Consider the following 278676-nt stretch of genomic DNA (forward strand, 5'->3'; position numbering starts at 1 on the left):
CCAGACGTCATCACGGATGCTTTGCGCACAAGGTTCCGAATCAATAGCAAAGGTAAGAGGATTTCATGCCTGGTAGAGGGGCCTTTGATATTGAATATTAAATTCATGTTAATTTTTCAATGTAACATTTGTCACTAATAACAAATGGGTAAATCTTATTACCGTATTTTTCAGAGTATAAGACACCTTTTTTCCTCAAAAATGAGGCTGAAAATCTTATACATCGAATACAGTATTTTTTGCCTCCTGAAGCCCCGCCCCTTCACCTAAATGGCCGTGCATAGCCTTATGAAGGCTTTCAGAGAGCACCTGGGGGCTGAGAGCAGAAATAAGCAAAAAATGGGCCGTTTTTTGCCCAGCCCCCAGCAGCACTCTATAAGCCTCCATAAGGCTATGCATGCAGGTTTTTTGACAGAAAACGGGGCCGTTTTTGTGAAAAACAGGCTATTTTTTGTGTCGTCCCCCCCCCAGAGCACTCTGCAAGCCCCCCCCCAAGGCTATTCATGCCTTTTATTTGAAAAAAATGGGCCAGTTTTCGCAAAAAATGGGCCGTTTTGGGGAGGTTTGCATAGTGCAAAAACTTTTTTTTTCCTTTTGGAAAGCTCTTTAACTGATTGATGAGAATTAGATTGATCAAGTGCTGTGCCAGCAGAAACAAAGTCTTAGGTGCTGCAGATTGTCAGCGATTTCCTTCTCCAGCACATGGATAAATACACCTGAAAACATCCACCTACCTACCTACTCTCTCCCTCCCTACTGTATTTCTCTCTCTCTCTCTCTCTCTCTCTCTCTCTCTCTCTCTCTCTCGTTCTCTCTCTCTCTCTCTCTCTCTCGCTCTCTCTCTCTCTCTCTCTCGCTCTCCCCTCTGTGTGTGTGTGTGTGTGTCTTTCTATCCCCCTACCTACTGTATTTCTCCCTCACCCTCTTTCTCTATCCCTCTGTCTACCTACCTACTCTCTCCCTCCCTACCTACTGTATTTCTCTCTCTCTCACTTTCTATTTCTCTCTCTATCCCTCTAACCTACCTACACTTTCTCTCTCCCTACCTACCTACTGTATTTCTCCCTCTCTCCCTATCTCTCCCTCTATCTACCTACCTACTTTTTTTAAAAAAAAAGCCTCTTCAAAACCTTGGTGTGTCTTATACTCCGGTGTGAAAAATACGGTAATTCAGATATCTTCTCTCTAAGTACAAGGTATTCTTCACCTAATCAGATACCGGGACTATCATGGATTTTGTATCATTCCACCTCCATCTTTATTTACTTTGGAGTATGTGCACAGTGCATAAAGACAGCAGCATGTAGGGAATAAAGAGAGTAGCCCAGTCTTCCTGCCCTATCCTAGTTTAGAAAATTGCATACTTGCGTGCAGTGGGAAGGCTTTTTTAAAAAGAAAAATACATTGTCACCAAGTGTTTGAATGATTTTTTTCCCTCCCCCTCTGTGCTGTGGTCCTACTCAATCAGATTATTTACATTGGATTCAGATAAAAACCTAGAAGTTGAGCTGCACAGTGAATATTGCATAATTTAGCCTTTAAATAAAAGCATCATTTTTGCAGAAAGAAAGAAAGCGCAGCTGGAGAGAACAGCAAGAAGAGACCTATTGGTCAGTAATGAAATAATAAGCTGTTTAAGAACAATCCAAGAATAAAATAAACATTACAGTTTTATTTTTAGCAGATGCTTTGAGATGACTGAGCTCCTGAACAGCAATGGGTTCCATATTCTAAGTCCTGCTAAGAGCCATTTCAGCTTTGGATGTTGAATACAGGTAGTCCTCGACTTACAACAGTTCATTTAATGACCAAAGTTACAACAGCACTGAAAAAAGTGATTTATGACAGTTTTTCACACAACCATTGCAGCATCGCTGCAATCAAAATTCAGATGCTTAGCAAGTGGTTCATATTCATGACGGTTGCGGTTTCCCAGGGTCATGTGATCACCTTTTGTGACTTCCGGACAAGCAAAGTCAATGGGGAATCCAGATTCACTTAACAACCATGTTACTAATTTAATAAACATAATGATTCACTGTGGCAAGAAAAGTCGTAAAATGGAACAAACTCATCTAACGAATGTTTCACTTAGCAACATAAATTTCAGGTTCCATCGTGATTGTAACTCGACTGCCTGCATGTGGTTTAAAAGAGGCAGACACATGCAAACCCCTCTCCTATACACTTACTTTATGCATTTCAAATAGTTTTTAATGAAGGAAAATATCCTTCATACAAAACAAAACAAAAACACTTTATATTATGTCTTATACAGTTCCAGCTTTGCAGCTTTGAGATCTGATCTAGTTCTTTTGAACTCCAAAACAACAGGACACAGAATATGTCTCTTTGATTTCCAGAAATGTTTTTGTAATTATCAGATGCCTGAATGGACTTCCCATAGTCCTGGCACTCAGTACTTAGGATGCTCTGAACTATCTCTGACCTCCAGCAATCGGAGACCAATTGAATAATGCCAACACTGAAACAATAGCACAGTTTGTCATTTAAAAATGACCTAATGTATACCAGGAGACCATCTGAGAAAACTGAACTATGTAGCAGCAAGCTAAAGAACCAGTCCCAAGCTAAAAAGGCAGCAAAATCAAATAAAATTTTGTTCTGATCTATAACTTCTTATTTGTGGCCAGGTTCAGCTATAACTCTGCTTGTATTCCTCCAAAGAGATAAAGGTAAAAAAATAATAATACTATATTTGTATGCTGAACACAGAAACACACATGCCCTTAGAATTCTAAAGGGATTTATTGACGCTCATGGCTTGAAAGTCTTTTAACAGCAATAACAAAAAACAATATAAATTAAAATAGAACAGTAAGAAAAAAGAAATAACAAAAAAGCAAAAAGTGCAATTAAAAAAAAGAAATAGAAGTCAATTACAAGAGAATAGAAAAAAAAGATATAACAATATGAAGAAAAAGCTTTCAATATTTTTATCTCTCTAAAGTTACATGATTCTTCTCTTCTTTCTATAATCTATCCTGTCTAGTCATAAAAAATTCAAGTTTTTTAAAAAAATATTCAAAAAGTCTGTAAAGGGTTTCCAATCACCCATAAATGTAGATATTTTCCTTTCTCTAAATCAAAGAAGTTAAGTTTGTCTATCTCATCAAGTCTTCACTATGGTGGATGATGTCAAATCTTTTCCTCTTTGTACATATAATACTATAGCAATAATCTTATATTGAAATAGTCTTACGGGGCTTTATCAATCCCAAAAAGAAAAGTTCTGGCTTCAATTGAATATTTATCTTTAAAATTCTCTTTATCAATGTATATATTTGAATTCATTTTTAGCTCTTTTACATGTCTACCAAGCATCTTAAAGTGTCATATCCAGCTTATATTTCTTATTAGTTCCTAACTTAGCCAAGAAATTATAATGTTATACAGTATATTACAATGTTTCCATACTATGATTTCCAAAACAAATACAGAGCATTCAGAGATTAATAATATCTTTCCAAAAGCAACAATAATTGGAATACTGTTCCGATTTCTGGAAAATTATGATCCAGTTGAATGTATTTGAGTTTTCAATGAATATGTACCTACATGCATCTCCCTTTTGAAAAACTGTTGTTTTATCATTGGCTTTGTCCAATTTGGCAAACAGACAAGTCTTCACATTAGTGATTTTTGTGACCACACATACACACCAGCTGAGTGACTTTGGGTCGGTCACGCTCTCTCAGCAAAACCCACTTCACAGGATTGTTATTGTGGAGAAAATTAGGATGAGGAAGATGTATTAGTATATTGCTGCCTTGAGTTATTTCTAAAGTATCGCAGTGGGATTTTTAAAAACTAAGACATACATAAGCATGTCGTCATAATTTCAAGTATACTCAATGGTCAAGCAAAAATGTGTGACTCCAACATGGAATATTGACAGCTGTTTTAATTTCTTTGAAATTATTCTGAATGATTTACTTTTTTAAAAAAAAATCATTGTTCACTACTGTTCAATAAGAAATAGGCAAGTGCATAAATTCTTTCAATAAAGTTTATCTGAAAAAGTAATAGTTTACTGGATCCCATACTGCAAAAGAACAACAGTGATGCTTTGTGATGTTGCACAGCTGGAAGACACAGACTAGAATGATTTAACACATTTAGTGGCTGACTTCAGTATCTGCCAACGCAGTTCATATAAAGAATGAATGCTGCTCTGTTTACAAAACATTATCATATGCACTGAAACTACAGTACAGTGACAATATGGTTGCACGATCAAAATATTCAGACAGCAATGTATTGTTCTACTGCCATTCCTTTAAAAATGCAGCAGGGTCTCACTTTCTCTGTTCATTCCTAACCATCTACTTCAATAATGATCCTGGAAGAAGGTGAGGGCATGACTACAGATTTATCTTTGCCTTGAAAATACTTCAGAAATGATTACTTGTGGTCCCCTGATCAATATATTTGTTTGTACGTATCTATGTGTGTGTGTAAGGGATGCAGTGGTTCATTGGCTAAGACACTGAGCTTGTCGATCGAAAGGTCGGCAGTTCAGTGGTTCGAATCCCAAGTGCCACATAACGTAGTGAGCTCCTGTTACTTGTCCCAGCTTCTGCCAACCTAGCAGTTCGAAAGCACGTAAAAAGGCAAGTAGAAAAAATAGGAACCAGCTTTAGTGGGAAGGAAACAGCGCTCCATGCACCTTCAGCATTTAGTCATGGTGGCCACATGACCATGGTGACATTTTCAGACAGCTCTGACTCTTCGACTTTGAAACGGAGATGAGCACCGCCCCCTAGAGTCGGGAATGACTAGCACATATGTGTGAGAGGAACGTTTACCTTTACCTATGTGTGTGTGAGGGTAAGAGAGAGAGAGAGAAAATCCGTTTAAGAAAGATTATATTTTTTTAATTTAAAAAGAAAGAAATATTATATTAGAATTATAATAGCGTGGCAAGCCAGCTGAATTGTTTTTATGCTGACTTAACATTTTAATGAGTAGTAATATTGTCTTGACAAATTATAAAAAGAGGCAGTAGCCAGTGATAAAATATAACTGTGCAGCAAGCCATTTTGTTTTATAGAGAAAATAGCAAGTTTTAGGTTTGTTATTTTTAAAAAAAGATGGGGATATTTAAAAATACAAAATAAAATCAGTTCCCAAATTGTGTTTAATATTTCCAAGATGTTTATGCTCTCTGGAAATCACACTGCCAAAAGTTAATGACAACACAATTGTCTACCAATTTCCAAAAGTAAACAACTAACTAAGTTGTTTATTATTTTGATTAATGACTTAACTAAGAGAAGAATTTAGCATTTTAGTTTCACATCACAATAAAAATGCCAGTACATGTTATTAATTACTGGTAATATACTCATAAAAAGCATTTGAATTTACCCTATAATTCTCAATACATTTTTTTTCAAAAATCCAGTGATATTTGTGAGAAGCAGTTGCTATCAGTGAAAGAGGTATTTTATTAGCCACTATAAACAACAACAGGAAGAGATGCCTAAGTAAACAAAAACAGATTCTTTATTCTTCCTGCCATTTCTCAACAGCTTAAGGAAAAATCTCAATTGCCAGTTATTTTGACTCTTTAATAGATGCCTTAGCAAACACTGAAACTCTTTTCAAACCACCGTATTAATATTTAAAGCAAGCCACTATATGTTTTAAAACATAAATCAAATTCCAAATAGTTTGTGTGGTACAAACAGAAATTGTATACCCCAGTCCAGTATTCAGTCAGAACAGACTTCTTCTTCTTTTTCTGGAGCCAGAAATCCTGTGCATTTTATAAAACCACATATCTTATTCAGCAGTTTAAAAGAAACCGTTTGCAGCGGTCCTTTAGATTTCATGAAGTGTCTGGTCAAAAATGAAATGCTAACAAAAGAGCATTTTAGTTCAGGTTGCTTAGCTTAAAAGCATTAATATTTTCAGTGTGACATTAAGAAAAGGCAGGAGTTTACGTAACTCAATCTCTAATCTTCATGACTCATGCATTTGATTGAAATTTGTATACTGTACTATAAAATTTGTAATTTATTAACTTCAGTTATTTTACTGAATTCCACTCTTTTTTCTTTGTTATTTTTAATTTATTTTAATGGATGTTTTATTTCAATAAAATTTAAATAGTTTGGTTGGAAAAAAAGGGGGTCAAGATAGCGCTTCTCTAGAAATTCTCAGAATATGTCTTTAATGATGCAAGTAGTTGCTTTAGTTCGACAAGATTTCTGTCCATAGGTGAGGAGCAATAAAGGAGCTCGTTTAGCAGTATTTACCCAATAGAAGAGAATATTTGTAGCTCAGGATTGAACTGTGGCATCTATGGTGCTCTCTGAACGTGATTGTTTTCTTGCAGACATTTCATTACCAAACTAGGTAACATAATCATTTTTAGTAGGGAATGAGGTGTGTTCGCATTTTATATAGTAGTGCAGGGGTATGCAGCCCACTATTGGGTCTTGAGTCTTTTGGAATCTGAAGTGGCACACACGTGTGTGTGCACATCCCCACTCATGCAAGTGGCAAGTGCATGCACATGAGTCCATTTGCACAAGTGGCAGGTTTATGTGCCCACTGATTATGCAAATAGAGCTTGTCCATCACTCACACAAAACCATCCCTTCTCCTGTCTGCCAGTTCCTCAAGCTTTCCTGCAAAGTCAAAAAGCTTGGGGAACTCTTTATTAGTGGCTTGCCCTGTCAATATTGGTGGGAGTGGTTTTGGTGATTCTTTGAGGCATTGTTTGCTTCTTGAGAGTCTAATGTTAATCTTGGTGCAAATTTCTGTTTATCTGGGTGTTGATTACTGGTGAGGAAGTGTTTTGGTGTCTTTGTTTCCTCTTTGGCTTTTTTATTGTCACTTTTGAATGATATGTAGGCTTTGTTTATTTCTATGTACCTGTTGATGATTAACTTATCTACATGCCAGTCTTCCATAAATTCTCTAGCATATTTGGATGGCTTGGTCTAGAATGCTGGCAGTATGTTTTCTGAAATTAAGGAGTATAGTGAAATTAAGGAATTTCCATTATGTCTTCCAACTGCTGGTTGGTATTCATGGATGCACTCTGCTAGCCTTCTGCCTGCTTGCCCTATATCAATGATGGCTAACCTTTTTGTCTTTGTGTGCTGAAAGTGTGCACCCTGCACTCCCCCTGCCCCCCATGCATGCATGTGCAACCTCAGCCCCCACACATGATCATGCACACACATCTCCCGCATGTGCCCTGCTCTCAACATGTACGGCAAAGACCCCAAAATCAGCTGGTCTGCTGGAGGCGCGCGTGCATGCACGGTGGAGCTGAGCTGGGGAGATGGCTCATGTGCCTGCAGAGAGGGCTCTATATGGTGACTGTTAGTCCTTACCCTGTTTTTCTTCTGGGGGTGCTGGGATTTTTGGTTTACAGGGTGTTTTGAAAGCTTTAGTACACTTTAAAAATATTCAGACAATCTGGAGAAAGAAAAGAGGGATGATTAGGGAACTAGACATGAAATCTTAGAGAGATTGGAGGAACTGAGCATGTTGAGTTTGGAACAACTAAAAAAGGCAGAAAATGGTAACTGTTCAAACAGCTTAAAGGAAGTCAGCATCAAAACCTGTTCACTATAATTTCAAATGGCAAAGCACAGAATAATAAATTTAAATTTCAGTAAAGTATATTTTTATCCTAGAAAACCAATCTTGTAAGAATATTTCAACAATGGAACTAATTAGCTAGAAAGTTGTATTCTTCCCACATTTCAACAGCAGGAAAAGGATAAAGAAAATTGCCAAATAGACAAGATCCATTGTTATTCAGGCCTATGAGTTTAAAAAAAATTGTACAAATAAAAGATCAAGGAAGAAAAGCCGTGGTGATTGATAAGGTTAACGAAACACCAAAGGTCAATATATTGAATGATATGGGATCTGGAGTTCAAGGCAGGCTGAAATGAACATGGTATCCAACAACCACGTTGGTTGTTGATACTGCTTTGTAACGTTTCCAGCAGCTACCTCTCCCAGACTCAAGCTGTATTCATTATGATGCCATCTGTCACAGTGTTCTTTTTTAAATACTCAATTCAGTGGACTCCCCAAACTCCAGAGAATCCACACCAACCCCCCTGGTCTTGTTTACTCAGTTTACCCCTACACTAGCAGACCCTTAGGTAGTAGTCCTAGTTTGATTCCACACCCTTTCTATGTCTATTACTGCTCTGTTTTACTACCAGGAGTGAGCTTCTCCAATCCTCCTCTTCCCTTAGGTTGCTTCCAGTTTCCTATTTGAATTAGAAAACTCACATTCATTCTCACTCTAAGAGCCCTTCAGCATCCACTGCAGTCGTGGGATTCAAAAAAATGTACTACCGGTTCTGTGGGCATGGCAGGGGAAGGATACTGTAAAATCTCCATTCCCTCCCCACTCCAGGGAAAGGTTAATGCAAAATCCCCATGCCCTCCTGATCAACTGGGACTTGGGAGGCAGAGAATAGATGAGGGTGGGACCAGTCAGAGGTGGTATTTACCGGTTTTCCGAACTACTCAAAACTTCGGCTACCGGTTCTCCAGAACTGGTCAGAACCTGCTGAATACCATCTCTGATCCACTGCTTCTCCAAAACTACCACACCCACAACCATGACCAACATGCGCTGCCCTCCCACACCATGTCTTCCAAAAACTCACCCCTACAACCTGATGTTCCTCCACCATTTTATCTCTCACTATTCAACAGAGATTTACAGGTTGTAGATTAGTGACTAAGAACTGCAGTGTCTGAAAGGACTATAGAGATAGGTTTAGCTTTCACGCCTTGGTCCAAACTTGAGCCAAAATAAGAAACCTTGTTCATTCTCATCTTCTGACCTTCCAATTAAAAAAAACTCAGGCTAGCCATGACTTGAGGTAAACTCTCTTTCACTGGTTATGTTCATGTGACAGCTAGACAACTATATTTCGGGGGTGATATAATTTGAATTCTTGTACTGAAGACGGAGCTTCAGTTAGTGGCCTAAATAAGCCTTTCCATATCTATGATTTTATGAAATGTTAAAAAAAAACATAATTTGGGATTCATACGCAAGCACAAATTTTTCTTACACCTAATGTTTAACCTGATTTATAATAAAAATACATATTTTCTATGAGTAAAGAGCATAGGTCAACAGCTAATTGTTTAGAATATTGCATCTTCTCTGCTAAAGCTATTTCAGATTCATTCTATAAAATTTCATAGATAGAAGGAAATGAGCATGAGAAATAATTCAACCATTATCTATAATTTTATTTTATTTCTTCCTGGACAGTAACAGCAGTCTTGCATGGGTAAGCACTTTATTTTTCCTCTTTTTTTTTCCATTCTCTGTTCTACAACAAGATTACAACTGCCCTTTTGACATGGCAATTCCAATGTTAAAAATCAATATTCATGTACTATGTAAAATGTAAACAAATACATACTTTTTATAAATGAATACATAAAATTTCTTCCCTTCACAACTTGATTTATCATTTATTATCTTGACTTTCAAGAAGACTAGAGAATAATGCAATAATTATTAAATGCACTTTTTTGCATTTTTGTGTACCTTTTTATTTCAGATTAGATTACTATTATCCTCTCTTCACATTTCGTTCACTATCGTGGCATCCAATGCCGTTTTATGTTCCTTTCAATGCTATGTATTCCCAGCCAAAATGAGTACCTTCTATGACACGAGAGGAAAACATTATTGCAAAATTTCCAATTCTAATGCTATAAAAATATTGTGTCTTTTTCAAATATTTTTTTTAAAAGAAAACCTCAAAAGAATTATTTAAAACAGAATCAGATTGGCTATGAATAATGTATGTAAATTGTTGAGAGGCTCTGATTACATTCCTGGAAAAAAAATTCATTGGGTTGGGTCCAGCTTCTTTTCTACCCGTGAAATCGTTATCTCTGCAGAGTTTGATCAGAATGTCCTGTACTGAGAAAGGAGAAGAGAAACTTTATTGTTATGCCATACTCTGCAACCTGCTGTGGCATTTCCTTCACTGTTTCAGGTGGGCTCTACTTGCTGTGACCCAAGAAATAACAAGGAAACAAATCTTGGATAACTCAGTGGCACTGAACTTGTTTATAGGAGGAACTGTTTAGAAAGGCTTTTCAAAAAAGTGATATCAGTCTTCCTGAATAAAAAGTTTTTATTGTTTGGGTTCATTGTTTATTACAGCCAATGATGAATCAGTAGCACAAATAGGAATGTAAAGACATGAGACAAACAAACAAACAAAAAAACCAAATAAAGCATAAAAGATATAATTGAATTGGAACTGTGAGGATCATATAGATATTTTCTTTAAAAATATCACTTGACTACAATCAAATCAAATCAATAAAAACAAATTATCAATTATTGTAAAACCATGTAAAATAAGATATCATCCTAAGCATCAAGAGTATACTTAGGGATGAATGTGTGATTTAAAAATGAGTACATTTAACTTTTATTGTCATTATGAGAGGAAAAAGGAACAATTGGTATTCTGGAAGCTCCTGAAGATTTGGTGTACCAAATATCAATTGCAAGCAAATTTTCACAATTGTGACTTTGAATTGTCACAATTAGCTAATATTGGTTCAGAAATCTGTCAAAAGAAGTGAGATATGGACTTACATTGGTAGAGCCTTAAGGAGAGCAGATATTTGGTGGTGTGCAGATCAGAGGTGGCATTTAGCAGGTTCTGACCAGTTCTGGAGAACCAGTAGCAGAAATTTTGAGTAGTTCGGAGAACCAGTAAATACCACCTCTGACTGGCCCCGCCCCCATCTATTCTCTGCCTCCCGAGTCCCAGCTGATCGAGAAGAAATGTGGATTTTGCAGTAACCTTCTCCTGGAGTGGGGAGGGAATGGAGATTTTACACTATCCTTCCCCTGCCACGCCCACCAAGCCACACCACAAAACTTGTAGTAAAACTTTTTGAATCCCACCACTGATGCACATCCCTATAAATAAGACATAGTCTACATCCTCAATTTCCTGAGAACCACGGGGTGGTGGTGGTAAATACTCCAATTTCAGGATCTTGGTATCTGCCTTCAGTAACAACTGGGGGAAAGAACAACTAGCCACACAGATGCACTGATGTTTAGAGCTCATCAGAAATTGGCAATAATTGAGTGAAGCTATAGGGAACCCTCCATAGTTTAAATCATCTTAGGCAAAAACTGATATTGTCTATGCCAAGAATTCTGTTTTATGGTCTTGCTAGTCCAGTATATGCAGGGTTTTCCACAAAAAGTCATATAGCCATAAAATTTGTCTCCAGAGTTTGACTACTTCTCATTATTCAGGAAATCAGCCCAGTAGCTATTTTTTCCTCTTGCCTAAACTCTGTTGTTTTAAAATACATTCTTTGCTTTCAAGCTATTCTAACTGTTGTTCAAAATCCAATGTGATGCCCAACAAGCTCAAAATACTTCAGTCTAATAATATTCAGATTATATTATGTCATTAGAAGGCAATGGTGCTGAACTTAATTCAAATGTAGTTTTACACTGACAGACCACCAAAAATACATTTTCTGGCTCACACAGAAAGTCCCTTTTTAATTAATCATTTTGTTCTGAAAATTCATCATCAGTTGGGAGTAACTCATAGACACCCCATTTCAATTTTACTTTCTTTAGGGCTCTACACAATAAAATAATGGATTTACCTTGAGCTGCAGATTTTTATGATTTAATTTGTAATAGCATTGCCATTTCTAACAGAGATGCGAAATAAGGATAAAATTTTGTGTATCTGACAAGTGAGTCTTGATCTAAAATAAGTTTGACACAATAATTTCTTCAGCCTTTAAAAATGCTACCAGGCTGTAGCTCCAACACATTCAAAACACAATCTCTCTGGAATGTTAAATGTATCAATTATTTTATTCTTGCAGGAAAGAACTGGCATTGTTAAGTAACACTGTGAGGAAGTAGTCAAAAGTGTGACTGCAGTTATACTTTTGTTATATTTTTGGCTATATTTTTTAATAACTTTGAAGTCTAATCCTTTTACTTTAAACCTGATTCTCAATCCCCATATGAAGATTTAAATGCTATTTTTATATGTGAGGATGAAATCAGTGGACATGATCCCATCCTGTATTAGAGGGCTAAACATTTTTTAAAGGCATGCATTTCAGCTTTGAGTATAATGCATTTGGTGAATACACTGTTGCAGGTTTTTAAGTTGCATTTTATAAAGTGATTCTGCATTTTAAAAGTATTATTATTGTAGTAGCCTTAAGTGCTACTTTACTTTCTCCAAAAATCAGTGACTAAATCTAACAAACTAAAAATAAAGCAGACATTTAAAAAGCCAATTATTTCTGGGGTATTTTGTAAAGAAACAACAGGCATAAGCACTAAGTGAGAGTTCATAGCTTTTGTTCAAGTTGGAATAAGATGTACACAGATGACTTATCTTGTAAACATGAAACATTTCCCCATAAATAAAGTGTACTGAATCTTTTCTTCATGTCACTCCATGGAAAAAAAGTCCTGATATATCCTGAAATAAATATTGAGAGAAATTTAACTTTCTTCAAGCGGAGAATGGTTCATCATCTAAATCTAGTAGGAGCACCCATAATTATACTTAATTATCATCTTCCTGTTATTCCAGAGAGAAGGAGAAGTTCCTCTTAGACTTATTCAATACTATATTTACATTCAGAAATCTGTTTCTTTTAAAAAGAAAAAAATTAAAGAAACCTTAATCCATTTATTTATTCAGGAGTGGAAGTTGTGATGATTGAATTAGTTATGCCAAATAAAGAGTCACTCTAGGCTTCTATTCATTTCCATGTCTTGCAGGAAAGCCTTAGAATATTTTAAAATACAGAAATATGCAGAGTTCTAAAATATCCCTTCCCTTTGGCAGTTTTTTCCCTTCATATTTCAACTGCAATATCTTCTTTCTTCTGTCAAGTCAAAAACTGATCTATTAAATAAAATATGTGTATTGGGGTAGCAACTTTTTCCATTCATACCTCCTCCTTAACCTTTCCTTTTTTCATTAGCTGGAATAAACAAGAACTATTTGTTAAATTAAAGCAAGAACATCCTCCACCTACTGGTGGGAGTGAGTAGTGCACTGTCATTTGCACTACATTTGCATTGTGATTGCAGAGAAATGTTCTTTTTACATTTGTTCTTTTTGAGTTTGTTCCTCTCAGCCAGAGGTGTCAAACTCACATTGTCTTGGTGGCATAATGTGACATATTGGGACTTTTCCCCCCTGTGCTAAACTGGGTGTGGGTGTGTTCAGCGCATGAGGCATCCAGCCCATGGGCCAGGAATTTGACAGCCCTGCTCTAAGCTATCAAGATTGTTTTTGAGGTTAATTCTGTCTTCAAAGATATTAGCTATCCAGCCAGATTTTGCACCATTATACTGAAAGATACTCTTTCTGCCTCTTCATATAACTCAATCATTAAAATATAGAATATATAGAATATTATAATATAAAATATAAACTATAGAAGTCAGGAATGAATCTTGTGGGACTGCACTCAATATCCTACTGTGCTTTCATACAGAACAGATGCTGAACATTATTTTAGTATAATGCGCAAATCAGCTATATATACACATAATTATTACATTTCTTGTTTGTCATGCTACTTTCACTGTCAGCCCAAACTTAAACAGGTGACTAATCAAAATATAGTGATGTGCTTTCCTGAAATCAAGCTATACTATGTCCATAGCATTCCCACAAACTACTAAGATACTCAAACCAAAATTGAGATAGATTTTGTGCTGTTTTGAAAAAAGCCAAAAAAAAAAAGTCTCTTGCTTGAGTATATGCTGTATTTTTTGGATTTTCACCCTCTAAAAGAGGGTGAAAATTTGGGTGCATCTTATACACCAAATGTAACCCTGCCCACCACCGGGCCCCAACCTTTGGCCTCTGCCTCCCAGCAATTTACCTCCTTGCAGCAAACAGAGAAAATCGGGCTTGTGAAGGAGGCAATAGGCTATGGCAATCCTGCAGCCTGAAACAGCTGATCATTGGGAGGCCGGTGCTTAAACTGAAAGTGAAACTTGCTGTTTGCTGCAAAGAGACAAATTGCTGGGAGGCAGAGGCAGATTTTTTTTCTTCTGATCAGGCTAAATTGAAACAGGCTGTTCACTGTTATTAGCAAATTTGACTTGATTTACAGCTCATTCAGGAATGAGCAGTCTCTTGCCTCAGTTGCTAAATTATTTACCAGTTAAAACCAGATCGGTTCTAGACAACTTTTTATGGCTGATTGGGAGACACTCTTTTGTTATGTAGAATGCTCTAGTGTTTTAATGAATAGTTTTTAATCATTATGCACACAGACACACACATTACATAGATTATATCCTTCAATAAACTAACGAATAAACACACTAATGCACTTTACATTGTGCATTAAACTATCACATTAAAACATAACTGTTTGTTCACTATTAAAAATGTTTAAATTAAATAAATTCTAAAAATACAATGGACAACACTGCCTCCTAATTTCTACTGAAATTACAATTAGAGAAACAATGGACACTTCAAATGTTGCACTTAAATACTTCAACATAAAGATTAATTAGCTGAACAATTGTGAGAATAGTGTAAATGCATTGAATTGAATCATTTTCTAATAATATGCAAAGTTGTACAAGTTACAGACCATTTTCCTAACATTATAGTTGCTTTGTCAATTCAGTAAATAAGTGCTTCCCTTATGCTTGTTGAAATTATAGCTGCAAAATACATCATCCATGCAATTGCAAACATAAGTATTAGTCCAGATGTACTATTTCCTAAAACAAAACTATGCCACTATTTATCTACATAAGAATTTAATCTAATTAGTAATTCTTATTGTAATGTAAAATCTTTATAATTTCCACTTAAATAACTGATAATTTAGAGTAGATGGATTGTGATGCAAACCAACAATTCAACTGGTACCTAATCAAAAATACATAATGGAAAAATCAAACTGGTGCTCACTATAGATTTAGTATGAAGGTTTCAGCTGCTGGAAAATGAACCAGGAAAAATTAGTCTGTGCTACAATGTATCAAATTTATCATGCTAAAGTACATGTCTTGCAGGGTGTTGTTGTTTTTGAATCACTCTTTTTTTGTTGTCATTAAAATATATTTGGAAGTAGACTAATAATTCACTTCTGATCCCTTCAATATATTAATAACTGGCATCAATTTACCCCATTCACAAATTAATCTTTGATTTCAAATACAGTATCTTCACTAATTTTAGAAAACAAAAATTATAATCCAGGCATTATAATTAAACATGATGTGCAAAGAAGAAAGAAATAATCTAATAATGACTACATAATCTTACATCAGTATGAACATATATAGTTGTTATTTGTTTGGTTTCATTTCATATTAAGATAGATTGCTATAGACTGTCAGATTCTTTCTAAAAAAGAAAACCAAACCACATGTTTTATTTTAAAAGAAGTATAATAATCTGAAGAAAGAAAAGAAGCTTTCAGATGTGACAATGTATAATTTAATTAATTTATATGTCCCTGCTCATTTATGAAAGTAAGTTTTGATTAAAATTTAATAGACTTTACTTTTTATTAGGTATTGCAGAGGTGGTATTCAGCAAATTCTGACTAGTTCTGGAGAACCGGTAGTGGAAATTTTGAGTAGCTCGAAGAACCGGTAAATACCACCACTGACTGGATCCACCCCCATCTATTCTCTGCCTCCCGAGTCCCAGCTGATTGGGAGGGAATGTGGATTTTGCAGTAACCTTCCCCTGGAGTAGGGAGGGAATGGAGATTTTACAATATCCTTCCCCTGCCAGGCCCACCAAGCCACGCCCACCAAGCTGTACCACACCCACCAAGTCATGCCCACAGAACTGATATTAAAACATTTTGAATCCCAGCACTGAGGCTGGGTCTGTTATAAAGATCATTGGAAACAGGCAAATTGCCTAACTCATTTTGAGCAAGAATTCCACGAGTGTACTGGTATGCCTTCTGTTCTATGTCACTAGTGATGACTTTTGTTGTAAAGTATTAGTGTGGTTTAAATTTTGTTCCTATACTACACTACTTTAGTAAAATGGAAAAATTAAAGCATTTATAGTGATTATCACAATAAGATTCAGAATTCATGTTTTCTGCTAACCTTAGCTTTGTGGGCCATTGGTCATTAACACAGAAGTAAGAAGAGTAAGATTATCCAAAGGCAAACTGAATTATTTGTGGGGTATTAAATACCACAGAAAATGTTTATTTTTGTTTACCAGTCCAATTGAAAAAATAATTTCTCATTAAACTAAATTATCGAAAGCATAAAGACATTTGACCAACACATATATGTCAGAATATTTGTCAAGGAAATAGGATAAAAAACTTGTTTCAAAATATCAGCAGTAATTATTAGAGTAGAGCCAAAAAAAATTCCCAGATGGGAAAGCAAAGTAGTAGAAATAACTTCTTTAAATGCTACATGTTAAAAAAAAACAGCAGCAAGCTTATATTCTGCAGAATTCTGCAATCTTTAGTAACAACACTGGCTATGACAGTCTGGGCTTCAACATTCAAACATTTCCTTCTGATTAAGACTAAATACTACTTTAAAATGGAGTTCTACTTCTCAGTTTTTATTTGCAGTTTGAATCTTCAAATCATCACAAATTATTTAATTTATAACACTATTGCTCTCAAAAAGAATCAAGATGAGGCCAGTACAAATAAATACAAGGTTACTGCAATTAAAATGTGTTCAATTAAAAAAAACATATCAGGTAATATAATAGCAATGCAAATTCCAGGACTAAAATCCACTCTCAAATTTCATATAAATAAACATGGTTTTATTTGCTAGTTGAAAGCATGCAAGTAGAAACCAAACATATTTTTAAAGGGAGAAAATCCAAACTCAGAATGCATCACCGAGAATGTATATTGAAAGTTTAGACCATGGGCCATTAATAGGATCATAAGCACACCACACAAATCTTAAAATATGGATTGAAAATATTGTCCCATAATAGAATCTTGACCGAGAGTATTATGAAGGCAAACAACAAGCCCAAAATGTTACTTCCTAGGTTCCACCACAAAACCGCGGTAGACTAAAGCGTGTGTGACTAAAGCGCGGTGACAAAACCGCACCGTCAAAACCGCGCGACAGCGCGCCGACAACAGCGCGCCGACAGAAGCGCGCTGTAACATAACCCTAAAAATAACCCTAAACCTAACGCTAAACCTACCCTAAACCTAACCCTAAACCTAACCCTAAACCTAACCCTAAACCTAACCCTAACCCTTACCTTAAGTTAAATCGCGCTTCTGTCGGCGCGCTGTTGTCGGCGCGCTTTTGACATCGCGGTTTTAGCGTCGCAGTGTTGTCAGCGCGCTTTTGACGTTCGCGGTTATGTCGTGCCACGACTTCCTAGTGGCAGCTCTGCAGAGGAAAACAATTTCCTCTGACATGCTGTTTTCACTCAATCATATCAGTAAGGTATCATCAGGGCCAGTGACATTCTTCAGGTTTGTGATCTGATAAAAAATAATAATGAAGGTTTTTGGGGGGAGGGGGGAGAATGGAGCATTAGGTATGTTTGTCGCCTTGACTATATTGTAAAAATAATAAAGGTGGGAATAAATAAATGATAGATGATAAATAGATAGATTGATGGATGGATGGATGGGAGAAGGGGGAGAGGGAGGGGAGAGAGAGAGATGGCAGTTTCTTTACTGCATTTACTATATTTAAAGTATATGGATAGGAAAAAAATTGACAAGGGAAAGAGAGAGGAAGATGATGAGGGAGAAGGAAACATGAAGGAAGCTAAAGTCAAGGGTGGCCATCAGAAGAATGTAAATATGAGAAGACATATGTTATGTTCTGAATGGCCCCAGGACAAAAATAGTTGAGACTTACGCCCTCAAAGTGCCTTGTTGTTACAAAAATCAATGTACTGCAGATGCTGCATTGGGAGAAAAAAATACTCTTTTATGGGACGGATCCTGTAGTCTCCCATTTGTCCGTCACAAGGCTCCAATGAAAGCAACCTATCTAGGTCCCAGGGGCCTAGATAGGTTGATGACGTGAACTTTGGCTACGATAAACAAAACGACGTAAAAAACCCCCCCTCTTCTGAAATGTCGCAGAGGTCGGGTCAGCCATAGGGACTACAAGCCTACAGTTAAGATGGACCAATTCTCTAAACTCCATTTAGTGCGTCGCCAATTCACGAGGGAGAATTTACGGAGGGGCCGAGACGGACCTTCGTTCCTTTATGCCTTTCACCCGACCTTAAGCAAAAAAAAAACAAAAAAACCAAACGCGGCAAATAAACGCACAGGACACGAGCAGCGTGGGTGGGGTGGGGGTCCCTCACCCTCATTCAATGGGACGGGAGAAGAAAACGCGGGCTTTGAATGGTGGCAGGCGAGCTCTCCGTGCCGCGAAGCGCGCGCTTCAACAGCGCGAGGGCTGCAGTGCACCTGTTGGCTCTGGGGAATTCCTCTCAAGCAGCGGCTGCAGCTGCCAAAAGGCCCGAGTCCGGCGCACCCTAGTGGGCCTTGGCGCCCTGCCTCCCTTCTGGGACAACCGCCTTCTCAGCCCACCCAGGCGGACCAGAGCCTGCCCAGCGTTGCTCTTGCGCCCGGGCGGTATTTAAAAGGCAAAGCGCACGCAGGAACCGGCGAATACCCCGCGCGGCTCCATCCACCTGCGATCGTCTCATCTCTCTCTTCCCCGCCGCGCCTTCACGCCTTCTCTCCCTGACGCTTCATTGAACGGGGCCGTATTTCCACACATACACATACCGGTTCTGCATCTTCCCAATTCTCTTCTGGGGTGTGTGAGCCCTTGCCGACCGGGAGCCAGAAGAAAGCCCACCCCTCAGCCCAAAGGTATTGCGTCCCCCGCTCCGCGCCTCTTTTCACTCTGGAGAGGACGAGAGAATGCCTCCCCGAGTTTACCCGTACCCTGACGGCGCCCCTTCTCTCTCCTTAGGTGCTTCCATGGCGCCCGTCCTGCTCTTCCTAGGTGAGTACCCAGCGTTCTGTCCCCTCGCGACCATTGGAGAGCGGCAAGCAAGCAAGCGCCTTCCGCGGGGGTGAAATAGCCGAGGGGAGAGGGAGGCTCGACGGCAAGCTCTCTCCTGCCTTCCGAGCGGCTTGCTTGCCTCCCCCCACCCCAGGGCTTCGTGTAAGCCCCTTCCTTCCCCGCCTTTGATTGCAGGTGTCGTTTTGGCGGCCGGGATGGCCAAGAGAGTTGAACGTTCCGGTGAGTTCAGAAAGATCTTCGTTGGTTACGGCTTTCCTCCTTCGTTGTAAGAATGGCAAAGCGTCTTTTATTTCCCCGCCTTCAGAACATTTTCTTTGACGTTTGTTCCTAGGATCTCTTTTGATTTCGGTGTTCAGTTTCTGCAGTTTCTGCTATTTAATCTTAATCGTTCTAGCGCCAGGATGTGGCTTCCTTTTTCTTCAACGCAAAGAAACCGTTTTAAGTGTTAAATTACTGTATAAAAGGAAATGCAGGATTATTTCTTCTCCCCTCACCAATGCATGATAAAATATCGAATAAGGGACTCTGTTTTTGCTTTAACCGAGATACAGCAATTAAGAAAGTCATTTTTTGCTTTGGTATAAAGATAAAGTTACATTAAAATTATGTGGGAACATAGCACAGTTGCAGGTTTTTTATTATAGATGTTTAAGAACCAGCATCAATGGAGAAGAAAGTGGCTGCATTCAACTTTTCCTAAATTATAAAATTTAAAATCCAAAGATACACTTTTGCCATACATAATACTTCAAAGGCAACTTTGGAATTCTGAAACTTACCTGCTAGCTGCTCCTTTTATAACTAGTTAAAGTACTTTAGAACATAAAGAACTTTATGCTAATTTCTTTTGAAAAGTGATTTTTCCAGTTAGAATATTTGTGAAATTAAAGTACAAAAATTGATGGGTGCATTGTTATAGAAATTAGGGGGGGGGGCTTCAAAAATGGTATAGGAAAATGAAACATATGTTCCACATGTATCAACCTATTCTTTCCATTATTAGGATTACATTATTTTATTAAGTCAGCATTTCATTTCAATCTTCTTTTTCATAATAGAGATAGACAATGGGCATACTTGTTATGAGTTGCAATTTTGGGGTCCATGTTTGAATTTTATCTCTGTGTTGTTTTTTAAGTCACTCTTTCTTTTGCTATTTCTTTTTTTTCTAGTGTAAAGCTGATGAACTGAGTTTCTTTAATGTTGGTCTGATTCAGGCTGAGGCCTTTGCGAAGTGCTAAAGATGATTGAGTTTTTAATAATTTAATAATTTTATTAAATTTGTCAAAGAATAAAATACAAATCAAAATGAACGAAATTAGTCCAACTTTACTATTAGACTTAATGGACAAGGACCTTGAAAAAAATCTTATATATGTTGACAGCAACAAGAATGCTTTATGGACAAAAATTGAAATATATTCTAACTCCCACAATAGATGAATGACTAGAAAAATAGAATGGAACTAGCAGAGATGGCTAATTAACTGCTCTAATCAAAGAATAGAGTATATTGAACTTGGTTTCTACATGGAAGCCACTTCTGGATTTTGTGCTTGAGTTGAAAAAAAATGAAACTTTGGCTTGGGTTTTGCTGATTAGATAAGTTTGTTTTCTAGAAATAGCTAACATGTATTAAACATATAAATATTTTAAAAAGTTGAAACTGTAATGCTATTATTTTATTCTGTGCTTAAAAAGAGTCGGAAGTCAATTCTTTTCTTTCTTTTTTCCCTTTACCCTACAAGATAAATGTTGTAGAAGAAATAAACTCTGCTTTTATAAGTGAAGAAAAGTATTCTGAGTTTTCCATACAATTCTAAGTTGTATCGAAGAATAGAGGCTTTATGTATCATCAATGAATTGGCTGTTACTGTAAAGGAAACCAACTCTTATCAGTTATAGTGTCTTGTATTTATAGATAGGTTTTTAAAATGTCATAGAGGTAACATGCAGATAATTACAATAGAACCCTCTTTTTATGATTTTATATTCATTCCTATAACAACCTCTACTATTGATTTGTGAATTGATGATTAGGTTAAATATATAAAGTTGGTCCAGAATGTGATGTGGCACATAATATGAACTGCTATCAGGCATGAAAGACCAGGTCTACGCAGGAAGGTTAAATTAAGCTGATTTATTGCTAAAAGCACAGGAATCTTATCAACTAACGGTCAGCACCCAGTTAGAGTTAGATAAGGGTCAACACCACTCAGGTAGGTTTGGTGTTTGTTCACTTTGTGGCTACGTAGGGATTCTAGTCTGATCTCTCTTTTTATTCTGCCCCTAGGTTCTGCCATTCCTTTTCCTACAACTGTAATGCCTCCCATGTTTTTTCCCCAGATGGCATTCAAGGTGCTGGTTATAACCTTTAAATCCCTATATGGAATGGGGCCAGGTTAATTGTGGGACCGTCTCTTTCTTATCCAACTAGACCAGATACAGTAGATATGCTCCAGGTCCCTTTCCTTAAATATGGGTATTTAGTGGGTCCTATGACATATGCCTTTTCAATTGGTAGCCCCTGCCCTGTAGAACACATTCCCTTTAAGATCCAGCAGGCTTCCATTCTCTTAAATCTTCAATAGACAGAGCTGACTCCTCCCCCAACTTTGAAATCTAAAGATTATGGCTTTGGCTACATCAGAGGATGATGGCACTGAGTTTTTACACTTATTGCTTTCAGTTTTTTATTATTTATGGCTTCTCTAGGAATAACTTGTAAACATAGGGTGTTTACAGAGCTTATAAATAAAATAGTTGAGGTATCGATAAGGTACAGAATTGCAAAATAGTTTAGATCATATAAATTTTAATATGTATGATGATCATTATAAACAACTTGGAATGGGATAGGACACAGAACCAAATTCAAAGCAAAACTAGAATATCAAATACCTTTAAATACAATTTTCTGCCATATTTAGATACATTAGTAGGTATCATAGAATTCAGAATGAAGAATATTATTCTTGGCTAGTTTGCACTGTATTCATTGATCATTGATATAATTCCCAATTCAGTTATAGAACTGAACAGGCATTCTAAAGAGTTAAATATAATAACAAAAACCATATCATATCATATGAATTAAACTAATATTTTACAAATGTATTACAGAAAAAAATACAAACAACTGATCAGTGTCTTCATATTATCTCGTAAATCATTATGGAACACATATGTCATTCCACTTTTTATAATTGGAAATAAAATAGAAATATATATTTTTAAGCAATAAAAATAGTGGTGCATTTAGGTGGAAGAACATAGACTTTAGAAACACTGTATTTTGCAACTTTTTATTCAATATCCAGAAGAGTGAATTGATATTCCCAGTCATTCACTAATAATTAAAGTGATTAATAATTATAATTTATTGCAACATAAATAGATCCTTAAGGCTTTAGTATAATTATGATAAAGTATTAAGACATGTGCTAAATTTCCTCTTGGTTACCACAATTTGGATTGTCATATTTCTCCCCATCATTATTATTGTATTTCAAAACTTTAATATTTTTTAACAACTGAGAGAGAAGCATACTCCTCTAACAAATACCAGATTCCTGAAGTGTGTGGAACTGGACTGCAGTTTAAATGTATCATTACTAACTGTAACCATTACAGTGAAATTATTTAATTAAAAACAGAAAATCAACAGCTATACTCCAAAATAATGGAGGCATAACCAGTGCATAACCAGTAATCAGCTCCACAGCAAAAGTTTAAAAGAATTAAAATATATCATGCAACTAATGTTGAAATTACAACCAGAGACATCAACATAGATATTTGCCAACATATACAAAGCAACAGGTTTTCTTTGAAGCTGCTGTCTTCCTTAGGGAGCCTGCTTCTCTAGTGCAGGATGTACCAGACAAGGAATTTCAGAGAATACTTGAGAATTAACTGACCCATTGCATTTTTAGAAGGCTGCAAACAGATGACAAAAAGAATATCTAGCAAGAAGCCTGTCTTAAAGACCTAAAATTCTTGGAAAAAGAAGTCATTATGTTTTCTGAAGACCAAATTAATTATGTGTTTGAAGTCTCTGTGTGTGTGCGTGTGCACACCCCTTGGAAGTCAGTAAAGACTCTTGTAGTTTTCTAGACAAGACTTTAGAAGTTGCCTGTCATTGCCTACTTCTTAGGGCTGAAAGAATGACTGGGCCAAGGTCACCCAGCTGATTTTGAGCCTAAGTGGGACTAAACCTCACAGATTTCTAGTCTGGTGCCTTTAACCACTAACCAAGCTGGTTGTCTATTTTAATGCAATGAGGTTAAATACACAAATTAATATCAAACTCAACTTTTGTGTTTCACGATGGTCAACTCCAAATTATATAATGTGTTTTAGGAACCAATTTTATATTGCTTTTCAAATATTATATAAATCATGAATTGTAATTTGGTCTACTGATCATTTTTAGGGAGGTAAATTCAACAGACCTGAAAAGATGAAAGTAATTCTTTTTCGGGGGAAAAAAGAGTTGAATAAATATTCATGCTCAATTTAAAAAGGTCATAATTTTAATTTCTTATGACAATAAGACCAAAAGTCCACTGGGTGGATATTGCAGTTACATCTGCTGTGAAAGGCTGAATAGCATTTTTGAATATATTTTTTTCCTTTTCTATTCAAGCAGTTTAGCATACTGGAAGCATACAGCAAGGATGCCAAGATATAGTTATAGTGTTTGGAACCATATATGTTAAATATTTTTCCAAAGGAATACAATACCTATAAACAGTCCAATTTACACAAGAATCCCATTGGTTCTTGTAGTTTCACCAAAGTATTTAAAATTATCTCTACAGAAGGATAGGATCAGACTTTGTTTTATTAAATCTTTAATGAATCTAATGTCATTGCATGAGGTATAAGATATAGTGGGTTTTATAATAAACCTTTCATCAAACACTAGAAAATGTAATGCATGTATTGTAAACTATAAAATAGATAAAAGGGAACAGCATGCAGGAAGGAAAAGAAGTAAAAGAGACTGGTCAGGACTAGCATATCACTATAAGGAAGATACTTTTTAATTTACTTATTAAAATTAAAGGGAATTATTGAAAAAACAATGTTTAAATTTGTATGTGTGAATTATGGTAATTTATGCCTCTGAGTCTTTATCTCAGCTCTGGATAGGGAAGTTAAAAAAAATCAGTATACTGGAACAGTATGGTAGGTTAGTCTATAACCTTTCCTGAAAAGGCTTTCATCATTCAGTGGATTTATCTGGAATGATAGTAATGCAAAATATAATTATATGTGGATGTTTTGCATGTATTGTGCTGATATTTCCAGGAAACTTGTATTATATATATATATTTAATCTACTCTGTAGCCCCCACTGTTATTACATGTTTTACAAGAGGATATGATCTTAGAAAGGATCCAGCAGATGTCATCTGTCCAGCAAATTGTCATATATGGCAGTTCTATGTCTATGGAAACATTGAGTATGCCTCTGAATCTAGTATCTGTGGAGCTGCCATTCACAGGTAAGATTTATTATCAACCATGCAATAGAAATTATGAATGAATAGTAAGAATGATAGGAAATTAAGGATTAATGGAACATGTAACTGTGTATGGCCTGAAAGCACAGGAAGAATTAAAATAGATCTTGGAAGATTAAAATAGGAAAAAATAAAATAAAATAAAATTTTAAATTAAATTGAATTAGATAATGGAATTCATAAAATGGAAATAATAAAAATAATTAAACTAGGAAGAATTAAAATAGATCTTGGACTGGTATCTGGCTAGGAATTAAATGAGAACCCTTTATAATTGTAGTTTAAGTCTTTGAATCAAGAGACTATAACAATAAAGTAAAGAGAGATTTCTAAATTTAACTTATGCTTTTATTTAATAAATATTGAATTAAGCAATTCAACACAAAAGCTTCAAAAACTCCATTTAATCTTTCCCATCTACCCTCTAGTTGAATGTCACCATGGTATCTCTCTCGCCTGATTTAATAATGTGGCCAATAATGTAATCATGTACTTGGTCACAATGATCCCTGTCTCTTGTGGCCTCTCTCTCTCATCCTTGTTGTCACTCATTCTTCTCTTCTTTGTCTATATTCTTTAAAATTCAGCCAGCTTCTCTACTCTGAATACTCTCAATTCTTTGATTCAACACTTTCATTGTCACTTTCTCCATCCCCCTGCCCCCATTCATGTCAGTGTAAAAAAGTTGCCATAATATGCCATACAAAGCCTTATTTAATTTGCTCTCATGGCAATATTTCCACATCCAGGACCTGTTGCTCAAAAGTGTTGCAAGAAGGGATATATCGAATTCATATTTACCATCGTAAACTCAGACTACCTTAAGACTGGACTACTGCAATGCGCTCTACATGGGGCAGCCCTTGAAGAGCATTCAGAGACTCCAGCTCGCCCAGAATGCAGCCACGCGAGCAATTGTAGGTGCACCTCGGTACACCCACGTTACACCTATCCTCCGTGAGCTGCACTGGTTACCGATTGGTCTCTGGATACGCTTCAAGGTGCTAGTCGTCACTTATAAAGCCCTTCATGTAATTGGACCTGGGTACTTGAGAGACTGCCTGCTGCCAATTACCTCCCAAAGACCCATTAGATCACACAGATTAGGCCTCCTCCGGGTTCCGTCTACTAGCCAATGTCATCTGGCTACTACCCAGGGGAGGGCCTTCTCTGTGGCGGCTTCGGCCCTTTGGAACGAGCTCCCCGCAGAGATTCGGACCTTCACCTCTCTCCAGGCCTTCCGAAAAGCCGTTAAAACCTGGCTGGGTCGGCAGGCCTGGGGTCAATGAGTTCCTTTCCCCTCTCGAATCGTGTGGCTGTTGGTTGTTTTAAATTCCCTGTACTTTTTGTTGTAGTTCTTGTGTTTCCCTTCCCCTCCTTGGGTTTGTGCGCCGCCCTGAGTCCCTCCGGGAACAGGGCGGCATATAAATAAAATGAACCTTGAACCTTGAACCTTCTATTTCTTAATCTCTCACATCAGAGTGATGCAGATGTTATTTTGTATCATGTGCTCATTAAGCGAAAATCATGTAAAGCCTAATACATGAATGCATGAGGTAACGTAATTTCTGATCTAAGAAGTTAAGAAAAGGAAGGTGGATGCATTTTTCAAAAGTTAAATTGGTTTAAAGGAAGAAAGTACAAATATAAAAACAATAATTGAATCATTGTATTCTGGACAGCCAACTTTTAAAATCATGAAGTTTTCAATATTCCCAATATTTTACATTACTTGAATATGATTCACCATTGGTGAACACATTGGATTGATGTAAATATCTCTAGATATAAGAGGAATATGAGAAAGTATAGATATATAAGGGCAATAATGTTAGCCTACCATTAGAAACAGTATGTTTTTGTAGGATAGAATAGCATGCTATGTATAGAGAGTTATGAAGATGAGGGAAAAAGTCAGAACCTGAATATTATAAAAAGTATTATAAAAACAAAAAGGGAAAAAGCATTTCTTGAGCTCTTGGAAATGACATCATATTAGGAAGAGATTCAGGGTGACTGTTCCCTGACATATGGGATATACGAAGAAGAGAGGAAAAACAATCACACTTGCAAGATTCTGTTAATATAGTCTGTCGGAATAAAATTTAATTCTAATCTAACAGAGTTTGTTTTCTGGTCTGGACAACCTTGAAGGATTAAACCTAAATATCTTCTGAAAACAATGACTGCTTAGATCTTCTCCCTTCTACTCAGTTATGTTCAGATTTGGCATGAAGCTCATGAGATAGGCATCTAACTCTCCTTGTTCCCCAGGCCATTGTCTCTGCAGAGCTCCACTTCCAGTGTGTATTTTGAATGAAGCTTTTAGCTTAAGTATATCAGATGAAATTCAACTCACAGTGACTTTTGCTCTTTTCCTAGATTATTCAAATGAGTCCATTTCTTTGTCCAGTTCTTGTATGTATAACATGCATATATTTAGCTACTGTTCATATTTTTAAGATGATGTTTTAAATGCTTTGTGAACATAGTTTTTTTGGGTGCAAGGGCGTATTTTAAAAAAATATTTGGATCACAGAATTGTAACACTTTATAATGTCATTGGATTTGGTATAATGTACTTTTAGACCTTTAGACCACAACAGCTAAGAGTTCAGAATGTTCCTGTGAGTCTCTAAAAATAGAAAGGTTGGCCTGTCCCACTGGAGGGGGAAACACTCAGCAGACTCTAGAGCAGGGGTGTCAAACTCGATTTCAGTGAGGACCACATCAGAGTGGTGTTTGACCTCAGAGGAGCTGGGGGGGACATATGAGCTCAACGTCACTTGTGTCAGGACATCTGTGGTGGCCCGAGCGCTCTGCCAGCAAAAACGTGCAGTCCTCCTGTACTCCATTTTCGCTGGCAGAGGGTTGCAGGAGGCCATCGTAGCCAAAAATGGAGCTCAGGGGAGCAGGCAGAACCCTCCTGAGTTCTGTTTTCGCAGAGGCACCATGGGCCACTCCTTCACTGTTTGCATGGGCCAGATCTATGCACCCCGCTGGCTGGAGTTTGACACCCCTACTCTAGAGGTTGCAAAAAAGTGCTGTGAGAACAACATGCAGACTAAGTACTGCAACTTGCCATATCCATTTTATGATTAAGCATGCTTATGAACCTAGGCAATTGGCTCTTATTTCACAATGTCTGACATGTTGATGGAGCAGTTCTTACTTTTAGCATGAACAAATGCGGCATGCTACAAAGAGTAGTAGTTGTATGCACTTTATTTGTACAGTACTTGCCTTTGAAAATCTTATTTTTCTGCAGAGGTGTGATCACCAGTTCAGGTGGGGCTGTAAGAGTGAAGATGTTACCAGGGCGTGGAAACTACTCTGCAATATATGCCAATGGAATCCAGTCCCAACTCTTCTCTAAGTCAAGATCATCATTTTCAGTAGCTAGTAAGTGAATGATTTATTTTCTCAAAAGTTTTAGAAATTAACCCAGCATTTGAGATAATGAATTTTGTAACTGAACTATTCTTGGTGTTTAACTATTCTTGGTGTTTAAAAAACTATTCTTGGTGTTTAAAAAAACTCAAACTCTTCCTTCTGGTTGCTTAGAATGAACCTGTGTTCAGAATAGAACAACTTTATTCCAAATATATAAACGGTATAGTTTTTCTCATTTTTTTTTCTTATTGCTCTTTTATCAAACAAAAATGGTTCAAACGTAATTTGCTATTCCAATTCCTTGATTAATTTGAATGTCCTTATATGACATTTTCAGACATGGAAATAACATAAAATACACTCTTAGTGTAAAACCCAGAGACGTGTTTGGTTGCAGAGACCTCTCAGCTGTAACTCGAATTTAGAGCATATATTTCAAACATGTGCAGCTTTTATTTTTCTTTAGGACTCAACTTTCCTAAAGTTGTGTCCTTGGCTCCCAATAGCCAATTCATATTTGATCAAAGCTGAAATTGGAAGCTAAAGCAAATTGTTGTTACTTTCTGTCTTATTAGACCCTTCAACTCTATTGGAATGTTAGTTAGAGAATGTCCAAGAGAAAGGGAGAACTCCATGCTGGCTCCAACCTTCCACTCCTTTTCCATGTCAGAAATAAGCTTCTGTGATGGGAAGTATTTGGTCTTCTGTAACTGTAGTCTCCCTGTGTGGTGTAGAACTATTTGCAAAATATTGTGGAAAAGGCTGCGTGCTTTTATAGAGGTTTAACTGTAGTACAAGGATGATGAGATGTGTATTTTGATGATTTTACTATGTTACATTAAATAGAAAGAAAGTATGGGAAGTGGTGCTCAGATATGGGACATATCACAATATCATAAAGATGTGCAACAATACATTTTTAACTGTAGTTTTTCTACTATTTTGATTCTGGTAATAATATACTTTCAACAAGAGACTCATAGAAGGATGAAGGAAGAGGATGTAGAGAAAGAGGAAAACGCTTCTTTGAAATTTAGCACAACTTTGGATTTTAGCTTGCTTGTAATTTACTTTCCTAAGCAAAATTGGAATAATTCACAAACTCAACCTCTTTTTACCTCTTTTGAGAGCAGGGCAATAAATTTCTTTTATTTTTCAATGTGATAATAGGTGTTAAAGGTGAAGCCCTTGAAGCAGCTGGACATCCTATTTCAACAGCACGGCCATTTGCAGGTAAAAAAATATCAATAAAGAACAAGTCTTTTTCCACCAAAAGCTTCTCAGGAAATAAGCAATTTTGCATTTGTTCTTCCATTTTTCTAAAGTATATTTAACAGTAGGAAGAATCCCAAAGGTGCTTTTGTAAAGGCAACTGGACTTTCTTGATACAATTCTTGAAACTGAAGAAGCTTCTTAGATGAGAAGCAAAATGTTTTCAAAGAAGGAAAAAAAACCCAAGAAAATTTTTCAAAACACCTTTGGGACATCCATGTCTTAGATGATTGAGAGTCACCAAAAACAATACATATACATATTTTCCCATGTACAAGAGATAAGGATGCATAGAAGAGGGCAGACTATCTTCAGGTTTACTTGATGACACATTAGTGTTTATATCAAAATATAGAAGGTTAAATTATCTTTGTTTCTTTTTTTGAGGAAAACGACCTAAAAAACCTGTTGTGAAAAAGTCTGGAAACAAAGGTAAGTTATTATCATATACCACATAAAATAAATCTCTAAAATTATTGTATCATTTTGTTAATAAACTATTTTTCATGTTCATAGATTGTCAAGCCGATATTGCTTTCCTGATTGATGGAAGCTACAATATTGGGCAGCGCAGATTTAATTTGCAGAAAAATTTTATTGGGAAGGTGGCAATGATGCTGGGAATCGGACCTGAAGGCCCACATGTGGGAGTAATACAAGCCAGGTATGAGAAATTCATTCTTTTTCGTATATTATTCCTTCTTAAGCGCTATGATTTATAGCATTATGCTTTGCTTAGAATCTTAGAGTTGCAACTGACCATTTGGACTATGCCCAATGGAGAAATCAAAATCAAAGTGTTTGTGGTAGAAGCTTTCCTTGAGTTTCCTTTGATGTTGCCTATGTTTTTTCTATATTTCCCATTTTTCTTTAATGCAGAACTCTTAAATGCTTAAAAACTCAACTTTCCATAATTTCCAATTCCACAAAATAGATACTGCTATTGTTATTGCAAAGTGCAGAAAACTCTAATCGGGGTATTTTATAGTTCAGTAACCATATCTAGCACACTGCTGTTGGAACTACATTCAACAAAACATTGTAGTAGAGTTTTTCTCTTTAGCATTTCAAGCTTGCTGCAGATTCTGCTTTGATCAAATCCTTGTTCCTTGAACTTCATAATGAGGAGTTGGAATGTAGTGCTCTGCTAATAGTTTTAGCCTTGGATGTGAATGAATTTTAGGATAAATAACAAAACATAACAAGTCTCCTTATTTGGTATAGTATTTTCAAATGGAATTCAATGCCAGAGCAGTTCTCTTTAACTTAAAAGTATTTTAGGAATGTGCTGCGTACAATAGAATAAAATTTTTATTTGGATATGAATCTGGGATCATCGGTGTGCAAGTGTCTTCTATGCCATTAACAAACAGGATAAAAATATATTTCAGATCAGTGGGAGATTTGTATTCATATTCCTGTTTCTGGCCTGTGATTCAGCCTTCTAGATTGATAATTTTCCAGTTTTAGGGGTAAGAGGAATCCTATAATTTATACTTTCATTCTTGTAAAAGTTGCAATGGCTGTGAGAGTCAAAAGTGTAGGATATTTCCCTGCAACTGTTCCCAAATAATAGATTCTACTATCCTCACTACCTATTACCAAAACAATGTTGGTTACTTTAGGAACAAAATAAAAATAAGCAGATTTTAAAATACACATAGAATAAAATGCCCAAAACATCTGGAAGAGTTTAGCTGCTTATTACCAAGTTGATGGGTTAGCCCATAAAACTTTCAGACACAAAAGAATTACTGCAATTATATTTGTTGACCACACGAGGACCACAAGTGTTTCATCCAAGAGAATTAATAGAATCTAGGCTCCAAAATGAACATTTTTTTAAAAAAAAAACTTTTATAGGGAGCCAAGGAAAGTTTCATATTTTAAGGCAGTTAATAGTGGAAAAACACTGACAAGTGATTAAGGCAGGACAAGAACTAAATTGAAAATAGCACTTCTTAAATTAGATGCATTTTTGCTTGACACCTATCCAATGATTATGGTCCATTTGCAGTATTATAGTGAGGAAAATCAGAAAAATAGGCTTAACAGGTGTTTGGCAAAAATGTATTGAAATGAACCCAATACTTTTTAATACATAACTTTGCTCTGGGGTAACTACAAAGATTAAAAAGGAAAAAATACATTCTTGTGTTGACTACATGCATGCACTTTTCTTGGCAATGTTAGGAATGGCAGGGTGCTGCAGTATGTTTATAACAAATTATGACAGGAGAGAGATCAGGCTTTCTTCTTCCACATTTTTAAACGTTAGCTCTTTTTCTTTTTTATCCCCACTTAATTTCCTACAGTAGAGTTCTGTTTTTTGAGCCTTGAAAGTTTCTCTGTTTAACTACCTTTATTCTTCACTTCACCTCTCTGTTCTTATTACTCCCTAATTATAGCTCAATTAACCCTTTCCTGACTCTTTCTGCTTTACAACACAACCCATGACTTTTTATTATTTTTAGTACATCTCTGTCTTTTTCTCTTAGTTTGTTCTCTCTTACAAAGGTGCATTTGTATAGCTGCATTACAGAATTTGTCTTGTAATCTGTGATAGTTGCAGCAACGAAAAGAAAGAAAGAAGGGAATCTGCAGTTTGTTCTATTACTCTGACCTGGAAGTATTTTGTGGCACGAGGAGGGAACACTGTGACTGACAGGAGAGATAGGACAGAAAGTAAGGGTGATAGCCCTGACAGAAATATGCAAAGAAAAAACCTGTTACTTAGGCAAAGGGGTCTAAACCTCTTTTTTTAAGTTCTGGGAGACAATATAGTTTTCAGAAACAGCTAGACAAGTGCCTCCCTGATTGACTAAACAATAAGAAGGAAGAGAGGTAAAGCACAGTCTTACAAGATGCTGTTATTGCTGGCAAAAAGTATAGTTCTTGTCTTCTTGTGGAGATGATTCTCTGCTCTGTGGTCTATCTCATGATGGTTTCCAATAGAAGATAATAATTGTAACTCAGGGTTGAACTGTAGGGTCCTTGGTGCTCTCCGAGCTTGATTATTTTCTTGCAAATGTTTCATTATCCAACTAGAAAACATCATCAGTGCCCTGGTAATTAACAGATTAACAGAGTTGGAAGGGATCTTGAAGGTCATCTAGTCCAACCCCCCACTCAAGCAGGAGAGCCTACACCATTTCTGACAAATGGCAGTCCAATTTCTTCTTGAAAGTCTTAAGAGATGAAGCTCCCACAACTTCCGAATGCAAGCTGTTCCATTGGTTGATTATTCTCACTGTCAGAAAGTTTGTTTCTAGGTTGAATCTCTCCTTGGTCAGTTTCCATCCATTATTCTTTGTCTGGCCTTCAGGTGCTTTGGAAAATAGCTTTACCCCCCTCCTCTCTATGGCAGCCCCTCAAATATTGGAACACTGCTATCATGCCACCCCTGGTCCTTCTCTTCACTAGACTAGCCATGCCCAGCCCCTGTAACCGTTCTTCATGTTTTAGTCTCCATTCCCCAATCATCCTGGTTGCTCTTCTCTGCACTTTTTCTAGAATCTCAACATCTTTTTTATAGTGTGGTGACCAAAACTGGATGCAGTACTCTAGGTGTGGTCTTACTAGGGCTTTATAGAGTGGTATTAGTACCTCACTTGATCTTGATTGTATCCCTCTGTTAATGAAACATAGGTTTGCATTGGCTTTTTTGGCAGCCGCTGCACACTGCTGGCTAATATTTAGCTGGTTGTCAACTAAGACTCCAAGATCCCTCTCACAATCACTGCTATTAAACCTGGTTTCACCCAGTTTATATGTGTACTTTTGGTTTTTCTTACCTAAGTGTAGGACTTTACTTTTCTCTACATTGAATTTCATTTGTTAGATAGGCCCAGTGTTCAAGTCTGTCAAGATCCATGTGGATCTTGAGCCTATCTTCTAGGGCAAAAGGAGGAGACGGCAGAGAATGAGATGATCATATAGTGTCATCAATGCAATAAACATAAATTTGGGCAAACTCTGGGAGACAGCAGAGGACAAGGGGGCAGATGATATGTCCATGCTATGGTCCATGGTCTTTTAAAGAGCTGGGTACAACTTAACAACTGAAAAACAGAAGCAAATGTTGAGTCAAGTTATTTTTTATATAAAAAGTGAATGAGAATTGTATTCACATCCTAATTGTTGCATGCCACACATCTTAGTTCATGTGTTCTTTTCCCAGTGATTATCCAAAAACTGAATTTTATCTGAACAACTTCACTGCTTCAAAAGATGTTTTATTTGCGATAAAAGAAATAGCTTTCCAAGGAGGCAATTCCAATACAGGTAATTCTTGTCCATACAGGTCAAATATAACAAATATTTTATAATATACTATTAGAATTCTTCTGTTTCAAACTTTTAACTGGATGAAACAGTGCATTATAGGACAAACCTTTTTCAATCAAGGTACCATAGATGAGCTTATTTGCAGACTGCATTAAAAATTTCCCACATGTGACTCCTGTGGAATTGAAATTTGACAAATTTCATAAAGTGTTTTATGACATAAAAATTATCATAAAACATTTTATGACACAATACAAAACATCATAAAACATTTCCTGTGGTCAGCTCCTGATATTTGATTATGCTATACGTTTAACAGGGGTTACTATCAAGGCAGATACATGTGTGAAATATCTCCTTACATGTTTAGATTTTTTTCAATATATTGAAAAAAGAGAGGGGGGACACAGAGGGATAGAGACAAGGAAGATTTTTTATGTTCACTGCCAGTTTCCCATAAGAAATTCAATAGGGAATCTGACAGGAAGTTGGAAGTGGCTCTCACTCCCACTGATTTTTTTTTGTTGTTGCTTACCTATGGGAATTCTCTATTTAGGTAAGGAATTATCTCTGAAACAGTGATCCAACAGAGCAGAGTTTTATGGATTAATATGGATTAAACCTAGCATTGCATGTATAAAGATGTTCATACAAGGAATGGGTCTTTTCCCTTCTCTATTCTTGCATACCCAAGTCCAAATCAGTTCCCCAACCCAGCTAAACAGAATTTGAGAGTGAATAATAGTTATGGGTTATGGTGGGTGGGATGGTTGTTTCTCTCCATTTTTTTGGTGGAAGACTTTCCTTAGTTGGAGGAATTAATTTATCATGTATGAATGAAATTTTCATTTCATCTGAGTTATTGGCACATGTAATACTCTTGGCATTGGAATGACTGTCAAATAATGTTCTAAATAATGAAAATAATTTTATGTAATTTGCACCATCATAAAATGTAAATAGCAGGTGTACTTGTTATAGAAGAAAATTACAAATAATTGTACAATTTATTTTCATGGTACTTCCTTAAATAAGATCTTTCTTTTTAGATATTAAACACATATCGTGAATTTTATTGTACTGAGAATAATAACATTCTTTTTTTCCTTCCTCTCTATCAGGAAGAGCTTTGAAACACTCAGCACAAAGATTTTTTTCTATTGAAAAAGGGGTACGCAAAGGCATTCCTAAAATCACTGTAGTTTTCTTAGATGGCTGGCCATCAGATAATCTGGAAGAAGCTGGTATATTGGCTAGAGAATTTGGTGTTAATGTATTCTTTGTGTCAATTGCAAAGCCTACATCTGAAGAACTGGGGATGATTGAAGAACTAAATTTTGTTGAAAAGGTAAGAAAAATCTCTACCTGTTTGTATTACTGTACAGTCAGTATAGCCATTTTAGTTCTGATTAAATAGTAGAATATCTTAATACAGAAGTGGGCAACATCAGCAACAAATCACCTTCCTAGCTTTATAGATTGCTAAGAGGATAATGTGGTATTTGATGTCACTAGAAAGCATACAGTTATTTTTTTCATTCCATTTTTCCAGGGTTTGGAGTTTTTTTTTTAACTGGAATTAAAATTGGAATTGGGATACCTCCATCCCTAGCTTTAAAAAATCTGAACTAATGCCCTAAACTATCAAAATTTAGTTAATTTAGAAATTTAGAATGTTTTTTTTAGAAAACAGAGTTGGAAGGCACCTTGAAGGTCTTCAAGTCCAACCCCCTGCTCAGGAGGAAACACCATTTCAGACAAATGGTTGTCCTATCTCTTCTTGAAAATTTCCAGTGTTGGAGCATTCACAACTTCTGGAGGCAAGCTGTTCCACTCATTAATTATTCTGTCAGGAAATTCTGCTTAGTTCTAGGCTGCTTCTCTCCTTGATTAATTTTACTGATGAATTTCAACTGTATGTTCTGGAGATACTAGACACAGGTTTTAAGTTGCCCAAACTGAACTTGATAAACATACTTACAATATCTATGAATGTCTCAGTGATCTAAGACATTTTATATCTTCCCTGTAGAGAGACCCTTAATAAATCAACAAGGATAAATCAAGAGGATAATGCCAAATACATATTGACAAATTAAAGGAAAATGAGTAAATGATAAAGGGTGAGGATGGGTGGGAGACTAAACAGCACATCAATCCCTGAAAGGCTCTGGAAGAGCTGGCTCATAAAGGCTTCCTAAATGCAGGATGAGTATTATGCATCACAAGCAAACCTTTGTAGCGTTTGCCAAAACAAGAGTTTTAGTACAAAAAAATCTGTTTTGCACATGTGCTATAACTCATGCCTTTTTATTTTGCTTTTAAAAACAGGCAGTCTGTCAAAATAATGGATTCTTTTCCTACAACATACCCACTTGGTTTGGTACCACAAAACACGTGAAACCCCTTGTTCAAAAACTCTGTGCACATGAACAAATGTTATGCAGCAAGACTTGCTATAATTCCGTCAACATAGCTTTCCTCATAGATGGCTCTAGCAGTATTGGCGACAACAATTTCCACCTTATGCTTGGATTTATTAGTAATGTTGTCAAATCATTTGATATCACAGATATTGGTGCCAAAATTGCAGTTATTCAGTTCACTTATAATCAGCGCACAGAATTCAGCTTTACAGACTACAAAACAAAGGAAACGGTTCTTTCCGGTGTTCAAGCAATCCGCTATATGAGTGGTGGTACTGCTACAGGAGAAGCCATTACTTATGTAACCAAAAATGTGTTTGCACCTGTGAAAGATGGAGCCAACAAAAATTTTCTGGTAATTTTGACTGATGGCCAGTCTTATGATGACATCCGAGGGCCTGCAACCGCTGCTCATAAAGCAGGTAATATTTATTGTCTCCGTCAAATAAATAATTATTCAACACACCATACTTCAGATCTGAGACATACTTAGCTTGGTTTTTTTTAATAACAATATTTCTAGGGCCACTCACAGTGATTCTGGGTTGTGTATCAGAATTAAAACAGAAAACAATACTTTAAAATGACAAATAGGTCATATTGGGGAAATTAAACAAACTGTAATTATATATTCACACACACCTACACATACAGAAAAAAAAATTGGTGTTTAATTTTATCATGTTGAAGTGCTCCAGAAATCTTGCATATAGTTTAATTACATGATAGATGGGGGGTGGGGGTGGACAGGGGTTGTATAAATAGCTTGATTTCAGATTTTCTCTACAGTACTCCTGATTTCCCACAGTTCACTTATTCACAGTAATGCCTGATGATATAAATGCATATCAAGTGCTTTATGATAAAATGTGAGCGTATCCTGTTTTTACAGTTATCTTTCCCCTGCCCCGCCCACCAAGCCACATACACAGAACCAGTAATATTTTTTTTTTAATCCCACCACTGATTGATGGGCATGGCTCATTTGGATTATAGCAGTTGGAAAGACTCATGATTGAGGACTGATGGAATCAATAGAAAGTTCTTTTTCTCCTGCTATTCTAGCGAAATTCTGCAATCTTCTTGCTAGAATCTACCTCTGGAATTCAAGTAGCACAATCTCTTAGCAAAAGTCCTAAGTCCAGTACTCTATTAATTAGCTCCCTATTTCAGACAATGCCATTTGTTCTGTTTGTATAGATATTAAGCATGTCAAATCCTTTTCTACATAAACTTTAAGCACACTCTCAACAATGTTTTTTTTCTTCTCAATGATTTTTAAAGGTATCAACATATTCTCTGTTGGTATTGCTTGGGCTCCACTCGAGGATTTAAAAGATATGGCATCCGAACCCAAGGAAACACATACTTTCTTCACAAAAGAATTTACTGGACTGGAGCAGATTGTGCCTAATATTGTAAGAGCTATTTGCAGAGATTTTTTGGGCTTCAAACAGTGAAGACAGAAAAGACAAAAAGACTGAAGGGGTTTGACTCTAAGTACATCTGCAAAACTAAAATCCCTGGAGTATAAGATGTTCTGTTATTCTAGCACACAGTTACTTGGTGGTGAACTGGCTTACAAAGGGCTTACTGTTGTACTGCCTTTAGGCAAAACTTCAATTAAAATCAGTGTATTTTTTTCTGAATAGAGAACCTGGCTAAAAGTACTATTAGATACTATTTTTAATGTTCTTGTTAACTTTTCAAAGTTGGCCAACTTATCTAATATTCATTTTGTGCACAAAAAATGCATCTGTTCCTGGCACTGTTACTCACTAAACGTTTTGCAAATTAGAAATATCCAAAGTACTCTATTAAATATTTATCTTTTTGCTGTGGAATGATGTCCACTATGTAAAAAGAATATTCTGGTGAGTATGCCGTTAATAAACATTGTAATATCTTTGCTAAGGAATGCACATAGCCAGACAGATATTAGTATACGTTTGCAGTACAGTATTACATGGTTCCAAAGACTGCTTTTCAGTTATATTTTTTTTAGTATTAAATATTCCAGTGCTACATATAAATTTTGATTTAAAGAACACCTTGATTGTAATTATCTTGGAAATGTCTTTATGATGAATTATTTGCACATTTTTCAAACCATTTAAACATTATTTTACTTATAAAACCTGTTTGAGCTTGAAATTGACTTAGCTCAGTTAAATTTAACGGTCTGAATTTAAATCCAAATATTTTAAACTATATGGCATAAGCATTCTGCTGAAACTGGTAACCTACAATTATGAAGTTGTATAATTACAATGACTTGCAAAGGAAAAAATCAAAAGCAACTAAGTACAAAGGAATAATATTTATCTGCTAATAGTCTTTAAAAATGTAATTACCAGTATCTTACACAGTGGTACCTTGGTAGTCATCATTAATTAGCTTTGGGAGGCATGACAAGTATCAAAAACAAGTACCAAACATTTTTTTTCGGATAAGGAACAATGTAAATTAATGTGTTCCCAAACCAATTACAATGCATATTTTAAGGCAATATGTATAAAAATAGGGTTGCATATCATTACATGAGGAAAAAGCCTAAAAGTTAATGGTAAAATAAAAACTTCTGTACTGATGAAGAAAACATGCGCAAACATACACAAAATGACCACAGAAGCTAAGACTACAAGGGGACGTGCAAAGGACAAGAGCTACCGCATGACTGATGTGTGACCCTTTGATCAGCTGGAAAGGGAGGCAACCAACATTAATAACCTTTAGCCAGTCCCAACAAACAATGTGTCAAAGTGGTCAAAATTTTCTCATCAAAATGCATCAAGTACCAAATTGGACAAGTTTCAAAGAAGTTCTTATGAGGTACCACTGTACGTAAAAAAATCCTGTTTTTGTGTTACCCTAATTGATCTTTTGTTTACTAAAATTTTACTCATAGAGCTTTAAAAAATGGCATGTAAAATATACATTATTTTTTACCTATTTCTTTTAAATGTATAAATAAAGCAATAAGGAATGCAACTATCAATTTAAGGGCTGAATCATAACAATAAAACATTACAAAACTTTACTTTCCTTTCTTTAAAAAATTAAGTACTATGAAAAGTATAAGAATTTCATGCAATAGTCTACAATTGTCTAATTCATTTAATTTGGGTATGATAAAATTGTACTAGTTCATTCACAAACTCAGAGGTACTAGTTATTCCAATTTTTTTTCCTATTCTAATATTTATGTAACTGGCAAAATAAAAATGAATTCAACCAATATGATAGTCTAATATGCAAATTAGATACATTTAATTAAGACATTTAATTAATTTGAACTTGACTCATTACTACCTTACTTCAACTTGAAGTATATACGGTAAATATTTAGAAAGTTGTGTGTGCACGTAGTAAGGTTTTCTATGAATCAAATACCATTCCTTGTTACTATGTCCATTTGTTGCCTTGACAATAATAGAAGAGTGGTTTGTGTTCCAGAATGTTTTCCTTTTCCTAATGTAACCTATATTTCTGGGATTTTCTGGTAGTCTTCTATCGCGAAGGAATGAATGAGGCTGTATCCAAGTTTATTTTCTTTTTACAGTCTTGCAGAGGAAAGTCTTTTAAGAAAGTCTTTTTACAGTCTTCCAAGAGGAAAGGGGGATTTTCAAATTTTGCATTAGTATCAACGTACTTCCTTCCACAATACGGGTAATTTTGATCAAGGAAAAGATGAACAAAAAGATGAACAAAGAATTATCAGGAATCTTTTCCACCAGCCAGATTTGGGATCAGTGGCTCTTCTCTGTACAGAATGTCACAATGTGATTCAACTCATTTTGTTTTTATTCAGTGTTTTTTTTAAAAATATCCACAAAAGCATCTTTTCCCCCATTTTAACCAAGTTTTAAACAGCAAAGTATACATTGGGCAATCATATTAAATAAGTACATATAATTTAACCATTACAGTCCAGCAGTCAGGAAAACCTCTCAGATAACTACCCAAAAATATTTGCCGATTGGTAGGAGGGGAGAGAATACAAATGAAGTTTTAAGAAACCTAGCCAGAGGCTTAGAGTGCTTATCTTGATACCAATAATCAAATGTTGCAATGTTTAAATTTACTACATAAAAGCAGCACAGTAGAAATAATGCTGATTATTGAAAACAAGTTATGCATATGAGATTAGATTACTGTTATGAGTAAACTATTACATTTTTTAATTTCTGATCTAAAGGTTAGTTTCCAAGTCCTATTATGCATTTAATCACTGTGCCACTATTTCAAGAATTATTCTTTAAGATTTGTTTAAAATATTGCTTTAGCATACAAAGAAAAATCCCAAAACAAGAGCAAAAATATTTAATGCATATAAAAATGAGCTGGATCTTTAAACACAGAATTAAAGCTTTATCCCATGGAATAATATTGATCCATATTTCCATTATATCAGTATAGAAGCAGTTCTGAAGTAGTTCGTATATATCAATCCAGGGTTAGAATTTTTTCATTATAGAAAAGTACTAATGATAAATTCCAAATATTCATAGTTATGTAATTATGAATATAATTCAAAATCACATTGATCTCTTTAAACAATATTCTTTCCCAAACCACTAATAAATATTCAACCAAAACAAGATAACAGAACAAATAAATATGCTTTCCATCATTTTACAGTTCCAGCATAATAAAATGGATGGCCAATCCTTCTTACACATTCTGGGATGGCCAATTAGCATGAAAAAGGTAACTTAATTTTATTTTAAAATCATAACACATTCATCACTTTTTCAAACTCATCTTTTATTTAAATTTTATTTAAATGTGCATTCTGTTTATTCCAGAGTTCTTTCAAATGCAACTATTTGCATTACTAGTAAATTTAATTTAATTTTTAATTTCACAACATATGGACAGGGTTAACCATAGTTTCAAATGGGAAACGGACCATTCTAGACCAAGCCAGGTCCAAAAATGCTAGGGAATTTCTAGAAACCTGAAACTTGCACAAATTAACTATCAATAGACATAGACATACACAGTATCTACATACTATGCAAGAGAGAATCAACAAGCCAAAAAGGGAACAAAAAGACCTCCCCACCAGCAAACATGCCCTTCATCTATGCAATGATGCTGACAGATTCTACTTAAAAGTGTGGGTTGTCATCTTTAAAGCCCTTCATGGCTTGGGACTGGATTATGCGAGGAACTGTCTCTTTTTGGTTATATCCACCTGGCTGAGAAGAGGGGGGGAAGGAAGGAATATTGCTGTCTCCTAAGGTGATACATCTGGCAGGGCACAGAAGGATCTTCTCTGTAGCGGCTCCCTCTCTTTGGAACATAATTTCTGCAGAGATTTACTGCGTCCCCTCCCTTTGACACTCACATAACTCATTTAACGTTAATTAGCAAATCTACATCTAAAAGTATGCTATATATTATCTAATCTCTAAAGTAAAGGCATCAATATTTGTAGAATTTATAGAACTAGTCCAAAATTTTTAAAAACCACTTGATCAAAGGTAGCATTGTTATGAATTAAAATGCAAAATATGTTACCTTGCCATTGTCCACTTAAAAATACTAGGAATATATGTTTTGAAACAAGTTCTTGTAAGGGAGGAATACTGTCCCAAATTACTAATAACATAATACAACTACCGTACTTAAAAAAACAAAAATTACCTCAATATGTAAACAATACTTGTGCTGTTGAAACATTCATTTCCTAGTTCAGTTACTTAAGAGAACAGAATGATACACATACATTTTGTAACAAAATATAGCCAACAGTAATATACAGGTACACCATTTAGTATTTATTATATGCATTTTATATACATTATCTTTTTAAACAGCGGTACTTTTTGTTATGTTGTACAATCTTAAAAATTTGCTGATTCATAGTTCATAAAACAGAAAACTTACAAAACTCATCAAAACTCGCAAACTGATCAAAAAGATTTTTGTGGAAGACTAGAAAAAATACTTTATTGTCTTAATCATGCAGTTACACAAACAAAATCTTTAGTTACATTATAAACTGAAGCACATCTGAAAAAAACAAATCAAACGCAGGAATAACAATTCAAAACACAGCCAATTTCTGACTCTTGATTCAACTACAATTTTGCATTCTATCTGAACTGCAAATAAAAACATTTTCACTCCAGAAGTTCTGAAACAACTTCTCGGAATCAACTTTAATCCAGACGCTTAGCTGGGGGAAAAAAAGTTTGTCTGTAACTTAAAAACTATTACATGTCCCATTTTTAGTCTATTTTAGACTGTTCAAAGAGTGCCATAATAGATATACAGGGCCCATTAACATACTACATAAAAAGAATATAAAGTCCAACAAAAAGTGAAATAAATAATAGGCCATTAGCCAGATGGGTAAACCTTGATAAATAATCTCGTAAATACAGTAAGATGTACAAAATATCACATAGTGATAGGATGTCAAGATTAATTTTAAAAGTTCATTGGAAGGGCTGGACATGTTTAATTCCTCTGTGTTCCTTTTACACACATTTTTTTACAGTCCTTTAGGAAACCGGTAATGCAGTGATGATTAATTAGTATCCTATTGAAAGGACGTAGCAGAGCTTTGTTAGGCAACAAAGGGAACCGTGTTGTTACAGGGCAGCAGGCCAGCAAGATCTCTGGTTTAGGATACTATAATGCAGAAAAACGTCATCCATACAATCTTGAGCACTGTTATGACAGGCTAAATATATAAAAGACATATAAAAACTAGAATTTTATCGAAATATTTTGTGCAACTAATGCTAAATATTTTAAGTTAGTTCCTTTTTCTTTAAAGCAAAATAAAAGTTTAAAAGGGGATTCTGTGGCATTTGACCGATAAACAGAAAATACTAAGAGATGCAAAGAAAGCTACTCTTGGAGCTCACTCCCCACCACCTCACCCCCACAAGAGCACATTCCTAACCCTAAGGCAGCACACAGAGTCCAAAATAAACGTCTTTAATAAGATTTGATTCCACGTTCGTTTAAAGACACACCTAAAGAACAAATGCTCAGTTCGTATCCAGTCAAGGCTACAAATACTGGTTTGCTTTCCCCCCCACCCCCCACCCCAAAATACAGTAATTACAGTTAAATGAATCAGCCCAGTATTATTCATGAGATCGCAGTCTGACCAATTTATACCTGCCCCAAACACAGTCTCTGCTGAGGCTGGTTACATGTAGTGTCATCAGTAACCGTTACAGTGATGGCAGTGATGCATTCCCTCTTTTTGTCCAGGCAAACCTGCTACTAAAGTTCAGGCTTGCTTTATTGTGTCACACAAATACTTTAGCAAGGGCATCGGCACCTGCACTTGCAATGTATGCTTTTGAAGGGTGAAAAGCTACATCATAAATGGATTCGTCCAGCTTTTTTCTATGGGCGGTTATTTCTTGCACACATGTTTTACTGTCCAAGTTCCATAATCGAATAGAGCAGTCATGACCTGAACAAAGAGGTAAACAGAAGTGTTATAAATAAAGCACAAATGCATTACTAGGAAGTCTCTTGGCAATACAGGAGCTTGTTAACTTACTTCCAGACATCAAGTAGATTCCGTTAGGATCCACAGCTAAGCTTGTGACAGCATCCAAATGAGCAACCATCGAATGGATCATTTTACCTAGTATTAATGTACATAATAAATATGAAGAATAAAGACTTATACTTTATAAAAGATAAAGTAATTATATGATTGGAAGAAAAAAATAAGAGTGCAATACAAAATTCAAACAGAATTGACATGCAACAATGATTATCAAAAGAAAGATATTAAATTTGTAGTGCGCATAACGATTAGAAAAAACTGGCATGTCTTTTGCTTCAGTCTTGATCGCTAAAACAGATTCATTCTATAAAAATGCTGGAAATTGTGGAGAGCAACAGAAATGACTTTGAAAAAACTACATGACAACAACTTATAAAAGCATGTTTTTGTTGCTGCAGAGTTTATTCAAGGTCATCGCAATGGCTGTCCAGAAATATAATAATTGGGATAGATCATTTTTTTCTCATTAGGTGACAAAGCCACAAAACCCAACAATTCTGGTAAATGATTACCAACTCAAATTCTGAAAGTTGAATTCTTTTCAACACACTAAAACAGTGATGGCTAACCTTTTTGTTGTTGGTTGCCAAAAATGCAAAGGAATGCGTGCGATAGCGCCCGCGCGTGCCGGCACCCATAATGCAAAGTGTGCCCCCACATGCACGCACACCCCCCCCTCATGTGCGCCACACTACTTGCCTCCAAGCTGAGTTTGGTATTTCCTCCTGAAAGGGCAGGGCAGGGTGTTTTCCCCCTTCCCAGGCTCCAGGAAAGTCTCCAAAGTCTGGGTAGGGCCTAAAAGAAGCTCAATGGGCCAACCAGAAGTTTGGAAATGATCCATTTCCAACTTCCGGGGAGCCTCTGGGGGGCCAGGGGAAACCGTTTTCACCCTTCCCAGGCTCCAGAGGCTTTCCTGAAGCCCCGGGAGTGTGAAAACAGCCTTCCCCTGTCCCTCACAGGCCCTCTAGAAGCCAGAAGCGGATTGTTTCCGAACTTCCAGTTGGGCTGTTGGGGCCGTATTTTGCCTCCCCAGGCTCCGAAGGCTTTCCTCAAGCCCAGGAGGCAAAACAGCCTCCCCCAGCCCCCCGGAAGACCAAAACCCAGCTGGGCAGTGTGCAGATGCACCCAGGAGCTGACAGCTCATGTGCCGGCATATATGGCTCCATTTGCCACCTATGGCACACGTGCCATAGGTTCGCCATCAGAGTACTAAAATATTATAAAACTTCATATTGCTACAAAGTATATCAAAATAGAAGCTATGGTTATAATTGTTGACACCATGTTCGTTTCACTGGAAATTATGTACAATTCTTTCTTAGAAGAATAATATGTTAAATTGTGGATGTACCGATAGTCCTTGACTTACAACAGCTCGTTTAATGACTGTTCAAAGTTATGATGGCACTGAAAAAGTGACTTATGACCATTTTTTCAAACTTATGACCATTGCAGCATGGTCAGGACTCAATTGTGGCTATAAATTGAAGATTACCTGTGTAGTATGTTTACCATCCAAGTTGCATAATGTCACAAATAACCTTATATATAAAAATAAAATCTCATATAGAATTCAACAGGGACACAATTTCTAGATCATAATTTTATTCTATATAGGCTTAGACTGTATCTGTAGTTTGGGTTTCCCCAAAAGGAAGATTTAATTTTTTTAAAAATTAAAATGTCTTTGGGACTTATTAACTAGTGATGGAATATTTAGATGAAATAGAAATCTAATTTCACAGCTTGATTTACAATTTATTCTGTTCTATTTTGATGCTACCATTAATCTGATATTTAAGTTGACATAAGATATTCTAATATATAGAATCAAACAAAAATTACTTTGAAATGCTCACTAAATGTTATGTTTGTATGCCTCTTCCTTATTTAAGCTTTTCCTACTTTTTTATTATGTTTTAAAATAATTTAATAAATGCAGGGAATAAAATATTTATAGTTTGAGAAGACTAGAGAGTCAAACAAATATGCAAGAGAAATAAAACAACTGTTTATTAGATTACTCTATGTAATTCAGCTTTCAGCTAGATCAGGCCTGTCAAACTGGCAGCCCGTGGGCCGGATGTATCACATACAGGCCACACCCACCCCGGCTCTGCAATTAAAGTTAACAATTTGTCACGAGAAGCAATCGAGTTTGATATCCATGAGCTAAATGCTTCTCAAGTCCGGAATCATTAAAAACCATGCTTTATCCATTACTTTGCCCTTGAATCTGTAGCATTTAAAGGAGAATGTTAAAGCCCAGTTAATATACCATTTATCTTCTTTTGTAATGTACTAAGTTTTATTCTGATCCCTTATGAGTGTCAGGATGAAATACTTTTTGGATTGATAATCCTGATTTCAAAATGTTAATTATAATCACTAACAGATAATAGAAACATGAAATAGGTCAGTAACTACTAGAAAACATTATCTGATCCACTACAAAAAGGCTTCAAAATTTAGATCCTAATGACTTAATCCCTTTGAAAAATTCATCAAATAATACTTCTAACTTTAAGCTTAAGGAAACAAGCTGAGACCAACCATTACAGTCAGATGAATATGCTCTCTTTCAATCACTTTTATGATGAAAGGACAGATCAAAGAAAAAAAAAGACAAAAAGGCAAATAGAAATGTGAAGGCTAGGGATTAGGAAAGAATAGCAGAATGACAAAAATAAAAAAGACAAGACAAACATTCAAGTAAGTCCAAAATGTAAAGAAAAAGGTAAAATATAAAATTTGGAAATTTCAAGAAAACTGTTTTTATTTCCTTACCCGTTTTATTGTCAAAAAACTTTATGTGTCTATCTTCATGAGCTGTTATTGTTACAGGAAGTGTAGGATGACTTACTACTCTGTTAATGTGATTGCTTGACTGCAATCCTAGGAATGAAACAGAAGCAATTATTACACTTTAATTAAGTATAAGGAATTAAGGAAGCATTAATACAGATAGTTTGCTTTAGCCTTATATTTCAAAATCATTAAACTGTTACTATGCTATTAAATTAGTCAACTCTGCTAGGAAATTTCCACTGAGGATACAGGCAGAAGTTAAAAATTGCAATCATTATTATGAGATGGAATAACGGCAAATTTCAAATTTGACTTTCTCTGATTCTTTGCTTCCATTGAATACTAGAGAGTACAAATTTCCATCCAATCTGTGGCAAAGCATTTATTTAGAAATGGCAAAACGTAAGTTTGCAATAAGGTGAAAGCCTACAACTTTTCATTTCTCTTCTTTGTGTGCAAACAGGGGGATATAAGAGCATCAGAGCTCAAGATAAGCAATGGTTCGTTGCAATTCATTATCCTAAATGTTTAGAACTTGAACCATTTCAATTTGGTATGCAAAGTAATTCTATCAATTTGGTGCAATATGCTTATAAGAGTAATTCAAGCAAAGAAATTGAAACAAAAGAAACAAATTTACCAGAATCTGTTTGTGAGGACAGCATTACCAGTGACTGGGATGTTTCCAAATCATAGATGACAGTATTGCCAGTGCTGAACGATGTCACTATATGGGCAGGATCACAGCCTATGAAGTCAACTGATGTGGGAATTCCATATTCTAAAGCACACAGGGGGGAAAAACCCATAGATTCTGTAAAAACTATTTGTTAACCCAAATTTTTACATTTCTTCATTCAGTATTTTCTTAGAAGTACTAATTTTTAACATAATAAATCTATCTGGAAAATAATTAAAGCCTACCTAACTTTCTTCAAACCCAATTCCATTGATTGCTAGTATCTTTGTCATCCTAAAGTAAATGGATAGGATACCATCTCTTCCCACACTAATTGGACCACTGTCCCAGATCTACCAAGAAGGCATCAATATATAGCCAAAGCATGTGGTAAAAAACTTCTGAGAATTATTATAATTACCTATTAAAATTTTGAATTTTTTAGAATTACTATTAATCAACTCTTTGGTATATTTGATTTATTCTTCTGAACTTTCTTTAAAAAGTAAAGACTTTCACACAACTCACCTCTATTTCCATTGTAAGTGCAAATACAGGTCACTTTTTCTGGTGGATTCCACAATCTAACAGTGCCATCTGCTGAACAAGATAGTAAGTGATTCTTTATACCACTATAAGCGAGATCCCAGACAGCATCTGTGTGAGCGATTAATGTGCCAGCTAGAACATTTGGCTCTGTAGAAAAATTAAAAAAGATGTTAGGTTTAATATTGCTAAGGACATATTAGTTCACATGCTATAAGGATCTTAATTAACATGCTATATGGATCTTGACTGAGATCAATCCAAAGATCACAGAAAACATTGCAATTTAAATTCATATGAGCAATCATTCAGTTTATTATGGAACATAAAGGTTATCTCAGAGAGGTTAATTACGTGACTGATATTACACTTTACAACATTTATAGATAAGGCTTACCATATGTATCATATGGGTCCACATTAGGGCTAGGCATATTCCACCACTGAATAGTTGCATCAATACCACCACTAAAACACTGTTCTCCGTTAGAACTAATTGCCAAGGATAACACAGGTCCACTATTTTAAAACAAAGGGACTATTATTACTATTAATAAAACAATTACAGTTTTGAATTTAGAAAGTTAAGATTATCAACATTTTGATGCATATTTTTCTATAAATTACATAAATAATATAAAACATTTTTAATGCTTAGAAATATATTCAGAATATATCTGATTGCTGTTTTAAAGTTAAATAAAATCAAAAGAATGAATGTGCAGCCATTAAATCAACCATTTCTCATATAGAACTTTCTTTAGGCTACCTGGAGAAGCATTTGTCAGGAATATTAAAAAATTAGAAATACTCACATATGGGCTCTGAATGTGTAAATAGGTTCCACATCTAATGAGGCACTCCTAAAATAAAAATGTCAAAAAGCAATCTGTGAGCATGATCTTGACATATTAAAACTTCAGAACTTCCATGTTCTTTAACGTATGTAAATATATACTTGCTTTTTGGCAGGTACTGTTTTTTGTAAGTTCCAAAGTTTTAGGGTATGATCCTCAGAGGCTGTAACCAGCACAGGCTCCACAGGATGGAAAGCTAATGCTCGCACTCCATCAAAATGGCTGCGCAATGTATATTTAGGATTCCAGGTTTTTCTAAAAGCATCTTTGTTGGCTGGCAGCTAAAATAAAAATGAATGTTAACATTAGTAGCAAAAGCATACAGCTATATAGGTAGTCTTCAACTAATGACTGTAATGGAGCCTGACCACTACAGTTGTAAGCTGTGACAACTCTAAAAGGGGTTGATCATGTGACTAATATGGCTTTACAACCTTGTTTGCAGTTGTTAACTGAATGTTGCAGCCATTAAGCAAACTAATGGTTTGCTATGGGCACAGTTTTGCCAAAAACCAGAAATAAATGCCATCTTTTTGGCAAAACTATCATAAAACATGGTGACATGACCTTGGGTTGCTACAATCTTGGGGTCCATCTTGATTTACCATATAAGTATAAGATGCACCTTTTTTTCCTCAAAAAAAGAGGCTGAAAATCTGGGTGCGTCTTATACACCGAATACAGTATTTTTTGCCTCCCGAAGCCCCGCCCCTTACCAAAATGGCTGTGTATACCCTTATGGAGGCTTTCAGAGAGCTCCTGGGGGCTGGGGAGGGCAGAAATGAGCAAAGAACAGGCCGTTGTTTCCCCCCCCCAGCCCCCAGGAGTATAGGTTAAGCCTCCATAAGGCTATGCATGAAATTTTTTGATAAAAAACATTTTTTGCTGGTTTTTGCCCCCCCCCCCGGAGCACTCTGCAAGCCCCCCCCCTGGCTATTCATGCCTTTAAAAAAAAAAAAAAAAAAGGGCCCATTTTTGTGAAAAATGGGTCATTTTGGGGAGGTGCAAAAACTTTTTTTCCCCCTTTTGGAAAGCTCTTTAACTGATTGATGAGAATTACATTGATCAAGTGCTGTGCCAGCAGAAACACCTACCTATCTACTGTATTTCTCTCGCTCACTCTATTTCTTTCTCTCTCTCTCTTCCTTTATCTACCTACCTAACTACTCCCTCTCCCTACCTATCTACCGTATTTCTCTCTGTATCTCTATTTTTCTCTCTATCCCTCTACCTACCTACTTACCTACCTACCCTCTCTCTCCCCCCTCCCTTTATCTACCTACCTACCTACCTAAGTATTATCTCTTCCCCTACCTACCTACTGTATTTCTCTCTCTCTGTCTATCCCTCTATCTACCTACCTACTTTTAAAAAAAAATGCTTCTTCAAAACCTTGGTATGTCTTATACTCCGGGGCCTCTTATACTCCGAAAAATACAGGTACTAAGAAGCTCTGGGAAGTGACTCCCAGAAGTGATGCCTAGAATGCTATTGCAGGAAGAGCAAGTCTGTGAGTGAGTGTCTGAGTAATCATGAACAATCATGGTATGAACAGTATATAATATCAAAGAAATTACTGTTCTATTGAAAGCTTTAAGCTCACCAAATGCTCCATTAGACTTTTGGAAAAATATTCTGGGATAAATTAGTCCAAAGTGGAACTTTCTGGTATCAATGAGAAATGTTAGGTTTGGAGAAAAACCCTGCATTTCATTTCCTGAAGTGTTATTTCAACAATGAAATATATAATAATGGGGGTATCATAAGTTGGGACTCCTTTGCAGTATTAGGATCTGGAAAAGCTTGTAATTATGGAGGAAATAATGGATCTTATTGTACCAACAACTTGTATAGGAGATGCTATATATGAACTGAATTTTTTTTTAAACAAACAGCATTAGAATAATCCTACATTGCATGCATATCTACAAGATAAGAATGTTATTATTTTAGAGTAGCTATGTCAAAATTGTGATCTTAACCTAAATAAAATTATGGAAAAAACTTCTAAACCTATGTTCTTGGAATAGGTACATTTAGTTCCTGCTCCATTAGGTAACAACAGTTACTAAACCTAATGTCAGACCTGGAAGCCAGATCTTCCTAAATCTTAACATAATTTTCCCAATGAAGAAAGTGAATGTTCATTCAATACATTCAATAAATACATGGCACAGTATATTTATTGGTGTTAATTCTCCAACCAGAAATTATCTATTTACAGGATTTAGATAAATGTATATCACAGGACTGCAGTATTATTGATGGGTCTAAAGCAGTGTTTTTCAATCGTGGTAATTTCCAGGTTGTGGATTTTCAACTCCTAAAATTGGTATCACTAGCCATGCTAGCTGTGGTGCTTCTGATGCAAATCCCATGCTTCTGGGATTTGAAGTCCATATACCTGGAAATTGTCATGGATGGGAAACAGTGTTCTAAACATTTCCAAAGTTCTTGGTTCAGTTTAAAAGATACTGGGTGCTAAACATGTTATACTTACATCATAACTGTAATCTGCATCATTTGCCACAGTCAAGTCTGCAAGATCCCCAAGGCCTAGTACACTTAACAATACATCATCTGAACCCATAATAAACGACTTTCCCCCACCAGATGGAAACGTTATTGGCTCAGCTGTAAGAAACAAAACACTGTTTATTAGGTGATGTAAATTAATATATGAGCTTAAAGATGTAACTAAATATTATAAAAATATACTCTGCATAAATGCAGTGTTTTTATGCTTGTCTGAAGTTTTGCAATTTATAATGTAAGAACCATGTAACATGAGATCACAAAATGTTATACAGAATTATTTCAATTATTATATAAATTTATCAATTATTGCAGAAAATCAAGGTCTATTTTAATTCATACCTATTTTAAATATTAAGGACTACACATAAGAAATAATGCAACTAATTTGCTCCATCTTTCCAAAAGCATATTCTTTTCCATTCTTGCAATGGAAAAGTTCCTTCAATTCCCCTCTGAATCATCCTACCCTCTTGCATGTCTCCAAAGAACCTCTTTATAAAAGACTTGGTGGAAGAGAGATGCAGAAGAGATTTTGGGGATTATTTCCTCTTTGCTATCTCTTATACAACTGCTTTACCAGTTTTCCCATTACATTTTATTTTACTGAACCAAAACTTTGCAACAATGACTCATGCCCTCATCACTACATATGTAAACTACTACAATGCACCTTACATGTAGCTGCCATGTGGAAGCTTCAGCTAGTACATGATACAAAGCCCAGATGCTCATATAAGTGGTTCTGAGTATCTTACAACAGAGAACATTTATGAGAAATGGGCAACCATATAAATTAAGTCGATAAACAAAAATAAAATACAGTGATAACCAACAAAGCTCTTTATGACTTGGCAGCAAGCTACCTAAAAGACTGCATCTCCCTAACAGAACCATTATGATTTTGCTGGAAGAAGCAGTTGATTGTTCCCTACTTTTGGGAGCTCAAGGAGAAGCGATACTCATTAGTGTTGTTCTTTGCTGATAGTGCCAGCCCTTCAGAATGACTTCCCACTTGAAGTTAGATTTGTTCCTACTGTTGTCATCTTCTGAAATAATGTTGAAAGATGTTTGAGTAATGGAAGCTCATTGTTTTGGTATTCTATGCTTTATGGATTTTATACCTTTTCTAAATTTTTTTGCATTGTTTGCTTTTTATTGCAGTTTTATTTTATTTGTAAGCTAATAAGTGTGTTAAGATCACAGAAGATAAAAATTCAATAATTTTTAAATACATCATATAATATTGAAATAGCTATGTTTTAACTATAAGCAGAATTCTGCTTATAGGAGGAAGCAAGAAAGGAAACGTACTTATTTTCTTCTCCTTCTGCTACTCCAAGAACAAAGCTTTAAATATTAAAGCTGTTATACAAGGAAGTGGTACTCTCTGAAAGAAAATGGAAGGTGGCATTGCAAGCTATAGAATCAACAAAAATCCATCTTTCTTCAGTGGATGTTAACTGAAGCACACCTCTTCAGCTCAAGATATGCTTTTTCCTCCCCAAAAATAATTTGAAAAAATGAATCACTCCTTCAAATGTAATCAATAAATGGTTTCAAACCATTGGATGTTTTCATATGAATTTTAAGGATGTTCTATCTTTACACTGAGATATCAGGTTATTTATCTTAGAAACCTTTCGTGCATACTCTTCATGTTAAAATCAATTAGTTTTCAGTGCGATCATTGTAAGAAAAAATATATGAAGAATGATGTAGTTTTATTTATTTATAATTATGTGAAGCCTGTATTTCTTGGTATTGGAGAGCTCGCTGAAATTAGAAAACAAGAAAGTAACCAAAAAAATCATGCATATGCAGAGCATAGTTGGAAAATAAAATAAAAATAAATAGCAATAGCAATAGCAGTAGACTTATATACCGCTTCATAGGCCTTTCAGGCCTCTCTAAGCGGTTTACAGAGAGTCAGCATATTGCCCCCAACAATCTGGGTCCTCATTTTACCCACCTCGGAAGGATGGAAGGCTGAGTCAACCCTGAGCCGGTGAGATTTGAACCGCTGACCTGCTGATCTAGCAGTAGCCTGCAGTGCTGCATTTAACCACTGCGCCACCCTTCTATTATTAGGATATACTTTGGTTTTGACAAAGATAAAATTTATTTATTGTTTATTTATTTAAAATAAACTTCAACATGGAATGCCTGAATTTTGCACTGTGGTGAATGAGGTCATACATCCATTCCTCTATGCATCATAAGCAGATTCATCCAGCTACATTGCATATCATAAAAGTTACCACCTATCTCTTTGAATAGCTTAATGACTCAAACATTGTTAATCAGGAAAGAAGATGGTTTTATAGCAGTTCTATGATTCTGCAAAGTACATTTCTTGCTGACAATAAAGGATCCAGGACTAATAATAGTGAAAGCAGATCAACTAATGTCAAGATGTTTATGTGACTGTCCATAGTTTGCTACATAAATCTAATATATCAAAGGTTTTACATTGTAATCCATTTGTTCACTTGAAAAGATTTGTTTTTTAAGGAAAGGTTCTTTTTGCTGGAGAGAATTTTTAGGAGTATACGTTGCACAAAATATTCAAAGTTGATGAATATGTAGATTTTGATTAGCACTTATTTACATATTCCAAAATATATTAGCAATCAACTCTTTGTGTTATCAGTTACTGTGAATGCAACTTTTTTTTGGGGGGGGGGATCTTACACTAGAATGAATAAAACAGAAAATCACTGCTCACTAGAAAACTGATTTCATCCATGTCTTATAATTTGTTGCTCCCTGTTGTTTTATTAAGTTCATTTATTCTATGTATATATTTTAAACTCAATTTTAAGTATCATTTTTCTATCATTCCAAACAAAATCTGGTGAATATAAAGTGGTAGTCTTTTCAGAACCAAGTTGCAAGTGCATCTTAATATAGGCATCTGGTTCAAATGGGCTATAAATGTGCGTTATTTTATATCAAAATTTCTAAATACAAATAAATAGGTGAATTTGTTGTACCTTCCTCTGCTCTTGCACCTTCATGATCAGTCATTCTAGAAGAGGGTGACCTAGATTGATTAATGACTCCTGAAGGGATGTGGGGTAGCTCATCATCGCCCAGATCAGATATCATGTCGTGCAGTTTTGTCCTGTTGACCCCTGTAAATTAATGTCAGCAGCAAAGGTTCATTTTATTGCTCCCTCTTAAATTAATATCCATTTACACGCCCATTTTGCTAATTAATATTGTTTTAATGTGATGTTATTAAATAAAGATGCTTTCATAAAACGTATTTTGTATATTTGAAAAAGAATTAAAAATAAAGCTTCAAAAAAAGGATTCAGACTGTTTTTGTTTTTTTTAATTAAATTGCTGGTGTTCTGCTTACGGTAAAAGAGGAGAAAACTTGAATGTCTGAACTCCTTATGAAAGGCCGTAGAATTTATGTACAAACCACCCCCAGAATTTTTATTATTTGATAATACTAGAGAAGTTTGATTACAAAAAGAGAAACAATAATTGGGTGACTGGGAGGCAACAAACTGTCAACTTTCCCCCTTTTCTGGGTTTCTAAATAAAAAAGTAATTTATAAGTATCAAAGCACACTTAATGTTTAGAACCATCATTAATAACCACAAAGCTGATCTGAAACTGTTAATATGAGATGTAGCTCCAATGAAAGAATTAAAAAATAAACAAAGTACTCTCTTATATAAAAGTAAGGGAGGAAATTCACTTAGCGCATACTTTCTGGAATTCTTCCTTACTAATAGCTCCACTCCGAATCATATAAACAGGAAGGAGGGGGGATCCGAGAATGAGAGAGTCCAAAACATTCCAAGCTACTGTCCAAGTACCTGTTCACAGAGATGCACTGGGGGAAATTCTTTTTTTGGATTTTTTTCCCTACAGCCCTGGGGCAGATTCAGTTCATTTTTAAACCTATTTTTTCTTTTGCTAGCTTCTGCCTTAATCCCAAATTTTGTTCCATTCTGTTCAATTTTCAGTAAATTATCTTGTTCATAAGAGTGCTGATTTACTTTACACAATTTATTTCCAATATTCTGCTGGGATGGGGGGGGAAATTAAAATTGAGATACGACAGAACTTCTATTTCATGTATTTCTCCTGAGCAGATTGGAGTAGGCAGTTGTACTATCTCTATGCAATCCTAAATATATGTTTTGCGGCCCCAGAAATCCCATAATTACACCACAGAAATAAGAGAAAATGCCCAAATATGGGAGTTCAGAAAAGCAAAAGAAATGAGATCCATCTAGCTTTAAGAAATACAGATAGGGAAACAGAAGGAAAGCAATTCTCTGATACTATGAAAGCCACATTTGTTTTCTCCTGATGTTGAAAATACATTCAAGAAGCTTGACTCATCAAAACCACTGAAATCTATAACTGACTAATACTTATAAATAAAAGCATGCTTTCTTAGCATCTCTACATTAGTGAGCAATATTTTGTCAAATTATCCAAGATGTTCAAGCAACTATAAACTTATCTGTATTTATGATGCCTGCAGTGTCCCAGGATCAATTGATCATCTTTTGCATCCTTCTGACAAGCAGTCAATGGGGAAGGCAGACTCCCTTAACAACCATGTTGCTAACTGAACAACTGCATTGATTCACTCAACAGCTGTGCAAGCAAGGCCATAAAATGGGGCAAAACCCACTTAACAGCTGTCTTGCTAAGCAACAAAAATATTGGGCTCAATTGTGGTCATAAATCAAGGACTACTTATACTGATGAAGCCCAATTCTTCACTGCTATCTCATCCTGAACGGGTCATGTGGTGAAAGTCCCAGACTGGTTTCTGGAGTTTGTAAGAATCTACATATTAAGTCTAAGTCCTACCAAAACAGAGTTGTTTGGTAAATTTTAGGGCGAACTTGTGTTATATATATATATATCCCTTATATTAAAGGATTACTCTCTCCCCAATGGAGTTGGTATATGAATTTGGGGTTCTCCTTGACTTATGGTTTATACTACAAACAGGTAGTAGAACTTTTTCCCAGCTTTAACAAGTGCACCTATTACAATCCTCTCTGTCTAAAATGCTCCAGCAACAGGAATTACCACCCCTTTTACCACTTAAGTAATCTACTACAATGTATTCTATGTTTGGCTGCCTTTGGAAGAGACCCAGAAGCTATATGTGGTACAAAATTGCTTTGAGAGCAAACCATAAAGTAAGAATAACACCTATTCTGAAGTTGCCAGTACACATCCAGCTCAATTTTGAACTCCTGATTATTACCCTTAAAAATGCAGTATCAGGATTGGCAATACCTGGCCAAAATCAAATCTGAATCCAGTCATTTATAGAGCATCTATCTCAGGTCTGTCTTCTTCAAGGTTTATGGGACATGGGCCAGGTAACAGATATTTTTACTTTTTTTTATGCAACACTCTGCCCCATAAGCAATGATTGCCTCTCTTCTACAATTACTTCAGAAACTGCTTCAGAAAGGTCAAAATAGCATTCTTCTACAGGGCATTTGGCCCTTAGATTAAGTTAATAGTGCCTTTACCATACTAGATTTTTTACTATTGATTTATATCAATAATAAAATAAATACTATAAGCCACCCAGAGTTGTTGGATATGAGATGGCTCATTGATCAGGTGATTGCAAGGGATGATGAGAGTCTGTGCCTTCAAACATACAAAAATATGTTAATGTAACCTTACAACAAATTATAATTAGCTTCTCTTGTCATGTTTTATGTCTGGTTTATTCAGAAAGGTTTAGAATACTACTTGTAGACCATTAGGGCTAAATCAGGCTAGAATTATTGTAAATATTTTTTCCTCAGTATTATCCTTTAGGTAAATACTAATTATATTACTTACTTGGATAATCTACACTACCAAAAAAAAAGACTTTTGATTAAAAAATACATAGTCTTTGACTACAAAAGGGACTGAAAAATTTGTTAAGTGGTGTGGTCATTAAGTGAGGCAACATGTGACCACATACAATTTTATGATCTTTTCGCTGAGGTTGTTAAGTGACTCACCAGGATTATTAAGTGAGACACTGACTTTGCTTGTCAGAAGCCATCACAAATGGTGGTCAATTTACCTTGGGATACTGCAACCATCAAAAATGTGCAATGGCTGCCAAGCACCACTATCACAATCACATGACCATGGGGTATGCTGCAATGGTAGTAAATGTGGGGACCAGTTGTAAAACATTTCACCCCATTTGAACTGTTGCTAAACAAATGGCTACAAGTTACAAGGACTACCTGTAATACATGGCATATACATAAATACGTACATAGTTGAGATTATTTCAAGCACTAACATAAGCACATGATTTCTCCAGTACTTCTACCAATTGTCAACAAAGGAGCTGCTCTGCTTGTATAATAATGTGATCAAAAAAACAAATAATGTTCACACTTTCTTCAGCTGCATATAAACTAATTCTTTACTTTCTTGCTATGATTAGCAAAACTATGAACTTCAAAAATAATAATCTTTTAGAATTTTCAAAATTAAAACCTGTCATTCATTAGATCAATTCTCTACTGCAATTTCAATAAGCTTCCAACAGATGTTTGTAATTGAGATAAAGGAGAAAATAATATAACAGGTTAGAAACATTTCAGAAGAGGCAGGAAAGGCCCATTGGGAATAATGCAATTAGTACTGGGTTAAAGAAGTAATGCAAATTATCATGCAAAAAGAAAAAAAACCAATCCTCCAAAGCAGTTTTTAAACATTACTAAAGGATGAAAATATTCACTTTCATAGTCTTTATGTGTGTTTCTTTTACTGTACATGAACACACGTGGAAGTAAATTCTACTGATAGAATGTATATCTAAGATAGAATTAGAATCTAAACTTCAGCCCTGTAAACTGAGTATATTATTTATCATTTAAATTCTTCCTGCATTAAACCTACTTTGTTTAAATATTCTCTGTTAAGTAGTATTGTTTAACTTTTAAAACTTTGTTTAAACTCATGCTGCTCAGTCCATCCAAGACTACAGTAGCTACTTTCTAGGATGGAATAGAGCAGAAGAGAAAATACACTACTTAGTGTAATTCACAACTGATACACTGGAGCACTGAATCCGCATTGCCATAAGCAGATCACTGCAAACTAAAATCAAGAAGAGAGTAGCTACCAGTGCTCAGTCAATGTGGCACGTAACAGCTTATGATAATCTTTTCCGCAGCTTACATAGTAAGCCTATGAGTTTTGAGACACCCTGCAGCTCAACTATTGCAATGCCCTCTCTGTGAGGCTGCCCTGAGACATTTCAACTGGCCCAGAATGCAATCAGCGATGTGATATCCTTGCTTCATGAATGACAATGGTTGCCAGTGTGCTTCCAAGTGCAATTCAAGATGCTGGTTATTGCTTATAAATCACTACCAATTTAAGGGACTACCTATTTTTTGTGATTTGTGCCTGGATGATATACACCAACAGAGTTGGTATGCGCAGGTTCCTTCAACAAAGCAGTGTAATATTTTGGGACTTAGGAAGTTCATAGCATCCCCTTAAAATCCCCATGGTTTCTCCAATAGCACCACAGAGGGCCTCAAAGATGTGGTTGTTCTCTCAACTTGGAGGTGGCGTGAATGGAACCATTTGGTAGATGTGCTTCATATACGGGTAGTCCTCGACTTACGATCACAATTGAGTCCAAAATTTCTACTGTTAAGTGAAACATTTGACCCATTTTACGACATTTCTTGCCACAGTTGTTAAGCAAATCTGGCTTTCTCATTGACTTTGTTTGTCAGAAGGTCACAAAAGGGGATCATATTACCTTGGGACACCATGAGCGTCATAAATATGAACCTGTTGCCTAAACATCTGGATTTTGATCACATGGCCATGGGGATGCTACAAAGGTCGTAACTATGAAAAATAAGTCACTTTTTTCAGTGCCATTGTAACTTTGAAAGATCACTAAGTGAACTGTTGTAAGTCAAGGACTATGTGTAAATTGTATATTTTGGGGACTTGGTTGTCTGGATTTTTCATTATTTCTTTGATCACAGTTTTATTTTACTTGATTGCATTTTTACCCTGTTTTCCTTATATTGTGTATGTTTTCCTTATATTGTATATATACTATATACCAGTGATGGCGAACCTTTTTCTTATGGCGTGCCAAAATTGTCCCAGCGTGTGCTTGCATACCCACACCAATTCAATCCTCCCTGCCCACCTGCGGATGCACGCGTGGTCCCACCCATACATGACCCCTCTGGAGGCTTTCCTGAAGCCTGGGGAGAGCGAAAATGGTGTCCCCTGGCTCCCCAGAAGCCAGAAACAGATTGTTCCCGAACTTCTGGTTGGCCTGTTGGGCCTGTTTTTTACCCTCTCCAGCTTCTTAGAAAGACTTTCCTGAAGCCTGGGGAGGGTGAAACAGCCCCAATGAGCCAACCGGAAGTTCGAACTTCCATTTGGCCCATTGGGCTTGTTTTTTGCCCTCCCCAGCCTCCAGAGGCTTTCCTGGAGCATGTCGAGGGCAAAAATAGCCTCCCTTAGCCCTCCGGAAGGCTGAAAATCAGCTGGCCGGCACGCGCATGTGCACTGGAGCGGACAACTGGCATGCCAGCAAATATGGCTCTGCATGCCACCTAGGGCACGCATGGTACAGATTTGCCATCACGGCTATATACTATATTATATTGCAATATATTGCAAGCTTCCAGTTGGGAAGCACCAATATAGAATCAAATAAATAAACAAATAATAATAATAACCCTTTTTATCCGGCAAATAAATGCTCTGCCTTTGCTTACTGTAATATATTCTCTTTTATGAATTCTTCCTGTCTGGACTGTACATCTCCTAGTTTAAGGGAGCTATTTAGTTCAGTGAAAGAGAGTGATGACATTTTATTACCATATTAACTATGTATAAATTAAGCTTTAAAATGATTTTCATTCCAAAATTAATCATTCATAAATAAATTTGTTAGCCATCAATAGGTATAATTCTTTCACTTCTAACTTAATTTTTTCCTTCCGAATTTCATAGATTGATGAAAAATTAAGGAAAACAAAGGATCAGACTCCTTGTAGCAATACTGCAGAATAGCAGAAGAGATTCCTCTTCCTTGTACCAAATCCCTAAATAAAATAAAATCCATCACTCTCCTCTCCAACAAATCTCTCCTATCCCTTGATTTGTTTTCCAAACAAATGTCACCTACAAAATAAGCCTGCATTCCATGCAATTTCTGCAGACAGCAATAGCAGTAAGAGGTAGACAACTCTGATTTTTTGCACATACGTAAAATGTCGGAAAAGGAGGTAATTGGTGGTGACCACTTGCAATACTATAAGATAATCTCAAACTTGTGGATTATTAAAAATAGTATTAATTTTCTTCTTCTCATAACTCCTTAAAAACAAGTAAAATTTTAAATGTCTGGTAATTATAGTGAGAAGCAAGATTATTAGCATTAGGAAGGAATTTCCAATCATTGCTGCCATTTTCCCAGACAACTCTAAAGCAAAACAACTTGTTCACCTTCTGACATTCCTCCCTCCAGTGTAAATTGAAAATAATTTATTTTCAGAAATTATGATTTCCAGATTTATCAGACAGAAAGTTAAAGTTGGTTGCCCCCCAAATAGCAAAACGTTAAAATGGAGGGGAAAGATGACAACATACATTGTTTTCCACATGATGTCAGAAAATTGTTTCAAGATTCAGAATCTGCACTTACTCTTTACCCCTTTCTTCCCCTTTCGTTCCTTCTTGTACTGTTCCTTCAGTTTACTTATTAGTCCCTGGTCTACATCCCAAACCTCAGCAGTTGGGGACAGGTCATCTTTGTCTACATGCAACATATTATTAAAAGAAAAATAAAACAACAATTGGGAATGCAAACTATTTGTGAGCGTTACAGGTTAATCAATAAAAAGTGTTATTAAAAAACATTCCAGTACTTTAAAGGTGCAGTTTCTTGTACTGTTTGGTACAATGCTTCAAACTGTCATTTTATAGTAACTGGTCTAGAATAAAGAAGAAATTTGAATGTCTTTCTTATTCAATTATATGAAATTAATTGATTAAGACTGATGTATGCAATTACTGCAACTTTAGTAAGACATTATTAACAAATTATTCAGGCAGACTTAAATAAGCAAATAAATTTATTTCATGCAATACCATTTAGGAAGTGCAAACTGAATTCTGAAACCATGCATTTCCCCTCTATTCTTATTCTGCATGCAATGATATCTAGTAGCTCCAAAATAAATCCAGCAATAAAGGTAACAGAAAGTTTTATTCTATTAAGATTTTTAAAATAATAATAATAATATAACCAAGATAGTTTGGCATATTGTAGGACATCTTCAAACTTTTTATTTACTGAACTCTTCTTTTATTCACCACAACCCAACCAGTCATAGCAAATTAAGGACGGCAGAGAATGATGGTTGAAACAGACTTGTGTAAATCCATAATCAATGCTTGAATGTTTGTCCCTTTAAGCCCAGAAAAGTAACACATTTTACTTGGAAGTCTCATTGGAAAAAGAATAAGAGTTCTGGATTTCCCTCGATTATTTTCAATGCTGAAGCAAGCGTCAATAACTTTATTTTAAAATTAATTACATTTCTACCTGCTAACAAGCATTATCTAATGGAGAAGAATAAGATGAAAGCTTCAATACTGTGTTAGTTTACTTGGGACTGTTTACTAAACTCAGCACTGCTTACTTCTAACCACAATAAAATCAGATTCTAATAAAATATTTTGAAAAAGAAATTTCACAGCTAAGACTTTTTGAATAAAATGAGATCACTAAAATATTTCCTAAATAGTCAAGGCTTTGTTCAATTTATGTCTTTATTAACAAGATGATTCACACTTTCAAGTTAACAGTAATCCATTATGTTAGTTCTAGGAAATTAAAACTTTCTTTGAGATAGAACTTCAAGAAAAAAAAAAGCATTATTACTTCTTCACTGGTACTGTCTACTCTCTAAGATAAATTAGAAATACACTCCTAATGTTGCTTAAGGAAGAAAAATATGATCTCAAGTTTAAAATTCTTGTCTAATAATACTATGCTATACTTATATTACATAATATGGATTAAACTGCTAACAACAAAAATTTACAAGGCAAAATACGCAAACTTTTGAAATCAGTTATTTTCAACTTCCTGACTTCTTTTTTACATATACTATTATTAATTATGGAATGGGAAATTTGTTTAATGAATACGTCACAGCTTTGCAAATATAACTGAATAAGTCTCTTCTCAATAGGTAAAAATTGTTTTCTAGTAAGAAAATATAAATTCACTGAAATCTTTCTTACCTATCTCTCATGAATCAGAAGGCCAATTTCATTAGCTTAGAGGAAGTAATCAACTTGTGCAATTGTGAATAATAATAATAATAATAATAATACAAATATCAACTATGCACATGTTGATTCATACATGAATTAAAGAAATTGTGTGAAATATTAACAAATCCAACAGTCTGTATAACATTAAGGGAATTTAGTAGATGGAGAGCTTCCCAACACCTTTAACTGTTGTAGTTTCAAGCCTTTTCTTGATCAGGTAGGCTACAGCAAGAACAGTGGGAAGGTGTTGTTCCACTTATCCCTTACATAGGTATTTTTCTGGATGCAATCCAAAGTATTCAACTTAAGTATAAAATGTTGTATCAGAAGAAAAGGCAGATAACTGCTAAAATAGTATATTTTAAAACATGCATCTACATCTAACATCAATCCAGCATACTTCCTGCTACTCCACTTTACACTTTTACAGGGGATCCCGTACCCTGCACAATGCATATTCTATCCAATAAAGTTTAAATCCAATAAAAAAATATCTGCAATGTTTGTATTTCTAATTATATATTTCCTATCTTGTTTCAAGACATCCTCTGAATAATATCTAGAACTGGAATCTTAAAAGTAAGTAAAATAATGTTAATATATTTGTTCTTTTTGTTTGCGTTTTCACCTCTTTTGAAAACAATTTGAAATTAATAAAAACATATTATATGGATTTGAAAAAATTACAAATATAGCCATTTCGCACACAACTGAGCTCCACTGACAACACAAAAAATCTTTGGAAAGGGCATGAAAAACAGAACCTCATGTTGTTAACAAGTAATCAAAAATTTAATCTTTCCAATGACTGCTAGGCAGCATTCTGAGTGTTGCAAAAACATTGAAGGGTATTTTTGTTAATGGTGATCTATGGAATGGGTAAATTTGTTTAGTTTAGAAAATACAATATCTTAGCAAGATCCATCAATTTCAGTGGAAATTCAAGGTAAGCATGCATTACTAAAAAGGTTTCTAAGAATTATTTTCCATGTCAACATGTAATGCACTGTATTTTGTGCAAATTTGTATGTCTAAAATAACTGACTGCCAGTGTTATTAATTAAGGAGTGCATTAAAACACTGCCTTATTTCATAACTTTGTTTTAAACAATAATTCTAAGATATACAAAACAAACTGCTTAATATTATCAAAATGATTTGACAAATGTATGATTTACTTCTACAGGAAGAAAACAGTAGGATGAAAAAATAAAATGATAACCAACCAGCAAGATTTAAATGCCTAACAATATCACAGAGAAAAGAGAATACAAATTCAAATTAATATAATTGAAATATATGTTTTTCTTTCAAATTCTTTTGTTTTCCTACCACTTTTTATGTTTCTTACCCCATTCTGTCCCATCTCCTGAACTCCGTGCTTCTCCTGCTCCCTCTCCATCTTCTGCTGTTACTAAGAAATCAAATTCTTTCAAAGCTTCTTCTGTGTCTGGGTCATCAGTAAGGTCAGCAGCTAGTCCTTCATTTCCAATCTATAAATCAGTTTTGATAGAAATACCATTAAAGATACTATCATTCATGGGATAGTTTTATGTAATCTTTTCCTTCCCTTTCTAAGGATTGTAAAGGATATGTTATTCTGTTTAAATATTTTTTACCCATCATGCACCAACAGTCCCATTAACATGATTATGGCAGGTGAAAATTATGCTGCAATACAGAATTAGCAGCCAGATAAATATACTTAGAATTAAGCATTTATCAACACCATTCCCTCCATTCATGCCTATCCAAAGTATTGATAACAAAACTACAAACAATATTAAGGTGCTTGATTTATCTATTCCATTATTTACTGTAATAGTTCACTATACAAAAAGACAAAAAAAGAATAACAAAATCTTTAAAATAACAATAGTTAATAAAACTATTTGGTCTTTTTTACTTTGTGCTTTTTATTTATCCGATGTTTTTCTTTTCCGTCTGTAATATCTTCTATAATATCATTCTCTTCCTCTTCATCACTATCATCTGCATTTTCCAAAAAATTAAATGTTTCAAGAACATCACTGGGGTTCCTACAAAAGAAATAACTTGCAATATCAGAAATAGCTGTGATCTCCTTTCAAACTAAGACTCAATTATTTCACCTCAAGAGAAAATAAACTTATTTCTAATTCATAAATATCAAGGAAACTACGTATATGTTTTTTTAAAGTTCTGATTGTAACCTTTTCATATTTAAATGTCATTAAGGATAAAAATTAATTTGCGTGTACTTTTTAATTCACAAATTGTTAGTTTCACATAATGAAAATTTTCAGAAAATAAACAATTTTAACCATAAAATAGTATGATTGACTATTATGTAGTCAAAATTGCATTAATATAAATGATAGAAGCATAGCAATAAATTATTTAATTTCTAGTTGAGAGAAAAGAAACTCTTTCATTCCACAAATTCTTGCAAATTACCCTAAGTTATACAGATGCAGTATTTATCTCAGCTGAGATATTTTTGTTTTTATAAAAATAGATACATCTTTCTAATCAAATAAATAGCAATAGCAGTTAGACTTATATACCGCTTCATAGGGCTTTCAGCCCTCTCTAAGCGGTTTACAGAGTCAGCATATCACCCCCACAGTCTGGGTCCTCATTTCACCCACCTCGGAAGGATGGAAGGCTGAGTCAACCTTGAGCCGGTGAGATTAGAACCGCTGAACTGCAGATAACAGTCAGCTGAAGTGGCCTGCAGTACTGCACCCTAACCACTGCGCCACCATCTTTTTAGTTTTGTGTAAAAATAACATTTTTAAAGAAAACAAATTAGATATAGCTTTGAAGGCAATCATTTATGCTAAACATTTGTATTAGTTTGCCTACCTTTTCATGTCTTGACCCTTTTGTTTTGATGTGGGAGATTCTCCTCCATTAAGAATCTGTTCCAATTTTTTTGTCTCCACTGAGCCATTTGGTTCTGAATTGGAAAGTCCAAGTAAAGACCTCACCCTCTGTGATCGTACATCCAATATTGTATCTGTGTAACCGACTTCTTGGAGATATCTAAAAGATAAAAGAAAGTAGAACTTAGTCATGCATACACACTATCTACCAGTGAGCCTTTAAATGTTTTGTATGGCAGTTTAAAATACAGCTATTATTACCAAATTGTTCAAGAATATCTTAAAGCTTATGACACTGCTTTTTGGTTCTAGAAAGTTTAATTCACATTACCTTTTTAAGTAAATCTATTCCAAGAAAATTTTTTCCAAACACTTATTTTAGATTAATTGCTAATTACAGTACTAAGTTCAAAGAAGCATACACAATCACATCAGAACCTATATACTTATGCTTCAATGTACAATGACCTTCAACCCAATATAATATGATACTTACTGTCTTAGCAACTGTCTGCCTTGTTTCCAAGTTAGCTGACTATTATGAGGCACTGTAGGAACCTCTGTATCTTTGGTTTCTTCTGAAACACAATAAATAGACTAATTATGTGCCATCAAGACACCGTTATCTCTTAGTTATCTGAATAAAATAACAACTCTGTTATTAGACCCACCCCCTACTCAAGCAGGAGACCTATACCGTTTCAGACAAATGGCTGCTGTCCTGTCTGTTCTTAAAAGCCTCCAATGATGGTGCACCCACAATTTATTTTTAGTATATTATTAGATGTTTAAAAGTGAGGGAAAAGTTACGAGGTACATATAATCTTTATAATTCCAGGTTATATATGATTCCACTTGAATGAAAAGCTATATTTGCTGATACATGCATTCCTCATGAACATCAACATTTATATTTACATAGGACTAAAGAATGGAATATTCCCTTGGTAGCTGATAATAACATTGACAAGGAAAAGCACAGCCACCTGCCATCTTTAATTTCTTTAACTGTGTCAACTTTTCATCAGCTTTCTGATTAATTTACTTAATCCACTTTTTTAAAAAACTTGCTGATTTTACTTTTAGTTCCATACTTTTTTTATTACTGTTCTTGAGGAATAACATGAACCTTATCTTGTTCACAGATAATATGAATAAATGGCTTACATCAAAAAATAAGAAAACTTGAACAAAAAAGGGAACTATGAAAGTGAGGAAACGTAGAATGTAAAGATTGGAAGCCATCTTGGAGAACATCCAGTTCCCCTGCCAATTGTAGGAATCCATTACTACATTTCTTATGGCTATTTAACCTTGGTTTAAATATTTACAACGAAGGAAACTCCAAACTCCCAATGCAACTCTTGCACTATTTTTTTTTACTTTTAAGAAACATATTCTGATTTCCAACTGTTTTTTTAAAAACACATTGGTTACTATTATGTCTTTTATAACAAGTCAAAATGTCTGCCCTATATTCTACATGACAGCTCTTCAAATACTCGCAGAGAGTCATCGTATTTGCCCCACAATATTCTCTTCTTTAATCTAAATAAGGCTACTGCATCAAACCTTACTTCAAGTTTTCCTTCTAGGACATTTACATTTGTTTGCCCTCAGCTGGACATGCTTTATTGTGTCATTGTCCTTCATTAAAATGGTGATAGACACAGTATTCTAAAAGTGATCTGACCAATACAAATATCGCAAATTGCCACTGCCAATCACATCTATTTATAGAAAGGCATATCCAGGTCATGGTTGTCCCAAAGGTGCTTTCAAAAGACAATTGGGCTTTCTGGTTTTTCTTTGTAGATGTGCCGAGGTGGCGCAGTGGTTAGAGTGCTGTACTGCAGCCACTTCAGCTGACTGTTATCTGCAGTTCGGCTGTTCAAATCTCACCGGCTCAGGGTTGACTCAGCCTTCCATCCTTCCGAGGTGGGTAAAATGAGGACCCAGACTGTGGGGGCAATATGCTGACTCTGTAAACCACTTAGAGAGGGCTGAAAGCCCTATGAAGCGCTATATAAGTCTAACTGCTATTGCTACTTTAAGAGAGCTGAAGAAGCTTCTTGAATGAGACGTGAAACATTTAAAAAAAAACACAGAAAGCTTCTTGAAAAAGAAACTTTGGGACATACTATCTAGAGGTACTGTAATTATAACCTTTATCATTGACTATTAAGACTTTTCTAAGCATGTGAGTAATTCATTAAATCGACTATTTTGGAGAAGTCTTAAATGTTCTTTTCCCCCTCTGGATTGAACCATTCTGGTCAATTGTCTGACCTGGATGCATTTGTCATGTGTTCTAGATGAAACAAGCTTACTCCAGAATATAAACAGAGTCAGAGTAATACAACACTGAAATATGGTGTTTGTTTCATTTAGCTCATAAACGAAGTCATCCACCATGTGTTGTAGCAGTGTGAGAAAAAAGAGTTCCCCTCTTTAGATTAATTTTTAACTATAATATACAAATTATATATTTGTATATAATTATTTATATATACAGTTTTAATTAATTATTGTAATTGGTGATCATTCTTGTTCATCATTGTGTAGAAATTCTGGTCCATTTCTGAAATACTTGAATTCAGTAACATCTGATAAATTTCAAACATGAACTGTACACTTTAGTTCTACCACAATATTTCTATGGGATTTAGGTAGATTATGATTTGACCAAATTCAGTTCTGAATTTCTTCTTCATCATGCATTTTTTCATACACTTGCTTATAAGTTGGGAATATTGTGTTGGATTTATTTTATTTATATGCATAACTCATTTGAGCTTCAGGTTTAGATGACAAATTACCTGATCCATTTCTGAAATACTTGAATTCAGTAACATCTGATAAATTTCAAACATGAACTGTACACTTTAGTTCTACCACAATATTTCTATGGGATTTAGGTAGATTTTGATTTGACCAAATTCAGTTCTGAATTTCTTCTTCATCATGCATTTTTTCATATACTTGCTTATAAGTTGGGAATATTGTGTTGGATTTATTTTATTTATATGCATAACTCATTTGAGCTTCAGGTTTAGATGACAAATTACCTGATATTCTGCTGTAGAATTTTTCTGAGCCAAAGCAGAATCTATGCTTCCTGCAATGTTAGCAAATTGACTATATCCTGAAGTAGAAAAGCATCCCCCAAACCATAGCACTTGTTTTTTGACAAGCAATATAAAGTTATAATGTTTGGTTTCCACCAGATATAATGATACATGTAACACCAAAACCTCTACTTCGGAGTCATTTGTCCAAAAACAGGGGTGTCAAACTGGTGGCCCAAGGACCAGATGCATCATGTATAGGCATGCCTACCTCAGCTCTGAGAATGGGAAAAACATTGTGAAACATCATGTGACGGCAACATGATGTGGCGAGTTTGATACCCATGTCCTAGAACAATCCTCCAAAGCTTATAGGTCCATTCAGATGGTTTGGAGTACATTTGAACTCATCATCAATATTCTTCTTACTAACAATTACTGTCGTGATGTTCTCTTATGCCACTATAAAACCCAGCAACTGTTCTATAATGGAATCATAATTGCGAACTTTAACCAAGGCTTTTTTGGGGTTAGGGTTAAGAATTAAGGGTTAGGGTTAATAATCTAAGGATTCTTTGGAGTAGACTACATTTCTTGGAGGTGATGTTCAAAGGATACCCACTTATTTGACTATTGTCCAAATCTTCTCCATTTCAAGGTTATTTCTCTGACTGCCAACTGGTAGCACATGAGAACTTTAGAAATGTTCTCTAATGTTTCCCACACAATGAGCTTTAACATTGTTTTATGGAGTTATCAAGAAACAGCACTTCTGTTCCTTTATAAATATTTTTAACAAGACTGAAAAGTTGAAATCCTTCTGCCTTGTAAAATTATAATTTTTGGATTTAATAATAAAATGATACTTTAAAACCCAAAATGTCTGTCTTTTTCAGGCTAATAGTGTAATACTATGAAAACTTGAAAAAGATCATATAACTTTTGTGAATAAAATGAAACCCAATTTTAATCACAATACAAAACAATATTGATTGTAAAGACTTATTTTGGTATAAAAGGTGAACAAAATAATGTGGACTAAATACAATAAATAGATTTTACCTGATTCAAAAGTTGGCATTTTCAAGTCACCTTGATTCAATTCTGTGCCATATTTTAGTTTATGATATTTTGCCCTTAAAAAAAACATAAGTGGATTGACCAGTAAATAAAATTTAGATTTGCATTTTCCTTACAACATTCATACAAAGATGTCTAAACATTAATCCTTGCACTTTTGTAAATTAAAATCACAGATTCATGGACAGCTAGCTACCGTCTGCTTACTTGCCTGTGGCTAATTAAATCACCCATCAGGCGACTTGCCCTATAGTTAAAGGAAATGATCAATGTCACCATCACTGACTATGGCATCCTGTCTGGTAGGATTGGCTGTGGGGCCAATCATAATGTTTGTGATCTTTCCTATTAAGCTTTGTCTAAAAACTAGTTCTTTCTTGAAGACTAGTGGGGGAGCAGAGTTATCGAAGAAATCAAGATGGTGATCATGATCATGCAATCAAAGTCTCCCCTTTATATGCATGTGGACATCAATGACAAAGGTTGGTTGTGATTGCCAAATCATGACTTTTTTAAGCCTTTCCACTGCACCCAGGAGAGGAGAGGAAAGGGGAGGAGAGAAGTTTATAACAGTGAAGATTGCTCTTATGAACTTGCCTTTGGTCATCGGATAGACTTGGAAATATGAAATAGTGTTTTAATTAGCAAGTCTCCTGTTTAATCATTTTTGTGTATACAGGTGCCTAGTGTATTAAGCATATTTTAAAAAATTCTACCATCAAAAAGCAAACAGAACCATATATACAGCCCATTTCATTTACTGACCAACATTAAAATAAAAACAATGAGTTAGTTTCTGTTTACAAAAATAAATGTTTAGTCTTTAAATAACTGAATTGATTTGTCTTCTAAATTAAAAAGGGTAAATAGGCACCTGTAATGGGTTTCAACAATGTAGAGTTTAACATAAGGGAATAATCTCCAAATCATAGACTGCTGTGTATGAATTCTTGTTAGAGCTTTCACTAATTAAACAAGTTCATAACAATCTTAGACCATTCACATTGTTATGCTCAAAGCCATGTATGGATATATAAAATGACATCAATACCTTCTAATTGTACCTGGGAAGCAACTGACAAAGCAATAAATATTATGGTTCTAGTATCTTGTACCAATTAGTAGCCTAGCTACCACGTTTTCCATCAGCTGGAGCTTCAGAAGATTTTTCAAGAGGAACTCTAATGGAGCATATTGAAATAGACAATTTGGGATACAATCAAGGCAGGAAACCAACTGGTTCAGGAATAGCCATAACTGGCACATTAAATAAGTACCAAATTCATTCCTTGTCATAGCCTCCACCCTGTAATTAAATAATAGTTAATCTGCTGTTTCATATGAATTAGCCCTATTTGAAATAGGTTGAACCCAAATCTTGGATCAAGACACTTCCAACTTAACTGAATTTAGTTCCATATTACACTTTTTCATTCAGACCAATGTTCAAATTCTACAATTTTCTTCAATTATCAATATCAAGTTAATTAATATGAAAGTATTCTATGTAAACTTCCCAGTTGAGAAACATAAGATAAATACCTTTCTTGTTTTAATGCATATTCTAACATTTTTATTCTTCTTACTAAATCTTTCTTCAAGTTTTCTTGACCCTTTCTCTCGCCTTGCAAAAATGCTATCCGAGCCTGAAAATACAAAATGGTAACATAATTATCTTTTATTTGAGTCATGTTTATACAATATACCACATAACAACTTTTAATTCTATGTTCTACACCTCCTAGAAGAATTTACAGGGATATTATCGACAAAAAGAAAATAATCTATAGATAGTACTGCTTTGTGATAAATACCATGTTTTGCCAAACAAATTGCCCTGTTCCTAATAAATTATTATTTTACAGTAAATGTGTTCAAAACAGCATTCAAAAACAAATATGCATTTCTAAATCATAAATCCTGAATCAGGAATAAAGCAGGAATAATACAATCCTCACAGGAAAACGCAGGGAACTCTCTATTCAAGAAGCTCAATAGCATTGAAATGCTTAATTCATCATTATATTACATAGGTTCTTGTTAATCCTATGACATTTAATGAACTGGAATCAGAAAGATTCCAGATACAAATAAAAGAATCACAGCTTTGCATAAATGCCACACTGTAATTACACAGAAATAAACTTTAAAGCAATACTGTTACTAACAGTCCCTATGGTGAAATTTCATTATCAGTTGAAGTTTTAAGGAACATGACATTCAATAAAATTTGCTCAATTGCTTTTGTTGAAAAGTGCAAAACGTAACAGCACTTGCAGCAATAGAAAATTTTCATTCCTTCACCCCTAATATCCCACAAAAAATATCCTGTGAAATCTGGAGAAGGATTGTGAAAAGATTGTACATATGTTTATGAGGAAAATGTTGAAAATCTATGTTGTACAGGTGTCCATCTGACTGGTGCAAGATGTATTGCAGTGTTGAAGAAAGACTGTGTATGTGGTTAGGACTGTAAAAGGATATAAGATTATATGTAAATACATACAGTATATGGTAGGTTCTGTGTGCATGAGTATATGTTTTACATCTTCATCATAAGCTGTACATAATATGTTTGTGCCATAGTGAATTCTGGGACAGTGAGTCAGACATTAAGTGCAAGGAAGAGCCATTTTTTCAGCTCTTGTTGTAACTTTGAGCAAATGGCTGTTAGTCAAGTACTACCCATAAGAAAGTATTTATATGAAAATGGCAATAAATTTGAACATTTAATATAATTTATATCATAAAATATCTATAGTGCCTAGCTTTAGTATACCATATATATGAAGTCATGTTAGTATTATTATTAATCACAATTAATTTCAGTGTGAGATCATTACATTTAAAATGAAATTATTTAGTTCTAACATTCAAATTAATGTGTATTTCATCAGTTTAATCAAAAACACAATTTAAAATAAACATACTCAATAAGGACATCAATAAAGACATTTTCCTTTTTCCAACTACCCTTATTCCCCTAATTAGGGATATAGATCATGAGTTTAATAAACACTAGAGGGTGCTGCAGCACAATCTTGGGTATTTATTAAATATTTTGAAATATTCACAATAAGATATTGTGTCAAAGCTCTATAATAATGTATACATGAATGTGTACATATTAAAATTGTGATGTTTATGAACTTCTTAATGAATACCCATGAAACATTATATACTAATATTATATTTTACTTCATTATATTTTGTTATTGTATGAAAATTGTGGGTTTTGTTATCTCTGCAGTTATTTTATTACTTCACATTTTTAATAATTGAAGCTTTTTTCTGGATTTAATTTTATCATAACTCTGTAAAAAAAAACCTTTGAATTTTTGTGCATCTTGAAGCTTTAATACTGCATCTATGCCTAAAGACAGTTTATAATATATCCAACCCAAATCCTATGCATGCTTTGCTTCTTGTATTCCCACCCATTAATCCCACTTTATTACAAGATAAAATCAATCATATAGATTGCCCCTTCTGCAATAAATTTATTCACACAATGCATTTATATATCATCACCATCATTTTAGCTATTGTCTATTCACTGAAGAATGAAGGCGTCTTCCGCATGTTTCTAACCAATACGGTCCTGAGCTTTCTTTTGCCAATTTAGCCTGCATTTATATATATATGTATGTATGCATATTTTAAAAATGAGACTACTTCTGTGTAACAATTAAAAACATCAAGCTAAAAACCAGGAAATTATGAATACTAATTCTGACTTGGGTACAAAGCCAACTGGATGACTTGGAGACAGTCACTCTCTCAGCCATAGGAAGAATGCAATGGCAAACTAGTTTTGAAAACTGTTACGAAGAAAATAGCAAGGGCTTCTTTAGACAATCACCAGGAGTCAAGACAAAGGGAGGAAAGGTTTATTTCAAAAAGTGTGTGTGTATGAATGTATAATGTATGCTAGAAACCACATTCCCTTATGCCCCGTCACCAAAAAAGGTGTAGGTCAAGACAAAGAAATACAGGTATATAAATATGATTCTTTTTCTTTTTCTCCTCTCTTTTGTCTACCATTATACCACTCCCCTCTCCACCCTGTGCTATTGCCACTAAATTATATCTGATTATTATAATACAGGATTTGAGTGCTTGATGAATTGTAATAATAATAATATATATACACATACATACACACACACACACACACACTTAAAGTCACAACCCCTGGTATGCCCAAGTATGGGAGGAAGGTCACACTTCCACTCTCTGTCATTAGGCTCGTCACAAGAGACCATCCAGACAGAAACCCAATATTTTTTACTGTTGCCTTTTTTGTTACATTTGTTATTTATTTATTTATTTATCAGCATAAATATAACATATATATATATAAGATATATATATATATCTTAAAGTCACAACCCCTGGTATGCCCAAATATGGGAGGAAGGTCACACTTCCACTCTCTGTCTTCGGCTCGTCACAAGAGACCATCCAGACAGAAACCCAATATTTTTTACTGTTGCATATAACATATCTATCTATCTATCTATCATCTATCTATCTATCTATCTATCTATCTATCTATCTATCTATCTATCTATCTATCTATCTATCTATCTATCTATCTATCTATCTATATCCAGTGTGTTCAGAAGTGAGGCCTGTAATCTTTGCATCTCTTTGCCCATTTTTTTAAACTTTCAACAGCTTCTTCCATTCCTTTCAAGTAACATAAGACAACTCCAGTCTTACTCATAAATAATTATGCAGAAAGAAAATCCTGAACAATGTATATGTACAATCCTGTGGTGGTATAAAGGTACTAAAATAATGGAATAGAAATTACTAAATAAAAAAACCCCTGAATTTTGAACAATTTTAATAAATGTACTGTATCTTTAATATAGAAAGTGAGGATTTAAAGATACTAGTAGAGAAGCTTTTTGACAAGCAACTTTGCTTAAAAATTAAATGATGGCCATGAGCAACATAAAAATGGCTGAAAGAAAGAACTTCTGTCTTCAACTGTTTCAGCTGGATTATTGTAGAAATGTTTTCCTCTAATGAAAAAGGCAATTCCATTTTCTCCTGTGGCTTCCTATAAAGCCTAAAATTTGACTTGAGAATATCTCCTGACACATCACAACTTTTCTACCCTTCGCTAAACCAGGCTTGGGCAGCATGTGATGTATCCGACTGTGATTTTGACACCCCTGCTCTAGAACACACTTTTGAAATATTTAATAGGTTCATGATGAAGGAAATATCTCTGCACAATCTCCTAGATCAAAACTTGGGTTTTATCAGATTTTAGATACCACTGACAAAATCTAAAATATTTTTGTACATGACTTAAATCAGCGGTCCCCAATGTTTCTGGTTTTGCAGACTGGTGGCAAAGGGGGTGGGGGCGCGCTGAGGAGGATAATTCCATGCAAGCAATGGGCTATCATACTTACACAAGTGGAGCTGGGTTTGCTTGTGCACTTGCCTGCCACTTGTGTGGCTCGGTTCCGAACAGGCCTGGGTATTGGGCACCCCTGAATTAAATGGCATTTTACCTGCATAAAATCTAACCTTGCTGCTATACTTAACAGACATTCAAATCTAATGGAAACTAATTTTAAGATCCAACTTAGTATGCTAAACCTGAAGGTTTAATAAAGATATCTGCGGTATTGCAAAAATGTATTGTTAAAGGATTTTATTAGTCCTTCCATCCAATTTTTAAAGACAAAAACAACAGTTATACAGATTTACTCTGAACTAAATCCCAAGTTACTACAGAATTATAGTATTATTTAACACTTCAGTATCAGCCATAATCTTCATACTGGATTATTTAATAACCAAAATGCTTATACAATATCAGTTACCAGCAATATCATTTTAATTCTGCTCTGTTCAGTTCAATTATATTCCTAAAATCAGTAGTTAGCAATGTTTTTGCTTCCTTCTTTAGATCAAGCTCAACGTGTGTTGTTTTAATGATAACAATAGGGAACTTGCCATTCCCTTCTTCTGAGTAGGTTTTAAATTTCTTAACTTGGTCTACAGTCCTAGAATTTACTGATTGTTTTCAATTCTTGTGAAAATGAAATGTGCAAAATGGAATGGTTCATCTCTGCAATATTCTTTTTCCACCAACCCAGATCAAATAATGAAAAAATGGTCATAGTGGTATTGGTCCAAAACACACACAAAAAAACGAATCACAAACTATTTCTAAATGGTATAACTGGGCAAATACATGTACATGGGAAATAATATTTTATCTATCCCTCCCTCGATGTGTGTGTGTGTGTGTGTGTGTGTTTGAGTGAATATACACACACACACAACTAAAACTTTTGTATCTGTTTGTAACCTTTAATTAAATGAAATGGTGCATCATGGGGCAGTATGCTGTGTGTCAGGGAGGGACTGAGTGGGAGTGCAACACAGGCATGATGAACGTCAATCAGGGTGTAGATGGGTGTCCAAGACGTGCAGCAAGGATTATGGAGGGTGTGTGACAGTGCAACGCAGGCTGAATAGCATGGGGAAGGGTGTGGGTCATGGAAGGGATATACAGCTAGAGTGGGAGCTACAAGGGCTATGCAAAGTGTTGCACAGGTCAGGGAGGGTGAGCAGGGTTGTGTGAGTTATTGCAGAGGGACTGGGGAGGGTGTACCAGTAGGGTACTTACTTAAGCAACTTGCAAGCTTCCCTCCCAGCTTCTCTGCTGATATTCTCCCTGAAAGCTTCCCACAAAGTCAGTGGGAAAGCAGCAAAAAGTTGGAAATTATTCCCACTCTCACTGCTTTTTTACCTGTCCATCATTCTGTTGATCTGTTTAACTATATAAAAATTTCTAGAATTTTAGCTATATAAAAACAGTGAAGCAATTGAATAATCACTCAATAGGTCATGAGTTGCCTAGTATGGTTGGTAAAAGCTGACAATAACTTGATGGCACGTAATCAATCAATCAATCCCAGTACCATTTCTTAAATACTTGAACTAAACTAAGGAAAACAAAATGTTCTGGAGGGGGAAAAGCTCTACCTGCACATTCCCAGTGTAAACATCATGTAGCACATTCTGATTTCCCAACTACTCAACTGCATAAGTGCCTCCAGAACCTTTCCAGCTTGGTGACCCGGTCTGGCAGGAGGGAGGGCATGTGAGTAGCATAACATGCACACAGCTCCATTTGTGAGAGTGAGCTCACCACTCATGCGAAAGGAGCTTCATGAGCGAGCAGACGACACTTGCACAAAGGGTGCTTGTGCTTGCATGAGAAGCTCCACTCACACTTGCCCATCTCTCCCGAGGCCCAGTTTCGAACCGGCTGTGGCTGGGGAGTTGTGGATCCCTGCTCTAGGAGACAAAATAAAAACATACAATAACTTTATAAACCAGTAACTTCATGATAAAATGGAAACCTCCCCAAACTAGTGACTGAGTACATGCAGCTGGAAAAGAGAGGAGGCAGCTCATACCATGATTTAGAATATGAGCCCAGTAAACAGACTAATAACATTATTCAAAGAAAAATGGATTCATACTCCTATTTATTGGAACAAATTTCCTATTATTGTTGTTGTTGTTATTTCCTTCTGTTAAAGTCAGCTAAAGGCCATGGTTAAAAAGTTATTTACTACAACCAAAAATAATGAATATCGCCCACATATAACAGATGTAAATATAAACAGTCATAATATAATTTACTCAGTGTTTTCATATACTGTAGCATCTAAGCACTAACCCTTCTGTTATGGAAAACCAACGAAATTAAACACAAAGCTTGTATGTCCCATTCTGGTAAGTCAATAGTGGATTATATTAAACAATATGAAATTAGCTTTCAGTTATTGTCAAATGAGGTTAATTCATCACCAACAAAATGGTGAAAGAATATTTAATAAGCATTGTTATTTACGATGAATTGGCAGATAGTATTTATATTTTTAATAGTATTGGATATGAAATAGGTATGGCCTTATCCTACTAAACTGAACCCCAAGACTAGTCATTAAACATTCCGAATACATGCACATACACACACAAAATAAATTCTTGGCTAAATTTATAGTACAGGTATTCCTCAACTTGCAATGACAATTGAACCCAAAATTTTGATCACATGACCATGAGATTGCTGCAACAGTCATAAGTATGAAAAATGGTCAAGTCATTTTTTCAGTGTTATTGTAACTTCGAATGGTCACTAAATGAAGTATTGCAAGTCGAGGACTACCTGTATACTGACTAGGAATTAGGAACTTTTTGGACATGGGAAGTAATCAAAAAAATACTAAAGAAAAATCTACAACTGATTTCCAGCAACAGGTTGTTTATGTATTGTTCATCAATCTTTAAGCTGCAAAGTTTCCAAGGATTTTCTTCCCTTTTGGGGAGAGAGGAGTGTGCTTATTTGTTTTGAAGTTCATCCTTTAATACTGTTGTATGAATCTATATCTTTTAATTAGTTTTCATAACTCACAAAAATAGAACGTATTTAAAAACTGTTTTCAAAGCAACTGGGATTTTTTTTCACTAACATTTTCTTTTTCAGTAACATTTGTACGTTTATCTCAAAAATAATAAAAAACAAATCAGTCCTTTTCACGTTAGAAGTTCAACAACTTCAATACTCCATTCCTGAAATATCACCATGAGCTTTTCCTGCTATCAGGAAACCAGGTGGAACATATGCTAGATCTAATCTTATGCAATGGAAGTCTCCACCTTGTTAATTAATCAGTTTGAGAAAAGTTCCTCTTTCCAAATAGGGAGTTTGGGTGCTCCTTCCTGTTTTGTGGCTGTGCATATTCACCGTTCAATTTTGAATGAAATGGATTGATAAGACTTTTCTCCTTCAACTAAGACATTATCAAATTCTTAGTTCAAAACATCTGAAGGAACCAGATTGTTTACCTTCAAGTTATATCAAGTAGCAATGGCTACTGGGAAGAATTGGCTTGAAACTCTAATTCTATTTTTCACAATATACCACAGATAACACATAAATTATTTATATTCCTATTATCTGATGACTTAATCTGCAGGTACTCCTTGATTTACTATGGAAACTAAGATTTGAATTTCCATTGCTAAGTAATATAGTTGTAAAGCATGACATAACATGACTGCATCACTTAGTGATGGCAATCATAGAACTCCTAGTTGCCATTGTTAACCAAATCCCAACAGCCATTAGGCAAAGACCCATGTCAAACTTCAGTTTTTCCACTGTCTCCCCTTCAACTCCCCCCAACCATCTATTCTCCCACCACCTTTGCCCTTTTTGATGCCCTTCACCCTGCCTTGTGGAGCAACTCCAGAACTGTGCAGTTGTTTGCAGTTCAAAGGCTTCCTGGAATGCCACAGCTCTGGGATTGCAACACGCCCCTGAGACACAATCCAGCATGGTGCCGGAGTTGCCCACCTCAGCCCAATAGCACTGAATGAAGCCGCAGGGCAGCAATGTAAGGCCATGGCTTCCCCAGCCCAGCAGTGTGAAGAAAAGCTGCAGCCATTCCACTCCTGCACAACAGTGCAAAGCCCCAGTCACCCCTGCCCAGTAGTACAAAGCCACCGCCATTCCAGGAAGCCCTAGCCATCTCAGCTCAGCAGTGTGGTACAAAGATGCAGCAAACCCAGCAATGCAGAGCCCCAACCACTCCATCCCATCTACACAGAGTAAAACTCTGTTATTCTCGCTACTCTTCACACCACAGCCATGCTACCCTGCCTCAGTTGACTGTGGCTACATCCTTGATCTTTCTGCTGACAAGGCATGCCTACCCTGGCCCTTTTTGAGGAGCTGTTGACCATACGATGCCTTTTTTCAGGAGGAAACCACCAAATGCAATTTTGGGGAAAAGGCCTCCTGTAGCCATCAGTTGCCTTGCAAAGGGCCAGGCGATCAACCTGGTCAACTGTAGCAGCAAAAACATGGCTAGGATGGTGGACTGGAGAGTCAAAAGGATAGAGATGAGACACAGAGGGTGGGAGGAGTGGGAAGCATACCCACAGTTTTAAGTGTGGGCAGGTGCCAAGCACCAAAATGTTGATTGAATAATCGCATAGATGCTGTTATAACTTTGAACAATCATTGAAGGAATTACCAAAACTGAAGGAGTACCTGTTTTTAAATTTGAATTAGATCTTGTACCATTACAGTACATTATATCACTTCTGATATCTGACTGACCTTAAGTAATTGAACTAAAATTAGTTTAAAGCAGTAAGGCAGCCTCATATTTTTCTAACATAATTTATATTACTGCAGGCATTCTGTACCATAAGAGATTTTATTCCATCCTACAACAAATTCTGCCAAGCAAGAAAAATCTTTATGAATGTTGACAATTCTTTAAGACTGTACTTATTATAATAATGACATAATGTTGAAATGACTTGTAGGTAATAGTGCTGTTACTAGTCTGGTAAACCACAAATAATACAAGAGTCTTCACATATGCAAAATGAATCTGGAGGAGAAAAAAATCCTTAAAGAAGTGAAAACTATTCAACCAAACCAATATTTGGTTAGATAAAAGTTTATTATATAGCGAAGTAAGAACTTATCATTTGGTTGCAAAAATACATCTACATCAAAATCAAATCTGGAGGCTATAACAAATTAAAGAAAGCAACATGACAAACACTACATCTTGCTGTTATAATCAGTTTGGACTAGAAGCAGGCTTGTCTTTTAATATTTAATGGTAAGAATGGACTTAATCCTAACCCTCTGATTACATTTGTTTGTGAAAGTGTGGTTTGGCCAAGGTGTATTCCTGTAGTAATGTGTTCTACTAGGTTAAAGACATTTTCCCAAGGGCCTAGCAAAAACAACTGATTATGAGGCCAGTACCACCAGCATTACAGCAAGCTATGGCACTAATATTTTGGATCTTCAGCTGTATCAGTTGACAAAAATTGCAACTAATCAGCAACAAATTTGGGGCTGGGGGCAATTCATGTTTTCACCATATTATATCCCTGAAATTCACAGAACTGTTCAGCCCTCTTGCATGCAAAATAACATTAAACGACATGGATTATTAAATAGTATTTGGAAGAGATTGATCTAGTACTCCATTTATAACTCAAACTCACTAGAACTGAAAATTCTATTTCTAATTTTTAAATGTTTAGGCCTGATAGCTGACAAAGAAAAGAAACAAGTTATTTCAATTGTGGAATTTGATCCAATTTACATCGCATAAGTCTTATATTACTTAATACAAAAGTTTCTCTTTGATCTAAGACATACATGATCACAAAAAATGGGATTCTTTCTTAAATAACAGATCTGGTGGTCCTCCTGATCTCATAACTTCTGCTTGCACAGCACATGGAACTTCCAATCAGGAATGTCTTCATACAGTTACATCTGGTGTAGAGTGTCAATAATTTTAACCCATTCATGGAGAGCAGGCAATGACCAAGACTACTTATGCTCTTGTCATCCTGTGGCTGGATTTCTGAACTTCACTCTACATGGCTTGCACTTGAAGACCATATGGAAACTTCCAACATAATGATCCAGCATACCCAGATTTGTCCATGTGACACTACATTACTATTATGGCTGCCAGTATACTTCCAGGTGTGAGTCAGGTGCTGTTTGTCACATAAACCTACATGTCTCAGAACCCTGCTACCTTTGCTCTAGGCTGAATTTGTTTGTCCAGTAATAGCTGGGCTGAGTCTGCCTGTTTAATTAGAATGGAGAAAGAAGGCCTGTTAGAGTTCCCTTCCCTCAAGGAATACCACCTTCGAGGCCCTGTGAGGAAGCCTTTTCAGCCTCTTCTATAGAATAAATTTTCTCTGGGTATCTTGATCACCCTTTCCTTTTCAGGTTTCTGAAAATAGTGTTCAAGGACAATGATTGACCTAACACACATACCCCTGCTGAAGTTAAAGGATATTTGCTGTTGAAATTGTTATAATTTTGTTTTTAATGTTGTTGCCTGATGTAAGCTACTCAAAGCAACTTGGAACTGAAATGCATGCAAGCTTTTGTAAATAAATAAAAGAAATCTGCCAAAAGAACTGTTCAGATTTATGCAGCATATCCCCCTAAGTGCTGTTGTATAAACTATTTGATTATGATTTTCAGTAGCATTCATTTTGCAAAATTCAGCATTTGCCCTCATAAGAATTCTATAAGATCAATAGCTATTATTTACTCCCTTTCTCTTAAAATGCAAAATTGAAAGCAAGACACTATAACATTAAACAAGTCAAGACACATTATTTCAAAGAGTTGTATTTTCTATCTACATTGTAACATTTTTTTCAGAACTAACTAATGCATCTCACATCTCTGCTTTTAACTCAGTACATTGTAGCACTATTTCTCACAATCATCATTATTGATCATGACAGGTATCTAACTTTACTATGAGGATATGTTATTGCTGAGCAAGTCTAAAATGTCAATTACATATATTTATTTTGAAATATACCTTTAACGTTAATAAACTCTTTACATTCACACACTTAACTGAAATGCCCAGTCATCTCATTAGAATGCAGTAAAAACCAGGTATACATAGTCCCCAATTTTGGTTCATTGATAAAAGCATTATGTTTGGTACAATTACAACATAACATGCTGTAAGCAGCCTACATTTTATAAAAAACAGGTCACCCATAACGGGTGCAGAGGATTAGACAGATAATCCCTTAATGTCACCCATGACTTCATCTCCATCTCTTTTTGGGGTGTTTTGAATTAAGAATGAGGGACACGCCTCCTGTTTCTGAGAAAAGAACAAGGTTCCCTTGCGTGTGGGTGATTTACATTCTCACAAGATAGTACTGTAAATATAAGTGACCTGAATAGTTGTGTGTATACACACATACAACGACCCGGGTCACACTCGAATTTACAGCATACATAATATTGTTTTGTATGTATGTATGTATGTATGTATGTATGTATGTATGTATGTATGTATGTATGTATGTATGTATTATATATATGAATGACTGTTGGGTTTTTCTAAGGCCGCGAAACTCCCTGAGGTGTCCAGCCGGCTTCGACATTACTGCAGCTCCGGCAATAAGGCCGGGACGGACCCAGCGCGAGAATAACTGTCAAGTCGAAGGTCCCACGCCGGCAGAGACAGAGGAGGTTCGTATCTGGGACCGGCCGGGCGAGGAGGAGACGGGAGCCCCCCCCCCTCTCCCAACTCTCTTGACAGGCCCGAGCCAGGCAGGCGCCATGCTAGAAACCAAAATGGCTGCCCCGGGGAAAGCAGCCCAACCCGAGGAGCACCGAGGGGGACGTGCCGAGTGACGCCCGCCGCGCACTGCCACGCCTCGCCGAACCCGCCACACGCGCAGGTACCTTCTCCTCCGCGCCCACCTTTCCCCCCGCACCATCGGCAAAGTCCCCGCCGCCAGCCTTCAAGCCGGGCCGGGCTCAACTCAGTCCGTCTCTCCCTGTTTCTCATTGTGTCCTCTCGCCCGCCCGGAACCCGGCTTCATCTTACCTGAAGCTCGGCCCTTTCCACCTCCCAGTGAGCGCGCTCCATCTCGAAGCGGGCCCACTCGTGCTGGATGTAGTGCAGGATTCCCGGGATAGTGTAATGCTGGGGCCGGGACAGCTCCGATCCGCTCCCGGGCCCCGCCGCTTCCTGAACCGCCGTTGGACCTTGAGGCTGCTGCTGGGACGGGAGATTCCCGCCGCCGCCGCCGCTGTTAGAGCCCGCGCAGCCCTGGTTGAGCAGCTGGGGATTAACGCTGCCTCCGATGGGGGACATTGGCTGCTGTTGAGGTCGCGGGGTAGCCCCCGCCATGATCCCCCCTCCGGCGCCGGGATGTTCGTCCATTGTCTGTGAGGAGTCCTCCCCTCTTCCTCTTCCCGCCGAGTGTGTCCGGTCAAGTCCTCAGCGGTGCTCTCGGGGAGGGGGGAGTGTCCGGCCCAGGGAGGAAGTCCCAGCGGCGTAGACAAGTACCCGGGTGTCAGAGTCCAGCTACACCCGAGCTGCCTCTATCGCGATTGCCGCCGGCCGCCATTACAGCCTCCGCTCCATCATCCACCGGCCAGATTCACTCACCCACCCAAGGGGAGGGGGGTGTACGCCGAGCATGCTGGGTAACAGCAACCGCCTTGCTCTGCCCCCCCCTCGCCGCCGTCTTGCTCTGCGCATGCGTTCGCGCCTGGAAAAAAAAGTCCTGAGCTGGGAGACGGAAGAGGTTTCCTGGGTTTTTGGTGGCTTCTGATTTATATTCTGATTTATTTCATTCTTTGACTCCCCAGTCTCACTTGGTTTTTCTCGGATAGCAACATATTGAGAAGGAAAATGAGAAGGGTTTCCGCTCTCTGAACGCCGCGCGCCTTATTCTCTAGCTGCTGCTTGTCTTTTATTTGTACAGTGATTCTTTGAGGCAGGGCATAGAAATCGCTTTTAAATGCACGTAGAGGATTACAGTTAAGGAGATGCTCCGGGTTGTTTTTTTTTTTTTTAATCTTAGACTTAAGATCTGATATATTACTTTGATTTATAACCCTTTCAAGAATCTTGGTCCAATAGTTATGTAGGACCACAATTGAGCCCAAAATTTATATTGTTGAGTGAGAAATGTGTTAACTGACTTTTGCCACGTTTGTTAATTGAATCACTGAAATTGTAGTAACAAGATTATTAAGTGAATCTGGCTTCCTGTTGTCTTTGCTTGTCAGAAGTTTGCAAAATGTGATCACATGACTCCAGGACAATGCAACTGTCATAAATATGAACGAGGTGTCAAGTATCCAAATGTAAATCACGTGACCATAGGGATGCTGCAGCGGTCATATGTGTGAAAAATTGTGATTTTTCACATTTGTTCCAGAACTGTTGTATCTTTGAATGGTCACTAAATGAACTGTTGTAAGTCAAGAACTTCCTGTATTGTGATTGGCTGCATTAAGAGACATTGGTGTGTCAAAAGTCCCATAATAAATTCATGGCAGAGGTGAAATCTGAATTAACTTTTTTGTCATTTAGATTCATTATCATATTCTTCTACAGTACTGTTAAACTGTGGTGCAAAGTTGCTCAGTCCTGGTGAATTTAAACTTCTGGAAATTCAGGGCTTAGTGAATTCAGTATATGACTGGAATGTTATTAGATATAAATTTAATTAAACTTTAGTCGTTAAGGTGTTAGATTAAGATTGAAGATACTTGGGATGGTCCCTCAGCTTTGGAAGCCATGTGAGTGGATCATTCACTTAGCACAACATTTATGTGTTTATTTAGATAATTTATATGATTGCCTATCAGTACTTCTAGGTGGCTGATGCAGTTCATTTTTAAAAAATAAAATCAATATAAATGAAACAAAATTCAATTAAAAATAATGATAATGATGATAATACAATAATCATGGGACCTCACAGGAATTCACAGCACCAAAAAGCACATATTGGGCTCCATTAATATTCTCTCCCTAACGCCTAAACAAAAAGCCAGGTCTTCACAGCCTTATAGAAGGCTAACAAGTTTGATTTGGGGCATCTGGAATGTATAATCAAGGCTGTTCCACGGGACAGCTGCAGTAAGAGAGAAGTCATACCGGTTTTAAACATTTTCTCATTTGTTATAAAGAGAAGGAGAGAGTACTTATTAGACTATCTTGAACTTCTGAAAAAAGGAAGGATACAAATCTAGAAACTGGAAAAGTGAGCTCTGTTTCTCCCATAGACACAGAAGCCAGGTGGATGTCTTTGAATCAGTCACTCCCTCTTAGCCCAACTACATATATACAGTTGTGGGCAAAAAAAGGAGGAAGGGGTAGAGGTAGTCCTTAACTTACAACCACAATTGAGCCCAACATTTTTGTTGCTAAGTGAGACATTTGTTAAGTGAATTTGCTCCATTTTACAACCTTTTTTGCCACAGTTGTTAAGTAAATCGCCGCAGTTGTTAAATTAGTAACATGGTTATTAAATGAATCTGGCTTCCCCATTTACTTTGCTTGCTTGAAGGCCACAAAAGGAGATCACATGACCCCAGGACACTGCGAAGGTCATAAATGTGAATCAGTTGCCAAGCATCTGAATTTTGATTATGGAACTATGGGGATGCTACAACGATCATAAGTGTGAAAAATGGTCATAAGTCACATTTTTCAATGCCATTGTAACTTGAAATGGTCACTAAATGAGTTGCTGTAAGTTGAGGGCTGCCTGTGTTATGTATATTGCCTTGAGTTGTGCAAATAAAGGCGGGATAACAAAATCGCAATAAATAAATGTAATAGTCATTTGAATATATTTTAAAAATGTTTTCCCCCTTTAGGATGAAATTTTCCTCATGCAGGAAACTATGAGTCAATAACAAAAGCATTTCTGGTTCCGGTATCTAATTCTGACTATACGTAATTTTTCTTTATCTCACTCTTCCACAAAATGGGAATGCAGAAGGAATAAAAAGTTGCTTCCTGGCTTCAGAAGGGAACTTATATTAGTTTTTTTATAAGGACTGTATAGGAGTCCTTTGTTTGCTTCATTGCACAGTACTTCAGAAGGCAAGTACGGATTTCTCTGTATATAGTCTTCCACTGTTGCTGCTCATTCAGATCACTTGCTTTGAGTCACTGATGATGGATTGGGCCAGCAACAGATTCTTAGCATTGCAGTTTCATTCCTCATATGTCTACAGCTGACCAACTTGGGTGGATGGGGAGGCTTCCTCACTCATCACACGCACAGCACATATATCCTACTCTAGGATATAAGCATGCTTTGATTTTGACACTGGAGCTGTTATCATTATACTGTCATCCAAAGTAGGACAGCAAATAGAAATTGGAGAATGAGCCTAGTATCACATTACTGTGATGAATATGAAATTATATTAAGAGATGATAACTTCTCTCTGGATAAATAGGTAAGAGGAGAGGTTTCTAGGCAATCTCTAGAGATCAGCTATGGAAAATCCATCATAATATTTAAAATAAAATTGGTTGAAGCTGTAGTGAACAGCTTCTTTATCTTTTGATAGTCTATGCAGTCATCTTTGTAACCCATATATAAACTGTAAGCTACACACAGGAACATTTTACAACTTCTGACTGACTGCAACTGACAATAATATATCTTTATCACTTTTTGCTGTTGTAGCTTCTATTCATAGCCCTTAGGTAAAATCAAGCTTCCTCTGCTTGAAAGTCAAAAACAGGACCTCCATTTCTAAAGTTTGCCTTTTCTCTTATTTATCTGAGCATGAATGTATCATCGATGCTACTAAGTAAAGGCAAGCTATCAAAAAAATAATTTCAGCAACACTTTCCTAGGTTTTTTAAAATAATTCTTAAAATTTTAAAAATCAGAAATCAAATATGAAAAAACCCAGAAATTATCAAAAACATTGGAATCCAGCAGTTGTTAACAGTGTTGTCTTGATTCTCAGATAAAGATGTCTAATCCCTTGTTGGACTTACTTACTTAATCTTCGTAAATGTCAACGTCCATAAGGCAGTGACCGTTGCATTGTGAAGGCCAGGGGCAGGACGTCACGGATTACAGCACGCCATTGATTCCGATTTAGGGCGGCTTGTTGGGCATCGGTTATCGAGAAATGGAGTGGTTGAAGATCGTGAGCCACTTGGGATATCCACGTTTTCTTTGGGGCATTTCGTGCGATTTTCCACCCATCCGGTCGCAGCGAGTTAATCAATCGGTAAGGTAATTGTCCATACGGCAAACGTGTCCAAACCATCTAAGTCGTTGTCTTCTTAGGTAAAGTTTGATTGTAGTTTGGTTTTTACACAGCTGCAATACCGTTTCGTTTTTTACACAGCTGCAATACCGTTTCGTTTTTCCATCGGTCCCGTAGAGTTATGTGCAGAATGTTGCGCAGGCATCTTAGCTGGAATCGTTCTAATAGGTTCAGGTCGCTTTTAAGTAAAGTCCACGATTCCGAGCCGTACAGTAAGATTGTGCAGATGGAAGCATTAAATATCCTCATCTTGGTCGCAATCGTCACGTCATTTTGGCTCCACAGGCACTTCCTTAAAGAGGCGAATGCGGCTGTAGCATTGCCAATGCGGCTTTTGATGTCATTTGTAGCCACTACACGTTGGCTGTCGATGATCAACCCCAAATATTTAAACGTGTCTACTCTTTCGATAGGGTTGCCTTCGAGGTGCAGTTGAGCTGGTTGAGTGCCCGTGAAAATGAATTTGGTTTTTGTACCATTTATCACCAGGCTGAGCTTGTTAGCATTTGCTTGTAATGCATCCAGGGTATTTTGGGCGGTTTGGGCTGTTTCAGCAAAGAAGACGATGTCATCAGCATACACCAAGTCCGTGAGAGACAGCTGAGCCCCGATTTGAACGCCTGGTGTGTCTTTAAAAGTTTGTCTGAGGATCCAATCCATGGTTATATTGAAGAGCATTGGTGAAATAATACAGCCTTGTTTGACGCCGGTAGTTATTGAGAATGGTGGGGACACATTTCCCAGGTATTTTGTCCGGCTCATTCCACCTTCATAAAAAGCTTTAAGCACGTTGAGTGTAGCATAGGGTTAGGGTATATATAATCCCTTGTTAAATTAATATTGAGCTGCCCTGCTTTCCCGAAAATAAACCCTCCCTAGAAAATAAGCCCTCCCCAAAAATATTATAACACAGTAGCAGCCATGAGGTGACCACGCTCTCTGCCTCCTGCACCTCAAAAATAATAAGAACTCCCTGAAAATAAGGCCAAGTGCTTATTTCAGGGGTCAAAAGAAAATAAGACCCTATCTTGTTTATGGGAAAACACAGTAACACTTCTGCAAATCATACCGTCTAGTTTTACTTTGCAGATTACAATTTATGTTCTTTCCAAAAATGAGATACTTTTAACCACTAAGTAAATTGATGTCTATAAGATTTTCTCATTTCCTTCCCCAAATCTGCGTCTCAGAGAGCTAATTCCTCCACATTTGAAAAAAGAGAGTTCTTCATTCCCATGAGAGAATCTGGACACATGTTTGGGGGAAATGCAGGGTTCAACTACTATGTTGCATTTGGTGGCTGGGGGATAATCTATCCTTTTGGTTTGATAGGGTTCTTTGTCTCTTCTTGGGATTCTTTAAAGAGGGTTTAATGTTCCATACTATTGCTACTTCTATAGATTAATAATAATTCTTAGAGCATTCTTTTGTGGTCTTGATTCCTTTTTATTCCCAAATGTCTTGTTCTTTAATGGAAACAGCACATTAAAATGAAAAAGCATACCCTCATTAAATTATTTCACATAAAAGTAAACAAAAATTGTTCTCAAAATATTTTGCTGTTAATTTATATTTTACTTTCTTTGTTTATAAATGTATACATTTCTTGGAAACAATGTACAAAAAATATCCCTTTTGTATATAGTAAGCCATGCAATAATAGTAACAGACTTTTTTTTCTTTTTACAACCCTGCAATCCCTTGCTTCGGGGTGGGGTCTGGGCGACAGAATGGAGCTGAGCATTTACTGGCTGGATCCCCTTCCTGACACCTACATGAAGTTCACAGCAAATATTTTCTCTTTGCACCCTGGTAGAGAAGTCTCTCTCACTGCTTAGAATTGAACTCTCAACCTCTCTTGCCTCCCCCTTGTTGATATTCAAGGTCAGCTCGATGTGAAGTAAATGACAATAATCCATTCACGTCCATTCGTCAAGCTTTCCCCTGGTTGCTTTAATTAGATAGGAGTGATAGGGGTCAAGATTACATATAGTGGAGGTACAGCTACAAAGAACTCTGTCAACATCCTTAAGAACCACTGTAGGCCTCATTGTATCCTGTCCACCCCACATCAAATTCATCCCACAGATGCAGTAAGGAACAAAGGAATAATTCTCCATCATTCTTATAATTCAAAGTATATTTGAACCTGAACTTATTCCTGTGTCTGGTCGTATTTGCTTCTTTTCTTTTGCTCATTGTCACTCTAGAAATCTCTTCACCCACTTAATTTCCCTGAGTATGTTAGGTATATCATGGTGAGATAGGTGGCAAACAAATTTCATAATAATAATTGACTGCATATATTAATAAACAGTAATTTTCCAGAGCTCCTCAGTGGTGTGAATAGGCTATTTAGAAATAAGCTTATCTAATGTTCTTCTGGCCATTGGGTTCCATAGTCCAACTAGGCATTCAACAGAACTGCCCTCTAGATCACTGGCTATTCCCCAAATCCAATCTGAAGCCCATCAGGTCCTTGTGGTAGGATGTTTGAATGAACCCATTCTTTCACTAGAAAGTAGGGTCTTTAGTCAATCCTATTGTCACAAAGAAGTACTCTGATGAAGGAACTGATGGAAGTTTTCCATAGTATGAGGGAATCGGCCTAGAGTATCAATATGTGAACCCACAATAGCCCTTCAAAGACATTTGAAAGGTGAACTAGAGATGCTGCTGTGCATTTGGAAGTATGGTACAGTAGCAACAGCAGCTTAACCCCAAGGGCCGGTTTCATAAATACAGTTTCATATTAGGCCACCTGTGGAACAGCCATTTCCTAACTACCAGGATTTTTGTGGTATACAACAGTCATTCCACCTCCCCACCACAGAATTGTGACCAATGCATTACGGGAAAGAAGCTGAATAGATCTCAATGTAGGATAGTCCCTATTTCTCATCCACCCAAATTTTGAAAATACAGTCACTTTATTTCACATAACGAAGCTTTCAGTACATGATGTGATGAGACGTTTTGTTTTCAGCCAGCTTCTGGCAGAGCCTGATGCTAATTAGAGCTGAGAGTGAGTGACTGGCCCTAGGTGAGCCAGCTGGCTTTTGTGCTTAAGGGAGGATTAGAACCTGGGTCCCCTGTTTTAGATCAGCATGTTAACCACTATACCGCACTGGCTCTCAAAGCAGAACTTCCACAAAGTACTAATTCAAACTGACAGGTAGCAGATTTCAAAGAAAGCAAAGAAGTACTTTTATAACAGGTAATTAACTGGTCAGATCTGTTTCTATAGGATGTTGCAATGGTTATTAGCATCAATAGCCTTAAAAAGGATTAAGTAAAAAATAATAATTAGAGGGCTACTTGTTAATAACAAAAGTAAGAAGTGCAGCATTGTATTTAAAGACTTTATACAAACTTGATTCAAAATGAAGCTCTTAATTAGTGACATCTCTGTTATCCAGAGGTGATGCTCTCTGAAGCTGATACTCTGTAATGGTTGAGGGAAAGACAAGCATCAGATGCTCACATGTACTCACATCTTTCTTTTTGGTTTTTATGTTCCCTTAACCAGTCTTTCTGCTGAAAACAGATTTTAGCATTTCAGATTATTATTTAACCTCTCATTTTTCATAACTCAAGATTGTGAGTAACAGCTTTCAATACATATCAATGCTGCTAAGTTTTTGAATGGTTTTAACATTTATTTTTAGTTTTAATGATAAAAATATCACACCTGGATGCGTTAGTATCCTTCATGAAAGAATGTCATTGGTAGGGGCTTAAATTTCCATTGAATCCCTGCAAATTTCAGATTTTCTTCTCCATCAACCATCATTGCAAACAACAACAGTTTTAGAATTAAAAAAAAATATTGTCCATTTGTAGAATCAAATCCCCTGTCTTCATATAAACTAATTTTCATTGTTACGTATTATCATTATCATACATACTTCTAAAACTTTCAGAAACTACCTTTTCATAGCTTTAAAAGATGACTACTTCATACATTCTCAGATTGTTCTACTGGATCTATGAATTGTTCCATTCCCTGTTTATTTCTATTACTTTTGACACATACGCTAATCAGTTATTACAACATCTGATTCAATTTAGTGTTAAATATTCATGCTTTAAATTGAATCCTTATCTAAATATTAAAAAATAATTTTATGAAATTTTAAAAACATTCTTAAGTAATTAAAAATATATATTTGTTGAAATTATAATCTAGTTTGGATCAGATCTTTAATCACTTTATAGTTCTGATCTTAATGATTACTGAGTTGCATCAAAAGTAAACTACTCACATTTCAGCCATTTTTCTGCTTACAATTAGGCAAAAGGAAACTAATACAATAGATTGTAGCTTTTTTAAGTTAAATTTTAAATATGACCAAATATTTATCAAGCTTATCAGGCTGTGCCAATGAAAAGAACTGAGGGGGACAGTTTAAGGAAAAAAGGGTTTTTTCTCCTCTGAATTTTATGTTAGAAATTCTAAAATTCTGAGTTCTCTCCCACGCTTTAATTTCTTTTAATTTCCTTTCTGTATTTTAGAAGGCCATCTTGGAGAAGTGGAAACAATTGTGGAGTTTTATAGATGCCCCAAAAGTTTCTGTTTTACAATTTTCTTCCCTATTTATTTTGAATTTTCTAGAGGATTTTTTTTCTAGAAGAAACTTATTCAGATTTTCAAAGTTGTTAGTAGCACCTCCTCTTCTAAGAGACAATTATGGTTTTCTCAGACACCCTGTCAGACATATGTTAGTAGCACCTCCTCTTCTAAGAGACAATTATGGTTTTCTCAGACACCCTGTCAGACATACTTCTTACAGAGAGAAGCTGTGAATTAACAGTAAAACAGTTGGGTTTTTTATGTCAAAGGTTCCAGGTTAATTTCCTGGTATGTTCAAGTGTTGATAAATTCAAGTCAGAAACCCTAGAGATTTGTTTGGTATTTTAACAACATTGCTATTGATATTGATGGTCTGACACTCCTTAAGATGGATTCCTATGATTCAATGAAATACTGTCAGGAAAGAAAAGGGCTGAGTAAATGAATGGTAGGCCTCACTTGTCAAAATATCTTGTATGCATACATACATCATATTAACTATGAATCAGTTCTATGTCTACTGTTATTTCAGAATTAGCTTCCAAAACTGCAATATAGTTGCAAATACAAGTAAGTGAATGTCATTATTCGGGATTCATTTATTACAATATATTGCTTTTTTTTTTTTAAATGTACTTTTTAAAAATATTATCAACAAACTGTCTTTTTGCAGTTTCTTAAAGTCACGGTTTTCCTAGGAATTAATTAGGCAGAAGGTAATTAACATTAAACAAACCTTCGTAATATTCAAAACATTTCTGTTTCTTTGCACATAGTTTGATAAGCTTTGTAATGCTATCAGCTATCTTCTCTTTATGTGTTATATCAAAATCTATTAGCAATTATTACAACAATTTCTTAATATTTTAAGTGTTTGTTATTATTGTTTTACTTGGGGATGCCAACTGTATTGTCAAATTATGGGGGACAATGAGATTCAATGTACTCATTGAATATCTGGTAAGGATACATTCAGATAGATAGGTATTGCAATGTGATTTGCTCCAGTCCATGAAACTACACAAAACATGCCAGCAGAAATTAGCTTTTCCTCTATAGCCAGTCTCTACTGTGTTAAATAACAATCCAATCAGTGCTACTGTCCTAACAGTCTGCTTGATCTTCTGTTCAATCATGTCCAATTCTCAGAGATACTTACACCAAAGTACATCTCTCTAATAGTCCATTGCAAGGCAAATTAAGGTCATTTTCATTTTTTTTTTCATTTATTGAACATTTATAGGCCGCCCTTTTCCCTGAGGGGACTCAGGGCGGCTTACAATCACAAAGGAAAGGGAGTGTAGGACAGTGCAAAAAGAAATGTGAACAAAAATAAATTAAACAATAAAACTCAACATTCACTCAACATTCGGGAGGGGCGAAAATAGGCTTAGCCCCAGACCTGACGGGCTAGCCAGTTCTTGAGGGCTGTGCGGAAGGCCTGGACGGTGGTGAGGGTACGAATCTCCACGGGGAGATTGTTCCATAGTGTCGGAGCCGCAACAGAGAAGGCTCTCCTCCGGGTAGTCGCCAGTCGGCACTGACTGGCGGATGGAATACGGAGGAGGCCAACTCTATGCGATCTGATGGGACGCAGGGAGGTAATTGGCAGGGAGGTAATTGGTACAACAATCGAAAGGTTTCCCAACTAGTGGGGAAAATAACCATTGGTCAGGGGTATGATTCTAGGCCTGGGTAAAGGGTTATGTTTAGATATATGTCAGGAATGGTAAATTTAACAATCTGACAGAATCTTTACAATTTTGTTTTGAGAAACCCTGGCTATTTTTTCTCTCTAACAATATTAAAAACTCTAAAATGCTGATACGTTAGTATCTCATGGACTGTTCAAAAATGTTCTGGACTATCACTTTCGTAGTGCAGTGGTATACCGTTCTTTCTAACGATTAACCCCTGCTCTAGCAATACCAGGGTCATTAAAAATTATAAAGTAGAAATGTCCTAGTCTACCTGATCTAACATAACTTCACCATATTCACTAAAGAAAACACGGAGGGAGATTCTAATCTATGGTTTTCTCTAGTGAGTTTAGTCTTGCTCACTTGTGTCATGCCATGCCATGTTAGCAATCAAAATAGAAGGAAGATGCAAGGAAGTTAATAATGACCTGAGAGTAAGGAGCATGACCACATCAACTAAAACTAGCCAAAAGAGGTGGTAATTGCAGCCCTGCTATCATCACTACAGTTGTGCCTGAAGCCTCACATCTGATGCTAATACAATATTTGTGTTAGGAGAAGGTAGAAAATCTTACTTCCATATTGATAAGAAAAAAACTTATGTTACCTTTGCTCATCTATGGACTATGGATGACAGGATAAATAAATCATGCAATCATGTGCATGACAGTAAACAAAGCATCTTTTAAGATGGAAATCAATAGGACATTCAGATATCCCTAACCAAGTTCATAATTACATTTTGCATTTAGAACAAGAACTATGCCTGCATGTGTAGATAAGAGCAACATTGTTAGTTTGCATAGTGGCAATGTTTCATAGAAATAAGGTCCCAATGAAGAAATCCGCTATCAGAATTAGACAAAGGATAGAAAATAAAAAACTTCAGTGTAGATCTGGCAGTGCAGCACATTATAGTAACTATAGTTTCTATGTCTTATGAAGTTGTAGGAAAAAATGTAGGAATTATTCTTCTTCACTATCCTAATATACCTCTACATGAGTAGAAGTACAATATATTACCCCTATGTTCTTAGATCTTATTATTGTAGCTGCCCACTATGCAGATCAGTGTGCAAATACACTCACAAAAAATTGCTGCAACTTATCGGTTGCCTGGAGTCAATATTGACTTGAAGGCAACACACACAGACAGAAGAAGTGTGTACTTTTGCAACTTCAATACTTGATCGTTTGCCACAGTATTTTGTTTCCAGTTCTGTGTTGCACTTGTGCTGTACATCATCAATAACATTTTTTATTCTAAACCTTCATGGGAGAGCATGGGTCCATAGTTTGTGCAGTAACTTTTGATGACCAGTGAGAATTAACACTCTTTACAACCCTACCTTGGTGTTAGTCACCAACAATTTGCTGCATTTGATCAGAACAGATTGGAGTTATATTAAATGAAATAAACAAGAACATATTAATTCATTTCAAAGTAGAGGTTTCTCTGGCCCAGTACAAATCACTGACATGATGAAATTGATTTTACTTTATGCTAGTCAGATTTAATCCTGAAGGAAACTGTTTGAAAAGTAGCACATTCCTGAGACACAGATTGTATTTTTAAATGTAGAGATATATAGTTATATAGATAAGCACTGATTCATTAGTTTGTGAAACTTGAAAAAATTCAAGCAGGTCTCTGCTTGCACAATGGGACTACCTCTCCTTTACCCTTTGCTTCCTTCATTAATCTGCACACACCCAAAACCATTTCAGAAATTTTTCCAAACTTCTGGAGCAAATTTTGGATTTACTGGGGAAACGGAAATGTGTTTTATCAAAGTCTCAATTCCACTGTTTCCATACTGTTGGATATAGCTTCACATTACAAAAAAACCCAGCCAAAACCCTACCATTTATACTGTAGGAGGGAAGGTTGTAACATCAGAAATTAGGCTCTGAAATTTGCAGAACCTGTAAAGCCAGTTTGACAAGAAAAGGTGGTGGAGCAGGAAAATTTGAGCATATATTTATGCAGAATGAATAATAACAACTCTACAGTGCTATTCCCTGGTCTTGGAAAATTTAACTTCTCTATATACACCAGAATTCTTGGGGTGATTACAGGTGGTGTGTGAATAATACCTTCATATGCAATGGATATATTTCTTTAAAGCAATTATTTTTTTCAATGAGAATTAACACTTGCTATACTTCTACATAGTATATAGATAATCAGATAAAGGGTGCCAAAGTGTCAGAATGAAAATATATGGGACTTACTCAAGATTCAATACTTACTGTAGCTAAAGATTTATAAAGATGTAAGTTGTGTTCCACTTTTACACATCAGACAGATTTCTAGCTTTCCTTTAATGTGTTTTTATTATTATTTTATACATTGATAGTTGAGAAATTCTCCTTACATAATACAGAGAAGGAAACATGTTCACACTCATAGGCAAAAGAGTGTTTTCCACTTGAAAGGGTACATGTCTAGTAAAACAATATTTGGAAATAGCTGTCTGGAAAATAGCATTTTCTATACAAATCAAATTAAATCAAATCTTTATATATGCAGCAACTTCCCAGAGTTATGAATTTCAACTTCTCAAATTCTTTGTAATTGCAATGTTACCAGAGAATTCTGACAGTAGATGTTCACAGATAGAAAATGCCATGATTGGGCCCAGTTCCTGAAGTAGCTTTCCCCTTGCCCACTTTCATCCTGTGAAAATGTTGATTCCACTGTAGCAAGCACAGCAGGTCAGGGATTTGACCATCATTACAGTAAAAAGATCCAAATTAACATTTGCCTCCATAGAATCTGGAAGGTTGTGTGTTATATGTATAATGAGATGTATAAATGACTGTTGCATATAGGTATTGATTTTGAATCTAGAGATGAAGAACAAGTTATTTTTAAAACAGAAGGAGAGATGTATTTATTTATTTATTTATTTATTTACTTACTTACTTACTTACTTACTTACTTACTTACTTACTTACTTACTTACTACTCAAATTTATACAGCTGCCTATCTCTGGAAAGTGTATCTGGGTGGTATACAAAAGTCCAGTAAAATCAGTAAAAAAGGAAATCATTTGTTAAAACCATTATATAATTATATAAAATAATTAAAAATTATAAAAGACCATTGGACCAGGCTGCATGTACATAAAGTACTAAACCATAAATCATGATTTACAAATCATAATTCTAAGTAAAAGCCAAAGAAATCATAGTATGATTTACCATATTATGCTTTGTAAATCATGATTTATGGAGTAGCATATACAAATGCAATCCAAGAATTCTGAGTGTAAAAGAATAGTATGTGTGTGTGTGCAGTGTTTAAGGCAGTTTCCTCAATCTTGACAGCTTTAAGAGATGTGGATTTCAACTCCCAGAATTTCCCAGCCAGCTGGCTGGGGAGTACTAGGAGTTGAAGTTCAAACCACTTAAAGCTACCAAAATTGAGAAATACTGGTTTAAGGTGTAAGCTTCTAGCTTAAGGAAATGAAGAGAGAAGGCAATGCATAAGGTGGTTGGATAGGATGAAAATAATTACTGGAACTTGAAGAGTTATCAGTTATAACTAAAATAAAATGATAAAGATTTGTCCAGAAAGTCACCATGAGTTGGCTTGATGATCCTTATTGATTATCCACAATGGCTGTTTATTGCTGCTGATTAATGCGGTATTTTTTCATAGCTCTGCATTGGCTGATTCAACTGTCTCTAAATGTTGATTAGAATAGGACTCTACCAGTCAGGGAGTCTGAGTTCTGGAGCGTTCATTCCTTACATACCAGAGATTGTTCATGATAAAATTACTTAGGTTGTGGTCAGTAGTCTAAACAATACATCTTATTCCCTGGCTAAAATCTTTAACCCTTGCTTAACTGATCTTCCAGGACAAAATTGGAGTTTTAAAATCAAGCTGGGTAAAGTGTATCTCCCTGAACAGCAAAAAGTCATCCTTTGGAGTCCTTCAGATAAACCTGCCAAAAGGAATCAAAATGGATAGACACAAGAAAAAGTCCATTCTCAGTTGAGATGCCCCATTTGTAGAAACATTAGAGAGAACTAAGTTGTATTTTTCCTTTACCCAAGCCAGGCTTTTCAATTAACATGCTAGTACTTTGTATTGTGACTCTGTTTTTAATCTTAGTTTTATATACAGTGTTTCTTTTTCAATAATATGTGAGTTAATTGATTTGTGCAATCTATTTTTCTTTATCTGGTAAGGGTCCCGATTCAAATTCTGCATGCTCCTGATGATTACCGTAATTTCAGTTTAGTGTCAGAAACCTGATGTTGTGACACCCTTTTCTTACTTTCAGTCTGAGCTGGGTGATGACTCCAACAGATAAAGCTCCCAGTAAATTAGACCTGGGTAATGTTTACTCCATTACCCCAAAGTAGAAATTGGATAAAAGTGGCATCGAAAGCACTTAGATATTTTCAGGTCATTTCAAGAGCTGGCCTAATTTTTTTCCATGTCAGTAATGTGTTGACTTTAAGGATTCAAAAAATATTAATTTTTGGAATAAATAGCAAAAGACAGTTTAGAGCATTGATTCTCAAAGTTTAAAAATAGACGAAGAGCCCAGATGGATTTGGAATACAAACATTGAAATTAATTTTAAAATCCTTTTTGTGGAAACTGTCATTGTTGGGTTCTTGGAGGAAAAAACATGATAGAATGGTACTTTGAAAGTTGGGTGCTAGAGGGAACTAGAAGAAATTAAACACTATAATTAAAGGAGAAGAATACTTCAATTTGACTTGTTAACAAAGAATGGAGTACAATACTTTAACAGTGTCTGTGTGAAAGGGTATTTTTGAATAATGGACTCAGAAATTAATTTTAAGAATATCTGAAACCATAGATAGTTGGTATATTAATGATGTCATAGAACATGAACAAGCTATATATAATGAGACAAATTGATTTGAATGTGTGTTTAAATATGATAAGTTATAAGAATAATACGAAAAAAGATGTATGCTGGGCATACAAATGAAACTGGCTGGTATCGTAATACTTAAAGATGACATACAAATATCAAACTAAAAGAGTGGTTTGGATAACCCTTTTCACTGAAGTACAGAAGAGATCTGCTAAAGTTTTGAAGGATTCTCTGAGAAGGAACAAATAAAAAATAAAAACAAATTAAATTATAGGACATTATTTGAAGGATTAAAAATTAAGATTGTTAAAAGTTCAGGGAAGGTATATAGAGTTGATCAAGGTTAAAATAGATATGTAGTGGTCTCTGTTAACCTTTAATGAACATTTGCTGTTAAGGAATGAATGATACACAATTTGTATTTTGTTTATAGTTAAGACATGAGTATTGGGAAGAAGAGAGCATTTGTAGTATTTAGGAGATAGTTTACTAAAATTGTTTATACTGATGATGAAGAGGAAGTTTGCTTCTTACATACTGTACCTTTTTCTTTTTTCTTTTGCACACTTTCTATTTTTTCTTTTTAATATTATTTTTGTAGTTTGTATTAGTTTTTACTTTCTGTGATGAATCTTTAATAAAATTATTTCTCATAATTTTTATTTCTAGTCCTTCAATTTTCTGTAGCATATTAATCTTTCATAGTAATATTGATGATGCAATTTCTTCTCTGAGCTTGCTAGCCATATCTCTTTGCTGGCCATTTACTGAAGGAAAAAGGTTTCATGTTGGAAAATATTTGTTATAATTAATTTGCTAGTCATGCATTTAAGAGATAATGTTATTTGAAACCTGGCTTATCTAAAACTCCAGCTTTTCTAGGTCTTCTTCACATGTCATCTACTAACTTGGAGTACATTCCACAGCCTAATTACTTGGCCCTTACTGTGTGGACTGTAACACTTTGTTCCCAATTCATTGTTTGTTCTTAATAGGTCATTTCTGACAGTGCTGATAAATCTGAGTTTCTGATTTCTCTTTCAAGATATTTAGATTGAAGCGCCATGATCAATTTTTTCCTGATGGTGAATAAACAAGGCCAAACAAGGCTTTCTCGTTACTATGAATACATGGACCTTCATAAGCGGGCAGTTCTGGAAGCTGAAGTAATCAAGCAGTGTCTTTCTCGTACAAAGGAGCAAGTACGTAACTGTGACATTTCATGTATCTGATGAATTGGACCAGAGTTCCCAAAATGCTATAAATGTTAATGTAGTTTTTATGGAAGTGCATTTTTTATATATTTGTCATTGTCTTTAGCAGATGTTTGAAGGCCAAATTTTATGTAATTCAGCTGCACCTCTGGCTGATTGGCTTTATTTATACATACAAAATGTGTAAAATACCACAATTAGTTAGGACAATCAGAAACCATTCAATAATGAGCTGAAGCTTGTAAAAATATTTAGACCAGAGCATAAGCCATGATCAGATTAGTCCTGATTTATGTTTTAGAGGTTGTCTTATTGAACTTCACTGCATCCTTTTTTCATCGTTTTCTATATCTGAGTTTGAATACAAGTTGTGGCCTCCGATATATAATTTGACTCTAAGAGTCACTAAATTCACTCATCACACTGAATAATTGTGTAGTTCATTTGATTTTATATTAGCATGTTGTGCAAATTCAGCAAGCATAAATTATATATTCTTGTGATGAAATAAGATATTGCACCAATTATTATTGCTAATACACATTTACAAATCTAAATATTTTATTTTAATTTACATATTTTACTTTGTTTCCCTTTAGTGCTCCTTTCTTGAGTACAAGGATTTTAAGTTAGTCTATAGACAGTATGCTGCTCTTTTCATAGTAGTTGGAATCAATGAAACAGAGGTATGTTTTGACTTTCTTATTTATAGATATAGATATGCCCTGAAGACCCTTTTTACATCAAAAGATACTTGTTGATACTTCTTTGTCCTGATGTTCATATATCATCCAATACTTCTGCTGTTGATCACTACATAAATGCTGGGCAGGAAACTTTGGAGGCTGCCCCCCAAGGAACAGAAGGATATGGTAGCAATGCTATCAGAGGTGGTATTTAGCTGGTTCGGACCGGTTCGCCCAAACTGGTAACGGAAATCATGGATGGGCCCCTACTCTATGCTGTCCTATTTAGTCACGTTTTTGAGGCCAGATGCATGTGTAGAAGTCGTCCGTGTAGTGAAGGCGCTCACCTGCCCGCATGGTGAACCGGTGGTAACGAAATGTGCAACCCACCGTTGACATCCCAGAGAAATGAAATTGAAATATTTGGCCTTTTTAATATATATTTGGTGAGATGTATAGGTTTCAAAGATGGCAAGGCCTATAGTGATTTAATCTACTTATTTCCCATAGTTTAGAGCTTGCCTTGCCCCCAAACTGCACAGCCAGTTTTTTGTGTTTTACTAATAAAAATACACTGTTGCCATGAGAGGAGGGGAACTACAAAAAATAGGGTAACCAATCATAAAGAAAGACTGAAATTGCTCTTTGCTTCAGAACTATAGAAAGTTTTCATCACAGTGAAAGTTATATTTTAAGGGTTTTTTTAAATATGGATCTTAGATATAACACAAGATTCTCTGTTCCATTTCTCTTGATTTCTATCCTCTTTCATATCCTAGAATCAAAACTGAACTTAATAATCCCAAATTTTTAACACTGTTATTTAATCCAAAGCCTACAAAGAAGAGTCAGGGACTATTACAAGGTACCAGCTCTAAGAAACATTCCAGCAGATAGCAGGGTTGGTCCCTGGAACAAATTAAATATTTGTGGAACATTAAAGATCAAAAGGCTGGCATGAATTTAGATTTAACTCGCTATCTAAACTGAATACTATGAACTCATGTGACCCACAAGCTAATTTCTGAGAGTTGTAGCAGCCTTATATCAACATTTATTAGTTCGATTGCCTCTCATTTCTGTCAGTAGATCAATTACTCTGTATCTTCAGACCCTGATGAAAATAGTCTACCTCTTCCTTCACGGAGATTGTTTTTGCTATACGTGCATCTGGAATGTGTTGTTTACTTTATTTTACCAGTGCAGCAGATGCAGAATTTAAGGGAGAATTGGGACATTGTTTTCTTTTGACCCTTGGGGAATCAATCTTCTTTAATGCACATCCAGTATCAAAGATGGACAGAACTTCTATTTATAATGACTATATTACATCAAGTACAGAATTTCTTCTCAGAAGGCTGATCAAAAAAGCAATAATGGTTCCACAGTATCCAAAACAAAGCAGAATGTCACAGGAAATGATTAAGATCCACAGACCCTTACCTATCTCCTTCCCCAGTCTAGAACTAAGGAGACTTTGGTGGTTTAATTTCTACTTTTGCTTCTCTTGATACTTTTTAATATTTTAAAGTTACTGTATACAGTAAGCTATTGTTGAAAAAATATTAGCACACCTGTCTATTGTTCCTTTTTAAAGTGTGTTTTGAACTTAATTTCAGAATGAGATGGCTGTATTTGAACTGATTCATAATTTTGTTGAGGTTTTGGACAAGTATTTCAGCAGAGTGGTAAGTATGAATTTAGCAAGTGTAATTGTACTGTGAACAGTCAGCCTGAAGGCCATGTAATATTTCTTTGTATAGGGCATAATTCTAATGAAATGCATGGGAACAGTCATGAATATGGAAACTTTAGGTTATGCGTAGGGCACTTTTTTCTTCTCACAGTACCAGTTGGCTCTCCAGCCTTCATCATTAGATCATGACCTACAAAACATGAGTATGCTCTATCAGCTGTACAGTATACTTATATGTGCCTCAAGTGCCTTCCAAGCAAGATTTTTTCCATGATTCATTTTTGGAGAATGCTGTTTATGCATTATGCACAAATGAAACAAACAAAATGTTAAAAAGTTGTGATATTTATAGAGTTACTTACCAAGCACATCTACATTATGTTAAAGTCACCAAAAGACCTTTACAATCCCTAAGGCACATCACAACTTTTGAGCACCCCTAATGTTTGGAAGTTGAAAGTTGAAAAATAGGACACGCCGTAAATGCAGTTTGTGCATGAGAAATACCTTATACCAAAATGCTTTAAGTAATCAAAAGTAATAATGTGAGGAGATTATTAGAGAAAGTAATAGTTTGTCCATATTAACATTTCTATGAATTTATTGGTGGATTAATTAAACTATCAGGTTTATGATGACATGAGAGTGAGGATTTGGGTTCCATTCCCATATATCCAAATCTCTTTAAATTGTAGACAGATCTTTTAAATTCAATTTTAATTCATAAGTGATATACTGGCTGGGGGATTCTGGGAGCTCAAGTCCACCTATCTTGAAGCTGCCAAGGTTGAGAAGCACTGAAATAGACTATGTAAAATGTAGTCTATTTTACTCTTCATCCTTTCTGGTTTAACAAAGTGAGAGGTAAGACCAATTGCTGTAGATTGCTATTGCTAATGCAATTGTACTATTTTTAATAAGAGAACACATTGTGAATTGTCTATTCTCTGATAAATGATCTATAATCACAAAGTATATAATAGTAGGGGAAGATTTTTGGAATGAGATTTGCAGATTTTCAAATTACTGTAAGTGTAAGGTACTCCTTATATGGCTGCTGAATTTATGTAATGCATTTTGCATATAATAATCTTTGACATGCAGATTGACATGGGCAAAATATAATGTTATTGTTTTTAGCAGCTCATCTCTGCAGAACACATTAACAAATATAGAAAATATAGACATTAAAAAGACATTAGCTTTTGAGTTCTTTCTAATGTTGCAATAGAGGTACAAAGTTATTTGGTTTAGAAAATAACCATTTGGAATTGTAGAATTTCCATATATCAGTTAGGCAAATGGAAAATGAATATGTTCAAAGCTGAACTTGGGAGTAAAACTCATCATTTTCTTAAGTCCCATTCATTTTTTTTCTTTTAGAATTTGATTTTCCTTTTGCATCCATCATCTTCCTCTTTATCCACTTATGCTCAAAAATCACTTGCAGTTGTTAAATTGAGGAATAGCATAGGGATCAATTATGCCCTCTGGGTTTAAACGTAGTCAGCATTCTGAGATTCAACTTTTACTTGAATAATAAAAATAACTATTCCATTCCATTGGAAGAAATGACAAGAGATGAGCTTCTGGGGTCATAAGAGGTGGCAGCAGAAGAAAATGATAAAAAAGTCACATTTATTTTTCTTGAAAAAGTTTCTGCTAGATTGAAAACCTTTTTGCAAATTGAAGGAATTTAGAATTTGCTTGCAAACTAATATACAAATCAGTTTTAGAGATAAATAGCAAAACAATAATAGCTCTATTCTCTTGCTAATTTTTTTTTTTTTTTTTTACAGAGTGAATTAGATGTATCCTTTTTGATTCCACTGATCTATTTATTCTTTTTTTTTAAATTCTTTTTTTGTTCTTGCTCGTCCTTGCCTAAAGCACACTACTTGGCAAATAGCTGATTTAAAGTTATATCATATTGAACCAGAATATAAAATAGGTGAGTGTTAAAATTTTGGTGAGTTGTTAAAGGTCACAAAGATTTTACACAAAGATAAGCTGGCATGATTATAGATATTGGGATATTGAAGCTTTATCCCTTCTTTTTAACCAAGTTTTTAACCGAGCATTAACCATTTTAGGAATTAACTTAAAATCTCCAAATTTGCATATATAAAAATGTATTGTACACATCATAAAAAAGCATTCCAGACAATAATAGAAAACCAGCATATTGCTGTATAAACCTTAGTTAATGAAGGCTATTATCAATTTAGAAAACTCTTAAGCTTTAAAAGTTGCCAATGTTAAAATAAAACTAGGAAAATAAGGATGTTGCATGGTTCCAAAATGATAGCAAGGGAACATGTGAATATGTTCTTTGGAAGCCTATTCACAGGCAGATCATCACTTAAAAGGCTCTCTCTGTAACACTAGATTCTCATCATGGAGGACTAGAAGACTCAGAGTAATGCCTAATATCTAGATCTCAAGCAAATAGACTTCCTTTAGAGAATATATGTCACTCTGTTCAACTGTTGGATTTTTGATGTTCTCTGAGCTGTTTTCCTGCAGATATTTTGTGGTTAGGCTGAGTAATATAATTAGTGCCTGGAAGTATGAAAAACCAAAGGTGTTACAATGATGATGCTTAGCTTCATAATAAAATGTCTGCAGAAAAACAAGCATGGCAGATAGTATGAAGAACCAAACAACCAGATCTCAAATTGTGAGCAAATAAATCAGGGAGAAGACAGCATACACACATTTGTAGTCTGACTGTGTGTGAACCTGTTCTTATTCCTTTGAAGGAATGTTTTTTCCAGGCATGAAGCTAGTTCCCACCTTTAGAAAGTTATTCCAGTTGAACTTGCCCCTAAAAGGGATTTATTTGTCTCCATCCCTTGAGTTTGAAGAGCAGGAAAGGTTTCTTTTCTACCATGCCTTTAATAATGTCATGCTGTGCTGATGTTTAAACTGACCCAGTTGTTTAAAATCCTTTATGTGCTGCATTTTGAGAAACTGTATATGTTGATGTTATTTCTACTATCTTTTCATTATTTTAAATCTGAAGGGATAAAAAAAGCAGAGTGGACACTTTCTTTTTTTTATTGGAGTTTTTTTCCCATTTTCATAACATATAATCACATGTATACTATTACATAACCAACATCATATTGTATTATTAAATGTTTACATCAATTCATCTTACCAACAATTCCCCAAAACCAATTATTGGCTCTTCTGCTCTCCATACACCATATTTGTACTTTGTCCATCACTTTCTTCTCCCTCTCTCCTCCCCCTCCCTCTCTTCTTTCTTCCCTCTGTCATCCATCTCTTCTCAATTTCCCTTTCCTCTCTCCTTCTCCTCCCTCCCCTTACCACTCCTCATTTCTCTCCTCCTCTCCCCCCTTGCCTTCTCTCCTATCCCTCTCTTCTTCCTTTACCTTTCTCCTCTACTTCCCACTCTTCATCTCATTTACTTGGTGTATTTCAGCTTCAGAGCAAGCTCCCTTTTATGTTGATGGTATTTATAATTCTTTTTCAATATACATATTTAATTTTTCTCCTCCTTTTTAGTAGAAAAAAAGTGGTATAACAGAAAAGTATACATATAGTCATTGTCCTTTTAACCCCCCCACCTATTCCTAGCTACAATTCCCAGCTATTCTCATCATTATCTTTATATAGTGATACATCCTTACATGCCCCCAATTTATGATTCTATCTTTTTATCACAATAGTTTCCCATTTTTATCACAATAGTTTCCCATGTTCCCTCTCCATTTTTCTATATCTTGGATTAGATTACCCTTAATTATCTCTAGATGACAATCTTCGCTGTTCAGTGTTCATTACACTTCCCTTAATGTATTATATAAAGTAACAGGTGGTAAACATCTCACTTTCTTCATTATCTTAAAGGTTCTATATATGTCCATGTTTCATAGATTTTGACCCATGTTTAGTTGTCCTTCTATTGTCATATTCACTCAATTCATAACTCAATTTAATTATCATGTCAAATAGATAAATCACAAACCTCTGCTTTATAAGCTCCCCCTATCAGTTTCATATTTATCCATATTCCATATATTTTAACTTTTATTTAGTTACTTTCCATTATCTTGTTCAACCAGTTAGCAACTCCATTTTATTAACATATTTAGGAATAAAACCCTTATCTTAACTTAATATTTTCCCATATAGTAGTTTCTAATTTTTTGGTTTTTTTCCTGGTAAATCTTTTATCCCACTTCTCTGTTCCTGTGTTCTCTCTTTTCTTTATTTTGACAGATCCACTCCCTTCAAATTTCCCCAGGTGACCGAAAGAATAATTTATATTCCTCTTTGTTGGGACACCTCCCCTTTTCACAATTTTCCCTACACCATTGCCGGGACCAAAGGAGTTTTTTGTCTGCTTTTTATTTCCCTCCGCTTCTACCACTTCAATGTTTTGCCCCCCTTCTTCTTTGAGTTCTTCTATAGCTATCTGCTTCTCTGGATTCAAAATTCTAATTAGGCTTGATTTTACTGATTTATGTATATTTTTTAAAATTTCACATAGTTCTTCAAATTCCCAGTTTTCCATGATGTCCAGTTCCAAAGTTACAGTTAATTATACAGTTATGCAGTTCTTATTTCAGAGTTCTGTTCCACCCTAAGTCTATCTGCTTCAATTGCTGTGGGGGAAAATGATGGTGGCCATCTTAGTCTTTTATTCTACCTTAATGTTCAGATCCAAAATTGCAGTTAGTTATTCAAGATTCTGGACCCCCTTAAATTCAAACCAGAAGAGAAGCTGGGGCGTATCTTACTCTTTTGCCGAGCGGGGGGAAAAAAAGGAATAATAATAAGAAAGAAAAACAAAACAAACCCCTTTGTATTTCCAATTTGAAATCCGTTATTATTCTGTTGTTATTCTTTCCCTTACCGGGTCCGGTCTCTTGTAGCTGCTTGCAATATATCACTTGAAACAGGCTCGCAATCCACCAGATTCTGGTATTCTTCTTTGCCTCCTACTTTTCAAAGTTCTGATTTATGACAGTTGGTTAATTAAAACTTCCCGCACAGTCAAAGTTAGGTTATCAGTTATCAGTAAGAAGAAGTGCTTCTTTTTTTGGGGGGGGGGAGTTAAGATTTATCAATTGGAAAAAGTTCAAACAGAATAAATCTTTCAAAGTGTTTGGTTTCTTTTCAAATCCAAAACCAAGTCTAAAGTTTATATTTAAGTGGGTTTGTCATCTCTCTGCTTTCTCCTTTCTGTCCAAAATTGTTTTGAGTAAATAACTTTGGGGGGGGGTGTTTTAACCCTCCATTTTCCCTTCCTTCCTTCCTTCCTTCCTTCCTTCCTTCCTTCCTTCCTTCCTTCCTTCCTTCCTTCCTTAATTTTTGAAAAAGTCCCGATCTGACCATCAATATTATTTATGTTCTCAAGATTTCTTTGCCTTTTCCAGGTTTGATTTATGGCTGTGGGTTAGATAAATTATCTTACTGGCCTTTCATCTCTTCCAAACCCCCCTGTTCCTTTTGCTTTGACAAGACGTTCAGCATCTTGTCAGCCGATTCAAAAGACAAATCTCCGAACTGCGAGGGATCTGTTGCATCCCCCTGGGTCAGATGAGATGCTGTCCTCTTTGCCCCCCCCTCCAGGGGGGGTTCTGGTCCAAACGGACCTCAGAGTTGGTTTGTCAGACAGGGTTCATGTGAGGCTCTTGAAAGCCCACACACCCCATGTCTGTCCATCTAAAGAACTTCCTGTCAACTCTCAGAGTGGACACTTTCTTAAGTGGTAATAATAAAATAATTATTTGCATGATGACTAGTTCTCACACTCTAAAATATTCACTTAAACTATGGATAGAAGGAAGTTAAATCTGAATGTTGTCATAAATGTCCAGGTGATTTGCAACATGTTTTGGAAGATTTCTTAGTGTGTGATTCCTATTTTTCCAATATCAACCAAATGATAAACCATGTCCCTAAATTTCACCACTAAAATTAAAAGAACCGGGATAACATAAATGGAGTTTGTAAAGAAACTATGCCTTTTTTTTCACTGACAGTTTAACTGCTAAATCTAGGAGGTCTCTCAAGATTGAATTCACCTTCATAGTACCTACACATACATCTCCCTCCTGGCAAACTTTACCAACCTGGAGGGGCATGGATCTAATGAGCAGGTGACCAAGCTTAGTTATAAGGACCTTGTCCACTTCTTTAGGCACAAGTTTAAACCTTTCCTAGATATCAGAGCAAAATTGAATTTGCCATCTGTCAGTGTCCCAAGTAGACTAGGCAGGAATCACAATAAGATGAGCTAATTCTACTTTATTATAAGGCTACATTAATAGAATCTTGCAAATCTGAAAGTACAAATCTCTTATCTCTTTTTACTTCTGATTAATTATGGAAGATCATTTCTAAATTTGTTTTTCTGCCTGTTACTCAATTGTAGGCTCCTCCCTCTTTTATCTGAGTGTTCCTTAAGTTGCTATCTCTTTGTTACCAGGGCATGATCTAACCATGATAGAGGAACCACAGAGAGCTTCCCCAGATCACATTGTTTCAAAGAAAACCTGATCAAGTATGACCACTGTCCCGTGATGGGTTCTGGATGACCTGGAATATACCCATGACTGTCATAGTGGCTACAAACTCCTGATCTACCTCAGACCCCTCCCCAGAAGATAGATTGAAATTTTCCAGAACCATAAGCCTGGGAAAGTCAACGAATAACGATAGTGCCAACACTTTCTGCAACAGGTTTCCCCCAAAAGAGAAATTAAGTGGAAGTTGTCTAATACAGTTAGATCAAGAAATGGGTTCTTCAGCAAGGTATACACCACCATTTCCTTCAAGGCAGGAGGCATTACCCTCTCCTTCAAAGAGTTATTAATCTTCTCCCAAGTCTAAACAAATGTCTCCCACCAGATACAGTGAGCCAAGCAGGACATAAATTAAGGTCAGAGATCCTGACCCAGATTTTTTTTTCTCCTGTTTCTTCTATCTCTAGAAGTTCAAAGGAACCCACATTGTCTAGGACATCTGGAACGATTCAGCACAAGTAGCAACTTCCTTGTGAGCAATTTATCTGGCAGCCAAGGGGATCAGTCTAGCAAACCATCATGTTACTGGGAGGAGACAGAGGTGCCTAAAGCTGGACGGAAACAAAATTGCACATTTGTCATGTCATAACCAGTTTAGTGTCTTCTATCATTCCTTTCTTGGGTGGGAATTTGTTTCCCGTACAGGAAGGTTTCAATGTCTCTACTGACCTAGTTCCAAATGGAGTAGCTGACCTATCATTAAGTAAAGGTGGACGTGCAGCACTTAGGAATCAAAATCCCACTTTCTCATCCAGTCCACACATCTGCAAACCAACTTGAAGGTGCAAAATTCCTTAACCATCAATCCTCATCTGTGAGCCCTGTCTCTTCAAATTTCAGTTCTTTCATATTTCCCACACTTTCTAAATGTTTGTAGCCAATTTTCCAAACTAACTGTCAGAATCTTTCATTTGCCATCAGCTTCAAATTGAGCTCAATGGAATTCTCTGTTTTATTGCAGTTTCTTCTGAAACTTATTTCTTGGCATCTCCACACAGTTGCTACTCTTCTGAGAACTTCTAGTTTTCTCCATTTTTCTGGCCACAGCCTCTATTAGGAGCCAAGACACAGATGATTCATGGCCCTGGCAAACTCAGCTTCCCATATGACAGATCAAACAATCAAGAAGACTTCTTTACTGTCCATCCCTTCCCAGAAGATACTTTTGTTGTTTGTTCAGATCATCCTGTCTTCTCCTTTGCCCATTATTCTTTCTTTGCCCTCCTTCTCACTGCCACTTGCTATCTCTTCTGTTGCACCCTATTCCTTCCAAAACCTGATTACATAGTGTTCCATCCTAGTCACTGACATTCCTGTAGTCTGTAAATACCAGTAGTAGCAACACATACACACTTTATAACTAAAAAAAAACAAAACTCCAATAGCACAATACAAAAATGTCCGTGCACCACGCTCAACAATAGAGCTTGCTGCTCTATTCTTTGGGGGGGAAAGAAAAGACAAGAGCATCTATAGTAACTGAATTTCAACAATTAAATTTAAAAAAAATAGTTTTTTGAGTGGTTAATTTTTTAGGTAAGGAAATTTTGCAACCTTCAGAAAGCTACATTATGCCAGCCTGCAGGGTTTTCTAACAGGGGAGATTTCTTAGGAATTAGGCTTTATCTCTGCAGATGAAAGTACTGTCATGCCCTGAAAACACAACAAGATTGTGCCAGGTTTGTACTTGGTTTGAAAACTATCAGGAGATTCCAGGGTAATTTGATGTAATGATTAAAACAGTGTCTAGAAACCAGGAGACAGAAAGTTCAATTCCTGCCTTAGGCATGAAACTAGCTAGGTGATCTTGGGTCAATCACTTCCTTTTAGCCTTAAGAAGAAGTTATGGGCTAACCACTTCTAAAAAAAAAAAAAAAACTTGCCAAGAAATTTGAAGAGACTTGTCCAGGAGTCAAGACTGATTTGAAGGCATAAAACAGGTTAACCAAAAAGTTGGAAAACATCTTAGGAAAAGGAAGTAGCAATTTATTTTTACGTTTATAAAAAACTTTCCAGTATAACAAAATGTAAAATAAGATAAAGAGAGTAGTCTTTATAAATTGCTGGGATTTTTCTCCATAGAATAGAATTAAGAGTTCTTTGTTACATTAATATTTGACAAGCTCACAGCTTTGTGCCTGAAAACATTGGAAGAAAATTCTTTGGCATAATGCTGGAGAAACTAATTTAGGAAAGTAATATTTATTCAAAAAATATAAGAGGAACAATTCAAAGTCCTAATTTTTTATATGGCAGGAAGGATTTGGAGAAGGGTAGTTAAACCTAATCCAAAACTCTATAGTTTAAATTACTATTCTGCTACAGCAAATTCATATCTGAGAAGAATTAAATGCTTGCGGGGGAAAAACATTTTTTTTGTTAAATGTAACCTAAATATCTTGATTCTGGGATTGTGAACTGTTCACTGCAGTGCAATTTTGCCCCCAGACAGCTGAAGTGAAACCTAGTGAGCATACTAGAACTGATTTCTAAACAACTGTACACTATTTATTTGCAACAAACATGTCACTGCACATTACACAAAAGCTTCTTAGAACATTTGAAGGGAAGAAGTGGGTTAGAGTTAAAAAAAATATATGACTCATAGGTAGGAGAAACAGATGCACAAAGTAATCAATACCAAAAACCAAGCTTGCTACTCCATAGTAGGCATCTAAATGTTTTGTTCAAGTGCCAACATTTCAATGATGTCTGCTAAAGGAAGAACTATCCTTTCATGATTGAAATAACCATTCTGGTAAATGCGCCAACTGTGACATTGTCAGACAAAGGCTTGAGATACAAAGGAGATAAAGGTACACAAAACCAGAGGTATTAAATTGTTAAATAGATAAAGCATACTCAAAAAGTTCTTAATAGGGTTCCTTTCAGATTACGTCATTTAGATACAGAGCCGTGCACATTTTTAGATCAACCCTACATTCATGGTAGTGATTTGTGTTATCATGCTGAGTCCCATTATAATAGGGAAGAATAATAATCTCTTTCAATTCTCAATGAACACTTTATATAAAGTATTATTATTCAAGCCAGTTACTATCCATTCAAAACTTATCCCTGATGAAATTGGTGCCAATCTCTTTTTACTGGAAAAAATGCTAATTTTAATTTCATTGTTAAGCGAAATGCGGTAAAATAATCATCTTTTAAACACATATTTTTAAGGAGTGTGTGTGCTGCACTTAAATAAATCAATAAAAATAAAAAAGCCAGTTGGTTGCTCTAGCGTTTACTTAGAACAAGGTGAGTAAAAGACTAGGAGAATGAAGAGGAAGTTACAGTTGTCAAGAGCAGATGAAATACTTGCTGTTGGAATGAAGTTGTGGAATGCTGCTTAGTGGGGTGTGGTTAGCTCACATCATGGTGATATGATGAAGAAATCTCTTAGGGTTTCCTTCATATCAACTTCCAACTACCACTCCACATGATTTTTAAACTGTAAAATGGAATGCACCGTGTGTCCCATTAAATCCTAAAGCTTTATCATGTTTTGGAGACCTATCCAATGATCCTCCTGGTTTCTCCATCCACCAGGAAATGGTAGTGATTATTAGATTTCTGACAGCTGAATTAGCAATATTGAAATACCTGAATTATTTCTGTATAATTAGCTTTTAATGGGAAACAGCATTCTCTGCCCACACAATGCATTAAATAGACACATTCACTAGTTTTAAATAGAGATACAAAACTCCCCTTTCTAAGCCAATTGTGTAGTTTTCATAATAAAACTCAAGACTTAACTTGAAAGTCAAGAATGTTTGCATCTTAGTGGAATGCATGTATAATTACGTACATAATTAAGATAATGTTTTCAATATGGACGCCATCTCATTTATATTTGTCATCAAATTGCTTTGTTCCAATCTCAAGAGAGAGAGCTCTGAAAGCTGCTGTTCAAAAAAAGATAGGGGCCAAATATCTCCATTAAATAATTTTGAGTACTTATTTCAAATTATAATTTCTCAGGATTGTTGGAGAAAAGCCATAATTAATTCAGAATAAAATTCCTTTATGTTTGCAACATAGAGATTATTGTAGAAGACAATAACCAGTTAATGTAACAACACACATCATCTCCCTTGATAAATATGCTTAAGGTTGATTTATATTGACAATATTTAAAAGAACCAAAGATGATTGTTTCTTAAATAAGTTATGCAAATCTTTGGGACTGAATATTATGCATATTGAATATATCAGTTTAAAAGAAAAAAATGAAAATGAAAGCACATTAGTTTTCTAAACACTAACATGGCCAGCTCACTACTATTATTATAAAAGTAATATAAACTTGGGTAATTTCAACATTTAAAATGTTATTTTATAGTGAGACCTTTGCATTAGATTTCGTAAAATGAATTCGAGTATTTCTCAGTCTCAGGTCTGCAGTAGTAACTAATATTACGAACATCTGCTTTTACTTTTTCAAATGTCTAAGTCTCTTTTCATTCATGTACTCTTGCAAATTCCAAATTGAAATATAAATCATGGTCATAAATTTGGCATAGCTATTGAAATATTTGCTTAGAAGGTGAAATTAAGGTGTCCAAACATGAAATAAATGCACTGATGAAATATGATATTTTGTAATTTAGTTCATATTATTTGCTTCAAAGAGTAATACAAAACCTTAACTTGATATATGAATACAGATCATGTTCAAATTAGACAGAGTGCATATAATTTTGGATGAAATGGTTCTAAATGGTTGCATTGCAGAAACCAACAAAACCAGAATTCTTGCACCTCTTTTGGTTCTTGATAAAATGGCAGAAACCTAGAAGAAACAAGCCAGAAAATAATATTGTACATATTTGAAAACATTCTTCAAATAAAAAGGACAGTTTTTGAGTTTTTTGCCAAATTGTGAATAATTGTTTTCAGACTAAAAGATTACTTAAGCGAATGTTTAGCACTCATCATCTTCTTGTAAAATTACATTTTTTGCTACCATGCCAAATGTTTTTGAAGTTTGTAATATGCTTAAGGAATTAATCTTTAAATATAAATATGGATGTGTGTGTCTTTATTTATTGATCATTTATCTTACCACAATCAAAAGCAGCTTCTTTGTGACTTGCAACAATAAAAAAACAATAAAAATGGAAAATATAAATCTCAACAAAACAACAACAAAAAACATATTTTACAAATAGCATCTGGCATCCGCCTATAAACTACCTGAAGGAAATCGGTGTTGAAGAGCTTCTGAAATGAAATGAAGTGACTGAAGTTGGGGGCCAGACATACTTCCTGCAGGAGGCCACTCTTCAGACTGGCCTGAAGTCGGACCTCCCCAAAATGGAGGACGATCATCCACTTCTCAAAGAGGTTGGGCAAATTCAATGGAGAGAGGAGATCCTGAAGGTAGCCCAGCACCAAGCCACAAAGAGCTTTCTAATTTAAAACAGGACTTGGCATTGCCAGCAAATGGGTGTAATACATGACCACCAGCAAGCACCGAGGCTACTGCATTTTGCACCAACTGACGCTTCCACTGATCTTTAAAACCAATCCCATGTAGAACACTTTGCTATGTGCATGATGATGAGGTCATAGACTACCAGTCACATCTGTTGCCCTCAGACAAGTCATAATTGGTCCACTAACAGGAGCCAAAGTCTACTCTGGCCATAACTTTTATGTAATGATCCAGAGTCTTGAGGCCAGGAAGACACCCAAGTTGAGGACCTGCTCCTTCAGGGGCAGAAACAATACACAAGGACAGAGGAACCTTGATGTACAGACAATAGGTCTGTTTTAGTAACATTCAATTCAAGCCTTCTCTTCCAACTAAATCCTAAGTTTCCAGGCTTTGAGACAAGCTATTGACAGACAGCAGCTCTAGTGGGGCTTGAGGTTGTGACGAGCAGTTTCCAGGTGAGTTCTCCCAAAGGCTCCATATAGCTATTAACTAATGGAGGAAAGACCTGACTCCCTTCAACATTCTGCAAGGGAGCAGCCAATCCTCCTCCCCAATCACCACTGATTGCAACTGGCTTATAAGAATGAAACCACTGTAAAACTGTGCTCCCTTTCTTCAACCCCAGCATGTAGTCCATCAGGAAAGCCATTGAGAGGTTTAAAAAGACTAGGATGCATACTACCCTTATCCAGGCCTCAACGTGGCTGCTGACCAGTTATCAGTGTTGTTGCTGTTTGAAACCCAGGGCTGAATCCTGACGACGGAATATAGTTTTTCTAGCAGGTGTTCCAGAACTACTATTTCCATGTTTGTCAAAAAGGCAAGTATATGTGATAGTTGTCCGAAACCTCAGAATCCATAAAAGTGGCACCTTTTGGAGGAATGGAACTACTTAATAAGGGATGGAAAGTAATTAGCTGATAAAAGGGGAGCTACTTGAGTTTGGCTGAGCTTTCTTTTTTCTGTCAATTAAATAAATATAATTTAGGCATAAACACTGGAAAAGACATGCGACTCGGTCTTTTCCAATCATATTCTAGGACTCAGGAAAATGACTCCGCTGTAATAGAAAGTAGAAAAGTAATTCTTGCAGTGGAAGAACTTAACCAAGAGGGTCCCCAAGTGTCTGTATTTCGACCACTGCTTTTTGGTTTGTTCTGAAGGGTGAAGAGCAAAGTAGCTCAATCTGCTGATGACAGATAATTTTAATTTGCTTAGTATAACACAAGGTACCCCCCAAAAAATGTATAGGATGTTTTCAAATTCTGGAATAAATATTGAAATTGCAGGTAAGCAAGGATAAAAGGATCTGCTTTGGGACAAAAAAATGTTTCAAAAATGTTGAGAAGATACAAGTTGCAGTGACTGAATAGAAAAGATGCTGACATTATAAACTGCTCAGAAAGTGCTGTAAGGCATTATGGAGTGGCATATAAGTCTAAGTGATATTGCTTTTTCTATTTTAGTATCTTAAATGAGAAATATGGGCATTATTCAATCCATTCAAAAACTATTAACATAATTTATTGTTTCTGTATTGTTTTAGTACAGCTAAATTATTGGTTAATACTTTGATGGGATTATTTTTCTGTATAAAGGGGATCCTATCCCAGATGATAAAAGAACATGCATGCATTTTAATTACAACTAGTGCTTCTGAACTAAAAAGGCAAAAATATATATAAGTAACCATTTCAGCTGCTCAACAGCTCTTGTCCCTTTCTTAACTTTTTGAAATTTGACCAGGATAATACACACACCCACCCACACCCATGCAGGTCTTGGCGTATTCGGGTCTTTTCCCGTGTTGAATAACTTGGCGACGTTTCGACAAGGTCCCACTTGCCATCTTCAGGCTGGTGCTTTCGGCTTTGTGCTTGTGCAAGCCAATCGTGATCGGAGTTGCCATTTTCTATAAATATTCGTGGGGGTGTGTGGAGTGCTGGCTTTGTTGCTGTAAGTGGGTTGGTTGGCTGTGTTGTTACATCTTGATTAGTTGATGGAGTTGATGTATGCAGATTAGTCGGCTGTTTTGTAACATCCTGTGTGGCTGAGGTACTAGCTGTATGCCCATTAGTCTTTTGTGTTGTAACAACCTGGGTAATGGGCTATGTGATGACATCCTGAGCTCTAATGTAGTGATATCCTGAGTCCTGTGCTGCAACATCCTGGGAGGTTGGCTGCGTTGGAACATACTGAGTCTTTGCGTTGTAACCGCCTGAGTTCTGTGATGTAATGTCTTGAGAAGATGGCTGTGATGTAACATCCCGGGCTTTGGTTTGGGTCCGTGTTTGCGGTCTGGCCATGTGTTCATGGCAAGTGTCAGTTTGCTTTGTATGGGGGTTGGAGGGGTGTGTGCAGCAGTTGGTGATGCCGCCATGGTTTGGCTTCTGGATGGTGGTTGCATTTCGTCTATGGGATGGGTTTGGGTTTGAGTCTGGTGAGGATGATTAGTGGTGGCGTCCTGTGTTGTTCTGGGTCCGGTGCTTGTGCGAGCACAAACATGAAGCCAAAGGCACCAGCCTGAAGATGGCGAGTGGGACTTCATCAAAACGTCGCCAAAATACTCTCAATCTTACACGGGAAAAGACCCAAATACGCCAAGACCTACATATATGCATATGTATGTATGTATGTATGTATGTATGTATATGTATGTGTGTATGTATGTGTGTATATATATATATATACACACACACATATACATACACACACACACACACACATACATACACATACATACATATGTTTGTATTACAGCATTAGCACTTCCATTTTTCATTTTGTTGTTAATAGCCTCCCAACAAAAATGTTTCGTTCACAATTGTAAACTGAGTTAATAAATCAAGCTATATCCATCTTTTCTATTCTGTATTCTCATATTACTGACCTTGGAAGGATGGAAGGCTGTCAACCTTGAGCCCCATCAGGATTGAATTCCAGGCTGTGGGCAGAGCCTGCAATACTGCTTTCTAATTACTGTGCCACAGGGCTCCTGTTGTTAGTTTATAATCTTGGTAAGATCACATTTGGATTATTGTAACCAGTTTTGGTCACCACGATATAAAAAAGATATTGAGACTCTAGAAAGAGTGCATAGAACAACAAAAAGGATGATTACGGAACTGGAGGCTAAAACATATAAGGTTTCCTGCCTAAGCAGGGGGTTGTACTGGAAGGTTCCTTCCAACTTAATTCTGTCATTCCATTAAGTTTTGAATGCATTGGGGGAACTAGTAAAATACTAACCAAAGACTTTTGTACGCTGCAAACATTTTAATGATTATTGTTGAGCATACACAATGAAAATCTTCTTTTTAAACTTCAAACTGCAACAAGTTAAATAAATGTTTTTAATATACAAAGAAAATACAACAAAGTAAAACTTGTTTTAAATGTGCCTTGCACCAGTAACCAGTGTCTTTTAAAAGCTTTATTGTTGAGTTACACGCGCACACGCACACACACACATGAACACACATTTGAGGATTTGGATCTTTATAGCGGGGTATTTAGAAATCAAAATATATTCCCACTTGAAATAATAATAAACGGTTGTGCATGATTATATGCAAATACCCTACCCCAACACTAGAATACTCCAAAAGTGCAGGCACCATTAAAGAAAGGAAAGAAAGCTTGAGATGCCCATTGACTAAGTTAAGGAAGCAGGTTTCTGACCATTTAGCTTCAAGCCAGGAAAAACAAGGATCAATGATGGAACTGTAGTGTACAGGGTATTAAATGGTAGACTTTACACAAATGCACTGTTATAAATCTTGACTCAGTAAACACTGGAAATCTGCAGATCTGCTCTTTGGAACAGTCAAACATTTGCTTCAGCTTCTGGTTGCACAAGCCCTTGGAAGCATCACACACTGTTCTTGCCTTTTTCTTGCTGGCTGTGTAATTCATTGGGATTTGTTTTGACATTAGCAGCTAACAAAATTATTCCATGTGTTTTCAAAGCCTCATGGATAGGGGAAAAAGGCAAGTCTCGTTTGAGTACAGCATGGAGATTGTATTTTCTGCACAACAACACAGGAGGCTTCACTAGGTATGAATGCAAAACCAGTTTGAGATATCCCATTTCAGAACTCAGTTCAGTTGAGATGAAAGCCTTTCTCCATGGTAGCAGCTAGGAGGCGTTCTCGCATAATCTCTTCAGAGGAATACTCAGGCAATTTAAGATAATGCACACAGGTATTCACAGATGGGTAACTTGCATCTGTAGCATCAACCTGTGAATAAATATCCATAATGTAATTTAAAAAAGAGAACAGAGACTATACCATGCACTTCCATTTCAGTGTAAACATTTATCAACTTGGTAAGCATCAGATCCCTAATCAGCATTTCAGAAATTTGGGAATTATAGCCCCACATTTGGAAGGCATCCATTTGAAGAAGCTTTGTTTAGATTCCACTAGTTTTAGTTGTTGTTGTTGTTGTTGTTGTTGTTGTTGTTGTTATTTCCCTTGCATAATGGCCAAATCACTATGAAAAAGTATCTGGCACAAGCCAGACAGAAGCAGATTTCTGAATGAGTTAACTCAAAGACAACTTCTTACAAAAATACAACTAGACGCAGTACACACAGACAAGTTGTAAGATGTTCCTACCTTGCGTACAACAGTGAGACGAGGATGTAGGTTAGCCAATCCTCCTGGGGGAAGTGTTGAACAACCAGTTGTGAATTGGAGGAATGCTTTTCTTTCGTCTGAAGACATGCCACATAAAACTCTTACAAATCTCAGGAACCCAGGGCTAAAATAAAACACATCATCAAAGCAAATAGATAAATACTAAATTTAAAAACCAACTATATAGATCCATTAAAAAGAAGGATCAAGGACCCCAAAAACCACAGCTGAGTTCTGTAAGTAACTTGGCTTCATGCCAATTTTAAAGATGACAAGCAGCACCTTAAATTATATCCATAAGTCACTGAAAACCAATGTAGTTCACATAACTAGTGTTACAAAGGTGTTGTAACGTATTGTAAGGCTGCTTCCAAATTATATTATTAAAATTGTCTCTCCTTTTTATTTAATAATATATTAAACTTGTATGTCACCTGACTTCCAATGACTCTGAGTGGGTCTCAACAATCAAAGTAATTACAACAAAATCAACCAAAGACAACAAGTGTTATACACATATCACTTTCTTATGATAAAAGCATAATGTCATATGACCACATCACTTAGTAACAGCAATCCCAGTTTCTTTTGTTAAGTAAGGAACACAGGTCATTAAGTAATCTCCTCACAACTTCCTTCCAGCTTCAATTAAGTCAATAGGGAAGCTGGCAAGGAATTACAAATCCTGTACAGTTCGCAAACAGGCTGGTGTGTGGATAAGCGGCTGGACATGATGTGGTGCTAAAGCTGCTGGGCCCAGGGAACTGGGAGGACGTGTGGGAGTGTGTGCCATGCAAGGGCAGGCCGGCCAGAGTGGCTACTGCTGCTGGAGATGGGTACATAGATGGAAGCCACAGGCAGGCAGATGAATGTGCTCTGGAGTATGAGACTCTATAGTAGGTGCGGAAGGTGCTGTGGCCCTGCAGGAGAAAAAGCCGCAGGAGTAATTTGTAGAACTGACTGGTGACCTTTGCTGGCTTCCCCAATGATTTTTTTTGTGAGGAACCGCAGGGCAAGTTGCAAAGAGTGATCATGTGATCCTCCAGAACACTGTCAGCACGCTAAGTGTGAGCTGGTTGCCAAAGGCCCAGATCACGGTCATGTGATTGCAGGGTTGCTGACCGCTAACAGCCTGACTTCAAGGATGGGTTGTAAGTATCACTCATTCAGCACCATCATAACTTCAAATGGTTGTAGAATGAGTGGTTGCTAACCAAGTACTTGAACATGCCCATCATTGATGGCACCGCTGTATGCTAGACCAGTTGAAGCTTCTCATTGATCTTTAAGGCCAGCACCATGTAGAGCATATTGTAGTAGTAAAGTCACAAGGAGTCTAGAACACAAACAGTGGTCTGATTGAGATAAGGGTGCAAGTGATGTATCAGGTGCAAAGGTCTTGCTGGCAACAATTGACACCTGGTTTTCAAGCAGGAGCTGAAAGTCCAGAGAGGCTCCCAAATTTTGCACCAACCTTGAAGGGAGAAGTGCCACCCCTCAAAGTTCAAAGATGGAATATCCCAGATCTGAGTGGTCCAAATAAACACACTTGGTATTGAAAGAAAGGGGTTGGACATGTTTCCTCCCCATCTGGATGTATGTTGGGCTGAGAATGAATGATTGACTCAAAGCCACATTGCTGATTTTTATGCCTATGGGAGGATTAGAAGTCAAGGTCTCCTTGTTTCTAGTCCAACATCTTAACTACCACATCCAACTGTCTCTCTGATCTACAATAATTTTCAGAATATCAGAGTATTAATACTCAGTCCAACATAGAAAACTAAATATATCCAAGCCTGCTTTGGTTAACCACTGGGAAGATAGTATTGTGTTTAGAATTGACAGGCTCTATTTACTTGTTCTTACAAACTATTAGATTTCAACAACATTGGAAGATTTCCAAAAAAACTACAACATTGGCAACATCTACTGAAAGCAAACAGACCTATAAAAATATGATATTTACTGCTTTCACATAGTGTCACAAGCCACTGAGAGATCAAGCACCACAAGGATATAAGCATTTGTATCAAAGGAGATGCTTTTACAGCTTCCTAAAGCAGCCAGATGGGCATGAAATAAACCATGAGTAATAGGGCTCAAACTGCAGAGCTTTCCATCTATTTTGTGGGGAACTAACAAGCTGAAATGTATTCAAAGTAATATTGCAAACAAACAAACAAATCTCTACACAATTCACCTCATCAAATTTCATCCGTATAGGTAAGACATGATCAAATGTCAACAACTTGCAGCAAAATATTGCAAGGCAACTTGCAGCAGCCCACAGGGAGACCTCTCAAAAGGGAAATTAATGAAACATCTTTCATTGTAATGATAGAGTATAATATGAATGCTGTGCCACCTTTATTGCCATAACGTAAATTCAAATGTGAGCTCTTAAGCATTCAAATCAAATTCCGATCTTCCTTCACCGGCACTCCAGGCATCTTTTTTGTCACTTGATTTTCTAGATAAATTAAGGAGCCTCCTAGAATCAGCAAATAGGAGGAAGGATCAGGGAAATCCTGTTAAATGATTTGGCTGTCCATTAGTTTGATACAACTGTCTACCACAATGCTAGGAAAATTCCAAAGCACATACCAGAATTCATCTGGATCCATGATACCTGAGGCAAACTACCTTAATCAGTCTTCCCAGCATGCAGAGGTTCTTTACAATAAGCCACATCAGAGCACCAACCCCAAAGGACTCTGAGCAAGCCTATGGCTGACATGAATTTTTTTCCTCCACTAGGGCATAGAGGATGGAATCTCCCGGCATCAACATCAAGCAGGATTCCAAACCAGACTGACAATAAGATCAGATTACTCTGGAAGAAACTCACTTGTATTGCGAGTTGAGTGGAATATGAACAGGATTCTTAACGGGTTCTTATATCGTATACTAACATTGCACTATCTCGGAAACAAGAGCCCTGACACCACCATTTTTTCCTGGAGTGTTATTATCACTCCCACTGTCCTGCCATTGTTCTCACTAGCAGTGAAAGACCTGAAACTCGGGAGGTCAGATTTCTGATCAATTTAGAAAGCAAGAAACAGCTGAGCTGAAGCACCACTGGTAACACTTTCTTTGATATCTACAATGCAGAAGGGGGTTATTTGGATTGTCAAATCCAAAGATATCCTACAAGGGTAGATCAACTTCTGTGAGCAGTTTCACATCTATCTCTCTTTATCACTTTATCACTAATATTTTGTCAGAATCTGCCATTCTATAAAACTAAGACCATTGTTTCCCTATCTTTCAGTCTGGAATGAGAAAGGAGTTCATATCCTTCCAGGTATTTAAAAGGGTGCTACTATAGCTCGCTTATCTTTTCTCAAAGCTAAATATACCTACTTTCCTCAGTCTTTCCTAAGAGTCAGTTTCCAGCCTCTGAATAATCCTTGGTACTGTTCCTTGCACCTGTTACAGTTTGTCTGAATCTCTCTTATGATTTAGTATCTAGAACTAGACACAGTATTTAAGATTTGATCAAGGCCAATAAACTGTTTTGGATGTTATTTAATCAGCATTAATTTGTTAACAAAGCTCTGAATTTACTATAAATCACATATCTACAGATCATAATCCTGTAACATTATGGATTATAGGATTCACATTTCTTTTATTACTACATTCCCCATTTTAAGGCACACGTTTTGTTTTTTCCTACCTAAAAATATTTGTAGTGTGTCAGTATTATTTTCAACTCATTTCTTTACCTAGCAGGTTTTCTATTTTGAGGGTCATTTATTTTAGCTCCCAATCAATAATTAAAGCAGTGAGAGGTCCTTGGTGCTTTCTAAACATGGGTTTGTTTGTTTTTTGCAGACGTTTCATTATCCTAACTAGGTTTGGATTTGGATTGGATTTTATTCAATTTGTAGGCTGCCCTATTCCCCGAAGGGACTCAGGGCGGCTGAACAAAAGCCAAGGGAGGGGAAATTACAAAAAGTGAGACAAAGACAAACAAACAATACAAACAGTTTAAAAGCACAACAGACACAGCAAATTCGAGTAGGGCTATCCCAGGCTTGCTGGGACAGCCAGATCTTCACGGCTGTCCAGAAGGCCTGAAGGGTGGAGAGGGTCCGAATCTCCACGGGGAGCTCATTCCAAAGGGCTGGGGCAGCCACAGAGAGGGCCCTCCTCCGAGTAGTCGCCGGCCGACATTGGCTGGCAGATGGAATACGGAGGAGGCCTAATCTGTGGGATCGAATGGGTCTATGGGAGGTAATCGGCAGAAGGCGGTCTCTCAAGTACCCAGGTCCAATACCATGTAGGGCTATAAGTAATAACTAGCACCCTGAAGCGTATCCGGAGACCAATAGGTAGCCAGTGCAGCTCGCGGAGGATAGGTGTAACGTGGGTGTACCGGCGTGCACCCACAATCGCTCGCGCGGCTGCATTCTGGACCAGCTGGAGTCTCCAAACACTCTTCAAGGGCTGCTCCATGTAGGTAACATTATCAGTAAGGAACGGGGTTTGCTTTCAATTTATCTAGTGGCTTGCCCTGTCAGCATTGGTGGGAGTGGTCTTGGCAGCAGTTTGCTTGGGCTGTTTACTGTTCAGAATACCCCAATCAAGGAACTGCCAAAAGACTAACAGTAAACCCCATTCCTTACGAGCACTGATGATGTTACCTAGTTTGCCTCATGACCCATCTGCATGAAAACAACCAAGCTCAAAGGGCACCAAAGACCCTCATTTCAATCCTGAGCTACAAATATTCTCCTTTATCGTTAATTAAACAGTAATTAGTAATAATTTTACATAATGTACCTCCTTCCTAATTTCTTCAATTACTTTTGGGATTTGAAAGTATTTAAGACAAAATCTGTATATTCTTAAAATTCTCCAAGATCATTTCACATAGCAAATCAAGTTAAAAGTCAGAGATTAAATCTTTGATAAATAGGATGCATTAAGTAAAGGAAAGCTTCTTAGGGCTCTGTCTATAGAAGGAAGTTTACGATGAAATTGTAAAAAAACCTTCAATCACGTGAAATAATGTGCACTGCTTAAAATAGTGTCTCTGTGTGTGTGTGTGTGTTTATAAATTTACTACTTATGAAAATGTAGGTATTTTGTGATGGGAAATTCCTTGTAAGATAAAAATACGAAAGTGTAATAAGTAAAATTTCACAGTTGTAATGGTTCTGGATTGATTCCTTTCTTCTTTTCCTCCTACAAACCATTATACTTTATGACAAAATCTTAAAATTAATAGAAATAATAAAATTATTTGATGAAGTACCTGTCTCGAGTGTAGCCAAGTTTAGGTTCTGTGTAGTTGATTATATCTTCAGCTGCCCAGGATGGTGACTGATTACCACAAAGAATCATCTGAACTTCTTCATGGCTAAAGGAACTTAGCTTTTCCATTGGAAAGACTCGATTGAAGCCGTCTTTATAGGGGGAAAAAAACAAGGCAAAAGTGAGCATGCTTGAAGAGGTTTATCAGAAAAAATAGTCTTGTTTCTTTTATTTTAATACTCTCCTTGTACAAGTATGTTGGCAAATAATCTCTCCCTCCCCCCCTCTCTTTTAAAAACCAGTATAGAACCCAATTCAGCAAAACTTTAGAAGACCTAGGAATGTTTTTAAAAGTTGTTTTTCTTAGTACACTAAGATAAGCTTCCTTATGAAAGCTGCCTTTGGTGAGATGAATGGCACAGAAGCTAAATAAATAAATATTATCATTTCATCACAGTTAACTTAGGATTTGACTCTCTATATGTTGAAGACTCCATATATCCTTAGTCACTGGTCATTCTACAATTACATGAGTCCGAAATCATCTGGTACTGTTCTGTCCCAAGCTTCTACAATATATAAGGATGCAGACTTGGCTGTCTGCCACAACTAAGGAAGGAGATAAGCAACCCTTTGGCTGGGAGCCCAGAAAGCTATCTCTATGAAACAAAGCTTGAACTCACGAAATTCTCTCAATTTTTCTCTACGGCTGGATCAGTAAATTGTTGTTTCCTGCAAAATTCCCCTCCCGTCGCCCCACCTATAAGCTCTCCGGGAGGGGCCAATCAGTAGCCACCTGTTCCTATTTCTTTCTGTGACCCTTTTTTCAAAGCTGCTGCCTCCTCCTTGCAGCCCTATGCATACGTACGTCAGGGACAGCCTCCCTCTGTTCTTCCTCACTGCTCCCTGACTCAGGCGCCACTTGGTGGCCAACAGGCCTCTCTAGTCACTGCTCTGACTCTGAACACCCCACAGAGTCTTCCTCAGCCTCCAGGGCAGTCCCATAGTGTTCATCGCTGTCAGATTCCACCAACAGCTCAGCCGGCCACAGTTGGGCCACAACAGGTACCCACTAATTTTAACTGAAAAGAATATCCTCTCACTAGTTTATTTAGAAATTCCAGCTAAGACTTAAAAGCAACACCTCCTTTCTTGCCCAGTTCCCCATATCCCTTTTAAGTAAGAGATTTATGTTCTTATTTGTCAGTAATAAACAATTACAAACCTCTGAAGGCATCCATTTGTTTCTGTATGCCAGTGTGCATGCAAAAGTCAAACATCATATCCACATATTCTTCTGCATTATCCATGGTTACCAACTATAATGAGATTGTCAATGAACAAAAGGAACTCATGTTACATTACAGAAGATTTTAAAGGAAATATTGGACTCTGCTAGAGTGCACGTTTGTGAAATATGTGTAGTTTTTATAAATAGCTGTTCCGAGTACAGATTTTTAAAATATATTTAATAAAACCTCTAATTGGCAACAATCCTAAAGGATTCAAGGCATTGAAAACTTCAAAAAATTTAAATGTCATATTTATATAGCCAACCACTTTCTATGTTATGCTATACTGATGCCTCCCTGAATGCAGGACAAAGACATTAAATTGTCTTGTTTTAAACTAGCTTTCAAAAATACAAAAGAATTTGAACTACACAGGGAGAGATTTCCAGAATAAGAGGTACTATAGAGAAGGCCTGTTATTTCATCTATATCCCATATATCTTGAGGGGGTGGGGAATGCTCAAAATATTGACTCTCTAGATCAGGGCTGTCAAACTCCTGGCACATAGGCTGGATGCATCATGTGCTAGCCATGCCCCTGCCCGGTTGTGTCACGCTGCCGTGATGTGATTTTGACGCCCCTGCTCTAGATAACAGGAAGAGATGTTGATATTGCCCAACCAACTCTGGGCACCTCATGAAACAGAAAACATAAATAAATATAATAAACTAAGCCAGTACATTTCAAAATAACTACAACATAATTACATGGTAATTTCTCCTTGTAATCCAAACAACGCATCAGAAAATTTAATCAGAGGAATCTCATCTACTGTGGCCCAAGGCTTGAAGGAAGCCACCTGTTTATGTCTCATGATTAGGCCTAAATAGTCCCCGAAAAGCTTCCAGATACTTCTTCCTCTTGAATCTTCCAAGACTTCAACATTACAGCATTAAGGTTTTCCTCAAAAGTATTGATTTTTTCTTATATCTAGTGCTTACACCCTATTTGCCACTAAAATGAGACAGGAAGAGTATGGGTCAAGCTTACAGATAATGGTGTTTTTCACATTAATACCCTAGCATTAACATCCCTAACAATTCCTCAGATTTCACATATTTCAAAGAATTTCATATTATAATACAAGATGTATTATAATATGGACAATGGACTATTCTGCACTTGAAATGGGTTCATTAAATTAAACTAAATTTAATAACTTAATGTAATTAATAGTTTAATTCAATAATTTTTGATCACTACTAAATTCCCATATTAAAATTATTTACTACCTCATCTTCTCCACCAGGCTTGAGATCCACTGCTGTAAAGCCATAAACTCTGGATGAAGGGCAAAACTGGAAATTAAGACTATAAAACAAAAACAACATTAGTATATTATAAATATTTTTTACAGTTAACTAAGTATCAGGAAGCATCACAGTATTTCCATGATAATAGTCACAGCAATATGGATTCATAAATAATATCACATTCATTCTTACATACAATTGTAAGAATAAAACTTTATCTCTGGTGAAACAGATCAAAAATCTATCTAACCCAATATTCTGATTCTCAGTATCTTCAAGAAATTCCAAAGAAGGCTGAAAATTGTATTGTCTCATTATTTCTTCTGAGATGAATAGAGACCCAGAAGTTCTGAACTAGAAAATACACCTGCTGTTTATGATTAAAGTTCTTTATAAGATTTAAACTAGATAATTCTCTAAAAAATCCGTCTTTTGTCAATTGATTTTATCAACTAATTGTAATTGAATACATTTTTGTTCATCCTGAACCTCATGTTACTTTGGTTGAATAACCTAATACCGAATGAAAAATAATATATACTGTGTTTCCCTGAAAATAAGACAGGGTCTTATATTCTTTTTACATACAAAATATGGCTTGGGCCTTAATATAAAGGGAGGGTTTATTGTTTTGGGGTTGCCAGGCGGCTGCTCTCTTGCGAGCGGACTCCCAAAGAGCCGGGCACAGCCTCATGGGCAAATGGCTGTGTTGCGCTGTCACAGCAGCACAACACAGCAGCCATGAAGCAACCACACTCATGAGCAGCCACCCGACAAATCCCCTTTTCAGCCGGGCACAGCACTATTCACTGACCTAGGGGTATCGCCAAGCCACGTGAGCATCTGTTCGCTGCTGCTTGGCTCCAGTGGCTTGGCGCCTTCAAAATGGCAGTGAATGGCGCTCTGCACGGCCGGAGAGGGGGGTTGCGCAAGCGGCTGTTCGGCTCTCGCTCTCTCGCCTCCCAACCTCATGATGCCCTGGCCCAGCTCTCTCCGCAGAGCCAGGGGACCTCTGCTGCTGCGTGGCTTTTTCTGCAACTTCCAAACAGAGTCTTCTGGCAGTGGCTGCTCTGGGCGTATGCTCTATGGTTGTGGGCCAGCTGCTGGTAGAATGTAGAACCATAGACTGTATGCCCAGAGCGGTCACTGCCGGAAGACTCGGTTTGGAAGCTGCAGAAAAAGCCACGCGGCAGCGAAGGTCCCCTGGCTCTGCGGAGAGAGCTGGGAGGCACGCGAGCGAATGCGCAACCCCCCCTCTCCAGCTGTGCAGGGGGCTTATTTGCGGGGGAGGGCTTATATTTTTGCCCACCAGAAAAATGTGGGATGGCCTTATTATGAGGATATGTCGTAATTTCGGGGAAACACGGTACATGAACAGAAAGACGTTTAAATAAAAAATCTACACAACACTTCAATACAATCAAGTTGTTTAGAAAACATGTAGTTTACACAATTTTTAAAGTAGGTATGCTAATTCCTTTAACCAAACTTTACAAAAACAAGCTGAGAAGAAAAATCCCCTTACCCTAAATCTTCTATACTAAGTGGAGGTCCAGAACCTGATGGATTCTTCATCACAAGTTCTTGAAGTTTAGTATTTTTTTCATCTTCTGAAAGGCCTTTGTTGCTTAATATTTGACGTCTCTTAATTGCAAGATCCTTCATTTCCTTTAAAAATCTTGCTCTGTGAGGGTTTACCAGTTCAAAATCTTCCCATGTTAGGATTCCATTAAACCATGCTGGAGGCTTAGGTTTTGGTGGGTCAAGAATAAATTCAGATTTGGAATCCTCTTCAAAACTTCCTACTGACAGGGAATCATGTCCCTCCTCTGTAGAGGCTTCTGATTGACTTTCAGTGCAGTGCAAGTCTCTGTCACCCCGTGATTCATAAATCAGTTTACTCATATTGCTTTTAATATCACCCATGCACATGAGTTTAAAAAAAGGTTTAGAAATTGGCAGGTCTACAAGTCTATTATCCTGGATACATTTAGCTAAGAAAATCCCAAGAAAATGGAACAGTTTCGTGATTCTTTCAAGTTCATCACTATCCTGTGGGAACGGTGCTGTAAAGAGCCCACAAGATCGCTGTACATAGTATCCTGGAGGTTTCAATCCGCCGCCGATATCAACCTTTTTTTTAAAAAAAAAAGGCAAAGAAGAAAAGTGTTATTGAAGTTACATAGTACCACACCTTTTACTTGTATTTATTCTGAAAAGAAAATCTACCTGTCGTGATTCATCATCTGGAAAATCATCATCACAGAGCCAAGCTCCCAATTCTGTTCTCTGGAATTCTGCTGCTACCAATGCATAAAACTCCAACGTAGGCCCTAATCCTGTTCCTTCCTCTCCTAAAAACTCCACCTGAAAATCGGTAAAAGAAAAGCTTTATGTACCTCCAAGGGAAACGTTACCGATCTTACAAAACACAAATGAAGTAAAGCAGTGGAGATGAAAGAACAGTGTGAGGATGCATTTAGTTTTGCCCTTCTATAGATGACCTTTGTTTCACTTGCAGAAAAGACAGAGAATCAATAGAGACTTCCAGTGAATGAAAATGGGAGACTAAATTATTTTTGTTTCTTATGCATTATGCACAGAGTACATGGGAGGCTGCAAAGTAAAACTACCTTTCCTCTTCCTCCAGAAAGGGAGACCAGTGGATACACAGATTGATTGCCTTGTTAATTTTTATTTTACTGCTTTTTAAGAGGGATATATTTTACCTCCAAAACTGACTTTCTATCTGCATGAATCTGCATAACATTTTCTGCCCATTCCATCAAAGATTCACCACGTGGAACTTTGACTCTTTCGTGTTTAAGGCGCCCAACTCTGAATTCTCCTGGATCATCTCTTCGTACAGTACTTGTAGTTCGTGTTCGCTCAACAGTTGCCTCACGTCGATTCTGTAGCCACACAATTGCTCTGGTAAGAAAAAGAAATGCATTAGTTTAGTTTAAAATGCTAAGCATCTCTTTCATCACTTTCTGTAAAATATTGAAAGTTCTTGATATTATGAATGTTAAGATTATTCGTCCCTAACATAACAAACTAATGCTTATAATATTCATGTTTTAAAAAACCTGTTATACACTAGAATAATAACTAAAAAATCAAATAATTTTGAGCAAGGTTCTCACCTTGATGCTCCAAATGCTGTGCATGTGAAATATAGTTGTCGAGTTTCAAATGGGATTAAGAAAGGACACTTGCTAGTTATCTGTTCACACCAGTCTGGTAAAGCTCCACTTGCTAATGCTAATGGTTCCTGCAATTTAATAATTAAGATGTGAAAACAGGTAAGTCAGACAGGTAAAATGCAGAGATATAAAGCTATTTGTACATTCCAGCTTGTCCTTTCCACACTCAGCTTCAAACATGATGTGTTAGCAGAGCTCTCATAAATTAACATAAATGCTATATAAAAATTAATTTTCTTACATAGCAATCTTATCTTCAGGGGTGGCAACCTCCAAGAAAATGAAATCCTTGGCAAACAGAAATCTGGAGCAAGAGGCATGTTAAGTATTTTTCACTTCTCTGGCTTAGGAGGTGGGGTTGTTTAACAAAATCTCCCTAAAACTGGGATTAGCTACAATTCTTGGATAGGTCAGCTACGTTTGGGACTGCAGCTCGGAGAGTTCTAGATTGTGCAGGTTTCTTCTAACACACTGAAACAATTATCCCACCTGTGCAGTCTGTCTCTCTTGATCACAATCCCACCACAATGACATACAGCAACAGAGATTTCCTAGTATCTGAGATCAAAAATTTCTGATGGCCTTGAACTAGAACAGGGGTGCCAAACTGCCAGCCTGCAGGCCAGATGTGTCATCTGCAGGCCACATCCACCCCTGCTCTGTAAAGGCAAAGAAGTCATGATACATCACATGACACAGCGAGTTTGACATCTGTGAACTAGAAGATCCCCTCCTACCAAATCTCACAGAGTAATAAAGCTTACTCGCTACTTGCTCAGATAGGTTCTTCCACTTTAATAAGCCATTTAATGATATTAAAGGAAGAATATGTTTACTATTTAAATGCAAATTTAATCTGAACTTTTAAAATGGATATCTCAGTAATTTCCATCCAAATAAGCTTACCACTCAAGTGTGAGAGTATGTCAAGTGAATTGTGTAATTGGATACATTAGTTTTATTTGACGTTGAATATCTCCTTGGCCCCCAGATAGATAGCCTCTCTTTTCCATTTGATTTGTGAAATGAATACCAATTAGATATATATGATGAATAGATCATATATAAAAGGCATATTCGTAGAATTAATTTTTCATCAAAATATTTTAAATTTCTGAACCATCTAAAAGAGCATACAACTGAAAATCTTAAAATAATTTTTCAATAATACATCACCTCAATCTGTTGAAGAATTTTTGTGGTAATTTTTTTGCTTGTGAATTCATCTGGTGGAAAATTAAACTGGAGCTCTTCATCTTCTGAAATAATAACATAATTTTTTTATTTCATCTTTTCTTAATAGAGAATTTTAGGGGGGAAATATTTAGTGGCCATTTCCTACTAACCTTCTTGTAAAGTTCGAGGAGAAAAAGGGTCACTTGCAACAATGTAGAGAATACGGAGCAACTGCAGAACATCCTCTACTCCACAGGAATTCTGTCCATTACCAGCTTTGGCTTGAGGCTGTTCTTTAATTGAACTAAGAATGTCTGAATTTTGAAGCGTGGAAATAGCTCCCTGATTCAAATTAGATTTTGATCCATGCTCACAAAAATCCTGCACGAATTACCAGAAGAAAAATAAATACAAATTGAGTTTGTAATAGAACTTGACCCGTTACAACAGCCCATCCCACTTAATCAAGTGGGGAAGGTATGTTTGTGGACCCTATCAGTTATATAGAATTTCAAATGCTGGGATCCAGGAAGGGAGTTTTCTCTGCTGTTACCCCCCCACCCCCTTTATTTTGGAACATTTTCCCTCCTCCCAGAGGTGAGACAGGCTCCCAAATTCCTGGCCTTTCAGAAATGTCTAAAGACCTGTCTCTGCCACCTGGCATGGGTTTCTCAGAGGAGCATGCAAGCTGTGGGGCTGTTTAGCACTCTGATATTGAATTTTAACTATCCTTGCCTCTAGTTTTTAGGTTTTTAATATTTGATATTTGAACTCCATCCACAGTTCCTCTATAAGGAAGATGGGCAGTTTCTAAATTTGATAAATAAAAATAAATTTAAAAAAATTAAAAACAAAAAATAAGAAAAGTAACTCAAGCTGGAGCTTAGATTTAGGCATTATGTTAAAGATATCATTACTGGACAAATTCAGAAGTATACAAAAAAACCCTGCAGCTTGTAAAAGCTAACTATGACAACAGCATTTAATGACACCTAATCAAGAAACAATGTTAGTCTTCATATCAAATCTATCTCACAAGACCAAAACCACACATTTCCAAATTAATACTTTTAGATGCAGATATATACCTTGTAAGCAGCTATGAGTTGGGAACAATTTCTGTTTTTCCTAATGCTTTTATTAGTGCCAGTTAATTTCCAGTGACGCAGAAAAGCTGAATCCGCATTCTTCTGCAGGTAGGTTATCAAATCATTCTTTGGTAAGTCATCAGTGCCAAGGTACTGCTCCACATGCTCTATTGACCAGCAACCCTACAACAGGAATCACCTAATGTTGGCCTTTCCTGATTGTAAGCTTGAAAGATTTAAATTTATGCTTCACTAGGAACATGCATTTATGAAATAACTCACAACTTATGTAACAAAATTAATTTAGCATAGCTTTCAAGCTGTTTAGGTGCAAAAACTGCAAACATTTAAAGATTAAGATTGTTCTCACCATTTTCTCACTGTCTTTTTCTTTATCAGAATCCTTCATTTCTTTGTATACAATTCTAAACATAAAAAAGATCAGAGTTATTTATATAGTTTCAACTAGATTTTCCTTGCCAAAGAACTTATTTCTAAATTATAAATTGTCCCACAGGACTGAAGCTCTCCAGATATTTTGGACTTCCAGATAAACCCTGGACAATATGGCTATAAACTATGTATGATATAATTCAAAATATGTAGTCTAAACTGCTGGTCATTGTATATAATCATGGATACTGAAGCATCATTAAATTTGATAGAAAAGGACTATTAGAATGATCAAAGAAATAAAACAATTTTTATGAAGTTATGTTCAGTTTAGAAAAAAAGTGGAGGAGAGCACCATACATGTATATAAATTTATACACAGTATAGAAAAAGTGAAGAGAAAAGTGCTTTTCTTTCCTTTTCTTCTTCATAATAATATAATGTTAAATAATCTTCAGATGACAAGTTTGCAAAATATCTCAAATTTAACCAAGAATTTGATGCACCTGATTGCATAACAGCTGTTTCAAAAGCAAAGCAGATTGTTTTGAACTTAAGATAATGCCCCAAAAATCAAGAAAGGGCATCACATGCTCAAAGGAGGTCTGTGGAATTCAAGATGAAGAGTTCTATACTCAAAACACTGTACTCAAATATGAAATGGCCCAAATTTCAATTGTTTTGAAACATTTCTATATTTGAAAATTTTATCCAGCACAGAATGTCAGAGCAACCAATATGTCTTCATTCCACAAATGAATTACTCTTGAACCTTATCTTTAAATTTAAAAAAAGTTGATTAGTTTTGGTGCATTTAAAGTATTTTACCTAATTCTTCAATCCACATCTATTTATCACAGTAAAGATAAAAGCTATGAAAACAATAAAGAATTAATGACTCCAAAGACTGACACAGTATTGTTAATATTGAAATATTTCAAAATATTGTTTCTGACATGTATTAACAATTGTTTAATAGAATATCCCTACACCTGTTTATTCAGAAATATATGTGTTTGCTGTAGTTTACTATCAGAGAAGCAGATATAAATTTACAATTTTAGATTGTTTTACAATTATGAACATGTTCTTGAATTCTTACGTATATGTTGGTTCCCATATTCGCCTAAGTTTATCTGATTTCACATTGCCATTGCAGGAAAGCTGTAGTAATTTTTGTACATAGTAAAATATAGTTGACCGGAAATTTGTTAAGGGTAGCTCAACTTCACGAGTTGTACCGAGTCCTGTAACTTTCAAGATAAGTGCTAAACGTGGTGATGGCATACATTCAACTTCTTCTAGGAGTTCCGAATGAGGTGTTCCTACAACCAATGAATTGATGAAAAATTAGTAATAATTTACTATTTTCTGAGGCACCTGCAAACTCAAGTAAATTTGAACTGCTGCAATTTTTGTGTACAACAAAGTTAAAGGTGCAAGTAATAAAGGCAATAGGGCTGTTAAGTCTGAATTTAAGGAATGAACCCACAGCCTTACAGCCTTACAATTGTAGCGGCCTTCCAGAAAACAAACACTGGTAGAGGGGCAACAATAAACATGAGCAGTACCGTATTTTTCAGAGTATAAGATGCACCGGAATATAAGACGCACCAAGGTTTTGAAGAGGCATTTTTTAAAAAAGAGTAGGTAGCTAGAGGGATAGACAGGGAGAGAAAGAGAGATAAATACAGTAGGTAGGTAGGGAGAGAGAGAGAGGAGTTAGCTAGGTAGGTAGATTAAGGGATCGAGAGAGAGAAAGAGAGAGAGAAAGAGAGAGAGAGCATGTAGGTAGGTAAGGTAGGTAGGTAGAGGGATAGAGAGAGAAATAGAAAGAGATAGACAAATACAGTAAATAGGTAGGGAGAGAGAGAGAGTAGGTAAGTTGGTAGGTAGAGGGATAGAGAGAGAGAGAAAAATAGAGAAAGAAATACAGTAGGAAGGTAGGGAGAGAGAGTGAGTGTAGGTAGGTAGAGGGATAGAGAGAGAAATATATATAGAGAGATACAGTAGATAGGTAGGGAGAGAGAGAGTAGTTAGGTAGATAAAGGGATAGAGAGAGAGAGAGAAATAGAGAGAGAGAAAAAATACAGTAGGTAGTTAGAGAGAGTGTGTGTGTATAGGTAGGTAGGTAGGTAGGTAGAGGGATAGAGAGAGAGAAAAAAATAGAGATAGAGAGAAATACAGTAGATAGGTAGGTGTTTCTGCTGAAACTGCACTTGATCAATGCAATTCTCATCGATCAGTTAAAGAGCTTTCCAAAAGGGGAGAAAAAGTTTTTGCACTCTGCAAACCTCCCCAAAACAGCCTGTTTTTCATGAACACAGGCCCATTTTTTCCCCCAAAAAGGCATGAATAGTCTTGGGGAGGCTTGCAGAGTGCTCGGGGGGGGGGGGTGGTAAAAAGGAGAAAAAACAGCCCATTTTTCATGAAAACGGGCCCGTTTTTTGTAAAGAAAATAGCATGCATAGACTTATGGAGACTTATAGAGTGCTGCTGGGGGGGGGGGGGAACAGCCTTTTTTTTGCTCATTTCTGCACTCCCCAGCCACCAGGAGCGCTCTGCAAGACTCCATAAGGGCCATTTTGGTGAAGGGGCGGGGCTTCGGGAAGCAAAAAATACTGTATTTGGTGTATAAGACACACCCAGATTTTCAGTCTCTTTTTTGAGGAAAGAGATTCCATCTTAGACTCCGAAAAATATGGTAAGTTCTAAAGATTGGTAAAGGCATACTGGAGCTATTATAGTTTTACACTATAATCTTCTTAAAATGCCATTAGCAATTTGCATAGTGTGTAGATATAGAAACATAGTGTCTGTAAAAAAATCTCCAACTGAGTGAGAAAAAATGCTCAAAGAGTATCACAAGATTATTTTAGAGTTCACTGTTTCCTTCTAGTTCTGTCTCCCTCAGAAACAGTTTTTGTGGGATCTAGGGGGTAGCAGCACAAAGTATTACCTACTGTCCTTCTGCATTGCTTTACACTCTATCATATATTTTTGTTATATTACATCTTGCATAACTTTACTGTCAACTATAGGGTACCAACTATAGTGTACAAAAGCTTAAACATTTTTTAAAAAATCATCTTTACTTCTCAGTTCCCCAGCCTTTTTAAAATCTTGCAAGTTTCAAGATTTAAATGTACACCATTTTAAAATAAATTGCCAAAAACATGAGGAACAGTTAAAAAGTAATAAAGAACACTACCACTCTTATGCAGTTCTACTGCTTTTTTAAACCAGTTACTTCTGTAACGTATTCTAATTTTCTAAGTATTCAAGGAAATTACCCATTGGGGGATATTTTTCAAAATTAAAATTAACTTTTGCACAAAACTGTCTGCTGCTCAAAAATTAAATCAAATCAAAACCAAATATTTATTATTGTCATAAACCAGCATAAATTATTCAGAAAGCCTGTTTTGTCTGTGAAGAGATAACTTTGCCTGGAAAATAAATTCAACAATGCTAAGAAATATAAGATGGGATAAACAGTATACAAAAGGTAAAGGTTCCCCTCGCACATATGTGCTAGTTGTTCTTGACTCTAGGGGGCGATGCTCATCTCTGTTTCAAGCCGAAGAGCCAACGCTGTCTAAAGACGTCTCTGTGGTCATGTGGCTTTCAGGCATCCCTGAAGCCTCCGGAGGGCTTAAACCGACCCTACGAGCAACCGTTCCGAACTTCCGGTTTGCCCATAGGGCTGGTTTTTTGTGCTCCGGAGGCTTCAGGGAAGCTCCTGAAGCCTCTGGAGGGCCTCCGTGTGGGGGGGGGGAGGCTCTTTTCGCCCTCCCCAGGCTCCTATAAAGCTTCCAGAGCCTGGGGAGGGCGAAAAATGGCTTTAAAAAAGGCTGAAATGAGCTGCTCAGTGTGGCCAGTGCGAAACTAGGGCGTGTGCCCTGACAAATGGCTCCGCATGCCACCTGTGGCACGCGTGCCATAGGTTTGCCATCCTGGATATACAGTGACTTAAATAATTACTTTTAAAATGTAAGAAAGAGAAAAACCTATAAATTTATTAAAGTACAAGTAATTTTTTATAGATTATTTATCCCATTCCATTCCTTCAAATTCTATTCCTTTAAGTCCCACAATTAGCCTCTTCTCAATATTCCTGGTTTTCAATTCCTTCCACTGAAAAAGGTGTGAATACCTAGTTTTATTCCAACATGAAGGTAGCATGGGAGATTTGTTGGTATAACACTGTTTTTTTCTCTCCTTATCCAATAATTGGCTTCAGGGACAAAGATTTTATATATAATATTTTATATTTATATCCGTATCTATCATCTTAATGTGTTTTATAATATATGAATTATCGTAGTAATACATGTCTAATAATGTTGTGACATAAACCATGGAAGTTGGCTCAAACATTCCACTAAACCCAAACCAAACAATTCCATTGTTGTGACTCAAAAAAACCCTCCCCCCTTCCGCAAATCAGATGTTTTCCTCCTCTGATATGCTATTCACACAATGTGACTTTCCCACATTTTAAAAACTGCTCTCATATGTACCTGGGGGAGGAATTTCTAAATCAGTTGTTTGCTGCACATTAGTACGGCCAGGTCTTGGATCAAAGGTAGGTACTAGAGCAGAAAATTGGCGTTTTAACACATAGTCATCATCCCATGTTCTTCTACGTCCTCCTTTTGTTTCATACTCTTCTTCTTCCTATTCAAAACATTACGGTATGGAAGTAATTGAAAATATGTAGGACTAATTGAAAATATCCGTTTGATTTAAAGCATACATAAACATAAAAACTGTGGGGAAAAGGGAAGGTTTAAGCCCAAATTCAACAAATAAATCATTTGTACTTTGTAATTCATCAACAGGCTAAAAAATAAAGCAAACACGTACAGTATTAGGTTTGTATAAGCTGCTCAAATTTTGCTACAATTATAAATCTCTCTTAAATTCAAGACCTGGAATAAATGGAGAGAGAATAGAACTGTTGAAGCATATACACTGTACCATTACTTCTTCATATTCCTGATCTTCCTGATTGTCATCTTCATTTTCATCATCTTCCTCATCTGGCTCTGGCAGATCTTCATCATCATCTAATTCAGCCAATAGAGTGCTAGCCCGACAACTATCAAGGAAATCTACACAGAAAAACATAGATAACCATAAGGTAGTCTCTCAAAAGAAAGATAACAAAGGTGATAGATGAACTGATTTGATAAATTCAAAGCAGGAACAGGAAAAAGAAGCTCACTTAGCATGATGTTCAAGAAAACAGGAGTGAAACCTATTTAAGAAATTATGACAAATTAGGGCAACATTCAGCTGAAAAAGGAAAAAGGATTTCAGAAAATAACCTGAAAAAGAATGGAAAACTATTTGTAATAAATAAAAAACACAAACCGATCTAATTTTTAATCTTAATGTTAAATGAAAAAAATATAGAAATATGCTGTTTTTTCCATGTATGATAAGGATGAGATTTTATACCTATTATTTCCTCCATACACTTTTGAAAACTTCACAATAGCAATAAAACAATGACTCATAAAAGACACATTTCCACTTCTTGTCTTCAGAAAGTGTAATAAAAACCCTGAAGAACCATCTTTGTAATTATTTTTAGACTTTTGTAATTATTTACAATTCTAACAAATGATTGGTAACTTGCTATAGCAATTTGAACAATATATTATATTAAAAATTATTGCCTAAATAAAACAACACATTCATTTTCTATGCCTGATCTCATTTCCAATACAATTATTGCTGCAACATAACAACTATTTTGCTAAGCAATAGGGACTCAACAGACTCAACTGAAGCTGCAAGTTGAGGACTACCTACCATGTTTTCCCCAAAATAAGACAGGGTCTTATGTTCTTTTGCCCCACGAAATATGGCCTTGGGCTTACAGGGGGAGGGCTTATTGTTTTGGGGTTGCCGGGCAGCTACTCCCTTGTGAGCAGGCTCCCGAAGAGCTGGGCACAGCCAAGGCACGTGGTGCTCTGCCCACTCCCAAGCTCCTGTGGCTTGGCACATTTGTGATAACCCCTAGGTCAGTGGATAGAGCTCTGCCTGGCTGCAGAAGAGGGTTGCGCGTGCGCCTGTTCCGCCCCCAGCAAGCATGCCAGACAGAGAGTCTTCCAGCAGCCAGCCCACAACCATAGAATGCACTCCTAGAGCGGCCGCTGCTAGAAGACTCGGTAGCCAAGTTTTGGAGTTTGGAAGCCGGAGAAGAAGATATGCTCGGAGTGCTGCGTCAGCGCCTGCAGAGAGAGCTGGGCCAGAGCATGGTGAGGCTGGGAGGCATGCTTAATGGGGGTGGAACAGGCACTCGCGCAACCCCTCTCTCCAGCCAGGCAGAGCTCCATGCATTGACCTAGGGGGTATCCCTAATGTGCCAGCCATGGGAGCTGGGGGGCAGGCAGAGGGCCACATGGCTTGGCGCCTTAGGGATACCCCCTAGGTAAGTGAATGGCACTCTGCCCGGCTGGAGAGAAGGTCTGCCAGATGGCTGCGCATGACCATGGTCACCTCATGGCTGCTTCGCCCCTGAAGCTGTGCCCAGCTCTTCGGGAGCCCACTAACAAGGGAGCAGCCACCTGGCAACTCCCCCCTCTGGCCAGGCAGAACGCCACTCCCCAACCTAGTGGTATCCTGAAGGCGCCAAGCAACATGAGCACCTTTCCGCCTGCCCCAGCTCCCGCAGCTTGGTGCCTTCAGGATACCGCTAGGTCAGTGAGCGAAGGGGGGTTTGTCCAGGGGGCTTATTTTCAGAGGTGGGCTTATATTTTTGCCCACGCGAAAAATGTGGCAAGACGTTAGTTTCAGGACAGGTCGTATTTTTGGGGAAATACGGTATATTTAGATGAGCACAAAAACAGTGCAGCTGCCCTGAACATCAGAAAAAGTTAACAGGTCATCTATGTAACATCTTCCAACAAAGTAGATAGCCATACAACCTCATCAAAAAGTGCCTGACCGGCACAATCAATACAAGCTGCAAATAGGATAACACTACCTGCCATACATCAAATACATCTCAGAAACCGGCAACAGATTATTATATCCACATGACATCAGTGTAGCACACAAACCAACTAAAGCCTTCCAAAACATCTTAGCAGCCCCAGGAAAAAAACACAGGAGACATGTAGAACATACAGTGTAAGGACTGAAATGGCCACTACATAAGACAAACAATCAGAAGACTAGCAGAGCACATCCTTGAGCACCAACTAGCAGTCAGAAGATATGATGAAAAATGTCATTGTTCTCTGTTCAAAATATCACCATTTGTTTTCCCAATCTGTGTACCTAACAAGTGTGGTCTATACATTCTTATCCCAATATATTAATTCCATCTCAGATCCTCACTTAAGTTATCCAGTGCCATTTCCAGGGCTACTGTATTACTGGATAATAATACAGATGTTGATTGCTTTGTTTGGAGAGAGATAGGATTTCAGTGTCCTATCTAACAGTGTCCTGGGTTAGCACTTGATTAACAATGGGTGTAAATTACCCATTACTCCATTATTATAATAGGTGTTTGTAGATCAGTATTTCATGCTGAAATAGTTTTGGACACCACAATATATTTTTTTTAAAAAGTAAATACATAAATAAATCAGAATTCTCTGTGGATAACAATAAAGATGTCCACAGACCTACATCAAAGCACAAATTTTCCCAGAGTTTGTTTCATTAATTTAAGTAAAATGCAATTGTTTTCAAGAATCAGTGTTTTGAATGTTCTGAAATAGTCCTTGATTCTTTTCTCTGACACGAAGATAACTTGGCAGAGCTATTGCAAGGCTCAGAGCTTCTCGTGTTGCAATTTTAGCAGAAAGTCTCCAATATTCTGTACTATGCAAGAGGACTATGCATTTCATTTTATCATGTTTAAAGTCTACCTTGGTCGGTAGCAATAGAGTAGCACTTTAAGAATAATATACTGGCTCACAGTATTATGCAGCACTCCCTGAGCTGTTTACAGTGTCAGCATATTGGCTCCAACAATCTGGGTCCTCACTTTGCTGATCTCAGAAAGATGGAAGGCTGAGTCAACCTAGAGTCCCATCAGGCCCACAGCCACTACTGGCCGAGGACTTGATGGAGCGATTTGGGGAAATTATTAGCTGGGGAACAAGAATAGAATGGTGCACAGGATTCACTGAGGAATCATTCTGCACCTGATTCTGCTCTTGGCCCTCATAAACACAGATCAGGTTGACTTTCTTCCCAATTTAATTCACATCTATTGGTTTTTATATTTTATAGTTTAGAGCACAGTAACTTGTGGTAATTAATTGAATCAGAGAATTGGCTTTATACTGGTTTACAGAGATTTTATATTAAGTATATGCTCTTTGCAGATATACTTCAAAGCACACTTCAGAAATCAGATGACACATGGGCGTTTGGCTACTGGTTTGTATTTAAAGCATGGTAACTTTTGTTTAGCCAATGCATGCATATATTTAAGTACTGGTATGTTGGCAATGTCTGAAATAATAATAATTGGGAAACGTGTTCTTTTTTTTGTGGCTGTTGTTTTAGTTAACCCTTTTTAGGTAATTAAGACTATACTACAGCAAGCTCAGTCAAACTAAGCAACGTTTGCAAGCATGTAAGGAAGCCACATATTATAACAATAGAAATACAATTGGGCTTGAGGTCTCTTCATTTGGAACCTTTCCTGAACATGAAGGAAACTACTATTGCAACCTAAAAATGGGAAGAGATAATTAATGTTTTGATCTAAGTGTTGGGTGTAGTACCTCAAAATAACAACAGACATTTCAATTAGAACTGCATAGGCTTTTCTGTGTAACTTTTTTTTTTAATGACAAAAGTTTCTGCAAATTAGCTGATCAGTATTATAAGGATCAAAATTCATGTTGATTTCCTGCTGTTTCCTATGGCAAGAATATTCTAAATACTTGGGGTTTTGTTCTGCCAAATATGTAATGTTAACACTTCAGTTGTTTTTCAATGTTGTTTTGTGGGTTTCTAAAGAATTGGTTCACATCTTATGCCAAGCCATAGCAAGGTTGTTTGCTCCTGCTTCAATGTGACATATAAACCAATTCATTAATTGTTACATTTTGGATAAGGCAGACCACTATATTTGGTTCAATGAATCATATTTAAAATTCCTAGCTCAGTATTAGATTGTATTGTATTGAAGATTGAAAATGGAAGTAATTTCAATTAGCTCTGAAGCAATAGGACTGTAAGGATGTTAAATACATGAAAGTGTGTTAGTATATATTTAAAATAAGTAACCATATTTATGCTGAAATCATTAATAAGCCTCTATTTGGCCATTTAAATCCAATCATATTTCTCTGCTCTGTATCTTTTATAATTATAATTTGCTGCAGATATCTAAAAGAACAAAGTAGCCCTGGTGTTGCTTCCAAACACAATGTACAAACCAACTGCCAACAATGATTTGGAATTGAGGTATTGAATTTGAACAAACATTAAATATTAAAAACACTATGGAAATGCTAATTACTAACTGCAAATGCTTTCAACATTTTTGACAATGTATCTATTCACATCCCAATCCTCTTTCATGAAATAACCCACACTATTCACCAATTTAGAGGAGCAAAGAGAACAGTTATGAAGAAAAAGAATGAGAAGAAGTCATTTACAGAAGCAATTTTCTATCTATGGTATATTGTTATAAGTATGCTATTGTAGTTGTTGTAAACCTATTCTTCAAATGAATGACTGTAGCAAAGCATAAGGAAGACTATCCATAAATCTGTGCAATACATGTATACAGATGATGGTTTCATTTACTACTGCATTCAAATTTCATGTCCTGTATTTCAAAACACTACTACTAAAATATAAATATAGTAGGACCTTAAGTGACAACCATGTAAGAGGAGTGTGTAGAACTGAAGTATATGGAAACATTGACAGTAGTTGAGATCCTTTGTGAAGAGACCTCTATGTAGCTAATAAAGGGGCAAACAATCATTTGATATGCTTTAGTAAATGAAATTACTAAGCACAAAACCTGCGACAAAAATAAACCATGAATGGGAAATCTGCTTATGTTCATTTTAAAAAAAAACTTACCATATAAAGAATATTCTGCTTCCTGACCTGTATCGCTCTCACTAGATGTTGATGTTAGGCTAGTAGTTAGAGTGTTACTAAGTGACTGACCAACAGATAAAACTGTAGTTGCTGTGGCTACATTGTTGCTGCTAGTAACACTGGATGTAGACATGGTCACTGTTGAGGTGGTACCAGTTGTAGTCAGATTAGGAAAACTTTGGGCACCCATTAGAGGAGAAGCTATAAAGATATGGTAAGATAAAATAAATAATCCAAAGTAGTACAATTTGCATTAATGAGTGTTGTGTATTAAAAATAAATCAATATTAAAAAAGTAAAAAACAGAAGTCACTAAGCTTATGGTAATAATGCAGAACTACAGGCCAAGAAAAAATAGACTGTTAAATAAAACAAAACATCAAAATAAGTATAGAAGCAACTGTGATTCTTATGAAGTAGCCCACATATCTAGTTTTAATAATTATATGATGCGTGATCCATATTATAAAAACTTTGTGATTATAAAGAGCTGATGATGTATGTGAGTTACTTCCCTGTTCAAAGAAACTGAGTTCAACAATGTTTCTTATTTTACAAATTCACAGCACCACTGCATCCAATCAGCTGTTTTTAGGAGGACAGGACCAGAGAATCAAAAGAAAGGTTGAAGTAGGAGTTGCTACCTCCATTTCACTTTCTAAGTAGAAATATATTTAGAAATTTCTTTTTTCTGATTTGTGTACACTGAACAGCCACCATAAAGGATTATTTTAGTTATTTATGTTATCAAATTTATTTGCCCCCCCCTCCATCTAACCCAAAGTAAATTATTACCTTACAGGCAACAATTCTATTAATTTAAAATGAGCGTGCTTTTATTTGTATGTTCAGGATGTGCAATAGTTCTTCTCCTTGAAAATCATTACATCTTCCCCACTTCAGCTCATGATTTGCTGTCCATTTGTACACCATGGTTTGTTCAGCAGTGCATCATAACAAACTACAGTCTGGAATTAACATTGAAGACTCCTAACCAACTTTCACTACCTGCTATCAATCATTGTATTTTAGTGATCCTTTCTTAATGATGTTCTAGGATGAAAAAATTAGATTCAATAAAATGTTTATAGAACTGCAAAATACATCATAGAGGCTACTAAGCTATTTAACTGATTTCATTACTTAAATGTTTAAAGTTGCAACATGTAATACAACATACATTGATTTACATAAGATTCCATAAAAATGTCCTCAATCATTATATACCCTGATTTATTCTAATTTCCCAAAATACAAGTAATAACATTTCAAAACAAAATGAAAATTGCATAGCAGCCCCTCAAATGGTTTATGCTACATTTTTGCTACATTTCAGATTCAAGTTCTTTTCTATAAAAAACAACTTCACTATTTCTTCACTGTATGTAACAGTGCTCATGCCATTTTTAAAAATGGCTCTGCTAAGCAATGGCTGACACAAAAACTAAATAATTGCATGACATTGTATTCATTCAAGTATAACACACTTAGTAGTAGATCTTCCATTTCCCAAAATAGGATTTATTACTGATTTTTTTTACCAGTTCTTTAATAAGAAATTGAATATACTTGTTTTCAAAGTGACACTTTATACTTTCTGATGGTTGTGTTATAAAAAAAATTCAATCATTTTTGTTCTGTACTGAAAATAATCAAAATCTGCTATTCAATAAAAGTACTACATAAGAAAAATGAATGCAGGCAGTCACAACATAGAGATTACGTATTTCTAAATCAGGTAAAATATAAATGTAATGTTCTGAGCAGATATCAGTTAACACATGCGTTCCTTGGGACTTCAGCAATTGACTAGAATTAAAGGTACAGTTAATACAATTAGATAAAATCAAAGGAAAATAGCATGGCAATGGGTAGATTATGTTTGATGTTTTAATGAACAAAATATGAAAAACAGTTATTTTACTCTAAACCAAACCCTTTTAAAAAGGGCAAGGAACATTCTACAGTGTGACTGTTATTAGCCTCATTAAATCCAATAACGTTTAACAATATGGGGCAATATGGCTAATGTTAAGTATTCAATTGCCCTTCCCAAAGTTATTTCAAAAGAACACTTTCTTTTCTACAGAAATTATATCAGTTTATCAAAACACTTTTTACTTACTTGCAGTGCTCATGACATTTCTTCCCAAAGTATTAGTGCTGTTATCACTGCTACTTCGACTTAAATTCATGTTGTTAGTAGCATTGGTGCGAGCTATATTTGCCACTCTCCGGACAAAGGACTCCAAACTAGAGGTTTCCCGCGAAGATAAATTAGGCACACTTGCACTGGAACTCATTGGAGCTCCAGCAGCCAGCAGTGAACTCACTGACAGTCTGTTACTTGCTGAAGAACTAAGGGGTCTTTGGGAAGCAGCTTCTTTATTAGTTAGCTCAGATACTGAACTAACGTCTGGAGAACTCACACTAACAATTCCCATGGATATGGCATTGGATTCCCCAGTCGCACGGATTGAGTTGTCAGGTCCTAGCTTTCTTTCAACATTTTCATTGCCCACATCTGCTGTTAAGGTGCTGGTACTTGCACTGGATGCTGAACCTACTTCAGTTTGGGGCACACCATCAGCAGTAGAAAGGACAACTATTGGCTCATGGACGTCAGTGCCCGAAACTATATTTTGTTCCATTACATTTTCAGATCTCCGTTCCATTTTGGTCGAACCCAAGCTGATGTCGCTGCTACTGGCCACGCTACACACAGAACTGCTACTTCCTTTTCTACTTGAGGAGCCTGCAGCAGCAGTCATCTTGTCTGGACAGTTGTTTTTCACCAAGCTGCTCCATGACTGCGTTGTGCCTGAAACAGTGGATGAAACAGGTTTGGGTGATGCCGCTGAATCAGGGTCGTACCCTGGGGCAAGCTTGAGGTCAAATTTTCCTTCTGCGCCCATACGGTAAGAGTTAGAGCCACCAGCATCCCAGGTGACATCAATCCAGCCTAGAAAGGGACAGGAGTTTGTGAGACCCAGCAGAAAGCAGAAAGGAGCGTGTCAGACAGTAGCTCCACAACATGGGATCAGCTTCCCATCGGGCCATTATTCTGAGCTATAAAAATACTTCAGGGGACTTGAAGTAAAATAAAAATATAAAACTCAAACAGCATGATTGTTGTAGATGCTATCTGGTTGTTCACTGTAATTTTACAGATTTGAAAACCCATCCAAATGCTGGAAACAGAATTTGATGTCAACTAAAAAAAAATTCCCTTAAAATGTAAAAATTGACCTACATGAAAGAAATATATGGATGTTTAAAGGGTATGGCTGTTTATTCTTCATACCTTTATATTTTAAAATCTTAAGTTACTGGAAATGTTTCTCTTTTCCTTTTTGTCCTTTGTTAATCACTATCAAGATAAAGCAGCAATCAAACCATCAAGCCAGAGTTTTAAAAATAGTTAGCTCCTTCTTTAAACGGCTACTAGGCATTCAAATAATATTGCTCAATGTGAGATGATGGTAGGAAAAGCAGGTCAAACTTTTCCAAGTGTCACTTGCAGCTGCTAGAGGTAAAGGCAAAATATATGATTCTAGGACAATGCAACTATCATAAATAAATGCCAGTTGCTAAGCATCTATATTTTGATCACGTGACCACAGGGATGCTGCAGCGGCCATAAGTGCAAAAAAGTGTCGTGTTTTGTTTTTTTTAGTGCTGATCTGACATTGAATGGTCACTAAATAAATGGTTATAAGTTGAGGATTACCTGTATTAGCTTAAATTTTGTTTTAAATAATTGACAATCTAACATTTATTAAATGAACATTTTTATATCATTTGTAATTATAAAATGTGCATTGAAATGTCCAATAAATTCCAAAGTGTAATATTTGACTTCTATGCTTATCATTTATTTTGAACTTATTTTTTAAAATATGAGAAAGCAATTTATTTATTTGTATCCTGCCTTTATTGTTTTTACAAATAACTGAACATTTTCAACACACCTTCCTCCTCCTGTTTTCCTCACAACAACAATCCTGTAAAGTGGGTTTGGCTGGGAAAGTGTGGCTGGCCCAGTCAACCAGCTGGTTTTCATTGCTAAGGCAGAACTTGAACCCATGGTCTTCTGCTTTTTAGCCTGGTGTCTTAATCACTAGATCAATCTGGCTCTTATTTTCTACATGTTATAAATCAAAAATCCTAACTTGAGAAAACCCAATGCTTCAAAACTGCTAAAATATCAGTTTATTGTTGATCAGGAAAATAGCTTTATTTCAGAGAATGCTTGACATTACTACATTCAGTATTTATTTTAATGTGACTTTCTGTAAAATGTGAAAATCATGTATACAGAAAAGCGGAAAGACTTAGAGTCTGGAAAGATAAAGATGTCACACACTTTCTCTTAGGGTTCTGGACAACCGTGAAACCTAGCTTTGGTCCCAAACTTCAGTTTGATGCTTGTCACTATTTACTGGTCCCTATACTATTTTGTGGGTTTTGTTAGCAGAGTATTTTAATGTGGGCTGTCTGCTGATTTAATGTTTCTTGATGTTTTTATGGTTTTTTTTAGTTTTTGTACATCTCCCAGGGTCCATTAGAATTGGGCAGGTAATTAATTTAAATACATAAATTATAAACATAGTTGAAAATCTAAAAAAATTCCTTAGCATTATCCAATTTAATTTCATTATATGCAGTGGTAAAAAAGCAGTTACCGTGTTTCCCCGAAAATACGACCTACTCCAAAAAGTAAGTCCCAGCTTGATTTTTACATGTACACCCAATATAAGTCCTACCCTCCCCAAATAAGCCCTAATTAAGACCCCACCCACTTCACGGTGTATGGGTAAAAATTAAACTAGGGTGGGGATGGGGGTGTGTGGAGCTGCCCTACTACTTACCTTTGGACAGTTGCAAACAGGCCTCTCACACCTCAGCCCACTTCTTCTGCAGTCAACAAGAATTTTGTAAAGGCCTCTGTAGCTGATAACAGAGCTTTGGATTGATCTGGAGCTCTGTTATCGGCTTCAGAGGCCTTCAGGAAAGCCTTGCCAGTCGAAGAAGTTCCTGAAGGCCTCTGACAGTGAAAAGGAGGCTTGAGGTGACATGGACAAGTGAGATGAGTCAGTGGACGACATCCCCCCCCCGAAAAGAAGTCCTGATGCCTTTTTTGATGGCAAAAAAAATATATAAGACAAGGGCTTATTATCGGGGAAACACGGTGGATCCCAGTGAAGTAAGAAAATGCATAGTAAACTTGATAAAAGCCAAAGAAACAAAAGGAAAGTTGTAAAATGCGAAGCCAGAAGACCATTGCAAGCTGTTATTATATTATATATAGAGAGGGATTTAGTTTTTCTTGAATAATTGATCATTCATACAGTATGTGAAACACATCAAAAATAAGGATACAATGGTTATAGTTAAACTGCACAACCTATACAATTAGCATAAGATATGTTATGCTTATGATTTCATTACTATATGTGAAAAGCATGTTACATCATATGAAGACAAGAATTTTGGTCTAGTGCAACAAAGTGTTCTTTATTAGTTAACTAGTTTTATTGAAACACGTCTCTAGAACTAGACATGAAAAATTTCCTGTATCCAGGTAGATTAGATGACGGATCTCATTTCCACTGTAGCTCTGTATTTCTTTTGGTTAGGTCAATAGTCTGTACTATTTAGCGACCTATTATTGTTATTTTTAAGAGAATGGCAGATTTCATTATTTTTCAAAGGAACGTCACCTAGTATAGGCCTCAATTGTCCTTATTCTCTTTTCCTTTGGAAATAAATCTGTTAAGTTTCAAATATTGGTGATCAAACTTATTTCAAAACAATTGTGGTTAGCACTGTGGAATTATATACATTTTAAAAAGCATAAATGAGGTTAATTTCAGCAAAAGCCCTTTTCATTTAACATAGCCAAACAGGTGTCATCAAAGTAGACAACTGTAATTGCAGGCTAACTCTGCCTACAGCCTTAAGTTTGGTCCTGAGGGGCCTAAGGTTGACTCAGCTTTCCATCCTTGGAAGACCCAGATTGTTGGGGCCAATATGCTGACTTTGTAAACTGCTTAGAGGGGGCTGTAAAGCAGTATATAACTCTAAGTGCTATCGCATGTTTCTTGGTTTTAAGAAAGATTCCAGAGATACTAAATGCTGAAATTTGCTTCTGGTAATAAAAGAGTGACATATGATGGAAGTAAAACATTATGAATGAAATCCTTACAAATGGATCAGTACTGAGAAAAGATATGTTATGTCCCCTTGACAGTTTAATGTATTTATGAATAAATGTATAAGAAATACTTGTGGTAATATTAGAAGCAGTGGTGGGTTCTGCTCTGTACCAGTAGTAGCCAGGAGTATCGGCCACTGTACTGGTACAGTGGCTCGTTTGGCCCACCCCCCTGCCTGTGTTCCATGGTTGTTTATAACATGACCGACCCATTGTGCATGTGCGTAGTGTGCAGCTCCAGCGCGACCTCTGCCGAGCAGCTGGGTGTTGCAGGGCAGTGGTGTGTGCATGCATGCACAGCGCGCATGCCCGTCTAGGACGCCCAGCCCCGTGCGCTGCGTACTGGCTGCACCGGGGTCCAGAACCCACCACTGATTAGAAGTATATTGATTAGGGGCATAAGCTTGCATATACTTCTATAGATGACACTGTGATATAATGATGAATACAAATCTGCAGATTACATTATCAAATACCAAGGCTGACAAGGAAAATAGAATGAAGGTTTGCAAGTTCCAAATAAATGGTAAAAAGATTAAAACAAGTAGATGAATATGTATACCTTGGTAGAATGTTCATTAATGGTAGAAAAATGGGTGGATATTTTAAAATTTGCAAATATTGTTTAAAAAGAAGTATTAGGTGGTCTTTTACTGATCAAAAGAATGTCTCTATAAAACATGTTATTGTCCACTTTATTATGTGGAAATAAGAGCTGGATATGACAGGAGAAGCAAAAATAAGTTGATTTTAATAGGAAAAGGATTCTTGAGAAGTATGTGGGATAGATAGATTCATGGTTAACAATGTATGAATTAATATTGATTGAAAGCAAAAGTGTGTGACTAGTGAGAAGGAATATACTGAAGTAGTACAGCTACATAGAGAGAAGGAATCAGAATATAGCTGCAAAGCAAATATTGTATATGAGGAAAGGATATTCATATCAAAAAAAGGGTAGGAGTGAGAAACTTGGATGGAGTTGACGAGATTTATAAAAGTAAGAAGGAACAAAAGATAATTTTTGAACCAGTATATGAACTGGGTGAAATCAAGGCTGCTTTTTTTAAGAATAGAAAGAAATGTATAGATGAAATGTTGGAGTAAATTAGCTTTAGTTAAGTTTCTTTCTCTTACTGTTTCCCATGTCATTATTTTGGGGGTTTCTATTTCTTACTCTTTTTTCTTACTCCATATAATGTTGCTTATCCCAAAATGGAATAGCAAAATGACTTATAAGCAAATTATCAATCAAATGTACCAATTATTGTTTTTGCAATAAGTATAATCTTTATTGTCACTGTACTTAAATACAACGAAATTGGTCGTATTTATGATTTCTGAATAAACATTTTCCCACTCACTTAGATTAAATATGTAAGAATAAGACTATTTTAATAGTCTTTTGAGAAGAGGAAGTTATTTTAATAATCTGCTTACCATTATGTAATTCACCTGTAACAGTGCCTTCCCCTTGGGGACTACCATCTTGATCTCTCCATTTCCAGTCAATTCCTCTGATGACACGAGCACCTGGAACCATGTATTTCAGAACCTGAGAACGAACCAGTCGTCTCTGCCTTCGCAGATTAGCCTCTGCTTCTTTAGCTGCTTTTCCTAAACAAATGTGAAATTTGGATTATAAACTGTTTTGACCCTCCCTCCAACCTGCGAATCATTCAGACACAGGCTTGGCTGTTTGCCACTCTTTAATCACGGAATTATCGCTCCTTTGGCTGAAAACCCAGACAAGACTCACATGCAAGAATAGTTGGCAGCAACCCAAAATCCAACAGGCATGGATACAAGACAGAGTTTTCCAATACTGTTTCAAATGGTTGTGTTCCTGCAAATGTCCCCTCCCAACTTCTCCACTTATATACTCTCTTGGGAGGGGCCAAGCCACAACCACCTGGGCTTAATTATTGTCTCTGAGTCTGCCTCCAGAGCTGCTGCTTCCGTTTCTCCACCCTTCTTACGCTTGCGTCAGAGACAAACTGCCTTGGATCCTCCCCACTGCTCCATGCCCCAGGTGCCTCCTGGTGGCCAACTAGCCTCTCTGGTCCCTGCTCTGAGTCTGAACCCTGCCCAGCGACCTCCACATCTTCCCTGGCAGAGTCATATGGTTCCTCACTATCCGAGTCCATCAGCAGCTCAACTGAATCCTGCTGGGTCCCAACAATAAATCCTGTTTTGACTCAATCTATGTATCATCAGACATTCTAATCTGGCTCAAAGTAGCTGAAATGCAATAATGAAACCCAAACTGATTAAGTCACATTAAATTCTCTTTATGGCAGAATTGGTATTCAGCGGGTTCTGACCAGTTCTGGAGAACTGGTAGCGGAAATTTTGAGTAGTTCAGAGAACTTGTAAATATCACCTCTGACTGGCCCTGCCCCAATCTATTCTCTGCCTCCCAAGTCCCAGCTGGAATGGGGATTTTGCAGTATTCTTCCCCTGGAGTTGGGTGGGAATGGAGATTTTACAGTATCCTTCCCCTGCTATACCCACCAAGCCACGCCCATAGAACCGGTAGTAAAAAAAATTGAATCCTACCTCTGCTTTATGGCCATCAACAAATATTTGGAAAATAGACAATTTAGGAGCCCAAATTACAACAAATATTATTATTATAATGAAAAATCAATTACTTTACATTGCTTACCTAACTGATCTTCACATACACCGTTGACAGTGCCATAAAGTTCAAATCCTGACAGGGAGAGATAGTGTGTCTGCCCACTGGCATTCTTTCCCATCTGTTTAATTCTTATATGTCTCCAACCTTGTTTTTCATCCTTCGGTGAGTCTAGTGGCCAGGTTGCCGTTGAACTTTACATTTGGGAAAATTGCACCAAAAATTACAGATTTTTTTTTAAAAAATAGACTTACATGAGCAAAAACACTCTCACAAAATTATATTTTGGGGTATAAAGCATTAAATATTTTAAAAAGCCAGGCACCTTGAAAATAAAGAATCAGTGCTCCACTCTACTTCACAATATAACACAGTGTATACTATAAAGCCTTAAAAAAAAACCAAGATCTGGAAGCAAAATAATGACAAAATAATACTTCCATAAATCACAAAAAAGTTCAAGAATGCAAGAAACACTCCTGAATTCATTAGTACCAGAGATTATTCTTGGTTTATTTAGTCAGTTCAGAATGTTTCATAATATTATTAGCCTAAATGTATACTATTATCACAGATGCAAATGTAACAAAAGAAAAACATACCCAGGTTCATTTAGACTACAGTCATCAACGTGAGTGTATAAAGTTGTCCAGTTCTGTCCATCCTTAGAAACTTGAAAAACCCAATTTCTGAGAGCAGATCGTCCATAACCACGAGCATGGCGCAGGGTATAAGCAGATGGTATCACCCAAAGACCAAGATCTATTGCAAACCATGCATTTTTATCATCATTAGTATGGCAGTTTAAAGCTGAACTCTCATGGCTTAAGATGTCTTCTAAACGACCATATGGCAGATTTCTTCCTTCTGAAGATGTAACTACGACTAGCCCATAGGCAGCTGGATTTACCCACTCATATGCTGTTCTACAACAAAAACAACATTAATATTCATGAATCAATACATAAGTTTAAAGCAGAACAAATTAAGTCATATTTTATATAATTCATGCAAGCGTAAAGTTTTGTATTTCCACATTATACATTTCAAACTGAGAAACTAATCATAGTTACTGATGAAAGAATTAAATTTAAACAGCTAACATAAATAACATAATCAGTTTAATCTTCTACATTTCCTAACTTTAGAAGAATAAACTGAAATCACATGAACAGTGAAATAGATCCCGACTGTTTTTATAAAAACTATTTAAGAAATGTTTAAATTGATTAAATTCCTGACGTCTTACTTGGCATTTGTTCCAATCCAGTAAATAATTCCATTTTCATCAAAATCATGCTGATGTCTGAAAATAAATGTCTGGCCTTCCCGCAGTTTTCGTACAAAAACAAACGAAGCTCTATCAAAGTCATACCACTGCTTTGCCACCTAAAAAAATATGATTGTTACCAAAGCTTCACAGAATACCTGATATTTGCAAAATGAACGAAAAGGATTTTGCTCACCATTTTAAGAAGATATTGTTCTAAAGATTCTACTGTTGCCAAAGGCTCCATTTTCAACATTCGACCCGTTCTGTCTATCAAAGCTGTTTCCCCAGAAGCACGTTCCAAGCGAAATCGTAGCCGTCTTGTTAATATCTATAGAAAATGTAACAAAGTTTTACTTTAATTTAATGAATTCCGAAACGTACAATTTTAAATTAAAGCAAATATTCCTATTCTGGGAAATTGAGAACTAATTTCAGTACACATTACATTCATATATCAAAATGATAGTTTGAGTGTAATGTCCTTTTCTGAAATAATGAAGAAATTTGTTGTTGGTTTGAGCTTCAAGCTTGGCAATTTGGTTGCAAACATTTCGTCCCCATTTGAGAAGACATCTTCAGTGCGCTTTGGATTGTTCTTGTCTATGGGAACACTGGCCTTTAAATGTCTTTCTGAGTCCTGGTCTAATTTCAGGTTGTGATTGGCTGGCTGTAATTGCTGAGTCATAGTCCTTGGTTTTAAGTACATCTGTGTGGTGTAAATTAGTGCTGGTATTGTTTGGATGTCTTCTGAGGATGTCATGGTCCAGTTTCAGGTTGATTTGATCGGCTGTTTGTGATGTGGTCTGATTTCTTGTGATCTGTCGAGTTATAACTTTGTTTGCAGCGTGGCTGTTCATTGGTATTTAAATGCTGCCTTTGGGATTATGGTTGATGTTATTCTTTAATTCTAAAAGGTTGGTAGATTGGGTCAATGTCAATGTGTCTGTTTATAGCTTAGAACGAAAGAACACCAACCACAATCCCATAGGCAGCATTTAAAGACCAATGAACAACCATGCTGCAAACAAGGCTATAACTCAACAGATCACAAGAAACTGGACCACATAACATGGAGCCGAACACTGTCCTTCAAACCAGTTCATATACGCTAACCAAAGAACTATAACAACAAATGATGTTGTTTGATCTAGCATATCTCTTCCAAACATACCTGCCAAGGAGATTCTGTCATATGCTCCAATAATAAATATTGGTGATTAGCTGAACATTAGCCAAAACATGCAATTCAGAGATATTGTTTTTTTAAGGAAAAAAGGGAACTCAATAATAAGGGTTTCATCACTCTCTTGCATCTCAACTGATTGTAAATATGAATTCATCAATGTGCCTACTGATCTGGCTAATCTTGTTCATCTTCTTTTATATAAAAATAAAAGAAAGGGTAAGGACAAGGATCCTAGCCTCATCTCCAGGTTATATAAATGGAACAATATCAATTCTAGGTAAAAAAGGGCAAATGTATATTATCTGGAACTTTATCAGCATTCAAAGACCGGCAGTTAAGAATGAGGCCCTATAAAATTCCCAAGTTATGGAATGCACTTGTGCAGGAATTGCACCTCCCCCCCCTTCCTTCAGAATCAAATCTCTTGAATTAATTGTTAAATAACAGCACTTATTTTAATGTTTGTCTTTGAATTTGTATTTTTTTTAAAAAAAATCATATAGCTGTAAACTGTAACTTCCTCAACAACATGACAAAGCAGATTTCCATAGGACTGAAAAATTACCTGGAGATTATATGATGATCCTGGTGAATCATACAAATGTAACGGAAGTCGTTCAATAGATTCCAGTACTGCTATCAATTTCCTAATTAATGCAACTGCTGGACGACTATGAACAAAGAGAAAACAAGCAGTATAAAATGTTTGGAGAATACATTATTTTAAAAAAAATCAAATTAGACACAGTGTACAATGTACCAAAGTTTCAAATTCCATTTATTAGAAAATATTGTTTGCATAGCTAAACATGGGGAATAAAAAATGTTCTAAAAAAAATGGCAGTTCCCTGCTAAGTGCAGAGAACTGTAGCAATAATCCATATATACTGGGAAGGAGAAGAGCACTGCCCTAAGAAATGGGCAAATTCAATCAATCATTGGTTAATAATTTTTTTGGGGGGGTGATTTAATACAATATTTGTTTGTTTTTACTGTTGGAAACATTATAAAATGTTTATCATGTCATAATACATTTGTAATGTGTTCAGTGACTTTAAGTTACCTTTCATCATCTTCATTTTCACTGAAAGCTGTTTTGAACACATTTATTCTTTCCACTAATTGACTACAGTCTTGTTTCAAATCGTAATCCATATTCTAAGATAAGAAAACACTATTTAATGCTAGCAAAAAAATAACAGGCCACACACTAAGAAGTATGAATGAATCTTAATCAAATAGAACATATATCTGTATTAGTTAGAGCCACATCATGCTGTTAAAATTTAGAGTTTTTTGCCTTATTATGCTAACCCAGGCATTTATACATATTTCACATGCTTTGCACAATGCTTTTTCAAACTGCAAAATCTTGAGAAAATACTAAATATACTCAAGGAAACAATTATATGAAGTCATTTAATTTCAAAGAAAAAGTAATATAAATGGAAAATGATAAAAAAGCTAAAGAAAATCATCTACCGTATTTTCACGACTATAAGCCGCACTGAAAATCCTAAAATTTGATCCAAAATCGGCAGTGCGGCTTATAACCCGGTGCGCTTTATATGTGGAAAAAGATCTCCCAGCTGCTTTGCTCCTCGCGACTGCAATAGATGTCCAGAAGCGGCTTTTGGGGCTAATGGGGATTGGATTTCCAGCTCGATAGCCCCTGCCACTTCTGGACGTCTATTGCAGTTGTGAGGAGCCGAGGAGAGTGTGGAGAAGAGCGTGCGACGGTTCTTGGCGCTCCGGGAAGCGGGAGAGGCGCGCGGTTTGGTTTCTCCTCCCTGGACGTCGCAGCAGCAGCCCCAAGCGCACCGATCCCTGTGTTTTTCGCATCAGGGCATGCTCTTGCAGCACACCCCGATGCGAAAAACACAGAGATCCGTGCGCTTGGGGCTGCTGCTGCGACGTCCAGGGAGGAGAAACCAAACCGCGCGCCTCTCCCGCTTCCCGGAGCGCCAAGAACCGTCGCGCGCTCTTCTCCACACTCTCCTCGGCTCCTCACAACTGCAATAGACGTCCAGAAGCGGCAGGGGCTATCGAGCTGGAAATCCAATCCCCATTAGCCCCAAAAGCCGCTTCTGGACATCTGTTGCAGTCGCGAGGAGCGGCACGAAGGTTCTTGGCGCTCCAGGAAGCCCCGAAAGCAGCTGGGAGAGGCGCGCGGTTTGGTTTCTCCTCCCTGGATGTCGCAGTAGCAGCCCCAAACTCACCGATCTCAGTGTTTTTCGCATCGGGGTGTGCTGCAAGAGCATGCCCCGATGCGAAAAACACAGAGATCGGTGCGCTTGGGGCTGCTGCTGCGACGTCCAGGGAGGAGAAACCAAGCCGTGCGCCTCTCCCAGCTGCTTTCGGGGCTTCCTGGAGCGCCAAGAACCTTCGTGCCGCTCCTCGCGACTGCAACAGATGTCCAGAAGCGTAGGGAAACGTGTGGCTTATAACCCGGTGCGCTTTATATGTGGAAAAAGTTTGAAAAATTAACGTTAATTGATACTGCGGCTTATAATCCGGTGCGGCTTTTGGTCGTGAAAATACGGTACTTTATATATTAAAATTATCATTAATTACTATTAAGTGATATCATAAATTACTGAAAACCAGTCACTACAAAATATTATTGTAAAATATCACAAAATCTCTGCCTGTAGACATATTGTTTCATTCTTTGATTAGTACAAAGTACAGGTCACAGTCCTCAACTGCCAACCATTCATTTAGTGACCATTTTACAACGGTGCTTAAAAAGTGTCCTACGCCCATTTTTCACACGACCGCTGCAGCATCCCCACAGTCATGTGATCAAAATTCAGATGCTTGGTAACTGACTGATATTTACGATGGTTGCAGTGTCCTGGGGTCATGTGATGCCCTTTTATGACCTTCTAACAAGCCAAGTCAAGGGGGAAGTCAGATTCACTTAACAAACATGTTACTAATTTAAAAATTGCAGTGATTCATTTAACAAACGTGGCAAGAAAAGTCATAAAATGTGGCAAAACTCACTTAACAAATTTATCAGCAGCATACATTTTAATCCTAAACTGAGGATTACCTGTATTGTCTTTTTCACAACAGGCCACACATTTCCAAAAGCCATTTCTTAACATCAGGAATATCACTTCCCCAATTTCTCGATATAATTCTTTTATCCACCCACATCATGGCACAATATGAAAACCAGATCACTAACTAGGAATGTAACAGTGTTTCATGCACATACAGTCAAAGATGGACTGTAGGGGAGCTTATTTAGCTTCACAACACAAGAGAGGAAATTTGGAAGCAATCATATTGAAAGACTTTTCATCTCACAATTCCTTAGCTCCAAAAGGGTCCCAAAAGCCATGTCAAGCATAAACCATCTCTTATGCTATCTTAAATCTATTAATCAAATTGAAATAATATTTCTAACGAAGATATGAGTTCAGAGAAACCTCCAATAACATACCCACAATGTCCATCTTCGTGAATATGTCCTACAAAATATGTCCTACAATAGATTTAACATATTTGACACAGTTCCAGAGTTTTGATAACAATCACATAGGTCTAAGTCAATTGCCATTATATTATCTAAAGCAGAAAGCCTTTTGCAGGGCTAAAAAAAGACTAAAAATGTAAACTAAAGTATATGCAAGTAGTCCTCGATGTGACCACAATTGAGCCTAAAAGGTGTTGGTTAGAATGCATTTTTGCATTCTTCTAACAAGTTGGTAGGAAAATAAATGACAAAGGTCAACTGTATATTATATAGCTGCATGAAAATTTGGATTCCGTTCTTCCTAGTCCAATATTATACTAGTCCCGCAATAAACTTACATTATTCAATACAGTAAGGAGAGCCTGCACCAAGCCACTGCTGCACATTTCATATGGTGAAATTGTAGTTTCATCCTTTAGCAGGACAATTAAATTTTCCAGGGCAGTCTTCATTAAATCTCGCCAAGTGTTTTCTCCCTCAATAAACTAAAAGAGAATGAAGTAATAATTCTCCCATTAATGACACAGATTCTACACAGATGGTCGGATTACACATATAAGAATTTTACAAGAACAGTTTTCATATATGTAATATGTGGAATATTTTGTGACAACTAAATATAACTTAGCTTAAGTATTAAGAGGTCAGAAAAATTCTACATTGTAACTCTCCAATATATTGGCATTAAAATCATATAATTGATTATGTATCAATTATATAATCAAGAGTCCTTCATGATATTTTATGAAACCAGGAATTATGAATAAAACATAAACAGCATTAATTGGGGGGGAGGGGAAACCAAAAGTTTACAATTCAACCCTCCTGCTTGATGGAACAAGGTTTGGACCAGTTTTCTAAAAATCAAGAGAAAGGGTGGCATCTGCACACTGAAGAGGGATGCTATACCAGAAAAATTGGGATTAAGGAGCCTGTGAAGTAGTTATCCTAGCACCTCTTACAATATAAACAAGTATTTCTGGGTGTACCCATCACTTTAAGTTGTTGGATGAGGTATATATAGTTCATAAATGTTCTTAATGGCAGCCCCATGTAGAATATGTTAAAAGAGTCCAATAAATAGATGACTAAGACATGAGTGACTATAAGTAATTTCTTGCCATTCCAGGAAAGGTGACAACATGCACATAATATGAAGCTATATAAAGGCTGTCTTGGCCACAGCTGCTGCTTGCTCCTCGTGCATGAACTGTGAGTCAGCAAGAGTTCCCAAACTTTAAACCCAGCATAACGGTGACGCAGGCAACATAGAATTGTAATAAACAAATAAACACTGTTCAAACTTGTGTAATTTTGCTAGAAGGAGAAGGCGTAGAAACCTGTCTTGCTGGGCTGAATGTCACTCAGTTCTTTTCCATCTAGATCTGGACAGTACCAGGGGCCAGGATATACAATTGGGTATAACTGAGGTCTTCAACATCCCCAATTAATGAGCTTGGGCTCAATCGTCCTCCAAAGAACCCTTATTTCAAGGAGAACAATTATAATATAATTTCTCCCATGCCTAACACTTTTAAACAGCTCAGAATAACATGATTGAAACTACTTTTACCCAGAGATTGGCACTGTGGTCAATGCCCTCTTCTCGATAAACCCAGGCTAAAATGTTTCTATTTCTGCAAAAACAGTCCAATTACTTCCTTTGCAATCCTCTCCTAAAAAGTGGACATTGAAAATAGATCACTAATTGTCCACTACCATGTTTCCCCAAAAATAAGACAGGGTTTTATTTTCTTTTGACCCCCCCCCAAAGCACTTGGCCTTATTTTCGGGAAGGTCTTATTATTTTCAAAGTGCAGGAGGTGGCGAGTGTGGTCACCTCATGGCTACTGCTGTATTGCAATATTTTTTTGTGAAGGCTTATTTTAGAGCATGCACTCAAAAGCCCAATTGGGCTTATTATCCAGGGAGGTCTTATTTTCAGGGAAACAGGGTACATCTGGGTTGAATGGGTATTTCTTAAAACAGGAGTAACATTTTCTATGTCAAATTAAAATGATCTTGGGGATATTTCCAGGATATCCATGCAATAAGTGGTTAGTGGTTGAGAAGAGAATTATGTTTGAATCAAGTGAATGTCAACAGAAAAACAACTATGTCAATATTTCATTTCACTAATGAAACTTGCCTGTCTGTTCGTATGAAGTTCCCATGAAGACTCTAATTGAGTTGCTATATTCCTGAGCGTTACTACTACACCTCTAGGCATACTTTCAACCGCTTTAAAATGGTCATCATATAAGTCTCTAGCCATAGTTCGTACCTGATAAAGAGATGTAAAAATACTGTAAGTTTTATATATATATACATACATACATACATACATACATACATACACATACACATTCATATTAATAATTTTCTGAGGTTTCTGGATATGTTTTGTTTATAAAAGTAATACATACGGAAATTATTAATTAGCAAACAATAAGCCAAACTATCAGTGAAATCTGATTCTACATAATCAGTATATTAATACACTGTGAAATTGTTCTTACTTAGCTCCTCTCATTAGAAGAAACATTAATCAATCAGAATTACATCATGTTATGTCTGAATTAAAACTCCTAATTACTAATCACCTAACAATATTGGAGGGCTACCAGTTAGTTTTAGTTTCCAGAGAATGATAAGCCAGGAATTCTAATTTTAGATACCAAAGAGTCACAAGCTATGAATTCTAATATGGATTAATCTTTAAAAAGGTACAATTCAGAGTCTCAGTGAAATTTTACAAACAACAGCACTGTTGTTTCTAGGCTGGTCGAGCCATCAACACCCAGGGAATGCCTCTTCCAGAGATGTGAGAGATTGCTCATTAAAAATATTTTATACTTAAAAAAAATCAAGGCTGTTGAAAGATCTCTACTGTTTGATTTTATCTTTTGCTTTAGCAATTTTAATTTCTTGGTTTTTGTTTTTTTTAAATCTACATTTAAATTTTTACAAAAGTCATCTTGAATTCAGATAGAAAGTTGGATGGAAAATAAAACCATACAAATTATGTGTAATTGTGAATATGTAACATAAAATTATTAAAATATACATAACCTTTCTGCAAATTGAAAATGCTGAGTTCCACAGGTGTCATTTATAATATAGTCTCTCAATCAAGTCAATTAATTTTTTTCCAGATCTCTTTTGCTGAACAGAACCAGACCTTACATCTCTGTCTCTAATCATCCCCAAAATGGCTATAGCACTATTATGATGTGTGTATGAAAGGTCTGCTGTTTCTGTGGTTCTTGTTAGGCATCTGCAGATAAAATATGTCTTTGGAACAGATAATATTGTGCTTCTAACTGATATATACATCCCCCACCAATATAGATGTGAAGTGGTAACAGGCAGTATTTCAGTTTAGCCCTATTCTTTATTCCTGAGTTATTGTATCCATTTTTTTAAAAAATGACAGTAAGGTTTCTTCTCTTTCATAGCTGAAGTTACTATTTCATTTCTTTTAAAATATAGGCAGGCTTACCATTTGAAGTATATCTGACTAGCAAACAGCATATATAAGGAGCAGTTAAAAATGAAGAAATTTAAGCTATTTAAAATTGGCAGAAATTATCCTAACCTTTTGTTTTGTTTTTTCCAACTTGGACTTTAGTTTTCTGCCCCGTTTTCCAGTCCAACCAGTCACAAATTCTGATCCTGAAAAACAACAGCTAAAAATTAGGTTGCCACTGAACCCCAATATAATACAGTTGTCAGACTCCTGTTCAGATGAAGTTTGCATAATCAAATATTATGCATAATTTTTAATATGCATAATTCTGGATTTGTTAATCCACTGTTATATTTACCTGTCTTAAAATATTTTCTACAAACCAGATATATCTCCCAGAGAATAGGAATTCAGCTGCTAAACCAGAAAACTGCAAACATATATATATCAGAGGTGGGTTCCTACCGGTTCAGCTGAGTTCGGCCAAGAAGGTAGTAACTCGTCCCCCCCCCCACCCATACTGGTTCTATTGTCGGCGGCGCCATCTTTATTTTTGCTTCTGCAAATGCGCAGAATAATATTCATTGCAGAAATGTAATTTCCCCCCTCTTTTCTTACGTTCTGCGCATGGGCATATCTTTTTAGGTGTAAATGTGAATGGGCGTGGAGTGCGTGCAAATTTTTTTGCGCACTGAACCGGCAATACCGGATTAGTCGGCTGTTTCGTAACATCCTGTGTGGCTGAGGTACTAGCTGTGTGCCCATTAGTCTTTTGTGTTTTAACGACCTGGGTAATGGGCTGTGTGATGACATCCTGAGCTCTAGTCCTGATCTTGTCTTTGGGGTTTCTTAACTCATCTCCAGAACCAAATGCCTTGCTGACAAAGACCACCTGAAAACTGAATTACACACTCTCACAAACGTATTAATTGCCAATGGATTCCAAAGAAAAACAATTACCAACCTAATCCAAAGGGAGTCTCCCCCCAAGAACAAGACACAGAACAGGACAAAGGCATCGCCCTCCTCCGTTACATCAAAGGCACCACAGATAAAATCAGCAAAATTCTCCACAAGCACAATATCAAGACAGCCTTCAACACTGACCAAAACATAGCCAACATCTTAAAAAACCCCAAAGACAAGATCCAGCTAGAAAATCAAGGAGTCTACGAAATACCATGCAAAATCTGCCCTGCCACATACATTGGACAAACTAATAGAATAAATGCATGCATCGAAGAAGAAAAGAACGCAGTCAGAAAAGAAGAAAACGCTTCCTCCCTTTTCTAGCACCTTAAAGCAACAGGACATGAAATTGATTTTGAAGGAACCAAATTAATATCCAAAACAGAACACTTCAACAAGAGAATAATTATGGAAGCCATCAAAATAAAGAAACACTCCCTCAACATGAATAAACGTGACGATACCTCCCGCCTACCAGACATCTGGAAACCAGTGTTAGTCAACAAACGAACCCCACCCAGGTCGTTACAAAAGAACAATGGACACACAGCCAGCACCTCAGTCACACAGGATATGAAACAGCCCACCAATCTACAAACAGCATCTCCATCTACCAATCAGGATGCAACTACACAGCCAATCAACCCACTTACAGCAACAAAGCCAGCATTCCACACACCCCCACCAAGATTCATAGAAAGACGACAGCTCCGACCATGCCTTACTCGCACAAGTACGAAGCCAAAAACACCAGCCTGAAGATGGGACCTTGCCGAAACGTTGCCAAGACAATCTCAATCTTACAGGGGAAAAGACCCGAATACAACAAGACTAGCATGCATATATATACATATACACATACACACACACACACACACATATATATATATATATATATATATATATATATATATATATATATATATATATATATATATATATATATATATATATATATATATATATATATATATATACATATATATATATATGTATGTATGTATGTATGTATGTATGTATGTATGTATGTATATGTATATATGTGTGTGTATATATATATTTCTCTTCATTATATAAAACTGTATACTCACCTAAAGAAGTTTCAGCTGTAAATGAGTGTTTAGTTCCTCTATTGGACTCAAAAACAAAACCTGGTAGATCTTCTTTTAAGATTGTAGCTTGCTGACCATCTGAATTATGAATAGCAATTTCTCCTTCCTTTAGGCAGGTAAGAGACCAATTTCCTACTGTAAGTTTTGAAGGTCCTGGAGCTGATAAAATTGGCTGGCTGGTTGTGGATGGCTTTACCTGACTTCGAGCCCGCTGTAACTTCTCTAAAAATTCACTTCGGCTTTCTATTAAAAAATAATAAAAAATTAATTTATATTTAATACTTAATTTAGTTTCCATGAAAGCATGTATCTCATGAAACAAGTGCAAATTTAGGTTTTGGATTCAAGTTCTCAGGACTGTTTAAACACTGATCAGATAATAAAGCAGTTTACAATAATGAAACTTAAGAGGGGCAATATAACATTAATATGCTTTGGGTAATGTACTGAAAAAAATTAAATGCAATCAATTTATTTTTAAAACAATGAAAGAAACCAAATTAGGCAGTTAACATCTTATTTTTACTAACAGAAATTCCACCATTTTTCTGTTTGATATTTAAAAGGAAGCATTTAAATTCTGAAAGAAGAAAGGATTGGACTGGACAAGCAATTAAAGGAGAAAAAGATATTTCACAAGTTTCATCTTATTGTGAGAAGCATTTAGAATTGTTTAATCTGCTACAATAGCAAACTATATCAATGCAATGCTGCATAATTGCATAAAATTTGTTTTGTACCTATATTTTCACTACAGCACAAGTCTTAAAACTACTTTCTCTTTCTCCCATAGAATATATTCTACAAAAGACTGCATTATTCACGTTCATTCAACATCCATTAAAACTCTTAATCCAACTAAGTACGGCTGTTCAATCATGCCCCAAGTACTTATGTTTTAAGTACCTTAATCATGATGATTCCTACCCAAGCCCACACAATTATTCCAGGAATCAGTAGCACAATGTAGACATGTGAAACTACACAGGTAGACTTCCAGCATAAAGGCAAAACCTTCATACTAAATACCTCCACCCTAAGAAAGATTTATGGAAAATCTGAAAGCAGCATTACATGGCCTATAAATGGCTTACAATGTGATGTACTTGCTGTGAAGATCGTCCACCTATGTTTTCTACCCTGAAAGCTGCTGGTCTATTGTTGGTTGTTGTTGTTATTTTAACTACATAATTTTTTTTTTAATTTCTAGGCAACCTTTGAAGGATTTATAATTTACTGTTTTTGGTGATCTATTTTCTCTTTCAGAGAAACACTGAGAGATGCCCATTTTTGATAAGATTCATATACAGAACTGAGGGATAAAGGACCCAGCTTAATTTAAGGAATGAACCAAGACATAACCCCATCCGAAAGGAATTGAAAACATATTTTGAAGTATGCAAAAATGCAATAAAAATACTTCTCAGGACTAGAAAAATTGTGCCAAATTAGACAGCTATTCTATTCAGACATAGCAACTCCTTGATCCAGCCAGTCCAGTAGAGACTGTCTTCTGCACTAGGTGAGTATATGACTAGCTTTGAAGCTAGATGGCTGTTCATACACACTGGCACTCCGGCACCAACTTGGGAATTAAAGTATTTCTTAAAATTTCTGAAACTGAATTTAGTTATCAATCACAAACTTATTCAGAATAAATCCTCACAGTATTCTTTTAGCTTCACATCATGGGAAAAGACATTTCCTGAGAATTTGAATCTTAAGTTATACTACAGCAATCCTATAGTTCCGTTACACGCTATTTTTACTATTACTTCCTAATATTTAAAAATTAGTTGTTGCAATTATAAAAAACTACTAAAAGGAGACAGCAGGCAATATCTATTAAGTTTAAAAACTACAGACAGCTTAGTAAAATTCAATATGAAACATTTCTGCTGAATGTCTGTCACAATTTCAGGTTGGCTGAGGAAGTTTCCACTACTTGTCACACGTACATGCATTTCATTCTGCTAGCCAGATGCAAGCCACATCATTCCAATTTCTGTACCTGGAATGCAGTTTATCATTCTTATGCATTACCCTTTAATGATTGTTTAATATTAGTATGCATAGAAAAGAATGAAAACATGAAGCTACGATGTTCACTGAACAGAGTTACTAGAAGTTACTGTTACATGCCAATTTGACAAAAGCATCACTGACCACCTTCCACCTGTTTACATCCTTTACTATTTAGGGAGGCAATTCCTGTAAAACAGAACATCTCAAAATCAAACATATAAAAAATAATTTGTAATTAACTCTTTAAAATATTATTCGATAACAAGATTGTACCTGAACTGTCAGATCCTCCTTCAGGACTGCCACTGGAATACATTGTAGCTAACTTCCCATCCAAAATAAATCTGAACCATCCATTGCTCCCATTTGAAAGTTCCAAGGCTGCAGCATCACTCCAAATATACAGGCAGTCCCTTCCTCTAATAATTGACCAATCTCTCCAGTGATACGGTTTACCCTGCTGCAATTCTTTGGCATCTTCTTGAGGTTCATCTTCCTGTAAATCAAAATTAAGGTACTTGAATGTACATACCAGTGGTGGGTTCCTACTGGTTCGGACCGCTTCAGTCAAACCGGTAGTGGTTTAGCGGCCTGGGTCACTGGAACTGGCAGCAACCAGGCCTGCCATGCCCCCGAACTGGTTCTCCGGACGGCGCCATAGGACCAGTCATCTTGTTTTTCACTACTGTGCATGTGCAGAACAATTTTTATTGCACTGCGCATGCATGCACAATGCACATCAAGTGCACATGTGTGTGGCGTGCACACGAGCAAACCAGCGGTAGTGGCGTTGTTTTTTAAAAAAAACAACAACACCAATTTTAATGCAAACTAACTCAGTTTGCACTTTCTGAAGGTTACAAGTATGATTTTGCAGTTTTACCAATTTTATAAGAGCCTGTCAATGAAAAAAAGCACTAGAAAAAAGATCAGACAAAAGATTACCATAAATGTTTACATAATTTATAAAAAAATACAAATTGATGAAAAAGGGAAACTTTTCACTGGTAAATGTAAGAAACTGAATGAAAAAAAGGAAACTACCAAATCAATCCATTTATATTAGCATATTCATAAAGTTCTAATGTATATTATAATATAAATTTCTGTGTAATCAGTTATAAATGGTAAAATACAGCAAGATTATCTATAGGCAACTTTCTTGCACTTTCTTTCTTCTTTGAATTTCAATGAGCAACCATAACTTGAAGAAGCACTGTGATATATTTAAGAAAAAACACATTATGGATATACATCAATTCTAACTTTCATATACTTTCTTCCAAGTATAGATTAAGAAGCATAAACATGTATAAAATAGAGACCAATGCATTTTGCAAATCTTTCTTTTTGAATTGTAAGCAGCTAATATAGTTTTAGGGTCCATGTAGAACAGAGTATTAAGTCTCCCTTAACATGGTAGCTTTTGGACCAGAACTATATTATTTTATCAATCAGCACATGTTAAATGAAGTTAGAAAAATTAAGAATTTAACTATGAATGATTCCATTAAATTGCTTGCCTCTATTTACAAGCTGTGTACACTAAACTGCTTCTCTAGCAGACTTTATGACTAATTCCAAGAATTCTATTTCAAATCACATTTGTATTTCATTACTAAAAGTTAGGACTAGCGTTCTATAGTTTAGCCCTGAGGCTGACAACTGCAATAATTGAATTATTTTCTTTCCCAATGAGGCTGCCTCTAAATATGACAAATAGTTCCCCGCCACACACAGAAAACTACTCTGAGATGCAACATAAGATTGTGCTGTTCACCCTAGAACCAACAATTCACAATTTTTTTAAAAAAAGTTTCCCAGCAGGTTCTGAAAATCTAAACCTGTCCTCAAAACAGAAATATGTGAAAAGAACATCTTGCTGCATAAATATATATCCTCTTGCATATTTTGCCTGTAAGAAGAGCAAAGCCATTACTACAATTCTCTACATTCGTCACTGAATTCAAAATTTCAAAAATTTAATAGAACTATGGTTAAATACCAGATAAAATTCTTACTTTTTCTGGTTTAGACTCTTCTTCATTCTCATCATCTGAAGACGGTCCAGCCAAAGTTGATACTTTACTTATTACACCAAGTCTAGCAAGTTGGTCCAAGAAAAGATCACCTCCTTTATCCACTAAATCTCTTATGATCTGCAAAGCTAATAAATGGCCATCATCGTCATCCTGCAAAAGTAACATAAATTTAAAAAACCCTCAGCAATTTTTAGCAAGAGGGAATTGCTTGAATTTACATTCATTGGAGAGAAGGGGATTACAAGGGAGTACATGGATACACAGTGGGGAATACCTATTGAAAGAAATATAGCAGTGGCTCTATGCCTGTCAGCTTGGGAATGCTCAACAGCAAAATACAACCAGAAACTGTGAAGGTGATTAAAATCTTGTCAGTACCAGTAGGGAGCTGGCTAATTAAAGCCAAGAACTAAGCTTGTTATTTTGGGATTAGCATATTTTGGGGAAGCACTGAGATAGAGAAAAAAATGCTCAACATATTGCTTGTTAAGCAATCTCTTTGCAAGGGAGCAAAAAAGGAAAAAAATGTACTATATTGGTGTACATATGACTGAGAGAGATGCTGCAAGGGTCATAAGTTTTTATCTTGATCATAACTTTAAATAGTCGTTGCCCAAGACAGTCACTAAATGAGGGCTACCTGTAAGTTGCTCAAAATTATGTTCAAATGATACCTCAGATGGGATTCATCCAAATTAATTGAGATCTTATTTTATTGGCAGTGATTGAAATTTTATTATGTAATTTCTATAGAATCTATATACTTTTATAGCACAAAATTATAGACATTCAAAAATGAGGTGCAAAACATTTGGAATTTGAATTTAATTTTGCGCATAAACCAGCTGTTTCATATTAACACTATTTGACCATTTGAGAAACTTAAAATACTTCCAAAATAATTGAAATTGCCCTTTTCAAACTCACAATAGGGACTTTCTGGTTCATACTGATTTGCACATTGCTAGAAGAAAATAAAATGTATAAAAATGAAATACCTCTTGATCTAGAACAGTAGCAGTGATCTCTACCAATACTGTAGGTAAATTATGTCCAACGTCTGAGTCACAAACTTCTTTGAGAAGAGCTTCAGAACAAAAGTGAATCATTTTTCTGATGAGAGCAAGACTTGCTTTTCTATACAAGAGAAATAGCATTTTTTTAAAATTAAAAGGAAAAATACTTTTGGGAATTACATATTAAGTTTTGAATTTAAAGCCAAATTACTTGCTTTGTATTATTTCACTTGAAATCAGAGTTTTATTCCAGCCAGTTGCTCCATTCTATTGCAATTTTCTCGTCTCACATATGCTTACCTGAATATGCCTTTATAGAACAACATTAGAATACAATGTTTGAAACTCAAAATCAATCTTGAGTAGTAAGATAACAATAAGCATAAATAATATGGTAATTTGAGAGAAAGAATCAGCAAGCTGAAAGTCTTTTTTTAAAGTCAGAATAACGTAAATCTGATTCTTATTTCAATTCATATCCATGAAAAGAGCCTTTTCCTTCTTTTTTACCTTATTGAAGGCAGCATAGTTTGCTGAAATGTTTGCGCAAACACAGGTAGCAGTCTTTTCAAGTATATTGGTGCCATTTCTGGATCACCTTTGGGCTCATTTGATTCTTCTTCATCTTTATTGGCATCTTTCTTTTTCTTTTCATCTCCTTTGTTAACTGGACACATCCAGTCACCTACAATTTGTTTAAAGAAATTTCTATCAAAGATTTTTTTAAAAACATTTTGATTAGTTGCGCTGATTAGTGCAAACTATTTAGACATTCTGAACTGAATAAACTTTAAATCATTTTCTGAAGGATTCAGACTTGGTTATAAGACAGAAATACCCCTGCTTATAACAGTTGATTATATTTGTCCAGACCTTCTGGTTCTGTTTTCAGTAATTTTTGATTCCATCAACCATACTATTGTTCTGGAACAGCTGTTAAGAGTTGAGGAAACTGTTCCAGTAGTTTCAGTGCTTCTTCAGTAGATAGTTGCAGTCAATTAGACTACTGCAAAGTGATCTGAATAGGACTATCTTTAAAGATGACTCAGAAACAGCATTTGATATAAAATATAGTGATCTCTGTGTTAATCAGCACAGCACATTATCTCTGCATTATGGGACCTGTGTTATGGATCCAATTGTTTCTGGGTACAATTCAAAAGAATGGTTCTAAACTTATAAGGCTCTCCACGACTTGGTATTGAGCTACCTTCAAGACCATATTATATTTGACTAGAACTGATTCTTTTGATTCTGAGATGTTCCAATATGAACATCTCAGGGAAAATTACTTCTAGTTCTTTACTTCTCTGAAGTTAGAAAAACTGAGACCAGAAGGAGACATTTCTCTGTAATGGTAATCCTACACTGTGGAACAACCTCTCCCAGGAAGTTAGACCAGCTCTAATAATAGTAATGATTTATATGCTGTTGAACTCCCAGTTCTGACTGGGTGTTTTACAATATGAATGTTAAAAACATTATTTTCTTTATAGAAGCAAGTTAAAATAGGACTTTTCCAAGTCCATTTTAAATATAGTATTTTGAAGGAATTCCATATATATGTTTACATTGCTCTGTTACTATATTCATTTTTTGTAATAGTTATTTTTTTATATTATGGGTACTATATGTTTAAATATTTTGTAATATGAACATAGCAAAGAGAAGCTCTAATATAGAAGTTATAAAATCTAATAAATTAAAAAATAAACAAATAATTAGAAAAAATACATATTAGCCAATTTATACATTTGACAATTGGTACCATAAAAAGGCAATCATAACATTATTTCAATCATCTTGCAATTGGCTAATAATTGTATTACTATATCTGAACTGCAGTTTCAGAAATGTCAAACTGAACTAATGTTTTCCTCCCATAATTATGCTGTACATATTATTTCCCCCCTCATAGTTCAAAACATGCTACAATCAATACCAGATGAAGATTCATAATTTCTAAGTTGTTTTAGAACTTCCAAGGCAATGGTAGATAACACTGATTGGGACAGTCAGAATTTTAAACTATAAACAATAAACAAATCAGTGTAATTATGTTGTAAAATATGCTAACCAAGGGCATTTTGATATTCACATATTGAAGCTGAATTTTAAGAAAAACGAAGTAGCAACTTTTCACACTAACCTGGAGATTGAAGAATGGCAACCACTTCACTATGCCCTCTTTCACGAGCTTTGTCCAAAGGAGTCTTTCCATCTTCATCTCTCAAATCTGGATTGGCACCATGTCTCAAAAGAGTCTACACAAATCAAATGATTATCACTAAACATTTATTTGAAAAATATAATATTGGTTCAGATTTAATTTCTAATCATGCAACTGAAGCATTGACTTTACACAAAACCATCCTAATTAGTGGGCAATGGTATTTTCATACTTTGTAAAACAACAAAAGATATAGACAGGGTTTTTTCTCTCAACTAAATAAGATACTTGGCAATTTGGAGATAGTTTGGGGTCCATGTAAAGCTTTCTTTCATGGTAAGGTAATAGACTGTGCTTCTTGGAAATGAAGATACCTGAAATTACATAAAATCTTTGACCCTACTGATAAGATGGTTTCCAGAAAAGCCCTTGAGACTAAATGAAGTAACAGAAGAATGTATAAAAAATGGCAAGGAGAAAAAAAAGTTTCTATACATTTGAAAATATTTCAGATGATATATGAAAATGATTTTTTATTACTGGAACTGTGACAGCTGGTAAGGAACCTATCAGTGAACAAAACCAGAAGCATGAATGAACAGGTGCTTCATGAGTGAGCAATCAATAAAACAAACAATTCTTTCAAATTGTACATCACAGGAAGTATGTGCTATACTTAAATCAAATTTAGGTTCACTTTAGAAAGGAACATTGGTAGGTTAATTTATTTCTACTGTTGCACTATTTAAAAAAGCAGAGCAATGGTCAAATGGTTACTATAAAATTCACCTTTGCTACTTGTGGTCTTCCAAAACATGCTGCATAATGTAAAGATGATGACCTTTGACCCCTATTCACATCAGCACCCCGTTCACAGAGAAATTCAACCTGTTTTGTATAAGAAGAACAGACTACATTTATTTACACATTCTCCCTATGAAAAAATGTTAACCCCATTATTTTATTCCATGTTTACCATTTCTTGAGTTCCAAAAGCTGAGGCCCAGTTTAAGAGGGTCTGTCCTACGTCATCCATAAAATTTACTTCAAAAGCTGTAGAGAAGGGGGAAAAAACCTTGTTCTATTTAATGAAGCTAATACAACAAACAATAATTTTCAACAAGTATCTTATACATCACACAAACCTATAATCCCTTTTTAAGATATACAGAGGTACCCGATCCTTTTTGATATAAAAATGTTGTCCCGGTACTCAATGCACTGTGATAGGAAGAGGTGGATGGCTGTGGGAATGGACAGGAAGTAGGCCATGCCAGGAAGGACACTGCAAAAGGAAGTGGGGGACAGCCACAGATGGCAGACAGGAGGTCAGCCATGCTGGGAAGGTTGCTGACATAGGAAAAGGGACAGACAGAAGGTCCTTTCCAGCTGAAACAAAGGGTGACATGGTGTCTTTGTTACTCCTTTTTAGTACTACTGGGGCCTCCCAGTACCAATTAATGACAAGCACCAAGTACCACTGTATAGTCAGTCCTATTAAAATTCATAGTCAATTAAAAATTATACCGAAGAACGGTTTGCTTACCTCCTGTGTCAATAGCATCTATTAGAGCATCAGTATCTTTACTACGGATGCAATCTATCAATTGACGATGGGAACGTTCCCCAGTACTATCCAATCTACGAAGTCCTGGGATTCTTCCTGTGGACCCAGCACTTGATTTTGGCAATGCTTTCCGTCCTTCAAACAGTAATACCAAAAGAAGATCTACCAAACGCATGGTGTCAAGTACACATCTTTCATCGCCCTGCAATGCACTTTCTATAGAATCTGGAAGCTCAGATCTTAGGAGATCCTAGAAATAATCGAAATATAACTTCAGAAGATCCAGTGAGAAAGGGATATCGTCAGCACCAACGAAAAAAGCTGAGATTTTATATATATGAATCAACTGCAACTGGTTAACTTTCTAAATTAACATACTAGAATTTACAATGTACAATTACAATAACAATATGAAAGTCATTGTTTCTCAACTATAGTTTTTAGAATGCACAAATGTGATCATATGTCACCAAACACGATTTTTAAACTATTAGTTAACAGAATTCCAAGAATACTTACGTGTGTTACTACGGGGGAGCCTCTGCAAAGAGTTGATAATAGGCTTACTATAGTTGACACCTGATTACTTAATTTAGAGTCTGCTGTTGCAGTTGGTGCCCCTGTGCTACTCCGGCCAGGTTTACATGCTGAAGATGGTCCTGAAGCAGTACCCCCTGCTGCAGCCATACGAGATAACAGCTCTTCAGTCAGTCCGTGTTTGGCTAATGGTGCTGGATCAACTCCGCGGCGAGTAAATCTATCAGCTAGTGAAGCAAAGCATCTCAGTGCACCATCAGAAACCTGAAGGAAAAGATACATATATGATTATTCTCAGAGTTATTATTATTCTCAAAGAACCAAGAGACAAGTTCTTTCAGGAAGCTATACTTACCCAAGACTACACTCAGACATTTTTTAGATATTCTACTGTTGCTGCAGACTATATCCTTAAAGATACTAGCTTGAGGATTCACAATTGATTATATTCAGTTACAGAATTCTTGCTTATTCCTATTATTTTACTTGTGCCCCATTCCAACAATTCACCAAGCAAGAGAGACAAAAGTATTTTTCCCAAGTTTGCCCTTTGAACTTTGAAAGTTTGAATCTTTGTTCTGCCCAACAGAACATAACCTTATTTAATTTTTTTCCAAATAGCTACCTTTTTATGTGTGCTGTCTTTTCTCTAATGATAAAAGAAAAAAAGTCAGTTTTGCATTTCTCAATAGGATTTAAATAGCAACAGTTTCAGCTAAGACACATATAAATTTCCAAATAACCAAAAGCTGAGTGTGATACCTAGTCTTTCTAGCACGGTATTATTGTGGGGTTATAAGTGGAGATGAAAAACCCACGTACACTGCTTTCAACGAAAGTATAGTAATATATGTTATAGATATTATCTTAATAAATATTCAATAATGCTTCCAAGCTAATAAGCTAATAAGTTAATTTACACCTGGTTAAAAGAGGCATAGGATGTGATTATTCAACTTTTTGCATTTTTTTTACAGATTTCCAAGCATGTGGCAAAATGCACATAATTATGGATTACATAGGTCATCAAGATTATTAACTATTTACCTGATGGTCTTCATGTTTTAATAGACTTGAGAGCGATTCAACACAGATCTCTAAAGAAGAATCCTGTGGTTCCATTTTCCCACAAAGTCTAGATACCACAGCCATAGCAGAATGTAAAGTATCTTTATGAACAAGATGCCCACTATCACGAATAAATGTCAGCACACAGTTCAACCCTCCAGCTTCAAACACAGCACCAGATTCACGGGTACAGATAAGTTCCAACACCTAAATGCAAATGGAATTTTGGCATCAACTCATGGCAAAAATACCCCATGCTCCTAAAGTTACTGAATCAATATATTTTAAATGAATAGGTTTTTTTAAATCAATCAACAGCTTTCTTTAAGATGAAAGAACAAGTCATGCTATTAAACAGCACAGCAACCAAAATGTCTTGTGTCTATAGGAAAAGAAATGACAATAAGGCTCTAAACAGAAAACATCAGGACAACATTTTAGAAATGTCATAATGAAATAAAGAAGATAATATATTAACTAACTAGAGGAAAGCATACTCATTTATAACAATATAAAAAAGCAACTTCCAAAAACACACTTCCATAAATTAGAGTCAGAAAATTCTTCAGGTTTTATGATAGAGTATGTATGAATGATAGGAGGAAATATGGAAACAACTATTATATTACTACTGTATTTTTCAGAGTATAAGATGCACCTTTTTCCCTGAAAAAAAGAGGCTGAAATTTTTTGCCTCCCGAAACCGCACCCCCTTCACCAAAATGGCTGTGCATAGCCTTTAAGAGGCAGACAGAGTGCTCCTGAGGGCTGGGAAGGGCAAATATGATTGAAAAACAGGCCATTTTTTGCTCAAATTTGCCCCTACAGGAGCACTCTATAAGCCTCCTAAAGGCTATGCCTCTCCTTTTTTTGACAAAAAACGGGAGGTCTGCAGAGTGCAAAATCTTTTTTTTTTTTTAAATTGCCTCTTCAAAACTTTGGTGCATCTTATACTCCAGTGCGTCTTATACTTTGAAAAATACGGTATTTGGTTGGATCACTTGTTTTTTCTGGAATTTAATTCAGAGTATAGATTTTAATATACAATAAATTAATATGAACAAGCATTTCTAGGTTAGTAACACATATTTAAACTATTTAGTTTGTCAGTTAAATATCTGAAGATTAAGCTATAAATTTTTATATAAGGCAGTCAATGACAGTTGTTAACAGGAAACAAAAAGGTAATAACATTCCTATATGCCAATCTGATTAAAATGATCTCAGGTGTCGTCAACCCTACAAAAAGCAAAACATCTTGGCACTTTTTCCCCTTTGGGAAGAAGCCATTTGTTTTAGCGGTTAGGGAGGGTTGGGGAAGGAGGTACAGGAGGTGAGAAGAATAACAGGTAGACTAAAAACTAAAACTAAGCAGGGATGGGGTAACTTTTTCTTCTGATAGAGAAAAACAAAAATAAAGTGTTAAGCCAGGGGAAAAGTGATAGAAAAAATACAGTGGAAAATAGACAAGTGCAAGGCTGAATAAGCAGGGATTCTACACTCCTGAAATCTATACCTTCCCAGCTGGCTTCCAACAAGCAAAGTCTACGAGGGAAGCCAGATTCTTTTAATGACCACAAAATTTGCTTAACTGCAGTGATTCACTTAACAATGGTGGCAAAAAAGTCATAAAATAGGGGCAAAACTCACTTAACAACTGCCTTCCTTAGCAATGGAAATTTTGGACTCAAATGTGGTCGTAAATCAAGGACTACATCAGTGGTGAAATTCAATTTTTTTACTACCGGTTCTGTGGGCGTGGCTTGTTGGGCATGGCAGGGGAAGGATACGGCAAAATCTCCATTCCTACCACACTCCATGAGAAGGATACTGTAAAATCCCCATTCCCTCCCCACTCCTGGGGGAAGGATATTGTAAAATCTCCATTCCCACCCCACTCTGGTGCCAGCCAGAGGTGGTATTTGCTGGTACTTTGAACCACTCAAAATTTCCGCTACCGTTTCTCCAGAACCTGCCAGAATTTCATCCCTAGACTACATGTAAGGCAGGACTGAAGTTTTATGATAAGTCAACAGGGTGGGGTCATTTTAATATTTGAGCAGTGATATTCCATAGAGTAGAATCTATTGCAGAAAGGGGCCATCTTTTAGTCCCTGCCAACTGACAAGATCTGAAGCACGCCCTCAAAATCTGCATTTAATACTGGCAAAATACAATACTGTTTTCTATCATGATTTGAAATTATTTAGGTTGAATTTAGGCAATGCCTTCATGCAAAGCTGATTAATGTTCTTAGTATGTAATTTTAATGCAAAAAACATGGAGTTCTTTACTTTGTGTAATATAATTGGAATGAATAACAATGCCATATAATTACTTATATAATCCAAACAGAATAAACAATACTATGTATGTGTACTATGTATATTATATGGGTATTCTGCAGTGGTAGGTTCCAAATACCAGTGCAACCGGTACGGTGCAACGGGGCTGAGCGTTCACCACATGCATGTGCTCAGTGTGCACATCCGTACTTACCGCCTGTGATGCTCCGCAACGCTCCAGCTGCTCAGCACAGTGTTGAATGCTCCGTGTGCGTAAGCCGCAATCAGCTCAAATACAGGTAAGGAGGGCGGGCAGGCGGGCCCGCCAGAGCACCATACCGGAACGGTACCTGGTGCTCTCAGCAGGCACCGGTTCGCCCGTACTGAGGCATACTGGTCGTATCCCACCATTGGCATTCTGTATATGCAGGAGCTTTCAATACTATACTACCGGGATGGCGAACCTATGGCACATGTGCCACAGGGGGCACGCGGAGCCATTTGTCAGGGCACGCGAGGTGTTGCCCTGTCAGCAGGTCAGAGTGCATGCATGCGCTGGCTAGCTGAGTTCAGCCTTTTTTAAAGCCATTTTCCCCCTCCATAGGCTCCAGAGGCTTTATAGGAGCCTGGGGAGGGTGAAAAGAGCCTCTACCCCGCCCCCCCCGGAGGCCCTCCAGAGGCTTCAGGAGCTTCTCTGAAGCCTCCAGAGTACAAAAAACAGGCCCTGTGGGCAAACCTGAAGGTCCCTGAAACCTCCGGAAGGCTTAAACCGAAACTACGAGCAAACTGGTTTGCTTGTAGGGTTGTTTTTTGCCCTCTGGAGGCTTCAGGGAAGCCTCCTGAAGGTCCCTGAAGTGTTCCGGAGGGCCTCTGGGGGGGCAGGGGCGGGAGAGGCTGTTTTTGTCCTCCCCAGGCTCCTATAAAGCCTCTGGAGCCTGGGGAGGGTGAAAAAAGCAAGCAAAAAATGGGGGGAGCATCTCTCATGCACGCATGCACACTGGGGGTGGTGGTGTCATGCGTTAATTATAGGTGCAGCACACCCATGCACGACCCCCCCCCCTACGCTCCCACTTATGGCACACGAGCCAAAAAAGGTTTGCCATTGCTGCTATACTATGTGTGTTTTCTCTATACTGATGCATAAATCTATAGAGGAGGATAGTTTGTACACTAAGGCTTTAATTGCAGGCTGTGATGAGTATATGCTTTTGCAATTACATTTAGCAAAACTCTCAATTTAAAGCAACTATATTCTTATCTACATTCATACTACTGAAAACGTGCTTTATAGCTTTTCTTGGTGACAAATATATAATACAAACTTACCTTTACACATTGCTCAGCTAAGTCTCTACTAGTTCTGTTGTTAAGTTCCACAACTACTAAACGATTACAAAGTGCTTTGATAGCACCATCTACTCCCACGATCCGTCGAGTGCATTCTGCTGATACATCCAAATAATAAGTTATGGCACGAGCTGTTACCTCCAGTACATTGTCAGGAGCACTTTCATCAAGAAAAATTTTACATAGTGCTGGCAAAAAAGTACGAGGGGGGCATCTGAAAGAAGAAAAATACAATCTATCAATGACAAATTCATTCTCCATTGTTCAAATTTATCCTACCAGTATTTACAAGATTAATGTTGAGACTAAATAGTACAATTTATATTATTTGCATGTTCTTTTTCAGTTTATTTTTTTAATTAAATTTTAAAATCAATTTAAACTGTAGACTTCTTAGAGAAAGCTTTATTTTGAAGGTTAAAATATAAAATATTTTAACAAAATAATATAGGTCAACAAATATATATATGTGGTGTGTGTGTGTGTATTCAAATTTGTATTATGTTGATGAGACACTTTCCCAATGATCCATCTAATTTCTCTAAATCAAATAAGTACAATTTCTATTAGACAGTTACATCATTCTTTGTGTATTATAATGATTTATTAAATCTATATATTGCCTGACTCCCAATGATTTTGAATAGTTTGTAGGAGGGCTACTCTCCATGGGCTAAACATGGGACTAAATGCAGTGTTATATATTTTTAAAGATGAACTGATATCATAAATCTTTACAATACTTTGGTTGTATGGGTTGCAAGAGGCTAACTTGCTATTAAACCTGCATTCGTTTGCATTCCTCTGCAAAGAGAAAATCAAACAAATCAATTCTGAATATTAATTAAGTACTTTAGAAAACTATGTGTTAGAAAGGATTGTGGTACATAGAGCATCACAAAAATTCAGAACCCTTAACCATAAGCGGAAATATTTTTCAGTTGCACAAATAATTTCAAGCAGAAATTTATAATTGCAGATATAAAGCTAAAATTCTCAGTTTGTCCTAAACCATATTGTTTATCTTTGTATTCTACATAACAGATTACCCACAAGACGACCAAATAATAGACACCTACAAATTAATATCTCACTGTGAATTTAATAGTTTAACTTCTTCAAATGACTTGCCCTGAAGAAAAGAAAAGATCAGTATCATACAGCAGAAATTATTGGATAGTATACCAGACAGCAGTAAGGCAGATGTTCCAAATCTCTGGAGATTTGGGAATAATACACAGAGAAATAGGCCACACAGAATTTAATCTCCCAATAGGAGTTCTTTTCACTGGCAGGAAACCAAATTTGGAAACAATCTTTATCTAAAATAAAGTCTACTATACAGTAATGAACTCAAGATGAAATTGCTGGATACTAATATACTGTTCTGCAAGTAAAAAAAAAGATGGAAAGGACTTCTGTTTGAAGCCCTGGAGAATTGAAACATCCACTATAAACAGTCTTGAGACAATATTGATCTGACTCTATGAAAATATTTGTATGCATTTGTTACATCAATTTATGTAGCCTATACTTGAAGGTGAACATAGGGTTTAAAACTAAATGAAAACTTATTTTCCTAGCTTTCTTTTATATGAAATAGAACCTTGTTTACCTATCATACATGCTATTCCAACATGTTTCTTTGCTATTCTTTTTATTCACTATATAATAACATTGTCTTCCAATTGTGATTTATTCAAATTATTTTTTTATTTAGCTACTTGAATGAAGACTGGCTTTTTCTTGAAAGTCTTCTTTTTAAAAGGAATGTTTCTTAAAACAAATTATTTAAGGAGACAAATGCTTTAAATTTAACAAACAACGTTGGATCAAAATAGGCAGATTATATTTTAACAATTTCACATAGCGTTATGTGAAGGTTATAACTCAAAAATGGAAAGGAAATAAGGAAAACTTCATTTGAGAAAGATGAAATCCAACAAAACATATTACTATTGTAAAAGCTGTTTTGCGCAATGCAGCTGCCATGGCTTTCCCACATAACAGATGAAATCCAATAATAGGATTCTGCTGACACAGAATTCTCTGTATTCATACAATTAAGCAGGAATAACTTCCTGTTCTTCCAGATCTATTATGAAGGCGCTACCAAACTCAGAATAAGTAATTTTGCAGGCAGCAACAGAAAGCTTCCATATGCAACATTGAAAAAGTTTCTCAATTCCAGGTCAGAAAAATAAACAGGACAAGATAAAAGAGTACTTAATAACCTATAAAGCACTAAATCATGTGGAAAGAAGATAATTCCCTAGGATTATGTTAGAAGACAGTATTATTCAGTAAAATTGATTTATGACAGAATTAAGAACAGTACTTATTCATTCTGTGCAATGGAAATCATTGTCGTAAGTTATAGTGATGACAGACCAGTTTGGATGTCAGTAAGATACCTAACAATTACTTGCCACATGTTAACTAAATGATATCTCTGATAATGTGGGCAGGGTTCTCTATGGCAGTGGTCTCCAACCTTGGCAACTTTAAGACTTGTGGCTGAGGAACTCTGGGAATTGAAGTCTACAGGTCTTAAAGTTGCCAAGGTTGGAGACCACTGCTCTATGGTATGAACAGAGTCATCTGCAGACTGGATCCTTGCCATCCCTGGATTTTCTGATTAGTGACACACGGGATGAGAGTTGGATTTGGAAGATGATCAATACCTCTGAGGGAAAAGATAGTGCCAGCTGCCTTGTAGGTAGCAGTGATTCTTCCCTACTTAAAGATAATATTTTGCAATCTAATAGTGTGAGATAAATGTATTTGCTCCCCATCCTTTCCTTTCAAAGGAAACTTTTGCAAAAGTTGGACTATAGCCGTGATGGTGAACCTATGGCACAAGTGCCAGATGTGGCATGCAGCACCCTCTCGGATGGCATGCAAGCCGTCGCCTCAGTTCAGCTCTGTTGCACATGTGCGTGCACCTCCTGCTGGACAGCTGGTCTCCAGGTCTCTGCCATGCATGTGCGGGGTGCGTGCAGGGGTGGTGTTATGCGTTCATGGAAGGGGAGTGGTGTGTGTGTTTCACACATGTATGCGGGGGGGTGTCAGGCACATATGCGTGTGTGTGTGAGGGGGTGTATGTGCGCATTGCATTTTGGGGGTTCAGGCACGTGGGCTTTGGCCACTCCAACCGAAAAAGTTTAGCCATCACTGCAGTAGTCTAACCCGGAAATTTAAAAAAGGGATGTATTTTGCAATGTATTCTCTAACACTTAAGAATGTCACAACTCATATACCAGCCTGTTGGTCAAACACCACCTTGTCACTGACGCCGCCTGTTGTGCAATAGTTCTGAGTTCAGGAGAACCTACAATTTACATACCCACTTCTTTAGGGGGAATGTAATCCACCTTGCTCTAGATTGAATAAAGGCATCAGAAAATCCATGGATTTCTGGACAATTTGTAGTTAGGATTCAACTTTGGAATCCATCCAGATCCTTATAGGACAGTGATGGTTAACCTTTTTTGACACCGAGTGCCAAAACTGGAGCATGCGTGTGCACTGGACCTGGAAGAGCAGTTGGCAATGGCTCGTGTGCCCACAGAGAGGGCTCTGCGTGTCACCTCTGGCATGCGTGCCATAGGTTCGCCATCACGGGACTACTACAATAATTACAATACACTTTACTCAGGGTTATTTATAGGATTACAGGTGGTCCTCGACTTACAACCACCACTGAGACAGGAATATTGCTAAGCAATGTGGCTGTAAAGTGCAATGGCAGGTGACCATCTTGCTTAATGATACTGGCAGTCCCATTTGCTGACATTACTTCAGATGCTAGGGTTAAGCAGGAAGCAGAGGAGGTCCCTGGTAAAGAGTGCGGGAGTGCTGCAAGGAGTTGGCGGTGGGAGAGGTGGTGTATGTTATGTGAAAGTTGACGCAATGCTGCAGTGTGGTGTGAGCTCAGAAAGATGAGGAGGAAATAGAATGCGGGTACATGTGTGCAAGTGGCAGAAGCCAGGAAAAGAATGTGGTATTTCTTGGTATATTGTGGTTATGGTGCTGCAAGAAGCCTAAGTTGCAGCTACCCCAGGAAGCCAGCCCAGTCCAACAGCATGGTACAAAAGGGCTTCTTGCTGCCTCAGAACCACAGTGCACCAAGAAGCTTCTTTTTGCCATGCTGCTGGGCCAGGCTAGGCTTCTTGCTGTGAAGGACTTCGCACTACAGTTCAGGAATTCTTTCAGATCCAGAACTACGATGTTCCAAGAACACCTTTCCACCATGCCATTGGGTCAGACTGGGGCTGGGCTTCACACTGCAAGAGCCCCTGAGTTTCAGCATGGAGGCCTCAAATCCAACCCCAGCCCAGCAACATGGTACAAAGTGGCTTCTTCCTGCCCCAGGAAACCACAGCTACCTCAGCCCAGTCCCAACCATCCCAGCTGATCTTCACCATCTTCTTGTTCACAATATTGATGAGGCATGCCTGGCCCTTTGCACAGCAGCTGGTCGCCATGTGAGGCCATCTTAAGTCCCCAGCATTGCCTTAAACTGCAAGATGGGAAGCAATAAATATGATAAATAAATAAATAAATCTTCCCAAGATGTTTTGTGTGACCTGGAGGAGAAAGCCTTGTGAAGTTAGCAGCTATTTGTGAAAGATCAGGACAGGCATGCTTGGTCAGTTGTGGGAGAAGGAAATAGTGAAGGATGGCTGGGATGTCATGGACCACAGTGTGCAGGAGGTCAAAAGATGGGGGAGATGAAGGGTGTTGAAGCACTCCTGCATATAAATGGAGGCAAGCTGCCAAGATCTTAATTGTGTTCATGTGATCAGGATAGGTTCATTCAGAGTCATCATAACTTTGAACGGTCACTGAATGAATGGTTGTAAGTCAAGGAATACCTGTGCTTGAAAACTTTTAACTGGTGCTGTGATGGCTCACTTGCTGATAGATAAATGCCACTACTGCAATGCATGGGGTATAAATTTCATTAAATAAATGTTCACAGGAATTTCATTTGTTCTCTTTTAGCTCTCTGGACAAACATATTACTAAATTTGAAATTTAAAAACATGCAATATCCCATCAAAGTAGTTATTTAACTTATATCATCCTTCATTTCCAATGTTTCCTTCTTGGCCCTATTGAAACATTGTGTGGAGAAGCTAGAACAATCAATAATCTCTTCTACACTCTGTACTTTAATTTGAAAATATGTAGCCCACTCTTAGCATTCAATGAATGTAGGTTCATGGTCTGAACATTGACTCCCCTTTTCCCTTACATTTTAAATTTACAGTACCACCTTAACTAACAATTTTAAATAACTCAAAAGTTTATACATTATTTTATACCTGAAGTAGATGCCACAAAATATCGTGTTTCCCTGAAAAGAAGACACTTATTTTCTTTTGACCACCGAAATAAGTACTTGGTCTTATTTTCAGGGAGGTCTTATTATTTTTGAGGTGCAGGAGGCGGTGAGTGTGGTCACCTCATGGCTGCTCTTGTGTTGCAATATTTTCGGGGAGGGCTTATTTTGGGGGGAGGGCTTATTTTAGCGCATGCGCTCAAAAGCCTGATTGGGCTTATTATCCGGGGAGATCTTATTTACAGGGAAACAGGATAGTACTTGGTTATCTGTTATTATGGAAAAAATAATGTTCCACACATATGCTATTGTTACATGATTACTAAATGCTTTTGAATCCTAGAATGGCCTACAGTATATCCAACCTGTACGGATTTTCTATAAATCAGTTTTGTTTATTGAAATATATCCTTCTACTAAAAAGCATTCCCAACTTTATTGTCCAAAGCACTTACTACCACTCCAATGATAAAAAAATAATTAGGGATAAAAAGACCCAGTAATAACAACATGGTTGATAAAAAAAGTTTTTTTAAAAAAAGAAAAAAATACTTTTCACTCTAATAATTATAACTGGGTCACATAATAGCTAAAATATTTAAATGATACTATGAGAGAAATCTATAATGACAAAAAATCGGTCACTCTGAATCATTGCTACTGAAAGATGACTAACACTAATCAGAATTATTAAAATGAACATCAGCATTATTATGAAAGTCAGCAGTTCTAAGAAACAGTAATTTATAAACCAAACAACATGGGTTCAGGCAAATTTTGAAATGAATTCTAGAATATAAAATATATTTTTGTTTAGTTTGTGGTATTTCTGTCAACATCGTTTTAACAGCAAAGGTATTAAATAAAACAGCTCATTTTATATTTAAAAGACACCATAGCAGCCCCTTTGCAGTGGGTTTTTGCCCTTACATTAAGTGAAAGCTGCCATTGATATACTAGTTTTTGTTGCTTAGTGTTGATTTTTATTCTACACACACACACACACACACACAAATGCACACTACCTTGCCTTGGTTTCTCCTTTGAATTTCATAAGCCACTCTGTTCACAAAATATTTGGGCTCCAATAAAAAATAGCTACAAAACTCAGCTAATTATCTTACTTTCTTTCAACTATTCTATTGTTTCCAAATAAATAAAATGTAATATTGATGGAAGAAATTAAATAAAATATTGTAAAATACTGTAAAATATATTTTAAAAAGACAAGGAATTCATGTTGAACTTTTCTTTTAGTCATTTCCTAAGATCTTTTTTCACAAAAGTTACTTCCTATTAGATGTAGTTAATAAAAATAGGAACTATCATCATTAAAACAGAACTAAAAATGTTGCTGTAATACAAAAATGTCATAAAAATTAAGATGGTTGAATTTTGGGACGTAGTAGGTATGATTTAAAACATACTGCAGATGTCTGGCCACAATAACTCATCATTTCCAAGTTGAGCAACTAAACCATAATTCTGTTAACATCTATGCCATTTGGCAATTCCTAAACCAAGAAGCAGCTGTGACACCAGCATCTCAAGTTCTTCTAAATTAATATTGTCTGTAATAGCAACCTTAAAAAACCAAGATTTTAACATTTGAGAGCAGGGTGGACGGCAGTAAAAGACTGAAAATAAAAATATTTTTATCATTTTATTTTTATCCTCCCACGATGTCTGGAATGGAATTCACTTTTTTTCCCCCTTTATTGGTCCCTATATAGTACAGAAAAGCTGTACAACAAGATTATTTTTGCTATATCTGATGTGAACACATGCTAGCAAAGCAAACTCTCAAGAATAAAAGGATTCCCAATGGTTTTGTTTAAAGTCCTATTATACACTGGTACTTCCCAAGAAGTAAATTACTTTGTTTGCCTCCAACTAAAATATATAGTTGCTGAACAGAGACCTTACCGTGCTGGGCAGCATACAACAAGAAGAATACATTGGTACAAAGCAATGTATCTTATTAAAATTTAATAGATTGATAAAATGGCTATAAGAAGTGAAATCTTCTTTAGTAATCAATTGGGGGCTCTATTCATTCTGAACCCAAGACCCATAGTCTATAGTTTCTTTCTAAAGGACTGCAGGTTCAGGGCCATATGACATGAGAAGATCATTCTAAAGGGCTGGTCATACTAGCAAGAAGCCACACCTCCTGGGTCCTATATGATCACATTGTTTCCACCAAGGCATCCAAAGAATGTCCTCTCTGTCAGTGTCTGGAAGACAGGCAGATATCCTTGGAAGGAGGTAATTCTACAAATAACCTAGTTCTATGTCATGTAAGTCTCAATCAGCCCAACACCTTGAATTGCTCCCAGAAATCTATGGAGATCCTATGCAGTTTGTGGAGTAGAGGTATTACATGAGCATAAAAAAGAACGCCCACAACATCCTCTACTGCTGCATTATGGGTCACATGAACTTTCTAATTGGTCTTACGAGTGGCCCTTAGGGTGTTGCAATACTCTATTGAGAATTGATTAAGGTATGAGTGATCATGATGAGGGCCTCATGAAGAGGTGCATTTGGTGCATACTATGAAACAAAGCAATTTCTCTACCCAGACACAACTGTCACCTGCCCTAGAAATATTTGAATCGAGGAGGGCCCCCAACCTGTGCCCTAAATCAAAACATGGTTGTACACCCTGGCCCAAATTGAAGGAAGAAATCTCTTTAAATTTTATTTGATTCTAGGATCCAATGACCCAAAACTACTGCCACTGTGCTATCAGCATACTGATGATACTGCTCCCTATGTTAATGATGATGCTCTTCATTGAGTTCGAGGATGAGGGAGTAGTGAGGCCCTTTGTAAAGCACAGTTCTTGGACTAGATTGCTGTCACCTAATGGTGCCTGGATCTACCAGAGGAAGGAGATTACAGTACCTACAACACCCTAAATTGATGCCTCCATTCATAAAACCATATGAAGAGTGTCATAGACAGCCGAGAGATCAAGAAAAGCTAGGTTAGAACCACTTATCTCCATGATGTGTTTGCCAGAGTTTATTGAAAAGAGCAACCAAAGCTATCTCAGTTTATATCCTGGTCTGAAACCTGACTGATGGAGTTTAATATAGTCTGCTTTCACGAGGAAGAAACTATAGTTACCTGCTTTCTCCATAATCTTCCTCTGAAAGAAATTTTGGGAAGGAATTGTCTGAATCTATGGCATTCTGTGAAACTTTCACAAAGAGGAAGTAGACTATCACCTCTTTCAGAGCCAGTGGGATTCATCCCATCTCTCAAAGAAGTATTTACCACTGCATGGCTCCACTTACATGCCGTTCTCCCAGGATGCATTAACCAATCAGGAAGAGCATGGATCTAAAACATAGATGGTCACACCCACATCACCAAGAACCTTAGCTATTTTTTCAAGACTAACAGCTTCAAACACCTCCCACATAACATCATAAGATAATGCCTCAGACAACTTCATCACACAAGCCCAACTCAGAATGAAGGATTAGGTCAATCTGAACTGGGCTACTAGACAACATTTGGAAGATACAATAAGAAAACATAGAAATAAGTATACTTCATCACTCTTATCACCACAAGGCAGGCCCTAATATGGGCATTTATCTGTTCTTCTTGAACCCATATTATCTTTGATATGAGCACAAGTCACTTTATAATGCAAACAGCACCATATAGCTGGTCTTACTGATATTTCCTAACACCACTGCTTTCAACAGATTGTCAACATTGATACAGAGATTTCTGTATCAGTACAATTTGAATAATGTTTGTCACACATACCCAGTAACATTTAACCACAATAAAAATCAATCTGAGTATCTGACATAAAAGCGTAAAACCAAAACAAACTTTACTTACGTTTCAAAGCACCGATCCACATTGTCTGACATCAGCAGCAGCATACATAACTGCTCCAGTGCTATTAGCTGCATGTCTCTTTCATCCCCCTGACCCATCTGAAGCCATTCAAGCAATGTATCTGGGTCCACATCTGCCATGATTTTAAAGTAGTCTGTTCTTAAATTAAAAAGAAACCAAAATTCTTTTTTAAATCCAGTCAAATAGCTCTGGCCTAATTAATCTTCTACTCTGAAGAAATCCAATGGCTTTGCAATCTTCACCTAAAAAAAAGAAGATTTGTAGTTAAGGTCTCTGTTAGTACTTCCTCATTTATCACAATAAGTATGTGTGTTACTAGTATGATATATTTTGTACCCCAATAAATTAACTCTGCAATGCTTCAGAATCATTTGGAAAAGGTGCACTTGAAATATTATAAATGAATAGTATTTGAGCAGCGAAGGCTCTGCTAACATTTATACATTTTAGAAATCTACATTAGGAATGTAAGAAGCTTAGAGTCTGGTACTATATTTTGGTCTAGCTATTATACTGATGCCTATAAATTTTAAAGTGGGAGCCAGATATAAACAAGTGTTATTATTATAATGCAAAATTCTAAAATTATCACAGAAGAACAGCATCAAATTTATATATTTCAGATATCTAGTATAATATCAGCAATATATATTGAAATATTACAATAGTGTATTAAATCTTTGATGTTTACGCTGTTATTTATTGTTCTAAGTTATTGATGGAGAAAAAAAAAGTAAATAGCATTTCAAGGATTAAAAAAAATCTCATCCTAAATTATAATGGAGTTTGCTTAACAGCAGGAGTGACTTGAGAACCTACAATAAAATACATTATAATTTTTCCTAATCAGGTGTTCTGTTGCTTTGATATTAATTTCATGATATAATTTTTAATGTTTTTCTACATTACCTTGAGTTCTTTTTGAAATTATATAGTTTAAAAATGAAATAAAAATAAGATAATGCACACTTCAATTTAATTCCAATTTTCCTTAGAATAGTTTTATATCATGAAATCTAATACATTCTGTGCTTTGAGGGAAGGGAGTTGTTCTTTTCATGCTGTTACTATGTTGCCTTTCATCATCATTAAGAGAACCCAAACACAGTACACCCAAAGTCTTTTGGTTGTTTTATGCCTCAAACTGCTGTGTTTCTTTGCCACAGTTGTATGTAGTGTCTGTAACACTTTATAAAATTAACTTCTTGTAATTTTTTGTAATCAGAATACAGTTTGTAGAATAAAAGCTGTGATGTAGTATTTCTAAGTTTTATTTCAATAAGTGCTTAAAGTTCAGTCTGTGTTATCTTAATTTAGTATTAGGATCATGTTAAAAATATATGATTAAAAATCAGTGGGAGTTAAACATGCAGCAGTAGGTAAACTCGGGAAGTTTATTGAATTCAAGAGGGCTTATTTCTAAATATATATATAGGATTGTGCAGCATGCGATAAATAAAGCTATTTTGGCTTCTAAGAGTATAAATATATAGATTTAAACAAGTGATGCTTAGAAAAAGTTTCAATTATATTTGTACAGATAGTCCTTGACTTGCAACAGTTCATTTAGTGACCAAAGTTACAATGACACTGAAAAGAGTGATCTATGACCATTTTTCATAGTTACAACCATTGCAGCATCCCCATGATCATGTGATCAAAATTCAGATGCTTGACAACTGGTTCATAATTATGCCCATGGCTGTGTCCCAAGGTCATGTGATCATTTGTGACCTTCTGACAAACAAAGTCAATTGGGAAGCCAGATTCACTTAACAACCAAGTTACTAACTTATCAACTACAGTAATTCACTTAACAACTGAGGCAAAAAAAAGTGGTAAAATGGGAGAAAACTCACTTAACAAATGTCTCACTTAACAGAAATTTTGGGCTCAATTGTGATTGTAAGTCGAGAACTACATGTATACTGATTGTTCGTATGAAGTATGACCAACAAAACTGACTCTCACACATACGTTAATCAGGAAAAATTGATATTAATAGTATACAATTTATATTGAGGAAAGTATAGGTAGTCCTCAATTTACAACAGTTTATTTAGTGACTGTTCAAAGTTACAACAGCACTGAAAAGTGATTTATGACCATTTTTCACACTTATGACTGTTGCAGCATCCCTATGGTCATGTGATTTACTTCTGTATGCTTAAACAATGGTTTAGATTTATGACAGTTGCAATGTCGCAGGGTCATGAGATGTTTTGCAAGCTTCTGACAAGCAAAGTAAACTGAGGAAACCAGATTCACTTATCAACTGTGTTACCAATTTAACAAGTCCAGCAAATCACTTAACAAACATGGTAAAAAAAGTCATAAAAGGGGGCAAAAAGTTATTTATCAAATTCCCACTTAACATACATTTTGGGCTCAATCAATTGTGGTCATAAGTTGAGGACTACCTGTATATACTCTTTGAGATGATCGACCGACCTCTCAATAGACCTGAATCTCAATGCAAAAATCATTGAGAAATAAACTGCACAAACGCTCCCCAACAAAGTAAACATGAAAGAATGGGAACGGTAGTATGGTAGGCCATACACTTTACATACAGATAGTCCACAATTTACAAGTTTGTTTAATGACCAAAGTTACAATATCTCTGAAAAAGTGACTTATGACCATTTTTTCACACAACCTTTACAGCATCCCCATGGGCACATGACCAAAATTCAGATACTTGGCAACTACTCATATTTATGATGGTTGCAGTGTCCCAGGATCACCTTTAGCAACCTTCTGACAAGCAAACTAAAACAGGGAAGCCACATTCACTTACCAACAGTGTTACCAATTTAAGAAGTGCAGGGGATTCACTTAAGGAACGTGGCAAGAAAAGTAGGTAAAATGGGGCAAAACTCACATAGCAACAGAAATGTTAGGCTCAACTGTGGTCGTTAAGTCGAGGACTACCTGTATACCGAAGAGGTTAGGTTCCACCTCTAGCTTAATAAGAAAAAGAAAAACTAAGTCTGGAAATAACCCCAAATTTCCCAAAGACACCCTCACTGGAGGATAACTACCTGCAACGAGTGATGACTTCACACCCAGGCAGTTTTTCCTACCTTCACAGAACCCATTTACAACAAGCACTCTTTACAACAAGAGTGGGCCGTCAAATACTAGGGCTAACCTATAGGTATTTGTTGCCCCCCCCCCCGAACCCCACCTCCAAATAAAACAAGAGGAGCCGGAAGCAGCGTCCGGGAACCCTCTTCCAGGTCTTAAGGGGAAACTGTTTCTCACCCCTTAAAGTCCCAAAGCAGAGGGCCGAGAAGCCCCTGTGACTCTTCCCCACCGACCCCGAGAAAGCCCGGACAAGAGCAGGCCCAGCAACCCCCCTTTCTTTATGGACAGGACCTCGCTCTGGGCCCAGTAAGTGAACTCGGTCCCTTCTCTTCCGTCCGTAAAGCCCAAGCCCTGCTGTTTTTTTTCCGGGCCTACCAACCATCGCCTATAGCCGAGGCTCTGCGGAAGCTCTACTACGGCCATCTCTCCCCCATCGACCGTCCCAGAGAAACCAAACTCTTTCCCCGGAAGCTCCCTATACCGTCACTGCTGCGGCACTCGCGTTCTCCGCCAGCCGCAGGCCTCGCAGGGCATCACGGTCAGGTGGCTCAGGAAACACCGCCGCCAGGCCGGGCAGCGCGAGGGTTCCTCTCCCGTCGACCCAGAGATTCGCTCACCTCGGCGCCCGGGCTTCCCCCGCGGCCGCCGCCGCCGCCTCCTCCTCAGTTTTCGGAGGCCTTTCCTCAGTCGGCCGCCAGACAGCGTCGTACCCCGTCCATCTTGATCCTCCCGGCAGAAGCTGAGGGGGGGAGGATTAAGACGGAGCGCCACCGAGACACACTCACACACACACACGAGAGGAAGAGGAGGAGGAGGAGGAGGAGTCCGTCGGGCTCCAAGTCAGGCCGAGGCGGACTCCGAAGTAACACAAAGCGGCCGGAGGGGGCGCTGCGGAGAACGCCGTTCCGGCCTTTTTTCCTCCTTCCCTTCCCGCGTCACGAGTGATTCCGGGCTTCCTCTTTCTGCCCATTATAACTCGAGGCCGGAGGTACCGTGACCTCGCTCGGTCCTCGGACGGGGCGAACCCTGTTTTCGGTTCGCTGGTTTGACTTTAGTTCCTTGCGAAAGAATAGAGACGTCGTTCGAGCTCACCACCCAGGCGATCTTTTTTTAAAAAAAGCTTTTTTAAAAATAAATAAATAAATTGGACTATTCTCTGGGGAGAGCTTCACCACTGGAAACTTTCAAGAAGAGACTGGACTGCCATCTGTCAGAAATGATGTAGAGTGTCCTGCTTGAGCGGGGGTGGGGATGGACTAGATGACCTATAAGGTCCCTTCCAATTCTGTTAATCTGTATCTGTCAGAAATGGTGTGGGGGGGAGCTCTCCTGCTTGGGCGGCGGTGGGAGGCAGGGTTGGACTAGATGACCTTCAAGGTCCCTTCCAACTCTGTTCTTAGCTTTGATAACAAGCAATGGAGCTTTTAGTACAACTTTGTAGGGGACAAGTATTGAAAGGGCTGGTTAAAATACGTATTTACTGACATTGGTTTACTGCCTATCGGGGTTAGTCTTCTCACAGCTGTCTGAAGGATTCTCAGTCATCCAGGTCCTGTATGTATCAAAAGAGACCTTCTCAGGGGTGTTTTCCATCTGAATGTGGAATAACGATAGTAATTCTCACCAAACATGTTGGAGCCAGTTGTGGAAATGTGTATCTTTTAAGTCCCAGGTTTTATAGAGCTTAGATGTCTATATTTTGGGTATGGGACAGGTTTTTAATAGGATATATGATCTTCATTTAGCGCTTTAATGCATATTGAGCAGAAAGTTAATTGATGCTACTACAGTTTTAGTACTGAAAAGAAGTAAGCCTATTGTAACTTTTGAGTGCTTGGTTTCTTGTGCTTCCATATAGTAACTAGCTTTTTGCACAGTTGGAGCTATCGTAGCCCTTTTGATTCCAATTAAGAGACAGTTACTAATATGTATATACACTATTCCTCCAATTCAAAGAAATTGTTGCAATTTCTAAGCATACTGGATTTTACAAGTATAACTTACTTTGGTATGAAGAATTTATATTTACTCTTTTGGCCATCATTTTTTGTCCCCCCCCCCTTTCTATGTTCTTAGATGTTGGGACCTTCATGTTGAAATTCTGAACATGTATTATGTGAAAAATAGGTAAAATAAAATTAGCGAGACATTCTCTGCAAGTACTATGTTTAGGACAGAAGTGGAACAGTCATATTCTGCAATTGGGATGTATCTCAGCTATAAAGAACTAAACATATAGAACTCTTATCTAAAGCTCAATATTATAAGTAGCTCATATATTAAAGCTATAATATATAATTCTCTGATGTGTCATTAAATATGAACTATTTACTTATTCTGTATGTAATTCTCTGCAATTTTGCCATGAGTTAAAAGTTGAGAATATCTCCATGTTTTGACAACCATAGTTATCCCAATTAGTGGAGTTGAGTGGCATTTTTGGTAAATACATTTCTTAGTCACAAAGAACTAATGACAATGATTTTAAAATTATAGTATATTTAAACATTATGAGTGGCTACCTGGGAGATCTTTTTGTTGGCCAGTAGAAAATTGGATGTATGCAGAAAATATAAATATGACTCTTCACACAAGGATAACCAGTCACATGTCACTGACTGGAAGTCACTAGTAAGACACTAGAGAAAGTTACTCTGGCTTCATGTGATGTAATACTGTATTAATGTAATTTACAATAATTATATACTTCCTTTTAATCATATTTTAATCATTGAATGGAAATTTGAGGTAAAATAATGTTCATATTATTTAGAGCAGGGGTATCAAACTCATGGCCCCTGGGCCAGATGTGTCATGCACTGGCCATGCCTACCCTGGTTTAGTGAAGGGGGGGGAGTCGCAATATGTCATGTGATAACAATGTGATGTCATGAGTTTGACATCCCTGATTTAGACAATTCTAATATGATCGTTGTCATATTTCTAACATTCTTCAGACTCCATCAGCTAATGGTTAAAAAGGCAAAGTATTCCTTGTTGCTTCATCGTACAAGCAGATTTTACACATAAACTGTTTGTTGCATCTTCTTCAGAATCAACTTTCTCTGTCTTACACAAACTTTTCAACTTATAATAAACTAAAACAAGTGGCTCTTTGGGCAAAGAGTTCCTCTAGGTGAGCTCAAATGCCCCCTTTAACCCACACATTATAGCCTGTAAATTCAATCTGTTTTTTATAGGTTTGACAATTTTTGCTCTGAAGCTTAAGATTTATTAGAATCCCGTGTTTCTAATAAAGACAAATAGCTTATATTGGTTTATGTATGCCACCTCCAATTAGTAAACCTTTCTTTCCAATTTTTATTATTTCAACTAATGAAATACAATGGTGGCTCCTCTGACTTCTCATTAAAACAGTTTGCTTTAGGTGAACCTCTGAGCTTTATGTCTCCAGATGGAGACTAATTTGTAAGACTTGTATATTAGTGTTACAATACTTGAAGAAGATATTTTGAGGGTATTTTATATTGTCAGTAAAGGGATATTGATTTGAACAATTTGTATTAAGGAAATATGAAACACTAGTTGAATCAAAATATTTTTAGACTGTTGATTTTAAGCAGTAAGAATGTTCAATGAAGCATTTAAGCATCTCTTCTAAATCCAGCACCAGTATTTTACATGTTTATAGGGCACAGTTTCCCAAACTTTCCGGCTTTGCAGACCAGCTGAGAGTGGGGGGGGGAGGTAATGATTCTGCATGAGTGGTGGGCAAGAAGTGAGCATGCACACCCTCTGCTTGTGCAAATAGAGTGTGTGCGCCAACACTTGCCTGCTGCTTTAGCAAGTTGCAGATGCACATGCCTGCCATTTCTGTGGCCCAGTTCCGGCTCGGTAGCAGGCTGTAGGGATTGGGAACCCCTGTTATAAAGGACAAATCTGGAAAGTAAATGATATTAAGGCCAGATTCACATACCACACAAAACTGGATTGTGGATTTGTGTGGAAACACAGTCAATTATAGCTGATTCAGTAGCTGAGTTTAAATATAGAATCTAGATATTCATGGCTATTATTTATTGGTGAAATTACTTCTGGGCAGTGTTGTGTGAGGCAATGAATATGTCTTGATGCTATGAATCATTTCTGATTTAAATATATTAGTGTGATACATAAAATAGATTTATGTTTGTTTTGTAATCTTTCTGACCCTCTATAGTCTAAAAGAATTATCATTCAAATGAGATAGGCTTTTTCCAATGTATAAAAATAGTGTTTAGTAATAATAGATGAAAGTATAAAATTAGGGGTTTGAAAATACTTTTTTTGGTGCCTTCAATTCAGTCTTGGCAACTATTTCCAATTTTCTTGGCAAGGTTTTGGATGTGACTTGTCATATACGTATTCCTAGGACAAATAAGGAATGACTGACCTAAAGTCAGTCAGCTAGCTTTCTGTCTTTGGCAGAACTAGAACTCACAATCTCCTGGTTTCTAGCTTAGTGTCTTAATTATTACATCTAGTTTTATTGCAAAACAAATTTACTTCGAATATGTACCACTTTAAAGTATCAAAATTCAAGTATGAGCATTCTGAATAATTCCTTTATTTTAATTATATGGAATGACATTGCTTTTTATATACAAGTAGAGCAAAACTTATATAGTACTTGAAGTCAAGGTAGCACTTAGTAGTGTTACTAAATATTTTCCAACTTGTGCCGAATGCAAAAAATATTAATAGCCAAACTGACATTTCAATCTGTATTATGTGTTTATTTTTTATGCTTGCCAGCCCAACAGAATATTGAAAATAAATTGTATAAGCTGAGATTTTGGCCATCTATCTATTAAGAGGTTATGTCTCCAGAACAGAACCAAATTTGATGTGATGGGAGAAGCCAACCCCCCCCCCCCTAATTGAATTTGAAAATGGATCTCTTCTGGTAGGGTCTGCTGAGGTCGGAAAAAGAATCAGAACAAAATCTCCTATGGTGGGAGATGGCTGGGCAGTGGCTTGGAATGCTTTTGACTCCTCCATTCTTAAGCCTCTCTCCCTGTTGAGTGAAGCTGCTATTCAAGGGATGGAAATAATTCTTACAGCCATGCTTTGCATATTTTCCCTGCCTTGATTTCTGTTTCAGATTATTCTCTAGTTACAGTTAATGGAACAGTCGAGATTAGATACTTAATTGATTTGTCCGTAGATAAAGTTATAAAGGATTAGCTGGTTAGCTGACTTTTCAGATGTCTTCTTTCAAAAGTTTCCCAGCAAAGAACCCCCAAATATTTTAATTTTGTTTGATGAAAAAATGTTTCTGATTTAGCTGCATATTTACATTGTAACATTTGTCTTTCAGTTTTGGTAGTATGACCCTTGGGATATAAACATAAGATTTAACTGCTTGCCTTCCACTTTGTGTTGCTGAGTGTAATCTTGGATCCTGGCAATCACAAGTGCAACTCCACGTCATCTGTAAATATAGCTTATGTTTACTATTCATCGGGTTGTGCAATGTGCTGCAACAAGGAACATGCTAAAGGTTGCTTACCACGTTCTTTCAATGTTTTATTTAGTCATGTTGCTGTAAGATTGTATTTTAGGGTTTTTGTGTAAGACAAGTGTGAAAGTACACTATAATTTTTAAAAAAGAATACTTTGAATATTGAAATAATGTTATTATGACTGGATAGTAAAGCCACTATATAAATTGGTATAACTTACTTTAGTCAGTTCTCTTTAAATGACATTGAAATAGGAATTTGTGGGGTTTTGTATTACTGTTCTACATTTGGCTTTATAAACAGTTAATTGGATTTAGTCAGCTTGCTTTGCCTTATGTAAGATCTACAAATGAACCAAATGAACTACATATGTATGTGGCTTCTTCAGTCCCATAAGTCCATCAGACAGGAAGTGAATACTCTGCTGAAATATCTGGCTTGTGCTGCACAACTCAGAGCAGAGTAATGAGGAAGACTCAGTTTAGTATTCTAGCCAATCAGGAATAGGAAAAGAATTCCATACATTTTTTTTTAAATGTTGCTCACATGAAACATTTGTCCCATCTTCTTCAGGGCTGACTAATATCTTTTCTGCTATCCAGGATGATTTTAGGGTTTTCCCAAACCCCAAGAATTGTTTGTGCCTAGTAGAGTTTCTACAGGTAGTTCTTGACTTATGATCACAATTGAACCCAAAATTTCTGTTGCTAAGTAAGATAGCTGTTAAGTGAGTTTTGTCCCATTTACAATCTTTCTTGCCAGACCTGTTTAGTGAATCACTGCAGTTGTTTGAGTGAGTAACACGGTTGTTAAGAGAGTCTGGCTTCCCATTCGATTTTGCTTGTCAGAAAATTCCAAAAGGTGACCCAAGACACTGCAATTGTCATAAATATGAGTCAGGTGCCAAATGTCTGAATTTTGGTCACATGACTGTGGAGATTCTGTAACAGTTGTAAGTGTGAAAAACGGTCATGTCACTTTTCAGTGCCATTGTAACTTCAAACAGTCCAACTGGAAAATTTGGATAAGAAACTTCATAAAATAATGATGGTTTTAAATCAACTTGAAGTTGGTAATCAGATGTAAGTAGCAGCACTACAACAAGATTTACAACTAGAAGGATTGGAATGTAATTTGCTGCTGGCAGATCTGAAAGATGAGATTGACTTGGAAAATACAAGTTGGTTAGAGGGCTCCAAGAAAGATATGGGTTTTAAAGACTCAACATTGACAGAATTGACCAGTGATGAACTCAACTTTTTCAAGAAGATTGAGGCAGATTTGGGAATGGATTATACCCAATTGGAAACTAATGTTAAGAGTTGTGATGTAACAACTTGCAGGAGATGTTTTGATGCAACAAATGCTGTGGAGATGGTACAAAACAAAGTCTTATGACTTTGGAGAATAAAATCCAATTGTTAGGAAAGATCTCACTTAATAGTTTAAGGAAAAGCTTTATTATTAAGAACTAGTCAAGGCTATTTGATCCTGGATGGACCAGAGACAACTATCATCACGATTTAAAGTAGACCAGAAGCCGTTGTCGACTTTCTGCAAGTGAAATACAATAAATAGACTCTTAACGGGTTTGTTTGTTTTGAAGTTTAATTTAGCCGTTGGTTTTAGCTGTTAAGTATGGTTCCATATAATAGATAGTTGTCAGATTAAGTAAGTAGGGTAAACAGTGTGGTAGAAACTTATAAACTGTGTGTCTGCTTCGTGGTGGGAAATGTTACTATCTTTGAAATATAGTTATCAGTATTCAGCAAGGGTTGGGTTTTTTGTGGAGTTTTGAATTTGTATTTTTTTTCTTTTTGGGAGAGATTATATTTTAATGTTTTGAATAAAATAAATTGATGTTAAAAAAGTAACCAGTGCTTTCAGATAGCATCTATGCTAAGACAATTGGCTTTTGTGCACCTACATGTACATCTTAAATAGCTTACACAGCTATTTTAGTCTTGCAACATTTTGCCTGCTAGTTTACTATAACTTCCATGTTTTCCCAAAAATAAGGCCTGTCTTATAATTTTTTCCCCACCAAAAAAGACACCAGGTCTTATTTCCGGGGGAGGAATGTTGTCCACTGACTCCCCTCACTTGCATGTATCATCCCCCCCACCCCTTGGCCTCCTTTTCGCTGTCAGCAGCCTTCAGGAACTTCGTCGGCTTCAGATAATTGCAGCCAGCAAGGCTTTTCTGAAAATCTCTGTAGCCGATAACAGAGCTCCAGATCTATCCGGAACTCTGTTATCGGGTACAGATGCCTTCTGCAGAAGAAATGGGCCAAGTTGTGCCAGGCCTGACTGCAACTATCCGAAGGTAAGTAGTATGGCAGCTCCACCAGCACCCCATCCCAACCCTAGCTTAATTTTTACTGGTGCACCCTGGAGTGGGCGGGGTCTTAATTAGGACTTATTCTGAGGATAGTACTTATATTAGGCACAGGTATAAAAATCAAGCTTGGACTTAGTTTCTGCGTAGGTCATATTTTGGAGGAAACACAGGTTGTTATGTCATGCAAATGCTAAAATATTCTGCACTTACTAATATAGGAAAAAACAATTTGGCATTAACTATTCTGCCACTATATTGAGTGATTGGAGCAGGCACTTATTAATGTTCAGGAATGTTTAACATCAACATCTCTTGATGTTCTACATTTTATTTGTGTTTGACAATAACTATATTCCCCTTTTCCATTGATGCCTTCAGCAGTCTATTGAGAAATCACCAAAGTTTATGTTTCCTTTTCTATCTAGCTTTGATAAATCCCCTGTCCTTTATGGAATATGGGAATCTTGAAAAAATAAAATAAAAAAACCAGAACACTGATCTTGTTAAGGAAAGGGTCCAGTTTTGAAATGAGTTTTGAAAATAAATTACAGTTCTAGATAGCAAATCCTTAAACAGTGCATAATCTAACCACCCAAATCCCAGGCTGCATTGTGCCTCCTGTTGTTTTGTGACTAGCAATTTCAGAGAGATGACGATAATCCTGGCTACTCCCATTCGTCCCCATTGACCTTATTGCCTGTAGGTACTTGCACCCTGTCATTGTGGAGGCTTGCTTCCTTATGCCTCCCCTAGTGAAAACAAATGTTTCCCAAAGTTTGCTTTGCTTTGGGAATGACTGTGATTGAGTTGTGCAACAGGTTGACCCAGAAACCATTCAGCTAGTTCATCCATTCATTTAGTGACCATTCAAAGTTACAAGGTAACTTTGTAAAAAGTGACATGGCTGGTCCTCGCACTTAAAATCATTGTGGCAACCTGTCTGGAGGTTGTGGGGGTCTGTATAGGGTAGAATAGGTTTCAGCTGAATCCTGGTTAAGATGGAGTGACTATGGGGGGGGTGGGTGTTGTCTGTATCCAGGGGTTTATCATACTTGGCCTCAGATGGGGTTGCACTGCCTAGACAGGCACAGTGCAGAATTGAATCCAGGATGACAGCGCAGTCATCCTGCACCTGACCTCTGCTTAAGGAACAGGTGGCAATTGTAGCTAGACAGACCTTTGCTCAACTCTTTGCTGTGCTTCAGTTATGCTCCTTAGAATGTGAGGCCTTGACTTGGTCACTTATGCCTTGTTCATCTCCCATATGGACTGTTTCAATGTGCTGTACAATGTGCTGTACATGGGGCAACCGCTGGTGTAGAATGTGGCCCATCTGAGCAATTTTGGGCTCCTCAAGGATAGGGCATGTAGCACGTTTGATATGTGAACTGCATTGGGTGCCGATTTGCTTCTGGGTCCAATTGAAGGTGTTTATTATTACCATTAAAGCCCTACAGGACATGTGGTCAGGTCATCTGAGGAACCGTCCTACCCTCATCACATGAATCCATCCCATCCAGGCAGGCAGGGAAGGGATGTTAAGAGACCTTGTCAGTTAAAGAATTTTGACTGGTGGATCCAGGAAGGAAACCTTCTCTGCCATTGCCTTCGCTGTATGGAACATCTTTCCTCCAGAGGCAGAGCGCCCCCACTCTCCTGACTTCCAGCTCATGTGAGGCATGCAATTCTAGGCATCCTTAGCATCTTGAAGACACTCCTACTGCCTTTTTATTTTTAACTTTTTTTAATTTTTTTTTTACTTAGCTTCCATTTTACTGAACTTGGAATATATTGTGTTTTTATATTTTTATGTGTAAATCGCCCAGAATCCCACTTCATAATACTGCAGAAAAGTTATAAAAGTCATACATGATATGAGATACAATATACATATGCAAAATCATTTAACAAGAAAAGACAGATGTAATTGAAGAAAATTAGCTTTTATGTAAATTAGAAAAATGACATGAGTTTTGCTCAAGTGTTTAGATCTGTACAATTTACAATTTTATGTACAAAATGTATAATAAAATACAATCACTTCCTGAGTATCAATTTTACAGATGTTTTTTTATTTTCCTCAAATTAATAAATGGGAGTATCATAGTCAACTGAACATTTGCTTTATTTCACTTAATATTGAATTGAAGGGCAATAGGTGCCAGCATAATTTTAGAAAATACTATAATGGTTGCAGAACCTAGATTTCTATATAAAATAGGTTCCATTTTTAGGTGTCGTATTTTTCGGAGTATAAGATGCACCTTTTTCCCTCAAAAAAGAGGCTGAAAATCTGGGTGCATCTTATACACTGAATACAGCATTTTTTGCCTCCCGAAATCCCGCCCCCTTCATCAAAATGGCCGTGCATAGCCTTTAGGAGGCTTCCAGAGTGCTCCTGGTGGCTGGGGAGGGCAAAAATAAGTGAAAAACAGGCCATTTTTTGCTCATTTTTGCCCCCTCCCCAGGAGCACTTTACCTAAAGGCTATTTATGCCCTTTTGGGGGGGGGCAAAAAAACGGGCCCGTTTTTGGGAAAAACGTGCCATTTTTGGGAGGTCTGAAGAGTGCAAAAACTTTTTAAAAAAAATTTGACTCTTCAAAATCTTGGTGCGTCTTATACTCCGAAAAATGCAGTGATTGCTCAAGATCTTTGAATTTGGTTGTTGCTGCAAATATTTTGTTACATTTTTTATTCTTATAATTCAAACTGCAGTTCAGTTCAGATAAAACTCATTTTTGAAAAAGTAATCCATTCCCATTAGAGTCTTTGATATTTGAATGCATGATTGTACATAAATGTTTCAAGACTACAAAATGATTATCATAAATAATGTAATGCCTCATATGATGGTACTGCCTCAAATCATTTTCATTCTCTAAAATGATATGTAAGCCTCAATGATCTGCTTGGCAGGATACAATTAAAATCAAATAAAATGTATTGGTAGTAAAAAGCCCCATTGATATAATCATAACCAGATGTGCTTAACTTTGGATATAAAAATATTCAAAACTATAGAATTTATGAGTGAATTCTTATCACAAAATGTGTAATTGCTCCACAATTCATTGGTAAAGCTATCAATAATAATTTAAAACTGGATTCTTGTTACTTAACACTAATTTTATGTTTGTGTGGATTTTAAGAATTGTCTTTTTACTTAATTAGATCGTGACTAAATTAGAATAACATTCTTGTATAGAATTGTAAAGAATTCTGAGATTAAATTTACAATTAAAATGGAACAACAAAATTAACAATTTAACAATTTTTAACATAGTCAGATTAAAAGAGCTAGCCATGTACTTTGTGTTATTAATTCTAGCATTAGAGGTAATTCTCCCTACTTGTCATCTAAAATGTACAGGCAATGCACTTCATTGAGCCACTAAGTAGTTCCTTTGGGTTTTTGTTTAAAATTTCATACCAGCAAATTACAACAGACAAAAAAATCATTAGTTAGTCCTTGACTTAAAGCTATTTGTTGTAAGCCGTGGTGGTACAGTGGTTAGAATGCAGTATTGCAAGCTGACTCTGCTCACTGCCAGTTTGATCCTGACCAGCCCAAGGTTGACTCTGACTTCCATCTTTCGGAGGTCGGTAAAATGAAGACCCAGATTTTGGGGGCAATATGCTAACTCTGTAAACCACTTAGAGGGCTGTAAGGCACTGTGAAGCAGAATATGTCTAAGTGCTATTATTGTTCAGCAACTGTTCAAAGTTACAACAGTGACTTATGAGTGATCCTCACACTTAAAACCATCACAACGTCCCCACTGATCAAAATTTGGGTGCTTGACAACAGGAATGTATTTACAGTGGTTGCATTTCTGGCTCACATGATTTCCATTTATGACCTTCCCTGGGGCTTCCAACAAGCAAAATCAACCAGGGGGATAGGCAGGCTTGCTTAACAACTGTGATGATTCACTTAACAACCAAGGCAAAATGTTGTAAAATCAGGTGCGACTCATTTAACAACAACATCACTTAGCGATGAAAGTTCCAGTACCAATTGTGCTTTTAAATCAAGGAATATCTACCTGTATTATCAAGAAATAGCAATGCATAGGAGCTTCCCTAGGGTGGCGTTTGTGCCAAGATTCAAGACCAAAATAAATGTAGCTTTATTAATATAAGTCTATCAAGATGTTAACACATTTACTTAAGTCTTCATTATCTTTTATTCCGAAGTGTTGTAGTATGTTCCAAATAAAATTAAGAAAATTGCAACTTTAAAAAAAAAATCTTGTAATATACATTTTAACAACTGAATGACCATCTTCTTATTGGGAATTGCATTTGCAAACAGATATGGTAACTAGTACTATAGCTTTAGTTCAGTAGCTTTAGCAGTAAAAGGTGTAGCAGATACTGAGTCAATCAGCTGAGAGATAGATAGATGGGTGCATGCATGCACTTCTCTGGAACCGGAACATTATATAAAATTAAATAATGCATAATAGAACTGAAAACAAAAATCTCCATGATAATACCTAGGAAAAAATCATTAAGATTTAGAAGTCCTTTTCACAGAAAGTTAGTCTTTAGTTGAATACTTGAGCTCTTCCCAGGATTCTTTGAATGCTTAGATGTTGACTTATCCTTGATGCTTTCTTGATTGCCTTTCACTGCTGACTCAAGTCTTGCTTTCATTGATGGGGAAGAAGCCATTGATTTTTTAAAGGCTGACGTATACTGTGGACCAATCTGCATCAGATAATGCAAAGCAAACTCATGAAGATGCTTTGCTGAACTTGAAACTGATCCTAGGGCGTTTTCATCCAAAAGAAAAGAGATGAGGAAGGGAATAAAACAAGCCACTAGCTGACTTCCTGTGAAAATTGAGAAGAACAATTTATTCAGCAATGATAAATAGCACTAGTTTCATAATTACATGTTTTTAAATTTAACTCTTAAAATGACTGTACCGGAAACAAGATATCATTTGATATAGTAGAATATGCTTTTCAATAAACAAATATGCTTAGTTGTTTAATTAATTAATTGTAAATAATTAGCATTGCTTTAACTTGCTACATATTATGCTGTTCTGTCTAGCTTTAAAACATGAACTTTGCAAGAAGCAAGCAAGAGATTTTGCAATGATGAAAACCAGTGGTGGATTGCCAATTTTTGTACTACTGGTTTGGGTGTGCTCTCGCGCGCGCAACACTTCTGCACATGCGTAAAAGCATCTGGGTGGATAGGCGGAGCCTCCCGCCGCCACTACCGGTTCACCCGATCCAGGCCAAACCGGGAGCAACACACCTCTGATGAAAACCCATAACTTATCCCTGCTTCAAGTTTGTGTTTTACTACCATTTCTTCATGATATTATGAACAGACGAAACAAATGCACACATTTCCAAAGAGTATTTTTATGTCAAGAAATTGGGTTTTTTTTCCCACTGAGAACAGGATAAAAACTTCACTGTCACTTTTTAACACACACTAATCAGCTTACATTGAAATGAAATCTTGTTGCATTCAGCTCTCAAAAGATAACTATTACGCGTAGACCCACATACACACATATATGACAGAGAGAAACATCACAGTCTACTTCACATGTATACATGTACATGACAAGAGAAACAAATCTTGTGAGTTTACCAGACGGATGGCATAGGGAATAATTCTAAGGAAGGGACAAACAACCCAAGGCTTCCATATTGCTCAGTCACAGCACCCTTTGTGGGGGCCAGTTCTTTGCAGCAGAATCACACATACATTTTTGGCAAAGCAGTTTTAACATAAGATTGTTAAACCTCTGCAACCTGCAAGGTTCATTATTTTGCCTTCAAATGCTGATCTTGTAGAGCAGGGGAGTCAAAGTCAAGGACAGTGGGCTGCATCTGATCCTTTTGGTGCTTCGATCTGGCCCATGGGGCCTCCCTGGAAACAACAAAGGACCAGGCCACAGTGCGTCTGTCAGTGAAAATGGAGCTCGAGAGGACTGTGCACAGCCCACCCAAGCTCTGCAATGGCCTCCAACTGTTTTCACTAACCCGTTTTCACTGGCAGAGTGCTCGGAGGCCACCACAGGCGCCCCCAACCAATGTTCCCTCTAAGGTGCGTGGCTGCACGGCCGCGCACGTGGCAAGAAAACACCGTGCAGCAGTTTCCAACCGCTGCACAGTGATTTCTAATGTCACAGGCTCCGGAAGCTGAGGGGCCTCATTTTCTGTCCTGGTTAGGGTTAGCACGGGCGCGGGGATGGTGGCAGGAGCTAACATGGCACAACCATTCTCCTAGGACCTCCTAGGCGCTGGCTGCGCTGGTCAAACTACTGTTAGTTGCCCTGTGTTCAGCAAAGCAAGCACGGGGAGGTCCTTTGTAGGCGGCTAGAACTGGCCCCCACAAAGGACCTCCCCGGACTTGTTTTGATGAGCACAGGACGACTGACGGTAGTTTGCGCTGGCCACGCCCGCTCAAACTACCATCGCCCCGTATTCAGCAAAGCAAGCCCAGGGAGGTCCTTTGTGGGTGGACAGTCCTAGCCGCTTGCGCCTGGCACTGCGGCTGAAGTGGAGCCCCAAAGCCCCCCCCGCCACTGGAATAACTGCTGCCGCCTCCTCCTCCAACAGCACTGCCAAATTTGCCCCCTGGGTATGCGGCTAAAGTGAAGCCGCCAAAGCTCCTGCTGGGGCCCCCACCCGTGGCAGTGGTGCCTCCCCCTCGGCAGAGGAGGAGGCAGTGGCAGGGGTAGCGCGATGCCCAGCTCAGGTGCTCTGAGCAGAGGGGGAGGTGCTGCCGCTGCTGCCACAAGCGGCGGCGCCAGCGGGAGCTTTGGCGACCACCTCAGCCGCAGTACCAGGTGGCAAATGTGGTGGTGCTGGAAGAGGAGGAGGAGGCGGCAGCAGTTATTTTGGTGGCGGTGGGGGCTTGTCGGCATTTTCAGCGGCAGCTCTGCCCCCGGTGAAAAAACCAAAGATTGAGCAGATCCAGGCTGATGACGTCACCACAGCTGCTAGGTCCGGAGGTAGCCAGAGCAGCGCCAAGGTGAAAGAGCAACATGACTGGAGGAGGAATTCTGGGAGTTGAAGTCCACAAGTCTTAAAGCTGTCAGGTTTGAACACCCCTGGTTTTTTTTTCTAAAGGGTTAGGGGTGCAAGGATTTTGTAACTTGACAGCTTTAAGACTTGCGTGCTTCAAATGCCAGAGTTTCTGAGCCAACATTTTGGTTGCTAAGCAAGAGCGTTGTTAAGTGATACTGATATTATATAACACTTTTAATTAAGCAGGTACCTTGAATAAACATAACTGAGTTTCAAATAATACTGATTTCGTTGTTGTCTTAGGTGACATCTGTGAAAAAAAAAATCAGGTGCTCAGGCATGAAAATGTGCTGCTCAAACACTATACTTTTTTGCTCACACTGAAAAATAATTAGAGGGAACATTGCCCCCAACATGAGTGACGTTGAACTGACCATGCCCACTCTGGCCATGGTCCCCTGGCTCCCCGAGGTCAAACACAACCCTGATACGGCCCTCAATGAAATCGAATTCGACACCCCTATTGTAGAGGGTAATGCCACTAACCAGAAATCATCAGATGATGTTACAATGTTTTATAGGTGGGACAAGTGAAATAATATGCAAAGAACACTTACGATGCTCTTCCTCAGCGAGGGCTATAACAGCAGCCACTACCTTTATCCCTTCTTGAACGACTTGAAGTTCGGCAGAATTCTCTGGTTTAATTTTTTCTGTTTCTTGTAGCTTGGCCACTATTGAATATATTAATGAATGAATATAAGGATATGAAACAGTTTGATTGGGACACTGGAAAATGGAAAGGAGCAGCTGGTAGCATTTAAGTTGTACCTAAAAAAGAAAGAATTATTTAAAAAGATAGTCCATCCGAATGTAAAAAAACAAGTTAAACCTGCCATTGGGAACTGTTATTTGTATAATTACTTTATGCACTAAGTACTACAAGTTTCTACAAGTTTTTTAAAGCTAATTTAGCTAAAGTTAAAATCCTGAAGTTACGTAACTCTATAAATTAGAAAAGACTATTTGCTTAAGGACACCATACATCCTCAATAAAAGTAACAATGCTGTGATTTGTATAAATGCCTTCACAACAAGAGGAAGAACATAAAGTCTTGGAGCCCAAGATAAGCATATATAACGATGTTTATATAAGGAAAGCTTCCTGCCTTGTAACCATTTGCATTTTCCCCAAAACCTGGGAGTCATTCCTGAACAATATGGGAAGAAGGAATTGGACTTGCTAGGTGGGGGAAAATCTGGGGAAAAATTCCAATTGTGAACTTCCTTATGTTAGAAATCAAGTCATACTTGATTCAAGTCAAAGAGTTAAAGTAAGAATGTCAACTACTGTGAAGATTCAAAGTTCTCTTGATCTGACATTTCAGCTTTCCTAAATAATTTGTCAGGATTGATGCAATTTAGCACATATTGACTATATAAAGTAGAATCAAATTGTAAATGGGCTGATTCAGCTGGTTGTTTTCATTAACAAAGCTGTGGGCTAATAACAGGATGGAATCATGGAGGATCATTTATTCTATAGTCACCCATCCCACTTTCAATGGTGGGAGGCATATGTTTATTCAATGAAAATAGCTACAGAACAAAAAAGTTGGAAGGGGCCTGGGAAGTTTTGAATCCCCTGCTCAGGAAGGAAACCTTATTCCACAGGTGTCAAATTCAAGACCCCGGGGCTGGCCTGGAAATAGCCAAGGACTAGTCTGCAGTGCCTCTGGCAGGCAAAGCAGGGCATGGGACTGCATCGCCCCCCCCACAATGCCCCATTTTGGCTGGCAGGGTGCTGCAGGAGGTGTCCATCCCATCTCCCCACCCCCACCCCTTAGCTGACCTGCAGAGGAGAACTACAATGCTGATCCGGCCCTCTAAGAAATCTAGTTTAATACCCCTACCCTATTCCATTAGGGCTAAACAAGCACATAGCAGAGCAATGATAGCAAATCTCAAAACGAGTTTAAGTTGTACTTACAATGGGATCTTTAGATTCCATAGCTGATTTAAATTTCTCAATGCACTGTCTCTGAAAACATTCCATGGTGCTAACTTCTGGACTTGCAGACAAGATAAATACAGTGATCGCAGTCAGCAGACTACTTTCATCCAATTCTTGACCAGCATCACCTACCAATAATAAGACATTTTAAAATATCTGAAATGGGACTAATTACAACATCAAAATATTAAAGTCAAGTTCTGATATCATTTTTGAACGAAACTCTATAATAAGATATTATTAAGCACATACATGTACTCAAGACCACAATTGAGCCCAACGTTTTTGTTGCTAAGCAAGACAATTGTTAAGTGAGTTGCGTCCCATTTTACAATATTTTTTCCATAGTTTAAGTTGCAGTTATTAAGTGAATCATGCAATTTTTAATGAATCTGGTTTCCCCGTTGACTTTGTTTGTCAGAAGCCAGCTGGGAAGGTTATAAATGGTGACCACATGATTCCAGGACAATGCAATTGTCACAAATATGTAGTTGCCAAGCATCCAAATTTTGATCATGTGATCATGGGGATGCTGCAACAGTCATAATTGTGAAAAATAAGTCACTTTTTTCAGTGTCCTTGTAACTTCTAACGGTCACTAAATGACTAAGACTACCTGTATCTTTTATGTCTAATGCATACTTGTACAGGTAGTCTTTGCTTAACAATTGTTCTGTTTTAACAACTGTTCGAAGTTACCATAATGCTGAAAAATAACTTCATGATCAGTTGTTTCACTTATGACTTTTGCAATGTCCCCATGGTTCAAACTGAGGACGCTTCACAACCGGTGAGAATTTCTGACCATTGCAGCATCTCACAGTCATGCGATCACCATTTGTATGCTTCATATCCAATTTCTGACAAACAGAGTCAGTGGATAATCTGGCAGGAAAACCGCAAGTTGCGGTCACACAATTTGTTGCTGAGTGACAGAGTTGCTTATTCCAATAGGGGTTAAGCAAGGACTAAATGTAAAGTACTACTGAAATATTTAATGTCAGGTAAGATTTTTTAAAATAAACTGCTTATATTTTTATCTTGTATTAAAGCTGTAACTGCAAAAACATTTTAAAATGGTATAATTCCAATAATAAGAGATTGCAGTGATACTCCTCATGCTATATACTAACCACATGGGGGCAGTGGAGTAGTAAATGGAGAATTAAATATTTACTTCCTGTTCCTTTTGCCCAATACACTGCAAACCTCCATGACCTATAGCAGTGATGGTGAACCTATGGCACGCCTGTCAGCTGGCCAGTGCGCATGCGCGTGCTGGCCAGCTGAGTTCACCCTTTTTTAAAGCCATTTTTCACCCTCCCCAGACTCCAGAGGCTTTATAGGAGCCTGGGGAGGGCCCCCATGAGCTTCCCTGAAGCCTCTGGAGTGCAAAAAACCAGCCCTATGGGCAAACCGGAAGTTCAGGAATGGACTTCAGGTTTGCTCGGAGGGTCGTTTTGACTGCTCTGGAGGCTTCAGGGAAGCCTCCTAAAGGTCCCTGAAGCCTCCGGAGGGCTTCCAGGGGAGCGGGGGGGGGGGCTGTATAAAGCCTCTGGAGCCTGGGGAGGGCGAAAAAAGCATGCAAAAATGGGGGACGCCTGTAGTGCGTGCACGCCCACACTACTCCCCCTGCGCTCCCTCCACTTATGGCATGCGAGGCAAAAAAGATTCGGCATTGCTAACCTATAGAATACAAAGTAATAGAGTTGGAAGGGACCTCTGAAGTCTTCTACTCCAACCCCTGCTCAAGCAGGAAATTCTATACCATTTTAGAGAAGTAGCTCTCCAATCTCTTCTTAAAAACCTCCAATGATGGAATACCCACAACTTCTGGAGGCAAGCTGTTCAACTGGTTGATTGTTCTCACTGTCAAGAAATTTCTCCTTAGTTCTTTCTGCCTTCCTTCTCTGATAAACTGAGCAGGTACTCTTCAATTCTCTGGTAGGAAGGTGTCAGGCTTTATCTATTATTATGATTTGCTCCCTGTACATAATTTCCTTTCTGTTATAGAAAATATGTTTCTTAAATAATTGCTTTCTACTCTCAGAAACACTCACATACATTTCAACCTCCAACATTTACCATTTCTACTGATGTTGGAATTCCAACATTCTTAATAGCGTAGCATCTCTATCAAGACTACTTCGGTTGGCAAAATTTAATGTGCTTTTAATTTTAATGGGCTGTGGTGGCACAAACACTCTGCCAACAAAACCCGGCTCCCCGAGCTCCATTTTTGGCTGGGGTAGCCTCCTGCCACCCTCTGCCAGTGAAAATGGAGCTCGGGAGAGCCATGTGCAGCCTTCCCAAGCTCCGTTTTTGCTGGTAGAGGCACTATGGGTCGGTCCTTTGTTGTTTCCAAGGTGACCCCGTGGGCTAGATCTAAGCACCCTGCAGGCCGGATCTTCCTCCAGGGCCTTGAGTTTGACACTCCTGCTCTATATGATACTTATACCATATATGTGAGCAAATTTCTTCCCATTTATATTGTACCTTGATCCCAAAAATTAAGAATGGTGAGCAGAGCACTACGGAGCAATTCATTCCAAGCCATTTGGCTCTTCTCTGCCCGAGCCATGGGTGATGATAGGACACCTTTAAGAGCTTGCAGTGATGCAGCAACAGTCATGGGTAAGTGGCCACTGGGTAACTTCACAGCCGTTTCTCTGAGGACTCCAATAATCAGATATAAGATTGTGGGAAGAACAGCAATGCTTCCTGAAGGATATAGCAAATGCATGTTACAAATATGATAGTTAAAAATCTTGCATCGTGCATTGAATAAAACATGAGTTCCAACATGCCTTTATTGGGACTCCATTATTTCAAGCTCAATGTTGTATTTAATAAGAATTGTCACTTCTAAATTAAGCATCAATTTAATGCTAACATAAATATTTGTGATGAGATTAATTTAGGAAAAACAATCACTGCAACTAACATACAACATAAACTCCCTTACTGATATTTATTCAACCACTGATCAGTATGAAATATTTGGAATTAGTATTAATAAAATTGACTCGAATGTCAAGTGCTGGCAAAGAATAACTAATATTTCTCTTCTACTTTGTGAAAAAAGAACCTTCTTTTTTTAAAAAAAAATTTCAAAGCACCATTTTTTCTGTGTGTGCTTTATGTTACTGCTGGACTCCAATCTCCAACAACTTCAGTCTGGATGGCCCAAGCTAAAGGTTGGTGGAAATTACATTTCAATTTCTGGAGGGCATAAATTCCCATTGTTGACTTAAACTTATTCAGAGAGGTCTCCTTCACTGCATAAATAACTTCAAATATGTAAATTAAAAATAGTACTGAAAGAAGCATGTGGTAATCAGTTCCATCCATCTGCATCAGCCCCGAATAATTAGGAAGTGGTAAAAATAATGATGAGAGATCAGCAGATAGCTCCTACAATTAATCTGTATTAAAATGGTAAACCCATGGTGGGTTTTACTCAGTGTACCTGAAATAATAATAATTTTGTCACTCCTACAAAATCTGATGTAAAGGAGACCGAAGGGTATGTCACACTTTAAAGATTCTGCTTTGTCTCTTTTATGTGCGTTGCTTGTTTAAAACGTGACAGTATAGTATATTATTTCATTTCTTTTGTAAAATTCATGAATGTGAATCTATCATGGAATGCTTATGACAGCTAGAGCTAGAATCTGCAGCTAGATAGGATGCAGAACTGAGGGGTCCTTGGTGCTCTCTGAGTTTGGTTGTTTTTTTGAAGATGTTTCATTACCCAAAAGAGATAGCATCATCAGTGCTAATATGTTATCTAGTTTGGGTAATGAAATGTCTGCAAGAAAACAACCAAGCTCAGAGAGCACCAAAGACTTCCCATTTCAATCCTGATCTACAAATATTCTCCTTTATTGGTGTACAGAACCGTTATGTTTCATCCAAATTGTCATATTCTAATAAGCACACTAAAAGATAACTGTAAATACCAATTTTAATAATTCTGATATGTTAAGAATTTACTTCCATAAGAATGCTTTTGAATGAAGTGGCTAAGTCAGCATTGCAAAAGATGTTTTATTTATAAAAAACCTTTTATTGAAATTTTTTTAAAGCACACACCAATTGCTTGAAGTTGTGTGAATTTACTGTCTTTACTGTTTTAGTAAATAACTTTCAATTCATAAAATGAGGAAAACAAACTAAGATCCTTCTCAGTCTGTGGCTTAAATATATCCTTTTCACTTTGCACATTGCCTCTTTATTTCTTTTGCAAAAGAAATAAAAATAAATAAAAATTCCGCAATGTATAATGGAATTTCATCCTACCTTCTGGTGAACAGACTGCAGGAACACCAGAGAGGATTCCCAGGGCTGCTGCCACCAGGCTGTTCCCATCCGCTGATAACAACTGAGGTTTTCCAGCTGTAATTCCAGGGCTACCTGTTATCTTCAGGTTTAGCTGAGGTAGCTGCCTTACAAGAACACACATACACATTTCTAGTGTTGCAAAGACTAAAGACTTCCCAGGTATAAGTCCTCCAGTATCTTTGCCTTCTCCAAACTCTGGCAATGTCTCCTTTTCTTCAGCCCCATCATCAACTATAGTGAAATAAAGGGTAAATATTATGTTTCATTGACAAAAAATCCTCTTTGAAGCTTCTTAAATAGCTTCTGGTTGCAGTGTTCTTATTTGTTGGGTAGTATATATCCCCTATAACCACTGAAGAGCCAAGGTGGCGCAGTGGTTAAATGCAGCACTGCAGGCTACTGCTAGATCAGCAGTTCAGCGGTTCAAATCTCACCGGCTCAGGGTTGACTCAGCCTTCCATCCTTCCGAGGTGGGTAAAATGAGGACCCAGATTGTTGGGGGCAATATGCTGACTCTCTGTAAACCGCTTAGAGAGGGCTGAAAGCCCTATGAAGCGATATATAAGTCTACTGCTATTGCTATTGATGCAGCATGCACAAACTGTGCATTGATCTGCTATATAAATAATCTATGCTATCAGAAGAACTTGGAATACTGCATCCAGTTTTGATTACCATAATACAAAAAAGATGTTGAGATTCTAGAGAAGAGCAACAAAGTTGATTAGAGGACTGGAGACATATGATGAACAGTTGCAGGAACTGGGAATGTCTAGTCCAATGAGAAGAAGGACTAGGGGTAACATGATAGCAGTCTTCCAATATTTGAAGGACTATCATAGAGAGGAGGGGATCAACCAAATGAAAGCACCTGAGAGCAAGACAAGAAGTAATGGATAGACGCTTAACAAAGAGAGATCCAACCTAGAACTAAGAGGAAATTTCCTGTCAGTGAGGACAATTAACCAGTGGAACTGTTTGCCTCTAGAAGTTGCATGATTACCAGAGGATTTTAATAAGAGATTGGACAGCCAGATAAATGGCTGCTGTGGGGGAGAGGAGGATGCACAAGGGGCCAAGATGGCATAAGTGCCCTGAGTCTTGCAGTGACTGCTGCCAGGCACAGATTTATCCGGCCAACTTGTGACGTTCCCTATCAGCTTTGTTTATGGAAAACTAGCAGAGAAGGTCAGAAATTGTGATCATGCTACTATGGAATGTTGCAAACATAAGTGCTCCAAGCACCCAGATCATGAAACATGACTGCTGGGGTGCTAACACAACCAGAACTTTAAAGTCCAGTCATAAGTACCATTTGTCCAGTGCTAACATAAATTTGAACAGTTGCTGAATGAGTGGTTGTTAACTGAGGATAGCAATAGCAATAGCAGTAGACTTATATACCGCTTCATAGGCCTTTCAGGCCTCTCTAAGCGGTTTACAGAGAGTCAGCATATTGCCCCCAACAATCTGGGTCCTCATTTTACCCACCTCGGAAGGATGGAAGGCTGAGTCAACCCTGAGCCGGTGAGATTAGAACCGCTGACCTGCTGATCTAGCAGTAGCCTGCAGTGCTGCTTTTAACCACTGCGCCACCTTGGCTCTAGGATTACCTATAGGATTACCTATAGAGCTGAAAACTGCTGCAGAAAAGTATTTAATAGCATGGGTGACAGATTTACAAGACACTGCAACATTTGTCATTATTTAAAATACCCCTTTAAGGTACATATGTTTTACAAAGAAGTGAATTGTCATCTATCCTGAATGCTAGAAATTAATTTTGTAAAAATGCTGAGAATTCTTTGTTGAGCATATTAAAGTTCCTTGAAAAATTACAATGTCCACGGTTACTCATAAGAGAAACCACATCATTTTATTCATTTGGGATTGTAGAATAAAATAGAATGCCTTTTGTTAAAATTAGCTATAGTCATTCTATCAAATCTTTACTATACTTAAAAGGTAAGACAACTATGAAAATAAAAAAAGGAATTTGCTCAACCAGTCTTTACTAAAATTATCCCTCCCCATTTTACCCACAATTTTTAATCTGAGACAAACAGAAATGATTCAAAATCATGAATTCAAAACATACTACTGTGAATAAATGAAGCATTTGTTTCATCTAAAATGAAACAACTGTCACAAGATGTTTGATCAAGTCTATTATACGGCTCTACCTTCTGCACTTCTCCGTTTTTCCTTGACGTGCTCCTGTGCTGCAAAAAGAACCTGCTGGACAACTTCTAGAGCAGCTAGTTGAATGTCTGGGGATTCTCTGGTCAGTATAAGTCGATGTAAAACATTCAACAATTCCACACTCAGTTCCTATATATGGGAAATACAGCAGACTGTTCACTTAAGTTTTACTACAGTATATTTAATACAATTAAGGTAGATTAGAATGAGTGGAAGGGAATTGGCCCCAAATACTTGCTCGATTCAAACCTGAAAAATTCAGGTTTTCAGGGTCAAATCCTATTAAAATATCAAAATTAGAATACAAACCCTTTTAAAATATCATAACTAGGATACATGTCATGTGTTAAGAGATTTTTCATGCCTTTCCATAGGCATAGCTTTTAAAAATAATTTTCATCTTCTGTGTAGTGGGTTCAGTGGGAATACAAGGAAGAACTGTCTGAAGGAAAAACAAAGGCAATGTTTTCAGCCTGTGCTTTTTTTCCTTTAGTTTTTAAGAGGAATGTTGCAGGACTATGCCATTATGGATTTTTTTGTTTACTGCAAATTTCAGCTTCATGATATTGAAGTGAGGCAAAAACCATTATAGCAATAGCAGTAGACTTATATACCGCTTCATAGGCCTTTCAGGCCTCTCTAAGCGGTTTACAGAGAGTCAGCATATTGCCCCCAACAATCTGGGTCCTCATTTTACCCACCTCGGAAGGATGGAAGGCTGAGTCAACCCTGAGCCGGTGAGATTTGAACCGCTGACCTGCTGATCTAGCAGTAGCAGTAGCCTGCAGTGCTGCATTTAACCACTGCGCCACCTTGGCTCTAGAATAAAAGGGACTCAATACTTGGCTCTTTAGAATAAAAGGGACTCAATACTGTACAACAATAACACTTTAATATGTATCTGTTGAAGTTATAGTAGTAGTAACATTTTAAAAAAAACTTCCAAACCATGGAACTATATATTTCATAACAAAATGAAATGCAGTGGGGTGTTCCTTGAACGACTGAATAAAAACTGCTGTTTTTGATACAGATGCCATGGATCATGTATAAGTGCCTTCTTATAGTAAATGTCCCATGTGAGTTTATTAATTATAATAATTCTTACATTACTAATTAATTAATTATACTCTGGCCACACTTAAAATTATCGACTCCTCTACTGATCACAAAGAAAAAAAATACTGTTAAAAACAACTCTGTAAGCTGGATAAAGTAATTGCTACATAAATTACTGTATTTTTCAGCGTATAAGACGCACTCCCAGTGGGTGAAATTTTGGGTGCGTCTTATACACTGAATGTAGAATGTAGTCCCACCCACCCACTGGTCCCCACCCTTTGGCCATTTTTGGCCTCTGCACGTCACATTTTAGACCTGTTCAAGGCTGCAGGGATTACCACAGACCATCGCCGCTTCCGTTCCTCACGCTTTTGGTCTCTGCGTGCCCTGTTTTTGGCCTCTGCATGTTGCATTTTTGGGCAGTTCTAGTGGGGATTGTGGCTGATGCCGATCCCCAATGCCTGGAACCTCCCAAAAACGTGATGCACAGAGGCCAAAAAGCCAGCCTGGAACAGCTGCTGCCTGGTTGGTTCTGCTCCATGCCTGCTGTACTCACCGGAGCTGCCTTAGTAGTTCAGCTGCATTTTTAAAGCTGCATTTTAGCCGCAAAGCGGGTACTCACAACCAGCAAACTAGTAATGTTCACCTCTGGGAACAGCTGATTGGGGGTATTCCAGGAGGCCGATCCACCCTCCAATCAGCTGCTTGTGCTGAATCAGGCTGCAATAATGTACTGAAGCTGACCAGGCTGTTTGCTAAGGACACTAGCCAGATGAATATTGATGGATGCTGGGAGGCAGAGGCAGAATTTTTTTTCTTATTTTCCTCTCCCAAAACTAATGTGTGACATACTCTGGAGCGTCTTATACTCCAAAAAATATGGTACTTTGTCACAGAGACTATTCAAACAGCTGTCACATTATGCCCATAACACAAGGTAAAGGAGACATTAAGGGAAGGTACCATTTCTAAAGACATTTGGCAAAAGCATTCATAATATTCAGCTGAACTAACTCAGAATTTTTGAATGTTACCTTATCACTTCCAACCTTCGATCTTGGCCAGGGAACCTCAAGCAGGACCCGCAAGGCATCTAGACAAGCAGTAATGTTCTCCATCGCTTCATCTGACCGGGGAGAACAGAGAAATTCCACACTAATACCTAAAGAATTAGTGGAATCAGGGAACATTAAATGAATTAAACATGAAGTTTAAAAATATAGAATTTATATTTATATTTCACTTTTCATTGAGAAAGCAAATGGTGATACCACTAATTAAAACAATTTACAATAAAGTCATTGTCAATGACATTCTCTAAAATGTCATTCTCACAGTGCAGTCAGAACAATCAGAACAATGAATGGAAAAGGTATAGCATGAAGTTGAATTAATGGCGTGAATGAACTAGTAGCACATTAGTTGGCAGGAAATTCCAGATTTTGGGCTCCTGTATCTAAATTAACCTGTCTTGTGCGGCCTACTGAAAACGCTAAGCCAATGTGGCTTTCTTAATACTTTGGAGGATAGAATAAGAAAAAAAAGGTACTTTGTAAGATATCCAGGTTTTAAACATGGTAAGACTTTTGATATAGGGAAAAACCATTCTATTAACAGTAATTGTAAATAGAATTGTAAGCTATTTAAAGAAATTGTTGTAAAAGAGCCCAGATTATGCACATGATTTTTCAGAGGCAATGCACATTTGCAAGAAGCTGGCTGTTTGTTTATTTCATTTAAAAGCTGCCCAACTCAGAAACAGTAAGTAATGCTCCTAATTCACAAATCAGAGAATTACTAATTCCGCCTCTATATTGCCAGGATTTTTTAGCTTCATCAATTGCATTTCATTCAGTCAAAATGATAATGTTTAACTATATATACAAACTTTCATAAACAAAAATAAGTCACAATAGCATAAATTCAATTACAAGCATATGTTCTATGTGCTCATAAGTCATTTGTCTGACGCAATAGAATGGATCTTCGGAACTACATGTAATTCCATACAGAAAGGCAGTTCTATTCATTGTGGTCTGTAGTCATTCTTGATTTAAGCATAACAGTTCATAGCAAATTTCAGTGAACCTGGCAAAAATGGTCCACGGAAAATATGGTAAAGAAAAGTTTACATAGTTACTAACCCAGAACAAGATGAAATCTATCATTATTCACATCTTCAGGTGATTTTACTGCACCCCTCGAGGTTGAATCTTGACACATACTAGTTGGAGTAACAGGTCGTGAAAGATTAGTTAGACCTTCATCTGAATCACCAACCAGAAAGCCAGTGCTAGTAAGCCATAATGCAGTAGCATGAAGAATCTGAGCCCAAGCATTTTGATAATGCGGTCTTGCATTTTCAATTGTTTCTGCAGTATAGAAAGCACCACCTACAAATAAAATGATACATATTCAGTTTGCTTCAAATCCCTCCCCATATTTTTAGTGTTTGTAACAAAGTGATGAGAAGAGTCAGAGACATGATTCCTATCATTCGAAAAACAAAACTTACTAAATAGGCTTTCAGTAAATGTCCTTGCTTTTACTCGGCAAGCTTGCTGGTAGCTTCTGTTGATAATATCTTTTATTACTCTAAAAGTTGATATTTTATTTTTGTTCTCTGTTTGGTAGCAACAGTGCTTCATGTTAGGAAATGAAGCTTGATTTCTGCAGAATCTATTCCTGCCAAATGGATTCAATAGAAATATTTGCTTGATTTGACTTCTTACCTTCAGAGGGAAGTTGAGAAGCAAATTCTGACGGCAAAGTTAAGAGAGCAAAGTCCTGAAGTGCAGCAAGCCAGAGTTTGCTCAGATTCCCTAGATCCACTTGGACTAAATCCAGAAGTTCATCCACTGAAGAGGATGGATCCCGGAAACTTTCCCCTGAAATGTTTTTAACCAAAGGTGGACTATTGATGCCATTTTGTTTCTTTTGTGTTTGTAAGGCAACTATATAAACCTGTTTGAAATAGGAAGAGCAAATGGAACTTTAAAGTTCTTACCAAACAGAAAATTCAGATAGAAAAAACTAACACCAGTTATGGTGCCCGAAAAGATTGCCAGCAACAGTAGATAAAGGTTACTGCTTTCAAGCTGTTTATTGGTTTTCATGAAGTCATTATTTGTTTGTAATATTCTGACAGTACAGTCAGCTGCAAAAACCTATTATTATACCTTTCTAATATTAATAAAAAAATAAAAGAATTAATTCATCTTCATGCAAGCTGAATTATTGTTTTTATCTTGCCCGAGAAAGCAAGAAGCCAGTTTGGTGTAATGGTTAAGGCAGCTGGCTAGAAATAGAGAGACTGCGAGCCAGCTGAATGGCTGAGCCAATCATTCTCTCTAAGCTCTAGAAAGCAGGCAATGGCAAGCCAGTTCTGAAACTTGCCAAGAAAACTGCAGGAACTAATGTCTAGGCAGTCGTCAGGAATCAACACTGACTTGAAGGCACACATACAAAGCAAAATATAACAAATCCAGCTATTTTTTTCTGAGACAGATTGAATTTGCCTTTCATTAAAGAATGGAAACTGATACAAGTAATGCCGGAATAAACAAATTGGAAAGATCCAGGATACTGTTTTCTCTGTTAGTAGGAATAGGATTTCTATAAACAATAACAATGCTTCTTCTTTTGTTGTACACTATTGGACAAAAGGCAAGGAAATTGTGTTTCCAATAAAAGGCTTTAATTTATATTGCACATTTAATGTCAAAACTACATTTCATTGCATATAATAGATTATTTATATACATTTAATTCTATTAAAAATAGCATTTATTATCCCAATGAGAACAAATACTAGATAGCATACATCACTTGAAAAAAGCTCTTCAATTCCTAAAGTTATTATGTTAAGATTAATTTCTAGCTAGAAAGTTACTGTAAAAGGCCTACTAAGAAATCAACCTCTAATTCCAATTTTTAAACTCACAGTTCTTTTCCATAACTATTAATTCCAAAGCAGTGATGAAATCATCTTTGTTAAAAAAATACCTCTGCCCAAGCTTTTAGTACAGTGAGTATTTCCATAGTAGATGTCCCTTCATTGTATAGTTGATTTTGTGCTTCTTTTCCAGCCTGTACTTTTGTCAAGGACGTCACAAGCAAATGATGAACTCTTTGAAGGTCATTAAGATCATTTACTACACCACTTGCTATCCAAGCACTGCAAACCTACAACACCAAATAATGTGGTTACTTTTTCTCTAGTGCAATAAACTCCTTTATATTAGTTACTGAAATATGGATGGTACTATCCTCTTGTCGTGTCCTATTTGCTTGGTTCTACATGCCATTAAAATGCTGGTTTAGGGAGTTATTTGCTCTGATCCAACTTGCTTCTTGTTATTTCTAATGCAATGCTACAGAACTTGCATGTAAAATTATCCTATGTTTAGACTTTTTGATTTATTTATTTATTATAAAGTTTTCCAATATACAATCCCTTCATGAGGGAGATGGGCGGTTCTTAAATATGATAAATAAATAATGAGAAATAAAAACATAATCATAATTCCTTTAAGAAAGTTAGTAATTTCTACAAATGAACTGACTGAAGGAGTTATTAGAAATAATAATAGTAATAAACACAATGAAAAGCACATGGCCTAAATAATCCTCTCTCTCTGATGTGATGATCCTACCCTGGTTCTCTGAAAATAAAATCTCCCCAGATAATGAGCCCAATTGGGATTTTGAGAACATGGGGTAAAATAAACCCTCCCCTGAAAATAAGCTCGCCCTGAAAATATTGCAACACAACAGCAGCCATGAGGTGATCATGCTTGCTGCCTCCTATACCTCAAAAATAATAAGACCTCTCTGAAAATAAGGCCAAGTGCTTATTTCGGGGATCAAAAGAAAATCAGACCCTGTCTTATTTTCAGGGAAACACAGTAGTTCTTATTGACAAATATTTCATCATTGCCATTATCATATTTTATCTGTGATTGGCCAAGAGTTTGACACTTACATTTTAAAGAAAGGCATGGGGTGGGGGGAGGGTGAGAGTCAGTAGAAACAGTGAGGAGAAAAAAAGCAACTTGCCTGACATGCTTTTGCTGTTACATCAGGTGGTGTTTCTGAGGTAAAGGCTGGTCTAAGAGCAGCACCAACCTAAAAAAAAATGATAAAATGATACACAGTCTAACATCTGAATAACTGTTCTTTAAGGAAGCTAATCTTAAAGTAGTTATATGAGACTGTTGAATAATAACAGTGATTAAATATCTATCAATTTGTATTACCAGCACATATCCAAAGAAAACACATTTAGATTTATTAAAATCATGCATTTTATGCAGACGTGGGTTCCTACCAGTTTGCACCTATTCAGTAGAACCGGTTCGTCAAATCTACTGAACCGGTTAGAAGAGGTTCCACCGGTGGACCTGGAAAGCAGGCCACACCTACAGAAGAGGTTCCAAAATTTTTTGAAACCCACCACTGGTCCTTGGATATGATTATTCTACACTATCATGCTCATATTTATAAAACTCAGTGCCTCTGTGAAAGGAAAGGATGACTACTGCGTTTGTGGTGCAATCAGAACATTGCGTGTGTTGAAGTTGTTTTAACGCAAACCAAAGATCCCTTTTAAAAAACAAGTTTATATCATATTCTTATGCAATGCCAGTGCTGTGTGTGAGGTAATTTAAGGTGGTTCTGACAAGTGTCATTGGCATCTTCATATCCGGTCACATGGGCGGCAAGCCACTCCCATCCAGTCACATGGGCAGCAAGCCACTCCCACAAAGGAGGCCACACTCACAGAGTAGGTTCAAACAATTTTTGAAACCCACCACTGATTTTATGGCACATAAACAAACAGCCTATTCTAAAACACTACAAATGTTATTTTCTGTTACCTTAAATACTAAAAAGCAATAATATGTAACTTGGTATTTCTTTTTTTGGCAAACTCCTCTGAAGATTTACTTACATTGGCTTGGTATTGCTCCAGTATTACATGACCTGGGAATTCTGGCTCCACTACAGCAGCAAATTTTCGAATAATAATTAACAACATCTGAAGTCCGGAAAGACGAAGTTGGTTGCTGTGATCAGTGGCAGCCATAAAGGCCATACGAATTAAGTCAGCTAAATATAATACCAAGAAATCATCTGTATGTGATAAAAAGGAAATGCTTGTTTTGATAACATGAACTTAAACTCTGGTACTTTAAAATATTTATCCTCATTACCTGTTCCTTTCCTATAATAAGAAAAGAAGATTAGGACTAAATGGAGAATTTTCAAAATGAAAAGGTGAAGTTTCTTGAGACTGGTGTAAGATAAATTTTTTAAAAAATTTATAAGCTGGAGATATGGATAATAATGATGTATTTTAATCATAGTAATGTGTTCATGGTATTATAACGCAATGAAAATAGGATTCCAAAGTGTTACAAAATATGCCTATATAACTGGGTGAATTTGCTTCAAAAAAGTATATGCAATTCCTGTAAATATAGGTATGGTGATGTATATTGACATAAAAATTCAAACTTTACCTATTAATGGGCGCTGAGCTAAAAAGGGATTAATCACAAAAAGGATTTTGAAGACATAATTCAAGGGTCAATGCAGGATGAAGTAGTATTGGTCAGGCTAGAAGAGACATGCTTTGAATCATTTGCAAAGGAAATAAAAATGCAACATATAGTATAATAACACTCCAACAAAAAATATATATAATGCAATGCTCTTTGGTATACTTCACATTGTTCTGATAAATACAAAGAGGTAGTCTGGAGCTGGGGGTGTGTGGAATGCAAAAACAGGCCAACCAAAATAATTAGGAGTCTTAATCAGATACCCTAGAAGGAAAGTCTGAGTTTTTTAAGCTCAGAGCAAAGTGGGGAAAAGGGGAGACATGGTAAAAACAGATAGAATCATATTTAAAAACTAAAAGGAAAATGATAATATTTAAGTGGGAAGATCAGGGACTAGCAATCCTAAGAATGGTATGTTTTGAATAGCAGCACTTAGAAAGCAACACACCAGTGGATGATTTTCCATTTTTGGATTTTTTGAAAGTACATAGTTGTATATTGGTATAAAAGGTTTACCAGCAAAGTAAGGTATTTTCTTACTGAAAGTTAGAATTGGTTGTGCCAGTAAATCAAAAATTACAACTGTAGTTTAGTTAAACCTTTGTGTAGAGTATATACAGGTGAAACTCCAAAAATTAGAATAACGTACAAAAGTTCATTATTTCAATAATGCAACTTAAAAGGTGAAACTAATATATGAGATTCATTACATGCAAAGCAAGATAGTTCAAGCCATGATTTGTCATAGTTGTATACTCTGAAAAGTATAAGCATGCATATGTACTCAGTACTTGATTTGGGCCCCTTTTGCAGCAATTACTGCCTCGATGCGGCGTGGCATGGAAGCTATCAGCCTGTGGCACTGCTGAGGTGTTATGGAAGACCAGGATGCTTCAATAGCGGCCTTCAGCTCTTCTGCATTGTTCGGTCTCATGTCTCTCATCTTTCTCTTGGCAATGCCCCATAGATTCTCTATGGGGTTCAGGTCAGGCGAGTTTGCTGGCCAATCAAGCACAGTAATCCCATGGTCATTGAACCAGGTTTTGGTGCTTTTGGCAGTGTGGGCAGGTGCCAAGTCCTGCTGGAAAATGAAGTCAGCATCCCCATAAAGCTCATCTGCGGAAAGAAGCATGAAGTGCTCCAAAATCTCCTGGTAGATGGCTGCGTTGACCCTGGACTTAATGAAGCAAAAGTGGACAAACACCAGCAGATGACATGGCTCCCCAAATCAAGAGACTGTGGAAACTTCACACTGGAGTTCAAGCATCATGCAGTGTGTGCCTCTCCATTCTTTCTCCATACTCTAGGTCCTTGGTATCCAAATGAAATGCAAAAGTTGCTCTCATCAGAAAAGAGGACTTTGGATCACTGAGCAACAGACCAGGTCTGTTTTTCTTTAGCCCAGGTAAGACGCTTCTGAAGTGGTTTGTTGTTCAGGAGCGGCTCGACAAGAGGAATACGACATTTGAAGTCCATGTCCAGGATCCATCTATGTGTGGTGGCTCTTGATTCACTGACTCCAGCCTCAGTCCACTCCTTGTGAAAGTCCCCAACACTTTTGAATGGCCTTTTCCTGACAATCCTCTCCAGGCTGCTGTCATCCCTGCTGCTTGTGCACCCCTTTCTTCCACACTTTCCCCTTCCACATAACTTTCTATTAAAGTGCTTTGATACAGCACTTTGGGAATATCCAACTTCTTTTGCAATTACCTTTTGAGGCTTTCCCTCCTTATGGAGGGTGTCAATGATGGTTTTCTGCAGAACTATCAGGTCAGCAGTCTTTCCCATGATTGTAATTCCTACTGAACCAGAGTGAGACATCATTTAGAGGCTTAGGAACCCTCTGCAGGTGTTATGGCTTAATTAGCTGATTAGAGTGGGACACTTTTGAGTCTAGGATATTGCACCTTTTCACAATATTCTAATTTTCTGAAATTGTGGATTTGGGGTTTTCATGAGCTGTAAGCCACAATCATCACAATTATGACAAATCACGACTTGAACTATCTTGCTGTGCATGTAATGAGTCTATCTCATATCTTAGTTTCACCTTTTGAGTTGCATTACTGGAATAAATAAACTTTTGCACAATATTCTAATTTTTCGAGTTTCACCTGTACATCTGTGATTTGTATGTTAAGATTACATTCAGTGTGGTATAGATGAACAGTTTATTGTGGAATAAAATTCTGGGGAATATGGTTCACATTTGTCTAGTGCTCAAAGCTGTCATATATGTTCAAAGATAGAGACGCATACAAATAATAAATGGTGTGTCATGAAATGTAAAGATTATAACCTTTAATAAAATAAGTGTGCAGTCCATCCTTTGTCTTTAGAAGTGGTACAACAACTAACATTTAACAGAATTGTTTCACTGAGCCAAATAGTAGTAATTTATTTCTAAAAGCGCACAGACGTTTTGTCAATTTGATAAAAATGATAATGAAAGTGGTTATTCATCAAAATTAAATTTATCTGTGCTTTGAATTCCATGACATTTTTCAGTTGATATTTAAGTCAACATCAGCACATACCTCTTGAGTCCCTTTGTTTCATTTCCTGTGCTAGAGCTATGTCAAAATGAGCACTGCCTGCACTCTCACACTGGGTGATAATTTTACAAACACATTCTGCAGCAAAAACTCTAGTAGACCACCGGGGATGTGGGAATGGGTGCGATTTATCCTTCTTTGCCAAAGTTAATGCCAATTCATCATCTACTTGAGTACCCTCTTCTTCTTGGCTTGTATCCACTGAAGCAACAGTTGTAAAATCTACATTAAGACACAAAGTGAAAATCAAACTGTTTATGAAGATTGCTAATATGGTTAAAATAGCAAGGTGACGATGAAGTCATAACCATGAAAAGGTCAGGTGAATAACCAACCAGATGTGGAAGGAAGCAGGAAATGGAGAGGCAAATGAATGGGAAAGGAAAAGGTATTTAAGTTGCTATGCTTCCCTACAATGTAACTGTTTCTTCTGATGCTAAAAAGTACTAGGAAACCTTAAGATTAAAAAAATCAATAATATTTAGATACCAATACAAAGAAGAACCATTCCACTGTCTTTGTGATAAGACCAGGAACATATAAAGGGATGGGGAGGGGGGTTGATAATAATCTTGGCATCCATACAGGCTGCAAAAGGAGGACATCAAGTGTCTAAAGGCAAAGGTAAAGATTCCTTCGCATATATGTGCTAGTCGTTCCTGACTTAGGTGGCATTGCTCATCTCCATTTCAAAGCCGAAGGGCCAATGCTGTCCGAAGACATCTCTGTAGTCATGACTAAATGCCGAAGGAGCATGGAACTGTACCTTCTCATCAAAGTGGTGCCTATTTTTTTAATTGCATTTTTACATGCTTTTGAACTGCTAGGTTGGTAGAAGCTGGGACAATAATGGGAGCTCACTCCATTATGCGCTAGGGATTTGAAACGCTGAATTGCCGACCTTTCTGATCGACAAGCTCAGTGTGTTAGCCACTGAGCCACCACGTCAAATGTCTAGTGGTCACCAATTCAGGGCTTCTTTCTTCCTTTCCATAATCCTCCACATTAGGTAACTTTATGAATCATATTGTTTATTATTCTCAAAATAAGTTGAGAGACGTCTGAAAGCCTCCACCAAGGAGGATGTTGGAATAGGTGACTCCTGATATCTCTGCTAACTCTTATGTTTCTATGGTTGCATTATTTTCTTCCTGAGATGCCTATTTAGGAAGAAGGTATTAGCATACCAGCAGAAGCAGCCAGAACATCTTTGCAGAGTTTCAGCCAAAAAGAGAGTTTTCCAACAGCCATTGACATAAGCATATGGGTCAGGGTTTCTCTGATATCTTGGCACAGTTTTGGGTCCAATTCTTTGTCCAACAAGCTCAGCAAAGCTCCTTCAAGGCCTATTTCACCTATATTAACACCTGCATTTTTAGATTAAAAAAAAAATTGAACATGATCAGCACATTTCATTTCAATTCAAATCAAATGATGAATTATTGTAATTGAAAGCTTTCAAAATTACATACTTCAATGAAATAATTTTGAAACTATTTTAGAAGATAGTGCTGGTTTAACATCTATGGAGATTCTCAATCATTTACTGTAAGTCGGGGTTGTCCCAAAGGTGCTTTTTCCAAAAGGCAACTGGGCTTTCTTGTTTTTTTCCCCCTTTGAAAACCATTTTCTTCTCATCCAAGAAGCTTCTTCAGTTTTAAACTGAAGAAAGTCTATGGAGATTCTCAGTAATCCAGGTCATGGTTGTCCCAAAATGCTTTTTCAACAGGCAACTGGACTTGAAGAACTTGATGAGAAGCGAAACGTTTAGGAAGAAAAAACCCAGAAAATCTACTTGCCTCTTGAAAAAGCACCTTTGGGATAAACTGAAGAAACTACTTAGATGAAAAGTGAAAACTCTTTCAAAGGAAAAAACCAAGAAAGTCCAATTGGAAAAAGCAGAGAATTGCAGAACCTTACTTGCTTACATGGCTCCAATTTTTCCTTGTACTGTTAAAAAAAATCCCTTAAAAAAAAGCTCAGCTGCATTTAGAAATACTACAATATCTTAAATTGACATATTTAATTGTTTGAGGCTATTTGGTTGTGTTTTCTTGATTAGTGCCAGCTCTATACATTATCTTTCTTTCAGCATCTAGACACAGATAATCACAACAGACATAAAGCACATATTCAGAAAAATAATCATAGGATTATGCTGATCTGTTTACCCAAACATCAGGCCACAAATCAGCACTAATACTGCTGACATATTCCAAATTAAGCATTGTTGCATAAATTCTTGTTATTGCCTCTGTGGTTTATTTCCAGTAACTCCTCATTCCTATAGTTACATGTTACTAATAGTTACAAATCATGAGAATTTCAGCCCAGGTTGCAACCTGAAGTGAGAAATATATTCCTGCAAGTCATTCCTTTGTTTGATGATATAATATGGGGATTACTCTTACATTCTTTTTCATTCTGTTACTCACATATCTCCCGCACACATTCATACAAGCACACTTTGCAGATAACCAAACTTGAATTATCATATTTTGAACATATAGAATAGAATAACAGAGTTGGAAGGGGCCTCGGAGGCCTTCTAGTCCAAACCCTTGCTTAGGCAGGATACCCTACACCATTTCACACAAATGGTTATCTATTGTGAAGACACAACTTCCTTGAGAAGTTCATCATACTTGGCTGAAGGAGAAAAGGATGACCATCAGCAAGGAGTGATGGACTTGATTACAGCAATGATGGTTGTATCTTTAGAAAATCTGAAGGGTCATACTAGAGACAGATCATCAGGGAGAAGGTCTATATCTATATGGCTGCTAAAAGTTGACATTGATGATATCACATAATCAATCAATACTTTGCAGAAAAACACACAGACTGAAAGATTCCAGTCAAACACAAATTATGCATTTGTTACACTGTAAATTAAATAGGCAAAATTTACAAATTGGTAATACCTTGTTTCTGATTTTTTTTTGAAAATATAGATAAAAATTAAAGGTTTGACTTCCTCATATATAACATAACCCATATATTTCAAATTAGTAAATAAGAAAGATGCCCCAGAATAGTATCTATGATGGAACTAAGGTTGTAGGGGAAATGAGTAATTCACATATTTCTTTTGAAATATTTAGTTTAGTGTCATTGCACCTCATACAACAAAATTAAATGCCATTTTCAGTGTACATTATAACTATAAAAAGAAAACATAAACACACATCCTTCACATTCTATACAATTGAATTGAAAACATGATATTGCATTAATATTGCACTATACAGTAGAATTCAATATAGTTATTGCCCTGGGATAGAAGCTGTTTTTCAGCCTATTTGTCCTTGTTTTTATTACCCTGTATTGTCTGCCAGATGGTAATAGTTCAAAAAAAGGATGCCCAGGATGAGATGAATCTTTAAGAATGTTTTGAACTTTCTTAAGGAAGCAGGAGCTATAAAGCTCTTCCAAAGAGGGGAGAGGGCAACCAATGATCCTCTGGGCAATGACGTAACCTTCTGGAGTGCTGTCCTATCTGCCACTGTGCAATTGGCAAACCATACACAGGTGCAGTAAGTTAAAAATAAAAATAATTGATTTATATTAAGAAAGGCTTTCTGATGCTGGGAAGAAATCATATCACCATTCTGCAGTGCTAAAGGTTTGTTATATGATGGGTGAAACCCAATATTTTAACCTATGGGTAAAACCCAATAGGTTCTATTGGTAAAACCTTTATATCAATGGAACAGGCAATTCTCTCTCTCTTTTTCTTTTCAGTACCTCAAAAAACCACAAAACTTATTCTTGGGGTTGAGCGATTCTCAAAGGAAAACCTGGTAGGAAAGTGAAATGTGGAACTTAGAAGGAAAATAAGAAATATTGTTGCCAAGTGGATTTCAGCTTGTGTGACAAATGGATTTGATCCTATGTGTCAGGGCTTTTCACCTTCAGCAACTTTAAAATATGTGGACTTAAACTCCCATAATTGCCCAACTAGCATGAAGTCATATAACCTAAAATTGCTGAGATTAAGAAACACTGCTATAGGCTGTTTGCTTGGAGCAGGTCTGAAGTGTTCCTCAGTATATACAGAGTGAAAAATACAAATACAGCAATGGCCTATCTGAAAAAAACATTGTATCCTAAAGATAAAGAGCTCAGTATTACCTGGAGTAAAGTCTTCTCCACCATCTTTAGCAAGGGCCACTGCATGTTCAGATACTTCAACCGCCTCTCTCTGCACAAGCTGATGCAAACAAGCTAGAACCGCACGTCTCAACAATAGATATGAACTAGAGAGATTCACCTAAAAAGTATACAAAAGAAACAAACTTAATAACCAGATGGTATCCTTATTGACATTCAGAGGCACACTCAACAGTAACTGTTTAGATTTCTAACTTTGAATTAGCTCTTGGTTAGACTTGACAGAAGATTCCTTGCTATAGGTAGTTCTCGACTTACAGCCATTCATTTAGTGACAGTTTGCCCTACTGTTACAATGGCACTGAAAAAAATAACTTATGATTGCTTTTCACACTTATGACTATTACAGCATTCCCATTGTCGTGATCAAAATTCAAGTGCTTGGGGCAACTGGCATGTATTTACATTAAGTGTGAAAAATGGCCATAAGTCATTTTTTTTCCAGTTCTGCTGAAACTTTGAACAGTCACTAAATAAATGGCTGTAATTGAGGACTACCTGCATATCTATTAAAGGTGGGGTGAATTTACAACTACCAGTTGTAGATGAACAGCTGTATTGTCCAAGAGTGTTGCAAGATGTTGAGCATCAAGAGTCTGTCATTTAACATAAACTTTAAAAGTCATAATTATTATGCTACCATTTTCCAACACTGGTTCTTCAGTCATTATGCATCCAAAGATATTAAAATGAGATGTTGAAAATATCACTGAAAGCATGAAGATTCTCCTCACTCTTGATAACATTCTACTTATGCATTAAAATATGCACAATGGTTGAAAAATAAAATTGCATAGTTCTGCTCTCAAATACATTAATCATTCCAGAGTAATGAATAGGAAGAGATTTTTTTGGAAAAGATGGTGTTAGAGCATGAAAGTGATAAAGGCACATGAAGGCTACACATCCAACCCAAATCTTAAAAACTAATATTTAAAGTCATCAACCTTCAACTACAGCTTAGAAAAAAAGTCAACATTACATTTACAAACAGTTGAGGAAAAAACCCTGCTTTACTGTATGGATGCAGAACTGAAGACTCTGAATCTGAAATTAGTGATTACCAAATACAGAAAACTAATGAAACGCAAGTAGCAGAAAACGATGTCTTGCAGTGGTCAGGAGTGACTGAAGGCAATTAGTATCTAGATGATGATAAAGAGCAAGATAGCAGCAGAAGCTATGGCTGGCAAACAAGAAGAGTTTTGTAGCTGGAGAGACAGAACCATCAAACCATAAAATCAGGTTACTTTATTGGTTTTTAGGCCTTGTTTTGATGCTATCTTTTACTTATTCCTCCTCTGAATTTGAAGTTCCATCTCATTACCCCAATTTATACACTCATTAGGAGATAATCACAGAGAAGCAAGATGCCTCTAAGAATAAATTAAAATTGAAAGGTCCCTTTCTTCCAATAAGCGTTATACATTTCTCATGTGCTAAAAATAAAGCTAAGCACAGTGTAGTTAGTTTTCTCATGTATTACTAAAAGCTTGAATAAGTAACATTAATTGAAGTTGGCTTTTTTCATGTATGAGTGTGTGTGTTTTGCCCTCATATGGTAAACTTTTGAGCTAATGAATGTTCAAATTTAATAGACACCCTCTGTTAAACAAGTGTTACTTTAATACGCAGTTCATGAAAATTGCTACATTTATAATTGGTGTCAAAAAGAAAAAAGAAAAAAACAAAGGATACAGTATATATGAAAATACATCGCAGGACAACAAAAACACTGCTTTTATAATAGGATCCCCAATGTTGCTGTGTTAACATTACTTTCAACATTTATTAATTTATCAAATAATTTATCAAAATGAATTCTTTTATTTAATTAATTTAAATGTGCTAATGCTATTCTTATTTTCTTTATTTATTCAATAGCATTTATATATCACTCGGATTTAAAATACTCTAAGTGGCGTACCAGATCATAATACAACATTAGAGGATTCCCCCACAAGTCCTCATAATGGGTCAGAGCTCTGATGTAATATCAGTTTCCAACCATTTTTGAAATGCCAGAAAAGAAAGGGCCAGGTGTACCTTTGGTGGTGGTGAGGGGGGACAGTTAGTGTATTCTATATCAAGGACCGCTACTGAGAACTGCCCTCATGTCTTCCCTACCTGGGTGGGAGCTTTTGACAATTATTTAATAAATCTTCAGGAACACTCTTGTGAAACTCTATTTTCTATCTAAACAATATTAAATGACCACTTTTTATGATTGAATCTAGGTGCTGAAAATAATAATGGAGGAACCAACTAATGAATTCATTATATCCAATTATAAAACTATTGCTATTAGTTTTCTTTTTGATGTGCCATAATCAAAAGTGCATAACTTTAAGGTGATTGTCTCATGCAAAGGTTGAACAACAAGCAATCACCAGTGTTGGTTATTGAAAAATCATTAGCGTAAAAGAGAAGCAAAAGAAGTTAAGAGCAGGCCCTAAGAGGAGGTATGGCAGAATCACAATTTGATAATCAAATGAAATGTGATTTAATTTTCCATATTCTCTTACATACACTCTAATGTAAAGAAGTTAATAGGTACAAAAAGTTCTAAAAAACTGAAATTTACCGATAAGCTCAACATTAACAATTTAAATACACAGATAAATATTTTAAACATATATTCAAGCTGATGTTTCACTGGGTAGAGATTTAGGCATGCTTTTTAAAAAGATTCTTCTGCTTTTACATGAAAAAGCCAGAACCAATAAAGCTCAACTGCAAGACAATGCAAAATGCACATTTCCAATTTATTTCATTCTTCATATTTTAAAAAGGAAAAAAAGCAAAACAAATAACACAGAAAAAGCAAGCAATACAGACAAATTATACACACAGACAGACAATTGAAACTCACTTCTTTTGCAATTAATATGCTATGTTAAAATAATGCAAAAATAAATTACACACAAATTTTGAATGCCAGTTACAGTAAAAAGATGTTAAGAGAGAATTTAGTTCAGTTCAAACAACACATCACCCCACATGCTAAAAATATTTTATTTTTCATTAATGGTTAACTATAGAAATAAAGGAAGAAATTAAAATACACACACACACACAGACTGAAAATTGCTGATGTGTTAACAATGCACAAAGACCTACCAACACAGAATTTTCCAACAAGATCTCCTGCACAAAAACAAATGATAATCCAGTCATGATAAAAGCTAGATATTAGAATCCAGTGATCCTTACTTTGACAATACAAAATAAATTCACTGCATCACTATTTACAATAATGCAGTAATAAAATATTATTATTGGTTTATCACTTAATATTTTATTTAAAATTAATAATGCTATTATAATAGTTGTTCAAAGCCAAATATTAAGTACTAATTTGAAACCACACTGGAAACTAGCTATATGTACTTTTTGTTTAGTATTAAAAATGTAAATCACCCTATGATGAAAATTCATTGGCCTCAGATCTAAAAGCGCCAATTTCTCATCAGCAGTGACAGATTTAGAGCCAGGTGGAAATAATACACTGTAATTTATATCTGTAATTTTGGATAATACATTGAAAAGTATTTAATATTGACTGTTATACCTTTTCACAATCAAAACCACAGCTAAACAAATAGCCTCATCATCATGAAGTTTAGTAGAAAGGTATGATAATTACCTTTCCAAAGGCTTATTTGGAAAATCACTAATAGAATTTTTTTCTCTTTAATATTATTTAACTTCAGAATTAGTTCATAGCTCAAGAAACACTAATTTCAGAATATCAATGTTTTAAATGGCAGAGATGGGCTCCATGCTAGCATAGGCAATAAATAGGATTATACAGTCCCATAGGATTATTATCAACACGATAATATTTTCCTTATGATATCCATAAGACCATTTTTTATACAAAAAACAAAAATATACTAGATATCAAAACAACCTTTTAAAGAAATGAGTGAGTGAATGTTTTGTCTCCCAGACTTAAAATCTGTTAATAATTTATATTTCACCATACCTAACCCCTGCCACCTCCCCCCAAAACTCCACAGGGAGCTTGTTGTATGAATTTGCTGAATTACAATTACTCAATTACATTAAATTAAGTTTTGTCATAATCAGAAGTCGGAATTTAACAGGTATTAAGCCGGTTTGGTCTAATGGTCAAAGGCATCAGGCCTTTAAAGCAAGAGATTTCAAGTCTTGCCTTAGCCATGAAAGCCAGCTGGGTGGCTCTGGGCCAATCATTATCTTTCAGTCCAACCCACCTCAGAGGGTTGTTGTTATGGGGAAAACAGAAGGAGGAAGGTGTGTTGGATATGTTCACCTCCTGGAGTTATTTGTAAAAAATAATGGAGGCAAGATACAAATAAATAAATAATAAATTAAAACATTAAAATATTCCATGTCTGGCAATTTCAATTAAGAAAATATATTTTCTTAGAGATATCTGAGAATTCTTGATCGTATTTTTCTCTCTCTCTCATGAGGCTGATACAAAATGTCCTTCACCAATTAGTAAATTAATTCAAGTGGATCTGAAAAAAAGCATTTCACCAACTTTAAAAGGTGTGCTTAAGTAAAAATTCACAAACTGCTTGGTCGAGAGGAACTGCTTAAAAGAGTTCATAATGAGGCACTGAAAAGTGGCTTTCTCTTCTTCCCACTCCACTTATTGCATATGTGTATGATGTTCCTAGTCAGCAGATCAGTCAAGTAAGTAACTTCCCGCTTTTTAACCAGCAGAGAATTATAATCCTGCTAAGTGCATTTTCTTCCATTTGTTTTACTCCTACCAAAACTGCTGATCTGTTATAAGCCTACCCTAGTCTTTAGGCAAACAGAAAAGAGCCATTTTCATATGGAATATCATAAGGAATTATATTCTTTCTCTCTCAAAATATGCTCCCCCTACCTTCCTCCTCAATGCGCTGAACTAATTTGGTTCATTAAACTAGAAAACAAGACTCATATATGTTTTACATGCACACACACACACCACTATACATCTGTAGAGGGTCATATTGTGATATTGTGCTAAAATCAATCATAAGACTTGGCTAATATAAAGTTTATATTCACATTTCTGAAAGCAATGGATTGTATTATTTCAAAATATTTTGCTGAATTTGGTACACAAACTGTTTTTCTTTGAACATTCTGATTATAAAGTTGGAAATAAGACTGAATTTTTTTGGTAACATACCTATATAACTACATAGTTGTATAGTTGTGTGATTATATACTTACACAAAGGCACTTGACAAGACTAGACAGGTTTACATGATGAGGAGCAAACATGTGAAGCTGCTGAAGGCAAGAGATAGCTTGAGCCTGGACGAGGCAGTCAGGATTACCCTGCATCACTGTGCAGCCAAGGAGACAGGATGCCCTTAAGGCTGAGACTGCAGCACTGCTGCCTACACATAAGGCAAATAAGGGGAAAAATATGTTACCTCTTTTATCACTTTCTTTAGTCAAATAACATTTCAAAACAAATAAAAACCAAACTACAGTAAGCATGTTCCTCAAATTATTAACATCGGTTTTTAAAATCTATTTAGATCATGCTTTACTAAAAATATACATTTATACAAGACCTCTATTATATAGAAGGATATCAAAAGAAGATCATATATGTAGTTAAGGATAGAACTGAGGGCACCCTAGTGCTCCCTGAACTTGGTTGTTTGCTTGTAGACACTTCATTATCCAACTAGGTAGTATCATCAGTGCTAGGGAATAGCTCTTAAGTAAACCAGATCACATCCATGAATGCCAATTAGCAGTCAAAACATGTGACAATAACTCCTTAATTTCACAGCACATTGGCAGAATGCATCATAGTTTCAATTGGGAAACAGAGAGCATTCTAGGTCCAAAAATGCTAGGGATTCCTGGAAGCGATCATTACACACATAAAGATAAACCACATTTACACAGCACTCAAAAGAGACAATAAAAAAGCTAAGAAGGAAACAAAAAGACCAGAACACATGCTCTCCAGCATCCAACACCCAGATAAGCAGAGGTTAATGTCAGACAAAAAAACAAAACAATACCCTAATCAAGGAACTACCAAGGAGAAAACCCATACTCTCACCAACACAGCTGGGCAAAAGCTATTTTATTTAAACAAGGAGTAAACAGCACGATTAAAACGGATGATGTTACCTAGATGAATAATGAATGTCCACAGGCAAACAACCAAGCTCAGAGAGCAACAAGGACTCCACATGTAGAAAAATATTTTATGAGCAGTGAGAGAATTCTGTTTCTTGTAGACAACTTAGTTATAATTACATAATTATAATCTAGTAATCTAGTCTTTATGTATATGTGTGCATGCATACATGCTCAGAAGATACCTTTGCCTTGAACACAATTACTTTGATCAGTCCTTCTCTGTATAACCTGAGAAATATCATTTTTATTCTTCACTCTTATAATAATTTGTTAATAAGTATTGGCTACTAGAAATTTCTCTATGAAGAGGGAAAAAGAGTATTTCTTTATTTGAAGATCTCAGATAAAAATGTGTGTAAATCACAACTCAAGTGGAACACAAATAAGATTGTGCATGACTTTGTAAAAATACAAATACTCTAAAGGTTTTGTCATGGTTTTCCATGCTCATTTTGGTAGCAAATTAACTCAATGATTATTATCTTGGCTCCTATCATTTGTCACAAATGTATGCATACCTTGCAACTCAGGACCCAAAGTGGCTATAAGTGCATTTAAACAGCGACCAAGGCTTTGATGGACTTCAGTATAAGCAGGAGGCACAGTCAACAACAACATAAGAACAAGAGAGAGGGTAGGTTCCACATGCACATGATATAAAGGACCAGCAGAATCAATGATCAGTGACAGAGAATGCAGTGCCCACGTCTGTAAAATACCAAAAATGTAGTTGTGTCACACACGGGCACAGACACAAAACATGTGTAATGGGCATGAAAACAAATATGAAATAATTTGCTAAGTATGATAAAAACCAAAGTTATGTGTAAAATAAAAGCATGTAAATGAAAGGGTGAGGAATACTATGCCAGCAACACAGTACAATGTAACATGTAAAATACATAGAATAAAGCAATCTAGACCATGATCGTCCAATCTTTTGGGGGCTCTGCTCTGCATATATCATCTTCCTTCGGTGTACTCACACCTGCCTAAGTTGGCAGCAGTATAGATGTGGGAGACAAGAGAATGGATGTGTCTGTCACAGTAGCAATTGCACCACTACAAACTAAGGAAATTAGTTTAATTCTTAATTATCTGAGATTCAAATTTCTAGCACATGTAGTATTTTTTCTCTGCCTGTTGTGGAAGAGGTGAATAAAAAGAAGGAAAAACAGGAAGGATAGTTCACCAGAAACTTTGAACACGTGCCAGTTAATTGACTATCACTCATGATTAGTCTTTCTGCTATCAATTCTGCTATCACTCATGATTAGTCTTTCTGCTATCAATTCTGCTATCACTCATGATTAGGCTTTATGCCACCCAAAAGTACCAGAACAACAAAAATACGTTAAAAGTTCAAATAATATTTTGCAATGTATTTTTTTAATAGGACAATATAAATGTTAATTTTCATTCCATAAATCAGGAAATTAATAGAGTTTGTGTGTGAGAGTGTGTATCAGCTGCTTTTCACTTAGACATTTATCATCATTATCATCTGTAATACATACCTGTACTTCAGGTGAAGTGTTATCCTGAGATAAGGTAGAAAGTATTCCAACACATGCAGTAAGATGATGAGCAGAACTAATTCCTCCTGTGTACTTATAAAGAGAGCCTAGAGCCAAAGAATGTCCTGTTCTTGATATCACATCTCTTGCAGATTTTAGCCTAGGAATTGTAAGAAAATTGGATTAAAATAAAATAATTGTAATTATGATTTATTATGAAGTCTAGTACTAAGTCTACAGAAAATTTATTAACCAGCCTTTCCCCCCCACATCCAATGCCCTCTAAGTGTATTAGAATTATGAAGCTTAATACGATGCTAACAACTGTATAGTTTTCTTACATGAATTCTGAAGAACTTTATATTTACTAAATTGACATCTGTAAATGTTTGGTGTAAAGGGCTAATGAGGAAAAGAAGCAGTGATTCTCAGTTGACAGTGAATGCTTATGTAAATATGGAATGAACATTTCTGGAGTGAATAGAGGGGCAGAAGACGAATGCAACAGGATAGAACAAGGTGTGTGAAAGGTGGGGAATTCTGGGAGCTGAAGTCTACACATCTCAAAGTTCCCAAGGTGTTTCCTTTCGTGCCTCCACTACTTAAATACTTTCCTTTTTATAGATTAAAAAAATCTGTTCAGAACTGACGTCTGGTCAACTTCATGGTAGGCATGCATAGGCCCAGAGGGCTTAAATATATACCTATTTTTGAAACAATGCAACAAAACCATATTATGACAAATTGCTTACTTGTCAAAGCTAATTTGTGCCAATCCAGCAGTGAAGGTATTATCAGCTACCACCTGTGCAAGTCTGGCTAGGGCTTCAGCAGCAGAACATCTTAGAAATGGACTGCTACTTTCCAAGGCACTTAGGATCAAGTTCAAGGTGCAGCTTTGGATTTCTTCATAACCTAAATTTCCCTTATGGCTAGCCATGTGCTAGATATAAATAAGATTATAAATAACACCACATTACTGAACAGTAAGTATTTTCCTTCTTTCAACAGACATGTAAATGACAGAAGAAATGAAAATCAATATACTTGTTATATTTGCATCCTGCCTAAGAACAAATCCGCTTACAGCATCTCACAACATAAAATTTAAAAGCATAAGCATTACAAAAACCCATGATAACCTTTTAAATAAATCAGTATACTGTAAGTTACATAATAGATTCAAAGTAAAATCTGACTTGGGAAGATTTTAAAAGAACATTTAAACTATTGTTTTCTACAGAAGTCTAGAGGGATAATTTAAACTATTATTATTCTGCTGTTTTTCTGTGTTAAATCAGATCCCAAATAACTAAGAATATGTGCACAAATATTTTAGGGCTAAAGAGAAATTAATTCTTCAGTTATCTCTGGGAAGATAAAATTATAGGCAGGTTATAATTTCTCCTTGATTCTAGATGCCAAATTATGTTGATTATAGATGCAAAATTATGTTCTCAATCAAATATATCTACAGGTACATGAATGTTGCCTTATTTAGGCTTTGCAAGGCATAGAACAAAGTGAGAACCTCTATTATCTCAGATTTTTCCATTATAATTCAACAAATATATAAGCATTACTGTATTTATTGAAATATACAGTCACCTTTTTATCCTCAGGATCCAAGGCCTAAAAATTCTGCTATTATTATTTGCAACAATAGAATTGTATCACAGCGGCCAGTTGTTTCGCCGGATTTGGCATTGATTACCCACCCAGGGGCCTAGGACGTTGTAACATATTTTCGTAATATGCGTGCAGATCCAAGCAATGCGGCTTTTTGCATTTGACTGATGGTGATTTTGTCCATTTTTAACTGTTTTAAATGTAATTCCAGTGCTTTTGGAATAGCACCCAGTGTGCCGATCACCACTGGAATTACCACTGCTGGTTTGTGCCATAATTGTTGAATTTCTATTTTTAAGTCCTGGTATTTCGCAATTTTTTCACATTCCTTCTCATCGACCCTGCTATCATCTGGTATTGCAATGTCTATGATTGTAACCTTGTTTTTCTCAACCAGTGTGATGGCTGGTGTATTATGCGCCAGTATTTTGTCTGTTTGTATGTGAAAATCCCACAAGATCTTGACCATCTGATTTTCAGTGACTTTTTCAGGCTGATGTTCCCAGCAGTTTGTTTGCTGTTTTAATATTATAATTTTTGCACAAATTCCAATGGATCATTTGTGCTACTGAATTGTGCCGCAATTTATAATCAGTCTGCGCGATTTTTTTACAGCAGCTGAGTATGTGATCAACAGTTTCATCAGCTTCTTTGCTAAGTCTGCATTTGGCATCATCAGAGGATTTTTCGATTTTGGCCTTAATGGCATTTGGGCGGATAGCTTGTTCTTGCGCAGCCAGGATTAGTGACTCTGTTTCTTTCTTTAATGTACCTGCTGTTAACCATAACCAAGTTTTTTCACTGTCCACTTTATCTTTTATTTTTTCCAGAAATTGGCCATGCAATGCTTGGTTCTGCCAACTCTGGTCAAGATCTTGTGGGATTTCCGTATACAAACGGACAAAATACTGGCGCATAATACACCAGACATCACACTGGTTGAGAAAAATAAGGTCACAATCATAGACATCCCAATACCAGGTGATAGCAGGGTCGCCGAGAAGGAACATGAAAAAATAGCAAAATACCAGGACTTAAAAATAGAAATTCATGACTATGGCACAAACCAGCAGTGGTAATTTCAGTAGTAATTGGCAGACTGGGTGCTATTCCAAAAGCACTGGAATTACATTTAAAAAAGTTAAAAATTGACAAAATCACCATCAGTCAAATGCAAAAAGCCGCACTGCTTGGATCTGCATGCATATTACGAAAATACGTTAGAACGTCCTAGGTCCCTGGGTGGGGCCCGACTAGTAACCAATGCCAAATCCGGCGAAACAACTGGCCGCTGTGATACAATTGTATAATTATTATTATTGTTGTTGTTGTTGTCGTTGATGATGTTGTATATTATATAATAACAAGAACAGATTTGCAAGCCAAGAATTATTAAAGAGAGACAAGTGGTTTGAATGTTATGCTAAATTTATACTAAATTATTGTTCAGCATAAAATGTTGATCATGAGAGAGCTAGAGTCAAACTCCATGCTTCCCCCTGCTGTGTTGTTAACAAAGAATAACTGCAAAGATTCCCTCTTTTAGTTAAATGGTTTTCAGAGGTTTGATGAAAAGGAATAGTACTTTATTACTGTAAAGCAATACATTATGCAGATTTTGTTTAACATCAAAGCAAGGCAAGTTCAAGTTATTTAATATATAGTAGTCTGTTGAAATAACACTTAGAACTTCTCTCATATGACCTTAAAATTATAATGAAGTTTTTAAGGAAGAAAAAAATGCATTGACTTTTGATATGATGTGTTTTATGTATATTATATTAAACCAAGGCTGCATTCATCTATAATGCTAAGCTGTACAGGGTAGTTCACCTTTTATGTAAAAAGCAAACAAGCATTGGTGTTATGTATGGAAGTAAATACTTTGCAAAATGAAACAGTTATCATCTAGCTATAGATGACATTCAACCAACTCAACTTTAGAAGCACAACAAAGGTATAATAGCAGTTGAATTCATTTGTCTTTTAAATTACATTTTTTTCAATAATAGAAAAACAGACAACAAAATTCACTAGGAATTTCAAAGAAAACAAGACAACAAACTTGTTTCAGATTTCCCTTAAACGATTATGATGGATATCACTGACTTTCATAATAAACAGAAGGGCGACTCTTACCTTTAGGGCACTGCAAATTGCTGATATAATATTTTGCTGTGTTATCTGCTGCCGTGATCCTTTGGTTTGTTTTATGGATGCCAATAACTGTTCCAGCACTTGCAACCTTAAATACAAGAGGAAATGGAATAATTAGCCTTTCTCCCATTTCATATATTGTAGATGCTCCTGTTTCATATACTGCAAAGTCTATAAAATATGGCTCAACAAGATGTTTATTTCTTAGTGTTAATCTCTAAATTCTCTCTCAACATTTGTTTATAGTTCTTTGTCAAGGCTACAGCTGCCTTTCAAAAGCATCCAAACAGCTATTGTGGCACACCTACAGTATATTTCAGTGTGTTTTTTCTATACCTAATTCAGGGATTTGTGACTTAAGGAAATGAAGAAAAACACAGGAAATATGTCAGAACTTTCTAATTAAAACGCACACAGACACACATTAATAAAGTTGCATCTACAATTTATTTCAAATCTCATATTTATGTGGAATATAAACAAAGTTTTTTTTAATCTCTCATAATAACTGAATTAAGAGTTCTTAAGAAGATCTATACGATAAACACAATACAGCACTTTTCAGATTCATATTCTAAACTTTGCAAATATAATATGATAAAATTAATGTATCATACATTTCATTTACAGCTAGAATTTTTTTTTCATATAAAAAGTGCAGATCTATGACATTGTTTTATATAATTCCAGTACTGACAGCCCAATCAGCTTGCTCAGTAGCATAATTATTATAACATAACACTCAGCACACTGCTATACTTATCAGAGGGAAACCCTTGGCGCTGTAATATGTACATACATGCATAGTATATAAAATTAAGACAGACAATTCCTATCATGGGTTACTTCATAAGGCAAAAAAGAATGTTTAGATAAAATACATGTTTTTGAAAAATAATGTATTTTCCATGAGTAACTAATCTGAAACTGAAGTCTCATCTGTAGAGTCTTTACCTTTGGGTCTCTGTTGCTTGTGAAAATATCACTCCAAAGAGACGTGTTGCTGCACTGACAATGGATGAAGTTGGAGACAAAGGCTTAGGCACTGAATCTCCATGTGTAGCCTTCTCATATATTGCAAATGGGTCAAACTCCAAGCTTCCCCCTGCTGTGTTGTTAACAAAGAATAACTGCAAAGACAGAAGAAAAGCAATTGTCATTACAGGATGTGGTTTTTTTCCTTTATGTGCATAAATAGTCACTAAAATATGATACCTGCTCTTCAATAAATCTGTGTTCGGTCTCCTGCAGGAAGGGATCAAATAAGGCAAGTTCGCAGTGGTGGGAAAAGGGCGGAAGATACGCAGCAGAGGCAGCTGCCTGATTATCGAGCTGAGTCAAGTCTTGCACTAGTTCTTTAAGAACAGCAGAGAAACTTCCTGCAATTTTTGAAGTGAAAGAAATAGGTTTTTTATGCATAGCTGGTAGCCAAATAAACTACTGACACAGAACTTTAAGAACAAGAAATGTGATTTCTGATAAATGTGTGGATTTGTGGGCAAATAAACATGAACTATCTCATATGAAATATTTTATGCCAAAAAATGAAAGGCTTTCTAAAACAAGAATGTAAGCATATCATAATCAATTGTTAGAAAGAAAAGCTGAAGAAATACTAATTTCCTCCAGAAATTATTGCAGTAGAGCAAAAAATTCTTTTGAATACCAATATAACTCAATGAAGTGGTATTTCCTTTTTTTAGGTACTTATTAGAAAATAGATTTTGCAGTTCCAAATATCAAGTAACTTTTGAAATAAATCTGATATTGAAAGATTGATACTCTGGTGAAGCACCAGATTCAAGATTGCAAATATAAAGAGAAGTGTTTTTACAGCTAGAATTTCTTTTCATTTTCAGTGACTGGGTAGACTATCTGAAATTAAAATAAGAAAATATAGCTCACGTTTATAAATATGTAGCATCTATAATAGTATAATAGAAACAAAAAAGAAATACATTAGCTTGTAATATACTACTTCAAACTCGATTTCATTGAGAGCCTCATCAGGGTTGTGTTTGACCTCAGGGGGCCAGGATGGAGATTGCCAGGATGGGTGTGGCCAGCTCAATTTCACTCGTGTCACGGACACCAGTGGTAGCCCAAGCTCTGCCAGCAAAAATGGGCTCCTCATGTCTGTTTTTGGCTGCAACAGCCTCCTGCAACCCTCTGCCAGTAAAAATGGAGCTTAGGAGGGCTTCCCGTGGCCCTAATGAGCTCCATTTTCACTGGCAGAGGCACTGCAGGCCAGTCCTTTGCTGTTTCCAGGACAGCCCTGGGGGCCAGATATAAGCACCCAGTGGCCCGGATCCAGCCTTGACACACTTGCCCTAAGATAAAACTACAAATTAGCTATGAAAAACAGAAAACCTTTGGTCATAACCAGTAAGACAGAATAGTTGTATATTTTTTAATTCTTTACCCTGCAGTTTAAATTGACTTTGTGGGAAAGTTTAAGTTGAACTGCTGTGTGGCCTAATGTCTTTTACTCAGTGTTACAGCAATTCTTCTATTTCTGAATTTCACTGCACGAAGGGATGCATCTACTGTCTCCATCTGACAAGTAAAAATACTGAAAACAAAAAGCAGAAGAAGAACCATAGAGCAAAAAGTTCATAGGATCATTTAGATTCTGAATCATAATGGACACAATGTACTATATGCTCTGCTATCATGCCTGAATTTATAAAGTCTACCAAGGCAGCATTTTTATTCGTTCTTGAATACAATATACTGCTTTTTTAAATGCTTAATCTTTATTCAAATTATGCTTTCTTTGTCTCTATTTTTTTAAACTAGTATTATGAATGGAATTAATCTGGTACAGGTTTTTCAAATATCATTCTGTGTTAAGGCTTTTTCTTACATACAAATCAATTATATTCTGTGTTACAATGCTTTCCTTCTCCTTTTGTTACTAAAAGAAGGCAAGAGATATTTTAGGAAGAAGTATACATACCTTCATAACTCTTGGGAGGCAACAAAGCAAGCAGTTCATAAAGTCTTTTCCTATATGTCACTGATGATAGTTTTAAAGCACTGCCATACATTTTATTTAGTGAAGGAAGCCTTTAAAGATTAAAAAAAAATCCTACAGTTACAACAAAAGCTGTTCAATTCATTTAGAGCCATGTATATAAAATGGACAGCCTATATACTAAATACATGAATAAATCTGCTATTGATTTCATACATATGGACAGCTATCTGAACTGAAAGGGGAAAAGGTGATTCAGAGCAAGGACGAATTCCTTTAAAGAAATTATAGCTTTTTCTTATAGTTCAGCCATAGCTAGCACCTGATCCAAGAAAACACTCATGATTTAAGGTGGTGCCAACAGATACAATGTACACTCCATATATACTCTAGATCACTTTTTATTTATTTATTATTTATTATTAAAATTTATATGCTGCCCAATCCCGAAGGATAAGGACTAAGATATAGACAGGGGTGGGCTTCAAAATTTTTAGCAACGGATTCTCTGCCCGGTTGCTGGGTAGGTGTGGCCATGGTGGGTGTGGCCTAGTCAGCCTTCTGCACCACGGGGGGGGGGGGCATTTTCGCCTTCCCCAGGTTCCAGAGGCTTGAGCCTCTGGGTGGGCAAAAATTGTCTCCCGTGGGCTCCGGAGGCCCTCCGAAGGCCAGAAACAGGCCCGTTTCTGGCCTTCTGGAACTTTCAGGAAGCCTGTTTTCCCTCCTCCCCAAGCCTCCATTTACCTTGCATCCAAAACGGGCTGTGTGGGAGGGGTGGAGTAGGAGGGGCAGGGCAGAGTGGACAGAGCCAGCCAGAGATAGGATTTGGAGGTTCTCTGAACTGGCCATAACATTAGCTTTGGGTTCCCGCAAACTTGGGTGAACCCATAGCAGCCCACCTCAGATATAGATCTAAAAATACTTTTATTAGAAGAGTTAAAATAACAGAATCTTGCTCATGCTACCTTTCCTGTCTCTTTTATTTTCAGGAAAAGGGCAGGGGGCTGCAGGAAGCATTTTCGCAAATTACATTCTTGATCTGGGATTAGGTTTCATTTATTGATAGCTGCCTTAGTCCTTCAAGGTTATCATATTTATTCACTAGGCTTTTTCCCCTTTCAACCTAGTTCACGGCATCATCCTGATAAACACACATGCAAATGACCACTGTCTTTAAAACTAAAGTGATTATAGAGAGCACACACTTATCAGTACAACTGTGATTGGCAACTCCATCATTAAACAATGCAGCCATAGAGTAAAAATCATGTGATTATGCCAGACTTACGTCAGTTTGTCAGTTCTTATTGCAGTCCTAAATGAATCATTGCAGATCACTAAGCACGATGTCACCTGATCAGGACTTGTGACTCTGCTGGCTTCCCCACTGATTTTGCCCGTCAGAAGCCAGCCATGAATGTCACAAATAGCAATCAAGGATTGTGGGATACTGTGATCATCATAAATATGTGCCAAAATCACAATGCCATAACCATGAGGATGCTGTGATGGGTGAAAATTTTAGGGCTGGTTGCAAGATTCCTTTTTCAGCACTAAGTACAGGTAGTCCTCAATTTACAACAGTTCATTTAGTGATCATTCACAGTCACAACAGCACTGAAAAAAGTGACTTATGACTATTTTTCACAGTTACGACCTTTGAAGCAACCCCATGATCATGTGATCAAAATTCAGATGCTTGACAACTGGTTCAAACTTATGACCGTGGCTGTATCTCAAGATCACATTACCACTTTTTGCGACCTTCTGACAAGCAAAGTCAGTGAGGAAGCCAGATTCACTTTACAACCAGGTTACTAACTTATGAACTGCAGTGATTCACTTTACAACTATGACAAGAAAGGTTGTAAAATGGGACAAAACTCACTTAACAAATGTCCAGCTTAACAACAGAAATTTTGGGCTCAAATGTGGTTGTAAGTCAAGAACTACCTGTATACATTAAGAACCAAATTATATAAATTATACTATATTGTACTCATTCTTCTCTTCATAATATTAATCTTACAATCTTAATAATATCATGGTTTTATAGTTTCCTTTAGTAAATTAAATCTTAAATCTTAGTTATCATATTAGGTAGACTATACTACCGTGTTTCCCCAAAAATAAGACAAGGTCTTATTTTCTTTTGACCTAAGCACTTGGCCTTATTTTTGGGGAGGTGTTATTATTTTTGAGGTGCAGAAGGCAGCGAGCGTGGTCACCTCATGGCTGCTGCTGTGTTGCAATATTTTCAGGGAGGGGTTATTTTCAGGGGAGAGCTTGTTTTAGTGCATGCGCTCAAAAGGCCGATTAGGCTTATTATCTGGGGAGGTCTTATTTTCAGGGAACTAGGGTACCACAATGGGATGGCTGTAATTTTATCACTGAATGCTGCTTTATGTTGATTGAGGATGAAAATAAAAATATTATTACTTACTGTGTCAGTAAATCAACAGCACATGGGACAGGAGGAAGCAGTCTTTGAATCACTTCATCTGTAAGGAGTCCTCCACAATAGAGAATAAAGCTTTTGATAGCTGAGAATAAAGCATATTGATTGTAAATCAGTCTATATACACAACTCATAATACTATCTTCTTATAAAGAAGTAGAAAAAAATAAGAAGAGAAGAATGTTATAATAAATTATGCTTAATTGATATATCTGGAACACAGCCTTGAGAGATGGATGGTATATAAATACATGCAATTATGAAACAATAAATAATACCATTGTACTATGGAATATAAAGGATAGCCATTCTACATACATAAATATGTAGTCAGATGTTCACTACTTTTCAGCCAGAAGTAGTGAAAGAGATAGAGCATCTCCAATGCTTGAACAATGAATAAACAGTCTGATGGTCTAATTAATATATCAGAGCATTAAGTTAAAATTAATCTGCAAGATTAGTATTGATTAGTAGTTAGTACCTCTCTTATGCACCAAATGTCCGCATGTAATATAGCAATAAATAAAATTTTATACTTGCAACTAAATAAGCTACAATTGCCTCATAGTCTAGATATTTATGTGTAAAAAGTGTTAGGTAAAGACCTGGAATTGGAAATCAATGGAGAAAGAAGAAGACCATTCTTTACTTTTATTGCTACTGAAAGTTCAAAAAAAGTAAAAGTAAAAAGAGCCACAATTTTCACCCACCACAGAGAGCACCTGCTCGGCTTTCCAGTGTCACTTGCCATGTAAATGAATCACCACGTTTCTTCTCCGTTTCTAAGTCTTTAGGACATACCGGAAATGCACATTTCCATAATAACAGCACTCTAGGAAGATGATGCTGGACCACGGCAGGACCTATTATTTTTAAGATTGGAAATGTTTTTTTTTTTTTGTAGATGGTATTGACTGAAACATTTTCTTTAATGAAAGTATTTTATTCCCCTGTCATCCTGAAGCTCCCGTGTGCCCTTGCAAAATACTCTAAAAAGTGAAGGGACCTTTTATAAGCAAAGTTTGATGGGTATGAGAAATTGAAGTAGAACTATTTGGATGTGTGAAAATATTTTAACTACTCAACATTGATTTTATTTACTCTGAATCATTGTAGTCATACAGTCCTTGGTTATGATAGCAATCGGGGCCGGAATTCTGCTCCTGAGTGCCACCGTAATCCCAGGACCTAGTCAGTTGTTAAGGAAGAGGCCCAGGAAAAAGTCTGGGGATTTGTAAGGGCGCCAGAGGCGCCCTTACAAGCTGCCTAAGATGCTGAGGCAGGTGCAGAGATGCTACAGGGAGATAGGGACAACACGGGCAGTTGCTATGACAAAAAATGGTGGGAATGACTTCTGACTTCCTGTGAACTTTCCCATCTGCCATTGACTTTTCATGAGTGAAGCCAGCAGGTAAGATTTGATTATGTCACCTATTCATAAACCATACACTGAGTGCCTGGATTGCAATCATGTGTCAATGGGGACACTATGACAGTTGAAAGTCCCCCTTGTTCAGCACTGTTATAGCTTTGAGCAGAATGAGTGGTTATAAAGACTATCTGCGTTAGCAATACAAGAACAAAATAAAGATAATTGGTTATTCTTCCATTGCCCTTAACTGGAGTTCGGGAAAACTACCGCAACATCCCAATCAGGACTAAAATTCTCCTCTGCATTATTCTCATGTTCTTCCCATAAACTATATAGTGGACTCTGTGGAAAACAATATTTTACAATCCCTGTTACATGAATGTTTTGCAAGGGCTAGAGTGAAAACCAAAATTATCTTTAATCCACATATTCATATTTCTTTTTAAAACTGTTTGCTTCACCCTTGAAAGTGTGGTTCTTTATGATTCATATATAATATAAATGATGTAGTTTGTGCATTTATTATACTGGAAAAGTTAATTCTCTGTGGCCTATGACATGGAAGTAATAATTATGTTAACTATATTTCTACAGTTATAAAACAATTAGAACTTGTTCATATGTATATTGAAACAGTGACTTCAGACAAGAAGTACAGAAGTGGTCAACTTTTATGATAAAGAAATAAAGATATATAGGTGATTAATCTTACCTAATGTCATTAAAGCAGCTATCAAAAGCCAACCTGATTGCATTCTTTGTATTGAAATCCGACTATTCTGAGCAGCTGAACGCAAAAGGTCCTCAGCTGCTATCATGACAATCTGTATGAAAACAAAAATTTTCACTATTTTAAGAGCTGAAATACAAAATTAAATTCTTACGAAGGGATGCATATACACTACTTCTGCATATGTCGTGGCCCACAAATTAACTTTCTCATGTACCGTATATATATTACATGGAATAAATTCTAGAATAATTATTCCATTTGAGCATGAAACTGAAGATGATAATATGTTGTATGGCATAGCATTTTATGTTAAACTTAATAGTGCTTAAATCTGGCCCAAGGGGCTGGCCTGGATATAGCAAAGGACCAGGCTGTGGTACCTCTGGCAAGTAAGGTGCTCCCCACCCCATTTTCGGATTGGATGAGCACTCTGCCAGCAAAATGGGAGGGCTGTTTCATTCTGATATGTTCTACAAATCACCTCTTGCAAATGTTTCTCACATGTCTAATAGACAGATGGAATAACTAAACAGCAATAAGAATTTCATTATTAAAGTATTTATGACTGGTTCATGCACTCTGTGAAACACAATTTGTAAAACTGAACCAATTGAGCTACAGTCTTGGAAATGCTACATGTTTCTGAATACAGAACCTTTATCACGGACAGGTTTTCCCTGTAGAATTTGACCCTGCAACAAATACCAGACAAACTGTTCTAATAATTACCTTCCCTTTGCCGTGTGGAATTCCTAAAGGACATTCTCTGACAGCTCCTAACAAAGCAGCAATGGCAAAACTATAGCCAGTCACTGCTTCTGGGGAGGATTTCATTGCTGTCAGGCGCTCAATACAGCTATCCAGAAGTGGAGAGAGATAGCAGGGTAATGCTACAGCAATACATCGTAAGCACCATGCTGCTGCTAGCTGAACTGAAATGCAGGGATGAAGGATAATGGAGATTACGGCATCCAGGACTCCTGGAAAATCGAACATATTAAAAGATTAAAAACACATATGAGAATGCTTACTGAGACCGTAAATCAACAGAGCTTCCACTTTTTTGCCCTTATATGTCCACTGTAAGCTAAAAAAAACACCTGTAGAATTGCCAGAATTTTCTGGGAGACTGATAAAAATAAAGAAGCTACTCAGTGCAAACCAGATTCTCTTAAGCCAAAATGGACACTTTTTTTGGGGGGGGGGCAGGCATGCCAAGAAGAGCTATGTAGATTCTTATTCTTGACTAGGTCATCATCAGCCTTAGAGGTATTTATGGCATGTGTGCAAAAAGAAGGATAAATCCCACTTCAGCAGCAAAACTGCAATTTTATACAAACATCTCTTTAAAAAAATGTTCCCAGGAATTCTGCAATAAGTGAATCAGGATCATACAGAACTGTGGCTTTGTTTGTAAAGCCCCCTTTAATTTGAACCATTTCTTGGTAATTACCCAGACACGTTTATATTGTTTTCTTGGCAAGATTATTAAAAAATGGTTTATTAAAGCTTTCTCTCAAGGGATTAGTCAACTTCTTAATTCACCTAGTTTGGGATTTCTTCCTTGTCTCCCATTACTAACAGGTGCAATATTCTTGGCTTTTTAATGAAATTACCTAAGTTAGGCTAACTGCTGTCTCATTGTGAAACAGTCCTTATATAGCTCTGTGAAACACTCTGAAATCTCAAAATGATCTAAAAATGCAGTCTTTGCTCTCATCACTAAACTAAGAACTGATCCGGACAACATGTGCCCAATAGATTCCCTATAATGATCTGTGATGATTCAGAATCTATACACAATAATTTAATTTATTAAAAGAAAGACTGCTGGAACTCTCTGAACACTCTCTTTCTGTAGAATACACCCTGAAGCAATTGTGGCACCACCACTCATTTTTGTGTTATTTATCCTATATCTTAAGACTCTATGAGAGTATTACCTGTACTAGAATCTTGCAGAACAGGTGCAGCAGTAGTACCTAAGCCATGTATGAGGTTTCCAAGCTCTTCTAGAGCACATATTAACATATGCTGGGTTGCTATTAACTCTGTTGTACCAATACGGGTTTCGACATTACAGTTACTCACTGCAGCATCTGACAACAGAAAATGTTATGTTAATAAAAGTAACAAATAAAAGCCAGGGATACGGGGCTGACACATATTTTTATGAGTAAAATGAAGCTACACTTTGGAGTAAATAAATTATTGCATAATAATTGTAATTTCCCTCTATCATCTGCAAAATTGATTTAAGATAATAAATAAGATGGCAACAATTTACCTTTTAAAAAGCTAAGATTTATGATCATGGTACTAATAACTGTCTAACAATAGCCACAACAGAATCATGATTCTAAAATCTGGCTGCAATAATGTGACGTTTCCATTAATTGATCTCTTTTGACCTTCTTATGTTGCCTGAGTAAGCTACATTAAAGAAAAGCTAGATTTAAGTCTGCTCAGATTCGGCAAACTTTCCTGGTTACATCATCTAGATTTCAGCAATCCTTCCAAACTGAACAAGATGAATGGGATCATTTATTTCAGCGTGACTTGCTTAAACAGAACAGGAAAGCTTGTAATTAGTGAGAATGTTGTGCTTGTGATTCCATCATCAGATATACATGTTAATTGCGAGTATATAATATTGTGCTGCCAAGCCTATAGTCAGCTATTATATCTACTTTCCACACATTTATCTAAAACTGAATCATGGGAAAAAATCACGACATTTTAAGTTTAAAAATGATTTTGAAAAGCCCCAGAGAGACTTGGTTTGTGTGGAGGATTAAATTAGTGTATGACTAGATGAGGAAATGATTAAAGCATTACTGGAATGGAAGGTGATGGAGAGGGGGGTTAGCAAATAATCTTGTTAGTCCCATACCCATAACTTTCTTCAGTTTCCAGATGGCTTGACAAATCTCATTGGCAGTTGCAATTCGAGCTTTTTCCCCAAGAAGGCCTCCTACTGTAGCTCGGAGAATAAATGAAATACAACGGCGGCTACAAATACTGTCCATTTGTGTCTGAATAGCCTTAGGGTGAGACTGAGAGACCAGATCCAGAATGTGGGAAAGCAAAGCAGAAAAATTCCTTTCAAGCCATTCTCCTCCTAATGTGGAAATGAATACCACGTATGCCTGGAAAACAATTGATTAAAAAAAAATCAGTTTCAATTTGCACATAATGTGTCACATATTACAAAAACATTAAACAATTTTAATGTATTTATTTAATGTATTTATTTACATTTATAGCTTCTTTAAGTAGAGTGAAAAGATTTTACAGTAGTCATTTGAAAAATAAACTTCATCAAATTAAGCCGAATGCTGAAAAATTCCTTCTCTTAACTGCAAACTTAATATTCCAGTGAAAAATAAGAACAATGATATCAGTAGAATTTTATATATAAATTTATATTTAGGTAAGATTGAATTTCAAGAATAATTCAGTTAAAACTGCCATTCTTACCCCTACAAATTTGAATGACAGCTTAGAAATTATTGATATATTCTCCTATTTTCTAAATTGGTTTTACAACAATGGAAATCAGAACATAAAGGCAGTGAACATCTTGAAAGATTCCATGCCGATCAATAAAAGCAATTTCAGTATAGTGAGCTTATAGAATATTGTCCTACTTACTAAAACCAAGTAGTTTAATGGTGATCTTTCATATTGTAAGCCACTCAGCCACCTATGTGTGATCTGGGCAGCCATATAAATTTGTTCATTAAATAAATAAAATAAATATATTTAAAGAAACTAAAAATAATTTCCATGCCTTTAAAGACAGAAATGGGGATAATCTTCAAGGTGTAGATGAAAAAATGTAGTCACACTTTCCCCCTTTAAAATAGAACATTTAAAATAAAAGGAAGGTTATCATGTAAATCCATCTTCCAGGGGGCAAAAACATGATTTCAGGCCAAAATTAACATTTTACAGGGGAAACAAAGGATGATTTATGTCATGCTTTTCTGTCCAAATTAGGAGGCAGAGCAGCCCTACTTAATCGCCTCAGTAGCTTGCAACAATTCATGCATAATTTCCATATATGATATGTACAGTCCTCAACTTACAACAGTTCATTTAGTGATCATTCAAAGTTACAACGGGCCTGGAAAAAGTGACCTTTGATCATTTTCACCTAACCTTTGCAGCATTTCCATGGTCATAAGATCAAAATTTAGATGCTGGGCAACTGACTCATATTTATGATGGTTGCCGTGTCCCAGAGTCATGTGATCAGTTTTTGCAACCTTCTGACAAGCAAAGTCAATACGGAAGACAGATTCATTTAACAACTGTGTTATTAACTATACAATTACAGTGATTTGCTTAACAACTGGTGCAAGAAAGGTTGTATTATGGGACAAAGCTCACTTAACAAATCTGGCTGAAATAATGAGCAGTTTCCATTAATTGATCTTTTTGACCTTCTTATGCTGCCCGAGTAAGCTACATTAAAGAAAACCTAGACCTAGTCTGCTCAGATTCAGCTCTCAGATTCTCACTTAGCAATGCAAGTTTTGGTCTCAATTGTAGACATAATGTATGTTGAAGGCTACCTGTATAAAATACATTCATGCTTTCTAAACCATAAAATCTTGCTTGTTTGGTTTATGCCTGCCATTTTTAAAATTAAAAAATGTACAAGTTTTCATTAACAATTGAGATAGATGCTCATCAGTATTAAAATCATTCAGACTTCTTCAGAATGTTGGAAAACTCTTGACTGTAACATAAACATATTCAACGGGAACTAGTATATAGTACAGTAACAAATTAATCACATAATTTTTTTAAAAAGTTAAAACTCATCATATTTTAACATAATATAATATAACTCAAACCTGAGTAACTCCAACTCTGACATCCCTGCTGACTGAGCTGGTTCCTTTCAAAATATCACCACCGGTTCGTAGAAATCCAGAACTTCCACGGAGAAAACCTGTCCCTAGCAGTTCCAAAGCTTCCATAAATGAGATTTTGCGAGCATGTTGTCTAGCAGATGCTTTTTCAATTAAAAAAAATACATATAATTACATCATACCCCATGTATACACACCATAGTCTTTCATTTACTTACATCTTCTATTGTATGGCTGAAAGGTTGCTGAACAAGGTTGTTAACCAAGGGTAATCTGTATTGTGCTTTTAGTTTGTGAAGCCAACCAGAGTTGTTGAACAATTGAACCACCTCTAAATATGGCAAGTAAACCACTAAAGAAACAATCATGGATAAAATGTTCAAATCGGTGCCAACTACATGTCATTTTATAGAAAAGTTTTTTCCATAACCAGCAAGATCCTTATCTTTTCTTTTTTAAAAAACAACTGTTGTGGCCCAGCAGGAGCCGTTGGAGCTGCAAACAGACTTCGATAACGAGGGACCCTATGAGTTGGCTCTGGAAGATGTGGAGGACCCTGGACAGGGTTCAGACTCCAAGCAGGGACCAGAGAGGTTGGTTGGCCACCAGGAGGCACCTGAGGCATGGAGCAGTGGTGAAAGCCAAAGGGAGTTGGTCCCTGACATCAGGCCCTGGAGCAGTGGGGAGGAGCTAAGGGAGTTGGTCCCGAACGCCAGGCAAAGACGGGCAGATAAGCACCAACAGAAACTACGGAGATATAGAAGATAATTGGGGCCAGGTGGTTGTGATTAGGCTCCTCCCAAGAGAGTATATAAGAAGAGACTTTGGGAGGAGGCTTTTGCAGGACCCAAGTCTTATACTAAAGCTGGAGAAGCTCTTGTGTGTATTTCTTATCTGTGGAAGTCTGGGTTGCTGCCAAAGTCTTGTCGGTGTGTTAATTTACTGTTAATAAATTGTCTAGCAGTAATAAATTGTGTTGGCGTGACTCACCATATGGAGTGGGGTCAGAACAGACAACTATCATATGAGATTAAATCACATTGGACTAAGTGAAAATAAAATATAATCAACAGAAAGATTGCTGCAGGGTGACTGCTTTACAATGTACTTCATATTTATTCAGATCTATAAAACTGAGTCTACATACTGGTTAGCTAAGCTAAATCAAGTCATGGTTACAGGCAAGAGTTAAGAGGTTAGTTCACTGTCTACAATGTGTTTGACATTTACGTTTGATGCTACTTATCACCTACAAAGCCCTTCATGGTACTGGACCTGGGTACTTGAGAGACCGCCTACTGCCAATTACCTCCACTAGACCGATACGATCGCATAGATTAGGCCTCCTCCGAATTCCATCATCCAGCCAGTGTAGACTGGCAACTACCCGGAGGAGAGCCTTCTCGGTGGCTGCTCCGACTCTCTGGAACGAACTCCCCGTGGAGATCCGGACCCTCACCACCCTCCAGTCCTTCCGCGCCGCTCTAAAGATCTGGCTGTCCCGGCTGGCCTGGGGTTAAGATTCTAACCCCACTCGAATTGTGTGACTGTTGTGTTTTCTTTTTAATATGTTGTATTGTCTCCATGTTGGAAAATTGTTTGTCCTTCCCCCCCCCTTTTTTTTGAACTGTGAGCCGCCTGAGTCCCCCCAGGGAAAAGGGCGGCATACAAATAAAGGGAAAATGAAAAAAAAAATGAAAAAAAAATTAGGCTATCATGGAAACAAGGCTTTTATGAACACAGTGAAGATAAATTAAGTGGGTCAATATCAAAAACATTGGTGTAGGGCAATGCTTTGGCAATGGTCAAATATTACTCTAAATTCAGAAATATCATTAATAAAATATCCATGTCATATCAGTGTATCCATGCATGCAATTTAATACAACCAGTTTACCGCATGTTATCCAAATGAAGCCATGTTAGCTTTATTCTCATTAAATTACATAATATAACTGAAAATACTGTGATTATTTAAGTAGACCATCTTTTCTTTATGAGAGAGAAAAAGTAAGGCTAGAGTAAATGTGATATTATTAATAGTAATTAAATTGGTAAGCCTAATTCTTTCAATGTTATGAAATATTTTTATCATCATCAAAATGGAGATAGAACATATCAAATAATCCATAGAGGTACATCAATGAGACTCTGGAAGTCACTTCTGTAGTGCAGATTGTTAACATTCAATTTGAGCTGAATGGAGGCAACTAAAGTACTGGATGGGCATTTCAACATCTCCCTCTAGATAATTTAAGCAATTTTTACTATTTACAATGTTTCCTCATATGCTATTTCTCCTTTGATTTGGGCACTTTTAATTTTAATTGACATTTAGTTCATTTGTTTTCCCCTTTAATTGTTTTCTACTTTACCACTACAGAAAGTGGAAATATTTTTGGTCACTATTTTTATTCTGATATAGCACACACTCATGACCATATATTTTCTTAAATGCGGTAATGATCTGACATAGTTTAGGCAAAATATTCATATATGTATATGTAAATATGTGTCTTTGTATATGTAGTGTATGTGTGTATGTGTGTGCGTGTATGGTAGTTGATATGTTATTATGTTAATAGCTAAATAGCTAATTAGCTATTATCATATGTTAAAATCCTTCAGTGACTGATTTTGAAGGGTCTTTATTACCAGTAGTGCTTACAATTTCCTGAGCTAAATTAAGGATGAAAAAATAAATCAACTCACCTGTGGCTTGTTTTGATGTTACAGCACTAATCAATATAGAGCCTAAAAGCTTAGAAACGGCCATTCGCACTTCATAGTTGGATCCTTCAAAGGATTTAAAACATAGAGTTACTACACTATCTATGTCTGTACTCCACATAAAAGTTGCTTCAATCTGAAGTTCAAGAAGACACTATATATAGAAGAAAAGGAAGACAAGCAAATTAAACAAATCAAATAATCTGTGCACAAATATTGTGTAGCTTAAACAATACCTAAAAAAAATGGATTGTATCCAACAATGTCTGTCAGGCAGGAATATAAAACCTATCACATACATTCATCTTCTCTCCTCCAATCCAGGGTTTCCTAAATTTGATCCAGAAACACATAAGATCAACCAAGAGGAAGGGAAAGCCTTGTAGAATGTAGACATTATTATTATTAGAACTCTGAATCGTATCAATTTATCTGGGGGGAAAGGAATTCATTTGTGGGATTTTTTATTTATTTTTACAGATAAACAAAGGAGCCGAGGTGGCGCAGTGGTTAAATGCAGCACTGCAGGCTACTTCAGCTGACTGCAGTTCTGCAGTTCGGCTGTTCAAATCTCACCGGCTCAAGGTTGACTCAGCCTTCCATCCTTCCGAGGTGGGTAAAATGAGGACCCAGACTGTTGTTGGGGGCAATATGCTGACTCTGTAAACCGCTTAGAGAGGGCTGAAAGCCCTATGAAGCGGTATATAAGTCTAACTGCTATTGCTATTGCTATTGCTATTGCTATATGTACATGCTAGAGGTAGGGTCTGGCAGCTGCTACTGCCGGTTTGCTCAGGGACATGCCACGTGGGTGCGCTTGATGTGCACATGTGCAATACAATAACAATTGCTCTGTGTATGTGCAGAAGCTAAAAACAAGATGGTGGCGCCTATGGCACCACTGGGAGAACCAGTTCACTGGGGTGACAGGCCTGGATCGCAGTGGCAGGCCTGGGCCGAACCGGTCCGAACTGGTAGGAACCCACCTCTGCAGAGGTGGTATTCAGCCAGTTCTCCCTAGTTTGGGCGAACAGGTAGCGGCAAATGCGAGAGACTCTGCCCACCTGCCCCAATGCATGAGCAGCATGCACAGATGAGGCATGTGTGCTCATACTTGCGAACTGGTAGGGAAGGTAAGTGAATCCCACCTCTGGAACACCCCCCACTCTTGGGCCTCACTCTCAGCCCAACTCACCTCACAGGATTGTTGTGAGAAAATAGGAGAAAGAAGCATTATGCACATATGCTGCATTGAGTTATTTATAAGAAAATAATGAAGGCAGGATAAAAAAAATCTTTAAAATCTCAAACCTAGACTAACATCAAAAATATTTATGCATTGTTAATTATGGATATAAGGATATAAAAGGAAATAAAAGCATGCAAACCTATGGCAATTAAACTTTACAAATGTTCAGCTCGTTTGATGAAGGAAATAAAATATTTCAATCATTCTTCCATTGGAGGGGGGTGGGAGGACTTTAAATATACACTGGTACCTTGTTCATACTTTGTTTTTGTCATCCCAGAAAGGATCATATAATGCTGGTTGTATTGAATAACTATTCCAAAATGACCATGAGATCCATTTAGGAAAAAATAAATAAAACACTTACAGAGCTAAAATGTCAATATTAATTGCCAAAATAGGGGAATATTTACTTCAAATGACACAAATTCAATATCCCAAGAAAAATGTATATGTGTAAACAAAGTTACTTGATGTGATTTGTAAAGCCATTTTTTTGGGTTGGTGCGCAGTGCCTCCAAGTTACTTTTGACTTCTGGTGACTGCCTGAATTAGTCCCTGCAATTTTCTTGGCAAGATTTCAGAAGTGGTTTGCCACTGCTTGTTTCCTAGACCTTACAGAGACTGACTGAACCAAGGTCATCCAGCTGGCTTTGTGTCTAATATGAAACTAGCACTCACAGTGTCCTCATTTCTAGCCTGGTCACTTAATCATTATACTAACTGTCTGTCTGTAGTAAGGATACACACTGTTGTTGTCAATGAATCTTTATAGAGACATAAGGTCAGACGGCAAAATGCATACCATTTTAATAGACATAAATTAATATACTGAATTTATCTGTGATGGAAAAATCCTAACAAAAGTATATTATATTCCATACTTATATATGCCAAAATCTTTTTGGTAATACAAAACAGTGGTTGGAATGGATGCTGTTTTACTCTTTGTGTAACATATGAAATGGTATACAAGATTAATTAGAAAAAAGAGTAATGTTTTACCTTTGCAGCAGCACAACGAACTGCCATGGATCTATCTGTCAAACATGTACGAGCAGCTTTGTAGATATCTCTGTGACAAGGAACAGCAGCAGCTCTCAACCCTTTCAGTATGTTCTGCAAACTCAGCATGATCTCGTATCGTCCTTGAGACTGACAAGACAAAAAAAATCATCTTATATAGGACAAAAATACCAGGACTGTTTTCTATTTTTGCATTTTTATTTTGCTACTCTTCAACAAACAAAACTTTAGTGACATCGTAATGATGTTAGGTGAATTAGGTCAAAAATTTTGCCAAAGGGACCCACTGTTAAATTTATGGCAGAGAAGTCATGGCACAATACTGGAAGTTGTCTCTTAACAAGTTTTAGCACTTTATTACTGAGGTATTGAAAACCAAACTGAGTTCATTTTTCAGAGAGTACAATGAGACCCTTATAGACCACTTCTGCACTGATGAAGGTTCAAGTGTGACTACTTAAAAATAGCAATACACATCATTTTTAGGCAAGCCAATTATTTCATTTAAAGCATTTTCAGCATATTGTTCAGTCAAAAAGTCTATGCCCTCATCTTTAACATGATTACTATAAATAAAGCAAATAAACACTGAAGATTTTCAATAGACACATCTCAATAAAAATGTAAAGTATTAGTAAGAGTAAAAATAGGAAGCCTGAGGAAATGGAAGAAAAATTATTAAATCATGGCATCAAATGTTCATTCTTAATGTTAGTTTCAATAAAGATTAAAAAGAGAAGAAGAAAAGTCTTAACAAAGACTCATCATAGGCAAAGGCATTTAGCCTATTTATGACTCAGAGAAGTTCTGCAGAAATATAATTTGTTTCTGGCATATCCTCAAATGTCAAAATCCCATGTTCATTAGACCTTCATTAAAATTGTTTTCTTCACTAGACTTTAAATCAATATTTTATTTCAACTTTGAACACCTGCTCATTTACCTCTGCGTTCTTCATTGCTTTAAGAATATTTCCCACAGTATTCACAAAGCTGTTGCCCAAAATTCTTCCCAGTTTTTTGTATAAAGAGCCCAAACAAACCACTGCAGCACTTTTAAAACAGAAAAGAAAAAATGTAGTCAGGCAACTTTTAAAAACATAATTAATATTATGCTATATTGCATTTTATTATAAACAAAATTATTAATAATCAATAGCTATTAATAATAAAAATCTTTTAAAAATTAAAATATTTAGGAACATTTCCTTAACCTATAGTTTCTCAGTATTAGGTTGCCATCTCCAGCAGTATGTTGACTAACAATTCTGCACAACAAAACTGAAAGATAACCAATTGGATAAAGTAGGTTTAAGACATACATTTCAGAATCATTAAAAAAAACCTAAACCAATTCACAATCTGGTACAAAGAAACATCTTGGATTTGCCTTTGCAACTGAATTTATTACTTAAAAGTAGCCCTAGATTTACAACCATAATTGAGCCTGATAGTTAAGCTATGATGGTCAGAAAGCAGGTCATCATATGACCCACACATTTTAATAATTTCTTTGTGGTAGTTGTTAACACCATATTTGCTAAGTGCACCCATTGTTTGTTATGCTTTTTGCCAAAAACCAGAAATAAATGTTGGTTTTTGACAAAAATATTGTAAATTGTGGTCAAATGATTGCAGGATGCTGTACTGTAAGCCAATCAATCCTCCAAGTGGACTATACAGTTTGTACAGAAGTGTAGTTTGTTAAGAGAGCATTATTTACAGTTCTATTGACTCTGTTGGAGGCTTCTTGTTTAGTCCTTTTTACTCATCTTCAGGCAATATTTATTTTCATCAAAATCACTTATTCGTAATGAAACTAACACTTCAACATCCATGTACTCATCAACTCATCTCTCCAAGATCAGACATTACATTTCTATTTATCTGCTTTTTCTTCAATTCATTAATTAGTGCTCTTTATCATTTAAACCATCTACATTCAAAGTCATAATTTATCATATGCCATGTTCATAACCAGATGACTCTGTAACTTCCATTCCCTATCATGCCTTTGGCCAATTTAACCATCACATGATGCTTTTTTAGTAATAAAGAGGAACCAATTAGGTTATCACTCTTAATAATACTCACGTAATTCAATGACGTTTTGCCATATTTTGGACAGTATGTCACAAGCTTAAGCAAAACTCAAATTTTCCCAAGTATGTTCATATATATTTATTGAAGCTATAATTTCTAATCTATACAATACAATACAATAGCAGATTTGGAAGGGACCTTGGAGGTCTTCTAGTCCAACCCTATATTTCCGCAACTTGAAACAAGTCCGAGGTCTAAGTAGGAGCCACCCAATGTAATTAGATTTTCATAAAATAACTGATATGAGGGAGCAATTATTTTCCTTACTATACAATTATGAAAGGTAATTCAATGGGCATATGTTAGAAGAAAGCATTTGCAAAAATGTTATTAAGAGAAGTTTCATATAATGAAAAATATGAACGGTGTACAACAAATTATATGCCCTTTTTAAAGAATTAGATTGTGTTTCAAACAAATAAACATTATTAAAATTAAAGCATTTCTTCCATCTGTATCCAGAAAAGGAACACTCATAATTGAAGACAGCATGATGTTATATCCTGAAACTTGGGTTTACTTGAGGTTAAATGTTTTTCAACTGTTAAAGCCTATTTTTAGATCATGTATACTTCCTATTCCTTTGAAAAACTTATGCAATTCCTCATAAGGTCTAGTTATAACTTAATCTTGATCTTAAGAATGTTGTAGGCCAATAGAGAGACTATAGTTTTATGCTAGGGGCTTCTATCTGCTAGCAGCTCACTTGCGAAAGGATGGAGCATTATTAGTGCCAGATTGGAGATTGGAGCTGTTTATTTGACTGTAATTCTTGAGTGCCTGTGTTTAAATGCCCGTCTGGTTATCCACTACAACATATAAATGCCAATCCAACATTTCTAGGCATTCCTCCAATTGCTGTGTTTTCACCAGTCTCTTTTTCTAAACTAAATTGTTTTGATTATTCTGTTCCCATCATCCAACTATAGACTGATTCCTGGAGAAGAATACAAATAAAAAGAACAGGAGCTAAAAAGAAAGAAATTCCCTTTGTGTTGTGCAAATGGGCAGTGCATGGGAAAACATAGGGAACTATGGCTCTGTTGCCAGGCCAACGAAAAATTGGATGCAGTCCTATTCTAATCTTCAAAATTCACACTCACATTGTTTGCAATTTTGTTATTTTTATTTAAGACTCTATAAGTTCTATGATGAAAAAAATAATATTATATCATGGCCATGGTGGACTTTTAAACTTACAGTTTAGTAGGTAGATAACTTGGCGAATCATCTTTACTCAGAATAAGTTCGTTGCATTTGTCAATTGTTTGGTGAACAGAAAAAACATCTCCTGTGCTATACAATATAGCAAGGTTCTTGGCAATGAGTTGTCTAGCAGGAGGTCCTGGTGAACTGGTTAATAATGATATCAGTTGCTCAACAAGTTTGTTCTGTTTTTCTCTTATATCAGCCTGGAAATATAGAATACATGGTTAACATTCAAGTTCTGAACTATCTGAAAAGCTTTAGACCATTTTCAGTTGGGTTCAGACTCATTCAAGTGAAGTATGGTTCAAAATAGTATTTGATTTCCATTTCCAGTTGCTAGTCAGCTCCCTAAATGATATCCCTTCCTAGGAAGAAAAGGAAGACCACAGGAAACAAAAATATGTTCTGTTCTAGTTGTACCATTTTTACCTGATTAGTTGTTGGTAAAAGTTTTTCCAAAAACCTCAGCCATTCCAAAGCAAATTCTGCTTTCTGAAATTCACCCAGTTGATTATAAGCCTCTTCATTAAATAGCAAGCTGCAAGCCAACTCCATTCTTTAAAGCAACTCCTTTTCTCTATGTGAAAGCCACTCATGAAGGCACACAGGAATGTTGCTGTGTGATGTCAGCATTTACTGGCTGAATGAAAACAACAGAAATGATATTATTTTAATTTCAACATTTAATCTCAGGGTGCCTCGCTGGCATTTTAGAAGTATTAATAATTATTGAAACAATTATTAAAGTCTCTTAAAATCTGGCAACAAGAAGCCATTCTAGCATACAATAAAGATCACTTGTAGACTGTTGTTTGTTTAGATTTTATCCTTCATTTCGGTCAAAAGTTCAAGGTGGAGTACTTCCTTGTTTGATTCCACCCCGCCCCCAATAACCTCTCTATGAGAGTTGGGATAAGACAGTAATTTACCCAAAGCCACCCAACAGATTTCAGACAAGTCTGAAGATGTACTTGGATCTCTGACATCTTAACCATCACACTACGTTAGAAAACTATGATGCTACCAGGCTCCTTATTTTTTACACAGCACAGTGTGGTGTGGGATATAGATCATGTGTTTCACCTATAACAAGTTATTCTCATACTGATAATAGTAGTATATTGACCCTTTCAATAGAAGAGACAACCCGCCTGTCCTCTGAATCAAAAACATATCAGAAGGCAGAACAGGTTTTGCCATATTAGATTGTATAAATGTAGGTTTCTTAGTTGACACTCATTGGAATTCTTCTGCTGCAACAATAACATCCCTTTTAATAAATACTACTAATAAATATTACAGGACCTTGAAAGTTTTGTTCGATAGGCCAACTATTTCCAGTTCAGATTGCTAGGAGGGAAATCAGATCTCACCCTGCCCTAGAAGTTTTTGTTCAGGGATTCTCAAATTGTAGGTCAGGAAAATTGAGTCACAATCATAACTGGACCCAAAATTTCCATTACTAAGCAAAGCAATTGTTGTGTTTTTCCCTATTTTAAGACCTTTTTTTTCCCAATCACTGCAGTTGTTAAGTGAATAATGCAGTTATGAATCATTGCAGGACAGTGTAATTATCATAAATACATGCCAGATGCTAAGTATTTGAATTTGGTTAGGTAACCATGAAGATCTGCAATAGTTGTAAGTGTGAAAACAGATCACCGGTACAATATTTTAAAGTATGAGAATCCTTGGAACATATAGGTTAAAATTCAGTGATTAAAAGTAGAACATTTATTTCTTGCCAACCATAAACCCAAAGAAAAATTAGTTTTATTCATATGGGAATCACATGGATTCGTTTATAATTTTAGGGAATTGCATTATCTCAGCTTTTTGGAACTCTTCTTCTAAAAACCAAATATTAAACCTTCTCTGCATTTTGGATTGCTTTCTTATGAAAAGAAAATTCAGAAAAAAATAGGATAATGAAAGAACTATATATATATATGGAAACGGAATTCAATTCGCTCAGATTGTACAGTATTCATCAAATTTAAGAGCTAGCTTGAGAATAAAAGTACACTTCATTGTAATTCCATGTTTTAGTATGAGTCAATCTTTTTATATGGTCATTAATTTTTATGAAGCATTGCCACTGATTTCTTTTTTCTGTTTAGATTTAGAAATATTCACATGTTTTCTAGCCTTTTAAGTTGGAGGGAATGATTACCAACATTTATATAGGACATGACAATATGTAATATATGTTTCTACAAATATTTTTGTCAATTTTGTACAAACATGTCTGGAGTTTTCTTCCAAAAGTTGATTTTCCTCGTGAATTTAAGGGTCAATTCTTTGTTCTGTCATAGTCTCATTTAATTGTAGGGAGAAGAGAATTTCTACCATTAAAAGAAGAGACAGACATGAACGCAGTTATGTTGTCCACTGAGATCTGATTATCTGATGTAATTTAAGAGAACAGGCTTATTATTTATTTATACTGTTATGATAGCTGGTTTCTACCCAGAGGAACAAAGTCCTCTTAGTGTACAAACTAAATCCATTTGCTAGGTAATAAGTCCTATTGAAATTAATAACCTCATTTCTAAGTGACATTAGGGTGGCAAATGTACTGCAAAAAGCGCCACACATTTTATTTTATAAAAATAATGCCTATCACATTTAGGCATGTGTGGCAAAGCAAATAGGAATTGCATGATAGTTGTCATGTACTATAACTACAATTTCTGTAGAGATTCTCCACTGCTATTAGGATCTGTGTGATAAAAGAGATATTATATAGCAGTGATGGCAAACCTTTTTTGGCTCCTGTGCTAAAAGGGGAGGGGAGCACAGGGGGGCTCCAGAGGGTGAAAAACAGACCTACGGGGAATCCGAAAGTTCGGGAATGGTGAGTTCTGGTTTGTCCGTAGGGCCGATTTTCAATCTCCGGAGCCTTCAGGGGCCTTCAGAGGGTGAAAAATGGTTCTACAAGCAAACCAAAAGTCTGTTCCTGAACTTCCGGTTTGCCCATACGTCTGGTTTTTTGCAAGTCTCCAGATGGCGAAAAATGGCCTCAAAAGAAGGCCGAAGTTAGCTGGCCAATATGCGCATGTGCGCTGGCCAGCTGACAGGGCAACGCCTTGCATGCCCTTAAAAAGGTGGCATATGTGCCATAGGTTATATAGTCTAAGCAGACCCAATAGCACAGCGGTTCTCAACCTGTGTGTCGCGACCCCTTTGGGGGTCGAACGACCCTTTCACAGGGGTTGCCTAAGACCATCGGAAAACACATATTTTAGAAAAAAAATATGGAAAACATAAAATAATTTTATGGTTGGGGTCACCACAACATGAGGAACTGTATTAAAGGGTCGCGGCATCAGGAAGGTTGAGACCCACTGCAATAGCATAAAAACTTCTCCACATTCTGTGAATGTAGTACAGTTGTTTAATTCATATCATGTAGCAGTAGATTTAGAAATATTCACATGTTTTCTAGCCTTTTAAGTTGCACGGAATTATTACCAAGCTTTAACTTGATATTTTTAAGAGTATTAATATTCAAACAGTAAACTATCTGCAACATTTCCACTGCTTCTAACTGCCAACCCATATCTTGAACATTATCAGTCATAAAGGTGCAATACTTTTTGGAACAAAGAGCATTAGTGAAGTCAATATAAATTTTTCAAATATAAATTCTGTGGTGTGATAAAACAAATTTTTGGGATTTATTTCAGAGCAAGTGGCTATTTGTGCCACTAAATACATTTCTGAATCCAAACAACAATCAATACTTCACCTTATGATTTATATTTACAAATATGCTCCAGGAACATTTCTTGCAATGGCCACCACAGTGGAGTAAGTTCTTTCGATTCTTTAGGTATGACATGAATCAATGAGTGTAAATTCTACATAGAATTGTTACCAAATAAATGACACATGAATGGGGATGTTTAAAAGAGGGGGTAGACAGTAATTTATTGCACCAACAACCATCAATTTGGGAATTAGCTTTTCTAATTTAAAACCCTCCTAATATATGGGTATACTGATGCATCTTATATGATCCGGTTGATACTTGATTTAAATATAATAAATTCTCTCACTCTAAAACTGTATAAATGCGATTCATCCCTGAGTTTGCAAACTTCCTTGAGAACAAGTGCTACTGAACTAAATGAGGAGCATATCTGAGCAAACACCTATTGGATGAAACAGCAGCACCAGAGGCCCTGGCATTGTGAGGTGCAATTTCCCCTTCTGCTCATAAAAGAGACATTCTATTCATGATTAACTACAGTGATATATAGATCAATAACATAATGAACTTTCCCCCACAGGACAACTGTAATAAGGAAACAGAATATTTAAAGTATATTAGAGCTTTATAACATGAAAAGATTACACATCTATAATTACTGTGAACTATAACAATTCAAATATATATTAATACAATTCTATCCTGACATTTCTCTTCCCTTACCTGAAATTATTAACATCTGCAATTTTTTGTAAAAATATAATGAAGTTATTTTTGTTTAACTGTATAATAACACAGTATTCAATTCTCACAGACAACTCAAATCTATCAAGCATAAATCATAATTCTATTTAATTATATGGTAGTCCTAAGAAGGGAAAAAACATGTACCTAGTTTTGGGCATCATTAAGAACACTAAATCTTGGCAAAGAGAGTATCAATAAAATCAGTCAATAGAACCACTACCCAAAGTCTCATTTCAGTTCATTACCATTACATTTTAATGACGTAAACAAGAACATACATAAAAATATTTCTGGAATAATATGCTACTAACAATGATCTCTGTCCTGTCCTCCATCTTTATGTTGTTAAAAAGTATTGTGCAGACATGGGAGGCTCTGAAGACTTCCATAACTACATAATATTTCAGAGCCATTCTCCTTAAGCAAAGATAATCCCCTAATAAAAGACTGATCATGATAGGAAGCATAGAATATTGTAAGTATCTGGAAGAAAAGGGAAAGCAGAATAAAATATCCTGATCAAAAAGGTGATTGACAGACTACAAATTTCAAGATATAGCTTCTTGTTCAATTAATTAAATGTTATAGTGATTTGAAATTAATTAGTTATAGTTATTTGAAAAGATAATTAGAGAAAATTTCAAGGTGCTAGTCGTCACTTATAAAGCCCTTCATGGTATTGGACCTGGGTACTTGAAAGACCGCCTGCTGCCAATTACCTCCCAAAGACCCATTAGATCACACAGATTAGGCCTCCTCCAGGTTCCGTCTACTAGCCAATGTCATCTGGCTACTACCCGGGGGAGGGCCTTCTCTGTGGCAGCTCTGGCCCTTTGGAACGAGCTCCCCGCAGAGATTCGGACCCTCACCTCTCTCCAGGCCTTCCGAAAAGCCGTTAAATCCTGGCTGTGTCGGCAAGCCTGGGGTCGATGAATTTCCCTTCCCCTCTCGAAGCGTGTGGCTGTTGGTTGTTTTAAATTCCCTGTACTTTTTGTTGTAGTTCTTGTATTTCCCTTCCCCTCCTTTGGGTTTGTGCGCCGCCCTGAGTCCCACTGGGAATAGGGCGGCATATAAATAAAATGAACCTTGAACCTTGAACCTTATAATCTTGTAACCATATTACATATTCTAATTACTAGTTTCCCATTACAAGGGAAAGAATGGGCTGTTACATGCCACCTTGAATTCTTGGAGAAAAGACAAGACATAAATCTAATGAAAAAGTAAATACAAGAGACAAAAATAGTCTTGTATCAAGTTTCCTTGCTATTTTAAAGAAATGAATTGAGCATTAATATATAGTATTTAACATTTGAGTAGACAATCCAGTTGATCGTTCAATAAAGCTAGCCATTTTTTTAAACCAATTAGGAGACAACAATATTTGTACAATGGATATTAAAAAAAATACTTACAGAGTTTCATAATTCCTTTCATGTAGTTACTATGTTTACTGCTAAACTATGCCATTAGCTAGGTTTCAAAATAGCTCTCTGTCTCAAAATAAATTTGCTTATTTGGCAAAAAAAAAGTTTTAGCTGCTAAATAATGGTATTCTCTGCAATAAATAATTTCCTACTCCAATCTAAGTTACTCATTCACCCTTTTTTGGTTTTCAATATTATGACACATGGAATAAGCTTGTGCTGCAAAGTCTTTTTCTTTTATTAATGTCGGACATAAACTGGTCTATTCATGAATTTCACTGAATACTTTCCCTTTCCTTTTCTCCAGCCTCTCTGACTTTATGACCCATGTGATGCTAGCTTTTAGTGTTTTGTCTATTGTGATTTTCTGTTGATCTCTGTTAAGATCTTCTCCAATCTTCCTCTTGGGATTTAGAGGTGCTTTTTAAAAAAAAGTGAACCTAAAAATCAATTTGGAATGTTTTACATATAAACTCTTAAGCCCTTGGCACAGCATATATCAAACTGGACCTTCAAAAAGAAGTTTTATGTTCTCATGGAAAAAAATGTAACTGGATCATCCAGTCAAAACTAACTTGTGTTGCTATATTGTTTAAAGAAAACAGCTGTATGTGAAACAGTTTATTACAAAATTAAATGTTTTGTTAAATACTGCATATTAATTCCAGTATGACAAATGAAATGTGCTTGAACTTAAATGTTTCAAAGCTTCCATAACTTTGAAGTTGATCTGTTTAACTTTTATATGAAGCAACAGTTTGGAGGAGGGGGATATTTCTTGTTGTGAAGGGTCTTTGGTGCTCTCTGATCTAATATGTTTTCTTGCAGACATTTCATTATCCAATTAGAGAACATCATCAATGTTAGGCACTGATGATATTATCTAGTTGGGTAATGAAATGTCTGCAGAAGAACAACCAAGATCAGAGAGCACCAAAGACCCTACAGTATAACCATAAACTACAAATACTCTCATATATTGATATTTCTTGTATTATTACAAATTTGAACATATGTGACTCATATCAAAATTATATCCTTATACAATAAATCAGAGCAGTTTCCAGCAGTGTGGATTCCAAAATGATGCCAAGTTCACTATATCATCACACAACTGCTATAACGTATTTCCATCCTTACATTGGATGCAAGTATGCAAGTCATGGCATTTGTGCTAGCACATTGTAACTTGTGTGTCATCGTTTTCTCTCTCGCATCCCTACAGGTACCCAGAACCACAAGCATCCTATTCCATATTCAGAATGGATTACTTTGAACATCAAAGAAACTAAAAAAGGAGAGAGAGAGAGAGAGAACATAACACATCAACAATAAAAAAACATCCTGATAGTTTAAGAACAATATTTTCATTCGGCAAATAGGAATTACACTACAGTTATCAGGTTCATTCATACTTCCTCTAATATGTATTTTTATTGGATCGCAGACCCAGAGGTTTTTTCCTTTAAAAAAAGTTATTCCCATTTAACAGAGTCTTTGGTATGCTTTGATCCACAGCCTTTTAAAAAGTTGGTTTTTTTACAACTTTTCCTCTTTTTTAGTTCCCCACCACCACCACCTCTTCTTCGACTATGTATCACTCACACACAGTTTCGATGAGCGCTTACCTTTGGTTACAATCATTCCCCGGAAGCTTCTCGCCGCCCGCCGTCTCTTCTCCGTATCGGTTAAACTCAGTTAACAATGTGGCTTCTCCCTCCTGACGTGTCCCCAGGCTCGGCACGCTTTTTGCCAGCCGCCAACGCTCCCTAAGGAAAGAGATTCTTCTCACCCATCTGCAGCTGCCTCCCCCTCCTGAGTGGGAGAGCCCGGCCAGCCCCTCTCGTCCGGCTCCAGGAAAAGGAGGGCTAATAAGGAGCTTCGGCAACTCGGGGAAACTGACCGGCCTGCAGGGAGACGCTGCTCGGGGAAAGCAGGCGGCACAGGGCGGGGTTCTGCCACCGCGCCGGGATCGGAATTCTCCCCTCCGCCTCCGCCGGGGAAACCCGCACCCTTCCTTCGGCCAGGAGGAGGAGTTGGTGGCGGGACCACCTTCGTCCTCTCCCCCTTCCCCGCTTGGATGGCCGCTTAGGACCGCCTAATCGGCCCCGGAGCCATCGAGCGGCGGCGGCTGAGCGCGGCTCCGGTCCCTCCGCCAAAGCGGCCGAGCTGTGAAGCTGCTTTCTCAGACCGAAAGAGAAGCTAGGTTTTCCCCCCTTCCTCCCGGCGCGACCCCTTTCTCTGCAGCCACTCACACGGCCACGCTCCGTGGGCCTAAAGCGTGAATGCTGCACATCTTTTAAAAATTTCAATTATCCTGAACCGGAAGTTGAGGGAATGGCTTAATTTTTTTTTCTTTGACAGTACTGTAGTGAAGCTGTTTACTTCGGTTTTCAAGCCTTTTAAGTCCTGTGGGTCTCTCGTTTTCCCAGCTGGGTTGAGAAAGCACTTGTACTTCAATGCGCTGTTGGAAACGGGCCCAGTTTTTAGCTAAAAGGCAAGTCATTCCACCCTGCTTAAATCCCTTCGTGGCTTCATAAGGCTCACCAAGCTAAATGTCATTCCTGTTACGTGAATTCTGTGATGAGTTCATACATCATAAATTCATAAAACTCTAGCTAAACATGACTCAGCATATTGGTTAGGTTTAGGTTTATTTCACTTGTATGCCGCCCTATTCCCGGAGGGACTCAGGGCAGCTAACAAACCCAAGTGAGGGAATACAGACAAAAGGAAGAGACAACAAACAAACAACAGAGACAATTTAAAAGCAGTCAACAGCCACACAATTCGAGCGGGGATGGGAACTCATCAGCCCCAGGCCTGCCAGAACAACCAGGTTTTAATGGCTTTGCGGAAAGCCTGAAGGGTGGTGAGGGTCCGAATCTCCATGGGGAGCTCGTTCCAGAGGGCCGGAGCAGCCACAGAGAAGGCCCTCCTCCAGGTGGTAGACAATCGGCATTGGCCGGCGGATGGGATTCGGAGGAGGCCTAGTCTGTGGGATCTAATAGGTCTGTTGGAGGTAATTGGCAGCAGGCGGTCTCTCAAGTACCCAGGTCCGATACTATGAAGGGCTTTATAAGTGACGACTAGCACCTTGAAGCGTATCCGGAGACCAATAGGCAGCCAGTGCAGCTCGCGGAGGATAGGTGTAACGTGGGTGTAGCGGGGTGCACCCACAATCGCTCACACGGCTGCATTCTGGACAAGCTGAAGTCTCCGAATGCTCTTCAGGGGCTGCCCCATGTAGAGCGCATTGCAGTAGTCCAGTCTTGAGGTCACAAGGGCATGAGTGACTGTTGCGAGGGCCTCCCGGTTCAGGTAGGGACGCAATTGGTGTACCAGGCAATTGGTGTACCTGGGCAAATGCCCCCCTGGTCACAGCCGACAAATGGTGTTCTAAAGTCAGCTGTGGGTCCAGGAGGACTCCCAAATTGCGAACCCTGTCTCAGGGGCGTACAATTTCACCCCCAGCCTGAGAAATGGAATACATGGCCAATTGTTGGGAGGGGAACACACCAGCCACTCGGTCTTGTCAGGATTGAGTGCAAGCTTATGCAAAGAGCCAGGGCATTTGAGGAGGGAATTATTACCCAGCAGAAAATGTCTCCGTCCTTTAACACAATATGACCAAGCCTCTGTTCACAAAATGTGTTTATTTCATTTGCATGCAGGGCCGGATTTTCCTATAGGCTAACTAAGCTTCAGCCTAGGGCCTCAAGATCAAGAGGGGCCTACATTCAAATTGTTAGCAAAATTAAAATTGCACTATTCTAAAAACAGTGAACACTAAAACACTGAACCGAAAATAAGGAGAAATTCTACGCATATGACTAATAAACAAACATAAAAATGTATTGGTTAATATCGTTCCAGCGCCGCGGCAGTTAGGGAGCCCGCCCACATTCCCGGCACCGGCGGTCGGGCGAGAGGCGCGGCCGCTCCCAGTAGCCGCCCCGTCGACGCGGAGCCCACCAGCGGCCAGGCAGGTGAGGGCGAGGGGGCCGAGCCGGGCAGCTGAGCGCAGTAGGGAAGGCGGCTGGCCTCGCTGCCTTTGCCGTAGAGCAGAGCCGCCCTCCGTCGGGAGGCCAGCTATATATATTGATATATATATTGATATATCACAGTAATTATGTATTTTATTGTCTTTCATGTCATATACAAACTTAAAAACGGGAGGTGAAAGGGCCTCATAAGTGGAATAGCCTAGGGCCTCTTTTCATCTAAATCCGGCCCTGTTTGCATGCCCTGGATGTCTCAAACATCCTCAAAGATAATCTGTGTCCCCAGATTTATGGGTTATAGCTAGCATCTTGAATTGCATTTGGAAACAAATCTAACCATTTCAATGCTTTAACAGTGGTGTACCATTGCTATAATCAGTGGCAGATTAAGGCTCACTGGTGCTCTAAGCACTGACAAATCTTGGTGCCCCCTCCTTTCTACATACTGTACAAATCTTCATTGGTTTTTTTTCTTTCTTTCTCAACTTTGTGATGTCCCCTTGGGCTTGGTGCCCTAAGCACATGCTTAGTCTGCCTTAATGGTTAATAGTATTAACCATTAATATTACACCACTGGTTATAATAGGTGTGACAGGTTCTGTGTGAGCCAAAAATTCAAGACAGCCTATATAGAAAGAATTGTAGTAATCCAGATGACAGGTGACAAGTGTATGAGTTACACGGAATGCCTCTAATTTCAGAATCAATGCCTCTAATTTCAGAAAAGGCAGCAACTGTCGAGAGCTGGTTAAAGGGTGTCTTTGTCACAGCCACCGCCACTTTTCCAGTAAGATCTGTGACCTCCAGAATGACCCAAAGAGCAAGCAAGCAGTGCAATTTTTAAAAATCCGAACTTCATTCACACAAATCCTGGTCTTCTTTGTAGCATGAGTCAATTTTAGAATTGGCAAGGAGACAACGTGAGAATCATATTTATTTCAATTCACTCATTTGAAAGCCAAAAACTATAGAAGTTATACTATTGTACTGAAGACATTAACAAAGAAGACAGAGGTGGAATTTAGGCCCATAATAGGAAGAGAAGAGGTGAACCATGCTACAATCCAGCATCTATAAATGCCATAATCCTGCCCAAAGTCCTTACAAAAATCTCCAGAATTAAAAAGTGTTTTTTAAGAATTATAATTGCAAAAAGATACAAAAATATAGATTAAAAAAGATGCAGAAAATGGAAAAAGATAATGTAGTAATGAAAAATATATAAAGAAGTGACTATCACAAATATAAACAATTTTAGTAATTTATTACCTTCTCTTAGAAGACAATACATTATCTTCTCTATGGGAAGGGAAAATTAATTAAATATGGGAATTAGATATGTAATTAATTAAGTAATTTAATTAAAAATAGAAACACTTAAGTGTTCTTCTCCTTTAATTTTAATATTTAATAAATCCCTAAAGCCTTGTCATTTCAGTCCTTCTCAGCAGAAGTCCATTAAGGATTATCAGAAATAACAAAGTATCTATTTTAACATTAATAAACATTGAATAAACCAACTTTGTATTTCTTATTTTTAACAATCTTGATCTTCAAATGTTTTAGAATGTGATTTCTTTTCATTTTTTTTCTTTGTGCTTTCTGACAAAATTCTTCAAAGCTTTAATAAGCCTCTTTTGTTAATCCAATATAGGAAAATTATCCAGGTCACTCTCTTAGTTTGTTATTTGTATGTTCCTTTTAATTAATAAGACACCAGCAGGTTTCCTCTGTAGTCTAGTGTAGCATCTTTTCTCATATCATTCTTGTAGGTTATCATTATTAAATATACTTTAAAATAGATCTCAATGTTGTCAGGCAAAACCTGTTCCTTTTCCAAACCATTTTTAATGCTATCTAAGAAGCAGACACCCTTAAAATTAGGTCCTAGATCCTTGGTTCAAAAATATATTTCAATATATCCAATGTTAAAATATTTTGCTTCATTCTGTATTAGTAAGTCACATTTAAGTGTTCATCTCCTTTAATTTTAATATTAAGTTCCCTCTAATTCCCTGTAGTGTCCAATCTTCAGTCTCATTCTATCATGCTTTTTAAAAATTAATCCCCCCCCCCAGGTAAGGTTTATTGTGATAAATTCCAAAATCTTTTCAAATCCAGTTGGACCCTTTTTAAAAAAAATTCCAAATCAAAATTCTAGTTACCCCTTTTCTATTTATTAAAAAAAAGTATTGTGCATACATGAACTTCTGACATTCCTTTTTTTAAACATTTTTTTATTTATTTTTGAACAAAGACAAACATAAAAATAAAAACATCTTCCATTACATTGTAGAAAGTGTGTCAGTTGGTTACAGTATTTCCATGCATCTCTTCCATAGTCATCACCTGCTTTTCATATCAAATCGCATATTTGAAATTCATGTATATCACAATTATTATATCTCAAGCTTAATTTGACTATAATTGTTTTTATGTCCTTTTATATATAATATTCAAAATCTAGAATAGGATAGAATAGGATTATATGATAACGTTCCATTAAATCATCCTAAAATCATCCAATCACAATACATCTTTATAACATATTCTAGATAGAGCTTTTAAACCTCCTCTCATAATCTCCATGTATTATTTATATAAAATTCCATATTATCAAACTACTATATATGTATTATCATTATTAATCATTATTTAACTATAGCTATTGTCGCTTCATTTTATACATACTACTAGTAAACTAAATTTAGTTTAATTTATATTATACATTTTCATTGCATCAACTTGTATCCCTCCAGCAATAATACAGTCTTATATCTCTTGCCATTTGTAGCATTAATGTTCTAGTTACTTTCTTAATAAATCTTGTATAAACCTCCCCTGGCAACATGCTATTCCTTTCCTATCTCACAAAAGCTTGAAACTCAACATCTGCTCTTTCTATCAGCTTATCTTTGGTTATCACTAGTGTTTTTATCAAGAGAACTTCTGAGATTCCTAGCAACTGCTTGGACAAGTCCCTGCAGGTTTTTTTGGGACAAGATTTCAGAAATGGTTTGCCATTGCCTTTTTCCAAGAGAGAATGAGAATGGACTAGCCCAAAGCTGCCTTTCATACCTAAGACAGGAATAGAATTCATGGTCCCCAGCTTTTAGCCTATGCAAGAACAGTCTTCAAAATTGCAAGCACTTGTACTTCTGCCATTCCTTCTAATTTGAGCCTTTCCCCCCCATGAGCACAGCAGAGATGCCAATAAAGCAGCAATTTTGACACAAGTGTGGGAGGTGAGGTGTGTTTTTGGAGCTCTGCAACCACCAATAAACTGAGAAGAACAGCAGTGTTCTGTTTTACCTTCAGAGGGAATGGATAGTCCACAGAAAATATGTACAAAGAACCAGGAAAAGAAAGCACAATTTAGAAAGATACAGCAGCTCTATCTACTGGCCATTAAAAGAGAAGTAAAAAAGAAGACATCTCAGAGAAAGGAAATAAAAGTCAGAATAGGCTCTGTAAGAAGAAAATATTGATGTATATATGATGTAGATATAGTATGAATAGAGTAGAAGAAACATTGTGATAGTAATAGAAGATAGGAAAGAGGTAATAGGAAGTATGTGGTGTATGTATGTATATGTATACGTGTACGTGTGTGTGTGTGTGTATATATATATATATATATATATATATATATATATATATATATATATATATATATATATATATATATATATATATATATATATATATATATATATATATATATATATATGTATGTATGTTATATTTGTGCTGATAAATAAATAAAGGGAGACTAGTATAGATCTATTTCAAGCTATTTAGCTCTCATCAGCTAGCCATACCCTTGCTGGGAATCGAACCTGTGCTCTATACATATATATATGTATGATAGAGATAATAGGACTGTGTGTGTGTTGTGTATATGTCTGTGTATGTGTGTAAGTACGAGTTTGGGCAGAAAAGAAACTATATAGGTCCATAATGGCAAACTTATGGCACTTGTGCCAGAGGTGGCATGCAGAGCCTCTCTGTGAGCATGCGTGCCGTTGCCAGTTGCTCTTCAGGTTTCTGACGTGCAGATGCGCTTCGGCCAACTGATCTTTGTGCATGCCGGAGCTCTGGAAACCCGGCTGTTTTTTGGGTTTCCGGTGCTCCAGCACGTGCAAAGACCAGCTGGCCCACACGCATGCGCATGATCATGCATGCACAATTAGGTGGCCGGCATGCGCATAGGCACCGGGCAGTTGGTCTTTGAATTTCCGGCGCTCCGGCATGCACAAAGACAGAAGACCCCACCGGCCAGCTGGTCTTAAAGTTTCTAAGGCTCCAGCGCACACATGCACACTCATCTGTGCATGTATGTGCATTCCGGTTTGGGCACTAGGTGCCAAAAAGTTTTGCCATCACTGATATAGGTTCATAGTTGGCTGAAAAGACTCATGGACCAAAACAGCCTTCTGTTGGAGCCATTTGTTTTCCATGACAGAATTATTTGTTTTGAAAGTATGAGAAAGAAAAAATATGAGATAGTGTAGTTAAAAATAAATATATTAATGTGGACCTAAAGTTACTGGTGGACATTTCTATTTTCTTTGCACAAACATTAGCATCAAGTTAAGGATATTGTTACCTGTAGCACATATGTCTCAAAACTCAATCTGGTGAGTGTAAGGTCCATTTGTATCTATTCTCAATACTTGCCGGTTTCCATATGTGCCATGCTTCACGACTACACCAGCTTCTGTACATCTGACATTAGCAGCCAGTTGTTTTTCACACTGAATCACAAACTGGGAATAGAGTTCTAGTCCAATTTCTTTTTCAATGTTGGCATGATATTGCATTCTTCTTCCTTTCATTTTACCACCCAGTGTGGCTTGTGGTATTACAAGTATGCTGCCTGGCAAATCCAAAATAGACACATATTTGCCATCTTCGCATTCACTTAATTTCACTTTCAGGATTGTATTGACTGTAAAAAATAAGAGGGGAAAATACTTGATTAGCAGGTTCAAACACATCATACATTATCAATAACACATGTTTAAATTATCTTTATTTATTGAACACATTTATTAAACACATTTATTAGTTGTTAGTATGAAAAAAGTCTTAAAAGAACCCGTTTGTGGATCAGTAAACTAACAGGCCCTGCTCACATAGTCTAAAAAGCATGCTGCAAAGTAAAGAAGGGGAGGGGAAAACAAATGAAAACATTCATGCACCAGTTCTTAATGGTCAAATGCAGCAATACTGTATAAATGCAGCACATACTGTACATACAAATGCAGCTCATACTGTATTAATTGAAATGTGAGTCCTATAAAGTTTCCTATACCAGCTCAAATAAAATATTTATCTATATGCTAGTTCCCTCTACTGGCTCCCTGAAGCATTTATTTTTCTACACAGTCTAATGATTAAACTTCTCTCTAAAAGTTTCCATCCAGCAAACAGTAAGTCCCATGACCCTTTTTCAAAAAACTGTAATATTGAGATGTCATTCTCAATATTTATTTACTAGTTGAAGTAAGGTCCAACTAAACTGTTTCTAAGGACTACTTCCTATTTATTTAATTATAAATTAATTAATTCAATTTATTATGTAGGAATTGATTTTGTCAAAACAATAATTAAAAAAAACTATAAAAAGATAAACTTGTCTAACTTCTGCAGGCTTGGATAGAGTGAAAATTGGACTACTCAGGTTTACTGAGTTCTCTGGCACTGGTAAGTATGTTGTGTGCCTATGATTTAGCATCCGTGTTGGTAGCACCTACAAAGCTAACCAAAGGGTGGTTCTGGATGGAAAGCATTTGCTGATACAATATTGGATATAGGGTCTCAGAAGCAACAAAGGATTTTGGCCTTATCTCTACTTTTAGAAGGTGATGTACAGTAATTGTACAGTGCAGCACAGTAAACTGCTGGAAGTAGTTGATAGCAATAGCAATAGTTAGGCTTATATACCGCTTCATAGGGCTTTCAGCCCTCTCTAAGCGGTTTACAGAGTCAGCATATTGCCCCCAACAGCAATCTGGGTCCTCATTTTACCCACCTCGGAAGGATGGAAGGCTGAGTCAACCTTGAGCCTGGTGGGATTTGAACAGCCAAACTGCTGAACTGCAGTAAGCTGAAGTAGCCTGCAGTGCTGCATGAAAATCTCATCCTGGTCCCATCTGTTTCTTAGTTCTGGTTTTAGTATAGTTTTTAAAAGCTTAATATGTGTAGTTTTAATGTTTTGACTATTTTTTTCTTCTTGTTTTATAACCTGTAAGCAGTTGAGAATCACCTGACAGATGAGCAGCATAAAATTAATAATAAATAAACAAATTCAAAAATAAATAAAATGTTGCTTTTGTATCACTTCCCTTGTTTATTTCCAAAGCAAAACCTAAAATATATTTTTGTTAAAAAAATAAATTTACATATAAATGATACTTAGGTATAAACATAAATATAAGAATTTTATTAATGTTTGCTGTCTCTATTAACAAGAACTGGACATACTATATGTACAATTGCAATTTAGAAGGAAATGTCTCTTGTGGTTACAGAACAAACTTTTATTTGCACACAAACACAATAAACACTGCTTTTAATCACTAGTTCTAAGAATAATTTATCAGGAAAACCTACCCATTTGGGGAATAATATCTTCACTAGCCCCTTTGAAGAAACATACGTAGATAAGAAGACCACGTTGGATCTATATAAAATGACAAAGATATATTGAATTATTAATAAAAGTTAAATAAAGCTTGATTTCTGATTACTGGGCATTCAGGTGTAGGAAGTTATCACCCAGGTCTCTCCCTGAAAAATGAAATATCCTAGGAAATATTGAAAAGGCAGAATATTTATCTGGATGTGAAAAAAAAGAAACATGTTTTAAAAGACAGGATAGCTCCCTGTAGCTTCCTGCCCATCCCCACTTTGTCAATGGGCCATTAAGAAGGCTACTTTACATTATAAAGAGTTCTCCCCTTCAGCTCCAGAGTGATGGGATTAAGGCATGATAATATTGGCCCTTTACCCAACTCACCACATGGCATCTGAGAACTCAACTAAACCTGGATTCAAAACGCAGCCTAGAGAGTTGCCCTTGCATGGCCCCATGGGAGTCTGACAACCAATCAGAATACAAGATCAAGATCAAAGGCCAGAGGGGGATAAAACCATGGACTCCGCATCTCAGTCCTTCTCTTTTCTCCACCAACATTGAAGCATGGGATCACCTTTTCTGTTCAGGACACAAGCCATGTGGTCCTGTCCACCAATAAACCATCTTTCCAAGTAGTCTCCATGTCTCTAGTGTCTTTTTCCCCACTTGGAGCCAAATGCAGAAGGACATTTCTTTCATCACAGGAAAAATAATTTATTTCAAAATACATTGATAAAATGTTTGTATGACTGTTTTCAATGTTCAGCATGTTAAAAGCAAGTTTCACTTAATACACATTTTTAAAACAAAGGAAACACTCCTTTATGCTAGACTAAATTAGAAGACTTCCCTAATGAAATTTCAAATATTACACATTTAGAAATATATTTTAGTGACAAAGTTCTAAATATTTTTATGTTCCAGATGTCCTGAAGACCTGTATCAAATTTTTACACGTATTTTGAAATATATTCAGAATAGACATATGGCTGCTGTTTCTATCAACTGCATAAGAAAAATCGAAAGGTGCCTACGTATTTTTGAAAATAAATATCATTCAGTGGGTTTAGTACAAGTTGCAGAAGAGACACGTGCAATCTTAAAGCGTTATGTCAGTAGATGTCACACTAGTCAAAGCAAGCGAATTTTCATATGCGGCAAAATCCTTAAACCATTAAATATTTTTTTCAGTGCCGGAAATATTTCTAGTGTAATTTAGTTTAGGCACCAGAGGGCAGGCATGTTAATAACCAGATGAAATACTTCCGTATTACGAAAATTCGTTACGGATTACTGCAATAATGCACATTATGAGTTCCTGTTCATTACAGGAAGGCAGATTATATAGAATATGAAAATCTAATCTGCGGTATTGTAGATAGAGATATGAACTCCGGATTTTTGCGGATCTAGGAGACAGGTCTGTAGAGAAGTTGGGACGAGAGTGATACAAGCATACAGCAAAGCGAAGAGAATTTGGCCATTAACCCGCAAGATTTGCAATGCTAATATTACCTCTACCCATCTGGCTTCCGAATCCGGCTCCGCAGGCTTCACTTGCAGCTGCGCGTGCAGACACTGTTGCAATAGCACACGAGCTAGTGGACTCGGGGTTGAGTCAGCCATAAACGCACGCAAACAAACACAGGAACAAGCAGCTCAGCGTCCAGTCTTCTTCTCAAACTCCTCCTCCAGTTCCTCCTCTAAGAAGACACAAACTCCTCCCGCTTCTTTTCTTTGTAGTCCATGGCCCTTGACTCTTCGTTGAGAGAGGATTCGTTTCTCTGCCCCCTTCACATAATGTACAAAACCAGAAAGCAGTACAAATCGTCCATTGAAAACAATGGCTGAATTTAGAATTATTTCACAAAACTTGAAAACACAAGAGAATCTAGCTGGTTCCTCCTGTTTTGTAAATCAGATATATTTATGGAAGATTGTTAAACTCAACTCTATTTAGTCTCTCTTAAATGTACTGTGACACAGCCAAATTATTGAAAGAGAAAATGGAGACTGCATTTTTATGGAACTGGGAGGATTGCAATAAATTTGGGGAAATGAGTGAAGCTGGTTCAAGGACTGGTTTAAAAGGCAGAAAATACCTGGGATACTAGGAATCTGGATGCCTGGCGTGTCATTGGCTGGAGACAGAACAAAGTGTACAGTTCAGGTACAATGAGCAGTGGTGCAGTGGTTAGAACGCAGTACTACAGGCTACTTCTGCTGCCTGCCAGCTGCCTGCAGTTCAATCCTCTACTGTCTCAACGTTGACTAAGCTTTCCATCTTTCTGAGGTTGGTAAAATGAGGATCCAGATTGTTCAGGGCAATATGGTGACTATAAACTGCTTAGAGAAGGCTGTAAAGCACTGTGAAACGGTATATGGATTCAGGTGCTACTGCTATAAGGGGAGATGGGTAACTTGATGATGAGATGAAATAAATAGGTTCTCACTTTGTGATTCTCACTATAGTGTGGAGAGGAAGAAACAAAGCTTAGAGATTGGAAAACATACAAAAAGATGTGGTGGTGGTAGATGCATGCAGAGGATGAATTCTGGGATAAGTAAGTTTTGTCCCAGAAGGAAGACAAGCCTAGAAGAAATAGCTAGGGAAAACAAAAGGAAGACCTAGAGAGTTCTACTGAGTCAAAAGGATTTCTCAGGAATAGAAAAGAAAGAAGGCAAAGCTGTAGGTTGACTAAAAGATGACTCCTGCATCAAGTAGCTTAAGAAATCGAAAGGGAGATAAAGGTTCCTTGACAGAAGGCTCCCCCCCCCATGTGTTTATTGGCATGCCTACCTCCAGTTTGAGCTCAAGAGGGCTAGGTAAATTCCATTCAGAAAGGGAATCAAACCAGTTGGGGAGGTAGATATAGAATGAGGGATGCCCTGTAGTCTCCCCCTGCTTAATAGGAAGCTGAAAAAAAGAATTTTGTTTTCTGATAGGAGTCAGGAACCTGACCCAGACTTTTTGGAACTTCATTTTGGACATAGTTTTCTCAAACTTTGATCTAGTTACTATGGGGAAAAACAGCGTTAACCAAAGAGCTATGTTTAAATGTCACGTAGAGGGAAATCTGTCGCTTGTGACTCCATCTTTTACATCCAAGCAAAGTAAGGGGCAGCAGGCACTAGTTCCAATCATTTTTAAAACGTATTTCCTTTCTTGAGTAAACTAGCACAACTATGCTAGGTGATTTGCTTTTTATGTGAGTAGGAAAAGGTGGGATGGATAAAAAAGAACTAAAAACTTTAAAAGGCAATTTAAAAATGATGCCATGGATGCTATGCTGTT

The 278676-nt window shown here is 36.7% G+C and overlaps 6 protein-coding genes across 24 annotated transcripts; 2 read left to right on the forward strand and 4 right to left on the reverse strand.

The window, feature by feature from the left end:
* The first annotated feature begins 18729 nt into the window (after window positions 1–18729).
* On the forward strand, window positions 18730–39017 carry COCH (cochlin). Its single transcript, XM_087723260.1, has 12 exons — window positions 18730–18912; window positions 19016–19048; window positions 19244–19288; window positions 24429–24585; window positions 27872–28005; window positions 29167–29229; window positions 29656–29700; window positions 29785–29932; window positions 33449–33552; window positions 34677–34903; window positions 35887–36403; window positions 37266–39017. The coding sequence occupies exons 2-12, from the start codon at window positions 19024–19026 to the stop codon at window positions 37439–37441; spliced, it is 1641 nt and encodes a 546-aa protein (XP_087579386.1). The 5' UTR covers window positions 18730–18912; window positions 19016–19023; the 3' UTR covers window positions 37442–39017.
* Window positions 39018–41746: 2729 nt separating this feature from the next.
* Window positions 41747–83336, reverse strand: STRN3 (striatin 3). Of its 5 annotated transcripts, none has more exons than XM_014068142.2 (18): window positions 82793–83335; window positions 70863–70966; window positions 69303–69376; window positions 65669–65747; window positions 65153–65332; window positions 64212–64344; window positions 63657–63798; window positions 60666–60776; window positions 53952–54092; window positions 50921–51054; window positions 48526–48701; window positions 48379–48426; window positions 47961–48082; window positions 47546–47713; window positions 46979–47119; window positions 46318–46425; window positions 43519–43605; window positions 41747–43428 (listed from the first exon to the last, which is right to left on the reverse strand). In XM_014068142.2, exons 1-18 carry the CDS (start codon window positions 83129–83131, stop codon window positions 43259–43261), a joined length of 2457 nt encoding a protein of 818 aa, XP_013923617.2. In that variant the 5' UTR covers window positions 83132–83335; the 3' UTR covers window positions 41747–43258. The 5 variants fall into 5 exon arrangements, with proteins under 5 accessions (XP_013923617.2, XP_013923616.2, XP_013923619.2 ...); XM_014068141.2 differs by having other exon boundaries at window positions 65669–65750; window positions 82793–83334; XM_014068144.2 differs by lacking the exon at window positions 53952–54092 and having other exon boundaries at window positions 65669–65750; window positions 82793–83336.
* AP4S1 (adaptor related protein complex 4 subunit sigma 1) lies at window positions 82525–114254 on the forward strand. 2 transcript variants are annotated; one of them, XM_014068146.2, is made up of 6 exons: window positions 82525–82643; window positions 99197–99353; window positions 99965–100051; window positions 101671–101739; window positions 103547–103558; window positions 112987–114254. In XM_014068146.2, exons 2-6 carry the CDS (start codon window positions 99216–99218, stop codon window positions 113113–113115), a joined length of 435 nt encoding a protein of 144 aa, XP_013923621.2. In that variant the 5' UTR covers window positions 82525–82643; window positions 99197–99215; the 3' UTR covers window positions 113116–114254. The 2 variants fall into 2 exon arrangements, with proteins under 2 accessions (XP_013923621.2, XP_087579426.1); XM_087723300.1 differs by lacking the exons at window positions 82525–82643; window positions 112987–114254 and adding an exon at window positions 83260–83397 and having other exon boundaries at window positions 103547–105229.
* Window positions 114255–117098: 2844 nt separating this feature from the next.
* On the reverse strand, window positions 117099–189712 carry HECTD1 (HECT domain E3 ubiquitin protein ligase 1). 12 transcript variants are annotated; one of them, XM_087723324.1, is made up of 43 exons: window positions 189537–189712; window positions 185809–186071; window positions 176574–176808; window positions 172942–173169; window positions 171877–172158; window positions 171337–171607; window positions 170767–170843; window positions 170580–170678; window positions 169770–169884; window positions 168131–168305; window positions 167603–167741; window positions 166584–166754; window positions 164836–165058; window positions 164704–164748; window positions 162517–162780; window positions 160586–160662; window positions 159137–159271; window positions 157326–157472; window positions 154564–154658; window positions 154066–154171; window positions 152508–152642; window positions 152291–152430; window positions 151644–151967; window positions 151069–151235; window positions 149856–150017; window positions 144309–145145; window positions 142163–142384; window positions 137063–137196; window positions 136603–136759; window positions 133182–133404; window positions 132057–132111; window positions 131687–131869; window positions 130769–130979; window positions 130599–130681; window positions 129363–129490; window positions 128946–129147; window positions 128446–128583; window positions 127742–128349; window positions 126196–126274; window positions 124896–124989; window positions 123672–123822; window positions 118382–118526; window positions 117099–118000 (listed from the first exon to the last, which is right to left on the reverse strand). In XM_087723324.1, the coding sequence occupies exons 2-43, from the start codon at window positions 185946–185948 to the stop codon at window positions 117863–117865; spliced, it is 7740 nt and encodes a 2579-aa protein (XP_087579450.1). In that variant the 5' UTR covers window positions 185949–186071; window positions 189537–189712; the 3' UTR covers window positions 117099–117862. The 12 variants fall into 12 exon arrangements, with proteins under 12 accessions (XP_087579450.1, XP_087579464.1, XP_087579461.1 ...); XM_087723338.1 differs by having other exon boundaries at window positions 144309–145004; window positions 189537–189711; XM_087723335.1 differs by having other exon boundaries at window positions 144309–145004; window positions 149841–150017; window positions 189537–189711.
* An 8936-nt stretch (window positions 189713–198648) lies between these two features.
* Window positions 198649–266574, reverse strand: HEATR5A (HEAT repeat containing 5A). Of its 3 annotated transcripts, none has more exons than XM_087723371.1 (37): window positions 266363–266574; window positions 259275–259485; window positions 258837–259048; window positions 256478–256586; window positions 255514–255663; window positions 253242–253413; window positions 250512–250672; window positions 248540–248795; window positions 247590–247745; window positions 246376–246626; window positions 245626–245737; window positions 244252–244404; window positions 243524–243623; window positions 241063–241172; window positions 239319–239482; window positions 239058–239233; window positions 238086–238191; window positions 235070–235260; window positions 234318–234477; window positions 233319–233508; window positions 231865–232034; window positions 229765–229791; window positions 226606–226744; window positions 223659–223838; window positions 222454–222693; window positions 219304–219485; window positions 218409–218477; window positions 217356–217535; window positions 216083–216314; window positions 215495–215743; window positions 214385–214512; window positions 212270–212417; window positions 210045–210317; window positions 208239–208463; window positions 205719–205870; window positions 204346–204559; window positions 198649–201562 (listed from the first exon to the last, which is right to left on the reverse strand). In XM_087723371.1, exons 2-37 carry the CDS (start codon window positions 259398–259400, stop codon window positions 201258–201260), a joined length of 6168 nt encoding a protein of 2055 aa, XP_087579497.1. In that variant the 5' UTR covers window positions 259401–259485; window positions 266363–266574; the 3' UTR covers window positions 198649–201257. The 3 variants fall into 3 exon arrangements, with proteins under 3 accessions (XP_087579497.1, XP_087579504.1, XP_087579513.1); XM_087723387.1 differs by having other exon boundaries at window positions 201422–201562; window positions 204346–204462; XM_087723378.1 differs by lacking the exon at window positions 229765–229791.
* Window positions 266575–272467: 5893 nt separating this feature from the next.
* Window positions 272468–277065, reverse strand: DTD2 (D-aminoacyl-tRNA deacylase 2). The gene is made up of 3 exons (XM_014052319.2): window positions 276897–277065; window positions 275357–275426; window positions 272468–273689 (listed from the first exon to the last, which is right to left on the reverse strand). The coding sequence occupies exons 1-3, from the start codon at window positions 277005–277007 to the stop codon at window positions 273364–273366; spliced, it is 507 nt and encodes a 168-aa protein (XP_013907794.2). The 5' UTR covers window positions 277008–277065; the 3' UTR covers window positions 272468–273363.
* Between the last annotated feature and the right edge of the window lie 1611 nt (window positions 277066–278676).

Source organism: Thamnophis sirtalis, unplaced genomic scaffold (genome assembly GCF_051295495.1).
Source record: "Thamnophis sirtalis isolate CommonGarterSnake01/CBP01778 unplaced genomic scaffold, rThaSir2_p1.2 scaffold_1, whole genome shotgun sequence".
NCBI lineage: Eukaryota > Metazoa > Chordata > Lepidosauria > Squamata > Natricidae > Thamnophis > Thamnophis sirtalis.

Coding starts and splice junctions, on each gene's coding strand:
- DTD2 (XM_014052319.2), bottom strand. CDS start 277,007: ATGGCTGACTCAACCCCGAGTCCACTAGCTCGTGTGCTATTGCAACAG. Junction 275,427..276,896: donor CGGAAGCCAGATGGGTAGAG/GTAATATTAGCA, acceptor CATTTTATATAG/ATCCAACGTGGTCTTCTTAT. Junction 273,690..275,356: donor AGATATTATTCCCCAAATGG/GTAGGTTTTCCT, acceptor TATTTTTTACAG/TCAATACAATCCTGAAAGTG.
- HECTD1 (XM_087723315.1), bottom strand. CDS start 185,948: ATGGCAGATGTGGACCCAGATACATTGCTTGAATGGCTTCAGATGGGT. Junction 165,059..166,583: donor AAGAGTCTAAACCAGAAAAA/GTAAGAATTTTA, acceptor TTTGATTTACAG/GAAGATGAACCTCAAGAAGA. Junction 157,473..159,136: donor AACTTCATACGAACAGACAG/GCAAGTTTCATT, acceptor ATTCTCTTTTAG/TTTATTGAGGGAGAAAACAC.
- HEATR5A (XM_087723371.1), bottom strand. CDS start 259,400: ATGGAGTTGGCTTGCAGCTTGCTATTTAATGAAGAGGCTTATAATCAA. Junction 235,261..238,085: donor CAATTTGCAGTGCCCTAAAG/GTAAGAGTCGCC, acceptor ATTTATATCTAG/CACATGGCTAGCCATAAGGG. Junction 210,318..212,269: donor AAAACGGAGAAGTGCAGAAG/GTAGAGCCGTAT, acceptor ATTTCACTATAG/TTGATGATGGGGCTGAAGAA.
- STRN3 (XM_014068141.2), bottom strand. CDS start 83,131: ATGGACGAACATCCCGGCGCCGGAGGGGGGATCATGGCGGGGGCTACC. Junction 69,377..70,862: donor TATGCATTAAAACAAGAAAG/GTATTTATCTTA, acceptor GTTTTTTTTAAG/GGCAAAATATCATAAACTAA. Junction 60,777..63,656: donor AGGAGATGGGACAGAATGGG/GTAAGAAACATA, acceptor TGTTGCATGTAG/ACAAAGATGACCTGTCCCCA.
- COCH (XM_087723260.1), top strand. CDS start 19,024: ATGGCGCCCGTCCTGCTCTTCCTAG. Junction 29,933..33,448: donor GTGGGAGTAATACAAGCCAG/GTATGAGAAATT, acceptor TTCTTTTCCCAG/TGATTATCCAAAAACTGAAT. Junction 36,404..37,265: donor AACCGCTGCTCATAAAGCAG/GTAATATTTATT, acceptor TGATTTTTAAAG/GTATCAACATATTCTCTGTT.
- AP4S1 (XM_014068146.2), top strand. CDS start 99,216: ATGATCAATTTTTTCCTGATGGTGAATAAACAAGGCCAAACAAGGCTT. Junction 99,354..99,964: donor TTTCTCGTACAAAGGAGCAA/GTACGTAACTGT, acceptor GTTTCCCTTTAG/TGCTCCTTTCTTGAGTACAA. Junction 100,052..101,670: donor TTGGAATCAATGAAACAGAG/GTATGTTTTGAC, acceptor ACTTAATTTCAG/AATGAGATGGCTGTATTTGA.